This window comes from Phyllostomus hastatus, unplaced genomic scaffold (assembly GCF_019186645.2).
Source record: "Phyllostomus hastatus isolate PE091 unplaced genomic scaffold, TTU_PhHast_1.1 phas_scaffold_93, whole genome shotgun sequence".
Taxonomy (NCBI): Eukaryota; Metazoa; Chordata; class Mammalia; order Chiroptera; family Phyllostomidae; genus Phyllostomus; species Phyllostomus hastatus.
Genome location: NW_025334042.1, coordinates 42,791,579 through 43,035,371, shown reverse-complemented (window position 1 = coordinate 43,035,371; position 243,793 = coordinate 42,791,579). Strand labels below are relative to the sequence as shown.

At 39.0% G+C, this 243,793-nt stretch overlaps 2 protein-coding genes across 3 annotated transcripts; both read left to right on the top strand.

The window, feature by feature from the left end:
* Nucleotides 1-2,923: 2,923 nt before the first annotated feature.
* Nucleotides 2,924-24,834, top strand: LOC123813059 (serine/threonine kinase receptor associated protein). 2 transcript variants are annotated; one of them, XM_045830098.1, is made up of 10 exons: nt 2,924-3,360; nt 4,206-4,341; nt 11,736-11,817; nt 12,364-12,436; nt 14,852-14,948; nt 15,831-15,968; nt 18,135-18,271; nt 22,801-22,950; nt 23,508-23,570; nt 24,267-24,834. In XM_045830098.1, the coding sequence occupies exons 1-10, from the start codon at nt 3,249-3,251 to the stop codon at nt 24,326-24,328; spliced, it is 1,050 nt and encodes a 349-aa protein (XP_045686054.1). In that variant the 5' UTR covers nt 2,924-3,248; the 3' UTR covers nt 24,329-24,834. The 2 variants fall into 2 exon arrangements, with proteins under 2 accessions (XP_045686054.1, XP_045686053.1); XM_045830097.1 differs by having other exon boundaries at nt 2,925-3,360; nt 23,505-23,570.
* Nucleotides 24,835-35,171: 10,337 nt separating this feature from the next.
* On the top strand, nt 35,172-129,753 carry DERA (deoxyribose-phosphate aldolase). The gene is made up of 9 exons (XM_045830100.1): nt 35,172-35,321; nt 64,682-64,779; nt 65,902-66,049; nt 67,496-67,591; nt 70,609-70,743; nt 84,839-84,967; nt 123,366-123,478; nt 128,629-128,778; nt 129,146-129,753. Exons 1-9 carry the CDS (start codon nt 35,291-35,293, stop codon nt 129,200-129,202), a joined length of 957 nt encoding a protein of 318 aa, XP_045686056.1. The 5' UTR covers nt 35,172-35,290; the 3' UTR covers nt 129,203-129,753.
* Nucleotides 129,754-243,793: the final 114,040 nt, after the last annotated feature.

The following is a 243,793-nucleotide window of genomic DNA, read 5'->3' as shown; positions in this document are numbered from 1 at the left end:
AGTGATGGAGCTTTCCTTGGCCTGGGGTTTGCTAGAGGAACCCATGAATTTTCTAGGGGGATTGTGGGCTCTGTGTAATGAGATAAAGATGGTAAGTGATATGATGATATACAATGTCTTCATCAGCGAGCACTACTGCCACTTTCCACTCTTGGCCAGCGAGTACTACGTGGAAGAGAGAGCAACTCACTTCCATGAATGTTAATTTTCTTCCCAACACAGCATGATCTAGCATTATGTGAAGAAGATATAATCTTCATATCGAAGTGACTTTTACTCTGTTCATTTTGAGAAAAAAAATAATCCTTGAATTCCTGGACATGCATCTTCTGTGTTTTTTCCCAAGCATTTTCATATCATTAGAACTATCACTTTAGATTGGAATTTCTCTTTATGAATCATTTAGGGAAAACAGTGCTAGCTCCAAATGGATTCTTTCTGACAATGTAATATTTCCTCACAGAAAAGTGTAGGTGATAGTGAGGGGAAGGGAATCTCATTTTATCCAATCAAACAATCTATATCTGTATCTTTATCTCTATTCACAAAACCATGACAGCTGATCTTTTTGTTCAAAACACTTAGTAGAAGCAGTACCAAAAGCATTCAAATTAAGTCTTCCTTTTCTTCATTAACATATAATTTGAGGTTTCTCACCCTACAAGCAGCTGATTCATTCCAAAATTATAAACTAATATAGATTCTTTTAGCTAAAGTTATGAGAATATAACCCAAACATTTTCCAATCAAAAAGGGAGGAGAATCAAAAAGACTAGCCCTGGTTGGTGTGGCTCAGTTGGTTGGAGCATTGTCCCATACACTAAAAGGTTGATGGTTCAGTTTCCAGTCAGGGCATATACCTAGGTTGTGGGTTTGAGTCTCAGTTGGGGCATGTATGGGAGGCAGCCAATCAATGTTTCTTTCTGAAATCACTCTTTCTCTCTCTTGCTCTCCCTTCCTCTCTCTCTAAAATCAATAAATATATTTTTAAAACTTTTTAAAAGAACACACACTGTTCTTACACAAATAACAGACTAAATTAATAGAAACATCACCATTTAAATATTAGTGGTATGGGATCTCTGCACTGAAAAAAGTATTATTATGAAATAAAAGAAATATAAATATACAAGAATTACTAAAGTAATGAAATGTTTAGTGAAAACTTCCCTACACCCTCTTAAAAAGTAAAAATATAAACTCTATAACAAGAGACAAAATAAGAAATAATGTGAAAACAAATGAAGATGCAAGGGCAGAGTTGAAAGAAACTGAAGTCAAAAACAAAACATGCATATATGAAACATAATATAAATGAAATAAACCACTTCAAAATAAAATTGGAGCTGCCATCCCAGAGGAACTGCCTTGTTTCTCTCCCCTACTCCTCAAACCTGTGGAATGTCTGAAAGGGACAAAACAACCTTTGAACTGGCCAAAGCAACGGTGTGCTTCAAACAACAGTTTGCACAACTAACAGGAAAGCGTACATCCTGGCTACCAGACTGAAAATAAAGACATCCACGTGTACCTGAAGAATTAGTTCATTTGCACCCATAGAAATTCCTTCCTTGGCTAACTAACATGATGGAAATTCCTTCCTTCTATTCACGTAATTATTTCTCATCCCTTTGTCATAAATACCCTTGTCTTCACCTCCTAAGTAGAACACTATTTGGGTTTCTGCCTGAATAAGTGCTTCCAAGAATTGCAATTCTTTTTTTATCTCAAACAAATGCTTGCTGCCTCTAACTTTAACCTATTATTTTTAAGTTAACAAAGGATATAAAAAAACTACATGTGAAGCAGTAAGAAAGAGAATTGACTCGAAAGTAAAAAAAAAATGTGGGGAAAGCATAGAGTGCAGTAAAAAACATGTAACTCAAAGGGAAGAAAGGAAATGAAAATAGGTAACTGTCCAACCCTCTTTCTGCTGCACTCAGATTTATTCTCCGTGTCTTCCTGAGCACATGGATGCCCAGCTACTCTATTTTCCAGACTCTCTTGTGGCTACATAGTGGTCACGTGTCCCAGATCTCACCAATGAAATGTGAGTTAGGCAAGGTGCTTGCTTGGACAAGACTTTTGGAGATTTGCAATGCTGTCTGGGTCTGTTTCTATGCCATCCTCTTTATTTCCCACTCACCTTTCAGAAGTATCACACCAACGATACCTGGAGTGGGTTGCCTACAGGAAGACCATACTACAGTTTCTTCTTATAATTTAGTTTTTACAGTCTTCTAGCACTAGTATTTTGCCTATGTGGTATAATGTTCATGTGTGTAAATTACAAGTTATTATCTGTATATTTAGAGCACGGGCTCAGGCTTTTATTAATGTGAGTATTAATAAAACTAGACCACTACTCTAGAGTTCTCTGAACTCCTCAAAAGAAAAGTAATTTGAACTTAACTGTATTTAAAGCCACATAACACTCATGTGCAGTACAGGAATGTTACATAATAAAAGGGGTGGCTGGGGAAATTTTCTTGAGAGCCTTACTTTTAAACAATCCTAGAGGAGCTACCTATATAGTTATTAAAATTTAAAAAGTTCTTAGATGTTGTTTGTTGGTTTGGACCGCCGTTGAGAACTCTGATTTTTATAGTCTACATGTTCAGATACCCCGCGCATAATCCACAGGACCCTTCAGGTACAGGGTCTGAGCACAGCAGGACAACTTTGCGCGAGGCAAACTTGGCCCAGGCCTGGCAAAGCTGTTTGGGGATGATCAGAGCTCAGCAAAGAGGGACTTCTCTAAAGAGCCTAGAGCGCCCCCCGGCGCCAACCAAGACGGCGCCAGGACAGCGTCACGTGCCCTAAGGATGCCGAACTCGCGCCTGCGCGCTACTGTCCCACACGCTCTTTTCTACGGAGCGAGCCCGCCTTCCCACCGAATCGCCATTTCCGGCGGACCCTTCACGTCAGTGTCATCGTCACTTCCTGCCGGTGGCGGTGTGGACGGTGGGGGTCCTGGCCGCTGGTGCTCTGCTTCTCCCTTTCCCCTACTTTCCTCCTTCCTCCCTCCCTCTCCCTCCTTCCGCGGCTGTTGGTCGCGGGCCGCAGACTCCCGGACCCATCCCTAACCCTTTCCTGACCTCGGTATCTGGGGATTGGCCTCCTTTTCCCGTTTCCCGGGCCATCGCCAGTGTCAGGGCGGGGGCCTTGAGCCGGAGGCACTGCGGTTGAAAAGAAAAAGAACGAGACGACCCCAGCTTTCCATCCCGCTCCCTGGGTTCGTCGCCGCCATGGCCATGAGGCAGACTCCGCTCACCTGCTCCGGCCACACGCGGCCTGTGGTTGATTTGGCCTTCAGTGGCATCACGCCTTATGGCTATTTCCTAATCAGCGCGTGCAAAGGTAAGCAGGGCCGCTGATCCGGGTGGCCAGAGGGCTAGGACTGGGCGGAGAGGGAGGGGAGCCAGCACTCCCCGGTGCCCAAGGGGTTGTGAGGACCCCAGCCTTGGAGATGGGGGTCAGAGGAGCAGTGTCTGGGATTCCGCCGCTGGAGCGAAGAGAAGCTTTTGTGACGCCTCTAACAAGGCTAAAGATTGTCTCCAGCTAAGGCTTCTCATTTTACTTTTATTGCTATTTCTGGAGAAGCGGGACTGCTCACTTGTCAAGACTCCCGGCCCAGCAAACTGTCAATGTCTTTCAAAGGTTTGGGAATTGGAAAAACTAGGCCAGACTAAGTAGTAATTCCTTACCTTAATTTACAAAGACTTGTCACCCCAACTACCTCATTGGATATTCCTTTGTGGTATTAGCCCCGTATTTCAAACAGGCACTGAGATTTAGGTTATCAAGTTTGTCCAAAATGAGACTCAGTTCTAGATTTTGATGCAGATCAGTATTCTTCCCACCGAATTACATAGATGCCCAGAGAGCTCAGTTCTTCAGTTAATTAAGTTAATTTATTTAATTCACTTACATATACAGGATGTGGCAAAAGTAGGTTTACTTTTGTAAAAAAAAGTATGTGAAACATTAATTGTATTTACCATACAAACCTCTTGTAACCTACTTTTGCCCCACCCCGTAGTTAATTTATTTCTGGATATCCCTTAGTGACCTCAGTGCATGAAAATAGTTAGATAGCAGATGCAGTTTTCCACTTGTTATTGAACCTGACCATTTTGTGTTTGAATCTCAGATATCAAATAATCTAAACTGCTAAGTCACATATCTTTTTAAATGTTTTTTAGATGGTAAACCTATGCTACGCCAGGGGGATACAGGAGACTGGATTGGAACTTTTTTGGGTCATAAGGGTGCTGTTTGGGGTGCAACGTTGAATAAGGATGCCACCAAAGCAGCTACAGCCGCTGCAGATTTCACAGCGTAAGTATAGCCAAAATGGCCAGGTTTGGAGGTCTTTGTGGGTTGTATTCTGAAATAATTCAACTTCATTCTCAGTTATTCATTAAATTCTGATTCAGCACCACACAGACCACATGATGTTTATCTCACTAAAATTCCCCCCGTGGTCCATCCTGTCTGCTTCTTTCTCTTCAGTGGTTCTCAAAATTTTTAGACTGAAGTGACTTACTCTGCATGTCAGGATTGGGACCCAGGAATCCACATTATTAACAAGCACTCCCGATAGTGAGTGTTGGTGGTCTTGTTTAGAAATGCTGCTCCACACATGCTTCCTCAGTGATAAATACACCCCTGTGACTTTCTAGAGTGCTGGTGACCCCAGATATTTCAGCTGAATCCCACTCTCAGTTTTCATTAACTGGCTTTAGACATACTGAAAACTCACAAACTGAGTTACTCTTCATTTTCTAAGTTTCTAAAGTTCTTTATTTTCCCCTAACATCCAGATTTCTTCATCTTACTGATTCTACCAGCAGAATGCCTTCACTACAGTGTTTGTTATGCCTCTGCTGCTGCCTCAGTTCAGATCCCTACCACTAGCCTCCTTCCGTCTAGTCATCTCCCACAGTGCTGCCAGTTGTCTTCCTAAGAGCAGATTTCATCATGTCACTTCTCTATCTAGTAATCTTCCTGTCTTTTCTCTGCTGTGTCAGTGGTTCTTGACCTTGCGTGTACAGTTGAATAACCTGAGGAGCATTGAAAATACTCAGATGCATGTGTCCAAGAAATTCTGATTAGGTCTGGAATGCAAGTATCAGGTTTTTTTTTCCTCCCAGACGTTGTTCTAGGTGATACTAATGTGCTGCCTCAGAAGTACTGGGCTAAAGGTTAAACTTCAGTTGCTGGAACTTTAAAATTTGGCCTCATCCTAGTTCGTTAGCATCATCTGGCACTGCACACCATATGCCCTACAGTCTAATTATATTACCTGTGGCCAGAATACACCTTACCTATTTTGATTTTTGGCTTTTGTATATGTTATTGGAGTGAGTTGAAATAATTCACTTTCCCCTTTAGGGCATGTGTCATGTTTTATATAATTTTGTTATCTCTGGTTCCTAACTGTCACTTAGCAGACCCTTAAATGTTTAAGCTAATGAAGGCAATTTGAAGAGCTGTTGTACATATTCATAGACTTTATTAGACTTCAGAGTCTGGAGAATAAAAGTACTGTGTGTTTTTTTTCCCCTAAGACAATTTCACACTGAAGAGCAAGTGTAAATGTGTTACTCCTTTGTTTTAAGCAAATTAACATACCAAGTTTATTATGAAGAATAAAGGCACATTGATTGTGGTGGTGAATATGTGAATATGCATTTGTTAAAACTCAGAGACTTGTGTTCTGCAGAGTGAACTTTACTGTATGTATTGGTTTGGCCAAAAAGTTTGTTTTTTTCTGTAACATGGCTCTAGTAGGCACTTAATTGTCTTTAACTTTATTTGAAACAGTTTTGTATTGTGACAGCTGTCATTTCAGTGTGCATTTTTTAAAAAAAATTATCAAAAATGGTGAATTTTTGTGTGGCCATTTTAATATAGAAGATGGAAGAAAATACTCAACATTTTTGGCTTATTTGCTTTATGATATCAAGAAAGGTAAAAACATAAGTGAAACACACACACAAAAAGAATGTCTGCAGCGGATGGAGAAAGTGCTGTGACAGTTTCAAAGTGTCAAAAGTGGTTTATGAAGTATTGTGCTGGAGACTTCTCTCTGGGCAATGCTCCACGGATGCTCTATGGTCAGGTGGAGCAGTTGAAGTCCACAATAATCAAGTCAAGACATTAGCTGAAAAGATTAACTTAAAAAAAAAAAAAGACATTAATTGAGACCAATCAGTGTTACACCATGTGGGAGATAGCCAACATACTGAAAAGATCCAAATCAATAAACTTATTGGTGAAAATGAAAAACTTGTCTTTTATTTTATGAAAAAACTAAACAGACTTTTTGGCCAACCCAATATATAAAATTTAAAAATAAATTAAAATTTTAAAGAAGAAGAGGGAGATACACTGCTTACATAGGGTTAAATTTGAGGTGCTGAGAGATAACAAGAAAAGTTATCATTTTGAGTATGAACTTTTTTCTGCATCTTAAGTGAGTGTTGTCTTTATTCATAACCACAGTAAGGCTTCATGCTGTGCCCTGTTGTGATTGTATGCAATATTGGTAAAATAAGGAACTGCTTGTTTTTATATGTATATCCTTTAATGTCAACAACTTAAGGTCAGATTTTGCTTTAGATGTCAGCATGCGTGCTTATCGTGTGACAGACTCCTTTGATTGTTAATTATGGAGGTCTAAATAGAAAATAAAAGGGATGCTCAGACAAGGAAAACTTAGGGAATGCTGGAAGATGAAAGTGTCTATTTCCTCTTTTGTGCTCACACCATTTCCTGTGTTAGAACTTCTGGCACTTTCACAGCATTTAACTGGTTGTTGCTTTTTGAGGTCAAGGGCCATGTCTTACATTTTTTGTATCCTGTCTTATTTAATACTTTGTGTTTGTTGAATAAATAACTTGAGGAAATTTTCTAAAGTAGAAGAATGAAGGATGAATGAGTTATAGATCCCTTTGGTTTTGCTTCTGGAACATTGGCATTGGGAATGAGTGTCATTGATACTGTAACAGGTAGACAATTAGGGTTAGTAACCCTGGATTTTAAATACTTGGTAAGTGGATTTTAAAAATGTCATTACTGAAACTAGGTCTTGGTCTGGTGGTGCTAAGTTAATGTTTAGTAAAATGGTATTTTAAATGAAATATAATTAAGTTATTGATACAAATAAAACAAGATTTAGACACTCAACATTAGCACTAAAAGACAAGCTTTTTGAATTGCAGTTCTGGAAAGATCCATTTTTGTTAACTTTAAATCTGTGTTATCTGGCCCTAACAGTGTTAATTACATGAGCAAAATGCTTCACCACCTCCTGCTTGATGGTTTTGCTCTGATATTTTTATATTTTTAAATGTTTTTAGTTGATTTCTTGAGAGAGAGGAAGGGAGAGAGAGAAACATCCATTTGTTGTTCCACTTGCTTATGCATTCCTTGTTTGATTCTTACATGTGCCCTGACCAGGGATGCAACCTACAACGTTGGCATGTGGGGACGACGCACTAACCAACTCACCTACTGGCCAGAACTTGCTCTCCTCTTTAAGGGACCTGTGCAAAAGCTTGTTAGGAAGGATGCCTGTCTCTAAAACCTGTGAAGATTCTCAGTTTGTTCATTTGGCCAAATTGTAATGCCAGTCCTCAGGAAAAGAAATAAAGGGCATTAAATAGAAGTTACTATTCATGTGATAATTACTCTGAAATGCAGAGAGAAAACTTGGAAAACAGCACTTTAAATACTTAACAGACTCTTGAAAAGAGTATTCAGGATTTTACCTTGCTGCTAGAGGAACAGTTATCTTTGGCTAGGTCAGTTGCAGACCATTAATAATCAAAATCATACATTTGGAGAGAAGTCTGTGGATAGGTATTTTGTGTCGTTTCTGTTCTTTCTTGACATTTCAAGTCTGTGTCTATATTAACAAATGGTATTAAAAGCATGGATGCTGGTTTAGACTTGTGTTCTGTCCTTAAGTTCTGGCTCCGTCATTTAAGAGCTCCATGACCTTGGGAATTTAATTAACCTCTCTTTTTTTCTAGGTTTGTCGGTAAAAATGAGAATAGTAATAGTGCTTACCTTAAATGTTGATTGTGAGTATTAAATGAATTTGTGTCCCTACTATTTAGAATATTGCCTGAAATCTAATAGCAGTGTGTTTCATATGTAACAATAATAGCTACCACCCTGTAACTAGACCAAAATATATGTTATTTTGTAACTTATATGGCTGAAACCATGAAACCTCTTGGTTTCATGCAAAGAAGTTTGAGTAGATATAAATATCAAGAAGGAATGCTATTTTCCCCCCTCAGTTAAGGCTTTTAGGTGCCATGATCCCGTGGGAAAGGTGTAAGCCTTCACATTACGCATGATTGAGTTCACGTGCTGGCCACACTTTGCATTCGATCATGGGATGCTTCGTAAACTTTGTTTTTTGTATCTGTAAAATGGTTGTAGGGCTAATGCTGTTATGGGGAGAATCGCAGAGGTCTTCCTCCACTTACATCCCTGGACTCTAGCAGAGTGTTTCTTATGCAGTAGGTGCTCCGTAAACGGTAGCTGAGGCTCTCCCCTCATTTGTTCTGTGTCTGCCTGTGAGTGTAGAAGTGTGTGCACTCGTTGCCTGTGCTCCCCTTTTTCAGTGGCGGGCCTGGGCCTTGCTGTTACAGAACCGAGTCCAGCTCGAGAGTAGCTCCCTCAGCTTACCTGATTAATCTTAGCTGGTATGAATCAGTCTTAGGAACAACTTTTTTGCCCCTCATTCTTACGTTTCTCAGAAAATTCATTAATGTCATGCTGATTCAGAGGTGAATTTTATGCTTGTATCAGCAGAGCTGATCTGTGGGTCAGTTGAGAATGTTATCTTGAGGTGGTTGGGCATGAGTACACTGTCCCTGAAACACTGTCCTCTTTATATATATTTTTTAATTTTTAAAGCTAGTGTTAACATTACTTGCCATGACCCTCTTAGCGCCTCCACTTTCCTCCCATCGAAGTCACCAGGACAGAGTGCCAGACGTAGAGAAGATTCCTGTGCTCTGTTCCAGAGAGTGTGTAGGTGGAGGTGGGGCTGGGCCCAGCAATCTATATATACTGTAGGAAACCAGTGTATGATCACTTTTTTCCTTGTAAATGTCAATAGAAAGATCTGCTTTTTCTCTGAATAAGGTTCTCAGTAAGTCAAAGGTGGTATTACCTCTTTTTTGATAACTTGGTCAACATGTTAAGATAGGCTCTTTTGTTCCCCCTAAAATTGTTTTGTTCAGGGAGTTAAATAGCCCGCCCCTCTTTTGAGACTTGTGCTAAGTCCGTTCTCAGAATAGGAAAAGTATTGAATAGATAGCACTGATTATTGTGTGCAAGAGATGGGACTATAAGAGGTGTCTAGTTTAGGAAGATGATGAGTACTTCATGAGCTGTGTATGAAATAAGTGCTGCATCAGCTGATGAAAGGGCGTTAGTGAAGATGCTTCATGGTCTGCATTTGCATTCTGCAGCCAGCTAGTTAACACAAGTTTGTTGCCTGGAGGTTGAAAAATACATCAGGAAACAGGTTCTTCCAGTTTATTTTGAGGACTCTACACCCTTTTGAGGACTCTTACTCTAAGTAATGGAAATACGCCAAAGTTGGTACAAGTGATAAGAAAGAACATGCTTTGTCAGAGTGTGATCCTCAGCTTTAGTAGTGTTTCTAAATAGGAGGAAAAAAACTACTTTGCCCTCCTGGGTTATACTGCTTTGCTCATGCCAGTACCTTCCTCTTTATGAGTGAATGGACATGGTTTAAGCAGAATCTTAAGATTTTAAGGAGATTTTGGAGATCGTTGAATATACTTGAAAGTATTTCAAAGGATATTGCCCAAAGTGTCTTTGAGACTTGGCATCATGTGAATAACTAGAAGTTTCAGGTGTATTTGCTGTTTTTCTCTCTTTTGACACCTCCTTTCATTTCAACAGTCCGGAGTCCTAATCTTTGTGAAATCTTACCACTGATTTCCTTGTGATGAAGAGTAAACATGTGATAAAAATAAAAGCATAGCAAAATTAAACACATAATCTACTGATCTAGCTGTGTTCTTTGGAAGAAAAGATAGGGATGGTTCCTGGAGGTCAGATAAAGGAAAGGTTTCATAAAAAGATAGCATTTGAAATGAGCCCTGAGGAGGAATAGAACTTTGGATAGCTGGGACAGTTTCTGTGAAGACTTAGGAAGAAAACCCACAACTTGTTTGAGGAATGGTTTGTAATCTGGCATGGCCAGATTCAGAGAAGTAATATAAAGTGAGGTTAGGAAAGTAGGCTTGGGCCAGAATTGAATTGGAAATGGGAGAGATTGGAGCAGGTTACCTTTGCAAAGAGAAATGAATTCCTGAGAATTTAGTATCAATACTACTCAGAGTTGACTTTATTTCTCTCAGAATATATGTATTAAGCCACTCATGACCAAAATATGTAATAGGTAAGATTTATATCGTTAGTATTTCTTACTCTTAGATGGTCATTCATGTGTTTTTACTGTTGTACATGCCATTAATGCTTGTCTACGGTACCCTGTTTTGTTGTTGTTGTTGTTCCTGGTGTATGTCTGCTTGCTCTTTAAGACTGTTGGCTTTCATTGTTTAGATTTTCTGGACTTTCTGATATAATTAGTTGTGTGTCTTTTTTCTGTGTTTAGAACTACATAGGTTTGTATTTTAATGATGTTTATTTAATGTGTTATTTAATGGATGTCTTTCTCCTCAGCTAAAGCTCTACTAAGGCAGAAACTTTGTTTGGATCATTTCTTTTTTCCCTTTTGTGCCCTAGCACTAAGTCTAGAATGACGTAGGATATATACTTGATGTATTTATTGTATGTTTATTGAATAAATGAAGAAAACATCTTGCTTTTCTTTTTTTATTTTTTTAAATTTTATTTTATTTCATTTTTTATTGGAAATGTCAATTATAAAATGGAAACCTTTATGGAGCATAGCTGTTTACTCATAATAGTTCTTGTATGCAAATTTTAAGCATTTGCATTTGGCGGGAACCCCTTACAGTATTTTGTAAAGTATTATTTAACCATTATTCCCTAACATACAGGCAAAATGTATGTTTATAGACACAACCACATATATTTTTGGTTGGGGTGGGTCAGGGAAACATGCAGTTGAGATTAAAAATCAGTATTAGCATTATATGATCAAAGGCTAATACATTGGGAGGAAGTTACTTGGACTATAACATTTGAGAATTTGAGAGTCAACTTTGAAGAAGAGGTGGGGAGAATATTTTCTATTGTGCTGATACAAAATTTTACACAACTTGTATCAGGGCCTTTTATTCTGTAAATTCTTTTAAGGATTTCTTATTTTCTTTTGCATATACATGAAAGTAGAGAAAACAATTGGAAAGGTGAAACTAAAAATTGGTTAAAACACTTTGCATTCTTGCTAAAATATGGCCGTAGACTAAAATGAAAGTAAGGATGTGTTAGTTCATGGATTGCATTTACTTACATTTATAGATCTTTTCTACTGTCAAAATTAGATTGGTTACATGGCTCTTACAGAGAAATTTCTTTTCCTTTAGACTTATTTAAATATTTTATCAAATGAACTCTTCACGGTGGAAGGGTATTAAAAATATGGAGATTTATAGTGCATTTATGGAACATTTCACATATTTAAATTATTTGGTAATTATCAAAACTACCATTACATTTATCTTAATTTTATTTTCCATTTCTAGCAAAGTGTGGGATGCTGTCTCAGGAGATGAATTGATGACCCTGGCTCATAAACACATTGTCAAGTCTGTAGATTTCACGCAGGTATCAGAAAATGGAATTTTTTAAAGGCGTTAAATTGTTTGTATATTTGGTTTGGGGGGTAAATTTGGGATGTATATTGGCTTATATTTAATTTGACTGTAAATTAAGCTATACATATTTACTTTTGCTTGGTTAATAATATATGAGGCTTTTAAAATACCCTGGAACTCTTGTATCAGTCCCCCATCAATAGCAACAAACATTTTAAATGCCCAGTTAATGTTTCCCAACTACTTTCAGAAGGGAAAGGATAAATTTGAGATGATTGAAGAACTACTACTCAGGAAGGGGCAGGGGGGCAGGATCAGAGCAGATAGAACCAATTTATTTGGTAGGTGGTAGAAAATATTTGGACTAGGAAGTGTAAAGGGCTTTGGCATTAATGACAAAGATAAATGCTCTAGCATCTTCTCAGAAGTAATTGGCATGTGTTGTATCTCTTGTGACATGTGAGCTTTGTTTGGATTTTATTTGATGTTCAAGAAGTTTCAAAGAGATACAATCATTACAGTGGTTACTCTAGTAACATTTTACTTGTGTTTTCAGGATAGTAATTTCTTGTTAACTGGGGGACAGGATAAACTGTTACGCATATATGACTTGAACAAACCAGAAGCAGGTGAGCATAATTTATGTGTTTATGGTTTTACTTTCTTTTAATTTAAATGACTTATCCTAATTAATTCATGTTCACGTGGGGCAAAAAATTAAAATGTAATCTATTATTCAGTATTAATCGCTGTGTACATCTTTAATTTTTGGTTCATATACTTTCCATTTTTCCATGCAGATATATTTCTGAATATTGACTTATTATAATATACTTATATAACCTTATAGTTTAAAAATGTACACTGATAATTTTTTTATGTTACTAAGTTTATATTAAGTTTTTAAGGGTAAATAACAGTGTTACTACCTTCTGTTAAGAAAGAATAGTTATCTGTAGTAGGTGAGAAGGGTAAGGATTCTCTGTGTACATATATTTAGATGTTTGAACCATGTGAATGTATTAGCTAATCAGAAGTATTTTTTAAATCTGCAGTTAATAATTTTTTTATGTCTCCCTATAAATAGGTAAATTAACCAATCTCTTATAGCCTATTTGGGCTATTTACAAATTTTAAATGTAAGCAGTATTATCCTTATAATTGCTTTTATTTCCACAATTGTTTCTGCAGGGTAACTACAGAGAAATAGAATTGCTGAAATAAAAGGAGCTACACTTGAAAGCCGTTGATAGATATTACCAAAGTTCTCTCTAGCAAAGTATAAAATATATCAATAGCTAACCTGTTCTAGCAAACACTGATAACTAATTTTATCTTTTCCAATTTAATAGAAGAAAAATAATTCTTTTGAACTGTGAACTTTTAAAATAATTTGAGATTAAAATACTACTGAATTCCAATGATCAGTTCCATTGATTAACAGCATTTCTTGGTTTGTGAACTTACTACCTGTTTACACCCTTTGTCCATTTATCATTGTGATATTCATCTCTTTCTTACTGATTTTAAAGTTTTCTTTATTGTATTCTAATTTGTCATTTGTTTTTAGATTTTGTTAATAAGGTTTATGATATACACATTAAAGAATTTTGGCAGTGAAATCTTTTCATTTCCTTTCTGAATTCTGTCCTCTTACAGAAGTGTAAGACCCCTTTTCTTTCTTACCCCAGAGAGTCACCTCTGTTTTGTAGTATTTTAATGCCTCCCTAGCCACATAATATATATTTAAAAGCTACCAATATATGATAAACAGAATTTTGTTGTATTTGTTATGTATTAGTTGGTATCTTAAATTTTGTATCATAAACATATATTACTTTTTCATAAATCAACTTTGGAAGTTTTTAAGAAAGGCAAAGCTACTTTGATAATTAAGTAATTATTTAATCAAGATACCTTTTTTAAAAACATTTCTAAGGTGAGAAAACAAGATGATTCTAGATTATGAAAAGTTTTTATCTTTATTCTCTTTGATAACTGTATGCCAAAAAAGATAGCAAAGTGTACCTATCTGACTCAGCAAGGTAATTCTAGGTTTATTGGGGAGGGCGCATTTTTATATCTATTAGCTTTCTCAAAGCTGCCTTTTGAAAGCGTTTCTTCCATTCTACTGGCATGTCAGAGACGAGGTTAGAAAGTTTAGATGTATATTCTCATTTGATGTTTAAACTCAAACTATGAGGTATAGGAATTGCCATTTTATTGAAGAATTGTAGTCTTCAAAAGGTTAAGTAACTTGCCCAAAGTCAATAGTGTTGAATAGCATTGCCTCCAGCATCTGCTTTTCCCAGAGATAACAATGAGTGTTTTTTTTTTTTTTTTTAATCTTTTGAAGGGAAGGCTTCTATCAGAGAAAGGTTCCTTTTTTCTTTTTCTTTTTTGACGCTTTGCTCTCCATGTAGAAATTCAGGGTGGGGCAAAAGTATAGAAAATACTAATAGTTAATAAATAATATTACAAGAATACACTTTCATGTACTTCCAACTATAAACCTACTTTTGACCCACCCTGTACTCTTGAGAATACTGCATTGCTTTTCAATACTCTTTTCTCCTTGTAGCCTGTACACCTCCCCCTGCCCACCCCCCACCCCCTTGCCCTTTTTTTCTGTTACTACTAAAAGTGGCTTGGATGAGGGTCCCAGTACTGGTGATAGTATAGCATTAACTCTGGCTGTCTTGTTTCTTGGTCCATATTCTTATTAAATTATGCCACATTAGTTATTCTTTTATTGTGATACAATAATGCTTTTGAAAGCAGAAAACTAGCCTGGAGGGAGTGGTGCATTTATTTTTGCTACATCTAAAATCATAGTTCTTGGGTTCTTTGTTGTACAGAAAATTTTTTATTCCAATATAGAAAAATTTAATGTATTCTATGTAAACAGCAAGTTTGAACTGTGCTAAGTTTTATAAAGTTGTGGTCTAATTTAAAAAGTATTTTTTCTTTTTACATATTAAATTCTTCCAGTTTTGTTCAGTTTTGGAGATCAAATATTAACAAATATATTTTAATATTTTAAGAACCTAAGGAAATCAGCGGCCATACTTCTGGTATTAAAAAGGCTCTGTGGTGCAGTGAGGATAAACAGATTCTTTCAGCCGATGATAAAACTGTCCGGTAAGGAATTTTTCTTTACTATTTAAGGTTTGAAAAGTATTTGACCTTAGAGCTTATATTTTAAATACTTTCTTAGAACTATTATATAGGAAGCATTGTCTCTGAACATTAAAACTTCAGCACATAGGTCACATTCTTCTGGAGGTATCCATTTGCTATTACAAACAGAGTAGAATTTACAAGACAGTTAAAACCATGAACACCTTATAGGCAGGTGTTCTTTACCTGGGTCAGGGACAGGCTGACTATAGGGAGACCATGAAACCCCTGAAATTCTATACACAATTTTGTATAGAAAAAAATGATGTATTTTTCTATGGAAAGATACATAGTCAGATACATAGCCATCATCAGAGTCACAAAAATGTAAGAACCAGCCCTTGCTGGTGTGGCTCAGTGGATTGAGTGCCATTCTGTGAACCAAAGGGTCGCTGGTTCAGTTCCCAGTCAGGGCACATGAGTGGGTTGCAGGCCAGGTCAGCAGTAGGGGGTGTATGAAAGGCAAAAGCATACTCTGTGGTTTTTCTCCCTCTCTTTCTCTATCCCTTCCCTTCTCTAAAAATAAATAAATAAAAAATCTTTTTTAAAAATGTAAGAGCCATTATTTAGAACACCACTGAAGTTAATTAGATTAGGGCATAAGTGTCTTAGTTTTGCTGAATTGTTTGGGAAGTGTGTTTAAATATTAAGGTTGACTTGACCAACAAGCTAACAATGATTAGACCTTGTATAGGAACCCAGAACTTCTGTGTATCATCTGTAATTTATAAGTTGGAATGGAGATTGTTTTACAGTTGTGATTATTGGTTAATCTGCAGATGTAATTAGGAGTCAAGCTTTTTTAAATGAGTAAATACCACTTTATTTTCTTCTTTTTTGCAGCCTTTGGGATCATGCTACAATGACAGAAGTGAAGTCTCTAAATTTTAATATGTCTGTTAGCAGTATGGAATATATTCCTGAGGGAGAGATTTTGGTAATAACGTATGGACGATCTATTGCTTTTCATAGTGCAGTAAGGTATGTTCAAGAAATACCTTCACTTTTTTGGTAAGAAAGGACAACCTAGAATAGTTAAAAATTAGAAGGCATATATGAAAAGGTATTAAACTCTTTAAAAGGCAAATTTTGGCCTGTACTATATAACTGTGGCACACAAACTAATTGAGAATCTGCGGCATACCAAAAATATATTTTTTGCTGATCTGAGAAAAAATGGGTATAATTTTGATTTATTCATATTGAAGGTCTATTGTTGTGTTGGCTGTTGTCATTTTTTATTTGATAATCTAAGGGAAAAGAGGTCAGTTTCCCTGATTTAATGATCTGGTATTGCACACTTGAAAAATTCTGGCACACCAGTTGAAAATTACTGCTATGTAATATGGAGAGAAATGTTTCCACACCATTAATAATGTGTTTATAAAGAATTTGGTATACTTTTATCAGAGAAATGAATCAAATTAATTTTCAGATATTTAGGACATTGATGGATAAAATTTAACTTCTAAATTTTACTTTTCTTTAAAGAATCACTGGACTGGTGCTGTAATTAATGTTCATTACTACATAAAACCGCTATGATCTTGATTCTCCTGTTTTCACTTTAAAGTTTTGGAGAAATCATTTTTCCCCCTATTCCAAGTATATATAGACCTAATTTTTTTTTTAACAGACATAAGTTTTGAGACTATAAATGTAGTAAATATTCTTGTTGAAAATTTGGAAAATACAATTTTAAAAAGTTTACCCATAGTGCTACAACCATAGATTCCAGAATATTAATAGTAGCTTTATTTTCTTTGCTATACAAGTATGTTTATTTGTGCGTCTCCCACGCCCACTTTGGTTCCTGGAACCCTAACAAGTATATTTTTTATTTTAAAATATCCTTAGCCATTCAAAATTCTAGGAAAACATTTTTACTAGGTACACTGCATTCTAGGTTGCACTAGATTGTGTGTCTATTTCCCTTTTATAACATTGCAGTGAGTGTTAGGGTGCACCTGTGTTTCCTTTTAAAAGAACTCCAGTGGAGTTCAGAGGGTAGGAGTATGTTTAAAATTCTTAGTATGCATGTTGCTTAATTAATTACCGTGAAGATTATTCTATGTTTTACTCTGATTAGTACTCTGAAACTTTTGTCTAAAGGGCCAACTTTCAGAGTTTAAGTGACAGCAATTAAGAATGTAAAGGAGTCCATACACACCCAGCGAATTGGTAAAAATGGAATACTGTTGCTCAGAGCCATTAAATTGCACAGCTCTGTTAATTGCTCACTCCTGGCTCCGGCCATGCACAGTCCTGCTGTAGACTGTTGCCTTAAGTCGTATTTTGGTGGCAGGGGTTTGCTGGTCTGTTGAATATTCTAACATTTGAGCTGGAAAGTTCTATTCAGTGATTCCACATGAGTCATGGCTAATTTTACTTTTCATGCTTTGTAGTGTGTGATGATAGGAATAGGATGGTGGTGGCATTTGGGAGCTGGAATGCACTAATGTTTTGTATTGGAGGACTTCATGATTTTTAGGGTTGGCCGAAAGTCAGTGTCCAAACTCACTGATCTTCAGGTGAAGCTGTTGTTAAAGATGAATTTTTAGATAGCTCTAGTCTCAAATTTAGTTTTTCTTTTATTGCCTGATAGTAAAAAGTGAGCCAGTTTTAGCAATTTATATTTTATGGGGTTGAAGGTTTATCCTGAGACAGAAGCTTTATAAATTCTCAACAATTGAGAATATTGTGTAAATAATTCTTTAATATCATTACTCTGTAAAAATGTTTTTTGTTCACAAAGATAAAGTATGTTTGTCATGGAAAGGTAACAATACAGAATTAAATTTTTTTCAAAACAAAAAAATCCCAATATATTAATACTGCTTTAATTAGCCAATACAAACATTTCCAGGAAGGCATCCACTGCACAAAATGTGGAATCCCTCTATTGAAATGACTTTGTATTCTGGAATGAATACCACCTGGGCATCGAATCCTTTTGAACTTTGGTGCATATTATTGTGGGGGGCGGGTGTTTGTTTTTGTTTTTTAATTTTGCTGCATTTGACTAGATGAATATTTACTTGTTCCTTGGGTTTCAGAATTTAGGACCAGTTAAATGTAACTAATTATTTCCTTGTATTATTTATGTGAGATTAAAAATTTATGAGTATGTATATGAATTTTTTCCAGCTTGGACCCAATTAAATCCTTTGAAGCTCCTGCAACCATCAATTCTGCATCTCTTCATCCTGAGAAAGAATTTCTTGTTGCAGGTGGTGAAGATTTTAAACTTTATAAATATGATTATAATAGTGGAGAAGAATTAGGTGAGTTGTCCTCTTTTTCCTCCCTTAAAATGATATAGTTCCCTTTATCAAATGTTAGGTTTTAACATTTGATAAATGTTAAGTTATAACTGTTATAAATGTTATAAATGTTAGGTTTTAACATTTGATAAACACTCCAGCAAATTTTTCAGCTAACTACAAGCTTACAGCTTCCAAGTGATGGAAAAGTAAAGGATTTTTATCCATTTGGGTAGAAATGTTTACAGAACTTAAAGTATGCTGAATTTACCTTTTCCTTTTAACTAAAGTTCATTTGTATTCTGACATTCTCTACAATAGTACAGTGTATTTATTGGGGGGCAGGCAAGGTTATGTCAAAGTCATATTAAACAGGTACAAAGAGATTTGTTCTGAAGTATAGTGCAGGTATGTAGCCCCCCTTCTACCTAACTCCCCCTCTCTTTGCCAACATAGGAATCCCAAGATTCTCTAGTGAATTGGGATATGGAAATAGCTGTAGACTATTATAGGGATACCTTGGGGATCTGAACTGGAGGGAGGTTGAGTTTTTGGTTTGTTTTTATTTTATTTTTATTCTCTTTAAGAGTCTTGACTTTTGCATCCATTTTCATGATAATAGTCCTCAATAAAGGAAAGGGAAAGGCTGTAAGATTGATTTGCAGTAAATGATCATTGTAACTTTACATTTATTTGAGGGACTAGGTATTTCATAGTATGGCTCTCAATATCTACTTTAGTTCCCAAAGTTCTTTCTCTCCAAAGAGCTTTTGCTTTGTGAACTAATGTATTTAGCTTTTATGTTTGTTTGGTTTTTGGTTTTTGTTTTTGTCTGTAAGCTGCCGCTTTGTTTCTAGCTATCCTGCTTGGCTACCCAATGAACTAAGCTTGTTAGAATGATACAGACAGAACAAAAGATCAGTTTTTAAACTATTTTATTTATTTTTATATTTTATTGATTATGCTATTACAGTTGTCCTGATTTTCCCCCATGCCACCTTTCCACCCAGTACCCTCACCACCACCACCACTACCTCAGCTAATCCCCCCACCCTTGTTCATGTCCATGGGTCATGTATGTAAGATCTCTGGCTACTCCATTTCCTGTACTTTACATCCCTGTGACTATTCTCTAACTACTTAATCTGCTCACCTCTCACAAGTTCCCCCACACACTCCTCCTGCTTGGCAATCAGCAGAATGCTCTCCATATCCATAATTCTGTCTCTGTTCTTGTTTGCTTAGTTTGTTTTTTAGATTCAATTGTTGACAGATTTGTATTTGCCATTTCATTGTTCATAGTTTTGATCATCTTTTTTAAAATAAATCCCTTTAACATTTCATGTAATAAGGGCTTGGTGATGATGAACTCCTTTAGGTTTTGTTTTTGTTTTGTTTTGTTTTGTTTTGGTCTTGGAAGCTCTTTATTTGCCCTTTGATTCTAAATGATAGCTTTGCTGGGTGGAGCAATCTTGGTTGTAGGTCCCTACTTTTCATGACTCTGAATATTTCTTGCTGATCCCTTTTTTCTTGCAAAGTTTCTTTAGAGAAATCAGTTGATAGTCTTATGGGAACTCCCCTGTAGGTGACTAACTGCTTTTCTCTCACTGATTTTAAGATTCTCTCTTTATCTTTAACCTTTGGCATTTTAATTGTGATGGGTCTTGGAGTGGGCCTCTTTGCATCCATCTTATTTGGGACTCTGCAGTTCCTGGACTTGCATGTCTATTTCCTTCACCAGATTAGAGATGTTTTCTTTCATTATTTTTTCAAATAGATTTCCAATTTCTTGCTCTTTCTCCTCCTGGCACCCCTATGATGCAAATGTTGGACCTCTTGAAGTTGTTCCAGAGGCCGCTTATACTATTCTCATTTTTGGGGGATTCTTTTTTCTTGTTCTGATTGGTCTTTTTTTGCTTCTATATGTTCCAAATCACTGATTTAATTTTCAGCTTTATGCACTCTACTGTTTGCCTGCAAATTGTTATTTATTTCAATTACTGTATCCTCTGTTTCTGACTGGATTTTTTTAATGCTGCTGAGGTCCCCACTAAGTTCCTTGAGCATCCTTGTAAGCAGTGTTTTGAACTCTGCATCTGATAGATTGCTTATCTCCATTTCATTTAGTTCTTTTTCTGGAGTTTTGGTTTGTTCTTTCATTTGGGCCATGTTTCTTTGTCTCCTGGTTTGGCAGCGTCCGTGTGTTTATTTCTGTGTATAAGGTAGAGCTGCTTTGACTCCATGTCTTGGTAGTGTGGCCACTAATGTAGTAGGTGTCCTGTGGGGTTCAGTAGCACAGTCTTCCCTATCAACCAAGCTGGGTATTTGAGGTGCGCCTTTTGTGTAGGCTGAGTACACCCTCCTCTTGTAGGTGAGCCTTGGTTGCTCTTGGCAGATCAATGGGAAGGATTTACACAGGCCAGTCAGCTGCAAGGATTGGCTGTGACCACTGGCCACCAACCTCTGCTCACTGTGGAGGACCAGCTGTGCAGAAGCAGGGTGGTGGTGTTCCCACATGATCTATAGCTGTACACTGGGTGAGTTGGCCCTGGGGTTTCCAGGGTGGTGCAGACCAAGGTCACCTTGCACCTGTGTTTTACCCAGGGCACCCTGCCTGAGCTATAAAGTAGTCTGAAATGGCTGTTACTTGTGCTGGGCTGGGAGATTCCCAGGTGAAGCCAAGCTGTGAATCTAGGCTGGCTGCTTCTAATGCAGAGCCTGAGGCTCACTGAGGCCAGCTATTGCGTGTTTCAGAGGATTTAGGAAGTTGTGTAACAGGAGCCAAGACCAGCCATTCATATGGAAAAGCAGCTTGGGTGAGCCTGTAGACTGGGTGAGGTAGAGTTTCTAGGGTTCTCCAAGGCTGGTCAAACAGTGTTGGCCAGGTTGATGGAGTCTCAGATACGGCACCAGCCTGCTGGCTCTGTGGGGCGATGGTTTAGAAAGGGGACCATGGCCTCAGCTGGCCTTGATACCAGACACTTCATTGTCTCCCTCTGTACCTCTGGTACCTTTCAAGCTGCTCCTCTGATGCTGGAACTCAGGGAGTAAGTCCGAGTAGGTGAGTCTGTGTGTCAGTTCTTTAAGAGGAACTGCTTGGAGCTCTAGCAGTTTCTCCCATAGACTCAATTTCCACTAGTTTTTGCAGCCAGAAGTTGTGGGGACTTACACTGGCACTGGTTCCTGCCACTGGTACCCTGGGTTGGGGTGTCTGGTGTGAGGCTATGACTCCTCGTTCCTGATACAGCCCTTCTGAATTTTTACCCACTGTACATGGGTGAGGGACTAGCCCATTCTGCACCTGCTCTCCTTCTACCAGTCTGGATAGATGTGGTTTCTTCAATTCTGTAGCTTTCAGACTGACATTCGATTTGATTTCCGACGGTTCTGAGTGATGGTTGTTCTACATTTCAGTTGTAATTTTGATGTGATTGTGCAAAAAGGCTAGTCATGTCTGCCTATGCTGCCATCTGGACCAGAAGTAAAAGACAGTTTTATGTTTTGTCTCTTTAAGAAGGCTGATGGATTTGGGTTGGATTAATGGAACCTTGGCAAATGGACCATAAAGAATCTATTTTCATTGCTTATGGTTCACCCTTTATTACTCAAATATAAAGTGACTTTTAAGTAAGAGGTTTTTAAAAAAAAATTTATTTAATGTCAGTTTTCAGAGTATCATTCTCTTTGAAAAAGAGAAGTAAATTATTTGCCTGATATCTGAGGTTACATTTAGTGAATACCAGACCTTGGGCTTCGCCATCTCATTCCAAAACCTCTTATTCTTTCTACTTGCATAATTTTTACTCATGATAAAGATTCTCATGATATTCTCTGGTAGGACAGAGATGGGGGGGGAAGATGGTGCTTGAGAGTCTTTGAGGTGAATGAATAGACTCGGAAACACGGAACATTGGTCCACTAAAGAGCTTTGAAAACTAATGTGATGAGGCATTAGAAAGTAAATGGGGAAAGTTTGTAAATAAGGATATGACTTAAATAGGTCCATGACCACTACTAATCTGTACACTTTCTCATTAAATGTCACAGGTGAAAATACGTAAGGATCATTATTGACCTTATATTTCAATGTTCTGTGACAGAATGACTAGTAGACTCAAGTCTGGTAGGAAATTAAGAGACAAAATGTGTAAAAGAGCTCCATCTAGTGGCTCTCTGTAGTCATAATGAAGAGGTGGTTCCCTGGTAAATAGGCAGTGAGTTTAGGATACGGAAATTGGGTTTGAGCTGATAGACTTGAGATTTACTTTCTGGGGAATTTAGGAAGGTTTTCATATACTCCCTTCCTTCATCCTTATTGACATATGAAGTGTCAGGGCTTTTTGGTTTGTGTTTTGTTTTTAGAAAGAGAGACTATCCGACACCAGAATGTGTGCTAGAATTGCATAATCTTACTGATAAATGTACTGGTAATGAGAATCCTTTTGTTTTTAATTAGGTATAATCCAGTAATATAGACAGTTTTTTCTTCAGTGTATCAGTACCTAATCTGTTGTTTATTAAATTGTCTAATAGCCCTTCTCCTCTTTTAGAATCCTACAAAGGGCACTTTGGTCCAATTCACTGTGTGAGATTTAGTCCTGATGGAGAACTCTACGCCAGTGGTTCTGAAGATGGAACTTTGAGACTATGGCAAACTGTAGTAGGAAAAACATACGGCCTTTGGAAATGTGTGCTTCCTGGTAAGCATTCTTGTTCAGACTTATCAAATTCAACTTTATATAATTTTATGTCACTTTTATCATTAATTTCATTTCACTGTTTCTCAGGGATTTTAAATTATGTAACATGGTTCACGCAAAGAGAATCCCGTGATTATAAATTGGCTACTGTGTTCTTTGATTTGTTTAAATTTTGTGTATAATCTATTTTATTTCTGTATTTTTACATTGGGTGATTCGACGAATGGAATGGACCTAATTCAAAATTTACTAGAGTGCAATATGAGGAATTTATAAGTAAATATATTTAATCTCTGATAGCATTACTTCCTGGTCCTTACTAACAAGGTAGACATGTTTTTAATAAAAGTAGTTATTGGTTCCAATGTAGTTGTATGGACCTGAAAGTAATTTTTAAGGAAAGACATACTATTAAAATTACTAAAAAAGGAGTTGTTCCTATCATATTTTGTATCTCATTGATTGGAATAGTCTTGGCTTCCTCTTCTTGCTTATAAAATACTTCTGTTACTGGTAATATTGTAATGCACATATCATTGCTTGTCTTTTCATAGAAGAAGATAGTGGTGAGCTGGCAAAGCCAAAGATCAGTTTTCCAGAGACAACGGAAGAGGAGCTAGGTAAATACTAATGAGTTAACTTCTGTAGACGCCTAGGGGACTTCACATTGAAGTGTTAATGTTTTACTTATTGACAGAGGAAACTTATTAATATGAATATACTTAAATAATGGAAAATTTATGCATCTGTATATACACATTTATATGACAGACATTTAAATATCTACTGCAGAGTAGGCACAGGGATGCAGTATGGAACGACTGATGTGTGGTCATTCTTACTGAACTTAGAGTCTAACTTACGAGTCAGATGCTAAAATAAATAAACCAGTTGTTACGGTTGTGGTGGTTATTTAACATTGATTAAGCACTTATTATATACTAAGCGTTCTTTCCCATTACAATTTGATTATATCATATTGTTTGGGGTTCTAATAAAAGAGGAGTCAGATCTTTCAAAGATGTGATGGAGTCATTGGAGATTTAGCCAAGAAGGGGGCCCCCTGGGAGGTTAAGTTATGGTGTAAAAGAGTAATGGGTAAAACACATGAATTCTTTCTTCATTGGTCTTTCAGTGGTTTGAGTCTAGTCATTACTGGCATGTGCACTTACTCTCTTTTGCTTTCTCTCACCAGAACACTATAAAAAGAAACCCCAAGACCTTTTTTATTCCTTTATTACACAGAAATGTGCATTTCCTTCTTTCCTTTATAAAGTCGACTAATGTGAATTTTTTGTTTTGTTTTGTAATTGTAGAAGAAATTGCTTCAGAGAATTCAGATTCGATCTATAGCTCAACTCCTGAAGTGAAGGCCTGAGTATTACGCACATGCCAAAAGTAGTATACAATTTACGGACTAAAACAAGCAAGCAGAGAAAAGCATCGACCTTCTGGAGTTGGTCTCTGCTTAAGACAAACATGGAGCACTGAATACTGGGGAATATGGATTCCCCAGCTCCAGTGCTGGAAGTAACCTGGTGTTACCTGTAAGAGAGAATGCAAGAGTATCCGATGAAGGCAGGTGGAGTTACGCTCTGGTCGTATGATGGCCTGTTGTCTTTTTCATGAACATGTGCAAGCCAACATTCAATTTCTCTTACTACAATTAGATTCTTGTAGCTGTTTATGTTATTATGGTGAAAAAATATATTGGCCTATTTTTCTGACTTTTCCCTTAAAGCAGGAAGCCTATTTTTTTGTTTGCTCATTATAAAGAAAGGGGAATACATGATAAAGTAACTAGTTTGACCTCTCATTCATTGTACACTGCTTCTGAATATCTAATTGTTTTTGTTGTCTAAATAAAGTCCCTCTAAAACAAAACAGTGTTTCTTTGGAAAATTGATAAATTTGAGTTTGGTAAATGGAAATCATCTACATAGTAACTGTATCAAAACAATCTGATTAAAGAATCTGTAGTAAACATTGTTTCCTAATTTTGAAATTCTATTGTACTGAATTATTGGAGTTTGTTTAGGCTGCATTTACTACCTCCTTATACTGGATAGAAATGCTTGACTTGCCTTAAACAAACTTTCAGAATAATGACCTACTTAAATGATACATGGCCAGCTATAAGAAAAAAGAAATCAGAATTAGCGGAAAGATGGCAGAAAAATTACTCAAAACCCTACCATCCCCAAAATCTATTAAAATTCAGTGAACATTATTGCACATCAGGACCTCCCTGTGTGTATATAGGCATGGATAGCAAATTTTATAAAAGTTGGGTAACGGTAGACCTGCAGTGTTTATTTTACTGTATCCTTGAAGTTCAGGTTGCATTCAGAAAGCCTTTTTACCAGCCTTCCAATAAAATGGATCAACTGAGTTTAGACTTGTATTCATTTATTAAAATATGGAGCAGGTATTGATATCAGTGCTTCAGAAATACTTTCAAAGAATGAATAACATCTCTGCCAAATTGTTTTTTCTCTCCTATTCATGTTGTGAATGACCCTTGATAACTTTCTTTTAAAAGAAATAACCAACAAGCATGTACATTTTTGAGGACTGGTGGTAACCAGCAGAGAGCACTGCAGACTGCGGCCCCCTTAGAGGGCGAAGAGCTGTTTGGCATGGGGAAAGCCTGGCCCTCTGCTCTGTAGAAGTCCTGTTACCCATGTGCCATGGGTTGCCAGACTCCAATCATAGAGTCTTACTCGTCCTAAATAAAGTTGAGATTTATATGCAGCAGATTAGAATCATGAGATTGCTTGGCATTTATGAAATTTATGACCCAAGGGAATACTTAGATTTCATAAAATTACACAGATACATGCTGGCACTATCACTGGGTGGCATATGGCTTAGAATCTGTAAAAGTTGTTTTAAGTTTCTAAGTTGAAGGGTTTCAGGCCATGAAGATCTGGCATAATATGCCTTATGCTTACGTGACTAGAATGTTCATGTTGGTCAGATCTCTGGTTTATGTGTTGGACATGCTGTGCAGTTCTTGTGCTTTCAGCACAGTTTAAGGTACTGGTTTACCCAGTTAAGTCATTCTAGGTTTCAGCTTTTGCTAGGTTACTAGAATTTCTTATAATTATTTGCTACTTTTGTTTTAACAACAGAAAGTATGTTTTTAGGGATTTTACTAGTTTAACTCTAAAGGGTAATCTTGTTTTTCTTTATACCCTTGTGTATACTGAGTATATAGATACCCAGCAGGATGTGGGAAGAACTGGTGTTGGGTATCTTTTGTGTATTGGTTTTCTGTTGCTGCTGTTAACAGATTAGTACAGATTTGTGGCTTAAAACAACACAAATTCAGCCCTGGGCAGTTTGGCTCGGTTGGAGCATCGTCCTGCAAACCAAAAGGTTACAGGTTCACTTCCTGGTCAGGGCACATGCCTGGGTTGTGGGTTCGGTCCCTGGTCAGGGCTCATGCAGAAGGCAGCAGATTGATGTGTCTGTCATTGACGATTCCCTTTCTTCCTCCCTTTCCCTCTCTCTAAAACCAATAAAAGAAAGAAAAGTTTTAAAAAAAACAAATTCATCTTTGAGTTAAGGTCAGAAGTGTGAAATGAGTCTCACTGGGCTGAAATTAAGGTGCTGGTAGGGTTGCGTTCCTCTGGAGACCTTAGGAGGGAATCTGTTTCCTTCCCTTTTCCAGCTTCTAGGGGCCACCAGCATTTCTTGGCCAATGGTCTGATTTCCTCTGCCTTCAAAGCCAACAGCATAGCGTCTTCGAATCTCTGACTCTCCTGCTACCCTCTTTCACTGAACAATATTTGTGATTACATTGGACCCACCTGGATAATATCCCTAGGTCAAGATCCTTGATTTAATCAAGTCTGCCAAGTTCCTCTTGCTATATAAGGTAACATTCACAGGTTTCATGGACTAGGACATGGATATATTTGGGGGACCATTAGTTTATGTACCACACTTAGCAATAAATACTACAGTAGAATTTAGCAAAAAGTTGAAGTATGTATGTACTATAATTGGATTTGTGAAAGTCTCCAATGCCCAGCATGTTTCTAACCCGGTGATTACTCTTCTGTTTTCATCTTACTAAAATCTTAAGCAGCATTCAGTAGTGGTCTACTTCCTTGTTTTTGAAATATTTTACTGCACTTCTGTGAAACCATACTCCTGGTCTTCCTTATACCTTTGTGATTGCTTCGTTTGCTATTTCCTTTTCATCTCAGGGCTATACCTTCTGCTGTCTCCAAAGGAAAATAAAAATCATCCATGGTTGTGGCATTTAGTATCTTCTGCATCTTCCAAATTTGTGTATCAAGCCTGCCTGCCTGAGCACCCGAGCTGAATGGCCTGTTTGAGTGTCCCACCTTAACCTTGCATAGGCATCTCATACTAACCTACCTAAAACATTGTAATTTTTCAACAAATCCTGTTTCCTTTCCAACTTGTTACTCCAGTAGCTGGCACCACCTAATACTCATGTGCTCAGACTAAAAGACAAAGATGTCCTCTGTAATCCCCATATCTGGTGTGAATGGAAGGCCAGTGGGCTTTCCTGAATCTCTGCCTGCCTCATTTCCTGTGTAGCCCCCGAGGCCAGCCTGCCTTCATTTCTCCCTTAGACTTTTGCAGTGCCTCCTTGACTTCTCTCTCTACTCCTGGACTGGCCTGTATCCTTTTCATACTCTACACAGCAGGAAACTAATGAATTGTGTTAGGATTTGAAGAGTCAGTAGACTGCCTTGTAGACTGCCTTGTTTTAATCCATAGTGGCTTCCCATTATATTGCACAGTGTTTTTAAAATGATCTGACTCCAGCTCTCTGTGACCTTTCTCTTTTTCCCCTTGCTTGCACTACGCTAGCCAGAGTTGCTTTATTTCTGTCTCAAGACCTTTTCACTTTCCTTGTTAATTTTGCTACTTGGCTCTCTCACCTAAATATCTGCATGGTTCACCTTTTTGTGATCCAGGTCTTCAGCCCCGTATCCCTTCTTTTGTCACTTACTTTGTCCCCATTTTATTCATAGTTCTTGTCACTGCCTGGAGTAACCTTGTGTATTTTTTGATCTTCAGTAATACCACTGAAGGTGGTATTCAGAGGTGGCTGGTATGTTGTAAGTACTCAAAAGCTGTTGAAACAAGGCCCTACATTAGCACCAAATCTTACCAGGCCAGGAGGATTATTTTCCAGTTATCCCCCGTGCACACCATCTCCTCTCCACATGGCAGGAACCTACTCAGAGTCCTTGCTTCTGTAAACCCTTGAACAGCCTCAGCCAACTTGAGACCCAACTAATTACCTGGGAGGAGTCCCGCTGGCATGGTATAGTCCCCTCGTCGCCACCCACTCACTCTTTCCCACTGCGTATCTGCTCTGGGGCTTCCTTTTTATGATCTAATGTCCAGTAGGTAATGGTAACCCCGATTCCTGCCTAATGTTCAGTATTTTACCTTGTGAACCCTTCTCAGTTTTAGTGTCATCCAGAGGTTTCTTCCAAGAAGCCAGGATTGAATGTGGTCTCAAGTGTTTTTCCGTTAGTAAATCAAGTTCAACATTCTTGTTAATGGCTACAAAATAGTATAGTGAAGACATACTGGTGAAGAATACTGGTGAAGAGCTGGTGAAGAATAGTATAGTGAAGACATAATTTAAGACATAAATTAATAATTTATATTAATTTATAGGTTACATTTTTAATAGTTTAAGTTTAGTAGAATTATTAATTCAGCCTGCTTTTTCTTTGAAGCTAAGGTGGGGGTGGTGGGGAAAGGGGTGTAATTTTTCAGAAAGCAACAGTAAAATGGGGAATTGAAAATGGAGACCAAGGAAACACCAGTCCAAAAGACCCTATACACCCAATGTTCATAGCAGCACAATTTATAATAGCCAAGTGCTAGAAGCAACCTAAGTGCCCATTAGTAAGTGAGGGGATAAATTGTGGTACATTTATACAATGGAATACTACACAGCAGAAAGAAAGAAAAGAACTACCCTTTTTGACAGCATGGATGGAACTGGAGAGCATTATGCTAAGTGAAATATGCCAGGAGGTGAGAAATACCGTATGATCTCACCTTTAACTGAAACAATCAACAAGAAACAAGCAAGCAAAACATAATCAGAGGCATAGAAAGTGAGGGCAATTTGACAGTAACCAAAGGGGAGGTGGGAGGGGATAATGAGGGGAAGGGTTTTCAGGAACAACTATAAAGGACACATGGACGGAAGCAAGGGAGGGAGGTGGGTTTGGCTGGTGGTGGTGGTGGGAGTGGCTGTGGGAAAATGCAGACAACTGTGATTGAACAATAAAATAATTATTAAAGAAAATGGAGACCGAGCGAAAATACGTCTTTGGTAGGTACCTTGTGTTTTACAGCTGGATAGTTTAAAACAAAAATTGATTTTCAATATGGTTACCATATATGTGTACATTACATGTCCTCTTAGCCTAAGGGGATTCCTAAGGAAGAATTCTTGGAGCAGGAACATTCTAGGGAGGCTCGGCTTTCTTATATATAGGAACGCAGTTTTCAGTATGACACAGTGTCACCTAGATCAGTGGTGCTTTAAAATCAGGAGTTCCCGCCCTGACTGGTGTGGCTTAGTGGGTTGAGTGCTGGCCCGCAAACCGTCACTGGCTTGATTCCCAGTTTGGGCATGTTCCTGGGCTGTGGGTGGGGTCCCCAGTTGGGGGCGTGCAAGAGGCAACTGATTGATGTACCTCACACATGGATGTTTCTCTCCCTCTTTCACACTCCCTACCCCTCATTAAAAATAAATAAAATCTTTTAAAAAATAAAATCAATGGAGTTCCTGAAGAAACAAATGAGGCATCTAAAAAATTTAGCTGTGGAAACGAGGTTGGAGTATGCAGCTAACAGAGCTAATGAGTAATATTTTATAGGTTGAATCACTTTACATAGATGAGAGAATGGAACTTGGAAAATGGAAAATTTTCCATTTTCAAGTGGAAAAGAACTGAGTTTATAGACTGCACATGACAGTAGTCCAGTAAGATTATAATGGAATTGAAAAATTCTTACCGCTTAGTAACATCATTGCTGACTTGCCTGCTGCAGCACACGCATCATGTTTGTGGTGGTGCTGGTGTGAGCAAACCTGCACTGCCAGTCATGGAGTTCTAGCACATACACTTACATACAGTACATACAGTACTTGGTAGCAATACACTATGTTACTGCTTATGTGTTTACTGTGCTACGCTTTTTCTTACTATTTTAGAGTGTATTTCTACTTTTTCAAATAGAAGTTTGTTGTACAACAGTATGCCATGTAACACCGATGGCAGCCTTGTCTTGTGTTTACGGCATCTCTCGATTGCATCATTTTCTTTCGTGCTGGATTTAATCTTGTGTTTTATAAGTTTAATGCAGCCTAAGTGCAGTGTTGATAACACCCACAGCAGTGTCCACTAGTGTCCTAGGCCTTCACCTTTGTGGAGGATACCGGCCAGCAGTGTCCATCTTGGCTGCGGATGTTCATCGAAACATGCTAAAAACATACACAGAGACAACCAGGTCCTGTGGGGGAATCGGGACAGAATGGCCACTCCTCACGCGGGAAGTGCCTCGTGTCTATACCCAAGCAGATTTTTATTGAGAAAACAGACTTAGTTTGTGGATTCACAGTCTGGAGGAAAAGATCAAAAGATGTAAACAACTTACAAAGGTGGGGACAGCACTCCTGCTGAAATTCCCGGCAAGGTTTGGGGTTTTTAACATATTGCTTGAAGGGCTAGTTTTGGTTTCCTGTCTGTGCTTTTAAATTCCAAGTTAATAACATCCTCCAGCAAACAGATCTCACAGGATCTTGCATATTCTATATCCCAGGCCTGATCACCCTTGGGGTCCGCCATTTCTGGTCTGGGCTGCCCCTGCTATCCTGAGTTAACAGAGGAGACAAAGGCAGCCAGGAGACTTGGATTTCTCACATCTAAGAACAAGGACTCAGGCTTTGACAAAGCCAAAGGGACAGGGGTTGATGTCCATCACCCCTTCATTTCCACAGCCCCGTGAGTCTTGTCCCTGTCATTCCTTCATGAACATGTCTGTCTTAAGTCATTCTCTATCCAAGAGAATTGGTACCTGTAACTGACTGCTGTTCAAGCATGAGGAATGAAGCATATGAACAGGCAGCGTTCATGCCAGGGAAATAAATTTTGTCTCCTTCAGTGGCTCCTGGTCCGGAGGTCTTTCACTCAGCCTAAGTCACGGGGGGTTACAGCTTCCTGAGACCAGGCAGGGCAGCCCGCAACACACCTTCACCCTCCACTCACTCAAAGCAGTTTCCAGTGCTGCAGGTTGTATTCCTGCCAAGTGTTCTCTACAGGGGCACCATTTTAACTTTTATACCGTATTTTTACTGTACCTTTTTTCTGTTTAGTTTCACAGAAACCACTGTGTTACAGTTGCCTACAGTATTCAGTACAGAAACATGCTGTACAGGCTTGTAGCCCAGGGGCAATAGGCTATAGCCTCTGTGTATAGTGGGCTGTGCCAGGTAGGTCTGTGCAAGTGCACTCTGACCTTCCCACAATGACCAGATCACCTAGCAATGCTGCAAACAGAATGTGTCCCTGCTGTGAAGTGGTGCATAACTGTACATGGGAAACCTGATTTCAGATATTTTGGGGAAATACCAAATAATTGATGTAAAGGGCTTAACTCATTAGAATATTAACTAATATATAATCTTTCAGTAATTCCCTAACTTTGGGATTTGATGGACTAATGGGTTAGAAAAGCAGGGAAGTGGGCAAGACAGAATGGTCTACTTCTAATCTTGCCAAGTAAAGCTATTAGAAAAGAAGAAAATTACCACCACAATCTTCATTTAAAAAAAAAGGACATTTTAAAATCCAAGTTGTCATGATGGACACAGTCTCAGAATGAAAAACTGTTCTTGAAATTGGATAAATTTAGCTTCATAAAAGACTCAAAATAATTCTTATTTTTCTTATTTCACTGTTAAGTAGGAGTTACGTGGTCTGTTGGTCTTCCTTCAGTTGTGAAATAATTCAGTTCTAACATTCATACCCCTCCCTAGTCTTCCCTGCTCCTATACTTTCCCCATCTCACTTGGAAATACTGGTTGACAATCTGTAGTCTAAGTGGATTAACTTAAGTGGAATGACTGCTCTGAGAAATCAGAACAAGAGACTACAGTCAAATGAAATTGGACAAGATAAAACATGGGCACTATAGGGAAATAGCACAGACAGTAATGTGTAATCATTTACCTAACAAAAATTCACAGCCTACTATGTGCCAAGTGCTGTAGTAGACACTACTTATATGGCAAACCAAGCAAATAGTCAATGACCTTTGAAATTTTACTCCTATCTCCTGGGCCACATAGGTTCTTGAAGCTTCAAGATAAATATGACACATTCCTGGGGCTTTAATTTTAATTGAAGAAGGAGTGGGGGTGGGAAGCATAAATTTATATGGAAATTTAAAATTTTTATTAAAATCCACAAAAAGAAATGACATGCAAAATCTTCATGGATTGAAAGAATAAAATATAGTTGTATTCTTGTAAGTGCCAGTTTGGTCTATATTTCTAGACTGGCTTGCATAGTTTGCTCTCCTTTGTGCATAGGTTGATGATTTTTTACATTTAGCTTGCATAAATATCATTTGCTGAAACTTGCTAAAATGTAGATTTCAGGGCCCTGGCGTAGGGCTGTGGTGAAGCCTAGAATCGGGTTTAGGAAAAATCTTGGGAGATTCCAATGTAGCAGTGGTGGTCTATAGATTTTTCTCTGATAGGCCTTGCCTTAGGGGTTCTTCTAAAATTTCAGAAGGCAATACATTTAAAAGGGGAGCTCACAAAGCAAAGCTTGGCAACATTTCTCCATTAAAGAAACTCGTATTTTGCATTCTATCACCGCTATCTGCTGCCAATTTAACATACTTTCAAACTGTAGAGATTAATTCCAGATTAGTACTGTACAACAGGTCAATTTTAGAAAAAAGTCCTTGAGAAACTCTTGTCAGATATATTGCTAAAATGTTTGCTGTAGGAGGCTGTCCTCTCTGATTTTTCAGCTAGGTTGGAAGTCTTACAGCTTTTTGTCTTGTTTTAATAAATTTACATTATACATGAATGTATAATGAATGGCTTGGCATTTGGCTTAGAGTTTATCTGCCCCTAAAAATAGAATTCTATTTGTTGTCTGTATCTTTTAAGAATGTCAATGTTCTCCATTTGAAGACCACCAGGAACACACCTGTAGTTGGATAAGTTTGGGTTCATTGACTTACTGCCACAAGGGAGAATGCTCACCACGGGGATCTGTGAGGTGTCTTAGTAAAGATCATGTTAGAAATGACATGGGGTTTGGGCCTGTGCTTGGTGATTTGGGGAAGTTTCAAGGAACTGTGCCATTGCTCTGGATTAGATTGCAGGCAGGAAGTGGTGCTAATTCTGTGACAAGTTATCTTAATTCTTACCTAAAACACAAGAAGAATAGGATAAGGCTAAAACTGATGGGTAGAGATGTGTATATGGTGGGTATAAGTGACACTCACTTTATTAGCTAGGATAGGAGGAAGCTCTTAGGTCATTTTTGTGGTTTGGGCAATGTTCTTTTTTTTTTTTTTTTATTCCTGTGTTCAGACATGATTCTGAATGGCCTTGTTTTTTGTTGATTCATCATGGTCACGAGGGCCTTAGCTGATGTTGGCGTTCTGTGAAATTGTTTATGTTGAACTGTAGAGCACAGCGATGTAGCTGTGCCAGGCCAGCTCTAGGCTTTTAGCGACTGCTTTTCTCTTTCTCAGGGTTAAAATAAAAATAAAGGGGAAATGTTATTATACGCATGAATAGAATCCAGGGTGTCCAACCTTTTGGTGTGTCTGGGCCACACCGGAAGAAGAGTTTTCGTGGGCCACACATTAAATACATTGTGATATATAGTCCCACACACAACAAAATTTCATAATGTTTTAAGTAAATTTATGATTTTGTTTTGGGCTGCATGCAGCCTGTAGGGCACAGGTTGGACACCCCTGATAGACACATCCAAAGTAGTCACAGTCAAGTGTTGAGAAGGCTGAGAGGCAGCTCAGTGGAGGGAAATAAGACTGGGATAGCTTTTCCTAGTTTGTCCCATAATTGTCCTGTGAACCTGGGAATAATATTAACAACTTCCATTTGCTGAACACCTAACCTACTATATGCCTTGGCATGTTCTAGGTACTTTACACATAGGCAACGACTTGACAGGCAAATATATTTTGATTATCCCCATTTTTCAGAGCAGTAGACAATAACATTCCTAGAACCACCCAGTTATTAAGTGGAATTGCTAGTATTTTCAGGGGTTCTATGCATTCTGTGCCTACTCAGTTTCCACTACAGCAGGATGCCTTTCTAATAAGAACTCTGTTGTCTGTAGGTTTAACAGTGAAGTATAATACTTGGCAGGATTGTTCTATGACTCAAATGCCAGCATATATCTAAAAGCACGTTCTGTGTCCAGCCTGGTGTGGACTGCCTGCCGGCTGCCAACCAAGGGGTCATTGGTTTGGTTCCTGGTCAGGGCACGAACCTCAACTGTGGGCCAGGTCCCCAGTGCGGGCACATGAGAGACAACTACACATTGATGGATGTTTCTCTTCCTCTCTCTCTTCCTGTAAATAAATAAAGTATTCTTAAAAAAAATTTTTGAAGCACGTTTTCTTTCAGGAGGACCCTCTGTGAGTACAGATGAATTGACCAAGTAGCCCATGTTGAGCGACTCCAGACAATTTTAATCTTCTGACCACAGAAACCAGACTGAAAAAAAAAAAAAACAACCCAAACCTTAGTGTCACAGATTCATAGTTTCAAGCTCCAAGAAACTGTCGAGGCCATTTCTTATAGATGAGGAAAATGAAGCTCGGTAAGACACTTGACGTGGACAGTGTCAGTGTTCTGAGCCAGGCTGAAAATCCAGGTCTTCTTCCCCTGGACCCGGTTATTGTTCAGACCACAGAGCTACCACCCCTCTCGGTATGCAATCTCCCAATCAAAAGTTTCTCACGTTGCTAGCCTGTGCGGTGGGCATTTTAAATATTTTAAAACTGGTTTCGGGAGCGCTCCTTCCGCCAGCTGGTGCCCGCGTTCCGCACCGCGTGGAGGGGACCAGAGAGCGAGGCGGCAAGGGTTCCCTGCAGCGGGCAAACTCAGGGTCCTGAAAGCAGGGCCAAGGTGCGCTGCTCCGCCCCGAGAGGGGACAGGGCGGGGCGATCGCGCTGTTCTCGCGGGGCGCGGGGAAGGAGGAAGGGCTGGCGGAGGCGAACTCCGGAGGGGGAACCGGCAGCTGCTGCAGCAGCCCACACCATGTCGGCGCGCAACCCGGGCACCGAGCTCGGTAAGGACCCCTCTTCTTCGCCTCCTGCGCAACAGTCTCCTCCCCGCCAGCCCGGCGCCCCTTGCTGCGCGCCGGAAGCCGTCGGGCCGGGCAGTAGCGCACTGGGGCCGCTCCCACCCCTAGGCCGAACGAGGGAGACCTGACTCTAGGGCAGGTTCCCGCAGTCTTTGGTCCCCAAGCCTCCTTTTTCTAAGCGGAAGAAATGCGAAGGGATTCCACTTTAATCTGCCCACTTACTCGTTTACGTTCTAGCTCCTTGATTGCAAAAGAACAAAAACAAACCTCCAAACCACAAACAAAAAATAGTTGATAACTTTCCTTGCCCGCTCTTAATAGAATTCCTGAGTGATCCCCTGCTGCGTCTCCACAGATAATTTCAACACAGCTGTATCCCCAAAGTGACCTTGCTGGTGGAAAAGTTGTCAGGCTTCTGTACCATAATTTACAAAAATTGCATATGATTTTAGGGGTACGAAGATTTGTAGGAGTGCCTAATGAATTTCACCATTTTTATTTCGCTAATATTATTTAATGTTACTGGCAAGAAAACTTAGTTCTGATTCATTTTGAAATCATTTTTGATTTCAAAAAAATGTGAAAAATTTGTAATTCAAGCATAGCAAAACGACGATTCGGCCAAAGGTTAAGGATCTCAGTTAAAGCTTTATAGCCTGGGTATCTGTATCATGGATTTTCATTGTAGCTGTGGGACTTTGGGCACATTACTTAATCACTCAGTGCTTATGTTTCTTTATCTATAAGATGTTTCTAATAGTATTTGCCTCATAAAGTGGTTTGGAGATTAAATAAGAGGATTTGAGGTATGTGGTACATTGTGGATACTGAGTAAGTGTTAATAAATAATAGTATATAGAGAGTTGTTTTTAGTTCTAATTTTGAGAAAATTAACTAAGTTATATATAGCACACAAGGTACTTTTTTTTCCTGTAAAAGTATCTGTTTTAATTAAACGATCTAGAGGTAGTCCAGAACTTCTATTGAATGGTAAGAACGTGTTTTTAGAGAGACAGTTGATTTCCCCACCAAGTTGATTACGATTTAGTCACTGCCTTTAAGGAGATTATGTTTTAGGCTCTAGTTCTGTCTCTGGAATGTGGACTTTAGTAACAAGGGATTATTTCCTGGATTAGAAGACCCTGAAAGACGGTGGATGGGGCACAGCAATGTGTTGTAGGTCTTACTTGGGATCTTCAGGGATGTTACTGTGTGACTTTGTACCCACAGAGGATGCCCTGTTATTTCCCCTAAACTTACACACTTACTTATTTTCTTTCAAGAAATACAGTTAAACCATCTTTGCTTTCTTTTTAATTGAGATATAATTGGCAAAAGGAAAATTGCAAGGGTATCTGAAAAACAGCAGAAAAAAAGTAACTGAAGACTGACTTTTAATTGGGAGGGGATGGGGACAATTCTGTGGATTTCCTGCATTATGTTAACAAGAGATCGTTGTAGGCGTATATCCACAAATTGAAATCATCAGAGATCATGATTACTGTGGAATGTAAAGACTGTTTTGCTCTGTAAAGGCACTTTCTATAATCCAAGTCAGGACAAACAGGAAGGGCAACTTACTTATTTAAAACATGATAAAGGAGATCAGCTTTGGCTCGTTGCCATACTGAGAACCATGATGGGATTTGGCATTTTATGAAGCACATGTATTCATTCAATAAATAGTTACTGGGTACCAGTTGTGTACTGTCACCACCCTGGGGATGTAAGGTGAACAAGGATAGTCCCTGCTTTTAAGGAGCTGGTCTGGTTTGGGTGCTGGGCATTGAGCCAGAGGTACAATGAAAATAATTGCAAATATGGTATGTATCAATAGTTATTTTCCATTTTGTCTATTTAAGAAATTAGATAGCTCTGTTTGAGGGTGGCACTTTGAAACTGTTTAGGTATCCTGTTAGTCTGCAAACTTTCATTTTATTTGTTTATATTAGTGTATATTTGAGATTTCCTGAATTGTTACTGTTATTATTTAATATTCAAATTGTTTCAGATTTTGCTAAAGGGAGCCCTTTTACCCTGGCCTTTCTCTCTCTCTCTCTTTTTTTTTTTGACATACTGCATTATTTTTAAAGTACTTCCTTATTTTCTGGCCTTGCAGATATTCCAGGCTTATTTAATACTTTTTCCCCATCCTAGAACTGGAGTCAGCTATTTCTTCAAAGAGCGTTTCTTTCTTTGAATAATAGTACTTAGACACCAGGATCTGGGCAATAGGTATGCTCATGGTGACTGGAGTGTCTCTGTCCCCAAGCCTGTCACTTGGCACAGCTGGAGAATGTATGTACTACACGCATACATGCTTCTGTGTTCATCTAGTTAGGTTGGCCAAAAAGTTTTTTTTTTTTCCCATAAAATGGCTTTAGTAGTAGTTAGTTGTCTTTAACTTCATTTGAAACAATTTTGTTAGATTGTGTTGTGACAGCTATCATATCAGCATGCATTTAAAAAAACATCAAAATTGGTGAATTTTTGTGTAGCCATTTTAATATTAAAGATGGAAGAAAATGTCCAACATTTTTGGCATGTTATGCTTTGTTATTTCAAGAAAGGTAAAAATGCAACTGAAACACACACAAAAAGTTGTGCAGAGTATGAAGAAGGTGCTCTGACTGATCGAATGTGTCAGAAGCAGTTTGCGAAGTTTTGTGCTGGAGATTTCTCCCTGGACGATCAATAAGTTGATAGTGATCAAATCGAGACATTAACTGAGAACAATCAATGGCATACAATGTGGCTAGAAAGAGCCTACATACTCAAAATATCTAAATCAATAATGCATTATTGGTGAAAATGAAAAATGTGTCCTTTATGGAAAAAACCATGTGGACTTTTGGGCCAACCCAGTATATCTCTATATGGTGAAAACCATGAGTTCACAGTGATACCTCCAATTCTAGTCCAACATCACAGGGTTTATTCCATTCTTCTCTCTTCCTTACGTGAAACTTCTCATGCTGGGCAGTACGTACCCTCCCACGGTAGACACTCCTCTCGGCTTTCTCAGGCTCTGACTCCCTCAGCTGGGTGCTGTCCTCTTCCTGCGTCAGGCTGCAGCCCCGGTCGGCACCCCCCGTAGTTGTGCAGCAGTCTGTGTCAGGCTCTCCATCCACGTGGATGGCTTCCTTGTCCTGCTTCTCTTGAGTTTCCATGTTTGGCTTCCCGTTTGTGCCCTCCCTGCTGTGATGGGACTCCGGGCTACTCCTGTGTATGAGTGCGTCCGTCACTTGTCTAGACTCCCACACCCCACTGTGGGCCATAGTAAGTCCCCCACCCAGCCTGGCTCAAATGTCTACAAGGCTCACATCCCCCTTCCTCCCTTGCCCAGTTTAGGACGGTTGTTGAGGAAGTAGGAGAGGACCAGAATAAAATTTTGAATCCATTTTTATATATTATACATTTATACAAATAAAAAAACCCTAAAGTGGCATGCCCACTGTCCCTGGCACCTGTTATTTGTTGTTCGTGCTGGTGGCTGGCATGCGTAAGTGAGGATACCCCGGGCTCTGCTCTCCCGGAGCTCACAGTCACCTAAGGGGGCAGTCCTGGAAATCGTTGCAGTAAGATGGAAGTGACCATAGAGGAGAACTGAGTAAAACCAGCCTGGCATGTTTCACTAACTACAGGGACCTCATTTTCAGATTCCTATTGTAATTTTCTCAGTTTGCCATAATGATGAAGAACAATATTTTAGTGTGAAGAAGAAAGAAAAATCATATCCTGTGTATGAAACACAAACAAAGTCAGCCTAATGATTATGTACATTGTTAGATTTTAAATTGGGCATCCTTTTCTGAACACCAACTTTGATTTTGCCTTAGAAGTCTGTTACTGTTTGCTTATAAGCATGACTGATGAGGCTGCGTTTTATTATTCTGGTACTGTTTTGATAAATAGAAAAAACTACAAAGTAATGATTTGGGTTTGTTGTATAATTGAATAATTAAAAGTCCTCCATGGTGCCTGCTAAGTTAAAAAAATTTTTTTAAAAGCATGTAAGCCCTGTGGAGTTTAATTGTTAGGAAGGAAGACAAACTTCAAGCGCTCATTTAAAATGGGACGCCTCTGCCAGGAAAGACAGACTAGCAAATGAGACAGCCGGTAGAGCCCTTGAGGATGCAGTGTGAGCGTGTCACTAGAAATTGTTTAAGTGGAGAGCTCTGGCCCTTTTAAAACACTGTCTGTCACTTGAGGATTGGGTCACCTTGAAATGTGTTCATCTTTGAGTTAACGGCATAAAAAGGCACTTTGAAAATTTTCAGCCGGCTTTCGTGTGTGTCGCGCGCGCGTCTGCGGATGCACCTCTCCTCAGCCCGCCTCAGCCCGAGCAGTCGGTTCCCTGGAAACCAGAGCGGTTGCAAGAGAGGGATAAATGTTTCATCTCAGCTCCAGCAAACTGTACAGATTTTTAAAAATGTTGAGAACACTCTGGCTGCAACTTCTGGCTGTCTTTTTACAGTCAGGCCTTTCTCCCTGCAGCAAAGTCTCAGAGGAGAGTAGCCTCTGGTAATGACCTCCTAAAAAGGTGTCACTTAACAGGTGCTTTGGTTCATTTGGGATGTGGTTAATAATGTCAGGATTGTGGTGCTTTCAAGTCTGGTTAAAAGAGCCAAATTAACTGCTCTTGTAACCCAGATTCAGATAAGCTTTTCTACTAAATGCAGGGTGGTCACGCTTCTTACCCCATGGCCACAGGATAGGAGTGTGTGTGTGATTCCATTAAAATACCTAAAATAATATGCTATTCAGCTAGGTATCTGGAATGCTTCAGATATACAGACTCTTTATCTCTAATATAGAAATCCTTGAATAAACATTGCTTATGAATATTTCAGACTCTATTTTCTGGAAAAATAATAGTGTCCACATTTATAGTTACCTCTTTTTAAAAAAACACAATATTTCATAGCAGGAAAGCATTTTAGCTATCGGTCCAGCACCCTCTGTTACAGATGAGTACACTAAGATGCAGGGAAATTAAACGTATGGTCCACATGGCTGGTTAGAGGCAGTACTGGAATTGAAACTCAGGTTCTGTCTTTGCTGGTTTATTCTGATACTTTGCATAACTTCTCTTGCCTTTAGCTTTATAGGAGCTCAGTTGGGCTGTGGCCCTGAATTAGAACCACCCGAGGTGCTTGTTTACAAATGCACTTTCCTGAGCCCCACTATAGTTTTAACTACCCACAATAATGTGAGGGGCCCAGGAACCTGCATTTTCACAAGCTTCCCAGATGGTTTTCGTGAACACTGCACATTCAGAAGGACCCTGCAGTAAGCTGTAGAGTTTCCCAGATTAATCAGAGATTCTCTGAATTACTCTATATTACTTTTTGATAAACCATCTCAGTCACTTTTACCTTTGCATAAATATGTTTGTTGTATTTTTTAATATTTTGTCAGCAAAGTTTCAATGAGCTAATTTGGGGAGAAGTTAGCCTTTCATTTTCTGATTAAAATATGTAATGTAAAAGGCAGAAAACTGTACTTGAACAACAATAAAAATAATTAAAAAATTAATGTGTTAAAATGAGTTAGAAATTGGAAAAATCAGGAGGGCCAGGCAGTTAAGCAGGTGCGTATATCTGAACCGTGCATTGTATTTCAACCAAGGTGCATATTTTGTTCAAATAATGCCAGTGGCTGATGGAAAAATATAACCAGTGTCCTTCCTGATGATTTTGGAAGTTGACACGAGCGTATCTCTCCTTGGTCTCAAGGGCTGAAGGTGCTGCCAAACACAGGTTCTGAAGCGTGCCTAGATGGACGCCAATACTCCTGTGACTGGTGCTGGTGAGAAGGAAGGAGGTTTATTCAGGGGCCGGTGACCTGAGAAGGTGGTGGACTCCTGTCCTGAAAACCATCTTAACATCTCTGGTCAAGCCAGGTGGCTTTTATAAGGACAGGGAAGGGAAGTGGGGACGTACAGGCAGTGCAGGCAGGTCTGGTCCCCACCAGAGTCCGGGTGTCAGCATGCTGAGTCCTTCCGAGTCAGCCCAATTCCTGCCTCTGGTCAGCTCCTGTCTGGGCAGGAACGGGAACTAGAAAAGAGCTAAAATAGCACTTGTTAGCAAAAAAATTTTTTGTTCCTGTATTTGTTCCAACAGGCTTGTTAGTTTATTAGTTAGTACATTTAATTCTGGTTAGCACAATACTGTACAATGATGATACGCATTTCATTCTCTGTTATAGAGGGAACAGACCCTAAAGATCTCCCATTACCCGAAGATGTGAAATTGCCTGCCAGAAAGAGTAATTTAGTTAGTGTTTTGATGGAAAAAAGGCACAATCCTGATTCCTTGGAAATGAATAAGTTTGTGTTGTGGAGGAAGGTAGGTTGTAGCAATCCTTATTATATTTGTACTTGTCTAGGAGTTCGGCTCTGTATATTTTGTTTTGAGGGAAATTATTATTATTTTTTCAGCGTGTAAGGAAAACTTAAATGCTTCTGATAATTTTCCAGAGAAGAAACAAGAAACATTCAGGGTCGGGCACAATTAGATTTAGAGTTGTTCCTATGTAAAATAATAACAATAATTAATAAACAATACCCCCAAAACACTGTTTCATACTCTCACAACTTTGCCCCACCCTGTAGTTTAGTCTTACACCTTTATAAGCAGAGTTTATTTTCCTTTTTAAAAAACTTTGACTCTTCAGGAGGCAGTGGTTACTGTAATCTTAAACTCTTCCATTCAGCACACGTGTGTGGAGTGACTACTGTGTCCTCGGCGCATCCAGGTCTTCATGAGAGAGACAGGGCGGAAGTCAGGGGGCCTTCCCACCGAGAAACTTCCCTTCATCAAACTGACATCTCCCCGGGGAGGCCCACTGCTGTGCTCTGGGCAAGGAAAGCACACTTCGCTCAACATTGGGAGACGCAGTTGCTCTCTTGCAAGTGATGAACCAGCCAACCTTGCATTTAGTATAAATGAATAATCACTTAAAAATACTGTGGGAAATCTCTTGAGCCAGGCAGAGATCTGAGATGTGTTATTATGAGTAAAAACACCTTTGTAGATCTGGCGCCAGGAAGAAAAACATCGCAGTGTCAGTCTGTAGGTGAACACTGGGACTGGTTGTAATGTTACCCTAGTAATTACATCATAGAAGTTGAGGGACACAGTGATGATGAGCATGAGAGTCCATACAATAGGCAGTGGTGCTAGCAATACTGAAGATGTCTCAGAGAATAGCAGAGTTTTCTCTACTTCCTTAAAGAAAGATAGATTGTTTTTGGTGCTTTACAATAGTCACTTTTACAGAACAAGTTGAAATTCGGCATCCTACAGAATGAAGGTCAGGGAATTTGTCCTTGGCCCTGTATGCTTCACTTCATGCATTATGGTTTACCTGGAATGGATACACAGCACTCAGGATTGGGCCCTGGCATTTTGGTCCCAGCCCTGGCCATATTATTTTGAATTATTTCTCTGTAAATTTTCTTCTCACCATTTCAATATATGTTCCTTCACACCAAGGATAATAACTAGTACCTAAGTGGCATACTTATCTGTGAGCTTTGGAGAACAAATTAATGTGAAGGTTTTACTCTTTCAAATATGAAAAAAAGACTAAAACCTATGCATTGGGATGAAATCTTCCTAAAATTAAATATCTTTAAGAATTGTTTTTGACTGATGATGAAGGTAATGCACAGTCATTGTAGAAATTTTTGAGAAAGCACAAGTACAGAGGAGGGAATTCAGATTGTTCAGTGTTTTCCCACGGAGACATGGAGCTCGGAGGGTTCAGTCCCTGTCTGAGGTAGAGTGCACTGGGTGGAATCTCGTTGTTTTCAGTGACTTGGAGGGTCATTGTTACAAGCATGTAATTCCTTGCAAGTGCTCAATATTGTGCGTATTTATTATTAATCATTAACTGTTAGTATAAAAGGTACAAATTGGACTCCTGAGGCTTTTAGAGCCTCTTTGCTCTAATCAAGTGGCTGGGCTGCTCTGCTGTTCGGTTCACTGAGTGTATTTTTAATACTTTTTTGGGCCCTCTTCTGCAGTGAGGCTGCGACTCTTCTCTCGTATTGCTTCCCACCTTCCGATTTGCTCTTTCCAGCAGGCACTAGGCTAGAAACAAGAGAACAGAGGTTACTAGAATGGTGAGTAAACTAAGAACAAGTGGGTTCGAAGTGGAGGTTCCAGCAGCCTTCCACCATTAGAGTCTGCAAGAGATTTAAGCCTCACAGGCTGAGGGCATCTGTTATAAACAGTGAATCACTTTCTCTCTGATGTACCTGGAAGGGTCCTAGTTTTTCATTGAGGGGAGTGAGAAAATAGTCATTCATATCATTTTTTTTTTAAATTCTCTGGTTCATTGAGGAACCCTGACTGAGAAAGGACGAGGGGTGGGGTGGGGGGTGTTTTCTGATGAGTCAGGTGCATAAACCTCTCTGTAGACTCTGGAATCTCTCCTTATAGATCAGAGCTCTTTTTTTCATGTATTCTCTGCTTCTTGGCAACATGCCAGAAAGGTAAAGACAATGCCTGCCTGATATTTTTTTTAAACAATGGTTAATTTCATGGCACCTGTATTAGGCTCTTAGAGTGTTCTCAATAAATGTATATTGACAGACCAACTGATTGTTTTTAACATTTTGTTTTATATATTTTAATTTTAAAACATTGTTTTTAAAAGATTTTATTTATTTTTAGGGAGAGAGGAAGGGAGGGAAAAAGAAAGGGAGAGAAATAACTATCAGTTGCCTCTGTATGCACCCCAACTGGGGACTGAACTCACAACCCAGGTATGTGTCCTGACTGGGAATTGAACCAGTGACCTATGGCTTTGTCCAGGGCACAATGCCTAACCAACTGAGCCACACTGGGCAGAGTTATTTTTAACCTTTTAATTTGAAGGTTTTCAAATGTTCACAGAAGTGCAGAGATGGGTGTGATGAGGTCGCATGCTTGTCCCCCAGATTCGGCAGACACTGATTTTGCCACAGTTGCTTACCAGCCCTCCTTTTGTGCTGTGGTATTTTCAAGTAAATGGAGAGTGACAGACATCATCTGATTTTGTCCATACTACTTTGAAATAAATCTCTAGATCAACATTATATTGCTACATAACTACCTGATTATTATCATGCTAACAGAATTAAAATTGATTTACTTAAGAGGTTTTAAAAGGGAGATTCTCTTGCCTTCATGAAGATAGTAATATGAATATTATGATACAAGTTAACATTTATTGAGTACTTACGAAATGCAAGGCATTGGGCTAAGTACATGCGTTAGCCTGTTCTTTACGTCTCCCAACAACTTTATGTAGTCCCAATGCTGTTTTTGTTTTGACTTTACAATTGAGGGAGCTGAATTGTGGGAGGTAAGGCACCTTGCCCATGGTCATGCTGCTAGCAAGTGAGGGGTGAGTTGGGACTCAGCCTTGGTCTGTGTGACTCTAGGGACCGCTCTTAACCTGAAGATTGCATTGTCTCTTTATGTACTCATGGTTTAGTTATTCGTTTAACCTCACATTCCATATATGACCAGCTGCTCATTTAACTGTCTTAATTGGAAACCCAAAGTAAAGGTACAGAGGAAATCTATAAATAATCTCTAAGTGTTATTTTAATTAATATTTATTTATTTATTTTAAAGATTTTATTTATTTATTTTATTTTTAGAGAGGGGAAGGGAGGGATAAAGAGAGGGAGAGAAACATCAATGTACAGTTGCCTCTTGTACCTGCTACTGGGGCTAAGGAGACCTGGCCTGCGACCCAGGCATGAGCCCTGACTGGGAATTGAACCTTTGGCTCGCAGGCCCACGCTCAATCCACTGAGCTACACCAGCCAGGGCTAATTAATAATTTTTAAATTTCTTGCTCCTCGTTCCCTCTTATAAAAATTTTAGAACAAAAAATGATTGACTTTCAACTCTTTATATATTTGCATTTTGGACTATATGGTAGATGTGCTGTGGGCAAGCAATAAAAATAACAGAGAAAGGCCAAAAGCCCAGATCAACCTCTTTGGATCATTAGCCCTTGAATAACTGGGGGTCACCTGATGTCAGGGATGTCCCTTGCAAGGGGAAATTTGCCTCTGGATGTACTGCCCCTTGCTGCGTGCTTTCCCTACCTATGAAGTGTCTACTGTTTTTTTTTTTAAGATTTTTATTTATTTACTTTTTGAGAGAGGGGAAGGGAGGGATAAAGAGAAGGAGGTATGAGAGAGAAACATCAATTGGTTGCTTCTCGCTTGTGCCCCAATGAGGGCAGAATCCACAACGCAGGCATGTACGCTGACCAGAATCCAACCTGCAGCGACCTTCTGCTTTGCAGGAAGACTCCCAGCCCATTGAGCCACACTGGGCAAGGCGAGTTGTCTACTGTGAGGGTGCCTTTCCCCTTGTTTAAAAGCTATCTGGGAAGAGAACAGAAAATTCACTTTCCACCACTGTGTGTGAGATTGATGGTGTAGCAGGGGTGTCCAACCTTTTGGTGTCTCTGGGCCACACTGGAAGAAGAGTTGTCTTGGACCACACATTAAATACATTGTGACACACAATCACAATCACAAAAACATAATATTTTAAGTAAATTTACAATTTTGTGTTGGGCTGGATTCACAGCTACCCTGGGCTGCATGGGGCCTGAGGGCTGTAGGTTGGGCACCCCTGATAAAACGCTACTTTTTCCCGGAGAAGGTGGCTTTAGTAAGTACCAAGGCATGACACTTTAATTGTACAATATGAAATATTTAACCACAAGGAATGTTGGGTGGCAGGGATCCTTCTTGCTGCGCCTGAAATCTTGCCATTTGGATTTCTCTTCACTCTGTCTTGTACAGTGGACCTTGAATCTGTAGCTGTGAAATCCCTCCGTGCAGACAGTAGCCTTCCCTGAAAATGGGACAAGAGCCAGCTCCTTTAGCGAGCTGACTTGATCATGTCACTTCCTTGACTGCTTCAGGGCCACCTGGCTCTGTGGAGCGGCCGGTGGGAAGCCTGTGTTCCTGTTCAGCTCCACGAGGGGGACTGCTTCTGGCGCCCCGTGGCCAGAGATGTTACTGTACACCTGACTCAGACCAGCTCTGGAGTTGGCACACCTCGTGACTTCTTTCTCAAAGTAGGGCGGTGGTGGCGTTTTGACATTTTTGATGGTTTGTCACAGAGCATCTGAAAGCACAGGGAAAACCAGTCACCTTGTCAAAACCTGTGCCACAGAAGAACTTCTTCCTGAGGAGAAATTGCGGAAGATCAGGTGCTGTAGGAAGCAGCCTTTTGAGTCAGATCCCAGCAGGTGGTGATTTCCACTCAAGTTCAATTTGAACAGATTATTCCCGGATGGTGTTGGCAGTCATTGTGCTCCATCATGCATAGGGGGTTGGTTTGTTTGTTTTGGGAGACAACATCTACTCAGGCCGTGCCTGCTTGCAGTCAGGGTGTTTTAGCACATGTTAGACGTCTGCTGTTAAAGGGGTACACCTACATTCCAGGCTCCTTCTGCACGTGCTTAAAAATATACTTAACCAAAGATAAAGGCAATAGTGGAAATGCATGAGGCTGTGGTGAGTAGGGATCTGGGAAGCATTCGATTTTCTGCAAATCAAAGGGTAGTGAGAAGGTGACATAGGACATGTATAGTACCACCTTGGACAGGTTGCTCAGTTGGTTGAAGTATTGTCCTTTGCACTAAAAGGTTGGGAGTTTGATTCCCAGTCTGGGCACATACCTAGGTTGCAGATTTGATCCCTGGTTGGAGCATATATGGGAGGCAGTGGATTGATGTTTCTCCCTCTTTCTCTCCCTTCCTCTGTCTAAAATCAATCAACATATTCTCAGGTGAGGATTAAAAAAAAAGCATAGTACCTATAGTAGTTATATATTAATGTTTATTTTTACTTTTCTTTCAAAACTTAGTTTACTTCAGTTTCAAAGGAGGATCTTTTGTACGAGATTGAAAATTTGGTTATGCAATTCTAGACAAACTAGATTTAAATTTTCTGCAAAAGATATGGATGTTGGGATGATTGCCTGTTTAATTAAATATAGCTTCTTTTTTGAAAGGAAATTGGACTTTGAATTCAGACTCTGTGGGGTTTAAATCCTGATTTTTCTAATTATGAATTTTTGAGTTTTCACGTGTAAAAATGGGGTGAATAAAAGCTAAGTCATAGAGTAATTGTGAAGATTAAGTGAGATATTATAAGTAGAGCAACTGGTGTGGTGCCTGAAAGGTAGTGACTTGTAATAACAGTCACTTGCTCTTCCCTTTCACAAGACACAACAGGAATGTTGGAAAATTCTGACCTTAAAACTAAAGACAAATTGATTGTGAACAGGGGTATTTGCTGAATGGAAAATAATATGGAATCATGAGAAGCCCAGCGAGCCTGGGGCAGTGGGAGCTGCTGTGTGTGTGTGGATGCAGTGGGCTTTGAAACTAGATGTGTACTCAGTACCTTTCTAGTGATTTGCTCTCCTGCATGTGAGACTATATTAAAGGTATTTATCATCGTAGTTTTCCTTCCCAGATGGGAATTTGTCCATCCCAGGTTCTTTTATTTTTCTAACTTATTTTTGTGATTAGCATCTTTGAAAATTGATAATTAATTAATTGATAATTGATCATTCCTTTTCATTTTTTTAACTTTCTCCTGAAATTCCTATTTTACTTGGATATTGGACTTCTGTAGTCAGTGTTCATTCAGTGAGTCTTATTGGTACCATCCTGTGACTATTTTAGGTAAGTAATCACAGACATATGCTCATACACTATTATTTGAGATCTAGCAATGTTTTTTGGGGGATAGTAGGCATTGGTTTCAAAATTTAAATATACAAATTTTAATTGCAAAATAGTAGTGAGTCTCAGTAGGTCATTTACAAAATATTTGCCCAAAAGGTTAAGTGTCAGGAATAAATGTGAACTCACAAACTTTAGGAAATTAGTTGTTAACACCCCTCATAAAATACGTCATTCATAATTTACTGTATCTTACCTTAGAGGTAAAGCATAAAAGTAAATGTTCCTGGGAGAAGTTATATATTACCTTAAATTCATGGGTACGGTATGAATGACTGATGATGAGTTTTTCCTGAAGTGAGATTTAAGTGGGGTAGTGTGTGGTGAGAGCAGGACCTTGAGTGTGGGCAGTGGTCATGGGGACTAGGTTTCAGGAAAAGTAAGCACAGATTTCTATAACCATGAAGTTCCCATTAACATCTTTTATTTTTTTCCTTTTTTCTGGAGTTTAGCATATTTAAATTCATATATGCCCTGGCTTGTCTGACTCTACTGGAGAGTCCTTCTGTGACCAAAAGGTTGCTGGTTTGATTCCCGGTCAGGACATTCCTCGGTTGTGGGTTTGATCCTCCACCCTTGGTCTGGGTATGCATGGGAAGTGACCGATCGATGCTTCTCTCCTGTGTCGATGTGTCTTTCTCCCTCCCTCCCTCTCTCTCTAAAAGTAATGGGAAAAAAAAGTCCTTGGGTGAGGATATAAACAAACAAAGAAATTTAAACAAATTATGATTTTTAGTTCTATTCTGTAGCATTTCAGTTGTGTTTATGGTATTCTGACAGGATTGACTGTGTGCAGGTCTGTCTCCACGCGTGAGTCTTCTTGCAGACTCTGAGTTGTGTGAGGAGCACAACACCCAGCTTGGGTAGCAGCTTTATGAATAATATTTTCTATTAACTCATGTGAAGTCAAATAGCAGGGCATTTTTGAGCATTTTCAGATTTTAATTGAGGAAAGTTTGTGACTAATTCTCTGAAGAGGAAAGACTTAAGTAGGTTTTCTCTGAAGCTTTGAGCTCCTAGCATAGTTGACCAGATCTTCCTGAAGAACTGAGAGTTGGGTCTTTCCTGAGCAAGGTGCCAAAGCTTCCTAGCTTCTTGCTGAATTTCTCTAAGGCCTAAGGATTCTTTCTGAACACTAGGCACATGCAGGGGCTTAGAGACACTCTGATCAGATATTTTCTCAGAATACATTAGAGCGAAAGACTATGAATTTGGAAATCCAAGTTTGGCTTAGTAAGTCTTACGGTGTATCCTCATGAGAATGGGTAGTAGTAAAGTCAAGATCTAGGCAATGAGATGTCCTGTGACATGGGAAATGTTGTCTGTTAGCAGATTTATTTAAGATGTTAATTTGACTGAAGAGCATGAAAGAACTCATTTTTACATGACAGTTTCCGAAGCGTATTGTTAATTCAAGGATTAATTCACAGTATTATTTGATATGTGAGTGTGTGTGTGTGTATGTGTATTTGTCCATCCTCCAAATTTGACAAGCATGTATGAGCCACATACAGATTCTTAACTTTGCCTGGTGAAGTAACGGGTGTAGGTGGAGGCTGAAGAACCCAACATTTGATTTAGGCTGATAGAGTTGAGTCCATTTCATGAAGGTGAAGGGGTGGCCAGGAGTGTAACTGTAAAGGACTTTTTGATTTCTTGCCCCTGAGATATTTTCGTTCTATAAAAATCGAAACCTCAGAGAAACACTGAGATGTTAGTCATTCTGTAAGTCCATATGTGAAGTCCAGAATGTAAGCCCTGATGGCCTGTCAGGAAGGAGAAGCTGCATCTTTTAGGAGTATGACGGTGTACTTTCTAATGAAATTTTGAAATAGAGAGGAAGTGAAATAGCTGGATGGAACTTAGAAAATTATTGGGAAATAATCAGTGACCCTTAATGTTGGATGTGTGCTTGGAAGCAAATCTCTTGGGAGAATTATGAGAGCAATAAAGTAATCCATAAATATTAAGTAGTTTATAAATACTGAGGTGAGATTGGCTCTTAGTGTCAATCTTGGGTTCAAACTTTCACTCCTAACTAATCTTGGGAGAAGATCCCTTTAAGAAGACAAAAAAAGCTCTGGCTGGTGTGGCTCAGTGGATTGAGTGTCAGCCTGTGAACTGAAAGGTTGCCAGTTTGATCCTCAGTCAGGGCACATGCCTGGGTTGTGGGCCTGTTGGGGGCATGTGAGAGGCAACTGATTGAGGTATCTCTTGCACATCCATGTTTCTCTCCCTCTCTCCCTCCCTTCCCCTCTCTCTAAAAATTAAAAAAAAAAATAAAAGAAGAAAAAAAAATGTAAAGAGTGCTCCCCAACTTATTTTATTGTACACCGTAAGGCCTGTTGGTATTCATCCTAATTAATTATAAAATGCTTCCCTCCTCTCATTTAACATATAACTGTAATTTTTATTGAATATACGGTATATACTCTTTAAGAAGGCCTGTCTAGGACAGCTACTACAGCCAACTCCTGCCCCACTCCTCTGCATCCACGGTTCCTACTCCCCAGAGGCAGTCTTTGCTTGTAGTGTTTAACTCCCTGTTTCAAAATAACATGCTTCTATTGTTATTTTTAATTTTTCAGTTTTAAATTGTAATTCATTGACTTTCTGCTGTGGAACATAATGGTTTAGCTTCTTGCACTTTATCTCCCCGCTTCCTCTCCTAGCGCCCCTCTTCCATCCTCCCATTATATATAATTTTAGTTAGATAAACTTTCAGTGTTTCTATTATGACTGTGTAACTATTAATTTATAAGCCATATGGTATACTATGATTGCATTTTATATTTTGAATAAATTTTTATTTTCTCTGGAATTGTTTAGTTTTCAATGTAATTACTTCTAACTCAACTCTACACCAGCTGTCAGAGATGAAACTGCTTTTTTGGTACAAAGGGATCGTATAATTTATTAGTTTTGTATTTTTCCTAGAAAATACATTGCCCCTAGTGTCCTCACCTCTCCTGTTCGAATCCCGCCTCCCTGCAGGCCTGCTGCACCTCTGGTGCTCTGGGCTCTCCCTTGACCTTCATCCAAGGTGAAGGTCACACTGCTCTGTGGATCCCACGCTTCCTGGAATCCATGTTTTCCTCCTCTATGTTGTCTTTTTGATCTGACGGAGTGCAGCCATCAGCAACTTCCTGAAAATAAAGGCTTTGGATGTGAAAAGATGCTTTTATTCTTCAGTCATATGTAATCGCAGGATTGGCTGAGTACAGAGTCCTGTATTTGAGATTCTGTTTCCTCAGGAACTTGAAGGCATTCATTCTTCCATCGTGTTTGGCACCGTCCAGTGTTGGCTCGACAGACCCGATGCTCCTCTTGTCATCGTTCTTGAATGCGACTTCCTTTCCTTTTCTTTCTGGAACTTTGAAAATGCTCTCATTACCTTTGGGGCTTTCAAATTTCACAGTGGTGTGCTTTGGTGTAGGGCCACTTTTTAAATTGCCCTGTCCACTTGATGGGTTCTTTTAATTATGAACCGTAGCTTCCTTTAGTTCTGGGAAATTTTCTTGAATTATTTCTCTGATTAATTTTTCCCTTTCATTTTCTTAACTTTCTCCTGAAATTCCTATTCCTTGGATGTTGGACTATTTTTTAGACTGATGTTTTGATTTTATCTCCCCCCTACCCTTCTGTCTCCTGTCTTACTTTTTTGCAGGGGGAGGTGGTGTAGGATGTGGGGTAGGAAGATTTCCCTCAACTTCGTCTTCTGAGGCTTCTCTTGGACTTTTCGTGAACATGGGTCAGTTGGGATTCCAGGCTGGGCTCTCTGGGCTTTCCCGGGGTCCACGTTGTCCCAGCTGGGGTGCTACAAAAGCCGTCCCAGCTGCATACAGAACTATAACCAAATGCAGGTCTGGCTGCCTGCTGCTTCGAAAGCCAGTACATGAGGGGCAGGTGCTGATGTAAAGGCAACTGGCTACCTGGAAGATGAGGGACTTGTGTCACGAGGCCCATCTCCACATCTCAGTAGAGACAGAGGTTTTTATAAGGAGGGAGAGGGGAACAGAAATACCTTTTACCAAAGAAGTTGTATGCGTGGGGCAGGGCTGTTCACCATGACCTGCCCAGTTAGTAGTGTACGATCAGATCGCCCGGTGTTGTTACTTGCCATAGAACCCCCCCCCCCCCCACTTTTTTTTCTGTCTGTAATAGATTTCTGCTTGTGGTTTATGGATCAGGACATTACTTACAGTTATTCTCAAGTTTTCTTTGCTTCCTACAATATTTTGTTGCCCCTTAGTGCCCTCCACCTCCACTCCTGTCCAGTTGTTTTTATTCTGATTTCTCTGTCGGTAAACCTCGGCCATGGGGACCCTTCGAATCGAGAAGCCACTACCCCACGCGGCCCCATGAATGTCCTTGTCAGCCCGGCGCGAGGCTGCAGTGGGCCGCCTCTTGGTTTGGACGTGTTACTACTGTGCTGTTAAAGTTCTACAATAAGCTCACTTGGAAGTGTAGTAAATTAGAAACTGAATGGGTGGGAACTCTTGGATATTTTAACTGCCTCTTTCTTTGACTTCTTGATTCAAGCCTAGAGTACATTTCTCAGATGGCTTTGATATGTGGATTGCTGAGGAAGACTCTGTAGTCCCAGCCTGGCAGGTTGAGAGTTCTTTGAAATAGTTAATGAAATGTGTCATACTGGGAACCTGGTAGAAATACTTCATTTCTGAAAACCCTTTTTATAATGTTTCCCCTTAAGAGTTTAGGAAAAATGCCAACAGAGTAAAAAGTATTGCTTTTTCCCATAGGTTTAAACATATTTAAACAATAGCATAAAAGAGCGCAAGTGGAAAGCTGCTGTTCATTCCCCAGAGAGGTCAGTCATTGGTTGACACTGGCTTTATTACAGCAAATGGCATTTTCAGTGCTAACAGAATTCTGTGGAGGAGAGCTTAGAAAAGCAATTGATGGGCATCAAGTTAAAGATACTTTGAAAAGCCAAAAATACGTTAGCTTTCTAAATAAATTGAGCTGAATTTTTCTTATGTTTTTATGTTTAAGCTATGTTTTTCAACAGGCATCTATCGCTATGTACTTTCAATATAGAATTTCACTGTAGTTTTTTAATTGAGGTGTGTTTCAGTCTGTCTGGCCTGCTGTAACAGAAATACCATAGACTGTGTACCTTATAAATGACAGAAATTTAGTTCTCATAGTTCTGGAGGCAGTGAAGTCCAAGATCAAGGTGTAGGTGTGTTTAATGTCTGGTGAGGGCCCACTTCCCCATTTAGGACTTTTTGCTGGAACCTCATGTGGCAAATGAGTGAGGGATCTCTTTGGGTTCTTATGAGAGCTAATCCCATTCATAAGGGTTCTACTCTTATGACCTAATCACCTCCTCACAGCTCCTCCCCCAAAAACTATCTTCTTGGGGATTAGGTTTCCACATATGGATTTTGGAGGGGGTTGTGGGGTACAAGCATGCAGACCATAGCAAGGTATAATATATCTATATTATTATATATGTATAATATATATACACACAATAGAGTATACTAATTTTAAATGTATAGTCTAGTTTTTAGTGTAATTTGATTTATGCATTTGTATTAGTGGAGTGTTAAGTATGTACATTTTAAATTTTGAGAAGAAAATAAAATTGCTTCTAATTTTCTGTGTTATACTTGTGAATCAGTTTGCTATTAAAAGCTTTTCATATTGGTATTTGTGTTATTTATTGCTATGAAATAAATTGCTTCAGAACTTAGTGATCTAAAACAATAGTAAACATTTATCATCTCACATGGTTTCTGCAGGTCAGAAATTTGGAAATGGCTTGGCTGGGTGGTCAGGTTATCAGCCCAGCCTACAGCCGTCTCATGGTGTGCCTTCCAGATTGACTCCTTCATGTGACTGGCGGTTGAGTGCCCGTAACTGGTGGGAGCCCTCAGCTCGTCACCACGTGGACATCCCCAGGGCTGCTTGAGTGTCTTGATGACCTGGCACCTGGCTTCTCCCTGAGAGAGTGAGCCAAGAGAGGAAGGCAAAAGCCACAGTGTCCTTTATTGGCAAATGTTAGAAGTCACACCCTGGTATTTCCACAGTATCTTCTTGGTCAGAGAGAAGAGGTCAGTGCCTGTTGTGGAAGGAGCGTGAGTCCTGGATGAGAGTCACTGTGGGCCTTTTTGGAGGCCGACTGTTATGGTTTCCCTCATTCATGATGTTATTTATTTTAGCTTGCTTTTATTTTATAGTTTCTTTTTATTATTAAAAATTTCAAACATTCAGGAAAATACAAGGACTAATATAATGACCACCAGTATATACCAAACACCTAGACTTACCAGTTGTTAATAATTTACTGTTTGCTTTGGCAATGTTCTCCTGAAATATTCTAAATTAAAATTATAATCATGTGATGTTTCACTCATAAATATTTGTTTGCATTTTTAAGGAGTAAAAATATTTTCTTATAATATACTATTGTCACATGCAAGCCAGGATCAAAATGAGGAGTAGGCATCACATTCAGTTGTTGTATTTGTTTCCTTTAATCTGAAACAGAATCCATTTTTTTAATGAGTTTGGTGATATTGGCTTATCTGACCTATAGATTACCCCAAATGGTGGGTTTATCAGATTATTTCCTCATGATGTCATTTAACTTCTCTATCTTCTGTATTTCCTTTAATTTGGATGTGGTATCTTGTATTAGTCTGGTTTCTCTAGAGAAACATAATCAGTAGCAACTAGATAGATATGGATGAAGATACAGATATAAAGAGATTTAGCGTAAGAAAGTGGCTCGTGGGATTATGGAGGCAAACCGGAGACCCAGGAGAGCTGATGGTGTAAGTTCCAGGCTGAGTCTGAGTAAGTTCCAGTCTGGGAGGAGCAGAAGAGTCAACGGTGTAAGTTCCTGTCTGAAGTCAGGACAAGACCAGTGTCCTCACTGGGTTGGGGAGAGAGAGAGAAAGAGAGAGAGGGAAAAAGAATGAGAATGAATTATTTCTTACTCAACCTTTTGTTCTATTGGGGCCCTCAAGGGATTGGATGAGGCCCACTACACTGCAGAGGACTGTCTGCTTTCATCAGTCTACAGACGCAAGTGTTGATCTGATCTGGAAGCACCTCCACTTGACAGGGCCAGAGACAACATTTAAATGAATACTCCGGCAACCTAGTTGACACATGAAAGTATCCATCCCATACCTAAAACTTGATTAGATTCAGATTAAACTATTCTGGTAGGGGTACATCATTGGTGATGTGGTGTATTTCATATTACATCATGTCGTGAGGCACACAGTGAGTGTCTGTTCTGCTGTTGGTGATGTTGACTTTGATCATTTGTTTAAGGGGATTATAGCTCATCTGCCAGTTGTATAGTTCCAGTTTACCCCATTTTGACCTGCAAGTAATGTGTGAGACAGTAGTTCTAATACCGTGTGAATCTCCAGTTTCCCCATGAGCTTATCACTCAGAGTCTTTTCCACCCACTGACAACGCTTGCCTGCATCAATTATGTCATTAAGGGTGGCAGTGCAATGTAGTTGCTCCAGTTTGATTATCTGTGTATTTAAATCAGCCACTTGTTTTCTCCCTGCCCTTTGATGCCAACCCTTCCTCCCCAGCCTCTGGCGTTTTTGAATCCTCCTTCCTTGTCCTCAGATAACGCCTCCCTCTTAAGTTTTCTTGTCAAATAGTAGCTGTGTGATGAATCTTCGTTTCATTCTGATATAAAACTGTTATTTTCTAGTTGTTTGTGAAATTCTGCTTCTGGAGCCAAAAAATGAATAGCTACTGTTTTATTTCTTATATACATCAGGAAATTTGGATGTAAAATGAGCACTATTTAGAGCACTCATTTTATCTAAAGGGAAAGCCAGGCTTCAGAGTTTTATGTTAAGTATCTTCTGAGGCTGTGTTGAGTTGTCATCTTTAGTCATCTTCAGGCACAGGCTAATTTTTGAAGTACCTACGATGCTTTTTAGCAAATTTGGGTCTTCTTGGAGCCAGTGATATCTCTGTGGAGCTATGCTGGCATGTGATAAATGTTGAAAAGCATTTTGTGCAAATTACAGATCATCAACTTTCCTGAGAAATGGAAATTCAGAATTTAATTTTTCATTAAACATACCTTTTTCTGAGTTCACTGCTGCTGATAGTTTCTTTTCAAAGTAAGAAAAGCCTAACCTCAAATAAATAATTTCAGACTTATTGAATATAAAAATGACCAAAGCATTGCTTTCAGTCTGCTGACTTCAAGGAACCTAAGAGACTCCGCATACATATTCCGTGTTCGCCTAGCTTACAGGTTCATACACTTCTCATGACTCTGCTGACTGGTGGCAGAGGTGTGTGTGTGTGTGTGTGTGTGTGTGTGTGTGTGTGTGTGTGTCTTGCAGTTTTGGGCTCAGGCTGGAGCACAGCTGGCTGCTATTTCAAATGGCTGCAGAGAAACAACAGCATTGCATACTTCTACCATGACCCAGGACTGGGAGGACTTAGCTGCTGCTAGTCACAAATACCCCAGATACCCTCAGTTAATAGTGAATGCCCTGCACACTGGAAGTGATAGTTCTACTATGTTTGGGAGGATGGAGAACAAATTTTGGTTTCTTAGAGAGTGAACCACATGTTCAGGTGAGACCTCTGTTCACTGCACTTTTAAACATGCTATATACCAGAGACCATGGTAGGAGACGGAGGCTACCAAATCCACACTGGCTTATTTGTTTAAAATGAATATTCAATACAAATGCCAAACCAGATGGGACAGGGGATGTCAACTGGGCATGTCCTGGTTGCCCTGGGTGATATGGTCCCCCTAGTGAGGACTAAAAGCCCAGCAGATGGACTGCATTGGGAAGAGTCATTAGCTTTCCCTCCAACAGTCAAAATGTGGAAGGGTTCAGAGAGACCAGTCCTGACAGTTGTTCTGATCTATGGACTCTTCCACTTTTCTGTGGTATTTATGGGTAGAGAGCAGAGGAAATTTTTTGAATTTTGTGCTTTATGAGCCTTGGAGCTGCTTCTGTAATATCAACTTTTCTCGGACTCTTCACTCCCTGAAAGGGAGTAATAGCGCCAAAAAAATGAGTGGCCCTTATGAATCTGAAGGCACATTTTAAAGGCAGAGTGGAGATGCCCCAGTCAGTCATGGACGGATGTGATTTTGACCACTCTCTGCAGGCCGCTGGAGTGTGGGGTTCAAGCTACCACCTGCTCCTGCATGGGCCTTTCAATTGGCTTCCCCCAGCAGCCAGAGGCATTCTTTTAAAATGTAAACCAAGCTAGAGGGCGTTAGGATTGAGGGTGGGAGATGGGGGTGGTTAGGGCAGGGAAAGTCGTGGTGGGAAAATGGAGACAACTGCATTCGAACATTAATATTTAAAAAAATTAAATGTAAAAAAAAAAGGAAAAAGAAAATAAAGCATCATGCCCGAAAAATCATTTAAAAAAATATAAATCAAATCCTTTATCCCCCAGCTCAGAGTTCTCTAAACACTTCCCACTGCACACCTCAAGTCCTTTTCAGGCTGAAAGATTCCTACTTAAGGAGCTTTCTAACCGTACTGGCCATGCCTCACAATAGGCTTTGTATTTGATATTGCCACACAGTACATACCTAACATACATGCAATTAAAAAAGAACTTCCATAAATGGCCCCTACCTGTATTACATACTGCATACCCTGATATTTTTCCTTCCTTCCTCCCTCCCTCCCTCCCTCCCTCCCTCCATTCCTTCTTTCCTTCCTTCCTTCCATGCTGGTTACAGCTGCCAGATTTGATTTTATGACATGTCTCTGGGTCCTGGTTCTCAGTGTGGAGTACATTTTACTACATGGTCTGGCCCTTGCCTTCCTCCCTTTTTCTCTGCCACTTCCTGCTCGACTGCCTACTGGCCTCCAGTTACACCTGGTCTCTGCTTTGCCTGGGATGTGACAGGTTCACTCTTGCCTTAGGCCCTTTGCATGTGCTCTTCTCTTTGCCTGGAACACTGTTTCCCTGGGCAGTGGCCTCATTGCTCACTTCCTGTTTCAGCTGGGTTCTGCTCAAATGTTTTCTTATCAGAGACTTTCCCCAATGCTACCCATCCTTGCATTCTCCATTTCTTTCTTTTTTTGAAATCCTCACCTGAGGACACGTGTATTGATATGGATAGAGGAAGATGGAGAGAGAGACAGAGAGACAGAGACATAAAGACATCGGTTGCCTCCCATAAGCCCATAATCACCCTGACCAAAAATCGAACCTGTGACATTATGGTATGTCACAGGTATGTTTGATCCTGACCAAGGATCAAACCCACCAGGTGTATGGGATGATGCTCCAAGCACTGAAACACCTGGCCAGGGCATCCATTTCTTACCCTAAGTAACTTTTTAATGTAGCCCATATATATTATATAATATATTCAATATATATTTATATGTTTGCCTGTTTCTTCTCATTAGAAAAAGCTCTGTGAGAGTAAGGATTTTGGTTTTTCATTCACTGCTGGATCTGCAGAGCCTACAGCAGTGTCTGGTACCATTGCTGGTACCCCCTCAGTATTAGTTGAATGAATGAATAAATGGAAGTCATAGTCAAACCTCAGTGAGCCCTTTAGGGCGTCCATGCCCATCCGTTGGACATTAGCCAACTCCTTGAACATTCTGAGAGTGTTATAACCCATGTAGCCGCGGATACAAGACACACTAGAAATGACAGCCAGACGGAAGAAGGGTGGAGGCAGAGAATAGACACGACTAGTGCGGAGGGTCAAGTTAGCCAGTCAAGTTGGCTTTAATTTGGTGCCGGCAATTTAAGTTGAAGTATTCAGGAGGTATAAGAAACTCATTACTCACCTGAACTTGGATTGCTATCCTGCAGAATGATCTGGTTGGTCATGTATATGGGATGGAAATTAGAGGTTAGGGGCAGAGTGGCTCTGGGGAGATGACACAGTAGCACGGCTCTGTGCGCTCTCGCAGTGTATGTTGCCAGGCTGCTGGTGTCCTGGTTCAGGAGCATCTCTCTGGACTATACGGACTAGGCTTACACAGTAAAATGTTAGAAGGTTGGCTTGTGTCCAGAGGGGTCTAGATGCCCTGTAGTGGGCTCACCTGGGTTTATTGGACACCAGGCCTTGGGAAGAAGACTAGTTGTAGATCCTACCTTCTGGTAAGAATCAGGCTCTCAGCACAGTCTCTGTCTTGTATCTTATTGGCTTAATAACTAGACGAGGCTGAGTCTGCTCATTTATATAAATCGAGTATCTTCTGAGCCTGGCTGGATCAGGCGTATACTAATATCCAGGGTTTTTATTTTTGTTTTTGTTTTTCTAGCCAAGCTAACCTTTTCCATGGCTAAGGTTGAAAGACTAGATGTGATCAAGTTGCTATTTCACTTGTTTCAGTGCCTGAAGTAAAAAATAAATTTACTGTGATGCAGCCGACTTACTGAGCAGCTATTTTTGTGCTAGACACTCGTACATATGGGAGGGTGTGCGTAATTCCTGGGAAGATGCAAGTTAGAATTGAGAACAAACAATACAGAAATAATAGACAATTAGGAAGAGGTTCTTAGCAATAGAGCCTGGGATTAAAACTGTACAAAGTAGATACCAGAAAATGACTGGAGCCAACACTAGGGAGTGGATTTGGGTGGTACAGTTGCATATAAAAACCCAGAAAGAATGAACAGAGAAAATACGGGGAATTTCATCTTTCTTACTCTTCCAAAGTTTTGGGGATAAAGTCTCTAATAAAGCACCACAATTTTTTTCTCCATTAGGAACAAAGGTAAAATCAAAATACAAAGTAAACCTTCTTTCACAGTTATTTGGTGTTCCATGTTTTATACTGTGAAGAAGTACAAAAATATCCACAGAAATGCACCTGGGAGTGATGGAAAGGCTACAAAATAGATTTTTGGAGAATGTGATCTCTGTCTCCACTGAGACTTGAACAGGAAAAATCATAATCATGAATAATTGTGAGAAGAGCATTTGAGAACAAATATATAACAGACAGCCTAAGAGCCACCAAATGATATACTAAGAGAAACAGTGGGATTTTCTTCAGTGGAGAGTATTAAGAAAAGAGTCTTATCGCCTTCCAATTATGGTTTCCTATCTGTTCTCCCCAAAGACACATGTACTTGAAACCCCTCCTGGCCCCATAAGAGCAGGTTCTATGGTCCTGATGAGATTGTGTGCATTAGAATCACTTCTCCTGGAAAGGAGATGCTAAAGGGTACTCGAATAAAATATTAAAATTATGAAGGGCATAACAAAGGCCAATCAGTCCTTTCTTTTCCCCAGATCCCATAATATGAGAACAAGGGTTATTTGATGAAATTAAAGAGTAGCAAATTAAGTGCTAATAAAATGAGAAAGTCACTTATAATTCATTACCATGGGAGGTCACAGAGGCAAATTCTGTGGTTAGATTAAATATGGGGCTGGATAATTTTATGACCACTAATGATATTTTTAGCAGTGGAGGCTGATATTGGGAGACAAGTAATCGTATTATATTCTCCAGTAGATGGTTTGCAGGGACCTCTGGCAAAGTGGTACCTGAGAAGCGTGAGAGTAGGCCTCATGGGTTCTCACCCTTGGTGGGGAATTGCAGTAAATATGAGTTGTTAAGGTGGCTGTGTTCAGGAATATCTTCAGTCCCAACTCCTCTTGTGGAGAACCAAAAGTCCTTTCTAACCAGAAGCAGTTGGGGCACAAAGTCTCCTTATGCAAGATGAGGAAGTTGAGGAGATCTATTGTACAGTAATGTGACTCGAGTGCACTAGACTGATTTTGGACTGGCAACGTACTATAAAGTAGGTCTTATGTGTTTTGAGCACACACACAAACAAGGCAGATGTGGGAGGTGATGGATATGTTAATGACCTTGATTGTGGTGATTGATTTACAGTGTATCTCCAGTGTATATCAAAACATCAACTTGCACACTTTAAGTACATACAATTTTTATTTGTCAATTATACCTTAATGAAGTTGGGGGGAAAAGAATAAACTACATTTTTTTTTAAAGAAGCAACTGGGAAAGACTTCCAGAATTAGGTCATTTCCTGACCTTGGGGACCATTTAGCTCATTTATTGAATGCCATCTGTGTACTAAGCACTTTTCTTGGATTTTTACTTATATGTTGGCAGAGGAAACATTCAGAGCAATCAGTGCCACCCAGAACGAAGGGGACTGTACTGAAGGTGGACTGTAAACAAGCTGGGAGAGCAGGGAGGCGAGAATAGCCCAGCCTCTGGGGTCAGAGAAGGTTCACAGCAAAGGTGACACTTGAACTGAGTCTCTTTTTATTGAGATGTAATTGACATATAATGCCATGTTAGTTTTATGTATACAACATTGTACGACATAATGAGTTGATAAATGTATTGTTGTAAGATAATTACCACAATAAATTTTGGAAACATTCATCACCATGCAGTTATAATTTTTTTCTTGTGATGGGAACCTTTAAATGACTTTTAAAGATATACTACAGCATTATTAACTATAGTCACCGTGCTGTACATTACATCCCCCTGACTTATTTATTTTGTAACTAGAAGTTTATACCTTTTGTCTCTCCCTTTATCCATTTCACCCAACCTCTGCCTCTGGCAGCCACCAACCTGTTCTATGTATTTATGCATTCAGGGTTTTTTAAGTTTTTATTTTTTTAGTTTCCACATATAAGTGAGATCATATAATATTTGTCTTTCTTTTTTAAAAAAACTTAATTTTTTTTTAGAGAGAGAGGAAGGGAAGGAGAAAGAGAGGGAGAGAAACATCAACGTGTGGTTGCCTCTCCTGTGCTCCCCCACCAGGGACCCAGCCTGCAACCCAGGCATCTGCCCTGACTGGGGAATCAAACCAGCGATCCTTTGGTTCGAAGGCTGGCATGCAATCCACTGAGCCACACCAGCGAGGGTTGTTTTTCATTGAATGAATTATTTCACTTAGCATAATGCCTTTAAGGTCCATCCATATTGTTACAAATGTCAAGATTTCCTTTTCCATAGCTGAATAACATCCCATTTCATATATACATATATGGCACATTTTCCTTATCTGTTCTTCAGTGCGCAGTTAGGTGGTTTCCATATCTTGGCTACTGTAAATAATGCTGCAGTGAACACAAGGGTGCTAGTGGCTTTTGGATTTAGTGATTTCTGTTTCCTTCGGATAAAAATCCAAGTGGCATTGTTGGATCATTTGGTAATTCTATTTTTCTTTCTTTTTTTTCTTTTTTGAGTAACCTTCATACTGTTTTCCATAGTGGCCGTATCAATTTACATTCCCACCAGCAATGCACAAGAGTTCTCTTTTTGCCACATCCTCGCCAACACTTCTCTTCTTTTTGATGATAACCATTCTGACAGGTGTGAGGTGATATCTCATTGTGGTTTTGATTTGCATTTCCCCGATGATTAGTGATGTTTAGCATCTTTTCATGTACCTGCTGTTCATCTCTATGTCTTCTTTGGGAAAAATATCTCCTCAGGTCCTTGACCTGGGTCTTACAGGTTGAGTGAGAGTTCAGTATGCAGGCAGGGTAAGGAAAGGCATTCTAGACAGAAGGAGCTATTGGTGTGCACAGGTCCAGGGTCGGAACAGACAGCATGTGTCAGTGAGCTCCCAGCACTTTGCAAAGGCTGTGCCACATGCTCAGTTGGCAGAGAGGGAGAAGATGGGGCAGGCTAGGGAGGCGAGGCCAGATCATGAAGTTTGGGATTGCCTGACCCCTCTCTCCAGCAGCAGTGGTGGTAGTGGGCAGGGAGTAGAGAAGAGCTGGGGGAGGAGCTCCCAGGAAGACTAGTGAAATACAGGACGGCCCCTCAAAGCCTGCCCCACTGTCATACGCTTCCATCTTTTGACCGCTGTCAGCTGGTGGTGAGAGCATTGTGTTCCACCCAAGGGCCTGCTTCACTCATTTTCACTATCTGCCTGAAACAGTCTTGACTGTGAACCTGATTGCCATTACTAGTAATTAAAAAAAAAGAGCCCCCCTGTCTTTGGTTAGAGAGAGGTTCTTATAGGTCTCTGATAAATTGGGTTGAGTCCAGTGTGTCTGTCTGGTCTCATTTCCTTGGGGTTTACCAAGAACCAAAACAATCTTGGGGTGGGGGAAAAAAGAGGCAGATTTCATTTGCCTGACCTTAGACTCCCGATTCTCTGCGAGGTTGGCTCAGCAGACAAGCAGGAAAACATACAATGTCTTTGAGGAGCAGATGGATTGAAATGTTAAAAATCTGTTAAATGATTTCAGCTAACAAAATAATTAGGAAAAAAAGCACCCAGACTACGTTCCCTTTTCAGTGATATTTAAACAAGAATATCATTACTGATCACTCAAATGCTAACTTGGAATTTTTATACCATTAAAATTGATAAGAATCAAATGGAAATGAGAGAGAAAGAATGTCTTTTGTAGAAATGGGTTTTCTTTGTGGTTTTATCTTTGTGGTGGATGCAAATACTTTATTATTTGTGTTGTTACGTAGTATAGTATGCAATCAGCAGTTTTTCCCATCACAAAGTAAATAATTGTTGAATTGTGACACATTTCCTAATGAGTAGCCTTTTCCACCATAGTCTTTTAAGGCTCCTCTAAGAAGATTCTTTAAAACCATGAGGTTGCTAGAGGGATACAGACGTGAGGTTAATTGCAGAAGGTAAATGGGTTCATTCTCCATTTACTGTGAGGCACCTGTATTACAGAGTGTGGGTGGATGCATTGGAAATACACATGCAGCAGACACTGTGTTTGGTTTAGACACTCAAAGATGAATAAGGTCACAACTCACAATATAGGATGTGTGAGACAATTTTACTGCAACTCCTTGATGAACTAAATGCAAGTTCCATAGTAGAGGTATATCCAACTGGGGGCTCTGTCTGGGGGACTGGCAGTGTTTTCACAAGGAAAAGGTCTTAAAGTAGAAATTACAGTCGACCAGAGAGAAAGGAGGGTGGATGGAGGTAGGAGAGAATATTCAAAACCAAAGCAACAGAGATAGAGATCTCCTGGAATTTCAAGCAGCTTGTTTGTTTGCAGTTTTCTGACTTCTGTTATATCAATGTTGTAATTTCTAATACATTCTGAAAAATTTTCCTTTTAGGAAGGAATGGGCTGTCGCATATCAGCAGAGAGTAGATATTAATCTTGTCAGTAAGCGAGTAGTGATCAGGGATACCTATAAGCCCCAACACTAATTCACTTAAGTATGTATTAATCACTTGCTCTCCTGGACTGGGCACTCACACATAAGTCTTTGTTGTCAGAAGTGAAGCACGTGGCCTGGGTAACACAGCATCCCCCTCCCCCCCATTGTGTTTAGATGTGTCTGTGTAATGAATCAGTACCCGTTCTTCTCACTCCGAATGTACTGAACTTTACATGAAGTATGCCTTTTCATGCCTGGGCTTCTTTCAGTAAGGCTCTTTATTTGCAGTTGTGTGAAAAAGAAACATAGGCGTTACGAGAACTTTCATGCCAAATGATAAATATAGCCTTTCAAGGACCATGTAAAAGATAGGTGAATATATTTAATAAAATTTTTAAGCTTTATAAGGTATCCTTCATTCCCCTTTAGACCTCAGCTGGATCTCCAAAGTACAAGTGAATCAACCAGCAGTTCTGAGGCGGGCAGAGCAAATCCAGGCGCGCAGAACCGTGAAAAAAGAGTGGCAAGTAAGGGTTCTTCTCGAACACGCTGTTCCTGTGGTTTACAATGCCTGGGCTCTTCCCTCAAGGCCACAGTATTGAATTTCACTCAAGATGCATCTAAACTTAAAAGATTGCAGCTGTCCATGACTTATTTTAATAATTCATGTAAGATGATGATGGGTGGGAGAAAGATAACACATTTATCCCAACAAGTTAAAAATGTTATCACTCTTGAGTGGCAAAGCCGCAAATGATTTTGAGGCATCTTTATTCATGAGTGCATTAAATGGCATATTTTCTCAACACATTTATTCAGTTTCTTAGACATACCTCCTTCGGATGCCTTCTATTTTAATTTTCCAACCATAATGTCTAAACCTGATGTGCCCACTGTTGAGGCCCTTAGGTGACCTCCTTTGACCATCGTGTTTTCCTGACTATTAATTTTCATAAATAATTTTCAAAATTCAGAAAATGATGTTTTGTGGAGTCCTTGCGGCAAGCACATTCTCCCATGGATACCAACCAAAGACGTGCTGTGCATCACAGGGCTGAAAGGAACTGAGAGTTCATTTTACAAGGGAGGCAAAATGTGATCAAATCCTTTCGGGTGACATCTCACATGTTGTCATCCTTGGAAATATTCTGATTGAAAAGTGAAAAGGAAATTCATCAGAATGAGCTGTGAAATATGAGTATTATTTTAAAAATGGAGTTGGATTACATGGAAACAAACCAAGTTTAAGTTTGGGAGCTTTTTTATAATGCCTCACCTGAGATCCCAGGGCTGGAGGTAGAATGTAAGACAGAAATGCTCTGGTTCCTACCTTGTCCCATCTTGGGGTAGCCAGGAAGGGCTCCCTTGAATGAGATAGAGAAGTCAGGTGTGGGAAAACTTGATTTATTAGGGATGTAAATTTGGACTATGGGAGAGAAAAAAATTAAGGCTCCTCTTCCACCCTCCTATTTTATTCTACATCATGTTCGTGGTGTTGGTTACTGTTGAGCAGTTTGTATCGTAACAGAATGATCAGCCTTGCAGTAGCAGAGATGTCAGATTTTAACATGCATGTCTGTGTATAGTGATTCTCTGCTAACTGGGTTGCAGATTCATTTTAACCTTATTTTTATTTGTTTTCAAACCAGGCTGCTTGGCTTCTGAAAGCTGTTACCTTTATAGATCTTACTACACTTTCAGGCGATGACACCTATTCCAACGTTAAAAGGCTCTGTTATAAAGCCAAGTACCCAATCCGGGAAGATCTCTTAAAAGCTTTAAATATGCACGATAAAGGTATGTTATTGTGAATAATCTGCGGTGTTTACCTTTTTACAATACTGATGACTCAATCTAAGAGGATTTAAGATTCAGCTGCTAAAATGATACCAGCAATAAAATCCACAATAGAATTATGTACATAGACAAATAATTGAGATTTGTCTCTGAAAACAGTAGGGAAAGAATCTGAGTCTTATGTTTAGGTCATTTCTTACCATCATAGATTAAGGTTTCTGGCAGAGAGTTTCTTGGTTTTTCTTTCTGCTTCTTAGGTTTTAGAAATTTTCCATCTAGTGAATCTAAAATACTGATTCTCATCCCCTAGGCACATGTGGAAAAGCCAGTCTCATTACTTAATAATCACATCTCATACATAAAGTATTTTCTGTGAGTAAATGGAATACTTTTGAGAATAAAATGCAAATGGGAAATATTGCATGCTTGTACATGAGGTTAAATCTTTTGAAAAAGTTACATTCACTCTTATAGTATACATGAAAGAACTTACAGCAACTTTCTAGAGTTGCTATAAGTATAGAACCTTAATATTTTAGAAAGGGAGGAGACCTTCGAGAGTTGATCACCTTATTTCTAAATGAGGAAGCCGAGACCTGGAAGGTGAGATGCTATTTCCAAGGAGCCATGGCTCCTTGCCCTGTGACTTGCTGGGCTGGTCTTAGGAGCGAGGGCTTCCCATGAAGGGACCTGTCTGTAGTGAGTGCAACTGGAGGTGTTGCATTTGGCCAGTAATTCATAGATACATTGTAGACCTCAAAAACTCTATAGCTTTTGAAAAATATTTATGATGTTTCTTTTGAGTTGACAGTAAAAACAGCACCTATTAATAGCACTGAACGGTAATGACTTTGGGGGAGCAGGGCTAAAAAATGTAATAATAACTCCATAGGAGTCTTATGTTATTTTTTTTTTAGTGGCTATTTGGTCTTTTAATTTTAATTTTTTAAAAAGCTTACACCTTATATTGGGTGTGCCAGATTTATATTGTATGATTTCTTCCAAAAGAGGGTACCTAGGATTAGTTAAATGTTATTTTGCTATACTACCCTGTAAAGCTCACTTACGTTTTTTTAATTCACTGTCTTACTGCTGTACAACTCTGGATTTTGTTAATTACATGAAGTAAGATATTTTGATTAAGGCAAGACCACCAAGTTTATTATTTAAGAATTTTAAAAAAGTGATGTTATGTTAACTTCAAAGAACAATGCATCCTAATTGTTCTATTATGACCATTAATGATGAGAAATTGATCCATGTTGTAAGGAACTGGAATGGAGTATAGAAAATAAAATCCCTTTCAGTTTTTTGTGACATTGTAGGGGAATTACTGTTTTCCCTACTTTGATTTCTGCCAGTGTTATGTTATAAATAATAATTAAAAGCACATTGTGCCACTTGAACTTCTCATACAGAAGGCTGCTGTGCTTGCTTTCTTCACAGGCATCACCACGGCGGCCGTCTGTGTCTACCCGGCGCGCGTGAGTGATGCGGTGAAAGCGCTGAAAGCTTCGGGCTGTGACATCCCTGTGGCATCAGGTAAGACTGGCGTGGCCTTTGTTGTTGTCTTTCAGCATGTTTCCAGCTCTTCTGCTCAGACGCCTGGGGGCATTATAGTTTTATACCGTTATTTTAATTAGTTTTATGTTTTTGATTGGTTGTGATTATTTATTCTTTTAGTATTTATTAATTACTTCCTAAGTAGCAATTAACGTTTATTGATTAAGTAATTACTAATTCCCTTAAAGGGAATTATATTAATTCCCAAGAATATAGAACTGTTTCCCTGTTCTTAAGAAAACAGTTGTTTTGGAAGAATAGTTAAGTTAAAAAATCATAATGCCAGATATGTAATATTTTATATATATGTAAAAATATGATAATAAGGACATGTGGAAGGTACAGTTGTAACTCTGAGTGGGGACTGATTTATTCTGCAGAGGTTGGTGACACTGAGAGTAAGGGAAGGCTTCATCAAGACTGTAATAACTGCTCTGGGTCTTAATGGGTAAGGAGGAGTTTACAGTATTGATAAGGAATGGCATTTTACATGGAGGAATGAGCATGGGTGCAGGTGCAGAAGCGTGTTCAGGGAACTGCAGATGGTTTACAATTGTTGGATCCTAAGGTGGGACAGAGCAGGGACTGTGGTGTGGGGGGCCTCCACCTGCATACCCGCCCCCCCCACGGATGAGAATAAGTCTACCAAGACATGATCTGCTTGGGAAGGAAAGGTGACCGATCTCTCAAAGGAGAAGGGCCAGGAGCCTGTTGCTCAATGGGGTTTTATTGGGTTTAATTTGCATAGGAGTACAGGGTGTGTAGGTATAGCTAATCAGTCATTGTCAAACAGTAATGATCAAACAATAGATAACATTCAGAGAACTCTGAGGGCTTATTTTGAGTTAGGGTCAGATAGCTAAAGGGCCATAAAACGTTGGGCGAAAAAACTCATTCTGTGCTTGGACCCTTATCATTTAAACTGAGGGTATTAGCAAAGCAGGTTTCATAGGATTTTATGAATTCTTTCTTAGGCCTGATCACTGACTTTTCCAGCACAGGGCCACACCCACTTCTGGCATTGTTTCAGGCTTAAGGCATTATTTCAGGCTTAAGTCAGGTAGGGGAAGTATGGCATCCAAGACATTAAGAGACTTACAGACAGAATGAGGACTCAAGCTATGTCAAAGCCAAGGAGTGAGGGTCCATCACCTCCTTTTTCTACAGCCCCCCAAGTCCTTCCCGAGGGCCCCTTTGCAACCGCGTCTGTCTTAGGTCATCCCTCCTTTGAGGAATCTTACACATCATTGGATAACTGGTCATCCTTTTGGGGCCAAGCAGGGTGAAGTAAAGGGGGGCAGAGGCAGCACCCCTACAAGGAAGATAAGCTTTGTCTTCTTAATGGCCTGTGGTCCCAAAGTCTTTTTACTCAGCCTTAGCCACGGGGGATTACAGCTTTTGAAACCAGGCAGGGCAGTTCCCAACACTGTGGGAGTTGAAGCTGGAGATCTATCGGGAGATCATGCCACAGTGTGGCATTTGGGGAAGGTACTAAAAGGCTTTAAGCAGAGGTGGGCCGATCAACTTTATGATGTACTGAGTTAGGGCATGGTAGTGGACAAATTTGAGAGGGTGAATTAGAATTAGGGAGACCTACCACTGTCCAAGTGGGAGATGATGAGAGCTACCGTAAAGCCTGCAAAATAAAGAAAAGAAGGCATATTCAAGTTATTGGCTCAATGGAGACACTGTAGGACTTGGCATAAAGGAAAGAAAATTCTTTTTAAAGCTTTAATGTGTGTGTGCACGTGTGTGTCTGTCTTTTAGCAGATGGATGGACGATAGAGGTAACAGTAGATTCTACTTTTAAAAGATGTTGGCCCTGAATGGTGTGGCTCAGTGGATTGAGAGCCGGCCTGTGAACCAAAGGGTCACCAGTTCGATTCCCAGTCAGGGCACATGCTTCGGTTGTGAGCCAGGACCCCAGATGGGGGCATGTGAGAGGCAACTGATCAATGTATCTCCTACACATTGATGTTTCTCTCCCATTCTTTCTCCCTCCCTCTCCCCACTCTAAGGCTAGGTGAATAAAATCTTTAGAAATAAAAAGATGTTGGAAGAATATCTTGGTGCTTTAAAAAAGGAGTCTATAATGATCATTAATTTATTTTATCAGAAACACATCAAAGAAATATAATATACAGTATTTATATATAACCTTTGTGAAGATTCCCAAAGTATTTGGCAGCTATACCTTTATTGATGTGAATTTTTCATCAGCCTCTGTCAATTCAGCTTTTCCTCTGTACAACAGAGAAACATGTTTCCCTCTAAGGTAGCAGACCCAAGGCATTTATTAACATCAAGGTAACACAACAAGTTGTCTTCAGACACCAGAATGGAATTAATGATGTGCTTGTAAAAATTGGTAGTATTTTTTCAAAAGTGTAGTTGTATCTTCACTTTCCTTTTATTATTTATATTTGGCCCTGCTCTTCCCAGCTCTTCCCAACTGGCCCTGTTCCAGTTTTCTGGACCAATCAGGTGTTTTTTCTTTATTCTCTTTCCTTTATTTCTATCTCTTTGACTGGTTGTTTTAAGTTAGGCAATGAGAGAAACCTGTATTACACTTCGGTTACAACAGCTAAAATTGTGAATGGTAAATCAAGAATACATTGATGGCCCACTGATCAAGAGTAGGATTCAGAATTAGTGCCCATCAAGGTATGGATACAGCTATTATTTTATGAGCATCAGTGTGATGATAACATTTTAAAATTTCTACTTACTCAGAGCAGCCTCATGAGCATGTCTGAAGCAACTTAATTCCAGGTCTTCTGGAGGATAGAATACTAATGTTTGTCCTAGTGCCGGTACTATGTGAGATTACCTTCTGTTTCTTTGCACTCAACTTTTCAGTGTATGTGTGAAATTCTTAAGTGTCATTAATGCTTTGGTCACTAAATGCTGTTTTTTTTTTTGTCTGAAATTCTTTTTTGAGATACTGACCAGATAAAATTCCTTCTTTTTGTAATTTCCTTCTTATTCTCTACTAGTGGCCACTGGCTTTCCATCTGGACAGACTCATTTAAAAACACGATTAGAAGAGATCAAATTGGCTGTGGAAGATGGAGCTATGGAAATCGACGTGGTAATTAACAGGACCCTGGTACTGACAGGCCAGTGGGAAGGTAGGTACATGTCTATGAAGGAGAGAGACACAGTTCTTTCTTGGCAGATGACGTGGTGGGGATCTGGAAGGAGACAGCATGTTTTAGAAATTATTGGTCCAGATCACAAATGTTTGGATCAGAGGGTGAATCTAGGAGAAATCATGGCTAAGATCACTCATCCTGGTGCCCCTTATAAAGCTTAGAAGTTGCCTACTTACATGAGCTTTTTAGATCTCCTTTTGAGTGCTTAGGTGAATAGTTATTTCCATGCAATAGATTATTAACTTTTATTCTATTCTGTATTGCTTTGTTACTCAATGCAATAATCACTCCAGGCAAGTCTTTTATGCAAAGTTTATTTTAATATGATGGAGGAAATTTGCCTTTTTTATGTTAATCTTTGTGGATTTTTAGAATGTGGAATTATTATAACTGAGCTAAGCCTGTTTGTACTCCAATTTTTGCACATAGCTTCTGTGAATACTATTTTATATTCACCTTTGAGATTCATGACTTATTATCAGACTGATTACAGTAAGACATTGCCCATTCCAGTAACACACTGTTGTTTTTTATAATTAGATAGTAGAGAAATAGGCTTTACCTCTGTCTTAAATATATTTTGTACACTAGAGATCACTGGTAGCTAAAATAAGTAAAAGTTCCTAGTTTTTAAAAAAGTCATTATAAAAAAGTAGTTTAACTAAAAATTCTTAATGCTCTTTGTAGATATGTGAATACCAAATAAAGACATATTTTATTCTAATTATGGAGGTTGTGCCTGATCATTGTTAAAAACAAAAATGCCAATCAATAATAAAGGAAAGCATATGTTCCATATGATCTCTTCCCCCAGAAATAACCCTGCAGTTTACAACTATCCAGACTTTTTTCTTCATCTATATAAACATGCAACTTCCACCCTTTTTACAAGTTTAAATAAAAAGTAATATCATATTTCATGTGTTTTTCCTTAGTCTACTCATTGGACTTGCCAGTATCTCATGACTATCTTTCTGTGACTTATCATCCCATCTCTCTTATTGTCTATAACTCCTAATTCAGTTGTTTACCCATTAAGAATTGCTCGTGGTTGTAGAGTGGCAAAGATTCAGTCAGTGGTTTAAACACTGAGGATTTATTGTCTTACATTAATTCTGGAGGTTACTTCAGGGGTGTTGTGCTGCAGCCTCACAAAATTCTTGGAGAACTGTGCTACTTTTATCTTCTACTTCCAAAGCCTGTGACTTGTACTCATGCTCAAGGGTATTCATTGTCTAAGACAGCTTCTGAATGAAGCTCCAGCCTTTACACTAATCTGCTAGACAACAGGAAAGAAGGGCTTGTCCTATCCCCAAATCTCACACACTTTTGCTTACGTCTCTTTGACCCTAACTCAGCTGCATGGCCATACGTGGCTGCAAGTGAGCTGGAAGATAGAGTCATTTTGCTTAGAATATTAACTACATTCCTGTACATTCTTAATAAGTGAGGGGTGAGCATTTCTGTGCCCAGATGGAAGGGAGTGAGGGAAGTACTGACGGAGGACAGTGGGCCATAATGAGTGAGAGTGGATGTGACAGTAAACTGTTTAACAGCAGAGGAGCGGCTGAAACAAAGCAAAAATATTTAAGTAAAAAGATATATGAAGTTAAAAAGCACAACAGTCTGGACCAGAGATTTCAGCCCCCGAGACTGTCGGCTGTGCCTAGGATGAAGCAATCCAGAATACAAGAGTTCTGAATATTTTGGAAAAAAATATTAGGCTGTTCTCATTGCTATACACTCCCCTCTATATTCATCAATATTTTTAGCCCTTGCCAGGTTTAAATTCTTGAGAGTTCACAAATATCTTTTTGTGCTTTCGATTTTTGTTCCCTTTCTTGTAGTCCGTGTGTGTTTTGGCCAATTGCAATAAGCCCTACAAGGCCTGTTTGAAGGAGATGTCCCTTGTTTCTATATATTAGTTTTGCTTGTCTGCTTTTAGTCACAGATTTCAGTTCAGATTTAAGGCTAGAGTAAGAGAAAACATGAGTAAGCATAGTATTTAAGGCAGATCTGGAAATACACTCTGTGTGATTCAGTTGGATGAAAAACTATATGCCCTAATTTGTATCTTTTATAAATAATCTTTTCTTTGTTTTTTTTGCTGTGGTATGTGGTATAAATGTAAAGTATTTGGATATTATAACTGCAGCTGCTACAGATAGTCTTATACCTGTCTTTTCTTGGACACATACACTCATTTCTTTTGGGTATTTTACCTAGGAATGGAATTGCTGGGTCACAGGGTAGCCGTTAACTTTTTGAGAACTGGTAGAGTTAGAAATGTTTTTTGTAGGTTATATATTGGTTAGGGCGCGCTATGCTGCAAATAAGCCTCATAATTTATGGTTTAAGTTATCAAGTCTCTTGTGGCTCAAACAAGTCTGCCAGAGGTCAGGTAAGTTTCCAGGGCAGCTGTATCTCCTGTGGTCACTCAGCGATCCAAGCTGCTTCAATCCTGTGGCCCTGCCATGTTGACGTGAGGCCTCTGCAGAAAGCAGAGAGCTCATACCTCTCTCTTAAGGCTTTGGTCAGGGAGTGGCACGTGTCACTTCTGCTCACAGGCACTTGGTCTCAACACATGTCCTTGCCTCACTTGGAGAAATCTGAAAGTACAGTCTTCTGGGTACCAAGAAGGAAAGGAGAAACAAATATTGGTGAGTTTATGTCTACCACACTTCACATACCTGGTACTGCCTCCGTTCTAGTGTCATATGGAAGTGAACGTTTGTCCAGGTGTTAAATTCTAGAAAGTTAATATTTTCTTTGGACTCTTGAAGTCATTTCTCCAGGGTCTTTTAGCTTCCATTTTACTTTGCCATTGTGATTCCTTGTGTTTTTCTCTTTAGAAGTTTTTAGGGTTTTCTCTATCTTCGTATTCAGACATTTCACAATGGTGTGCCTTGGTGTGAATATTTTACATTTTTACTTTTCATCATTATGCTTTTGCACTACTTGCTGGAAGATTTTGTCAACTTTACTTCAAATTATTTTATTGACTTAAAAATTATTTCTACTTTTATATTTGTAATTTGCATGAGGTTTTTCTTGTTTATTTTATTTTTATTACATTATGTTGTTTTATGGATGCAATGTCTGTTAATACATTTTTTTAAAGCTTAAAAACATTATAGATATAGAAGTATAGTTTATATTGTACCCTGTGCTTTTTTCTCCAGAGTACCAATAAGTAGGAAAATAAAATACAGTAGGAAATGGATTTTGATGTAATTGGCAATTCATTAATGAACTCAGAATGGTTGTTTTTAAGAACTGGTAATTTCCCAATAATGGGCATTCATGCAAAATATAATAACACAACTTTGTCCTACATCATACTTTTCTATTAACCCTTTTTTATGGTGCTAATAACCTCTTGACCCAAAACAAATTGAAAAGGAATGTTTAATACTAGAAATTTAATTCTAAATAAAAATAAGCATGACTTAGGGTTTTTTCCACTGCAGTATTGTGTCTTACTTTCGGTTCTCAATTTGATTACATATTGTATTTTTCAGTTTCATGTTTTAATATAAGCTGTTTATTAAAATATGAGTCTAAAATGGATTTTTTGGAATTTGCTGATGGAAATGTCTGTCGGGCTATTACACATTCAAATGGAGGTGCTTCTCCTCTGTGCACTGAGGTATGTAGGATGCTGGCTGAAGACAGAAAGAACCCCACCTTTCAAATCTGATATTCAGGGTACATCTCAACCATTTCTTGTGGTCACAAAGATCCACAGTTCGGGCTGTGAACTCAAGGAAGAGACTGGAGGAGGCTCATATTCCTCTTCAAGTCTTTGTGGTGATGATTTAAAATCTCTACTTTTCTCAGACTTTTAAGTCTTCCGCCCACCTTGAGGCTCCTTCATTCTTAGCAAACGACCTACCTGCTACTTCTCAGAGAAGATAGAAGACGTTAGACAGGAACTCCCTCAAGGTCCTCGAGTCAGATCTGCTTCTTCCTTTTCTTCCTGTTGAGTCCAGTGCCTCTGCTGTGCCATGGCTCCCATTTCCCTCCACGTTTTCAGAGGCCTCGCTCCATTTTTTGGCCATTTTCCCCTCCCTGTATCTTCAGCCTCTCTCTACATGCTCATTCCGATCAGTATCTAAACCTATGTTAGCTGTTATTCACTAAAAAACCCCCACATACCAACATTCCCCTTCATCCCCGTCTAAATTTCCCTTTCTGTTCTCCCACAATAGCTAAAATTTTTTGAGTTTACTTATTTCTTTTGAAGCCGTTCTAACCAAGATACCAATGAGCTCTCCTTTCACTATGCCTAGGTGATACTCTTTGTTGTTTGTTTATCTTTGCTGTTCTGCAGCGTGGGACAGAATGGGCATTCCCCCCTTTTGGAAACACCCTGTTGTCATGGTTTTGGCGATTGTAGGTCCTTGAACCGCCCCCCCCTCCCCCCCGCACCGCCCCAGGGATTCTGGTTCTGTCCAGTTTACAAGCTTCCCCACCTCCCCGAGTGTCGAGTGTCGGTGGTCCTCGGATCCTGTCCTGGCAAGCTCTGAAACTTCCCCTCCAGCTCTGCACATTCCCCCTTGGAAAGCTCACTTCTTCACTGAATTTGGCTACATTCCTTTTGCCGAAGACTGCCAACCCTCTGAAATGTCGGAACCCACGGCTCTCTGACTCCACGACTCATTTTCCATTTCTCTGCTAAACTATGTTGCTTTTCATCCATCATTTTCACGCAAGCAGACATTCAAAATCAGTGAATCTTTACCCAGTCAGAGAATCTAATAACCATTTCAGAAAAAAAATTTTTAAGTATGTACATTTGTCTGATTTAAACACATTCTATTAAGTGCAATTTGATTTCAGCACTGTTGTATCCATGATTGTACTATACTGGAACACCGCGATTCTCTCAGGGGCTGAAATCTCCGAGAGGACTTGCCCCATACCTAGTGCGCCAGACTGCTGTGCTTTCTGACTTCTGTGTCTTTTCTTGTAAACATTTTTGGTATTGTTGCTTTTGCCTGGTCCTTTGCCCCTAAGCTTTTCACTGTCACATCCTATTTCTCTCATGGCCGACTGTCCTCCCCTGTCAGTACTTCCCTCAGTCCTGTCCATCTGGGCCCAGAACTGCCCACCCTTACCTTACAGCTCGGGACAGTGGTTTTCCCTGGATAGGGTGTGGGATGCGTTGCTGGGTCTCCACATTACCTGACGGACATGTTTTTTAAGGAACTTTCAATTTTATTTTTCAATCACAGTTGACATTCAATATTATTTTGTATTAGTTTCAGGTGGACAGCATAGTGATTAGACAATCTGTACTTTACAAAGTGTTCACCCCGATATTGCCAGTTCCCATCTGGTACCATACATAGTTGTTACAATGTTATTGACTATATTCCCTAAGCTGTATTTTACATCCCGGTGACTATTTGTAACTACCAATTTGTACTTCTTAATCCCTTCACGTTTTTCACCCAGTCCCCCACCTTCACTCACCCCTGGCAACCATCAGTCTGTTCTCTGGGTCTGTGACTGACAGACATTCTCAAATCACTTGCCCCAGCTCCTCCTCTCAGAGATTCTTGCACCCTCCCCACCGGCTATGTGTAATTTCGGAATTGGGCGTTGGGGATGAGGGAAGAACGGCTCCTATACCGTGAAATTGCTCCAGGTGGTTTTGATTCCACCCCAGTCCCCACTGTGACCATCCTGTAGTTTGTGGAGAAGCACTAACTTGGAACATTTTTTTCACTTCTAGTTCTTGGTTCCACACACTTTAGGTGCAGGATAATTGCTGTGCTGTTGAATGTGCATATTGATTAATTAGTACATATTGTATTGTCCATGTATTTCTATTTAGTTAGCCTGACTCTGCAGTTGGCTGTAACAGAGGTGGCTTAAGGAATAAAGTGTTGCTCTGGTGAGTTTAGACACAAAGTGCATCAGCTTCTATGATCTTTCCTAAGATCATAGGAAATGATCTGTTATCTCTCGGGCAAGTTACTGCTCTGTGTCTTCTGTTCCTTCTGTAAAGTAGCAATTATGGCATCTACTTCACAGGGCTATACTAGGGATTAAATGAGGTACTGAGTGTAAATTGATCATCCTGTTGCTTAGCCCAGATGACTCCCTCCAGGCCAACTGCACTTTCTTCTCTCCCCCCTTCCTCCTGCTGATGGTACTACGTTGTCAAGTGAAGGAACCTTTATACAGCACATGCCTTCAGGCAGGGAAGTGGAACTCTAAAGGCTTGGGTTTTAGTCTTTGTAATTTTGCTAATTACATCTAGTCTTTGGGCAAACACGTCACTTCCCTCTGCCTGCATTTAAATAAGTTACCAGTGGAGGGATAAAACTTAAGGCTTTCTATAGCTCTTCTGAACTACAATGGCCTGTGATTTTATATTTGGTGGTGCCTTGTCTGTGGGTATTATTCCCGTGATGAGTGCTTGTAACACTGTATTTTTTAATGATGGTATTGAAGTTGACATCTAAGTTGCATCCTTAAATAGTTCTTTGAAGAAAGCATTCAGCAGAAGGGATTCGTCAGCGCATAAATCTTACAGAGCAGCTTTTGAAAATTAAGTGCATTCCATGCTCTGTAAATATACAGAGGTGTTCATTTTTTTACCTCTTTATGACCCCTCTCTGCTGCATATGTTTACCTAATATTTTACCAGTGACATAGTAGTGCTGTCAGATTTTGCCTCATTCAGGTCTTTTAGTTCCTTGAGCTGAAGACCTAGGCCTGCCTTTGCTAGTGTTTGGGAACCCTTTACACCCTGGAGCACCCTGGAGCCCCTGCAGACCTGACTCCAAAGGTGGCTTTGTCTGTGACATTTTTCCAGAATAGCATGTTCAGTGTAGCAACTGGAAATATTGTTTGTCTCCCATATCCAGAGCTTCACATACCTTTCAGCCCTTCAGTTCTGCAGCCGTGAGTTGCTCTTCTAAACTTGGTTGTGGAGTACATGCCTCATGGTTATCAAGAGTTTTAGGGTATGAGAATAAAATATTTGGGCCAAAGCTATAGCGTCTATCATTGTGTCTCATGTAAATGGATCCTGAAAATCTTGAATCTGGGCAACACTTTATTTTTCTACAAGGAGAATGGTAGAAAGAACATCCCTTAAAAAATCAGCATTTTCCTTCACTTTGTGGAGCTGTTAACTGTAATATCAGGCAAGAAAAGCAACCTCTGCATCCACAGACACTTCAGGGGGAAGAAGGAAATCATCTGTAATCTATTCTTTCTCAGTTTGGGGGGTTGTTTGTAACAGAAAAACTCTGGAGATACTTACGGTAGCTGTATGCTTTTTTGTTTCCAACTTGATGCTCTGCTTCTTCAAAACTTCCGATACTACTGACAAAAATGTGTGTTTTATTTCCTGTAGGTTATTTTACTACCTGGTGATTTAGCTCGCCTCTCTTTTACTCACACAAGATTAATTAGGTGCCTTGGTGGAAGAAAACTGCTCTTGAACATTTTGTGACTTTTTTAGTTTCAACAGTGGCTGTATAATTTTATATTAAGTGTTTTACTGTACATGTAATTATCTTAAGAGTTATTTTCAGGCCACTTTTGTGCAGTGTTGGAACATCTCCCTGGTACTCAAAAAATAATTGCTTAGATATGTTCGTTAACAATTATTTTTTAAGTGCCTTTGAACAGCATGAACTATAAAAGGAAATCTACTTTATGACTTTTAGATAGGAAATACAGTCTTTAAACACTAGGATTCTTACTTAAATTACAATTTCTATACATGAAAGCTTTACTCACATAGTTTTCTATGTCTGTAGCAGTGCTGTTTCAGAAAACTTAACAGAGTGTCAGCAGCCTGGAGAATAAGAATGTATTTCCGTGTAAGTGGACGCTGGGGAGAAACACCATCTCTTTAAATAGAGGAAAGTAAAATGCTGTAGGGGCAAGTTCCTGCCGACACGGGAGGCCGAGGTGGAGCCCGCTCCCTGTGTTGGGTGCTGTTTCAAACGGGCAGAGTGCTCCCTCCGCTGCTTGAGTGTGCACTGCCATGCACGCAGACCTTTCCCAGAGTGGCTGCGTCTCTGATTCCTGTCCGTGAACACGCCACCCTCACTAGTTTTTCTGCTGGGAATGATGAGCAGAAGGTCAGGCTCTGACCTGCATTTTTCCTCATCAGTGTGGCAGTAGTATGAGAGATGATGGGGGACAGACAGGAGGCAGCCCCTTCTGCTGGTTGAGACACTATTGATTAAGCATCTACAATGTAATATTTCCTGGGTTTCTAGGACCACCCACTTCAGCTACTCCTGAAAACCTCGTTATACGTCCAAACACTTATTATTGGGTTTTTAATGTGACATTACTTTGCTGGCCACTTCTCTGGTGTTTGTGTTTCATTAAATTCTTCATTATTCTGACCAGTTTGCAGTCATGCTGTTTGAATTCCGTTTTCATTTGTCAGCCATCTTTTATAATAGCCTTCCAAATTATTATTTTTCTGATTACATAAAAATTATTTTTTCTTTTTTTAATGGGGAATTTTCGGTGTCTGTAATGTTTGAAATTTTTATGATGAGTGTGTATTGAATGCGAGTATATGAGCGTAGTTAATCAGTACTCCAGGGAATAAGGTCATGATGTATACACAGATTTAACGAGAAGGGTGTTTACTAAAGTAGTGTTTATAAGAGCAAAAAATCAGAAACCTCAAATGTCCAATAATAGCAAAGTGATTGAATGAATGTGTGACCCCCAGATTGTGTGAGGATGGGAGTATTTCCAGGCCTTCTCAGTGGACAGATCTAGGAAATACATGAATGTTCACACGTGCACAGTGTATACCCATCTACACATGTATACACATACGTATCTTTCTGTCTGTGTGCCTGTCTATCTACCATCTCATTATCTGTCTTTGCTAGAACCCACAAATCTGTATGGGCAACTTTTTTTACAAGCCAACATCACACAGCTTATTTTCACCTCTTCCTTTCAGTATTTATGTCCCTCTTTTATGTCAGTGACAAATCTTGCTCCCACCATTCCCAGTATATCTACTTACTTAACCAATTTCCTTGTATATAATTATCTCTTATTCCTGTGGGCTGCCTCCCTAGCCCAGTACCATGTACTCAGGCTAGTTAATGATCTACCAGATCCTCTGGTAAGAGTGTCCCTGGATGCTTTGAAAACAATTTGAGAATCTTTAAAGGAAGATGCTTTGAAAACATAGGGTATTTTTCATTCTTTTGAGTAATGATGAATTTTTTGGAAAGAGGGTCTCTTGCATTTATTACTTCACTTGTAATTTTCTCCACACGTATAGTTTCGTCACAATTATATAAATCCACATCCTGCTGCTGCCCTTTGCTGTTAATGTAGGGGGAAACCCACCCATTAGTTTTATTCATTGTTTTGCTTGCTTATATTGAGAGGAAAGTGTCAGTCGAGCATGTTAAAGGACATAATGATTTGAGATTGTCTGAGTTACATTACAGCCATCAAGTTCTTTGAGTTGCATTTACCATCTGTCTCGTTCTGAGGTGTCTGTCATGGTCATGCCAAGGTGCTCAGAACTCTCTAGACGCTTCAGTAAGTTTTCTTGTGGCTTCTATGGCTTGTGTTCGAGTGGTCTCTTTTTCTTATATGCAAGATTTGTAAATGCTAAATGTACTTTCACAAGTATTACAGCAATGCTTGCTTTGTTTTGTATTATAAAGTTATTTTTGCATTCCTGGAAGTATGTTAGGAAAAATATGGAAAACTAGTATTGAATGATTAAATGCTTACAGTATGCCTGATGCTGTTCTGGCCACATGTATTACTTTATTTAATCTTCAGAAAAATACATGAGCAAACTGTGGCCCCCTAAGTAATTAGGCTTAGGAAATTGAGTCATTCCTACAAGTTTACAAATGGAGTAAGTAGTCTTATTACCCCAAACTGTCTTATTAACCCAGAAGTCTGTGTTATCCAAAGGAGCGTGGGCTCTGAGGTCTTAGCACATTGTTTGTGATGTAGTAAACTTTCTCTCCTCCAGACTGCTCTGCCAGTTCCCCTGGAGAGAAATTTTATACATAGGTCATGGTGTCCTCTGCTTTTGTCAGTCCCTGTGTACTATGAACCTAAGAAGCACTCAGCAACAAAGGAACAGCGCTACCACCGCTACCAGCAATAGGAAAACAAGTAGCTGCCATTCCTTGTGCATTAACTACGTGACAAATGCTGTCCTTAGCACTTTATATGTATTAACCTATTTGATGCTTGAAATAACTCCACGAAGGGTTGGTACCTCTATTATCCCCATTTTATAGATGGGGAAATGGACAAAGATTGAACTGCCCAAATCAAACAACAAGTAAGTTTTACAGACAGGATATGAACCCAGACATTTGGGGCACAACACTCTTTTCTGCTATTCCATCCTTCCTCAGTAAATATTTGTTATGCTAGACTTATGAGTTGAAAACAAAACCAATTCTGATTAAGTAAACTGAAAGGGATTTATTAGGAGGATATATAGTAACTCACTATAGTAGTAGGAAGCCTGAAATACTAGGCTTGGGAAACAAGTATGTCCAGTAAAGAGCAGAGGATACAGCCAGCCTTAGCCAGGGGAGGAGCTTGGTCACAGGGCCCCTGCTGGTGCTGCTGCCACTGGCCGGTGCGGTGCCATGCTGCTGGCTGTGGCCACTGGGCTCTTCCATCTGGTGCCATTGCTGATGCTGCAGTACTAATGAAAGCCTGTAACCATTCTTTCATCTTTGTATCACTCTCTAAGATTCAGAGGCCCATGTTGAAGCAGTCCCATGATGGAGCCCAGGCCCCATTTTAAAAAGGCCATGTTATTATTTTTTTTTAATACTTTTGATTTTTATTGTTGTTCAAGTACAGTTTTTTGCCTTTCCCCCTGACTCCCTCACCCCAACCTTCCCCACTTCCCTCCCCTGTTTCCACCCCCCTTGTTGTTGTCCATGTATCCTTGATAGTTGTTCCTATAAACCCTTCACCCTTTCCCCCATTATCTCTCCCATCCCTTCTGGTTACTGTCAGTTTGTTCTTTATTTCCTTGTTTCTGGTTCCATTTTGCTTGCTTGTTTGTTTTGTTGATTAGGTTCCAGTTAAAGGTGAGATCATATGGTATTTATCTTTCACTGCCTGGCTTATTTCACTTAGCATAATGCTCTCTAGTTCCATCCACGCTGTCACAAAGGGTAGGAGCTCCTTCTTTCTTTCTGCTGCATTAGAATTCCATTGTGTAAATGTACCACAGTTTTTTGATCCACTCATTTACTGATGGGCACTTAGGTTGCTTCCAGCACTTGGCTATTGTAAATTGTGCTGCTATAAACATTGGGGTGCATAGGTTCTTTTGCATTGGTGTTTCAGGGTTTTTAGGATATAATCCCAGCAGTGAAATTGTTGGGTCAACAGGGTTAGGAACTGCGTTCCCGAGCTTGTCTCACACTGTGCACCCTGAAACTAGAAACTAAAAAGGCCACATTAGATATGCTTTTTTATGCAACTGTTCTGGTATACTCGGGGAAGAATTGTAATAGAAGGAAGCGGCGACTTTCCTAATGTTGAACTTCACAGATGAAGATATTTGCTCAGAAAAACCTGACCCTCTTAATGTGGTGAAATAGGTCAGTAAAATGGTTTGAGGAGTTGGCAGTCAAAGGCTAAAACGGCACTGGTTGTGTATTTGATGCGTCCAGTTCAGCTCTAAGTGATCATCTTTGGTTCATTCTGTTTGGATCATGGATTAAAGAGCATACCTTCCAGGTGGCTGATAATTGAGTCATAAAACATGTCCAGGTTTTCTGGTTGATTTTACTTGTAGATGGAGAAATTCACCAGATATCAAAAGGTAGTACTCTTTAGAAAAAGGATGGTGCTTTTGTCCAAAATATGGTCGAGATCAGTGTTTTAAGAATTTTGTTATGTAGGCCAAAGTTCACTTTAACAAGTGCTGTAATAAAACACTTTCAAGCCTTATCTGATGGCTTACTGATTATAAGCACTAATCCCTATAAAAAATTTCAGTGCAGTACAGGGATCAGTCCACGAAACAAGATTTAACTTTCATCACACAACACTTAACAGAACTCATTTTACTAGCATTCTGAGCTTAATAAGGATTACATGTTTTGAGTGCTTATAATAAGCCAGGCAATGTGTTAAGTACTTCATATATATATATATATATATATATATATATATAAAAGATATATATATAAAGATATATATAAAAGATATATATATAAAGATATATATATATAAGAGATATATATATCTTTTTAATCCTCATAACAACCTTATAAAATAAATGTTATTATTGACACTTTGAGGTGGTACCGAGGCTAAGAGAAGTAACTTGCCCAAGGTCACACAGTGAGTGGTGGAGTTGGGTTTTAAATCCACATTTGTTGACTTTCCAGCTTGCTTTTGATGGCAACACTGTACTGTGGAAGAAAAGTCATTAATTAAATCACAAGTTAACTCTGGATTAGCATTTTTGAATTTTTAGATAAAGCGATCTCGTCGTCACTACTTCTTAGAGAAAACCCCCTCATTTTTGATTCAGTAAGTCAGGCAATGAGTTAAAAGAATATAAATTATTATCATCACGTAGTCTTTTTATCATCACTGTTTATGCCTCATAGCATTCTCACACATGTTGGCACATTAGATGCGCAGGTAAGATGTTGTTCTCACAGTTTAGGTAGGAGAGGCAGGGAAAGGCCGGTGGTGTCGCATCTCAGGTCATGTCTAATACCCAGAACTACAGATTATTAGGGATTTGTGAAAATACCCCATCTTTTCTTAAAAATCTACAAGTACCATCTCTTGAGACAGCAATCACTGAAGTTTACTTCGCGTCTTGTAATAGAATATTTGGTTTTATCTGTATTGTTTTCACTTTCAAGCTTCTGCTTAAGTTCAGGTTATCTAGGATTGGGAAGACAAGTTTTGTCCTTGTTATAACTTTTGTGGGTTTGACTGATGTTGCTGTCTTTTAAGTCTTTTATATGTACTTTAGAAAACTTGTGAATTGCAGAACTTTCCTTTTTGTATTAAAATTTTTTTACCCTAATCCCAACCCTTATATGAATGTTTCCTTTCTGCTCAGTTTAGTCTGTGTGCTTATGAAACTACTTCTCATGAAACACACACACACAGAAGAAAGAAAAAGCCCGATCTTAGTCCTAATTTGCAATAGTTTAAATTGAAGAAATGAATATGGCCAACCTGATGGAAGGCGAGAGAAACCCCACATTCACTAGTGTCAGGACCAAATGCTGTAAAATAGTTTTTTTTAAGCTTTTATTCTTACTATACTCATTTCATTTACTAAAATTCTGTTAGTTAGAACCTGAAGTGTTTTGCTTTTATTTTTGTTTCAATTTTATTTTGTTGTGTATAGTTTTATATGTAACTGTCAAGCTGCTTTCAGGATGCTGTATGGAGCCCAGGAAAGCCAGATGTGGGTCTAGGGTCTGGGATTCATAGCTCAGGCTGCATCTGCACATGTTCCCCCCACACATCCAGTGCTGAGGCAGCACCTTTTAGTCAGATTTGTAGGCACATACCCCGGCAGAGAGTGGGACAAGCTGTTATGTCTTCATTGTCATTAGCTGAGCTCTCCAGAAAAGCCTGCTTTATATTCCAACAAGACAACTTATTATGTGTGAATGGAAGAATTAATAAGGACCTGAAGATTTTTTTCTTTAGTTTGCAAAGTGGTATGCCCCCATATGTATAGTAGGTAAATTTTTTCTTTTTTTAAGTATCTGTCATCTGGAAGAGGTGGAAATTACTGGAAATTTGCATGTCATTATAATGATATTTTAAAAGCTTCATGGCTCTGGACCTGGGGCCAGGGCTCAGAAATGGTTTCATGGTAGCAAACTTAGCATTCCTTGTAGCAGGATGGGAACTGCAACAGAATGCTCTAGGCTATGTTAAATTGGGGTGGTTTTTAGAAAGTGACAAATGTTTTATGTTTCCTAAATCTGAGATGGGTTCTACCAGCTCTAAAGGGCTGCCAAGTCATGTTATCACTTGCCTGCTTTGTAACTGACTCAATTATTTCTTTCTCCAGCCCTGTATGATGAGATTCGTCAGTTTCGCAAGGCCTGTGGGACAGCTCATCTCAAAACCATCTTAGCGACAGGAGAACTTGGATCTCTTACTAATGTCTACAAAGCCAGTATGATAGCAATGATGGCAGGTAAGCATATTCTGTTAAAATGATGGTATATATTGAATTGATGTTTTTAGGTGAAATAAGTAAGTGAAAATATTTGGTTATTAGCTAAAAGTGCTAACCACTTAGATTTTTTGTGGGGGAGGGGTCAGATATTTTGTGACTACATGTACGATGTGAAGTGTTAAAACACTTGGCTTTCTTCCACATTTTTTGGTGGCATTTCATTGCTGCACTATCCTTGTAAGGCAGTAGATGGCTCTCTTGTTAGTGAATTGCCTTCCTTGTTATTTGATTATTCACTCATCAACATGTTAGACAGGAATTTCTTTAGCTCTGGCTTACTTCTCTCTGTGAATTTAAGGGTTTGATTTGATTTTTCTTAGTGATGGTGTATCCACATTGTCTAAGGAAACCTGTGCCTCTGTGGTGATTCGTTTTTTAAAACTTTAGTGTAGGATCATTGTTTTTGATGCTTTCAAATGTAGGTTGAGTTATTCTAGTACACATCCAAGCTTGAAGTTCAGGAGTTGTGCTTGATTCCTTCTTTTTCTCCCCTCCACGTAAATCAGGGAACCAGCCTAAGGTGCTGGGCCTCTTCTCTGTATCTAACACGTCTCTCCATTCCGAGGGCTGCTGTGTTAGGCCCCTGCCATTCCCCACGGGGGGTCTCTTCAACAGTCCCCTAACTAGTTTCCCTGTCTGTACTTTTGTCCCCTTCCATTCTGTCCTCCTCAAGGTTGCCAGAACGATCTCTTAAAAATGCTAATTTGATTGTGATACTTTTAAAAATGCTAATTTGATTGTGATACTCCTGGCTTGAAATCCTTCAGTGGCTTTTCTTCATCTCGAGGTAAACTGTAAATTCCTCCAGCCTGATTTTTAAAACCGGTCCTTCCCCAAACCCTGCCTTTGCCATCTCCCCATTCTGTCTGCACATTGTTTGCTCCAGCTCTGGAATTTCTTGCAGTTTTCTTTGAGGGGCACCATTCAACCCATTTGAGTATTTGTGCTGTGACCCCCGCCTTGAAATACCTGCTGCCCAGATACCTCCTTACTGGCTTTGGATTCAGCACAGGTGTCGCATTCCTCAAAGAATGTCTCCCAATGCCGCTGCCTCCCCACCGCGTGGTTCATTACCTCCTCATTGTGCCCCCATGGCATCCTGTTGAAGTCTTTGTCAGATAAAACCTTATCACACTGTTCCGTGATTGAACGTTGAATTTCTAGGTGCCCTACTAGTATTTGGGTGAAGATATGAGACTTCTCAGGTCTTAAATCTGAGCCTCTATTGTAGTCACCCTATAGATTTTTACACTCAGGTACTTTTAGAATACTCTGTCAGGCCTCACATTGTTCCCTAAAATTCGACCAAGGATCAGCCTGCTGGGCCTCAGTGATGGCATCGCTCTGGTTACTGCTGCCATATCCAGAAGACCTCTCTTCTGGTTGTCTCGTTTAGAGCAAAATCTCCGAAAACCTCAGGATTAGAAGGAATGGATGGTCATCAGTCATGTTGGCACTTCAAAGATCTATAGTAATAGAAAGCTCCTTGCAGCTTTTAGGAAACTGGGTAAAGCCCCTTGGAGTCTGAAGTGGCTGAGGAGCCTGCCATTTCGTGCTCCTTGCCGGGACAAGGGATTGTTGGTCCAGAATGCTGTTGTTCAGGTCACAATGGAAGTATATGCAGTCTGGGCCCTCAGCTGACCCTGTCCTATCACTGCACCCACTGCTCATGATACGAACTTGGTGTTGAGTCATCATGCGTGGATGTCTCTGCTGTTCCCTCTCCTCCACCCATCCACAGACAAGCACATGACTGGAAACACGCTCTCCCCTGTATCTTCCGTCTCCTATAGCCCTGTTCACATTGTTGTTTATCTCCTTCATTTAATCAGTGTCTAAAATACTTTTTTAATCTTCATGTCAGTCCTGTAGTTGATGAAATTTAAAATTAAGTGACTTGCCCAACGTTACAAAACCAAGAGATGACATATAGTCATTATTTGACTCAGGTCTTCTGGCTCCAGCTTCCCTGCTTTTTCTGTCTCCCAAGGCACTGTGCTAGATCTTATCATGAATTGCAGACACACTCTTTGTGAAGTATCATAGGTGAAAACGACTAGCACACTTCCTGGCCCATAGTGCATGCTTCCTATTCTGTTAAGAAGGTATGTAATAGAAATGAAATATTTTTAAACTTCTGAAGAATTTTTTAAATTAAAAAATTTTGAACTAAATTCACATTGCTTCCTATTTTGGTGGTAATTTTTATTTTTTCTTAAAAATTAATTTCTTTGATGTAAATTTTATTCAGTAAGATTCAGGTGTTAAGTGTACAATGTGATGAGTCTTGACATTGTGTATATTACATTATCCCAGAAATATCATATGTGTCCCTTGCCGGTGAATTTTACTCATTTGACCTTCTGCTCCACATAACCACTGATCTGATTTTATCACCCAACATAGATGAGCGTTGCTAGTTTTAGAGCATCACATGAGATTTTGTGCTTGTCTCCCCCAACCAAAGATAATAGCTGTGAGATCTGTCCCTGTCATTCTGTGTGTGAGTTTGCTTAGAAGTATTCCATTGTACAAATGTACTGACTTGGCAAATTTATTGGTGTAAAGTTGTTTCTAATATTCTTTTATTAGTTTGATGTCTATAGGGTCTGTAGTTATATCTCCTTTTTTATTCCTTATATTGGTCTTTTTTTTTTTTTTTTTGGTAGAAAAAGAGTCTTGCTAGGGGTCTGCCAGTTTTTTGTTTTAAAGATTTTATTTATTTATTTTTAGAGAGGGAAGGGAGGGAGAAAGAGAGAGAGAGAGAAACATCAATGTGTGGTTGCTGGGGGTCATGGCCTGCAACCCAGGCACGTACCCTGACTGGGGATCGAACCTGCGACACTTTGGTTCGCAGCCCCCGCTCAATCCACTGAGCTACGCCAGCCAGGGCTCGGGGTCTGCCAGTTTTATTAATCTGTTCAAAGAGCCAATTTAAAAAATTATTTAGTTAAAATATTTTCTAATTTCCCTTGGACTTCTCTTATTTAGAATGTCAGAATTTTATTTTACAATGAAATGTTTACTTTTCATATATTTTATGCTTTTCTAGGTATCATGTTTTTGACTTACAATTTTAAATTCTGTTATACTCAGGATATCTATTGTAAGGTAGGATTTATTCTGTCATATTGCAATTTATTTCCTCTTCTGATCTGTTTTTTGTTTCATGTTTTCTGCTACCTTTGGGCTTACCAGATAACATAATATTTTATTTTATTCTTTTTCTATTGGCTTTTTATATAACCTCTTTGTATCTTTTTAGAAATTGCTCTAGCAATTACTGTATGCATCCTTAACTTACCACTGGCTACCTAGAATTAATATTGTTCCATGTACACTCATTAGTCCTTTGGATTATTTTCATGTTTTTCTCCCACCTGTGTTATGAACTTCTCAGTACAATGATGCGATTTTTGTTTAAACAATCACTTGTGTTTTAAGGAAATTAAAAGAAAAAAACTAAGTGAAGTTGGTCTTTTATATTTTCCCATCTTTATTCCTTCTGTCTTTACTTCTGTCTTTATTCCTTCCTGCAGGTGTGCTGGGGATTAATTCTCTCTGGTTATATTCACCTGCAAATGTCTCTGTTTTACCCCTGTGTTTTAAGGATAGTTTACTGTATATAGAGTTTGGGTTGACTTTTTTTTTGATTAACATCATTATACAGTTATGTTATTAAATACTTTGTAACAATTGAAACATGTTTTAGAATAACATTAGAAATTGCTTATGACATGCCATTAGGGGAACACAAAACACTTTCTAAGATATGTAGTATGACCTCAATTTGGGCTAAAAATCATATACAATATCTACACAAAAAAAAACTGCAAGAAGGAAATAGGACAATATGTTGATTTTTTGTTTTCTGTTTATACTTTTTAATTATTTTTTATTTCTTTTTAAAATTTAATCTTCATCATAGTTTTTCTATTACCATTTAGTCACCTTATACCCACCCCCAGCAATCACCACACTGTTGTCTGTGTCCTTGAGTCCTTTTTCCTTTTTTTTCTTTTTTGTTCAATTCCTCCACACCTTAATGACTATTTTATCTTCATTTCACCACTTTCATTCCATTTCTTGGAATTCCATTTCTTCTTCCTTTTTTTGTAACTGATGTCTCATTTTACTCTGAATGTGACCAATCGATATTTTCTCTGTTTTTCACTAATTTGACCACAAAGTCCCTGTGTGGTTTTCTTTGTATTTATTCTACTTGTAGTTTGCTGAGCTTCTTAGATCTGTAGATTAATGTTTTTCACCCAATTCAGGACTTCTAAAAATTATTTTTTCAATATATTGTTTACCTCATTCTATCTTTCTTCTAGGAGCTCAAATACATTAATGTTAGACATTGTCTTATAGGTTGCTAAAGTTCTGTTTATTTTTTATCTTTTTTGTCCTTCTGTTCTTCCCATTGGCTAGATTACATGGATCTTTCTCTGAGTTCAGTGTCTGTTATTTTCTATCTCAGATTTTAAACCCATTCTGTGAAGTGAATGCTATTGTACATTTCTTGGTTTTAGAGTTTCCATTTGATTATTTATTATAATTTTCATTTGTCTGCTGAAGTTTCCTATTTTTCACTCATTGAGATTATGTTTTCCTTTAGGTCTTCAAACATATTTGTAATAGCTGATTGAAAGTTCTTATCTGTTAATGTATATCTGGATTATCATAGAGTGTATCTTAAGCTGCCAGCTTTCCAGTACAAGAAAGAGTTGCCTTATACACTTTGTTCACTTGTAAAGTTATTTATAGCAAGAAGGCAAGTCTGGGTAACACTCACTCTATCATGTCTGAAATTCTTCATTGCTTTTGTTTTCTCATTAATTTAGCATCAAAATTTCAAAAGAAAAGGGGTTTATCATTATATTCATAATGATCTTATGAATATAATATAATGATAAACTTTATCTTATAACTTTGATAGCCACTTAGATTATTGCAAAAATAATTCTCTGGAGAGAGAGGGAGGTAGAAATACAGAATTATGTTAGTCTGGGGTTATATGTCATTGTAAGTATAAAAACTTAGTTAACCAAGATGTTTGCATGTTGGTTAACTAAATGATTAATAGCCTTTAAATTGTCTTGGGGAAAGACACTTGGTCCTTGGAGTCTGGAGACTGCACGGTCTTGTTCTCTCATGCACATTTTGTGATCTTGAACAAATAAATTAATCTGATTATCAATTCAAATAAAGTAATGTATATGAGCGCATTAGAACTCTAAATTAAATACTTTGCAAGTTATTAAAAAATGTCAGTACACGTTCCTACCCCATCCCACTTCAATAAGAAAGGAGCATAACTGGATCTCTTTTTTCCACAGACTATTACAAAGCCTTATTCAGAACATCAGTTTTCAAAAGCATTTTGTGTAGCTTTAGGAGATAGAAGATACTGAGCTGGATTTCATTCTGTACTTACCCCAAGGCTTACTGTATTGGTAGGAGTGTTCAGTGAATCTTAGCTATGAACTTGTTTTGTCAATTCTTGACTCCCTCTTAAAAAAGAAAGGTGTAAAAAGAGTCTGAGTATTTGAGAATAAAAATTAGATGTGATCTAGCTAGCTTTCTTATGGCACACTTCTCAGCTATGTTTATTTGCCATCTCTCCTAATTATTTTACTCTGGAAGCTATAACAGACACCTCAGCTCCTTAGATTTGTACCAAATAGTGTGTCACTTCACTGGACATCACTTACTCAGCAGCCACAATGACTTGAAACTAAGCCATGAACCAGGGGGAAAAACAAAGAAAAGAAAGAATAAATGTACATATGCAATCTATAATGAAATAATAACAGCTACCATTTTTTGAGCATGTACCATATGCCAGGGACTAAAGGGACTTATGTATATTTATATTTACTCTTCATAACCGTTCTATGAAGCAGGTACTCTCCTATGGCAAAATAAGAATATCAGTTCAAAGGATATTTTGCTTCTATTCCATATGGTCATTATTGATTTTTGGAAATATTCCAGGTACTTCTGTCTTTGTTAGGTATCATTTTCTCCTTCTGTTATAGCCTTCCCCCCCTCTCCTTAGCTGTTTTTAAAGATTTAAATAAGATTTCCATACTCTGTCAAACCGCCCCATGATCCTCTAAGGTAGAATTAATTAATTGTATATACTGCTATACTCCTAGGACAGTTGTAAATAGCAGTAGCATTTGTCACATAGTATTATCATCAATTGTTCTACCTTTAGATTTTTTGCAAAACTGTGAACCTCCCTGAGACCAAAGACTAAATCTTACTTACCTTGTATTCCCTGTGATTATTATGTGCCTGGCATCTGGGAGAGCCTAAGAAAATATTTTGGAATATAGGAATGAATGAATTAGTTAATTAGTGAGAAAGAAAGATAGCGGTATAAGGAAAAGTGAAAGCAGGCAAAGTGAAATGTTGAGATCCAGATTCATCTTTCCAGATGTGCCACAACTTCGCAGAGTTTGGACATGTTATTTTGAGAGCAAACTTATAACAAGAGATAGATTATATATTGATGGCATTGTTTAGGCAATCCAAATAGTTGTAGGACATATTAATGGTTTGTGAGGATTTTGAAGTGCTTATTAGAGGCAAAAAAATACTAATGAAAACTTTTTTCTTTGGCTTTTTGTCAAAGAAAATGGATCCACTTACACTAGTGGAGCTGTGGCAAGAGAGAGAGAGAGAGAGAGAGAAAGAAAGGAGGGGGTGAGGTGGGAGTAAACACCTGAAGGAAATACAATTAGGGAGGAGAAAGGAGCGCCATCTTTTTTTTTTTTTTGTCAAACTATGCAAGAACAGGGTGATAGGAAGGAAGATAGAAAAGGAAACAAGCTTATAGAAAAGAGAAGTCTGAAAGCAGGTCAATCTCCTGCTAAGGGATTTCAGTTCAGCAAATGCTGGAATGTAGAGAAGTGGCCTTATCTCTCAGCAACGGTGGGCTGTTTGCACACATGCAATAGTTAACAAGCTCTGCTCTGAAGTTATTTTAGACCTTATCTTTGGAAATAATGCAGGCGTGATAAATAAGGTTGGAGTGGAAAAACACTGAAGATGTGATCATAACGTCATCAGGTTTGAATTGCTGATGAAGATCTGTGGGAAGGAAGAGTACTAACACAGAAAGATGGGGCTTGAGAAAAGCAGACCTTGAAGGAATGCAAAATGAGTTTGGAACTTGGCTGGGATTTTGTAATGTGCAGGAGATAAAAAATAAAACAAACTACAAACTAAGGGAAGGAATATTCAAAATTTAACCCAGTGAGATCAAAGTAATGCAGAAACAGTGAGATGAAGCAGAGAAATACAAGAAAATGTAAGAGAAGCCATTAAAAAAATAAATAAAGGGGGAAAAAGTGGGAAACTTGCTATGACTAAAGGAAATCAGAACCCTAAAAAGATACTGTGATTAATACCAAATTAACATCTAAGATTAAAAAAAATAAAAAATTTAAATATGAATCAAATAGTGGAATAAATGGCAATGTAGCTGTGTATTTCTGAAGGTTGTCACAAGTCACACTTAGTCCTTCGTCTCAGGCTTCGAATCTTTGTCTACTGAAGGAGTATTGGTCCAGATGGCACATCCAGCCCCCTGCGGTGTTCCAGCTTTTCTTTTTTTTAAATAAGATTTGCTTTTCATAGAAAAGCACTTCAATTTATGAAAGGTTTGCTGCAATGGGAAGTTTATCAGTAAGGAAAGCATAAGACTATAAACGTGGGTTAGGTTAAGAGTTAACGGATTTAAAGTATAAATTTATTTGCAGTTTCTTAAACTAGCTCTGAAAATTCCAGCACTTTAGGGTAAAAACTAATTATCTGGACATCTCATTCAGGAAATAAGTTTAAATTGAGACCCCCAAGCAAAAATTTTAGTAAGTTTACCCCCATTCACTCACACTCTTCTGCTCCTTTGTTTTGAGTGCAAAATAAAGAACTCTGCAGAAGAGAGGTTATATTTGTTGGCCTCCTAGCAGTGTGGGAACTACTGATGGTGAATTTGGTAAATGCGTATCACTTTAAAGAAAATGGGAAGTCGATACTCTTAGACATAAAACACTTTCTTTGCCTCCTTTTGGCTTGGCTTCTGGGGTTCAAAATAAAGAAAAGGAAAAGCTTAGTTTTTTATGTGGTATATACTAGCCTGTATAAAATTTTACTGTGTGAAATTTTTTAAAAAGATTATTTATTTACTTATTTTTAGAGAGAGGGGAAGGGAGGGAGAATGAGAGGGAGAGAAGCCTCAATGTGTGGTTGTCTCTCATGTGCCCCCTACTTACTGGGAACCTGGCCCACAACCTAGAGATGTGCCCTATCAGACTGGGAATTGGACTGGTGCTCAGTACACTGAGCCACACCAGCCAGGGCTACTGTGTGAAATTTTAAAAAATGTAATCTACCTTATTTCAGAATCACATAACTGCCTTCAGACCTGGCTTGCCTGGACAAATTCATGGGCACACAGGCTAACCCATACTAAGTTCCTAGGAAGTGCTTATTGATAGGTTTAGTTTTCAGGTAAAGGAGCATCAATAGATGCATTGATAAACAACATGTATAAAATTTAATTTTTTAATAAATCTGTATTTTCCCATTAAAACAAACCTTAAGCATTTTTTTCTCAGTGAAATTGTGGTACATGGCTTAGATGTTAAATCTGTAGACATTTGCTCCTGTCTCTGGTATTGTTATTCTTTTGTATTTAATTCTTAACATAATAACTGTGGCTATTGTTCTTTAATGTTTGTGCCAGGTGGTTACTGATCTACTAGCAAACTCTTAAATGCTGGGAAATTAGAATTTTTGAATGGGTATGCTTGGTATATGTATTTGTTGAATAATGAAGTAAATAAAGGTTAATAAATCATGTGCAGTTAGTAGTTTACGTATTTTTTTTGCCGATGCCCTAAGAGGGAAATAAGAAAGTGCCTTATCTTTTAGTAGAACCTTGAAGCTCAGAAGTTAAGCGACTAGATCGAGGCCATCATACATTGAGGATGTGGCAGAAATCTGAAGGACTTTGACTCCCAATTCCATACTTTAGTTATTGTGCAATCCAGTTCCCCACCCTGCAGTTGCTGTGTATGTAACGTATTATACATAGGCGTCGTTTAGCCTTTGGAGGCACAGATGTATTTCTAGAGTCACTGAATGAGATTCGTATGTTGAACTGTCCTGTTTTGGAGGACAAGGAAAGTAAGACAATAGGGAGACAGGGTGTTTGGAGAAAAACTGTAGGGAGTGACAGACAGAAAGTAATCAAAGAGAAAAGCAAAACAAGCGCATGACAGGCCCACAGTAAGTCCTTGTTGACATGAAGAGAAAGGATGGCAAGAGCACCCTCACTTCAGGCACTTCCCCTGCTTCGTAGGGGGAGTGATTTCCCTGCTCTGCTGACGGACCAGGATGATGCACTGGGGACATCTACAGGGTCATGACTTACCAGCTGCCCTTGATTTCTGGGCTAAAGTTCTTGTTTATTTTCAGACTTCCCTACCTGAGGCACTCAGAGAACGGGTAGGGAGTGACAGTAAAAGCGGGCTTTTCCTCCTCTTGTCCATCTGATGAAGGATGAGGAGAGATGTCAAAGCTGAGGGCAGTCGGAGGATGAAGAGGCAGAAGGGGTGAGAGATAAAAGGGGATGGGAGAGAGGAAATGGTACTGGAGCCTATGCGGAGGCATTTCCTTCCCATCAGAGAATGGGGGAAATGGAAACTTTCCCAAGAAGAGTGAGTCAAAGGAAAGTGGGTGTATCATTTAGTGGGAGAACAGCTAGCTTGTGATGTTCTGCTCAAACGCTTGCGCGCGCGCACACACACGCACACACACACACACAAACACATGATGGAAAAGGATGATTGTTCTTTGTTGCCTGGAGGTAGGAGGGACCAATTTTTAGAAGTTGTGGAAAGATGGATTTTGGCTGGTGTAAGAAATTAGATGGGTCTAATCAGGAGATAGATGTGCAAATCACAAGCTGGATGTCAACCTGATGGAACTACTGTTAGACTAAGTGATACTCAGCAGCCACTAGAGATGCTTTTTCTGTTTTTGTGTGCACTTGTGTGTGAAATAGACAGCCCCGAAATGTGGAGACAGTGAGAAAAGAGGGGTGTATTGGTTTCCTGTGGCTGCTGTATAATAAAGTACCTCACACTGGGTGATTTTAAAAAGCAGATATGTATGGTTCATGGTTCATGCCTGAAATCAAGGTGTCGGCAGGGGTGTGCTCCCTCTGAGGTCTGTAGGGGAGAATTCTTCCTTGCCTTTGTTAGCTCCGGGTGTTTGCTGCCAATACTTGGCATTCTTCGGCTTGTACATGCATCAGCCTCTGTCTTTATGTGGCCATCGTCTCCCTGTGTATTTCTGTGCCACTTATTTTCTTACAACGACACTGATCATTTTGTGCCCCACCTTACTTAGCAAGACCTTATCTTTACTTAACTGATTACCTCTGTGATGTCCCTGTTTCCAAATAGGTCACTTTCTGAGGTACTGGGTGCTGGAACTTAGACATATCTTTTGGGGGAGGCACAGTTCAACCTATAACAAAGAGAAATAGGGTTCTTGAACTGTGGTTCTATTATTTCCTGTAAAGACCCGAAGAAGTTAGAGAAAAATACTTTAAGTCAAATCAGCAAACTTAAATTCAGGTACAAAAGATTGATTTTTTTTTTCCCCTCCAAACAATGTTGGATGGTTTTGTGGGTAGGGGAAATCTAGTAGATATTAAATATTTTTATCGGCAAAACACATTTGATAAGGTTCTCAATGGGAGATTAATGGCTAAAATAAAGAATGAGGCATTAGGAGATAAATTTGCTTATGAGCAAGAGACAGGGAGCAACAGCAGAAAGAAATACTTTTTAGATTGGAAAGGAGTGACATACAACACAAGCCAGGAATCAGTTTTGGGACCTATGGGTTTTTCACTTTATTTTTATTAGACTTTGTAATAAAAATACAGATCTTCAAACAGTCCAAGACAGAGTGAGTAATACTACAAGCATCAGTAATCAAAAGTTATTCTCTATCATAAACTAAATGACTGATAATAAATACTGACAGAAGACTACACAATGTTCCATAATATTATAAAACAGAGCGAGTGATTCTCCTGTGTTCTCTTTTCTTCTGCATGGGTGAATATTTCTTTATTTGCTTTTTAAAAAATATTTGCAGGTTTCCGGGTTTATTTTATAAGCCAAATAAATGAAAAAAATATATTTTTAAACTTGGAAAGATGTGTTAACTGAGGGAAAAATTGGTTGAAGCAAGACAAAGCTTGTATTGCCACCGCTAGCATAAAGAAATTAGGGGCTGTGCGTGTTAAATTGCTCAGCAAGCCATGCAATAAAACGACTTAAGAAGTGAGGGGGTGTTATTGAAATCATCAGCTTATGCTGCAGTCATGACCTTAATGGAAGCATATGCAAAAAAAAAGTCTTTGTTAGAATGATGAAACTATACATTTGAGGGGGTGAAATAGTATGGAATTTGCTTCTTTTCCTTTAAAAAAAATGGAACACAATGGCTCTCAACGAAATCCGTAAAATTTGGTGATTGTGTATGTTATTTTTGTCCTCCCAGGAACTAGTTAGTATGTAGGAAACATACTTTTCATGTTGGAATTTTGCCTGCCACCCCTTTTGTCTAAGCCACTAAAAGGTTTTTACAAATTCACGTCTGTTTTTCCTTGATTTGTACATTGTCAGATAAGCCAAGAGAAATGGAGCAACTAAACATTCGAAAGTTAGAAAATGGAACCAGTGATTCTCCTGTGCCCTCTTTTGTTCTGCATGGCTGAATATTTCTTTGTTTGCTTTAAAAAACATTTGCAGGTTTCTGTGTTTATTTTATAAGCCAAATAAATGAAATAATATTTTTAAGCTTGGAAATGTGTGTTAACAGAGGAAAAAATTGGTTGAAGCAAGACAAAGGTGGTAAATGCTTTGAAAACCAAAAAGGATTATCAAATATAAAGAAATCTCATCAACCACAGAAGTTTTATTTTGTAGGTGGGAAAACCAAGATCTGTAAAGGTCAGATTCACAAGGAATTTGCCCAGGGACAAATACCTAAAGTCAAACCACCATCTAGAATGAGGTTCTCAACCTGGGATGCATATTAGAATTTCCTGCAGAGCTTCTTAAATAAACAGCTGCAAGAATCCTGCCACCCGAGATTCCAGTTTCACTTGGTCTTGAATGGAACTTGTTTCACTTGGTCTTGAATTAGTCCTGTTTAAAACTTCCTCTGATCTGAAACTAGGTTTCCTGATATTAACAAGTGTTCTTTCCTCTCACAACGGTAATCTGGAAATTATTTAGAGAGAGAATTTCAAATTCTAGCAGCGGGGGTTGGGGAGTACTTTAGTAGAGATAGGCCATGATTAACAAACTGAGTGTCCTAATAGTTAATTTACCGACTGTTTATTTAGAACCCTGAACCTGTTATATACCCATAGAAACAAGATTATATGTGGGTATTTGGTCTCTAGGCCAGTCCATAGTTTAGCATACAGATACAGGGGGGTCCCACCTGCAGCCCACGGGCCTCCAGCATCTCAGGATGGCTATGAAGGCGGCACAACACAAAATTGTAAATTTACTTAAAACATTATGAGATCTTTTTGTGATTATGTGTTGCAGTGTATTTAATGTGTGGCCCAAGACAACTCTTCTTCTTTCAATGTGGCCCAGAGATGCCAAAAGGTTGGACACCCCTGATTCTGCGTCAGTCATTCTGTAGGTCCCAACCAGCACACATAACTGTTTTGGGGTTTTTTTGGTGGGGGGGGGGGAAGATAGGAGATTATATTTTTAATTAGGTCTCTTAGAACATATTTTTATTCTTCCACCCCCTTGATAGTAAGATCATAATTTCTCCTTTCATCTTCAACACATAAGGGTTAGGATTGAATGAGAACTTCCCTAATTTGAAGCCATGCTGGGAGTGGAGGGAAACGAGGGACAAGGGGCTGCACTGAAGACTGAGAACCTGGGGACAGGGGAGGGGAGTCAAGACGAGGAGAGCTAGGATTTATCTGTCACCTTCATGCCTAGGGACATTTCTTCCCCTTGAATAGGCTTACCCAGCAAGTGTTTAAAGAACATTATTGTTTCTCCAACACTATTCTGCGCACTGTAGAAGGATCAGAAGGAGGAAAGGGAGAGGGAGGTAAGTAAAACATAGCTCCTTCTCCTTAAGCACTGACATTAGCTCTTTGTCTGATGAGGAAGTGAGAAATAGGGTTTATGGTGTTCCCTTTTGGGAAGTCAGGAGCCACAGGGACATTTATGCCACATCCTGCAGGAACTTGACTAGTCCCTGGAGAGGTCATCGAATGGTTTGCAAAGCAGGCGGCATTTGTGCAGGAGCCATCACGTGCAAATGTGGAGGAAGTGCGTTTCAGGCAGAGGAACAAATGTGGAGTGAAAGAGCATGTCCTGGTGAGAAAGCTGGTGTGGCTGGGATGGAGGGTAAATGGGGGAGTGGCAGGAGAGGTAGAGGATGAAGCTGGTAAGTAGCTTGGGGCTTGATGGCATGCTAAGGAATTTGCGTTTCCAGTTTGCAGGTAGGGAAAATTCTTACCCTGTGAAATGGGCAATGGAGTATAACACATCCTCAAATAATGTTGTTTTGTTCAATGTTTTGTTTTCATGTTGATGAGAAAGAAAAAAAATGATTTCCCAGCTGGGGCCACCAGGTGTGGAGTTTGCACATTTCCCCCTTTTCTGGAGTCCCTGGGTTTTCTCTGGGACTCCGGTTTCTTCCCACATCCCAGAGCCGAGCCCATGAAGTGAACGGGCGCGTCTGAACGGTCCCGACCTAGTGTGGGTGTGAGTGCGCCCTGGGATGGAAGGGCATCAGGCCAGGGTGGGCTCCCTCTGCCGCTGGGAGAGGCTCCAGTCACCTGCAACCCTGGACTGTGTAATACATGGATTGGAAAAGAATGGCCTTACTGGTTTTATTAATCTTTCTTAAGTGTATGTGTAGCTCACATTTATTTCAGTGTTTAATACTAGAAGTGCTTTGTGTCCTTATTTAGAAGTTTGGTGATGTTTCTGTGACCAGAAATATGCTGTATGAAACCTAACTCTTGTTTACATCAATGAGCCTGTGGTAAAATTGCCTTCATTATGTGTCATTTTACTTAAAGTCGCAGTTTCAAGAACCCATTGACGACATTAAGTGAAGACTTACTGTAATTCCTCCTTCCATTTCTTCACTAGGATTTAGTGAAGCTGCTATGTGCCAGACACTGGGGATAAAGGTCTTCGACAAGACACCCTTCCTGCGAACACTCTGTGGTGGTGGAGCAGTGATCAGATTCTCATTTGAGAAACATCCCCTGGGCAGAGATTGTAGGCTGGGGACGGGGCAGCGGTTAGGCAGCTGTTGTAACAGTCTCCCTGACCACGGTGAGGGGCCGAATGGTGGAGGTGGGTGCAGTGAGAATGGAAAGGAGTGAGCAGTTATGGGAAATGAAGGGGCAGAATGAATAGCGTTTGGTGAATGATTGTATACCAAGCAGGGAGGGAGAGGGCAAAACAACTCGTCATGATGCCATTCATCAGGATGGGGAACTCAAGAGAAGCCAGGCCTTTTCCCAGCCCAGGAATCCAAGTCTCTGCTTCCCTTTCTAAGACCTCCTCCACCTGTTCCTTTATTGTCAGTCTTACCACTTCCGCTCTCTTTTTTTCTTCTTGTAACAAGGAAGAAACTGTGCAACATTGTTAAGGAAATCCAATTCAGGATGTGAGGATGAAAGAAAGACAGGCTATCTTTTTGTTTAGAAAGCATTAGCAAGACGAGGCACATGAAGCAAAATGGAGAACTAATACAGTTGTTTTAGTGATTCAGGATGAAAAGGAAATTCATGCTTTGACTTGAATTATTGGGGTGATGCTTTGTGTTGCTAGTGACCCAAGAATGAGTGTTACAAGTATGCATTTTGTAAAAAATTTATCATCAACCGGGGTATTGGAAAGTATGTATTCTATGCTACAAAGCTGCTAAATTGGGCAGGGACAACGGGGGAGGCACTGAATAGTCAATGAAATTGGAGAGAATTTAGATCATCCATGTCACACAAAGCCAGCAAAAGGCTGTTTGTACAGTGTTAGCTGCTATCACACTGGTTTGATATTAACATTCTAGTGAATAATTAAAATATTCCTGTTTATTTTTTAATAAAAAGAAAAAGCATATAAATTACCTTAGAGTTTATGATGTTACCTACATTTGCATTCACAGAGGTTGAGGCTTCTAGCTGGGATTGCAGCTTAGAGAACTCAGACCAGTAAAAAGTGCATTTGCTTCTCCCCTGCCCAGTGTTCTCACCTTACAGTATTCATTAGTATAATGCCTTTCAAAAATATAAAATAAAAATCTTTAAAACTACTTGGAAGCATTTTCATCCGAGCTGATACTTTCTAAGTTGAGTGCTTATTAAATAGACTTTTCTGCTGAAATTATTTTTGAAGTGCATTTCTCATCTTCATCTCCTGTCGGTCAGCACACATGCAGGGGTAGCTGGTACTGTTTCTCCTGCTCTGCTTTTCAACACTCGTGCTCCCAGGAGCTGATCGGGCATTCCCGTGTCACTGAACATACTTTTTAGCTAAACCCACCCCTTTCCACTGTTTTCTTCGGTTGCTCCTCCAGCAGGCTGGAGAATTTCAGGGTTTTTCATTCAAGACAGTTGACTCGGAGGAACAGGGACTCACACGGAGACGGGAAAGAGATTCATGCTCAGAAACAGAGAGACAGACACTTGTGAAGCCACAGTCTCGTGATCTTATGGGATGTTGTGTTTGATGTTCTTCCAGGTGTGCAGTGTTTGAGTATTTTTCTGGACACACATGGGATCACTGACTCCACCAGTTTCCAGAGGATCTGCCTGAATTTATGTGTTTTACATGGTGGTAACAGCGTTAGTAAAGTAAATGGTGTTAGAGGAGGAATTTTCTGAGGATGTGAGCTGGGGGAACGTGAAGACCGAGGGCTCTGTCTGCTGCTCCCCAGAGTCAGAAATGGATACACATTGGATGCAGAGTCAGGAATGGCTGCTGGCACATTGGGGAGGGAGGCATTTGGCTGGAACGCCTTTCAAGGTGTTTCAAGCTCTGGGAGCTTGAAAAGGAAATCCCAATGTGGGTTTTCAGTCAAACAGTTGCTTTTCTCAGCGCCCCGAATAGGGTCACTCAAATAAAAGTAGGATTGTGGTTGCCAGATGCTGTGTTAAAAACTCTGAACATTTGCTAGAGGAGTTACCGATATAGGATCCGGTGTATGTCACCTTGACATTAATGGGGCACGGACACATACGTGACCAGGAACTAGCCAGAGCTTCGGCAGAGAACTTACTTGGGAATGCCTCTGCTCCTCAGAGCTGCCCTGTGAGAGTTTCCTCTTTCTCTTTTTCTCTTTTCCTTAGCTAGTCGCTGCCTGTTAATGTTTTCTTATCATCTCCTGAAGTACCACCTTGTCCTGGGCAGGGAAACAGTCCCATTCATGTCTTCTCTTCTTCTGCACCATTGCTTGGCCAGGCCCAAGGCCAGTTTCTCGTCTGTGCCTTCCTCCCTCAGCTCATCTCCCCGTCAGTCCCCTGCCCCGCCTCTGTGCAGCAACACCCTGGAGAGTTGAGTTTGAATTTGTTCCGAAATGTGGTCCTGAAATGTAAGTGACTTAACCTTGAGCTGCTTAAGACTCACCTCTTAATACTTATGTATATGATGTCTTTCTTATGTTTTGAAATGGATTCTTATATTGTTTCCTAGGACTGACATAACAGCACCCAAAACTGAGTGATTTAAACAACAGAAATTTATTGTCTCGCAGTTCTGGAGACCAGAAGCCTGAGGTCATGGTGTTGGCAGGGTTGGCTCCTTCTGAGGGCAGAGAGGGGAGAGTCTGTTCCATGCCTCTCCTCTAGCTTCTGGGGGTGTGCTGGCTGGTAGAAGCATCAGTCTGAATTCTGCTTTCATGTTCACATGGCGTTCTCCCTGTGTGTGTGTGTTTCCACTTGGCGTTGATTGTTTTGATAAAGACGCTAATCATTCTGGATTAGGGGCCTACCCTACTCCAGTTACTAATTACCTCTGCAGTGACCCTATTGCCAATTAAAGTCATATTCCAACATGCTGGTGGTTAGGACTTCGGCATATGCAGTTTGGGGAGGACACAATTCACCTCATAAGAAATGAGTTCTAAATAATGAAAGCAAAGCTAGAGTTTAGGGAGGACCTTTTTTGCTCATTTTGCTCATGGGTTGAGTGTTTGTTTTCAGTAGAAAAGAAGCAGCGGGATTGTATTTCCCCACTCCGGTGAGTCGCACATCAGCTAAAGCAGCCAGTAAGTGGCAGTGGAGAGGGTGTAGATTCTAGGGCTGATGGAAGAAAGCAAGTGAGTGTGTGGTTGGTGGTGGAGTGCCAGGAGGCAAGAGTGACTAGGACGTGACTCATGAATGAGAAATATTTCTAGTGATTTGTGCCTAAGAAGCTTTCGGCTCCCATAACTCCTCACCACCCACTCCCCACAAGGACTGGATGGATACCCAGCCCTCCTTGCCTTATCATCTTAAAATTCCTTGTCCAAATGCAAGCTCCATGGATAATTTAAAGCTCAGAGTGCCCCCATCCCCAACCTGGCAGATGATAAAGGTGATAGAGGTGAGGTAGGTCTTAGGTTTAGGGAAGGTAAAACATGCTTACCTGGGCTGACATGGGACTTACTCTCAGGTGACATATTGTTTATCTCTAGAGGAACATTTTAATTTCCAGCCAGCTATGAATTTACAAACTTTGGGAATGCATTCCATTTCCAGGTTGGAGCATTGTGTATTAAACAGCTCGATTTAATAATTAAAGGTAGAAAATGTAACTGGTTTGTCTGTGTAGTCAATTAGCAGTTTAATATAGGCAGGTCATTAAATATGAATCTAAGTATTCAAGATACATAAATAGATAGAGAGAAAAAATTAAAAGTACACATAATTCCCCCAGAGAACTTACATACAGCAAAGGAGCCACCATAGAAAACAAAGTAAAACTGAATGAAAAAGACCAACTGCTCTCTAACAACCTTGTTCCCTCATCAAATTTTGTTTTCCCTTTGATTTATGAATCCAGCCATCTCATAGTTTTAATAAAACTATTGTTGCACTTAATTAATTTCAAATGCAACAATTCTCAATGTTTTGTTAATGCACCAAAAAGAAAAATGAAGCTAGTGTGGAAAGAGAGGTAGTATTTTCTGATGTAAGAAAAAAAAACCCAGCCATGTTCTTACATTTTTCTTAGTAATCTCTTCAGCGCATTAAACTGTGTGTGCCCTTCTGAGAAGAGACAAGACAGCGGTCGTGGATGAGTCCTTGGCACAATGGCAATAGTGACTTAATGGGGCCTTGGTTCTTTGTCCCATTCTTTTTTCCAAAAATTAATGTGGATTATGTTTAGTAATTTTTTTGACTTAAAGAAAATCTTATAGATTAAGATAGAAATACCTTGGGAGTTTTCAAAATCAAGGTTAGGAAACATTGATTTATAAATTACAAAGATCATCTGTATATGGGTGTTTCTTAGTGCAAGGGGTTAGAAATCTTTTGACAATTTAATAGGATTTTTGAACTTATTTTAAAAATTAGAACCTATGAGTAACTTGATAAAGAAGAAACAGCAACTAAGGATTTGGTTTCACACCCTATGGAGTTCAAATGAAATTTTGCTAAAAAAAAACCTAAAAAGTTTTTAAAGTTTAAAAGGTGGTGTTCTTTCTTTTCATGCAGTCTACTTCAAAACGCATTTTCATTGGCGTCCAATGTAATAAATTTGACAACACTTGCCTTTGGATGATTGGGAATATTAGTAAAATAGTGTCTGAACTGAGAAGGTAAAGACCAGCTTGCCTGCAACCCAATGAATAAAGAAAGGTTAGATGTTTTGGGGCAATTTTGAGCTAAAACAATGATATCCGAACCGTGTTCTGTGATATGGTATTTCAGTGAAAACCTCTCTGTCACATGGTCCCACAGCTGTAGTAGGAAGTTTTATGTGTATACTGAGTGCCATACGGCCCCTGTCAGCCATTCACAGTGCGCAGGCTCTTAGAAAAGACCCTGCACGTTTACAGAAAGGAGAACTTACTTTACATGTGGCAGAGTTTTCTCATGTATCATTATTATTAATGTTGAACCACAGAACAGAGGATGTGGATATTACTAGGTTCTGTCAGGTCCTGTAGACACAGAAGATTATGTGCTGTGGGAGTGTAAATGTTTAAGCAGACAAGATTACAACGCCTCACTCTGTGCTCCCCATCCCCTTGCCCCGCACCATAAAAGAAGTCAGGACATTCGTTCAACCAAAATCAGAAACACTTCAAGAAGAGAGAAAGTTTCTCTTTAGGCTGAAAACAGTGTTGCCAATCAAGACATTTTGTATTAATGCTCTGACTAAATACGTAGTTTAGAAAAGGAGAGCAGAAGAAATTTAATACAAATTTGCTCAGTTCAGCTGACTAAAACTAGGACTAAAGTCAGAAGAACAAAACCCATACTTGATCTGTTAGTGACAGTTGTATAATTTACTCTTTGTCCATACACCTCTCCTCTGACTCCTCTCTGCTCTGCCTCACGTCTACCCGCTTGTGGGCTGCAGATCTGTCGTTGTGCCCGATTGCATCTCCTGACTGTCCCTCTCCTTCCAGCACTTGTATTCACCATTTAGCACGTATGCCAGCGCTCTCTCAGAATGGAGCAGTTTCTGGTCAGGAAGGTTTGTTAACCGTTGCCAAGCACACAGCCTAGGACACAGTAGTCATTCGCAGATACTTGGGGTAGGACAGGCTAGGCTGAGGAAAGGTTCCTTGGGCCGGGAATCATAAGCCTGTGCTGCCATCAGGGACTATGGAAAACAGCCTGGCGATTCCTCAAAAAACTTAAAAATAGAGTTACTGTATGACCCAACAACCCCTCTTCTGGGTATCTACACCAAGAAACTCAAAAACATTTATTCACAAGGATGTATGCATCCCTATGTTTACTGCAGCATTAGTCACAGTGGCCAGGACACAGAGATACCAGGGCGTCCTTCAGTGGAGGGCAGGATGGAGATGATGTGGTGCATGTATGTAGTGGGGTACTGCTCAGCCACAGGAACAGATGAAACTCTGCCATTCGTGACAACATGGATAGACCCTGAGAGGATTATGCTAAGTGAAGTAAGTCACTAAAAAAAGCTAAGAACCATATGATTTCACTCACAGGTGGGATGCAAAGCCAAAACTCAGAGACACAGACAGACAACAGAATGGTGGTCACTGGGGGGTGGGGGGCCGGTGTGGGGAGTGGGAGAGAGTAAAGGGGGCCAAATGTATGGTGACAAAAGGTGGAGTGACAATGGGTTGTGGGCACAGTGCAGTATACAGATCATGAGTCATAGTAATGTGCGCCTGAAACCTATATGACCCTATTCACCAAGGTCACTGCAATATATTTCATTTAAAGAAAAGGATACTTCTTGGATAGGCTGAAAACAGGTCTACACCCCATGTCACTCCCAAACTTTCTCAGCAAGATAGCTTCAGTCGGAGCCCGAAGTGTCAGCTAACTGCTTAATTTTTTTATTTCTCAGGTTATATATAAAGCTCTCAGAACAGTACCCAGTACACGCTAAGTGCTATGTAAGTGTTTATGAAAGAGATTAATTAAATAAAATCCCATTTATTTGTACAAGTAGACAGCTGTGGGATCATTGAGTTTAGTTGTGTTCCGTACAGACATTCTGCTTTATTAAAGCTTACCTAATACTGAATTTATTTAGACTTTGCGTATGTTAAGTTTACCGTGACCACTGCACTAGCTATGGTCGATACAACGTCGTTGAGTGAGGTAGCCATGGCCCTCAAGGAGTGCAGTTCACTGGGGTGGACAGACGCATGGAAACATGTTTCAGTTTATGCAGGCTCAGTATATTCTCCACTTAGCTTTTTAGGACTCGGACCTGAGTTACTTCCTCCAGTTTTTTCACTATTGCTAGAACTCCTTATATTCTCTGTCTGCTGATGAAACAGTACCTTTCTCTGTCTCTTTGATAACGTGGTCAGACAGATGGGTGTTATAGATGCCTCTCAGAGGGTTGCTCCTCCAGCAACCATCTCTGTTTTTCTGAGGCTTTTCATTTTTTGTTTTTCCTAATAATACGTACAGCTTACGAGGATCCTCTTTCACCTGGTACTTTTTCTTCCACATTTTATTCAGGTAGACTCTGACACCTTCTGATTTACCAATGTAGATGAGGTGAGGGGGTTGGGGGCCTGCATAAGCATAGTTGGTGGTATCCAGGGGTCTCAGTTAGGCAGAGCAGAGGGAGTGTGGTGGGGGAGATACTTCATGTCCTTGGTTGCAAAGAGTGATGCCCACGGGAAATTAATATAGTTAGCGCACCGTTGGATTTCTAGCTCAACAGAGTAAAAGCAAACAGTCCGGGGACCTCATCAATTAGGATTGAGTGTGGTTACAAATGGCACTGAACTTAACACTGACTTAAATACATAAGGAATTATTTTTCTCATAAAAATAGTTTGGATGGCTCTGGCTGGTGTGGTTCAGTAGTTGAGTGCTGGCTGGCAAACCAAAGTGTCACTGGTTCAATTCCCCGTCTACGGCACATGCCCGAGTTGTGGGCCAGGTCCCCAGAAGGGGGTGCCTGAGAGGCAACCACACATTGATGTTTTTCTCCTTCTCTTCCTCTTTCCCTTCCCCTCTCTAAAAAATAAATAAAAAATATATATATTTTTAAAAGTTTGGAGGTGTAGTCTGTCACTGCTGTTAGTTCATCATCAATGTCAGGTTTGGTGCCTGGTACGCTCTTTTCATTTTCCTCATGGTTGAAAGATGGCTGCCACAGCTCCAGTCATCATGTTTACATTCAAAAGGAAGAAAGCAGTGTCTCTGTTGCTTCATATTGAAGGGAACGGTTGAACTGGGTCAGGTAGGATTTTGTCAGGGATAGAATGGATGGAGAATGCAAATTTGATTAGGTAAAGGGTATTTCTGCAAAATAATAACTATCAGTACTCTGGTTTAAGAGTCAGAAGTGTAGTAATTAAAAGTCTGGACTTTGAGTTAGAAAAAACTGTGCTAAATTCCATTATGATGCTTATAAATTATTGTCATAGGTGAGTTCCTTAATATCTATAACCCCTAATTTCTTCATCTGTAAATGGAGAGAATAAGAGTACCTGTCTTTTAAGTTATTGTGGAGATTAAATGAGAGTAGATACATAAAGTGTTTATCTGGAGCCCAGCACCTAGTGAGTTCTCAAAACAGAGATGTATTCTACTGCTATTAATGTTGTTATTGCTTTTATTATTATCATTGTCATCATCATCAGAATCTGTTAGAGCACGAGATACTTTAGGGTGAGTAGCAGAAGGCACCAGTGGAATATTCGACTGAATTCAGATCCTGCAGAGTAGAAATTCTAGAATTTTATTCTCTAAGCATTGGACTGTTTTGAGGTACCATGAACAAACCTGTCTTATTTGTCCATTCCGTATTTCAACACTTCTTAGCCTTTCATATTTAAAAATGTCTCTGCTCTTTAGTTTCCATGTATCAAATATAAAAACTGGGCCAAGTCAACCTGGTAAACCCTTCTCAAGAGGAAATGTGTGGTATTTGTGTCAGAAGCAGAGTAAATGGACTCCCAGCGTACGTTGACACTGTTAACTGTCTTTAACTTCGTTTTCTAAATGCCCTTTTGCCTTACAGGATATCACTGTAAATTCCATTTCCCATTTTTGATCATAAACTTAACAGCTGAAATATTTTCTTCACTTAGGTTTTACATTTTTAAGTTTACCCATGTATTCACTTTGGATTTTGACATTTAATAAGTGCCCTGAAATCCTTGGAAGAAATTACATCTATGATATAACGTGTACGTGAGGGGGGAGGAAATAAATGCCACACTCAAAGCAATTATACAGGTGGTATTAAACACATAAATATGCATAAAAATTTAAATGTGGGTTTAAAAGGAAGGTAGGTTAATATCTAACTATATATAGTAAGAAACTATTTATATTCTGTTTTCTGATGAAGGAAATCTAAAACCGAATGGCCATAACTCAAACCTATTAGTTTTGTAATAAGAAGTTCTGTGAGAGGCAGATAAAACCTCTGTAATAAGTGCGTAGTGTAAACTATTTGTCTGAAATATACATCATTACCATATGGTTATATGTAATTTCTATTTAAGACTGTTGAAAAAGGAACCCATAGCCCATCTGTTATGAGGGAATGACAGGATATGAGTGTGTACACACACACACACACACACGCACACACACATTCAGTGCCTTGAAAAAAATACGTGACATCCAGGGAGATCCTAGATAATTTTTAGTGAATATGCAGAATGGATGCAGCTTGCAGGCATGTTATATTCATTCATAACTTTTCCGGAGTCTAGGTCAGGACCATTCGTCCTGCCCAGTTCACAAACGTCTTTTTCTCCTTGCTTCGTGTGTTTTCAGGAATTTGTGAATGATTCTCATATCTTGATGGTGCCCAGGACTTGGCAGAAGTGTGAGGCGACCCCTTCTGATTAGATAGACCCTTCCCTAGAGCAGATTTGCAGGGCCTCCTTTGCCAGCACAGCCCTCTTTTGTTGAGGAATCAAGGCCTCTCTGGTGGTGGCTGAGTGAAGAGGAATAGAGATTAAAATGAAGGTGTGACTAGTTGAAAAATAGAGACAGGATTTTAACCTGAAAATTGTTTGTGAACTGTCTGAGAGGCAGCATTGTCTCTGTAAGTGGTCTGTAAGTGGTAGCTGCAGTAACCCGCATGGCCCAACCGCGAGCTCCACATGCTGAAGAGTTCCCATTCCGAGCCTTTTCCAGGTTCACCCATCTGTACATCTGCTAATGGGAAGCATGTGAGTCTCCAGGTACAATGAAACAGTCACCGAGATAAAACTGCCCACAGAGAAATTAGCACTTTTTTTTTTTTTTTTTACGAAAGACAGGTCACTGTAAAAAGTACCTCTGCAGACATCATCAGTTGTTGAGAAAAAGATTTATAATGACACTGAGGTATGATAATCTCAACTATGTTCTGCATTGTTTTTAAAAGCTTTGTGTTTAAAATTCATAGCACTTTCTAATCCTGATAAAGTAGCCTAATTTTCTAGCTTGCTTTGTTCAGTAAAATATATTTCTAAATCCATTTTAAACAGCTATTTCTTCAATTTGAGTAATTTTCTCTCGAGTTAATAGATTCCACACAAGCATACCTGACTTTCAATGCTAACATACACTATATATTCCAAACTTGCTCGTCACAATGGGAAGCACAATCAGAATGAAATTCAGTTGTTTAAAGCATATCTAGCTTGTTATTTTGTTAAAATGCTTCTTCATTTTACTCTTCTTTGCCAAAATATAGTGATACCAAATCACATTTTACCTCATATTGAGGTTCCATCTCCGTCTTTTCTCCCAGCAAATGAGAAGGAAAAAAGAATGTGTTAGATATGGTTGTGTCATTTTAAGATAAGATGACTTTAAAAAACTACGATATCAATAGAGGACATTTGCTTAACATAATAAATCCCTCCACCAAGAAGTTCAGCTGCACAGGCTGGCCAAAAAATGAAAGCATTTTGATTTGGAGGCATTTGGCATCAGTGATTTGATTTACAGATTGATATTTTCATTTTATATCGAGTCTAAAACACATTGCTATTTTATTCCAACCATTATATCTATACAATAACAATGCCCGTGGGCATTTCTGGCATTTTCTTTTGATCACCAGGTACTAGCCTAATGTCATGAATATCATTTTTTTTTTCCCTTTCAGCAGTGCCACCATCTCTCTGAAAAACAGAGGGTAATGTGATCAGGACAGATAAAGATTTTTTTCTTTAGGTAGCCAGACAGAAAGAAAACAACTTCTATAACTAAATCATTGTTGCCGTTAACAGTGCGGAGGCCCATTAAGGAAGGTCTTGTCTTGTGCACTGGTGTGTCCCCAGTGTGTACAATAGTACTATCACATAGTAGGTGCTGAGTCAATATTAGCTGAATGAGTGTTGAAGGATTGGGAAACTGGTTGACACAAAGCTGTGAGCACACGTCACATGTAGTTTGTAAGTGTGGTTTGGAGTTATTTCTCTGTATTTGAAACTGAAAGCAAGACCAGTTCCAGACAGGATTAAGGGGCCAGCCAGCTGGCCAGCTTCCCAGGGTGCTAATCCATAAGAGGCATTGAAACCACTGAAAATGTTCAAAACAAGAGAAAAATGTATTTACTAGGATTCCTCCACTGTATGGGATTGGGCATAAGAAGCAGGGACCTGTTTGTTTGATTGCCAAATAGATATTTGCTGCATCCTAAGGAGGGTGAGTCCAGGTGGTTACAGAGCTTTCGTTTGGTCAGTGAAGTCTTCAGATATAGGGACCAGGTTGTTTAGATGAGAGAGAATAGTTAAGTGCTGTCACCAGGGAACTTCTTATTCTACTGCAGGGCAGATTTAAGCCTTTTTTTTCCTAAATAAATTAAAACCAACACTTAAAGGATATTAGTTTAAGAGGACATCGAATTGTAGCTTAGGCAGGGTGAATACAGATTTCAGTGTTTCATTGAAGCCCTAGACCGTTCCTGCCTAATAAAGATATGTAATATAAAAAATTTTCATAGCCACATTAGTAAAGTGAAAAGAAACAGGTGTAATTATAATAATACATTTCATTTAGCCCAATAAATCCACAATATATCATCACAGTGTATAATCCGTATAAATTATTAGTGAGATATTTTACATTCTGTTTTTTGTACTACATCTTTGAACCCCCGTGTGTATTTTATACTCACAGCACATCCCAGTTTGGACCAACCACTGTTCAGGTGTGCGGCAGCCACACGTGTGTGTGCCTGCTGTGTTACACAGGGTAGGCTTCGCCTGTGCACGACGAGGCAGGGTCAGGGACTCCCAGTTGGTGTCACTGAGCTGGTCCTACAAAGCCCTTTAATCAAAATTTCTTTGGAAATTTTGTCTTTGGACAATTATGAAATTCTCAATGTTGATACCACTCTTTAAAAATATTTTTAAGGAAGGCCCTGGCTGGTGTGGCTTAGTGGATTGAGTGTTGGCCTGGAACCAAAGGGTCACTGGTTCGATTCCCGGTCAGGGCACATGCCTGGGTTGCAGCCCAGGTCCCCAGTTATTGGGGACGTGTGATAGGCAAACACACATTGATGTTTTTCTCCCTCTCTTTCTTCCTCCCTCCCCCTCTCTAAAAATCTTAAAAAATATATTTTTAAGGATGTATAACAATAAATATGTTGAAATATTTTTCTTCAAAAGTAATGCTTTAAATAGTTTAATGCTTGATTATGAATGCTCTTCATTTGGTTAACCTTATCTACAGAGAAACACATTATTAACAAAAAACCATGTCTGTTTAGACCAGTGATGGATAAATGCTATAATTATGAATGACAATTAGAGAGGAGGCCTGGATTATGGTGCCATAATTGAGGAAACAGTCACAGAGAGACCTAGGATTAGCCTTTAGACGTGAGTTCAGGAAAAGCAGTGAAGGTCCAGGTGATTATATATACTTGATTTGTCAACTAACTGATAATTTGACTTAGACTTAGTTTAGTTTTTATCCCCTTTCTCCCTCATGAGCACACTCCCTGTTTTTATTTTAAGTTGAGATATACTTACCATGAGGTAAAACTCACCCTTGAAACTGTACCGTTCAGAGGGTTTTAGTATATTCACAATGTTGTGCAACCATCCCCATGACCTAATTTCAGAACCTTTGTTTTAATGACAGATCTATCTTTAGGGCTCCCTTATACCCAACTCTCTTTCCTGGGTAACCTTCCTCGAAAGGAGGAGGAGGGAGGGGAGAGGTGAGAACTAAAAAGTGCAGCATGACATTTGGGAACCTGTTTCTGAACTGTTAACTCTATGGAGGTATTTGCAAACATTCTCAGGAGCACTAATACATTATGAAAATTAGAGGTGGTATAGACCTTGGTTTAGAAGACATTCTGTTGTTTCCCATTTTGACTCTTGGTCCAAAATGCTGACAGTATGGCCTTATGTACATTTGGGTTAAATAATCCTTTTCTTTTTTAAATTTGTAAAAAACAAACAAAAACATTTGGAGTTGGTTGAAAGATTAAACAATTTAGGCTGATGTGGCTTAGTGGATTGAGGACTGGCCTGTGAACCAAAGAGTCGCTGGTTTGATTCCTGGTCAGGGCACGTGCCTGGGGTGTAGGTCAGGTTCCCAGCTGGGGGAGTGCCAGAGGCAACCAATTGATGTTTCTCTCATGTCGATGTTTCTGTCCCTCTCTTTTTTCCTCTCTCCTCCTCTCTCTAAAAATAAATAAATAAAGTCTTAAAAAAAGAAATATTAAACAATTTAAACCCTCTCTAAAATAGATATTTTCATTGATTGATAACTATTTCTAGCTTTATTACAACTCTAAAGTTCATTTCAAATAAGCTAAGTTTTAGAAGTGAAGGGAACTTCTAGCTTATTAGACACAATTCAAGGACTCCTGTTTGTGTCAAGTGATTCTGCCACATATCTTTGTATGGTTAACATAATTGTTTTAAAAATTCTGCCGGGGACATTACTGTAAATTACCAAGTATTATATAGTCCCCACCATGTATTCCATTTGGATCATACTGTTTTGCATTACTTCAAATGGCCGCATTTTTTATTTTATTGAGGTGAAGGCAACTACAAGGAATGTGGTTATCAGGAGCCAGTCTTACCCTTGGGGTGTTTGGGATCGTTTCTAACTGTAAGATTGTGATTGCTTTCTGATTGCCATTGAGCTTGAACATGCCTCACTGCTTAATTCTGATGCACTGTTACCTTTCTGATCGGATAGACTGGACCGATTGAGAAGTTTTCTGGACCGTTTTCAGAGCTCACTAGAGTGAGAGAGGGAATGTTTTTATTTTTTTCTTTCTTTCTTACATTTTTCCTACTCTCTTTTAGAAAACGGTTCCCCTCTTTTTCTCAAGGTTAGTCATTATCTCTGGATCATGTAAGGATGTCTTTGTGGTCTAATTGGCCTCCAGACTGAGCATTAGCACCATATTGACACCTCCACAGGGACCTTCTGCTTTCATCTTTCCTCTGGCCAGTTCTTCAGCCACAACACTGCATCCTTATCACACCCCAAATTATTTTCAGGCCTCTGTTGGATGAAATAATATAATATCAAAAAATATGCTTAAATTGGGTCTTCATATTTTTGTACATTACATTCATTTAAAAAAAAGGTGTCCCATTGCAGATTGCAAATATAAATTAGTATCAGAATTACCATAAAAAACTCCTTGCTAACTTGAATCAGTAATTTTTTAGAGCATGATAGAAAACATGGTGCTAATGAGTGATGTGTCCAGAAGCTCTTATTATTGGGTTGGCATGAATTCCACTTAATGACAAGCTTCCTCAAGCAGCAGTTGATTTTAATCCTATTTTTCATTAGTGAAGTATAAAATGTTAATAATACCTTCCATTGTGCTGTCCTTTCATAGCACAGTGGCGTGTATCTTCCCTGTTCACCGAGACTGTCTTTAAGATCCTACTAGTAACTTCCTCTCTCATAAATAAGAGTTGTTTAGGAAGTAAAAATGGATGTTTTCCCATTGTTAGCTATATGTTTTTCTAATAATCACATCTGAAGCTTATTATACAGCCATAGCCTTAAGATATTATTTTTTTTAAATGTACTACTTTGGTCTTAATACTAGTTTTTAATCTCTTCTTGTTTCTGTGAAGTCTGAATGAGATTTTCAAAATTGAATAATAATTTGATCCGTTAATCTTTTGAAGCTAGTAATTTTATTTTCCTCTCTTTGCAGTCTCTGAGGTTCGCAAATGAATAGAGCTTCATTACTGCAGTCTGCATTTAATAACCATTATCCATTATCTTGTAATTAAGACTCCCTGTAACGAATCATGAGGACAATGCAAAAATACATAGTACATTTCTTTAATGAACTGGAAAATGTTCATCTTGTTCTATTTAGTAATGAGTTGCTGAATAGTCATTAAATCCACTGGAGAATAGAGCTAGATGGATTTTGAAGACTGTCTTGAGTTTGTGGTTAATCTATTAGAATTAAAATTTCATCTTCTATTTTTATCAACAGCTGATTAGAAGTCATTCTGTTTGACCAAATTGATTAGAAGACCATATACAAGGGCAGCTGTTGTTTAATGAAAGTTTTTAATGAAACTGTACCATGGAGACTTGTAATTATGGGCCTTAGAAAAGCTTTGAGTTGCTTTAGACCACAGAAAAAGTATTGTGCTAGAGATTTCAAGTTAGGGAAATAAAAAAAAATACAGTTTAATATAATACTATAAGTTTATTATTAATTTTAATTTCAACTAATTACAGTCGAATACTATTCTATTTAATGTGTTACTTTTGACTTTCCATATCTTTCACCTCCTAAGTTAGTCATTTCATTGAAATTGTGGCTACTGATGAAAGAACATTTATATGGATAGCTATTCTAATTGTGAGATATTTTCTCATAAGATTTTTTCCTCAAGCTGAGCAGAAGTGAGCTTTGCTAATGTTGGATTTACATAAGCTCTGAGGAGAGTCTATGGTGTTCTGTGGTATTGGATATTTGAAATCTAGCATTTATTTCTCCAAGGTAATTTTGTTTTAGCAGAGGGGCAAAGGAAGCAATATTAAAATAAGAAGTAAAATAAAAGTGTGTGCCTGCTTAGTCCTGTTGCAAAATCTATTGTTCTTTTGACAGTAGTGAAGTACCAATGTACTTTCTAAAGTATTTTGTGTAATTAAAGCTTGGTCTTATTCCTGCATTTAAAGAAATAGCTAGTGGTGCCTGCATGCGTGTACTGCTATTTTACTCTCTTGTGGGTTTCTGACTCTCCATTGTCCTTCCTCCAGCTGTCTAACAAGGCACCAGATTTAGCATCTTAAACACTGATTTCAGGTGATGAGAAATAATGCCTCCTACAGGACTTGTATATCATGTCCTCGAAAACACACATTGACACCTGCCTCCCCAGATACCACCATCACCCAACCCCATGCTTTGTGTCTCTCACAGAGTTTCCTTCGATGGGTCCATTTATTATCCTTTGGATGAATGTTATAATTTCTGTGCTTGTCGTGTTTTTTTTTTTTTTCTAATGGGGTTTTGTTCTTTTATCCACCTTTCCTTTCTTACATTTTATTTCTCCTTCAAGGTTTATTCCAAATTCTACCTAAAGTGAATCACTCTGAATCTCTCCAATTCCAGTTGACTGCATTAGTTTGTTGGTGTATGTCTAAAATACCTTAAATACCATATATAATTTGGATCTCCATCCATACCTGATTTCTAGATCATAAAGACCTTAATATTTAAGGACTTCTGGTTTCAGCTGCAACACGTGAAGAGTTTGGAAGTTGTCATTCTTGTCCCTTAGAACATGAAAAAGCTGAATAAACAGAAAGTCAGTGGATTTTCTAAGACGTGGATTTTAAAGAACTTAGGTAACAGGGCAAACTGTCATCTTGAAATCTGGAGAGACAAGCAGATCCTGAGAATTACAATTGAGACCTGCTTACCTACTAGAGCCATAAACTGGTAGGAACACTTAAATGGCAAATTTGACAAATAGTTGGAAACTGAGTATGACCCCAGGACTTTTGTGGGTTGTACCTCCAGGAGCACCAGATTCTCACAGTGAAGAGCCAAGAAAGATCCCTCCCCTCTTGGCTCTGGCAGAGGAAGGGGAAGATATAATCTAATGAGGAATATTTCAGAAGCCCAAAGTAAGCAGGAAAGGAAAGAAGCCAAAGATACTATAGGATTTTAAGACTGTGGTCCCTATAGATATAGCAAGCCTTAAAAGACTAGGGCTAATACTCCTCTGAGTTTGTTTGGGATAGCATAAAATCTTGTGTTAATGGCCTGTTTATACTAGTATATTAGTTATATCCTGTTACCCAATACATCATGTCTGGCTTGCAGCTAAAATGATAAGAGATGCTAAAGGCAAGAAAAAACAGTCTGTAGAGACAAAACAGGCATTAGAATCAGATTCAAATATAACAGAGATGTTGGAATTATCAGAAAGAAAAATTTAAAATAGCTATGACTGATATATTAGTGACTCCAATGGGAAAAATAGATGGTATGAGAAAATGATAGGTGATGTAAGCAGAGCAATGGAAACTCTAATCAATAATGAAAAGGAAATGCTGGAAATAAAAAACGGTGGGACAGAAATGAAGAGTGCTTTATGAGCTCATCAGTAGATAGGATCGAGCCCATTAGTAGTCAGGCTTATCAGTAGGTGTGGAAAGAATCAATGACCGTGGAGACAGGTCATGGGAAACCTCCTGATGAAATATAAAGAGAAAAAAGAAAGGCTGAGAAAAACAAAACAGAATATCCAAAAATTGTGGGACAATCGCAAGAGGTGTGACATATATGTAATTGGAGTACCAGGGGAAAAAAAAAGAAAATGGAGCAGTCAACATATTTGAAGTAGTCATGGCCGAGAATTTTCCAGAACTAATGACAGATGCCAAACCACAGATCCAGGAAGTTCAGAGAACACCTGGTAGGATAAATATTTTAAAAATGACACCTACATATGTCATATTCAAATGGAAGAAAACCAAGGGCAAATAGAAAATCTTGAATAAAAATAGAGAAAGAAAATACCTGTAGAGGAAAAAGGAAATGGTTTGTAGTCTTCTCATTAGAGAAGACTACACGTGTGTCAGCACATGAATATAGTGAAATCCTTCCAGTGTTGAGAGAACCTCGCCCCCCCCCCCCGCAACCTAGAGATCTATGTCCAGTGAGATTATCTTTAAAAGTGAAGGAGCTCAGACATACAGAAACCTCGGGAACGCATTTCAGCAAATGTGCCCTGTAAGAAATGTTAAAAGGAAGGTTAGGGACTTTTGGTCAAGATGGAGGTATGGGTAGACATGCTTTGCCTCCTCACACAACCACAGAGAGAATTATAACTGAACTTCAAAACAAATAACACCCAGAACTGTCAGAGAATCGAACTATAGGGAAGTCTGCTAACTCATTCAGACAGGTAGGAGGGGCGTAGATGTGGAGAGAGGCAAAGAGAGAGACGTGGTGTGGTGTGGTGTGGTGTGGAGAGGCAGCAGCAGTGGGGGAACCGGCAGTCCTGCATTCATGTGTGGTGGATAGAAATTGGGAGAAATACTTTGGGAGGGAGTGATCCCAGCCCCAGACCAGGCCACACAGCCTAGGGCTCCTGTGCCAGGAAGATAAATCCCCATAACTTCTGGCTGTAAAAACCAGTGGGGGTTGGGGCAGTGAAAAAACTGCCAGATTTTGAAGAGATTTTGCTTAAATGGCCAGCATGGTGTTAGAACGTATGCAGACACACCCACTCTGGGATTCAGCACCAGGGCAACAGCTGGAAAGGCGCCAGTTGCATACGGGGAGTTGGTGAAGTGATTGGAAACGGGATGAGTGCCAGGCAAACCTCTAGAAGCCAGGCAATGACCGTGTCCCCTCTCTGAACCCTCCCTTCAAGAGAGCCACAAAGCGATGAAATGGATTGCCCCAACCTGGTGATTACCTAAGGCTCCTGTCCACACAATTTACAGGTGCCTTTTATAGGGAGTCAAAGCGGCTCACCTAATACACAAAAACAAACACAGGGAGGCTGCCAAATCAAGGAGACGAAGAAATATGGCCCAAATAAAAGAAAAAAACAAAACATCAGAAAAAGAACTAAATGAAACAGTGATAACCTATTAGATGCAGAATTCAAAACGCTGGTGATCAGGATGCTCAGAGAACTCACTGAGTACAGCGACAATATAAAGGAAGAAATGAAGGTTACACTAAGTGAAATAAAGAAAACTACAGGGAACCAAGAGTGAAGGAGAGGAAGCCAGGATTCAAATCAACGATTTGGAACATAAGGAAGAAATAAGCATTCAACCAGAATAAAAGGAAGAAACAAGAATTTTAAAAAAAAGTGAGGATAGTGTAAGAAGACTCTGGGACATCTCCAAACATACCAACATCCGAATTATAGAGGTGCCAGAAGGAGAAGAGGAAGAGTAAGAAATTGAAAACTTATTTGGAAAAATAATGAAACAGGAACTTTCCTTCATTGCCAGTGGGAATGCAGAATGGCACAACTACTTTGGGAGGTAGTTTGGCACTTTTTTTAAGAGTTAAACTTGGTCTTTCCATACTATCTAGCAATTGTCCCCTAGGCAATTACCCCACTGATTTTGTCCCCCACAAAAATCTGCATGTGAATGTTGATTGCAGCTTAATTGATAATTGCCCCAAACTGGAAGCAACCAAATATTCTTTAATATATGAATGGATAAACCAACAGTGGTATATCTATATATTGGAATATTATTCAGCAATGCAAAGAAATGAACTATGAAACCACGAAATGATATGAGTGAACCTTAAATGCGTATTGCCAAGGGAAAGAAGCCAGTCTAAAAGGCTGTGTGATTCCAATTATATGACATTCTGAAAAAGGCAAAACTGTTGATATAATAAAAAGATCAGTGGTTGCCTGTGGGAGGGGGAGATGAAAATGTGAAGCACAGGAGGTTTTTTAGAGTAGTGAAAATATTCTGCATGATACTGTAACGATGGATACGTGACACTATATATTTGTTAAAACCACTAGAAGTTTTACAAAGAGTGGACCTTAATGTATGCAAATGAAAAATAAAAAACATTTAGAGGGTCAGGGGATTCCAAAATAGAATACAGACTGTGACCAAAGAATCTAACTGTATTATAAATGTGTGGAAAAACAAAAAACCATTGAGGGAGGCGGGAGAAAAAAATGCTGACCTAAGTAACTTTATAAATGAGTGTGGTTTACAAAGCTGAAGGCAAAGAAATGGCACATTAGCACTATCCTGGTGTTGATAAAGTTGTGTCTGTTGATGGTATGGCTAACAGTTCTGATAGTACTATACATGATTACTGGGTGTGAACAATCAAGTAAATGAATGGCAGGTGCCAGGTTTCTCGCTGTTGGAGTGGGAGTTTACAGATGAGCAAGGGGAGAGGGCTAAGGGGATCCATCTGGTAATGAGTCAAGAGTTGGATACATCAGCACAGCTCCTGTTTAGTTTAATGTACATACAGATAGTTACATATGGAGTTATTGATAGATACGTGCATATAAATGGGTTAGTATGCAGGCATATATTTTCTTGCTGAGTCAGCTGAGAGGGCCTAAAAGCAAGACCTTTTCAGTAGCAATCGGTGCACCCAGCACCAAGATCTTGGTTTCCAATACCAGTTCACCAAAAGCAGACAGCACTCTCTGGAGAAATGGCTTATTCCAAGACTGGGGCAGAAAACACACAAGGTGGGCCTGGAGTGTTTGTTAACAGAAAGTGCTGGAAAAACAAAAAGTCCAAATGATGGGAGTATGCAAAGGAATACAGGAAGCAACTGAAAGAGCTCCTGGTGGCCAAAACTAGGACCATTTGAGCAATAAAATAAAGCAATACTGGATTATAAAGCCAAGTAAAAAATAAATATCTTTAGAGTCTGTACTGAAATAAATGACTGTAAGTGAATGAATGAATGAATGAATGAAGAAACAAATCTCCCATGCAAAAAATTCCAAATGATTTATGTAGTTATTCCCCCCTGAAGGAGGTGGATTGTGACTCCCTATTCCATATATGGACTTCTTTCCAAAAGTTTCAATATTGGAAGTAGGAAAAGGGGGACAATTTTACAGCAGAGAAACCTGGCAAACGCTACCTCCTCCAAGGGCCCCAGGTTAACATCACCCTGTAGTAAGTCACGTTACCACGTACTACGATCTCGTGAAAATGGCACCTCACTACCTCTCTGGTCCCCTTCCCTAGAAACTCATAACCCCAGAGTAATCACGAGAAACACATGAGACAAATCCCACATGAGGGAAATTTGACAAAACAGCCAACCACTACTCCTCAAAACTACTAAGGTCATCAGAATAAGGAAAGTCTAAGAAACTATCACATCCAAAAAAAAAGTCTGCTGGGACATGACAGATGTGCAGTGGGATCCTGAGTGAGATTGGATTCTGAGTGAAATTCAGGAAATCTAAAGTGTGGATTTTGGTTAAGAATAATGTGTCGGTATCGGTTCATTAATTGCAACAACTATGCCGTACTGAGTTGTTGATAACAGGGGAAAGTGGGTATAAGACATATGGAAACTCTCTGCACTGTCTTTTCAACAGTATTTCTGTAGATCTAAATCTGTTCCAAAATTAAAAGTTTACTTAAAAATAAATAAATAAAACAGTATTTTTTTTCTGAGCTGCCCTCCCAGCTTTGATAGTGAGCCTAGAATGAAATTCCAAACTGCCTCCCTTTCCCTGCCAGTCAGGTCAAGGTGGAAAATAGTTTGCCTTTTCTTGGAAGCTGTGGCCGGCCATCCATCTGTTCACCCGTCTGTCCATTCACCGTGTAAAATGTGTTCGTTGAGCTGCTCACGTGTATCACGCTCTAGGGACATGCGTAAGAAGGATACAGCACCTGCCCTCAGATGTGCTTACCACACAGTCAGGAAAGGGGGACAGGCAGACCAATAATGTTCAGGCCACCGTCACTGCTCCTGGGCTGCCCTTGCTCCTGGCGTAGGTGTGCTGCTCTGCTCCTCCCAAGTGTACTAGGAGTCTCCTTCCTTACCCAGCCTCCGAACCCTTCCTTCTTGTGGTTGACATTAGATGGTGTGCTTTTTAAGTGACCATACCTTTTATTTTGTTCCCCAAATGTGGTCTCTTTCATATTAATGATGTTCTTTTCCAAGGTGCTTACAAGAATTCATACGATGTCCAGCGTTGTATCTAAAAGCCTTCTTGTGAATCCACAGTGTCACATACTAGAAAACACGTCTTGGGCTTGTCATGAATTATTTTGGGATGTTCCCCTCACCTTCTTACATCTATTTGGAGGCTTTTTGATCTATTATTTTGGTTGTCTTCTGATGTTGTATGAGCTAGGTTCCATGGTCATTCATTCATTCATTTATTAATGAAGTTAGCATTTGCATTTTGCACTTGCTATTTCCGTGCTTGTGAAGTTCTTTTCACAGATTCCCTTTATTCACTCTGAATTTCTCTCATGAGATGCTTTTATGAAGACTCTATTTAAATATAGCTCCCCCTCCCCAAGTCCATCACTCTCTTATTTTATTTCACAGCACTTACCTCCACCTGGCTTTTGTTGCATGTATATATATATTTATTTACTGCCTTTCTCTTCTAGAAATTCTCACCAGTGCAGGAACTTTGTCTGTTTTGTTCAGTGGTCTATTCCCAGCATCTAGCACATAGTAAGCGCTTAGTAAATATTTGCTGAATGAGTGCATGCATGACAGGCATGTCCCCATTTCTCCCGACGGGGCCTACCTACAGACCCAGAGAGGAAGGCTCCCGATGACCTGGTCAATATGTCAGAATTCCTACGGTATTTCTACAGATTGCAAGCCTACCCAGGTTTTTGCTCCATATTTGTGTAACACTTGACAGTTTTCAGAGTGCTTTCACGTTAGACTGTCTCTTTTGATTCCTTGGATAATGCTATGAAGCCAATAAGAATTTTCAGGTCTATTTTACAAATGAGAGCGATTAGGAGATGGAATTTGTGAGGTATTTCAGAGGCAGAGCTGGAAACCAGATTTGCTGACTTCAAGCTCATCAAGTGATTACCCAGAATTATGCTTCATCTCCACAATGAATGTATATGGTTTTGAGGGCAAGGGTTTTAATGACTTTTTAAAAAATATTTTTCATGGTGCTTTACACACAGTGCACTTACTAAAGGTGTATTGATTTGAACTTTTCAATCCACAGAATAGTGGTGGAAGTATCTTTTCCAGCTGAAACTAGAGGGATAAGTTTTGGCTACTTTTTTCCTTTACTTGCATCGCCCACTTCTTGGATAGACACTGAGAGAAGCAGAGGTTCACCTTATCTGTGCATCCACAGATTCAGTGGGCCAGGCTGTACATTTGCACAGGAGCCACCTAGGAACCTTGTTGATACTCAGATTCAGTTGATCTCATGTAGGGCCTGAGAAGTCTGCATTTTTAACAAGCTCCCCGGCAGTTCCAGTGCTGCTGGTCTGTGGTCCACACTTTGATTATTTCAGGGATAAGTAACCACATGAAAGAAGTTCTATTTGGCTGTCTGTATGACCCTAGTAAGTTTCTTGGAGATACTGTAGCATATTGGGTAAGCTATATTGCTTTGGTTAAAATTCTGCCTCCTCTCTTTCTATGTAACCTCAAACACATTACTGAACTTTTGGGGCCTTAATTTCCTCTTTAAAAATGGGACCATTTTAGTACTTAACTTTTGTAGTTGTCATGAGGATTAACTGAGTTAATTCTTTTGGAGCAACTGCAGGTAGTGCACAGTGCATCACCCAGGGTGAATTTTACCTGCTATTATTGTTTCTTTGTCTCCTTGTGTTGTACTGTTAAACATCAATAGGTATAAGATATATTTGAGCCCCAGCTGGTGGGGCTCAGTGGATTGAGTACTGGCCTGCGAACCAAAGGGTTGCCAGTTTGATTCCCAGTCACTGCACGTGCCTGGATTGTGGGACAGGTCCCCAGTAGTGGGGAACATGAGAGGCAGCCACACGTTGATGTTCCTCTCCCTCTCTTTCTCCCTCCCTTCCCCTCTGTCTAAAAATAAATAAGATCTTTTTTAAAAAAAAGATATATTTGAGAGACAGGAAGTTGTTTAAAATATTTGCAAGTTATGAAATAGCATGGTGTCTGTCATGAAAATCCTAATCTGGTTGGAAGATAGTGCTTTTATTAACAAGCAACTCAGTAGAAATCGGCTAATGGTGGTGCGTCTGTGTTGTCACAGCTGTACCGCGTACTTTCTATCAAGCAGGAGGAAATGAGGGGAAAATGAGTTGGCACTCCAGTTTTGTAGTATTATATGTTATTATTATACTAAGTGTTATATGATGTTAAGCAGAGGGAATAAAATTGGTTTATTCATCTTAGTTATGCCTTAAATAAACCAACTTGATTTTAATTGGTGATATGGAAATAGAGGCAAGAGCCCCAGGGGTCCATGAGAATCCATCTGGTGCTTAATTTAATTCATCTTATAATCAGGAGAAGAAAAAGTATGGGAAGAAGTTGTGTTCCTCAGGAAAAAAATAGTCCATAACTCATTTCTTCCATTGACTCAAAAGTGTAAAAAAATAAGTTTTTAAATTAACATACAGTGTTTCTTCCTTTTGTTTTAGGATCAGATTTTATTAAGACTTCTACTGGGAAAGAAACAGTAAATGCCACCTTCCCGGTGGCTATAGTAATGCTACGGGCCATCCGAGATTTCTTCTGGAAAACTGGAAACAAGGTACTTCATTGCCAGCGAGTCTTTCTTCAAAGTGAAGATGATGTTATTTATAATACTAGTCAGAGCCACGATAACTGTCTTTGTATGCAGGTGATGTGAGTGAGTTCCCCTTATTAAGATAAATGTTTAGTTCACCTTTCATTACAAAAGGACACATTCAAGGGGGAAATGTGTTATTAACAGAAGTGAGTGTGAGTGTGGGAGTCAGTATGTGTGATCAACATGTAAACTTACTTTACGTTTTTTTATTAACCGAAGACAATTTTATCACCGACAAGAAATTCCTAAATGGGTTCTTTAACGAACTAATTCTGCTGCAACACAGAGGCTTTCTGGTGAGGCGTTGGCCAGTGAAAACAGGTTAATGCAGAAATTAAACTTCCTTGAGGAATGGAAAGAATTGCAGAGTAACATTTATTGAATGATAAGCTGTGGTGGTGATATGAAAAGTATGCAGTATAATGGGAAATAATCTTTTCCTGTCATTATTGAAGGACACACATAAATTGGTTTTTCTGTTGGGAAACCCCCGGTCCAGAAAAACTTATTACTTTTAATAATATGAGGTGAAGAGAAAATTCTTGAGGAGATGAACTTATTAAACAAAATAATGAAATGCTGTGAAACAGCAGGGAAAAGGTAGCTAGACGTTATATAGCTCTTGAATTAAATATCCATTTTTGCGTTTTATGGCAGTTAGATGTGCTCTTTGGAAGACTGTTAAGCTGAGGAAGGGTGTATGCTAGCTTTTGTCAGCTTTTCGAAAAATAATACATAGTTTTTGAAACATTAGGTTAAAAGAAAAAATGCGTATGAGGTGTTTTTTAAAATGAGTTTAGATTTTCCTTTTTTACTTCAAGTTGTTTAATTACAAATTATCTCAAAGAATTTTTTTTTCTTACATCACTGGAGAGAAAGGTAATTTTTTAAAAAATGGAACTTTCTCTTCCTCAGAAAACATCTTTAAAACCAATGTCTTGATTTCTTCCAAATAGAAACTCCCCCAAAAGACCATGAATCCTCTCGTCAACTGGATGTGATGACTTTATATTTGTCGATAGCTTTACTTTATTGGACTTAGAGACCTGTTTTAGAATGTACTAGATTTGAGAGGAAATGAACTCCTTCCAGAATTTTCTCCTTCAGACTAACTTCATATCTTAAAAAATACAAATAGAGATTAAGTACCTACTGTGATCTACATATGAAAGTTGACCCAACTTGAATAACCTCTAGTTGGTAGCTTTTCTTCAGTGATCCACATTTTAAAAAAAAACATGAAGTAAAGCTATAAAAAATGAGAGGACTCTATCTTTGGCACCCCTCTCTCACAGTGGAGTGAGGGGGCCCACCACTTACTGCGCCAGCGGTTCTTATCCTCAGCCCACGAACGTACAAATAGATGTGAAGCTGTTTATCCACATGGAGGCCTGGGCCCTCATCCCTGCAGTTCCGTGTCCAGGGTAGACCTCAGGCATCTCCGCATTTCATAAGCTCCTTTGCTGGCACTAAAAGTCTCCTTTGGGAACCCAATCCTGTTTTGGTTTCAACAAACATTTATTGAGTCATTAATTATGTGCCATGTTAACCTATCCTATCTGCTAAGGACACAAAAATGAACAAATCTCTTCCCAGGAGATCCCCTACACAACCAGCAAAGAATTTCAGTAAAAGTTTTGGATGCTTAATGTTCTAGACCAGCGTAGAGAGTGAGGGATATATTGTTACCTTTCAGCACTTTATTTTGGAATTGTGTTGACCCTTTTCCTCAGCTAATAAGCAAAGTTCACAATAGTTTTAATGAAATATCTTAATGGATATGGACAGGTACAAGTCAAACTGTATTCATTTTAATCACATTTGATTTCACACAGCGAGGTGCTGCAGGTATATCTTGTAAATCAGGTGCGTCCTTTCAGGTTGTTGACAAGTTCCCTGGGAAGCCCCTAGACTGTAAAGTTTCTACATTATTGATTTAAGGGGTGTTTTAAAATGTTATCAGCCACCTTCCAGACCATGATTAGTGTCACTCCTGAGAAGCAGAGGTTTAATATTTCATAATTTCATTGCAGATTTATGTTTTCCATATCCTTTTCCTTATAAAAGTACAAACTTATGCTAGAATTTCTCTTTAGAAGCGTTGCTGAACAGACTCACTGACACAACCAAATTGTATAGAAAAATCTATATGCAGAAGGGCCTCAGTGATAGAAGTGCTCCTGGGATTAACGTGTATGTTAATATCCACTAATTGGGATGTTATTTTGTTGGGGACCACCCTGCCTGGTCTCAGGAAGCTGTAACCCCCCCATGACTTAGGCTGAGTGAAAGACCTCTGGACCAGGAGCCACTAAGGAGACAAAACTTATTTTCCTGGCATAAACACTGCCTGTTCTAATTCCTGGCTCTCATTGCATTATTGGCAGTCAATGACGGGTAACAATTCTCTAAGAAAGAGAATGAATCTAAGACAGACGCAATCACGTGGAAATGCCCTAAGGGAAGAGACTTGGGGCTGTGGATATGAAGGGGTGATGGACATCAACCCCTGCCCCCTCAGCTTTGTCAAAGCCTGAGTCCTTGTGAGAAATCCAAGTCTCCTGGCTGCCTTTGTCTTCTCTGTTGACTCAGGCCTGCGGAAATAGCAGGGGTGGTGCAGCCCAGACCAGAAACGGTGGTCAGCAAGGGTAATCAGGCCTGGGACATAGAATATGCAAGATCCTGTGAGATCTGTTTGCTGGAGGATGTTATTAACTTGGAATTTAAAGGCACAGACAGGAAACCTTTGGAACCTGTAGTCCTTTCATATGTTAAAACCCCAAACTTTGCCCAGAATCACAGTGGGGGTTCTGTCTGCAACTTTGTAAGTCACCTACTTCTTTTGATCTTTTCTGCCAGACTGTGAATCCACAAACTAAGTCTGTATTCTCAATAAAAATCTGCTCGGGAATGGATATGGCATGCTCTCCACTGGAGAAAGTGGCCCTTCTGTCCCTATTTCCTCACAGGACCTGGTTGTCTCTGTGTATGTTTTTCTCGTGTTTCGACAAGCATCCGCAGCAGAGATGGATACTGCTGGCCAGTACTATCCACTTATTCACATATCCACATATCTACTATCCACTTATCCATTATTTTTTTTAGCCTCTTCTCAATAAAAAACCTCATCCCATTTATCTTCCCCACTCCTCCCAACTCCCCTCACTCTTACACAGTCATTTGGGTTCCAGAGCCATAGGCAGATGGCGTTAGAATCTGTACAGCTGCTGCTTAGCTATATGATGTTGTATGATTGAGGCAGGGAAACCAGTTGGGAGGCCTTTGCTGATGTTCCTTGTGAGAACTGATGAGGAGCTAAACTAAAACAGTGGAAGCGAGGGTAGATAAGAAAGGGTTCATGGGGGCATATAGATGTGAAGAAGGCAGGACCTGACTGCTGATCAGTTTTGTGGGATGTGATGAGGGAAATGGTAGAGTCCAAATTAACTGTGAGGGTTCTAGCCTGGGTTGGTAATAGGACTACTCATTTAGTATTGTCTCCCTTCTCTAGTGTTCTGTTAGTAGTCACCCTCTGCTGGTGCTGCTTATGAAACCCTTAGCTATGAGTGGTCAAGTGCATGAGCTTCAGTGTTTGGGCCATGGGGTGTTTTCTTGATTGCTCCCATCTGTAGAGTCTGTATTGCATAGTCAAGGTCTTGAGACCAGTAAATCCAGATAAGCAGGTTTTACTGTATATGAAACACATTTGTCCTTTTCTAATGGATTCAGGGGCATCCTTTGTAAACATCAGGTATTGGCCGATTGTGTAATTTTGGGGTCACCATTAAAAACTACTGAAATGGGAAAAGCCCCTACACTCTCTTCTGCTGTGCTTATTTAACTGGTCTGGCTGCTTTTTACGAGGTCTGTCCAGAAGCTATCCAGGCATGTAATATGAAAAATAGAGACATTTATTGAAGAAGATACAAGATACAAGAAGCATTGTACACAGGACAATGACTCCTTACTCCCCTTCAAACTAGGTACCTTGGGACCTCACACAGTTCTAGTCACTATCAGCTGCCCTATTGTATTTTCCTGAATCTCATTGACAGTCCAAAAATTCTTCCCTTTCAAAGATGATTTTAGTTTGGGGAGAGGCCAGAAGTCACAGGGTACCAAATCTGGGCTGTAGCAGGGCTGAGTCATCTGGGTGATTTGATGTTTCACTAAAAAACCCTGCTTGGGACGTGATGCTTGAGTGGGTGCATTGTCGTGATGAAGCTGCTAGTTACCAATTGCCCATAGCTATGGCCTTCTGAGTCATCTGAATAGTTTCCATAGAGGAATGTTTAAGCTTAATGCAAAATTTGATGCAGATGCATTGTTCTACTTGTTCAGTTATTTTGAATACAGTAACCACACAGCACACATGCTCACTCAATGGCATCTACTGTCCCCACTGACTGGTACAGTGAAGTTGTCATTGTTCACACACGTGCATTCCAGTCCCCTCTCCTTGGCTGCCAGGTTACATCGATGTTGCCCGAACTGTTCTCTTTATGTTAACAATGGCTAGAGTTTTTCCAGACAGATGTCAAAAACTCTGTCTAATTACAACTTAGGGTAAAAAAGTCCATGCAGTTAAGCTGATTAAAACAACTGTCAACCCTCCTTGCTGATTGCTGCCCATTGGTTAGTGTGACCTTGCCAACTTGCTCCTCTTGTTCTAAATACACTTGTGCATCTTTTTCGCCTCAAGAGGAAGGGCTGAAAGGTGTCTACATAGGCTTACTTGTAGGAAAATAGAATGAATGGGCCTTTGTGATATGTTTTCCTATTTATTGACACATTTTTTTGTTTATCTCAGGTTCACAGCTGTAGTCTAAATGGTTGAGGTTTATGGCTTTTCGATAAGTGAAATGTTAATGAGGGTTATTCACTCTCATTAGTGTCTCCTCAGAAGCAGTGACATTCTTCCTATTAATCCTGGGAAAGTCATTTTGTAGTGTGAATGGACATGAGTCAGTGATCTAAGCTCTTTAGCTGGGTGAATGGAAATAGACTGAAAAAGGAGAGTGAAAGAATCGAGACTTATGTTAATGCAGTACCATTTTCAAAAGTCACCTGGTAAGAGCAAACCTTGTTCTCTTTCCCACCTTCCCTTTCAGATAGGGTTTAAGCCAGCAGGAGGCATCCGTACGGCAAAGGATTCCCTCGCTTGGCTCTCCCTCGTGAAGGAGGAGCTAGGAGATGAGTGGCTGAAGCCAGAACTCTTCCGAATAGGTGCCAGTGCTCTGCTTTTGGACATCGAGAGACAGGTGAGTCATAAGCCACTGTCCTTAGCACAAGTTGACAACTGTTTTTGAGATGGAAATGGAAAGTCATCTCTAGGGCTATGAGAACTAGAGGTGAACACTCAGCTGATTTACATTGTCATACCCAAGTCCCTGCTTTTTCTAAGCAAACTTGCTCCTTCCTGAAGTAGGTTGGATGGAGATTTTGCTGAAGTGCCTAATAGTAGGGCTTTATAATGAAATGTTAATTAAAATTATTAATTATTATATAATAGTATAATTATTATGAAACATTGATTAAAATGAATGATTGTTATATAATAGTATACTTATTAATTGATATGTGTAATAATATAATAATTATTAATTAATGTAACTGCTTTCCTCACAGATTTACCATCACGTGACTGGAAGATATGCAGCTTATCATGATCTTCCAATGTCTTAAATCGTCAACAAATTCCAGAGAAGTGTTTTTTTACAATGTTTAAAAATTATTTTTCTACATAATTTTTTAAATTACTTAATTAGAAAATGAGGGAACAGATACCTGCCTTTTTCTCCCTTGAAATTTCCATGGAATGTAATTCAAAGAATGAAAGAAAAATACCAACTAATCCACATACGGTACTCGTTTCAGGCGCATGTGAAATGGTCTTCACTACTAGGTCTGTACTGTTAACTTCGTGAAGGTTTTCTCTTAAACACTGTGAGTAGAATGTTAATGATTGCTTTGACAACATGCAGTTCGAAGGGGAAAAGTGTTAAACTGCCCAAGAACCATGCTGTAGCGAAGGAGGTCGCGCGTTCCTGACCTGCCACTGCGCTCGAGGGACTCCAGGAGGCGCTGGCGAGGCACTGATTTCCTGCCATGAAAATCCGTCTTTAATTTTGGCAACAGATAGGCTCTTTTATTAATTGTTTTGTTAATGAAGTTTCTGTCATTATTTACAAAACTATGAATGTCGTGTCTTTTAAATAAAAAAACCCACCTTTGTATTTGTTTATTTTTAACTTTAAATTCTAATAGTACATACTGAAAAATTAATCCATGAAATATATGAAGAGGTTTTATTAGTGATTTTTTGAATCCTGAATCTCTCCAGTAGACTCCATGGGTATTTATCTCAGATAAAGCACCCCTTCCCAGTACATTATTAGTGAATACAACTTAGGTACATAGTCTGAAACTTTGATGATTTTTCTGGTATAGCGAATAGGGGTAAAACAGCAGAAAATAATGCAGCACAATACGTGTTAAACCCTTTACATACATCAGCTTATTTAATCCTTGTTTAATCCCTTCAACAGCTATGTAAGTACATTAAGGTTTAAATCCTTCCAAAAATGAATACTGATATTATCATCCTCTTATACAGATGAGGGACTGAGGCACAGAGAGCTTACGGAAGTTGCCAGAGGTCACAGAGCTTAAAAGTAGCAGCCCAGAATCAAGCCCAGGCAGACAGCAGGGCTCCCGAGTCTGTGCAGTCACGCCCGTGTGTGCCTGCACACACAGGCACACCAAGATCTGTGCTGTCGTCTCCGGCTTCCTTTGCCCACTGAGGTCTCTCAGCTTTACACCTCTGCCTGTTCTGCTTGCTAGCACCTTTACCACATTATAGAACCTCTTTGTTCTTCAATTATGATTTCTTATGGAATCTTTTCCTTCCTGAATGAATCTCCAGCTACTCACAAATGAGAAATGCTAGACTGGGAGTCAGTTGTGTTTGCATCTCTCATCTGCCAAATTCTGGCCCGGCCTCTTCCTCGTTCTCACTTTGTGGCCTTGGTCCAGTCAGTTCACCTCTCTGGACCTCAGTTTCTTCATCTGTAAAATGAAAGGGTTGAGGCAGGTGGTATCAAGGTGCTTTCAGCCCTGGAGTTATAGTACCCTAAGGATAATGATAACAAATCCAAGAAAATGTTTTATGGCTATAAAGAGAAAAAATTGATTGTAGCAATCTAAATTAGAATTTGCCTCTCAGGAGTCAATTAGGCAAGTCCCTCAAAGCACCTCTCCAACTCTAAGTGTAAGGACTAAAATAAGGATGGAAAAGTAATCCTGCTTTCATCCAACGCCTTCAGAAAGTTGACTTTTGACTTATGCCTTTAGATATGGTCATTGACTCCAAATGCCATATCCTCCTTCATAACGTGACTGACCAGCTCAATGGTCAGTCACCTTTGGAGAAGAACTTTATAGTAAATAATTACATTCTATCACCTTTGAAGCTATTCCAATTTCTCAGGGAGTCTGTTTTCCTCCTGTTAAACCCAGCTGGTCATTTTAGTTGATCAAGTGAACAGGCATCATTATCTTCAATTCTAATTTATATGAGGCATCTACTGAAATTGACCTCTGCAGACAATTACAGATTCACATAGGAAATCAAGACTGGTGAATCCCTGAGACCTATTAGAGGCTGATGAGCGTGGCCTGATCTAAAGGTAAATAATCTTGTATTTTGTGGGGACAGTTCATTCCAAGGACTATTGGCCTCTTCATCAGGAATGTTACCTTACCTGGCTCTCAAAATGAAATGTAACTTAGATGACTAATTGGAGGACCCCAGTAAATGCTGATTGCTGTGAAAGCATAAGAGGAAGAGGTCATTTTGGAGGTGACTCTGATTTTACTACAAGCAGATGTGTCTGCTTGAGAACCCTGGGATCAGATGCTTTGTGCAGTCAGAAAATGAGTTCTGTGTTACGTTTAAAGCTTCTAAGTCAATAAAAGCAATCTCCCTGAAAATTGTCACAATTGTTCAATAAAGCATATTAAGTCTTCAAGTTATTTTAATACAACCAATCATAAAGTTTAGGGGCTTAAAATTCTGTCCATCATTTTTTACATGAGAAAAGACACGTATGCAAGGTCACGTAGAAAGTCATACCTGAGCCCATAACCTAGATCCGCATCATGCCATGAGATATTCTGCAGGACATAGCCAGGGCTTTGGAATTGAAAATTCCTCAATTGTTTAGGAACCCTGCCATACCTGGTTTGTTTGTCAGCATGTGAAAGGTAGACTTTGAAAAGACTCACTTTGGCCTTCTAAGTACTGTTTTGGCGAAGACCAACCACTTAAATAAATTCAGTCCAAATGATAATGTGGTTAATTTTATCTGTTAGACTTTCAGAATTTTTGGTGACCTCAAGAACTGAATTTTTTTTTTTAAAAAGGAAGTTCAATCTTGCTTTGTATAAGAAAAAAAAGATGGGGGCTTATTTGGATTCGAGTGTGTCTACAAATGGAGAGAAAATGATCAACGTAATCACAAAACAGTTTCATAAATACAGAATCATCTCACTGTGGTTATTTCAGCACTAATGGGAAATTTAGACAAATTAGTTTGTATGAAATACAGGACCTGAGGAGAACTGTTCAACATGGGAACTGTTTCAGATATCTACCTGGACGTGCGTCCTCACAAGAACATGACATGGTATCTCTCCTGATGGAGCAGGCAGTTTGCTATGGTATATGCGTATGTCTTAAGCCCAGTCTAGGAGAACCAAATCAGTTTCTTTGGAAAAATCAACTGGCATTTGTAGTTCAGAGGGAGACCAGTATTAACAGTATTAATTTTTCTTCCATCAACTCGATCATTTTTTATACAACATAAATAGGGCCAGAGTGCAGGAATAGAAAGAAGGAGAATTTGATGAAACTTTCCAAGGAAATGAAATGCTATGCCCATTTTGGCACTAGGAAAAAGGTATAAGGTGAAATCAATTTCTACAGTTGTTTTCCCGATCATGCGCAAGAGTCTTGCCTCCCGAAAGAACATACGTATTTTATAACCACCACCAAATGATCCTTTCCAGAAATGACCACAGGTAACATCTGGCTGATACATAAAATATGTAGTAAAAATAATCATTTTTAATTAACTAAAACCTGCTCGGGAGAGAGAGTCAGAGGAATAGCCATCTGGTCGGTTCTTATTTAATAGGACAAATGAGGATCAGAATGTTGAATGCAATATATGTGAACTACTTAGTGACCTTATGATGAACTAAAACTTAGAAAGAACAGAGGTGTGGGGGAGGAATCAGAATATATAGAAAGAACAGACAAAATTTGTTTTAATTTTTAGTAGTATTGATACATCTTGTACTGTAAAATGTAGGTAGAATAGAAGAAGCCTAGGTTTTGTGGCATTTTCTATGATTCAATGACAGGAAATGAGTTTTAATTATTTGAGTAGTAAAATGAGGTTATATTTGATTCTGGATTTGACAAGGATGATGAAGAGTTTCAGAAAATTATTGTAAGTAAAGGTAAAGGGACTCGGGAGAAGATCGAAGGGTACTTGATGTCAAACGGTCCCAGGAGTGGGTACCTCTGCCTGAGGTGTTAATAAGGAAGAGTTCTGCATTTCCTCTGTAGAAGAAATGAGTTTATGGTAAATGTGAAGTTAGGTTAGTTCTAGGGAAGCATTCCTTTAATGCTCTAAAATTTGTTAATAAGGTGGTACATTTTCTATTCCCTTTCAGAAGCAGATTCTCCTTTGATGGGAGTGCTTAGTTGTACTGCCAAAGAAAACAGTATCCTAACTACTTCTCTAAACTAGTATACAACAGAAATACTGGGACAGTTTATAAAGGAGAGAATTCAGCCCCACCCCTAGAGTTTCCAGTTCTGTAAATGGGCTATGGGGCCCCAGAATTGGCATTTCCCAGAAGTTCCCAGTTGATGTTGACACTATGGCCTGGGAACCACACTTTAAGAACCCCTCAACCAGAATGCCTGTGCTCAACACCTAGATTCCAAAGTAGATGCATCTTTCAGTAGTAAAACCCACCAGCTGCGGCAGCTCTAAGTCATGAAACTCCAGGATAATAGTGTACATTTTGTTGCTTTTCATAGCCAAGAACAAGAGACAGGACAATGGAAATGACATTATCCCTTAATCCTTTCACAGTAGGCAGTGAACTCGATTATACTTCAGACTTAAAAGCAAGCTTTGGAGCCTGGAATAAACATTTCAGATGAGGTTAGACTCATTATTCCCAAAATCTTCCAAGGGATTTCAGCAAGTCGACATTGTAAGGTTCAGCTGTATGTGATTTTTACCTATTTAGAGTGCCTCAGCTTTTGGTGATTCCAGTGTAATTGCACTTAAAACCAAGACCTATTTTTAACACAGCCCATCTTTAGCATATTTGAACTAGATAAAAGGTTCTAGGAAGGGACATTTCACAGACACTTGGCTTCTTAATTTGAATGTACTGTGTAAGTGATCTCCAGACTGGGGTTAATGAAAACATTAGGTCCTTGTTCTTTTTAACACAAAAAGATGTTTTAAAATTTTTTATCTTTTTAAGTGTGTGTTCTACCAGATTATACATGGTCAGGCATGGTTCTTAGTTGCAGAAAACAGAACTCTCCTCTACCTAGTTTGAGCAGAAAAGAAATCTATTTTTAAAGCGTATTAAGTACCTTACAGAATAGGAAGGCCAAGTCGTTGGGCATAGAGGCAGCCGGCTAGGAATAACACCTGAAACCTCTCTTTAGCACTAACTGCCCCAGGGAAGACCCAAGGCTACCACCTTTGGGCACTTAATACCCAATTGGTGCCTTTGCCACCCTTGCAAGCAGAGCTCTCATTTAATACAATGGCCAAAGATGGATCCATTGCTATCCTGGGTAGCAAATGCCTGTGTGGTTTGTCTGCTTTGTCGGAGCCTCAGTCACATGCCTGTGCTCTAGCTGTAAAGGAAGCTGGGAACGCATGTTTGGCCTTCTGGGGAGAAACGGCACATAGTATTCAAAAGTGGCACATTTACTGATAGTTGTCAACTGCACTATGACAAGGTGGTACTCGAGCGATTGTTCGAGCTTTGTGGTAGGAAAGGACTTGTTGCTCCTTGGCTGTATTTCCACTGCCAGTCAGTCTCTACAGCTGAATTCTATATGTTGTCCCTTCTCGTCTCTTGGTTCCGTACGTTGGGTCTAGAGAAATCCCAGAAGCCCTTGCATTTACTCTTGCTGACAATATATGAGAGTACATCTTTTCCAAAATACTTAAAGTTCTGTATCTCTAGACAGCTATCTATTGACTTCCTACCAGGAATAATGATAAAATTAATTTTTTTCCAATTCCTCCCAAACTCACCTTACTCTTGATATTACCTAATTTTTCATATCATATTCTTTAGACTTAGAAATATACTTATAGCTCTAATACATGATTTATCAGCTTCAATAACCTTCCTACCCTCAGCTCTATCAGATAAGAAAATCAGCATATTGACATGACTACCCACCATCTGTCTTCCTCTGCTTCAAGCCTTTGCTGTTATTATTTCTACGTCATTAGAATTTGTAACATGTGATTTTGTCCTGTGACCGTAATCTCCACAGTCGTTCTAGTTTTAGTCTTACAGTTAAATGAAGTCAATACTTAGTATTAGTACTCAATTTATCTCTTTGCTTTTCCAAGCTTGACCTACAGTAGTTTCTTCAAGAAGAGTTTGGGGTATATTTCCTGAGTTTTCACAAGCTCAAAAAAATGTTCATTTTCATCACATTTAATGACTATTTGTGTACAATCCTTGGATCAAACACTTTACTTCCTGAGGACTGTTCTGTTGCTCCAATGTCTTCTAACATTGAGTGTTGCTGTGGGAAGTAACATTTGGACTTAAAAGTTTTGCCACGACTCACAACAGTTATTTTTTCCTTTCAATTCCAGTAGCTTTACTAAAGCATGATTTATACAAAAAAAATTTGTATAATTTTTTCCTAGAGTCCGGTGTGCCCTCTCAATTTATAGAATTATGACATATTCCTGGGAAGTGATATTGAAGTACATCTTTATAACTTTTCCCCTATTTTATTATTTTCCACCTCTTCTTCAGGATAGTGAAATTTATTCAGTTTATGGCAGCATAGTAATGTCTTTTTTATCTGTTCTGTCTAGCTAGTATTTTTTCTAATTCTTTTGAATTTTTTTCCTACTTAAAAGAATCGCACTCTTTTTCTATTCCTAACGTTCTTGTTTCTTTCCATGTTTTTAGCTTTTTAGCAGAATGTGGTTGCTGCCAGTGAAGCGTATGTTTCCCGGGCTCTGTCAAATCGTCTTTCCCTTCCTATTGTGTTGCAGTATGTTCCCCAAGCTCTTGTATATTTGATACGAACTCTTGCTTTATAGATAAGGTAGCTTCATTTATTTTTTTTTAAGTCTATGGCAAATACATGTGGCCCTAATTTTTATCTGCTTTATGGAGATTTTTTTCTCTGGTAAGTAGTATTCTTTGTCTTCCATTTTATCTCTGTGCATTTCCTCTCTTACTTTCTTGTAGTAGCTTTGTATAGATACTATGGTTTTTTACCATGGAAGAGATGCCAATCCCATGTCTTGGGCCAACAGGAATTTTTACTGTTCACAGACAGACACATTGTTCCTTATAACACAGATTGTGTGAGTGAATTGTTTTGGCCTTAATTACCTCTTGTCACACAACAATTGCTTTAAAGGTCTACTCATGTTACAGTTCTGTTCTCTGGCTCTGCCTCAACAACAAGCTGCTTCCTGCAAACATGGGGTCCCTGTATGATTTTTTTTCCCTTTAACCCTAACTCCTCTGCTTCTCTTTGATGTCAAACTGGGTCCAGGGGACTCCTGCTGCCAGTCTAGGTACCTGTCCCTATTGATTCGTAGAAGTTATGGATCCACCAGCCTAGGGTGTGACACCTACTTTGGTCTGCTGACTTTTTCTGATGCAAAGGATTTAGAATTGGTATAAATGTTACATTTTAATAGAACGAGTTGTTAGTTGTGTTAGTTGAACGAGTTGTTAGTGGGATGAATGTAAATTTGGCTTCACTTTGAAATCAGTAGTAGAAACAACAGCAACTTTAAAACAGAAAGTGCTGAGACATGGGGGTTGAAGTGGCAGTGTCTGAGGCTTATGGCATGATTCATATCTAACCCCCAGGTACAACGTCTTCTGCATTGGACTGTGGAGGGAATAATAAGGAGGTAACACTGAACTTAGAAAGTGTCTGGTATACAGAAGCTGTTTAAAAAGTTTCCATTATCTTTTCTACTACCGTGATCACACTACAAAAAAAAAGGTAGAAAATCATCCATGTAAAATATACTATCTTAGTACTGGAAACTTAGTTTTTTGCCCTGTCTGGTGTAGCTCAGTGGATTGAGCACAGTCCTGCGAATCAAAGGGTCACTGGTTTGATTCCCAGTCAGGGCACATGCCTAGGTTATGGGCCAGGTCTCCAATAGGGGGTGTGCGAGAGGCAACCACACACTGGTATTTCTCTCCCTCTCTTTCTTCTTCTCTTCCCCTCTCTCTAAAAATAAATAAAATCTTTAAAAAAACTAATATTTTTATGAGTCTAAACATGCTTCCTGCTCCAGTTCCTCCTGCTGGTCATCCTTGAAGCCTATCCATCATCAAAACAGAAGATTCAAAATCAGAAGCCATGTCTCCCCATCTTCTGACTTCATAGTAAAGACTGGTTTCTATAATTCTTGAAATTATTCTTATAATAAAAGTATTGCCTTGTATCTTTCTCTGATTCTACTTTTGCCTGTCAGGTTTTGGGGGGAAAGGTTGGGGAAGGGGTGGGGAAGTCGTCTCCACCAGGCAGTGCTGGGACTGGCACACCGATTTCTTACATGGAGCTTTGCGAGCCTGGCACTTAGGAGCAGAAAGAAATCTGCGCCAGCAAAGAGACTCTAAGTGAATCTTTCAACGAACAGGTGGGGCAGGTTAGGCAAACAGATTTTAAAAACTACGAGATCACAGAATAAGAAATTGGGAGCAGGTGGCAAACAGGGACGGTCTGAGACTGGTCGGTTGGCCTGTGTATTCTCCCTTTATCGTGATGACACTATGTCTGGAACTTGTAAGATGACAGGAGCAAAGCACACAGTCTGACATTCAGTCTGCCTGTCTGTGTGGCCTTTCTGCCCAGCCTTGTAACCACTTATAACCTCTTACAAAATCTGGGAAAATACCTTAATGAGGGTGCTGCAGATTCATTTGTTAAATTGATTTAGAACATACTCATTAGCCTAGATAAGTACAGGGAAGTTATGATTATAAAATAAGACTGATCCACGAGATGAGCACAAAAAATCAGTGCCATCCAGGTGGACAAAATACAGCTTTGCTAGTGAATGGAGTTCCTAAATAAATGCACGCTATGTGTTTTCAGAGGAGTTTTTCATAAAATAACCACAACTTGAGTTTAATGCATTTCATTTAGGAGAGGACAATGATACATTTTACAAATAGTTTCTATAATTTAAGAGTTAAAACTTGCCAGATAAGTGGCAAATGCATGAAAAAATGGTTTGGTAAAACAATTTTTATTCATTAAGTTGTTTGTTTTGCTGGATAAAGCACATATCTTTTTTAAGGCAATGTTTATTTTATGTTTTGAGTGACAGCAAAAATAATTGCATGTTTGAAATCTTTGAAATATGTTTTAATGTTTTTTAAATGACCTAAGAGCAAACGTGCCAAATTTACCCACTGCTTAAGCCATTCCATGGTTGAAAGTGAGCTTCACTTTCCAAGCTTTTGGAACTATTTAATATGTTGTTTGATTATATCTTTTAACTGCTGTCAGTGTCTGTACCTGGTGGAGTGATTAGAACATTTGACACACCTATGGCAAGTTTTTGCAAAGAAGAGATATTATAGTTCTGTAAATGCCTGATTTGAGCTCTAAAAAATGGATATAAATACTCTAATATAATAAAATTATGCAAGCATGGACTTATAATAGGATTCATTGGTCGATGCAACATGTATATGACTGGTATATATGCTGAAAATTAGTTTTCAAAAAAAGACTAACTGCTTTTCTAATTTAAAAATCTTTTCAATTTGAGGAAATAAAGTAAAAGGATTTAGATAAGTCTATAAATTTCAGATTCAAGATTAGTCTCTTGTGTTTCTTGTTAAATGTATATTTTAAGTAACTAGGAATTTATAGAATTGTAGAATTTTTTGAACACATTTTCTGGTACTGCCTAGTAATTCAGAATTTACTGTATACTTAGTATGTGGTAGGCACTGTTCTGAGTGCTTTATATGTAATAACTATTTCATCCTCACAACATACCTATAAGGTAGGTATGATTGTCATCATTTTACAGATGAGTTGATGGAGGCAGAGACACATGAAGTGATTTAGGTCACACTTGTAGCTGAGATTTGAGGCTAGTTAGTTACTCTTGGCTCCAGCATCCATACTTTTAGTAACTGTGACAGATTTTGAGCCAGCCACTTTGGTAAAATACAGCCTTTGTGCCATAATTCCAAGAAAAGGAAACTCATAGAATTTCAGGGGGGTGAAAGCAGATCCCCAATGGTCATTCAACTGTTCTACCAATGGTCATGCTCTCGAACAGTCTGCAGGCTGCCATGGATATGGGGAAACAGCAATGCAGTGGAACCTCTGTAATTAGTGAGCTGTTCAGGGACAGAAACAGTGCCCTCCTTGTAGGTTAAATATGTTATATTAGGCTTTTATTATATTTACTGCTGGGTCTTGGGATCTGGGATTTGGCCCATGTTATTTCCACATCCTTGTATAATGAGCTGTGTTACTATAGGTTTCTACCATTACAGCTATAAATACAAAACACACAAATGCACAAAGGCATCTACCCAAGTATAATATTACTAGGGGAATGGGAAGGATAAAATATGAATTGTTAGGTGTAGAGGATAATTACTGGTGATGCTGGTCTGGTTAGATGTTGAGAGTAGTTTGGAAACATTTCAGGGACATCATGAAAGTTGAGTATGGATTTGTGGGGGTCAAATGAAGTAGAGAGATTTCAGATGGTGCAATGACATGGGTAAACTGTTTCATGGAAAAGGGTGCCTGTGTGCTTAGTGCATCCTGATTTGCTGACAGAATAAACATGGAGGATAAAAGTCTGAGAGCCATATCAGAGATGCTGTCATAGATACAGCTGCCCCAAGTTTCTGAAGGCAAAATATTTGTGTCTGTTATACCTTGCATGTAATAGTCTTAATACCCCTTGTTGAATTTATTTACATGTATGAAAATGTTATGTAAGCAGAGGGAAGCTATATCAGGAAGTTAAGCTTCATACAGTAGGTAATGTTTGAGGATGACTAGGGGTTTTGTCAATAGAAAATGTTAGACTTTTTAACTCTCAGACTTGCCTGCATTGAAACTCCAGCAATTCATGGGTTGCGGTTCAGAGTTTCCTACCCCGGCACTGCTTCCCACAGTGATTTCTGCCCATGAGTCTTTGCTCTCATAAGCCACAACTCCATTTGCCCATCTCTCCAATCTTGGGAGCAGCATTCTCTCTTATGGGTCCTCCCCTTTCTTCTGGATCTAAGAAGAGTTGTTGATTTTACAGTCTCTTCAGCTTTTTACTTGTTAAGATGGTGTGACCATTTCCAAGCTTCTTGCATGTGAAATGAGAAACCAGAAGTGAAAAATTAAAATAAAATGAATGCTTTAAAATTTGTCTAAAATCTCCATTAGTAGATTTAAAAAATAAATAAATAAGTTCATATAGGTCTGCAGTCCATAGCCAGTTTGTACCAATGGCGATGTCTTGGTTTTGACAATGTGCTACAGGTCAGGTAAGATGTCCCAATGCAGGAATCTCTATGAAGGGTGTACTCTGGACTATATTTTGCAACTTGTGAATCTATAACTATTTTAAAATGAAGTTTTTGAAGTAAAAGAATCTAGAGAAAACATTTGCAACACAACAAGGAAAAAAATCAATGCCTTAATATATAAAATGGTTATCAATCAATAAAACGCTGTAGTAGAAAAGTGAGCCATAAGTGGGAACAGGTATTTGTATAACATAGGTGCTAAATTTATGAAGTTGTTCAAACTCAATGACACTCAAGAAAGAGCAAATAGAAGACATCGATTTCTATTTATCAGCCTGGCAATGATGAACAACAGACATAATGATGCCAAGCATTGCCAAGCGTTGCCAAGTGTTGCCAAGTGTGTGGGTAATTAGGCAGTCCATCTACTTCTAGTAGAAGGGTAATTTGGCAAAATTTGGAAGAAGTCAACTTGATAACACACAAAGACCCAAAAAGGTATAATTTCACATATTAGAATTTACCTTAAGAAATAGGATGTGCACAAATATATCTATAAGAATGTTCACCAAACCTTATTTATAATAATAAATCATAAGGAATAGTAATAGAAAAATGATTAAATGAACACAAGAGAATACCATAGAAAGATATTAAAGGCTGTGGGAAAATAATATGAAGTATAAAAATCAAAGTAAAAAAAATAATATGAAAGTATATGTATAGTATAATGCCAATTATATTTCTAAAGGTTACACATAGAAAGAAAAACATGAAAATAACAAAATGGCAATAATTGGATACCCCAGGGTAGTGGGATCATGTATGATTTATTTTCTTCTTTGAGATTGTTTTTTGTTTTTAAATGTATTATTTTCATAACTAATGCAATAAGTAAAACAGATTTTATAAAATCTGTCAACCAAATTTATTAAACTTCTATTACTCTAGGTGGTATGGGAATACTACTCTTTTATACTTTCAATTTGCTGATATAATCTAAAGGATAAGCTAATATAAAAATGGTAGGCACATCTCAACATGCAGAAAATCAAGTAAAGCTGTGTAGAGAGCTAAGAGGAAGTCTGTGTGAAGAAAAAAATGTAGATTTGGCAGTCAGACAGATCGGCCTTAAATCCTACCTTCGTTGGTTTAAAAAAAGGTTCAGTTTTCTCATCTAGGAATGGGGATAATAGAAACTGCATCAACTGAGTTATAATGAGAATTAAACAAAATCGATTCTTGAGTGAATAATATATGGAATGTGTTCAATAGTTGTTAGTTTCCTTCAATAAAGAGAGTCGTGATAATACAGGAAGTATAACTTGGAAAGTTTGGAAAGAGAATAAACACTCAAAACTTAAGACTTCCCAATTTATTTATGACATTTTACTCACTGATGCTTCTGAGGTCCTGTCTTCTGTTGCATCTCTATAGTACATAGTACAAATACTATATGATTGCAGCCACTCATCTCTTCTCAACTTCATGATAAATGATGTGTTGGTAGCTTGAATTTATTCATTGTAGCAGTATTTATATCACACAGTGGTGTAAATCAGGGAATTTTCCTGGGAGAATCCATTTTTAAACATTACCAGAACACTGCTGCTCTCAAAAACAGAGAGACTCATGGGAGGGAATCTGGCTGGTGAGGTTTCACGGCCAGGTAGGCAGGAAACATGGCTGACCAGGGGAGTCTTCACTTTATGAGGCCAAGAGTCAAGGCTTTAGTCCCCAAAGAAGCAGGAGCAGGAAGAGCAGAAGGGGGAAGGAAAATCAAAGTGGCAATCCATTCCTCGAGACCTGAAGCACACGTGGGCAAGGAGAGCTTCACCCAAGGCAGTATAAGGGATGCCATTGGCTTCCCCTGGGCCACCAGACTCCAGAATGCAGAGTCAGCAGAGGGACACAGGATGTCCCATTGGTCAGCATCAGAATACACGGGAGAATGATATTAAGCCCCCTTACGTATACATGTATGTATGTATTTATGTACATATGTGTGCACATACACATGGATGCATGTATTCATGTGTATGTGTGTTAGTTATTTAAGTACTTAATTACTTCTTTTGCCTTAATTCCTGGAGGAGATGAAGTCTGAGCCTTTGTACCTTGTGTGACAGCAAAGGTCCTTGGACTCAGCTGGCTGGTGTGAGAATGGTGTGTGGACTCAGCTATGAGCTTCTCGAGGAGGCAGTAGGTTGGGAACTGAACCAGTTCATATATTTCAATACCACAGTAAATTCTTTATGCCGCCAATATAGGGGACTCTTCTTGCAAGCGACCTGTACTTTTTGTTTCCACATTAGATAGGGCTTTCTCTTCCTTCTCACTACTAGGTCCTGATAAATGTAGATATTTTTCAGTAAATAATCCCTCCATGACTCATTTCTTCTCTATCACAATGTGATAAATCACATCGGTTAATAAGGGCTGATAGATGAAGTTCTGTATTTCTGTAAAAACAAGGCTCGCACTGAGCAGTGAGGGCCAGGTAGAGGCATTGGTTCTCCCCACAGGCTTTGGACTCCGATGGATGTGAGTCTGACTCCCAGTTCTGCATTTAGCAGTGTGATTGCAATCACCCTCTCTAGGCCTCTCTTTTCTAGTCTCTAAAATGGGGATAATAAGAGTACCTTTCCCATTAAGTGATACAATGCATGTAGAACACCTACCGTAGTGCTTGGCATAGAGAAAGCACTAAAACATTTAAAATTATTTTAATTGATTTAATCTTAATGTAATAATTTACATTCTAACATGCCACAAATTGTGTGTGTGTGTAGATATGTATCATGACTAGAAATGGGCAACAGTCTTTGCGATGTGATAGCAGAATAGTTAAGGTGGACCTGACTCATTCCGTTGTCTGGTTTCCTTCACACAAGACAGTGACTGTGAGCTGTATCCATCTTGTTGCTGTGTCGGTTTTCTCCTTTTTATTACTGAAAAGTATTCAATTGTATGACCACATGTATTTTATTTATTCATCTGTGGATGGGCACCGATAGATATTTGGGTTATTACCAGTTCAGGGCTATTATGAGTACATTGGCTGTGGACACTCTTGTACACATTCTTGTAGCCTTTTTGTGGATATGTGTTTTCATTTTTATTGAAAAAATACCTAGAAAGGCAATTGTGGGGCCATTATGTGGGTTACATTCAACTTTATAAGGAAGTGCCAGTTAACACTCCCACAAGTAATTTATTTTTCTGGTTTCCTAACATCCTCACCAACCTTTGGTAATGCCAGTCTTTTTATTTTTATCCATTCAGCTGGGTGTATAGTTATCTCATTGTGGTTTAACTTGTGTTTCATCTGGTGACCAATGATGTTGAACATTTTGTTAGCTTTCTGTCCCCTGCACCAAATTCTATGTCCTTGATCAAATGGGAAAGATAATAGCTTAAGATCAAGTACATCAACAGTGTAAAATACCTTTTACAAAGTTTTCTTACGGGTTTACTTTTATTCTCACCCCCGATTAAAGTATGGTTGTACATACATCTTTAGGACATGTTAGTCTCTGTCTCTTCCATGCATTTTTTTCATTATTTAGCCCGATTTAGTACAAAGTAACTGTGCTCTTGGTAAAATCCTTTTGATTTTTTGTATGATAATCATGAAGTGGAGTGTTGTATTTGGAGATTTTCCTTTCTTCAGGAGTGCTTAATGCCTTTTGATGTTAATATTTATAAAATCTGTGTAAAGTGAGTGGGAAACACCAGGAGAAGAAACAAATTCCAGAAGGTGAGGTGACTTAGCTCAAATCTCAAAGTGAATTGGGTGAAATCCAGACTGTGCGTTGATCACAGGCATCAGATATGTCACCAGACAGACCTACTGCAACCTAGCACACCAAGGTACTTCTCCATGTGGGGTCAGACCGATAAAGCTTTCAAATAAAGTCGAGTTCTTTCATGTACTGATATAAAGTTAATATAGTTTCCCACCCAGTCTTTCAGAACTAGGGTCCCTGTGGATTTATGAACTGATGGTTATAAAGAAAAACAGAGTCATTCTGCCCCACAGAAAAAGATGTGTGAGCATGCAGTAATGTAGAAAAAAAGTTTCAAAGAACAATGCACAAAAACCTCCTATGCTCTCAGACACACATAAATATTTTCAAGTGAGAAGATCGTGTGTTTTGAGAAAGACAACAAAGAAAAGTATAGGACCTCTAGCAATACAGAAATAAAACACACCAGTGCTCCAGCCTGGTTTTCCTGTATCTGATTATATTGCATATTTAAAGAGTCACTCTAAAGTAATGTGTCTGATGTTTAACAAATATGCCAGAATTCACACACCCAAATGGGTGGTTTTCACCCTTAGAGTAGGCTGTTTATACACTTCAATGTCACTTTGTCACCGATAAAAACATTTTCGGAATTGCTATTTTGGAACTGCCTCCGGGGTCTAAGGAACATTCTTTTAAATGTCTTCAAGATTCTGTGGCTCCATAAAAAAAAAAAAAAAAAAGGTGTGCTTCAAACAGTTATTGCCTTAAGTCTTAGGCTTCTTATCCTGGGCCTCTTCTTCCTTTAGATCCTCACTCTATTTTGATCCTTCTAGTGTTTGAGTTCATGACGTAATCTCCCATTTGGAACTTGTCTTATATAATTCAGATGTGACCATTAGCTCCACAATTTTAGGAGCCAATTTAGAAATTTCACTTTTCTTCTTGACCATGATCCTGATTCTCCTCTTGCCTAAGGTGCTACAGGCCGCTTAGGCAGAAACTCTCTTGGCCTATCTCTCTTGACCTTAGGGACCACGATCCCATCCAGCCCCTAGAGACAGGACTGCACACCAGATGCGCCCACCCATCATCCCCATGAGCAGTGACTAAGACTTGGTGTCAGTGATCCTCATCCTCTAAGAGCAAAATTAGTTTGTTAAAACAGCCTGGAGTCAAGTCATTCAACGATGACTGACATGCAGTGAATGACACGTAGGCTCAAGGAAAATGAAGGATGAAAACGTGGCTATGAAGTAGTGAGACTAGATTTCTCCTAAAGCACTGAATGATGCATCAAATTGCTCACCATAGACCGGGGAATGGTGCTTTCATATGCAGCAGGTTCACTTCTCGCTCCCACTACATTTGGGTCGGCTGTGAACCTGTTCCACGTAGTATGTCACTCTGAAACCTGTCTCTACAGGAATATGAGACAGTGGACCATACATTCACACACATGTGGGACACTAGCAGTAGAGTTGAAATAAATACACTACTTGCCGTAGATGGTTGAAGGAAAAACTAATTTAGATTTATTTTAGAAGGGTAGATTTTTCTTTTTTGCTTTGTTTTAAATGTCCTTATTCTGGGAAGGGCACTTAGGTTCCTATATATTTCCAGCAACTTTGAGATATTTACACGGTAAATATCTCAAACACGGTAAGGAAAAGTGATCCTGGGTTGGCCAAAAACTCTGTTTGTTTTTTTTCTGTAAAATAAAAGATACATTTTTTCATTTTCATGAATAACTGTTGATTTTGATATTTTTGAGTATGTCAGCTATCTCCTGTGTGGTATAACATTGATTGTTCTCAATTAATGTCTTGACTTGATTGCTACTAACCTCAACTGGTCTAGTCAACTGTGCAGCATTGTCCAGCGAGAAATCTGCAGCACAGAACTTTGCAAACTACTTTGGACACATTTGGTCAGTCACAGCACCTTCTGCATACACTGCACAGCTCTTGTTCATTTTTTGCATTTCATTTGCATTTTTACCTTCTTGAAATAATAAAATATAATATACTGAAAATGTGTGTTTTCTTCCACCTTTGACATCAAAATGGCTACACAAAAATCCACCATTTTTGATGTTTTTTATAAATGTATGCTGATATGACAGCTGTCATCATACAATATAACAAAATTGTTTGAAATGAAGTTAAAGACAACTAAGCACTACTAGAGGCATCTTATGGAAAAAAAAAGACCAAATAAACTTGTGGCCAACCCAATATATAGGTAAATAAAAACACCAACAAAAAGATGTTAGTATTTTCTTTTGGATAGTACATTTTTATACTGGCCTTTATTAATTTATTTTCTAATTGCATTGTACCTGAATTCATATAGACATCAGTGGTACTTTACAAGTGGGGGGAAGCAGGCCATCCCAAACATAGAAACATGGCAGTGGAGTGTGTCTGCACGTTGGTTTGAAACTCTCCCTGGGGCATCTGATACCCCAGCCACAGAGGGGAGGGAGAGACAGAAAAAGGAGGCAGACCACACCTGATTGGTAGGTGGCAGCTTTAATAAGCAAGGGAACTTACAAAAGAGTAAGTTTTGGGTGCTTATAAAACAAGTCAATCTCCGCACACCGAAGCCAGAATCTTGGCTTCAGTCACATACATTATTCACATCGACACACTACTCCCTCAAGGCTGCAGCCTTGAAAGGCTCTGGCTACAAAAGCGGAGGGCGGAATGTATATTTCAAGGACCGGGAAGAGGGTCAGGAGCCTTCTGTTGTCCAGTCAATGGGAAGTCACATCTCCATGTCCTCCAACACGGCGATCATCGCTCATGCCCAAAGATGACCCATTTGTGGAATTTCTGGGTCCTGTCCGTGTGTTGTGGTAAGTCAAAATCCAGTGTAGGATTTGCAATATTTCTCATGCCAGAAGCACCTGAAGAACCTAACTTGAAACCAAAGAAACCCACCTACTTAATAAAAAGCACTCAGGATTAGTGCCAGGATTTGGACTGATGCCTAAGAGAGTGACGTAGTTCTCCCAGTGCGTGTGGGAAGGAGGCTGGCCTAAGAATTAATGGGGAGAGCAGGGCTGCTCAGGCAGGAGAAAATCGGGGAGGCCCGGGGGCACGGTCTCCATCAGCAAGGCTGCAACAGACCCTCACGGAGGGAGAGAAGACTAGCAAAGCAGGGGGTTATATTGCATTGTCTTCTCTCCACACACTTAGCTCAGGGTTCCCAACATGCATGGAAGAGAACAGAAAGGGCACTCTGTCAATGCGCCATCATTGCAGCCCTACAAAGGAACAGATTTTAAAAGCCACAAGAAGGATTTATGACTTCAGGGACCTTTGTGAGTCCTTTTATTAGCCTAGTACATCACTTCTCTCCCATCTTTATGCTGACAACACTCCTCAGCCCTTCTCTGGATTTCTTGTCAAACTGGGCAACTATATAAAATGAACAGACAAGAGCTGCAGGAAAGGCCTGATTGATTCCTGTGTGTGTCTGCACATTAGGAGCAATTTTATTCTGCTAAGAGGTTCTCTTATGCAGTCTTCCAGTGAGGGAACTTTGGATTTTTTCTGACAACTCTGTGTTTTTTAAGAATTTTATTTTTTCTGATAATGGTCTTCCTAAGACCATAAATCAACATGTAAAGAGAATAGCATGCTGGCCTAAATAGTTTTACAAGAGTTATTTGAAAGTTTGGACGAGCCTCTGATTAATGTGGCCTGGCCCTCAGAGTCAGTAAGTGGTATAGGCCCTTTCAAGCTGTCTACGTGGCTGGCTTTTCATTTCCACTCTTTACTTATGAATGTGAGGTTCATAGGGGACAACTCAAATGTTATCTCTCTCATAAAGCCTTCCTTAATTTCTCCAAAATTGAATTAACTTCTCCCTTTTCTGTATTCCAATAACTAAAATGCAATGAACATTTACATGTTCTACAGGCAGTATTCTAGGCACTTTGACTCACTGATTCTCTGCAACAACCCTGTGATGTCTGCACTGTCATTTTCTGAGGCCCAGAAAAGTTAAGAGACTTGCCCAAGATCACACAGCTATAAAGTAAAAGAATATGGATTTTAACTGAGACATAGGCTGTCTGGCTGCAGTGTGTGTACTTTTAACCTCTGCTTTCTACTGCACCTGTTTTACACTTTTAAAGCATAAAACCTCAGGAACAATCATAGCAGTAGCCAACCTTTACTGTGTGTTGAGTAAGCATGAGACACTTTGCCAAATGATTTCACAATCACAAATGCTAAGAGCAGAGATGGGTACATCATTTGTGGGGATATGAAGACACAGAGTCCTTTATTCAGAAAAGTACTGAAATATAAAGCTTTTCCCTTTTTTCCATTATCTCTCTTAGCTTGGGAATGGTGTTTCTGATTTGATACCTCATTTCATTCTAACTAAAACATTTTATTAATTACTAACATAAATTTTACTTTCATCTTCATATTTGTAAGCAGCTTTTAAATGCAAATATAAGAACATTCATCTCATATGCAGTATCAAAAATTACATAATTTGTATTCTGTATTTCATACATGTCTATGTATTTTGTTTTTATCAGAACAGCAGAATTTTGTGCAAAACTAACTTGAGTGTTTTTATTACACTTCTTGAAATATGCACATTTACTTCCACACTCTCTACCTTTGGTTTACTGATGAATGAGGAAGGACTGAAAAGAAGAGACTCTATGGGTTCCCTTCAGTGTCATCATTTTCAGAATAAATGGTTGGCTAACACAGGGAAGTATCATTTATGTGGAAAAGGCTATGATAGGCTTCCTTAGTTGTTTCTGTTTGTGTGGATGCACTTGGCTTCTTTATTTCAAAGAAGTTCTAGGTCAAAAGACAGGAATAGCATTGCAGGCTGTCAGTGCTTCCATTTACTCACTCATAGACCTAACATGCTTATTTTGCATTTGCTTTAAATCTCCCTGAACATGACTCTGTGCTCATGGGGCATCCAGCGTGTTATACACCAGGGGAGTGAAAAGGAATTCAGGTAGACACACATAATGTGCATGTCTCCTCTTCTCACGTGCATGTTCCATTGTCACATTGGACTTCACTTACAAAACACAGAGCATTTAAACCATGTTAGTGACAGCAGAGCATTTAAACCATGTGTGGAGCCCTTCTGAGCATGGGTTCTTGTGTAAGTACTCAGGGTGCATTTCTATAAAGTCAGCCCTGGCTATGATGTAGTACCTTATTTTTTGTTTTTCTGATGAGACACCAATGAGGGGAGAGGTTAAATAATATATTAAGCTCAAACAAAGAGAAATTGGAGAAGCCTGGATTTGAACTCGTGTCTATCTGTCTGATACAAGAGCTCGTATTTTTCAGTATTCAGTACTGTAATAACTCAGTTATGCAACTGTCTATAACTATTGGTGGATTTTAATTATATAAAAATAATTATGCACTGTGGGTTATAAAGAGTCCAAATTGCTCTTTTTCTCTACTCACCCTCCTGTGGAGAACTTTACCAAAGTGCCTTGTCTTGTATCAGGCTTTATAGTTTTATAAATACTTTCTTTCCCAGTCCATTACCTTATTTGATCATCATGACAACCTTAAGAGAGACTTAGCGTCATTACACATTTTGTCGGTGAGGAAATTGAGGCTCAAAGGCATGAATTGACTTTTCTAGGTTACACTTTCCATCAGTGGAAGAGCCAAGTCTGGATTTCTCTTTACAAGTCACTTTTGAGCCAAAATTCAAATAGACGTAGCCGGACTGGTGGCCAAGTGATAAGGGAAGGCAGAATAATTGCTCATCAGACAAAATGTTTTCAGATTTCCCTGATGTATGGTAAAGGGAAACAAGTGGAAAGAACCCGTGAACTGAGGTCAGAAAGAATGGGCTTTAAGTAGAGCTCTGCCACCTATTAATTGGGTATACATAGCAGCTTTCACTTCTAAGCGTCCAAATCCTCCTATGAAAACAGGGGTACTTATATTTACCCTGAAGGACTATTGTGTCAAATGAGAAAGCTTCCAAGACTCAGTAAGTGTTAGCTTCCCTGTCCCTGCTGGTCATGCAGAGAGTGGAGTGCTCAGTCTTACACCCTCTGTTTCTGGGAGGCCACGCTGGCCAAGGTGAATTTAGAGTGAAGGAAACACCTAGAGTCTTATTGTGTTCCATTCTTCATTGCCACACATTCTCTGCTTCTGCAGGGGAGGCACCACCAGGTGCTGTGATTAATGCATAAAAGATGTGCTGAATGTGTGAGGCCGTTCTAGTCTTTCTGCAACACCGGTTCAAAAATTTCATTGTGAAGTCACTTAAAAGTATGAACTAATGGGTACTTTGGCCACATTTACTAGATTTGAAATTATCATTAATTTCTTTAGTATTGTAATAACACTGCTTTAGATGAACCTTTATAACATAGAAAGTGTATAGTATTTAGCAGTAATTAACATCCTTTAATTAGGAAGGACTGCCAAGTAGTAGATTTCTCTCCTGCTCTGTTGCAGCTAAGTGCAGCTGGATGAAAACTTAGCTTAATCACAGAGGGAACAGCTTGGGTTTTATGTTACATTTGCCTTTAATGGATTAAAAAATATTCTTTGGTATTATATTTTATCATAAAAGGCACATTTGAATTACCAATGTTACAGAATGTTAATAGCCTAAATGCCATAAACCTTACAGATAAAATCATTCATCTAGAGATACACACATAGAATATAAAATGAGTATATAAATTTAATATGTCCATCCATATGCTCATCAAGTTGTATAGGTCTTAATACTGGCATTGCTATTATTACTCCTCTGGAATCACAATGTAAAATTTCATATTTTCATGTGCATTTATAGTAAATGTTACTCCTTGCTAACCAGATAGGCGTTTAGGCAATTGCTGCGTATGAAAATTGCTGACATTTTCTACATTTCAGATGACAAATGAGATGCTCCTGTCAGTTTACTGTGCAACTTCATAGCATATGGTGCTTCTGCTGGTGGGTGTTATTTCAAAGTTTGCAAATCACACCATGAGAAAGTCCCTTTCGTAGGCTCCTGGAACACTTAGCAACTGTGAATCTGAAGTGACAGTACAGAGGGAAAGAACTAAAAAAAAAATAGCTTTTTTTTGACAGAAGATGCAGAAAGGCAGAAAAAGTGAATGATAACTTAATAAAGGGGGAGAGGGACACCAAAAAAAAAACACAACAAGAAATTATCTAAATTCTTTAAACGAAGTGTGTAATTTTAGATTTCAGAGGAAGAATAAGAATTAAGACACTGACTAGAATTAGAATAATTGTCAACGATGTTACAGAGAAGCCCTGAAATGGAGGGAAGATTGTTTCAATGAACAGGGAATGGTGCCAAAACTCTATCTACACGGGAAATCACAAAATAACTCCAAACAATGAAGATTTGAAAAGAAAGCCTCTGATATGCAAAATGGGTCTGCTTATCGAAAACCAGCCCCCGGCTGGCTCTGTTTCTTTCACTGCGATCTGTTTTAATGGGTCACTTTGTTTTGCTCTGTTCAAAGACGCCCACATACCAGCCCATTAAACGGTACAGCCAGTGAAATTGGCTGCTGGAACTAACTGACTGGAGAGTTCCATTATAGTGGTTCGGCCAACTGCTCTAAGGCCCACTGGCCAGGACTCATTTTTCTGTATGTTCCTCCTTGGAATCCCAAAATTTCCAGTGTTTATTAATCCTAAAACTTAATTTATGTCTAAAGAGTGCAGAAGTGTGAATCACCTAAAACGATATGTTTCTAAAAGAGTTAAACCTCTCATTCCTCTTAGTTTGGAATCTTTCAATATTTTTACACCTAAATCGATGGAATATTAAAGTTTTCATGTGAGAAAGGAGTGATTATCTCAGTAAAATAAAGAGTGTACTGAATGGGTTTTGAATCTCTAGGTTATTGAACTTATAAGTGTTAGGAGTTGTCCCCAGACAATAACCACAAACAATAATAATAACAGATAAAATACATTCTATTCTAAGCATGTCATGTGAAGTAAGTCACATAATCCTTACAAAAATCTTACTACTCCCATTTCACAGGTGAGAAAACAGATACGCAGAGGTCAAACATCTTGTTCAACTTCTCCTGGGAAGCAGTGTAGCAGTAACCTTCTAGTACTGATGTATACTAGGTACCAGTTAAATTGCCTGCAAGACCTCCCCTTTCCCCCATACATACTCATCAGCCCTAGGTGGAGGTGTCACGGCTGCACGTTTATATTTTATGACTCTGACCTTCTCTCTCTGGTCATAGATAATCGTATATCAGGGTGGATCATCCAAAAGGTGGATTACACCAAATATTTCCTTTCTCCCAAGGCTGCTGGAGGTATATTGGGGTTGGGTGGCCCTGCGGCCCCTGAGCAAAGAGAAGAGGCTGGTAGTCTGACACAGAGAAGAATCACTGTACAGAGCAGTGGGAAAGAGAGGGATTATTGGTGAGAAGGGAAGAGCAAACTCTATCAACATTTTCCTCCCTGTTCTATCTGCAGGGGACTTGGATACACTTCTTGCAGTTGAGTTCCATGGGATACCCCTATGGCCTTCTACTAAAGCTTTCTTTATTTTTTCTGAAACATGTTTGAGTGAGTTTCTGTTACATAAAACCAAAGAAATACCAAGAAAACTATGGTTCTTTGAGGGGCTTTTGTTCTGCTTCACCCAAACTACTCTGAGTTGTAAACATCATAATGCGTGTTTATTCATGGGCTTCCAAGACATCTATTTCATCCCCCCAGCACTGACACTGTCATCAGAAGGCAGGATTGACAAAAGGGTGAAAGCAAAGACACCAAGTACTGCTTTCCACCCACAACATCAGGGACGAGTTTTAACAAGATCTTTAACAAGATCGGGAATGTGTTTATCAAATCACCTACCACGATGCTTGGCAAATCAGTCTCTTAGATGTTTGTTTTCCTTTTGTTCCCATTTATTAAGTAAAGATTATAGCAGCTGAGGGTTCTATATTTTATAGTTTAATACCAATGGAAATCTGATGCGTGGGTCACCAGCCAGCAGTGATCACAGAACGCTGCAGATGGCTCGACGAAAACACGCGAGAAAAAACATTCACAGAGACAGACTAGTTTCTGTGGAGAAGTAGGGATGGAATGGCCACCCCCTCTAGTGGGGAGTGCGCCAATTTACTGTCTAAACCTGCTTTTATTGGGCTCATTTTGCATAATAATTCAGGTAAAGTACAGTACTCATTAGGGGGAAGTAAGGAATCATAGAAAACAAGGAAGTCTGAGGGTCTATTTTGAGTTAGGGTCAAAGAGCTGTAAGACTTTGAGGAACAAACTAACTTCCTCCTTGGACCCTTCTCATTCAGCTGAGAGCGTTCTAAACAAAGGAGGTTTTCACAGTAATTTACATGTTCTTTCTTAGGCCTGATCACCTGGGGAATCCGCCCTTTTCAGCACAGAGCTGCACCACCCTGTCATTGTTTCAGGCTTAGGTGGAGCAAGGGAACTAAGGCAACCAAGAGATAAGGAGATTTTCTCCCAGACGACGAGAACTCAGGCTATGTCAAAGCCGAGGAGCGAGGGTCCATCACCCCCTTTTGCTGCAGTCCCCAAAGTCCTTCTTTTGGGGGACCTCCCATGTGATCGTGCCTGTCTTAGGTCATTCCCCCCTTGGGGAATCTTACCCATCTTTGGCTAACCGACCAAGCTTTGGGGTTCAGTTATGAATGAAGCAGCAGAAATAGCACTCCTGCCAGGGAGATAAGCTTTTGTCTCTTTGCTGGCTTATGGTTCCAAGGGTGTTCCCTTAGCCTTAGCGGGGGTTTCAGCTTCTGATACCAGTCAGGGCAGTTCCCAACAGAAATCTCATGCTCGTCCATAAATATGTTAACACATGTTAAAATGTGTTAACACATGTGTGTCTCTATTTTCAGGTGGAGAAATATGCAGTGGGGCAGTGTGGATAAAAGGGGAGTCTGTCTGGTTGATAATAACAGTACCCACCTATGATGGTTAGTTTCATGTCAACTTGACTGGGCTAAGCGATGCCCAGATGGTTGGGGAAATATTATTTCCGGGTGTGTCTATAGAATGTTTCTAGAGGAGGTTAGCATTTAAGTGGGTAGACCGGGTAAGGAAGAAAGACCTCCCAAATGTGGTTTGGCCTCATCCAGTCCACTGAGGGCCTGAACAGAAGAAAACGGTGGAGGAGGGGCAAATTCACTCTCTCTGCTTGAGCTGCGATGCCCGTTTTCTCCTGTCCTTGGACATCAGCACTTCAGTTCTCAGGCATTTGGACTTGGACTAAATTATACTTGTTTTCCTGGGCCTCCAGCTTGAAGACAGCAGAGCATGGGCCTTTTCGGCTTCTGTAATCGCTTGAGTCAATTCCTATAATAAATCTCTCTCTGTCTTTCTGTCTGTTTCTCTCTTCATACATACATATATATACACACATACATATGCTGTGTGTGTGTGTGTTTGTGTATATGTCAGAGTTCTCCAGAGAAACAGGTTGGTTCTATTTCTGTAGAGAACCCTGATTAATACATTACCTAGAGTCTTAGAAAGTGTCTGGCTCACTGAAAAAGTTCAGGGAGTGCTAGTTAGCATTATAATTATCATTTGTATTGTCATCATTGTACCTCTGACCCCTTTCCTTTCTCAACAGCATCATTCCTCCATTCTTTGCACCAGTACCCATCAAGCTTATTCTCTAAATTCTGGGGCAAGACATCATTGCTGAATAAGTTTGATTTACAGTAGCTTTCTGTGTTTCTTTTCTTAAAAGTAATGGTTATTAGGCCCACTACCTTCTGCTGCTTGCAAATCTTATTTTTCCTTTATGTCTCCAAGAACTACAGTGAACCACTCAAAGCTGCTGTGTGGAGTTTTCTTTTGTGCGACACTTTTCTAGCATATAAAAATTGCTTACCAAAGGCATTTTAATAGAACCAGGTTTAAATTTACTTTCCAACTGTTTACCTTTTCCAAGATTCTCTAGCAAATGAGAATGTGCATTTCAGCATTAAGGAGATGGTTGTTTACAGCGGGGTTCAACAAAATTCAGAGAGTCATATGGTGCAGCTCTGCAGCATTCTGCTGTCATCTAATATGAAAATATTATAAAAGGAGGAAAAATACTGTAACGAAGTGTAGTAGGTAGAATCCCACAGAAAGCTATGGCAGGAAATATAGATTGTATGTTACTTTCGGGCAAGAAGGTAATCTTCTTTCCTTGTAACTTCACCAGACTCAGTAAACGGTGACTGAACTGACATTGATTCTGCCCTTAATGCATTCGATTTTCTTTCAGCATACAATTAGCATATTTCTTCAGAGCAGCAGGATCAACAGAGACTGCCGGGTATCTATATGGATGCTATTTCATTTTATAGAAAAATGATACAAATAGAGATGACAAGCCATAGTTTCATGCTGTGTGACTCTGTGCTAGTATCTATTACTATTATATCCTGTTATTGGAGATACTATTGTGATTTGATGCCACAAAACATTACCCCTCTCTGACAGACTTTGAAACCAAAATGCTTTTAAGAGCCAGTCAGCTTTAAAAGGATAGAAGTCCTGTATCCTCATTAGATCCAGCATTGGGAAAAGCTTCATCTTTCATCTGCCACGCGTACTTGATATATATAACATCAACTGCAAGGCCCACATTTGTAAGAGTGAGGTGTCCAGGTGTTCTGCTGACATCGGTGCTCAGAGAGGGTGGGCTGTGTGTCTTGGGAAATGAAGCCACCAGGGTAGGGAATCGATTGCCATGTAGATGAACTCAGTCAGGCCTGAGATGTGAAGGAGTGCCAGCAGGCTGCTGAGTTCAGGTTGAAGGCATGGCCAGTAGAAGTAGCTGAGAGATTACACTAGCGCACATTGTCTCTGAGAAGCAGCCATCTGAGTGGAGCAGTTGCTAAGAGCAAACCAGACTAGGAACAACCCTGGGATACCATATACTCTAAACCATATTTTCACGACTCTTAAAAACTAGGGCTGTATGCCCTGGCTGGTGTGGCTCAGTGAACTGAGCATTGGCCTAGGAACCAAAACGCTGATCGTTCCTTTCCTGGTCAGGGTACATGCCTGGGCTGCTGGCCAGTGCCTGGTTGGGGGCATGGAAGAGGCAACCAGTTGATGTTTCTCTCACATTGATGTTTCTCTCCCTATCTTTCTCCCTCACTCCAATCTCTTTAAGAATAAATAAATAACATCTCTTTAAAAAAGAAATAAAAACTAGTGTTGTAGAGTGCCTTCATTGGACAAATTAGAAAAATGACTGCTTTCTCAAAACCATAAAAATCACTAGTTGGATGTGCTAATTATCAATCTATCATGAGCTCTCAGACACAGACCCCCTCTTCACTGCCCTGCTAGTGGTACTGGAGCGTTCCTCCTGTGCCAACCGGCACCAAGTTATGCCTGTCAATAGAGGGCGCTGGAGGGACACAGGAGGAAAACACTAACGGGGAGGTGCCTCTCCTGCCAAAAGAGAGCACACCCTGGGACCAGAAAGAACCGGTTTGCCAAAGGATGGCTTTCCAGCAAGTTCTGCTCTTCCTGCACAAATGTCCCTGCCAGGCTCCTTCCAGCAAATCCTGTCTTTCAGCCCTGGTGGACAGGGCTCTTCCTTTCCAATCTATTCCTTACTTGGGTACTTTGCCTCGGTTGTAGAGGTAGTGGCCGATCTCTGTATCAGTCATCCTTGTATTGTTGAGACCTCTCTTTACCTTTAGTAGCTAACCGCCTACTACCCCAAACCCCTATTGCAGATAATTATTGTTTATGTTAAACTTTCCCTGTATGGTTTCTGTCTCCTCAATGGACCCCAACTGACATATTGGATGAATTAGAATGGTGACACTTTGACAAGATTTAGTAAGAGTACCTTTCTTTGTACAAAGGAAGAAGTGCCACTTTCTTCTGGTGGCAGCAACCCTCTCCAGGACATTCAACTTTCTGGGTGAGCCAGGGCTTGACCTCCATGGCTTCAGCACACAGGTGTACCGCCTGTACAGTCATTACGAGTAGTCCTTCTCTGGGCCACTGAAGCTCTCTGAATGAAATCAAAGTCATGTCTCTGCTTTCAAGATGACCTCAGGCTAGTGGAAGAGGCAGACTAGCAAATAGACATGGGAAGTAGGTTTTGCTAGAGGGAAACATAGGGTGCTTTGGAGAATTAGAGGAGAGAGACCCTGTACCTATTGCTGTGCAACAGGTTACTCCAAAACACAGAGGTTTAACCCAAAAATAAATACGTATATAGCTTCTATGAGTCAGGAATTTGGTAGTAGCTAAGCTGAGTGTTACTGGCTTGGGATCTCTTATGAGGTTACAGTGAAGGTGTCAGCCAGGACTGAGGTCATTTGAAGGCTTAATGGGACTGAGACCTGCTTCTAAGAGGCTCACTCACATGGCTGGAGACTGGGTGCTGGCTGTCAGCACAAGGCTTCAGCACTTGGACCTCTCCGTAGCGCTGAGTGAATGATTTCAAGATATGGCAGTAGGCTTCTCCCTGAGTAAGTGGTAAAAGTGAAAGAATGAGGTAGGATTTACTATTTTTCTATTACTATTAGAAAATTCTATTAGTAAAAAGAAAATAGTTCTTTTACTATTTTTATTATGACCTGGCCTCAAAAATCGTATGTTTGACAATTTCCTATAGGTTACGCTGGTCAACTTTATTCATTGTGACAGGAGACCAAAGGAATGTAAACTTCAGGAGGTAAGCTCATAGGGGACCACAGTAAATTCTGGGTAGATCCCTTAGGACAAACTGGAGGGAGGAGAGTCTGCTGCTGCAGAAGATTGGAGGTGAGTCTGATAGGCTCCATTAGCAAGTAAAGAGCTGAAGAATGTACCAGGCCAAGGTCTCGGCATGTGAAAAGGCCTGGGAAGATAAGAGGGCAACGGACCCCTGGCCTGTGTGGCTCATTGGGTTGAGTGCTGGCCTGTGAGCCAAAAGAAAGGTCTCTGGTTCGATTTCTAGTCAGGGCACATGCCTGGGTTGTGGGCCAGTCCCCGGATGAGGGAGCCTGAGAGGTAGCTGATTGATGTTTCTCTCGCACGTCGATGTTTCTCTCCCTCTCTTCCTCTCCCTCCCCCTCTCTCTAAAAATGAATAAATATAATCTTTACAATTTTTTTTTAAAAAGGCAATGGAAAGTGTTGAAGTATCACTCAGTTGTAAGATTCACGGTTTTGAGGTAGGAGGGTAGTGCTGGATGATTGCAGGAAGAAATGAGGCTGGATAAATTGTCAGAGGTAAAATCATAAAAGAACCTTGTCTGGCATTTTATTTAGAGTATATGGGCAGCTATGGGGCAATTTTAATCAGAATAATGATTCTTAACACTTGCATCTCAAAAGCTTGCCATCCAGACTCAGCACACCCGTTGCAGTGTTTATTTCCAGCACTGCTCAGAAGCAGCCACACGCCTCCAGCGTGCACATCCTGCCTCCTCTGTTCCTTCTTCGGTTTTCTGCCCCGTAAACACATCCGAAATGTAAGGGGCATGGTCTGGGTGAATGGATAAGTTACATCCCAGGTTTTTCCCATTTTTTGGGAGGTCTGCTTTACAGGCCTGCGGGCTTACTGTAGGTGTTGCAGGGACTCTGGTTGGAAACAGACTCGGTGATGTTGGCCTTAGTCAGTGACGGAGCTTGAGTGGAGGAGCATCATCACACACACACGCACATCAGTTAGGTCTAGGACTTGGGATTAGGAAACATTAGCTGTCTCTTCTAGGAACATAAGCAATTCATAAAGTCAATTTCCAATTTTCCAAGGAAGTAGGAATAAGACAGAAAATTCAAATCCTTACATAATTTTCCAATCTTACTTTCATTAATATTGTCATATTTTTCTCTTGAAGCACCTGAGGTTTATAAATAACAAATTGCCTAATTTTGATCCCTTCCTCTAACTCATTCACCTGCCTTGGTAATTTACTTTCCCCTTTTAAAGCCAATTGGCTAACCCACAGAGCTAAGGAGTAGGCATGGTTAACCTTTAAGTCTCTTTCAGATTGAGAAGATCTCATTTTATGAATTTCATGTTTCAAAGCCACACTCTTACTGGAAATGCCAATAGATGTGGGAAGTGTGAGATATGAAAAGAGATACAGTAATTAACAAGCCATATAATTAGCCTCCAAATAATTTAAAATTTCATGTACTACTAGACCATGTATTTTACCTGCTATTGACATAATTTAGATAACAAAAGGAAGAGTCATCGGAAAACTCTTAGTGAAGAGGAAATCCATATTGCTGATTCCTGCTTTAAATTTTTCCAGAAGTACCCAAACTATATTAGTAAGCTTTTAGGAAAGATTACACACATTTAAAATTCATTATTCATTTAAATATGTGTGTGTGTATATGTGTATATATGTATATATACTATATATTATATATAATGTGTATATATTATATATACATATGTATATATGTTTATATATATACATATATATATTTAGTATTACCTTGGGGCCTTGCATTGTCTTGTAAGTCCACTCTTCCCATGATATTTTTTTGGTTCCTGATATGTTTTCTCAGTGCTTTGCTACTGATGTGATTTGCAGAGGGCCAAGGACTGAGGGACCAGTCCAGCAGCCAAGAAAGATACAGAAGACTTGGCTGAAAACAGTAAAACTCTCAACCAGGAAAGAGTTCATAAGGTAGGGGCAAGGTGGAAGGAAAAAGCTCTGATGGATTACTGAATTGTCCCAAAGTTTTCTTCCTCAATTACAGCTATTTGAGTTGATCACGGACCAAATTTCAACTGGTCACTTGGTTTGTTGGCAAGAATAATAGTTAATTTTATGTGTCAATGTGACTGGGTCATGGGGTGCCAGATATTTTGTCAAACATTCTTCTGGGTATTTCATTAAGGATGTTTTTGGGTGATGTTAACACTTAAATTGGTTGACTGATTAAAGCAGATTGCCCTCCCTAAGTTGAGTGGGCCACATCCAATCAATTGAAGGCTTGACTAGAACACAAGGCTGATTCTCACCCAATTAAGAGACGATTCCTCCTGCCTGTGAGCAGAACTGGCTGCCGAGGTAAAATATAATTATTTGGGGGTGGGAGAGGTCATGGAAAACCTTTTTCTACTCCTATAAAAGACATCTATCTATCTACAGAAAGATGCCTAAAATTCTTCTATATTCTTTCTTCCTTGACATGGTCCCAAGACTTCTAGGAACAGAGCATTCAAACAGTTAATTATAACACTTTTGGGTCAGTTAGGATCCAGACAGAAAATTGGAAACAACATTAAGTATTTCGATAGAGGGAATTGAAAATAAAGAATTGCTTAAACAAATTGTTGGAAAAATGCAAGAGCAAAAGGTGAACAGTTAAGTAACAGAAATAGTAATTACAGGAGTAGCCACCACTCAGAGCCCCAGGAGCAAAGGCAAAAGACTGGAGTTATCTAAATCTAGAAGCTTAGGGAAGAGTTCCTGCCCAGTTGGAATTCTGTCTTCTCAGTAGGGGGAGCTGTCTAGCAGCTTCTAGTAGCTCAAGAAGTCAGAAGACTGGTCCCCTGAGTTTCCGACTCAGAGCCTTGAGGAGACCTAGTTTCCAGCTGGTGCCTCTAAAGCATCTGGGAATGATGATGCAAGCTGGAGACTGGGAGGGACTACTGCTACCACTAGGTAATTGCTGGCAAGTCAGAACACAACTGGCATGTAGAAATCAAGCTATTATTCCCTCTCTCTACTTCTATTAGTCATGCCTAACAGACAAAGGAAAAAGAGTTTTGCTAAGTCATAGCCCCTAGCATCATAGAGGAAAGAGGGATGCATTTCAATTTGAAAGATGGTAGTTTAATAACCAATGCATTTATTTTTAATGGGAAGACTTGAAAACTGGTTTTGAATAGAAGAAAACCTGGGGAAATAGATTTTAATGGAAATGGAGGGGAATATAATGAGATGACTGGGAGAGGGTAGCCCTAGTAGGCCACATTTGTGACAGTTTTGCATAGTGTCATTTTTTGACTGAGGTATCTGATGTCCCTAGGTAATGTTAACAAAGAAGGGTCTAAGCTAGTTGCAAATATTAGTAAGTACATAAATAAAATGATAATATACATTTATGTTTAAAATCTGTATTGTCTGTCTAACTGCTAAACATAGCATAGAAATACTTTATATCCACACTAATATTTGTCATCTTCAATGATGCTGATAAAAACAATTAAACTAATTATAGATATAGGAAATAATTATAGTAATATAATTGAAACATTAGAACATAATCACTTTGGGAACTTTTACGATATTCAAAATATTTCAGTAGTTAACATTGGATAATCACCATGTGCCTGGCTATGTTTTCAGGGCTCTCGGTGTATTAACTCACTTAGTTCTCATTGGAACCCTATTTCTCTTATTTTCTCCATTTTATCGATAAAATGACCATGACAGAGAGATGTTAAGTAACTTGCCAATCACACGGCCCTAAGGAGCAGAGCTAGGATTTTAATCCAATATTCTGACTCACAGCATTACCTCAGTAGCTACCTCCTTAGTAAAAACAGTTCTTGGATAAAAAAAAATACTTTCAAGTCATACTATAACCGTTAATTTTCTAGCTATAAATAGTGTTAATTTTTGCAGGATAGGATTGTTATGATGTTTAGCTAGTAGAGTATTTGTTAAAAGTTCTAGTGCAGGATTTGGCAGGTACGGTGTCCTTAATGAATGGCAGCTGTCATTTATACTTCTGAATATCTTTACTGAGGTAGGGGAAATGTAAACTATCTGGGGGTACACTTGATATTTTGGAAATAAACAAAAATATGTCCTGTAACCAAGATTAATGAGCGAAGGGAAAGATCATACTGGCCACTATTGCAGCTTGATAAACAAGATGTTCTGTTAAGGATCCTATGTGCTTTCTACATGGCTAGTTGTAGTACTAGATCATTATCTGAATAATCATCTTAACTCTCAAAAACTCAGTTTCCCAAATAAATGGGGAAGCAACAAAACAAAAATTACTAGCAGAGCTTTGATATAGGTCTACCTTTTGGCTACCTACTAGCCCTACTCGATCTGCAATCAAGAGGGAAAATACAATTTTGGGGCTGGGACAGTAATGGGCTATAAGGTGATTTGTTTTTCTGTTTGCTTTTTTTTTAAAAAAAAGAGATGAGAGCATAATGTAGAGTAATGACTGCATTGTGTGATTGTGGATGGAGCAGTATAATAACATGCTCCTCTAGCATGAAATAATGATTCCTTCTCATTATTCTAGAAGGGTATGAACATGTATATACAAATGTTCTAAAAGAAAGTCCTATTTGGTAGGGTTATTTATTGAAGAGACCTTGTAGGAATATCTTTATAAGGCTAGGCCACCATAATGGTTAAAACTTCTTGGCTGGGCCACAAAGAAGAAAAGAAAAACACACCTTTTTTCTTGGGGCATTTTAGGAAATTTTGAAATATGGCTAGAACTGTCATATCAAAAGCATCAAAAGGTTTGTAACCAAGGCAACTCTTCCCTCTCTGTGTTCAGGCTTTTCTGTTGATTACCTATTGTAATACCAATAATTGTATCTGAGAGAAGTCTCTGTTTGTTGTGAGAAACAATTAGCACTTGAAGTAAAATAACAGATTTAAATAAATTAGGGGACTCAATAGTGTGACCGGATCTCTTAGGAACCAGCAACAGCTGTGGAATACGACTGAGCTTTGTGTTTGCAGCAGCCTTGGGACTGTGAGGTGTCATCCAAAGTTACTTGAGGTCTTCCTGCTGGTTACTCTAGTTGTTACAGTTGAAAACTCTTTGTTTCTTTTTGGATTATACTGGAAAAGAGTTTAATAAGTCCAAACCTGTGAGAAGATGATACTACCTTTTCAATGACAGACTTATTCAAACAACTTGTCTCTACATGTAATGCTTTGTTAAAAATATTTTCTTCAATTACTGCTATAATTACTTTTCACTGTTACGTAGACTGTATTTTAACTTGCTGTTTAATTCAGATGTGAATGGAAAGCTTGCCACTCCTGATCTCTATATCTTTGCCTCGCCTGCAATTTTCACTTTCAAAATAAAAACAAAATTTCAAAAATACATTAGTATTAAGACCATTTACTGAAACCATTGCATGGCATAAACTCTTAAAATCAGTGTTAGTTACCCTGTGGATCCATAACTCTTAGAGAGTTTTTGGTAACTCTTAACAAATGTTCAGTGTTCCAAGGACAAACAACTTTTTCTTGACTCAACTATACTTGTTTTCAGATTCTCATTTATAATTTGTGGAAACAATCACTTTGGCCTCATGTTTCCATGTGACAGGATTTCTGCTAGAATGATACCCCTAGTATCATTCTCTCTTCAGCTACTCTGATTTGTTAAGTTCAAAAGAAGAAACCGAACATGCTGGCTTCAGCTCCTTCTGGACTTGCCTTTTTCAGAGTGACATGTCTACAGGATTTACACGTTCTCATCAGCCCTCTCTAGTAAGGGCTCTGTTTCCAGGGGGAAATGGCCTGTAGCTGTTGAGCTCTATCTGTGAGTCAGGAAGCCAGTCTTTTCAATTCAGCAATAAAAGACGATCTAAAGCCACGTTCTCCAATCGGCTTTAACAGTGACAAAGCTGTTTGTTTGATCTCGGTGTGTCTGTCTCTTCTATCTCTGAATTGTTTCTGAACTCAATTGGAAAATAGATGTTTATTGGCCATCCCCAACACCCCACGTATGTTTTCCATATGGAATACAGTTGATAAATATTAACTAATGACAAAGTCATAGAATGTAAATTCCATGAGAGCAGAACCCTTGCTTCTCTTGTTTACTGCTATTTCTCTAGTACACAGAAGTTATTAAAAATTTTTTTCAGTGACTCAAACTTCTCTAGTTCAGATCACAGGTATTCTTGCTCACATTTCAGAATAAAGCATTTAGGGTGCTTCACATTTTTGTGATACCCAAAGGTTAATGAAAGATGACCTCATTTTAAATGAAAGGACTGAGACCACTGCAGAACCGCTGAAATATTCACAGTGGTGACGGACAGTGTGGTGTGCCATGGGCTGGAATTTAGGCTTATCTGAGTAAGCCTGTTCTCTGGCCTAGGACCAAAGAACTGGGAAATGTCAAAGGGTGGAAAAGAAACAAAGAACCCTTCCATGGCCAGCAGCAAAGGCTGTTTCTAAGGAACAGGGGGAAGAGATTTGGGGATGTGAAAGGTGGATCACGAAGTAGAAATGGAGCTCACATGATACTGGGTATGAAAGGATCAAAGAGTCATATCTCGGAGCCACCACTTCCAAAAGGATGTGTAGACCGACACAGAGGATCATGCATGGCATGGGACACTGAGAAATATGTTTTCAAGCAGAAAGGCATTCTTATTGCCAAGGAGAGTGGGCTTTGAAATCTACACTTTGATCCTGTCTGCCTAAGAGACTCATTGGCAGAGAGGCCCTAGCAGGACAAACTAATCTGTGCCCAAAACAAAAACACTGAGGAAGATAAGCACCTAGAACTCTACATCTTGGAGGGGAAGGAAACCCTCATAAAGGGATTATTTAAAGAGAACTATAAGCATGTGCAAATAAAAAGACCAAAAGTTCATCCCAGAGACCTCAAAAGCTGGACAGATATTCCCAGAATACAAAAGTGTAGAAGAATAAGGACACTGCACAGAGAAGGATGGGGACTAGAACAAAGCAGAGATATGCTATTCTTTTGTTCACAGGAGCTTAAGGTTTCCAATAGGAATTGGTCTGTCATCTTCACTGTACAGTTTTTATAACTCATTGTCTGTAATTAGGCCTAACAATAGCCAAATGGATGTAGCTCTCCTTCCTGTGTATGGATTCAGGCATACCCCAGAAATCTCTTAATGAAGTCCCAGGGCTACATCATTCTTTTGGATATTGTTATATATAGGATTCATCTATTGGAGTTAACATATGGTGCCTAGCATGGGTAAGAACATGCCAACAGGACTGTGTAATTCTGTCTTAGTAAGGCCTATTACTTACACAGCAGAGTCCCTGGAGTTCTGGCGTAGTGCCAAAACACAGGCTGTGGAGTTAGAGCACTTGAATTCGAACTCTGCCCGGTTACTTACTAGCTAGTTGTAAAAGCTTGGACCAGCTTTTCATCATTTTTAGCTTTGGTTTCCTCATCTGTATAAATGTACAAATAGGGATTATAATAGTTCTTGCATTATAGAGCTGTAGCAAGAATTCAATAAGGTAAGCCATGTAAATTAAATAAGTATTTATAAAAAGTGAACTGATTACCTGTCCATATAAATTTAATTATCTATTTTCTAGATAGATAATTCACATAAAGCCTTTTGTTCAGTGACTGACATATGACTGAATATATACAAATGGTGAGATATTACTATTAATGGACCTGCAAACATGTGCTGAGTCCTTGCTGTGTACTGTGTGACTGTTGAAAATCTGCTGAATATTCCGCTAGAGCGATCTAACAATACTTTATGTAGTAATGATTTTTTTCTTTCAAAAAAGCATCAGCACTGTATGATCGGGTTACCTCTCCAAATCTACCACTGCACTTGTCTGTAGACATTTTATGGATCAGTGAGTTGGCAGGATGATCAGTAAACCCTGGATCCCCTGCCTTTCCCATCCTGGTGTTATTCAAGGACATTTACTCCCTGTACTTATTTCTTCCTCTTTTCCCTCCCTTCCTTCTTCACATATTTCTAAGCCTCTTTATGTACACTGTACAGTGTTAGAAGCTGTGGAAATCTCAAGTACCTCATGCACACACACGCACACACACTCCATGTTCTCAAGTATTTAATAATGTATTTCAGGAGACAAGATATAAAAGGTAAATATATGAGTTGAACAGCAGTACAAGACACTATTGCAAGACATGCACTATGGCTGTTTTGATATGTGAGCAATGATATGCCTTATAAACTTAGCATTTCACACATTCAATCTAGCTATTAATAATTTAGGGTTTTTGATTCTTTCTTTCACACGGAGATAGCTTTACTCTATGGATCATGAAGAGGTGGAAATCACCTAATTCCAGTGATGCTGGAGGAACTTAATACCATAAGCAAGTGAAAGTTAGAGGTCCAAATGAAGGAAATTCAGTATCAGTGATATTTTGGGAAATTGATGCAATTATTTGTTAGACGGACTCTCAAAATAAACACCAAATTCCTACTGGGGTTTGTATGAGCATACAATGTGAAGAGAAACCTTGCTCACTAATGATATACACAGAATTATTTTAAATAGTGATGTTACAATAAGTGGAGCGAACGTATTTGGAAAATGTGGTATGAAACACAGACACTCATAAAGGAGGAAAAACTTGGAAAGTAGTAATGCTAAATGGCCTGGGGTGATAACTCGTAGCAAATTTATATGAACATGTAATGCAATGGGGGTGAAGAAAAGGCAATATGACTTTCGGTAGACTAAGCAAAGAAATCACATTATAGATCAAGAAAAATATAGGCAAGTCTGCTTATATCTCCTTGGCAAAACACTTTTGGAATAATACACATGATCTCAGGATTGCAGCACAAGGAAGACGTGGAAAAACAAAAGGAGATTCGAATGTGGAAAGCACGAGTGATTATAAAGACCTGCCAAATTGATTTATGAGGTATGAATGGCACAACAATCACCTAAATATGTGCGTATGTGGGGACGTCTCTCAGAGAAACCCAATGGTTATCAAAATAATTAGAGTCTCCTTTTGCAGTTCTATTGTCGGGATAAGCATTTATTGGCTTAAATAAGATCCCTTGCCTTGAAGAGGAGATTATTTTACACTTTGTCATCAGTCAGGCCCTATTCAGGAAACTAAATTATGTGCAACACACATACAGTTGTAAAATGCAAGCTCATTTGTAATGAAGTAAAGAGACTATAGCTCTAAAAACAAATGGCTCTAGAGGCAATAGAAGTGAGAAATAACTTCAGCTGACAGATAACTAGTAGTGGTTGCCTGACTTATTCTTGGCCAATAGCTCAAATGTAAGGTTTAAAATTTCATAAATATAATATCTTAAAGGAAGAGGTGACTGATAACCTTCGGAGAGAGGAAGTAATAAGATGGAAAAAGAAATGGAAAACAAAGGCTAAAGAGTGAGATGTGCTCTCAGTGGCATAGTTTCTTAGAAAGGTGAGAGAGCTTGAATTAATTTCATTATCATCAGAAAGGTGCTTCAAATTACCGTTGTTCATTTTTAAAAGGATAACTACATCATGTCACAACTTACTGAATTTATTATATGAACATGTAAAAAATGAATGTTTTAAATGTAGGAAAAAACAGTTCTTGTTATTGATACTATTTACTCAAAAGACTAACTATGCATATATAAATGTTATGAAAGAAATAACTTTAAATTCCTTATGTAATCAACTGACATTTTGACATTTTATATAGTGAACTGCAAAAAAAGTCAACAGTAAATGTGAAAAATTTTAGAATACATATAGCTAAAAATGATTGTGTTTTATTTATAAATGGACTTTAGAATAAATTCAGGATGAATTAGTTTGCATTTGGAAATAATTGCCTGTAAGTGCTATATATTAAAGAAAAAGAAAGTTATAGGCAAACACACAGCTTATAAAACTAAAGGATTTTAATGATTTGGTTCCACAGATATTTATGCCTGAGTTTATGGGAAGTGTTTTGAAATTCATGTAGAGTCCTGAAAAATAGTCATAGGACAAATGACTCATATTGAGGTCAACCAAGTTATAAATCAAAATATAAATGTATTTCACAGTACATTTATTTCTAACATAGTTTATAAAATAACCTATTTACTTGCTGAAACAAAGAATATACATTTTAAAACTTACTTTAGTCAGAAATAACATCTTTTGAAAAAGCCAAAATTAGCTACAATCCTATCACTCCTCTGTACAAAAGCTTTTGATTGCTCACCATTGTTTATTGAATCAAATGAACAATTTTCAGCTTTATAGGTAACTCAATTATCTTTTCCACTTTTCTACACAGTGTAGATGACTCAATTTACTTTTTCTGTCATTAATTCATGGCTTACAACTTAATACTCTGTCACTTCTTGTTGAAGTGAACAGAATAACTTGAAGCATCTTTCTAATCACATTGAAATTGTTTCAGGTTCTTAGAAGACATCTCACGTGTTTCTTCTGGACAGGTTGTTGCAAATTCGAATGCCTGTCACGGGCATGCAGGTGACATCAGTAGGTGCAGTGGGTCTGGAGGGGCCAGACAAACGGGAGAGGGCACCCTGTAAGGGTCAGCCTCTGCACAGCTCTGATTGTTGACCTGCAGTAACGGTGCCTTTGGTTACTATCTCTTATGATTCTGTAAGAAGAGCTAGAAACCTAACTCGTGAAATTTCCAATTTTTGAATTGATTCAAATGAAAAAAAGTACCACGTAAACCCAGTGACTTCCAGTTCCTCTTTGGCACACTAACCCAGCTGGCCGAGTCTCCTTGCTCATGCCAGTCCTCAGGGCAGGACAGCCACCTTCCCTCCTCCTGCCAATCCACTCTGAAACTGCCCCTGATCCTCTTCCTGACACCTCCCTTCTCTTTCTCCAGTTCTCCTTTTCCCCCTGAATCCATGTAATATTAAACCCTTTCCTACACCAAATTCTGCTATGTATCTTACTTATAAATGTTTTATTCTTTTTCTTAGCAGTATAAACTCCCTGAAGGCAGAGATTATTCTACTATGTCTGACACTTAGGAGACACTCAGTAAATGCTTAAAGAATTGAATTGAATTGGATACGGAGGATATCATTTATAGATGTCCCATCAGCAATGTTTTTTATGGAGACTCTCATTTGAGCTGAACAATGTAGTGTTAATATTTACAAGGCTAAAAGTCTAGTGAAAAATTTAGTTAAATCATGTTTCTTTAACAGATGGTGCATCTGTGTTTCCTAATGCAGTATCCTGACCGTGTATAGTTGTCATAATTAAGTCGTAGTTGCCTGCACACACAAAAAAATCTTTGGTAACTGAAGCATCTTTCTTACATGTGGACTTTGTGTTTCAATCCTGTTCAGTAACTGCTCCTGCATTTGATTCAGTGCAGATGATTCAGGAGTCGATTTTCTTCTTTGACCTCAATAATCGACGAAGTACTTCTTGGTTTCACTTTGGGAAGGCGAGCAGTTTAGCATGAGCTGGCTTATACGGTTAATTCCTGAAATGACCCTGGGCCCCAGGATGCAGTATTTTCTGGCTTTCTCGTTACTGAAAGCTTATTCTAATGCTCGAGTTAGTGTCAAGGAAGTACTGAACAGAGCCCGAGGCGTGTTGATGGGTTTTTGAAAAAACTCTTGAGCACTAACTATGCTTATCCAGCATAGAACATTGTTGAGAAATTGTTATCATTCATACTTCTCTTTGTTTGATCTATATGAAGTGTATTGTTTATGAGACAGTTGGAAGGATATGTAGTGGAAAGATGATGAAACTGAAATCAAGAGATCAGCTGTTTAATTTTGAAATGCAAAGGAAGTCACCTAAGTACCTGAGTTTAGCTTTCTCATGTGTAGAATAAATACATGATATGGTTGTCTCTTAGCGGAATCCTCATTTCAGGACTAAATGACATAATATATGTGAAAACCTTTGTGCATATGCTTTTCAGAGTCCACTATTTTTTTTAAAGAACTTATGCATGTGCTCCTTTCGTGGTAGATATCTAATTTCTTGGGAACCCTTCTGAGTTGGCTGGACCACACTGGGCCAACCCCATTGGTTTACACATTATCTATGGTGTGTCACTCAAAAAGGCAACACTGAGCAGTCACGACAGAATTCTTAGGTCCCACAAAGCCAAAGAAATTAATATCCAGTTCTTTACAGAAAAAAAAAGTTTCCTGATTCATGAATAGTTTTTCACTTGCAGGAGATATTCAAATATTTGGCTTCAAGTCTGAACTTGAAGAGCACCCCAGCTAGACCTTCTCAGATATACTGTTTATTTTTCCTGTGGTCACAGGGAAGGAATGAAAACACCTGTGGGATTTGGGACCAGAGCAGTAATTGCTTCTCAGTCTTATCTCCTGCAGCCAGAAGAAAACATCTGTTTTTTTTTTTTAAATCTGCACAGAAGGGCAGAATTAAAACTCTCTGGGGACTTTCGCTGTATCTTTGGCACAGAGAAGGAAGGGTGGAAGGCAGTCAAGAACATTTCCAGTTTGACTGAATGCAAGGTTAATGCGAATCAAATTAGCTGAGGGTGAAGCCTTGGCTTTAAAGTTTAAACCTAAATAGGACTCATTGCTGTTTTTGAACTGATGGATAGATGTTGGCAAAAGTCCCACTAATTCTTTGATTTGTTTAATAAAAGTCATTTAAAAAATCAAATGGATCACTGGGCAAGAATTTGACCAGAAACACCTTCCAAGTGATAATTAGCTTGCCATTTTTTCCCTGAGTTTTATGTTACCATAAATATTCATGACACATTCCCCATCAAATTGTAAGTTCTTCAGGAAACACTGTTATCAGTTTAAGAAGAACATGAATCAGACTGATAAAGCTAATTGGTTAGGGTTCTTTTTTCTCCTTCATTTTAAATAAAGCTGTTGAAGGTTCCCAGGGTAATGAAGAGCTGTGTTGTTATGACAACTGCTTATTCTTTTCTCTTTGAAGAAGCTTGTGATGTGATAGGCAACACATCAGGAATAATGAAAACAAATGATGAGTGGGATGCATCTGCTTAGAGGAAAAACCAGCACAAACTTAAACCATTCTACTGGCTTTCAGTTACTCTTTTCATGGCAGGAAATTCATATCACCTGAGCCAGTCATTTGTGCCAATTTCCACTGTTTTCTGGTCCAGGAATTGGGTTGCCCTGAGAGGATTTAGATAGGCACTGAAGTCTTCTTTTGCCCAGTGTTTCTCGCTGTCTAACCTACTCTTTTCTAGATGAAACACCTGAAGTGATGGTTTATCAGGGCGATGGAGCACACTCTAAAATGATTCCGAAAGCTCACTTGATTTACGTACTCTGATTTTTTCAAGCAAAAGGGAATTTGTATTATGGCTTTCGAGCTCACTCCGTGCTACCACGACACAGCAGGCACTGGTTGCCTTGTGCCACGCCCTTTCACGTGCCTTTTCTGCTTTAATATCTCCAGCAACTCAGGGACCATCTCTGTCTTACAGAGGAGAAATACAACCCCAGAAAAGTCCAAGGGGTATGATCAAGGTAATCTGATTGAAAATAGTTAAGTGAGAATCCAAACTGAAGTCTTTGGACTCCAGTTGATCTTTACAAGATGCTATTTATAGCTGAAAGAGAAAATTGATTTGAATAATTAAAATATAGTGGATAAACTATTACTCTTACTTTAATTCTTCCTTGCTTGTGTTGGAACCAGGAAATATCCAAACTTATGGAGAATTTTATGAGTTTATTTGAGCTAAACTGATGACATTTACAGCTTCTTTTATGCATTTGAAATTAAGGAGGGGACATAAGGAAGATTGGAGAAAGCTAGGCAAGGGTTGGATTATAGGGTAGTTAACAAGATTATATGCTCTCTTGATGGTTAATACCCATTTGAGGGGTATTATTTTTTGGCATTTCAAAGGTGTGTTAATCTAGATGCCCCAAAACGATGGACCAAGCTGGCTTCAAACCTTTCACTAAAGAACTTACAGGCCTGCCACAGCCAGCGTGGCTCAACTGGTTGGGCATCATCCCCCAAACCAAAAGGTCACCGGTTTGGTATCTCGTTAGGGCACGTGCCTGGGTTGCAGGTCTGGTCCCTAGTCAGGATACTTATGGAAGGCAGCTGGTCACAGTTTTGCTCTCACATTGATGTTTCTCTCCCTCTCTTTCTCCCTCCCTTTCCCTCTCTCAAAAAACGTTTTTAAAAATTTGGAAAAAAAAGAGAAGTTACAGACTTGGGACATGACTATACACCATGACCTGTCCAATTAAGAATTGTGAGTAGATCACCCTGTGAGATTACTTTTCCATAGAGCCCTTTATTTTTTTTTATCCACATTTGCTTGCTGAACACTTAGCCTAACTAGCTTAACCTGTTTTTCCCCGAACTCCAGGTCATGAACCATTGGGGTTATACAATTTTATGAATAAAACACAGATACTTGTTTAAGAAATAATGACAGACTAAGGTAGAAAATACTAGGGTTTTCTCACATATCTTACGGGTAAGTACATTAGTCAAGCGAAAAGAGTCAGCAAACTACTGCTAAGCTAATAATGCTTTCTTAGGTGACAGAATATCACTAGTTTGGCCAGGAAAAATTTAGAGTAGGGACATATCTTAATAGAATGGCATCTGCCACACAGGGTCCCAAGGAAAGACAACAAAGTTGGCACAGATGTATGTGCCAACTAACCACATGCCAGTTTTCCCAGTACTTTGAATTCAGTAAATGGTTTTTTTTTTAAAGATTTTATTTATTTATTTTTAGAGAGGGAAGGGGGGGGAGAGAGAGAGAGAGAAACATCAATGTGCGGTTGCTGGGGGTTATGGCCTGCAACCCAGGAATGTGCCCTGGCTGGGAATTGAACCTGGGACACTTTGGTTCCCAGCCCACACTCAATCCACTGAGCTACGCCAGCCAGGGCTTGAATTCAGTAAATGTTTAACAAGAATGTGGTATGTGCCAGTCATTCATCTATGGATGGAATACCACAGTTAGGACAGAAAAAAAAATCTGCCTCATAGAGCTTGTTTTTAATGCCATTTTAAAAATATTTGAAAAACAGAGTTTTAGAAGTGTAACTGACATACAATAAAATACTTCCATTTCAACTATATAATTTAAATTTAAAGAAATAAAATTTAGCATATGTGCATACCTGTTAAACCCACTCCTCACTTCATTCAATCCCCAAACAACCATTCATCTGTGTCTGTCAATATGGTATTTTTTTTGTTTGATTTCTTTTTCTCAATATCAGTATTCTGATGTTCATCCATGTTGCTTCATATCTAGAATTCCACTGTATGAATGCACCACATTGTTTATTCATTTGATGATGGACATTTGGACTGTTTTCTGTTATTGACTATTACAGATGGAGCTGCTGTGGACATTTGTGGACACATTGTTGGGTGGAGATGGGCTCTCACATCTCGAGTAAATACTCCTTAGAATGAAATGGCTGACAAGTGTATGTTCACCTGTTTAAGGAGCTGTTAAACTGTTTCAAAGTGGTTATACTGTTTTACATTTCTTCCAGAAGTGCATGAATTTCCAGTTGCTTCATACCATAATTATTTTTATTTTATTTTTATATTATAATTTTAATTTTATAATTATTTCCATTATTTTTAATTTTAGAGATTTTAATAGCTATGTCATGGTATTTCTTGTGGTTTTCATTTACCTTTCCCTAACTACTAATGATGAATATATCTATTCAATATATTTTTATTTTTGTTTTATATGCTAATTATATTTCAGGAAAAGTTAAATAATAAAAAAAGTGTTTATATTATCCACATAGTTTCTAATGTATTATTTTAGCATGTGCATTAAAAAAATTTTGCCTTCAGATTTGAAAGATATTTTTACTGGATATAAAATTCTATGGAGGGGAAGGGAGAAGGGTTCTCAGGAACATGTATAAAGGACACATAGACAAAACCAAATCAGGGCAGGATCAAGGGTGGGAAGCAGAGAAGGCTGGGGTAGAGGGAGTGGAGAGGGGTAATGGAGACAACTGTACTTGAACAACAATAAAAAAAGTTAAAAAATAAAATAAAATTCTACGTTTATGATTTTATTCTCCCATTACTTTAAAGATGCTGCTCCACTATCTTCTCATTTGTCTTGCTTCCAGCGAGAAGTCTGTTATCCTCCTTATTCTTTGCTCTTCTGTATATAAAATTTTTTTAATGTCTGGCTGCTTTAATTTTTTTCCCAACTGGTTTAAGCAGCTAAATTATGTTCCTTGGTGTAGTTCTCTTCATATGCATTGTGCTTGGGGTTTATTGAGCTTCTTAGATTTGTGACCTTATAGATTTCATCAAATTTGGAAAAACTTGATCATTATACTTTTAAATATTTTATCTACCCTTTCTCTTTTGTGGATTCCAATTATGTGTATATTTAGCTACTTGAAGATGTTTCACAACTCATGGAAAATTTGTTCATTTTTTTTCAGTCTTTTTTCTTTCTGTGTTTCTTCTTAGGTTCTAATTATATATCTGAAAGTTCATTAACATTTTCTTCTGCAACATCTGATCTGTTATTTCCATATGATGCATTTTTGCATCTCAGGCATTGTAGTTTTCATTTCTAGAAGTTTGACTTACATCTTTTATATATTTTCATGTTTTTACATGTTCAATCTTTCCTCTGACTTAGTGAACCTATGAAATACAGTTATAAGTATTTTAATGTCTTTGTCTACTACTAATCCCATCAACGGTGTTATTTTTGGGCAGAATTCTATTACGGGGCATAATTCTTTCGTATCCCAGGGGTACTCATTGTAGGTTTCCAGAGCTCTGTCTGTCACTCTCTCCTTTCTGGTTACTCTTCCCTGTGAAATCTAGCTGCAGTGGCATACCCAGACTTCCGGTTTCCTCAACTCAAGGACACCCGTAGGCTCAGCCTGGATTCTCCTTTCCTGTGCTGTGGCCTGGGAACACTCCCCAGTTAGGAAGCCAGGGCAATAGTACGGCTCACCTCATTTCTTTCTTGTCTCTTAGTAACTATCGCCCTTAATTTTCTGGTGTCCATTTTCTTGAAAACTACTTCTTTAACGGATTTCACTTGTTTGTTTGTTCTTTCAGTTGTGCCAGGCAAAGGGGTAAGTCTAGTTACTGTTATTCATTTTGGCTGGAAGTAGATGTCTCTGTATCATTCTTGAATATCTCTTAGAATCTCACTACCACTACCATCACCCCCCGCAAAATACCCAAAAGGCCCTGGCAGAGATTTCAAGAATATAAATTTCTTGCCCACAATTGATAGTCCATAAATGAATGAAGTACTACATTTGGAAGACAAGCTTCTGGAGAGAAGTGCAGAAGAGGAAGAGAAGCAGAATTGTCTTTTTCTTCTTCGTACCACATCTTGTTGGGGGATATCGGAAACACCTTCAGTGACGTCATTCATCAGATATTACTGGTTTACAAAGCAACAGCGGCAGACGTAGATGCCAGTGAAATGAAGCAAAGCTATTTAGCAGAATGGAAGCACTTCAATTTTTTATGCTAATGTCTTCACAAGAATTACAGAAAACACATTTTAGCAGATACTAAAACAAGTTGGGTGAAATTTATACTGTCTAGAGTATAAAATATTCTTGGATTGAGATGTGAGGTCTGTGAAATAATATCACAGCACTTCAAAGACCAGTCTCTTGCTGTTCTGATCCCACCCTGAAATTTCTTCTTTCCTCGTTGATGAGACGCTGCACTGTATCGCATGCATGTAGCGATGTCTCGGGAGAGCCCGGTGTGTCGGTGTAGGACAGTATCTCAGCTGTGCGGAATGAGGACTCCTGCTGCCTGAGAAAAAGGGACACTGCTGTGCCTACCAGCATTACTGTGAGCACATTATTCTCCACATAAAGCTGAGGGCCACTTTGAGTTTGGAAAAAAAAAACAAAGCATGGACTAAGCCAACTGAGATTATATACTTGAAATATAAACTGTCCTGCACTTTTCTTTTAAATCCACTTAAGCATTTGAAAAGCTTTAAGGAGAAATTTTAATGACTTAATTCAAGAATTGTCCATAGACTTTTCATGTCTGAAAAATTTTTCCTTTCTCATTTAAACTGTTGAATAAAGGATGATAGACAGTCTCTGAGGTTGAGCTATATGGCTTATGGATATAAAAACCATGTATTACCAGGGTCATTTTGGACAAGGGGAATATATCTTTGTTTTTACCTCTTAGGGACAGCTTCCCTCCCACTGGCGTACACAGCATAGCTGTGTCACTGAGCCAGCAACCAAAAGGATGAGCTGAGAATACTGTTTCTGCATAGTGGGTAACAAGCATTGCGATCTCCCTAATATATTTTTCAAATCAAAATAAGTACTTCTTTATAGTTACTACTCATATATTAGGTCTGTTCAGAAGGTATCCAGCCATATAATATGAAAAAAATAGAGGCATTTGTTGAAGAAAATACAAGATATAAGAAACATCATACATAGGACAATAATGACTCAATCCCCTTCAAAGTAGACACCTTGGGATCTCACACAGTTCTCCCAGTCTCCATTAGCTGCCCCATGATATTTTCCTGAATCTCATCATCTGAAATCTCTTCCCTTTGAAAAGGTGATTTTAGTTTTGGGGAAGGCCAGAAGTTGCAGGGTGCCAAACCTGGGCTGTAGGGGACACTGAGTCACCTGGTTAATTTGATGTTTCACCAAAAAACTCTGTAAGAGACGTGATGCATGAGCAGCACATTGTCTGATGAAGCTGCCAATCAGCAGTTACCCATTGCTGTGGCCTTCTGAAACATCCAAATAGTTTCCACAGAGGAATGCTCAAACATAACACAAGATTTAATGCATATTGGTTGGTCTACTTGATCAGTCATTTTGAATGCAATGGCCACACAGTGCACATGCTCACTCAATGGTGTCTATCTCCCCCATTTTACATGGACATGGTGCAAACTGTTCTCGTTATACTAACAATGGCTGGACCTTTTCCAGACAGACCTCATATGAGTTGCTGAAGTGAGCACTGTAGTTACTTACATATCATGAGAATTCTGTTTCTGCTACCCACAGGCAGCATGAGGTGGTTGCAAACATCTTCCTAGGATGAATCCCCAATTATCCTCACTTGCCATTCATTGGTTTCTGTGAAAGTGTGCAACCCCATTGATCTCACAACGTGTGAGCACTCCTGGGAGAGGTCTCACAGACCTCACACTGAAGATTTGTATCAGATCACTTTTCTCTCTTTGAAAAAAGAGACTGGTCAATGTGAAAGGCCAAGTAATTTCACAGAGAAAGGAATAATAGAAAGATAGCAGAAAAGGAAGGCAGGAGCCAACGATATTCCTCCTATTTCAGCATTTTGCTGAGGAGCAGAGATGCTGTCATTCATTCACTTGTTTATTCAACTCAACAAACATTAATTGAGTGTAAACAAATTATTTATTACTTTATATCCTTCCTTTTTACCAAAAAGGTTCTTTTTTTGATAAAAAACTTTTATTTTCTCTTGGGTAACAATGTCGTACATATCCCCCCAGCACAGTTATAGTAAAAAGATTTTAAGAGTCCCTGGGGGAGGGGTGTGATATTATGTTGAAATCCATTATAATTCTTACATTAAGATGATATATTTTAAATGTTTATATTTAGTGACATAGAAAGGTATTTCTAATGCGTTGTTGGTTCCAGGTGGCCTCATCCTCTCGGCTCCTGGGGCCCCACTCTGATGAGGCCGGGACAGAATCTGGGATGGACTGAGTTGAGTGGCTCTAGGATGGGGCTGGTTTCCCTCACAATCTGACCAGCGCAGAGCCCTCCCTTTCCATGGCCAAATTTTGTTCTCTTTGCGCCTTATAAACCCTGCTGGCCTCCTCTTGATGACTCCCTGAGACCCCGCCCCATGAAGAACTTTTGAGGTATGGACTAGGGATACAAACCCAGGGGGAACATGAAATAGACCCAAAGGCTACAGAATAACCCATTATAAAAAAATGTAAAAAGAGGCCAATCATAGTTCAAAGTATAAAGTGCTATATAATAAATGCATCACAAGTTATAATAGGCACAGGTCAGAGAAAAGGAGAAGTCTAAGCAGAAAAGAGGTAGTGTTTGGTGAACAATTAAAAGTGAAATTGTCCCAAGATGTCTAGTTTGGGCAGCTAAGAGTCATCATAACTGAGGTATAAAATTCAGGTGAAGGAAAAAATTTTGGAGAAAGATAATTTCAATATTGGAAATACTGAGTTTGAAGGCAATGTCCAGTTGGTGGTTGGATATACTGGCCTGGGCTAAGGAGAGACATTTCTAAATTGGAGGTAGAGATTTTGGAATTATCTGTTTTTAGGTGGTAGTTTAATATGTCAGTTGGCAGGATTGACCAGGAAGGTCAAATACACTGAAAAGAAAGTCAAGGACAGTATAACAACTTTAATGGGCAATACGAGCAATGTGGAAAAAACTGAATTGAGAGGAGGGGCAAGAAAGAAACCAAGGGACAGCAATGTGACAGAAACCAAGAGAGGAGAAAATTTTATGGACAGCAGAAAGGGATCAACGGTGTCAAATGCTTTCAAGAGTTACTAAGACCAATGTAGAAATTGGGAAGTTGAGGACAATCCACGTAGATCCAATAATGTAATAGGAGTGGAGGCCAGAATTCAGTGGGTTGAAGAGTGAATGTCAGGGAAAGAAGTGTAGGTGCTAAGTGCACTCTTTCCAGGCTGGTTAGCTATGAATCTATTAAACCTCCCCAAAATGTGGCCTCTGGCCAAGAAATTGTATTTTGTTACTAGAAAATTATCAGAGACATGCACAAAAATACACATATACAGATACTCATCGCAGCATTATTTATAATGATAAAAATTTAGGGACAACTTTAACATTCAATTATAAGGCATTGGTTAAGTAATTTATGTTTTAGTCATATAGTGAAAGTATTTTGTCATTAAAATTATGTTCAAGAAATACAGAGACATTAAAAATGCTTTTGAAATATATTTTCCAAGACTTCTGCATGGAGACTATAGTCATTTTATAATTGGGGGGAAAGCCATTAAAAAGGCTGTATATGTCCAAACTAAGCCTGGCTATGAATGCAGGACAGATACCAGATAGTCAGTGAGAGGATCAATCAAGGAATGGTTTTTCTTTTGTGTGTCTTCCTCTTCTTCCTCTAGTCTCCTTCTTACTCTTTGATAAATTAGAGACACTGCATCATGCTTACTTGCTCAGAGGAGGGAACCAGTAGAGAAAGACTTAAAATACTGAGGATGGGTTATGAGAACAGGGAAGAATAAGTGAGGAAGCGAGATTCAACTGAGGGTGGAAGAAAATGAAATCCAATGAAGAGGATTATAATGTCACACAAGAAGAAAGATGGAATGGGGGAGGAGATAAATAGATGGGGATATATATGAGTGTGTAGGTGAGGGGCAGGAGAGGGAAAGTTTGAGAAATGTTCATCCAACGTGCTTTACTTTTTCTGTGAAAGAAAAGACTAGATCTTGTACCTGCAGAATGTAAGTGGTGCATGGATGGGCTGAGAACTTGAGAAAGGCTAGACTGTAAGACTAAGATCATATGTAGGGAATGAGAGAGAACACATTAATTAGTCTTATGAATGAAAATTTATGATGTGTGTCTTGTTTCCTTTGATATTGATTCCACAAAAAGACAAACACAAAGGGGAGCAGTGTTAGTATATTAATGGTAGGACTTTGCCAGTGTAAATGTGTGAGTGAATAAGATCCTGCCTCTCCATCTCATCCCAATCATTAGCATATATTTATTGAGTTCTTATGATCAAGGCACTGAAGTGATTGCAAAAAGGATGAGACATGGTGCTCATTCTTACGGAACTGACATCTGGTTGGGGAGTTGAATCATAGCCACTTGAAAAGTTAACTACGTTACAAGGTGATTTAGCCATAAGTGAGAAAAGTGGTATAAAGAATCAGACAAATGATTGATCACTTACAGTTGGAGGAGTTGTGAAGATTTTACATTTTTACTTTGCATTTGTGTATTTATTTCTCCTTCTCTGTAGAGTAGGCACTGCTATATTCATTTTCATCTCTTATCACAAGCACTATTAACCATTGTGGAATGAAAAGACTGATGAATACATTTATAAACAAATAAAATAAGATTTGAATGGATGGAGGGGTAGAAATTTATTTCAATAGGGTTATGGTAACATATAAAAATATAAAATAAAGGAGGAAAGAAAAGAAAAACAGAAACAGCATTTCCTGAGTATTTACATGCCAGACACTATGTTACATGGTTTCACCTGTATTAGAGACTCATTTGATTTTCACTTTAATCCTGTGAAAGAGATATAAATATCTCTCCTTCAAGGGATGAAAAAGCATTTCAGAGAGATGGAGGTCACTCCCTTACATAGTGAAGAAATATCAGTGCCGGGACTGGACCCCCTGAACACAAGGCTGGTTCTAGAGTGAAGAGGTGGGTTTTCATGTACTCCCTTGTGAGGACGTAGCTCTCTCCAGCTCGACAGCAGCATAGTTTCTGCACCTTCTGTACCTCCTGTAACTACATGGTGTTGTTCATGGCCGGAGTTTGCCTGAGTCATCAGGAAAGTTGAAAGGAAAGTCTTCAGTATGGCAAAAAAGCCCTAGCTGGCCTGGCCCCAGCTCCTCCCTTCCCAGCCTCATTCCCAGGTAAACATTCTTATTCATCAATACCAACCCTGCAGGGTTTTTGGACAATGCTTACTCATTCACCCTTTTCCACCCTACCTTATGCTATTCTTTCCACCTCAAATGCCCTTCCTCATCCTAGTACCTATTCATCTTTTAAAATTTAACTTCTGGCTTGCAAATAATATTGGTTGCATAAATCAGTACTTTTGTCTTCCTGAGTTTCCATCATATTCTCTTCTATTTTTCTGCAAACATCTATTAGTTGATTCTTATCTTCTTTCTCCTCCTCTAAAGAGGTCCTTGGACAATGTGCAGTTTAACATTTCTACAGTTACAGGTAGCCTCTATACTGTAATACTTTGAAACACAAAGGACATTTGGGCATTTATCTTTTTTTTACCTTTTCTAAGTATGGTGTCTTCTGTAAGTATCCCCTAATCCTGTGGGACAAAGGGAAAAAAGAATTAAAGCTGTGCATACATATAATGTTTCATTCAGGGCCTCTATCATTGTTCGGTTTTATCAAGCTCTGGGATTCCTGAATTGCTCTATCTGCATCCTCTCTTGCTCCTACTTACATTTCTGTCCATTTGTGAGGTATCTACCACATTTCTCAAGAAAAATAGAGAGGGCACTTCTGCAGGCTCTGCCAAGGTGTCGCAGGCAGCATACAACTGTGCTGGCCTCCTCCAGAGAGCTTTTGGATTTTGAGGTAATGCCTTGAGAGAGGCTCTTTCTCAGGAAGAGCATGAAATAACACCCTGGTGTAGCTCCCAGGATTAATTAGCAATGCTCTAAAATAAATCCCTTAGAAGAGCTTTACTTCTCTGCAAAAGAAAGCCATGTTCAAATTTGGACTAATTTGCTGTTACTAAATGAGACATCGTTTTCTTCTGGAAGCCGCTCCTGACTCCAACCTAAATACCACTCTTACTACAGCTGTCAGTAGGCCTCACCCCAGGGCATGCAGATAGAATGGCAAGTGGGGCCTTTGCCACAGGCTTGGCCTGGAGGTAAGTATTCTTGGTGGCGGTGGTAGTGGAGATTGGAGTTAATATACAGTTTAACCTGGTTCAAGTTCAAGAACATGTAGATAGCACTTGTCTGGCTAGAAGGCCAGAAAGAGGAGGAGGATGGTTTCAGGAACTCTTAGGAGAGTTTTTGCTGATCAACTTCCCTATAATTAGACGGTAGCTGAAAGAGTGCAATCAACAACTTATGCACCCACAGTCCACTAAGAAGTCTGGCAAGATTCCCAGCTTGTCCACTCCTTCCCCAGATCCTCCATCTCTCCCTCCCAAGTGCCACGAAGCTCTCTGCAGAGCCTTAACCTGCAGCTCAGCTTCCCTGTCATCTTGCTCTAGTAAAGTGGTATACAGACCATTTGCTCACAGACCAGGTGTTCTCTTGTACTTCAGTAATTTTTATGAACTCTCATAAAGTTTTTGCTTCTCATCTAAGAGAATAAATATTGTCTTCTAACAGGTACACAGAACAAATAAGAATGTGAAATTAAAACTTGGGTCAAAATTACATCTTTAGCCCAGGCTGGTGTAGCTCATTTGGTTGGAGTACAGTCCCATAACCAAAGGGATGCAGTTTCAATTCCTGCTCAGAGAACTTACGGTCTAGTTGAAGCACATATGGGAAGCAACCAATCTATGCTTTTCTCTCACATTGATGTTTCTCTCTCACTCCCTTCCTCTCTCCCTCTATCTCTATTAATAAAAAAAATACATCTTTAAAAAAAAGATTTTATTTATTATTATTTTTAGAGAGAAGGGAAGGGAAGGAGAGAGAGAGAGGGAGAGAAACATCAGTGTGTGGTTGCCTCTTGTGTTCCCCCTACTAGGTGCCTGGCCTGCAACCCAAGCATATGCCCTGATTGGGAATTGAACCAATGACCCTTTTGTTCCAAGGCAGCACTCAATCCATTGAGCCACACCCACCAGGGCACATCTTTAATACAGTTGCCAAGAATCACCTATTCCTAATATCTTTGTGTATTAATAACAACTAAAAGTCATAGTTTACCTAAATAAATGTCAAAGCCATGGCTAAAGGCTCAGGTTTTTAGAAAAAAAATTGTTGTTGTTTCTTTTTGAGCTCATAAAATGAAAATTGAGGCATACTGGAAACCTTTTTCTATATAAAATGTATTCCTTAAGTTGTAGGAGGTGCAGTGACTAAAGATAATATGGACCATCCAAGATTCCAAGAAGTATTTGAGAATAAACAAAAGTAAAAGCTCAAACATTATTTTGGCTACATGTTTGTGTATAATTAAAATTATTTAGGATAAGTTCTAAGATATGAACTTGCTGTGTTAATAATATAAAAAGCTTTATAGGTATCACATACTGCAATTTCCTATCCCCAGGTTTAATTCATTTTATCACACTTATTTAACACACTTTTTGAGTCTTTACCATGTTCAAGGGACCTCATTAGGGCTGGAAACAAAAAGGTGGGTAGACCACCAACATGCAAACCAATCATGACAGAAGAGCTAGAGAGTGTATTAAGCACTAGGGATAGTTAAAGGAAGCAGTCACTGATTATGCCTGAAGGTGTTGAGAAAAATTTGCCAGATAAAGTGACATTTTAGTGAGGACTTTGAAGAATAAGTAGAAATTCACTAGATGGGGAATAACTAGGCAGAGGAACAGCAGAGTCACTGAAAGAATAACAGCCACCAGGTCCTGGTTAGGTTGGTTGTGGAGCGTCTGTTGGAGTGAGTGAGAGATGAGTTGGAAAGAGCAAGTTTGAGTCAGAATGCATATTTTGTTCTTTTGATGATGGGAACCCTAGAAGTCATTTAAGCAGAGGATGGACACTTTCCTGTTTTTTATTAGAGTAATACCTCTGCCGGCAGTGTTGTGATTGTAGGTGGGGGAAAGGCAGGAGGTAGGGATGTATAATAGGAAGCCATTGTCGTAAAGGACCAGAAATAAGGCAAGTTAGGGAATAAGAGTGGGGAAGAGAATGAATCAAATGAAGCCAGTTGGGTACGATAACACGAATATGGTAAACCCTGAATTTAGGGTACTACTCATGAAAAAAAGGGTTGGGGTCACTTTGATTTCAGTTTAAATAACTGAGTTAATAATGGTGATGATGATGATGAGAGTAATGTGCTTAGTCTTGAGTGTATGGAGTCTGAAGCACATGCAAGTATTCAGGTAAAAACATCTTTTAAGCAACTGGAAGAATATGTGTGGATCAGGAGGATAAATACTTACAAATCAAATACATGGTAGTTGAAGTTGAAGGAGTGGTTAAAATTCCCCTGGGGAACATAGCAGGGATGAAGAAAAAGGAATAACTTTTAGAATATTAAGTTTAGTAGACAAGTGAAAGGAAGAGATTTGATAAACTGGTGTCAGAAAGTATGAGAACAAGAAAAGAGGTGTGTGACAATACTAAGGGAGGAAAGAGTTTGAAGAGGAAGAGTTTGGTGAACAGCATCATATACCAGAACCAGGCAAAGTAGAATTAATTTGGACATAGTGATTGTTTTAGTCAGCATTCCCCAGAGATACAGGACTAATAGGATCTATGTCTGTCTATCTATCTATCTATCATCTATCTGTCAATCATCTAAGTCCAAAGGCAGAAGATAGATGTCAAAAACAGTCAGGCAGAAAGACAGAATTCTCCCTTAACTCACCTTTTATTTTATTCAGGTCCTCAGTAAATTGGATAAGGCCCACCCACATCGGAGAGGGCAATCTGTGTTAGTATGCTTCCAATTCAAATGGTAACCTCATCCAGAAATATCTTTACAAACACACCCAGAATAATGTTTAGTCAAATATCCTGGCACTCCATTGGTCAGGCACATTGATACATAGCATTTACCATCACAGCAGTGAAAAGTCACTAGTTACCTTATTAAGAAGAGTTCCTGTTGATGGTGCTGGTGATACCAGATATCAAAGGATTGAGAAATAAACAAGAAATGAATACATAGAGACAGTAGGTAGAGGCTTTTCATTCAAGAAAGTTATTAACTGCACAAGGAAGAGAAGAGATAAAGCAATACATTCGGGAAGAAGATAAGTTAAGGAGTAGATTTCTTTTAAGGTAGGGGAATTTTGAGTATGTTTAATATTTATTGGCTGAGACAAAGGCACTTGTGAAGAGCAAGTGACTGAAGTGACAAATGGGAAAAAGAAATAATTGATAGGGCAGAATATTGAGGTAGGCAGGGAGGAATGAGAGTTATATGCAAATAATTAGAAATAAAGCAACCTAATGGTAATAATAACAATAACATTACAAAGTGATAAATGTGTTCCATTGGCCGAAAGTTAGATTTAGGCTTTAAATATGCAGAAATGTGAACTATCCAGGAAGAATTATATCCCAATACCTGTTCTATGTATTTATGCAAGAAAGTGAATGATGTAAAATGATTACAGACACAGGTGGTGTGATTTTTCCAACTGCCCCAGAGTGTGAAACTTGATCATTGTAAGGGTGTCACGGGCACTGTCACAAATTGCTGTCTCAAAAGCTCCTGCCCAATTTTTCTGGCTACAATCTCAGCTATGAAGTCAAAGAAGCCACTTGACTCTGAGAAAAAAAAGTCATAGAAAAATCTTGAAGCGCTATAGATTTTTCAAGAATGACATAATTATCTTCTATAGCATTCAACCTCAGAATAGAAGTGAAATGAACGATTACTCTGCACTTACGCAGAAGGTCATCATCATGCAGAATTGAACAACATGGATAGTAAGCTTTAACCAAAAGGGGCCTCTTTTGTAGTCACTGTTGTGTTCCTACTGTTAGGGCTTGACTCCTGGAAAGCATTCCACAGGTACTGGTTGAATGAGTGAATGAGAATGTTGTGATCCTAGGGATGTGTTGCAAATATTCACTTAAATTATATTTTGATATGCAAAGAAAATTCTTCAGAGGCCAAGCTCCTTGACATATTTGGAACTTCAAAGCAACATTCCCCTTGAAAACATTAGACAGAAAGGTACTGAGAGGAAAATTAAATGCAAGGTGAAACTTGTGGAGACAAAGTATGCCTGATACCCAGATGGACTGAAGTGGAGTGAGATGGCGAAACTGCTCTCCATAGTGGATGCTGTGGTGCACTGTACAGATAGACCCTCCTTAGGACTGAGGCACTCCTGTCCTAACAGCTGGGAAGACTGGTGGCAGACAGCTCTTTGCTGAGTGACCCTAAGGGAATTAATTACCCTCAAGGGAAGAAAACTACTTAGCCCAAGGTTGCACTGCTTCCCCAGGAACAGCCCACATTCAATGACTGGTTAATGGGGTGGTGCTGGTGGCAACAAAGTCCTGTGCCTCTTGTTCCAAGGTGGAATGACTGCATAGTTCTGGGGGTTTCTATAGCATTGTCTGAGGTCTGTATTTTGCCTTCATCATGGTTCATTATTTCCTCTGTCCAGTTCTTTCTTTATTCCCTCCCAGATGTTGGTCCCATAAACCTCATGCATGGAGCCCTCTCTCTTGGAGTTGGCCGGCTGTAGAGCCAGATTTGAGACATTTTATGTCACTCACTATTTCTAGACAGAAGAGAGGGCATTCTTTTAAAAGCTGAAACACCCCAGGGAAAATTGGGTTTAAGCTTTGGTTCCAGCTCAGTGCAGACACCATGTATTCCAAAAATTTAAAATGGTAACCAGAGAATGAAGGAAGGCGAGGCTGGCTGGCATGGGTCAGAATAAGAGTCTTTATTATCACACAGGATGTCTCTTCCTCACACTTACAGCACAAGTGCTGAATGTTCAATGCACTTCTCAGCACCAAACATACCTTGCCAGGTTTTGATTTTCTTATCCCAGTTCTTCCAAAGGTTATTCCCCTTTTGCTTCTGCTGTTTCCATAATTTATAGTTTATTCTTTTGTTCTTTTAAAAGTTCCTATTCTGTGGGGACAGACAACTTCCTCTTCTGACCCAGAAAACCACCAAAACTCTTTAATTTCGTATCTTCACTGTGGTCAGTTCCTAAGATTAAAGCCAACTCCAGGTATTTCCTGAGACTTTCTTAGAACATCTTAATTTGGAATCTCCTTTACTCCTTAGCTGCTTATTATTTTGTTAGGAGATGTTGTCAGTTTAGTTTTAAGTATAGCTAGTATTTATTTAGTACTTATTATTTGTTTGACGTTTCTATTGTAAAATAAAACACAGATACAGTAAATCACATAGAAATTCATAGATTAATGAGCAATGCACTTGCTGTAACTCCTACTAGGTTACAGGAGTAAAACTTTGTTGCTACCTGAGAAACTCCTCCATGTACCCCATCCCAATCTCAGTGCTCCCAAAGTCATCACTGTCTTGATTCTATAATAATTGCTTCTTTGCATTTCTTAATAGTTTTATTAAAAAATGTGTAACTTTGCTTACCTATTTTTTAAAATGTAAGTCTTTCAAATCTCTTTTAATCTGCATTTTCCTCCTCCATCTTTTTCTTTTCCTCATAAATTATCTGTTGAAGAACCTGAAGCATTTGATCTGCAGCTTCTCATAGTCTGAACTTTTCACTTTGACGCTTTCTTCTGTCTTCTGTATTCCCTACAAATTGGCAGCGGGGTCCAGACACTTGACCCAACTTGTGTTTGATCCCTGATGCAAGGGAAGGAATTTCAGTCCTCATTCCATCCATTTCAATAGTTTTTATTGAACCTCAAATTGTCCTGCATTTGGTTAGGGGGCTCTTCAGGTTGGCTTCTGCATTCTTTCAATGGGATCGACAGCTTTGCTATTTGGTGTGGCAGGGTTTCCCAGGCTCATCTTGTCCATTCACTGCCTGGGTAAGGCTGCCGCCACTCCCCTAAGAACACGTAGGTGTGTTTTCAGGGAAAATGGTATTTCAAAACCGCAGTCTGTTTGCTCAGGATGGTCATTGTTTTTAGGTATCTTCAGTGGACAGAGTTATTTCATGAGTGAATACTGGTGGTTCTAATTTAGATTTCAGGAATGTAGCATTTTTTCTTTAACTTATTATGTCTCTATTTCCTTTCTTCCATATCAAAATTTGAATTCTCAATGACACAGAGGATGATGGAATCAGAATATTTAATCATTGCTTATTTACTCAATTTCAATATATACACAAATATTAATACTACTGCTGGCAATATGATCACTAAAAATAACTAATTTTTTTGCATACTCTTTCCCCATCTTCCATTAATTTTTATAGGTGTACTATATCTGTATTGTCTAAGCATATAGCCATTAATACTATACTTTTCCTTTTTAATGCTCATTTGATCTTAGTTCTGTCATAACTCTATGTTTTATATATTTAGTCCTTATCATCAGTCCTTGTGTCCGTGTCTTTCTAGTGAGTTTGGTTCTCTGAAGCTCAGTTCTAGCACATTCATTAGGAAGGGCTCATGGGAATGATACTCCTTGAGTTCTTACATGTGGTAAGAGTTTTTTTGTGTATTTATATCTGAAAGTCACTTTCATTGGATAAGATAATCTTTTTCTTTATATTTCTTTTAGACATTGCTTCCTTGCATACATTAATTAGGTTGTTCTATTTTTTTTCTATCATAAAGCATTGCTGCTGTAAAGTATAATGGTAACTTTATTTTTTGTCCCTTATGAATTACTTGCCTTTCCCTCTCCATGGATGCTGAAATAATTTTTGTTTAAAATCTGATGACTTTATTAGAATATGCCTTGGTGTTACTCATTCTGAGTTCATAGTCATAGATGTGTGGTGTGTTATTTTCACATTTAGCTTCAGTTAACTTTTAACTCCAGGAAAGTTTTCTTGAATTAATCTTTAGTGTTTGTCCTCTTCCTTGCTTGGTTTTCTTCCTCAGGGATTTCTATGTCACATAATTGACATCTCCTTTGCCTATCTTCTCTTTGCCACTTCCTCTTTAATCTTGTTTATCTTTGTTTTTGTTTTTGTAGTTTAAATTATTCCTCTTTTTAACCTGGTATTTTTAAGGCATATTTTATGTTTATTTGCTTTTGTGATTCTTTTAATTTAGTCTTCATTTCTGAAATGTCTTTATTTATTTATAATTCTTTCCTATGCGCTGTCACCTCATTTCTGAGTTTTTCTGATTCTGTTTTATTCTGTTCTTTTACATCTTGTATTATTTTCTTAATGTCTTTTAGCTCATTTTGAAATAGATTACAGTTTTGATCTGTCCCTGTCTTCCTGATACGATTTTATTATCTATAGTGATACTATTCTGCTCTTTATTCCCTTTTGTCTTTTAGTAATTTTGCAAAGGATTTGACTTTGATACTTGCCTGCTGCTAATTTTTGTGTGGAATCAGTTTTCTGAAATTGTGGAAGCTCAGTTCAAGGTGGCTGTTCTATTTTCAGAGAGTTGTTTCTTCTGTTGTTTTCTAAGACTTCCTGGCGCGCGCTCTCTCTCTCTCTCTCTCTCTCTCTCTCTCTCTCTCTCTCTCTCTCCTTTCTCTCTCTCTTTTTCCTTTGTCTCTATGGGACCCATTCTGTTAAATTTTGATTATATCCCATCAGTTTCTCCTTAGTGCATTGTCTTTTCTTTACAGGGAACCCTGTCCAGGAAGAAAACTCATAAGCACTAGATTCCACCACACTGGTTCTCCCTTTGCCCTCATCTATTACTGTGTCAGCGCCCAGCCCCAATTAGGTTGATGGTGCTTTGTGTGTGCTTCTCTCTGCTGTCTTCTGAACAAATGCTGATACCCATCCATGCTGCTCTCGTGGCTGTGGTGGTTTGTCTTCACATGCTTGCATTTTGAGATTTGTAAAGAAATCAGATCACCTAGCTTTATGGTAAAGATTGACTGTGGATTTTTGGTTTGATATCTAATTGCTTTGTCTGTTTTAATGTAGGAATTCAGAGAGAGAAAAGAAGAATCTACCACATCCACTGCCACCATCTTCTCCCAAGTAATAAGTATTTTCCAAGCACTCTACATATATTGTCTTGTTCAATTTTCAGGACACCCCAGTGGGACTTGACTTGACTTGCATGTAAGAACAGCTATTATTCTGGTTTTACATGCCAGGAAGCTCAGGCTCAAGAAGTCAAATAGCTTCTTAAGGTCACTCAGTAGTAGTTCTGGAATTAAAACCTATTTCTGACTCCTAAGCTTGCTAATCTTTATTTTTAAAATATTTTAAAATCAGTGTTAAAGTTTTAAATACATATTAACCTAGAATGTTTTCCTAATAAAAAGGCTGTAATTTATGGTTAAGAAAATATCAGAAAGTATTCATCTTTAAACATTAGAATTTAGATGATTTTTTTCTTTTGTATACATCCCTAGATTTCTCTAATGAGTACACATTAACTTTAAATTGAAAAACCCAATACCTAATTTTAAAAGTTAAAATGAGCATGGCTGAGGTGTTCCAAAAGTTTAACCCATGATGTACCTGAAATGCAGTCCAAATGTGTGTATAAATATATACTATATATATATACATATACACATTTGATTAATGAAGTGAATCATGCACCTGCAATGTTAATAGCTACAGCAAAATTAGTAAGGTGCATATGGTTAAAGATGTAGGCCCATGTTCACGCAAAGCTGGAGTCTGAATTCTAGCATTTTGTCATATTTGAATAACCTTGAATACATGATTCTGTACCATGGGGATAATTTCATGGGGCTGTCCTGGGCATAAAATGACATAATGCATGTGAGTCAAAGCACTTAGGACTATGCCCAGCAGGAATAAGCACTCATTAAATTTTACTAGTTGTTAAACAAAACAAAAAGAATAAGAAAGCTGGCCTTAGTTAGGTGAAGTAGATGGAGGATTATTTCTATTCTGAAAATAAACTCTGATAACATCAAACCTCTAGAAAGAGATGGCTTTTTTGTTTGTTTGTTTGTTTGTTTGTTTTTCATTTGTTTTAGAGGAGAAGGATTTTTTCCCAATTTATCAAAGACCAACAAATGCCTTCAAAACTTTTTTCACAACCGGAGGAATCAAGAATTACAGTAAGAAGCCTTAGAACAGGTGGTCCAGTATGGGAACGGCTGCTCACACATCACATAGAAGGCATGTATAGGTCAGATACTGTTGTAACTTGGAAAATGACTTTCTGTAGTCTTCTGGGGCCAGGCGGAAATTGTCATGCTGGGGCAGCATGTACTTGATGGAAAACTTTGTCCATTAGGACAGGCCATTTGTAACCCTGATAATTGTCACTGAATTGTACTGAAGTGGTTACTTGAAAGATGCATTGGTGATAATTGTTAGAATATTCAACTGTGATGACTTTAGTTGTTCATAAAAGTGTGGTTCTTTTTGTACAGCATAATACACACCCCCAATTCCCCCACTGAGTTTACTATTTTATAATATTTACTATAGAGATATTTGAAGCACTTAATTTTATTGAGCAAAAATCTGTGATTTGAAATATGTAAACATGATGGCTCCTAATTTCTGGCTGTAACATCGTTGTTCAGTGATAAGATGCCTGTTATCCAGAAGCATGTGCCCAGAACCTGGGGAAGATAGAGAAACAAAAGTTGGTAGGGTGCTTGTATTACAAGAGAAATCGCCTGGAGCCTCAGGCAATGTTGCCAGTTGAAGTGCATTCCTGCCCTTTAGGGATTGCATGAACACACTTGCCTCCTTAGGTCTTTCTCTCTCAGCCCAACTTACCTGAAACCACCTGGGCTTCCCTGAAACCACCTGGGAAGTCAGTAGTGCTGACGATAAGCATGGGGAAGAGCAAATGCACTCCCTTGGGCTCTAGTGCATTTCTGTGATGGAAATCATAATGTGAAAAGAATCTGTTCGTTAATGTTAGTAACTACATTACTACAAATGTTAATTGTGGTCCATACAAAAAATGATTTTCAGCTCCAAGAATCTAGAATAGATTCTTCTTAGGTTTGCAGTTTCTAGAAAAGGTGCATTTCTTTTCAGCAACTAGTTGTTTTTATTTTCTGATAGGTCTCTCATGAATTTTGAAAAAATAATGGCTCTTTCTTTGTTTTGGTCACTGGGCAATCACATTTCTGGTCCATCCCTGCAAATTCTACACTATCTAAGTCTAAAGACATGAGCTTTTATGCTGTTAGTTATAAATGCAGAAAACAGGGATCTATCTCTGGATAGTTCTCTCTTCATTCTCTTTTATTATGATTTCCTCATCTATTTTTTATTTCCTAGTATATGTATGTTTCTGTAAGTCCTTTGAAATCTCTCTTGAATCATGTTAAATTAGATCTACAGCTAACATTTTCCAAGCCAGGAGAAGAGTACAGAAGGCCAACATTCCTTCTAAAGGTTGGATCGGTAATGAAATCTTCACTCACAGAAGGAAAGAAGATGAAACAGCAGAGATTTCATATGGCCTGTTCTATTTATTGTCTTGTGAAAAAAAAAAGCTTTGTTGGTTATGTCTTATGATTAGTAATTACATCTTATTAAATAAATAATTTGGCAGGTCCTGTTTTTGAGTTCTATGTGTGGGAATAGTATAGTTAACAAAAATCCTTAGTTTGGAGCCCTGGCTAGATTCTTTAGTTTGATTTAAAATTTCTTTTGTTTGGAGGTTCCAGCCAAGATGGAGTTGTAGGTGTAAATGCTTTGATTCCTTGCACAACCAAAAGGATAATAATTTAAAAACAATAAAAACCCAGAACTGCCAGAAAATCAAACTGAATGTAACTCTAACGTTCAAGGAGTTAAAGAAACATCTATTCAGATGGGCAGGAGGGGTGGAGATGGGCAGCTGGACAAAGAGGACACGCAGCAAGGCTGCGGACCACACAGGCGAGGCAGGGGCTGGCTGACCAGGAAACTAAAGACTCAAAACTGCTAACTGCAAAATTCTGTGGGGGTTGCAAAGGCAGGAGAAACTCTGTCTTACAAGAGAGTTCCCACAAACCTACCCACCTGGGAATCAGCACCTGAAAGGGCATAATCCACTTGTGGGAAGTGAGGGAAGTGACAGAAAGTGGGATCAGAGAGGAGTGAGCCAGCAGCTTTGTTCCCTCTCTGACCCCTCCCCCACAGACAGCACCACAATGCAGCAAAGGGGGTTGCCCTACTCAGGTGAATACCTAAGGCTCCTCCCCTTACAATGTAACAGGTGTGCTGAGACAAAGAAATATGGTCCAAATGAAAGAACAGATCGAAACTCCAGAAAAAGAGATAAGCAACAAGGAGATAGACAACCTCTCTGATGCAGAGTTCAAAACACTGGTAATCAGGATGCTCACAAAACTGATTGAGCTGGGTTGCAAAATGAAGGAATGAATGAAGGCTATACATATTGAATAAAGGAAAATGTACAGGGAACCAACAGTGAAGGGAAGGAAACTGAGACTTAAATCAATTTTTTTGGAACAAAAGGAAGAAATAAACATCCATCCAGAACAGAATGAAGAAACAAGAATTCAAAAAAGTGAGGAGAAGCTTAAAAGCCTCCAGGACAACTTTAAGTGCTCCAACATCTGAATCATAGGGATGCCAGAAGGAGAAGAGGAAGAGCAATAAATTAAAAACACATTTGAGCAAATAATTAAGGAAAACTTTCCCAATCTGGCAAAGGAAATAGACTTCCAGGAAGTCCAGGAAGCCCAGAGAATCCCAAAGAAATTAGACCTAAGCAGGAACACACCAAGGAACATCATAATTAAGGTGCCCAATATTAAAGAGAAGGAGAGAATCTTAAAAGCAGTAAGGGAACAGGAGACAGTTACCTGCAAAGGAGTGCCCATCAGACTATCAGCTGATTTCTCAAAAGAAATCTTGCAGGCAAGAAGGGGCTAGAAAGAAGTATTTGAAATCATGAAAGGCAAGAACCTATATCCTAAGGTAAGTAATCTACATCCAGCAAAGCTATCATTTAGAATGAAAGGGAAGATGAAGTGCTTCCCAGATAAGGTCAAGTTAAAGGAGGTTCATCATCACCAAGCCCTTAATACATGAAATGTTAAAGGGGCTTATCTAAGAAATAGAAGAAGATCAAAAATATGAACAGTAAAATGATAATAAACTCACAACTATCAACAACTGAACCTAGAAAACAGAAACAAAAACAAACTAAGCAAACAACTAGAATGGGGACAGAATCACAGAAATGGAGATCACTGGAGGGTTATCAGTGGGGAGGGGAAGGTGGAGAGTGGGGAGGGAAAGATAAAGAGAATAAGAATCATAATTGGTAGGCATAAAATAGGGGGAGGACAAGAAGAGTATAGAAAATAGAGAAGTCAAAGAACTGATGTGCACAACCCACGCACATGAACTAAGGGCAGGGGAATGCTGGAGGGTAGGCATGTTGCAGGGCAGAGGGGGGTGGTAAAAAGGAGAAAAAATTGAGACAATTGTAATAACATAATCGATCAAATATACTTTAAAAAGATAAAAAAAATTTTCTTTGGTTGTCCCAAGTGGTTAGTTCTCCTTTTGAATAACTGAATATGAACTTCCAAACACCTGCTTTATCTGGTTCTCACAGTCTGGGCCAATAGTGCATACTTGCTCTAAATGACCCCAGGTTGAGTACCAGACAAACAGGTATAGCACCTGTGCCCCAGCCCACTGAATTTGTTCAAATGAGGAAGCCTAAACCTGCTTGCCCTGCCTCATTCTTTCCTTCCCACAAAAACCACAATAGAGGAGAGTCCTCCCCATGCCCCATTTTCCTTCTGCCTCCATTCACTTTCATTATTCCCAGTTCTTAAAAATTTAAGCAATCCACCTTTTAAAGATTTTTTGATTTACATATTTAGGATTTTTGCCACATTTTATTTTCTGAAATTTGCTTTGGTACTTTCTATTTCTACAATTTTCAATTCATTTAAAAGACCACAGAGAACATGTAAGTCAAAGAAGTGTATTTCAAGCTATTTTTATAAAAAATATAAACTAGCCCTGGCTGGCGTAGCTCAGTGGATTGAGTCGCAGGTTCGATTCCCAGTCAGGGCACATGCCTGGGTTGCAGGCCAGGGCCTCCAGCAACTGCACATTGATGTTTCTCTCTCTCTCTCCCTCCCTTCCCTCTCTAAAAATAAATAAATAAAATCTTTAAAAAATATATAAACTAAAACGAATGTAAAAAATTAAATCTTCCACAAATGCTTGCAAAATGTTATATTTGCCTAAAATATTCAAAATAACCTCTTAAAATTAAAAGTCAAAATATAAATAATAATAGATGAATATACAAATTTAAAGTGTTATTTATTAGAGCTGACATTCAAAATTCAAAGGTAGAACTAGTCACAGTTTTAGAGTTCAACAGCCCCCAGGTTGCCAATGTAATGAAACAGTGTCATGTTTCATGTATGTAATGTCTAGCCTAGTGGTCCTCAGCTAGGAGGTTTGGCAATATCTGGAGATAGTTTTGGTTGTCACAGTGGGGTTGGGAAAAACTACTTGCATCTAGTTGATAGAAGCTGGAGATGATGCTAAATATTTTGTCTATGGAGAGGGTTTTCCCCAGCTCTCAACAACAACCCCCTGCCCCCCCCAAAAAAAATCTTCCTTTAAATGCAGATAGTTCAGGGGTTGACAAATCTTGGCATATATGTATACCCCATATATTTGTATTTATTTATGTATACCATACATATACATAAATTATACACACATGAGTAGTATGAATTATTTAAGGTTGTAAAATATTCCTCAGCTTACCATGTATAATGGCTGTATATATTGTCCTAATTTGTGAGTAACTCTGGAACCATGAATTGGAACACAAAGAAAAGCAAATAAATATTTAGCATTACTGGGAAACGATACTCTGTTATGCAATAATGTATGCGTTCGTGCTACCTCAGAAGAAAGACTTGACAGGTTAATTAATTTGTCTTGTCTCTTAAGTACCTCTTGCCACGGAAATCTTCTTTTCCCATTCATCAGCACTGGCACAGCCTGCAAACTTTTACCGTAATTGGATGAAGTCACCTTTTGTGTGGAGGATATGGGGCAAGAGATGAAAATTGTTTCTCTGGTATCCTAACAGTGTTGGTCATGAGGGTGGATGTTCAGAACACAAGGTGTCCTGTGCCAGGGCAGGTTCCCGAGAGACAGGCACCCATGCCTTCCTTAACCAATGTGTTTGTGGCTGTGCTGGGGGGAGGAGGGCAGTGCTAGGGGAGACCCAGCACAGAGGCTCTTTGTGCTCAGAAAGAAGGGCAGTGCTGACGTGAATGCCTTTTAAAGATGTGGGAATTTGAGGCCGTTAGGTCTTCAGCTTGAAACCAGGAGGTGTTTAGGTGGGAACCAAGTCAGAAATAATTAGATAGAGCATATGGTACCATTAGAAAAATTCACTTTACATTTATATTTGAATATTGTAATGAAGGAGAAGCATTTCTGTGTGTTTGATAGACTCCTGAGTAAAGGGTGCTGTGTGTGTAGACTAGTCCCAGAGCAAGATTAGAGGTGAACAGGCAGGATGTGGGTTATGCCTGGGGGCGCCGGGAACCTTGATCCTCAAGCTGCCTGTGCTTGATTCTATCCAGGGGATCATGAGTGAAAGAAAACTTAGGTTTAAATACTTTCACTTTGCAGGATCTTATTTCCCTTCCCCACTCCAATTTCCCTGGTTCATTTTCTCTTAATTGGTCCTGATTGGAAATCGTCATAAATCAGAATAATTTCTCTTTCATGCTCTTCAAATTTTAACTTACCAAAAAAGTCTTTAGCTGGAAATGTCCATAAAAAATGAATGTCAGTGGTTTCATCTCTAACAGGGAGAAAATGAAACGCAGACATTTTGGAGTCACAGTCAAACTACCTCAGAATGATTGTGAATTGATTTATACAGGGCCTTTAAGAAACTTCATGTCCTTTTTGGAATATACTAAGCAGGAATCACTCTTTCACAAATCCAGAAATTATAGCCACCCGTGAAGTTAAATGCTATATCTGTCTTAACCTGCGTCTGTACCAGGCTAATAATTTATTTTGAGACTCAAGAAGGCAATTTGACTCTGCTATCTAGTTCTTAAATGACTTATTAAATGCTGAGTATTTCGATAAAAGCTAAAGATTCCTTTCTCCCTCCCTCCCTCCCTCCCTCCCTTCCCCCTTTCCTTCCTTCCTTTTTTCCTTCTTTCCTTCCTTCCTTCCTTCCTCCCTCTTGCCTCCCTCTCTTCCTCTTTTCCTGCTTTCCTGCCACTTTCTAAACCTACCTGCTGTGGGTGACAACCTAGTGACAGCCTGCTGTCACAGAGGAGCTGCACGGGAAATGTCAATATATACATAGAGGTTACACATGTTTCCTTAGCTCCAAGTTTGCAAATGGGAGCATCTTACTTTCTAGTAAGTTTTAGTTATTATTTGGGTAATTTAAAATCTAGTATGTTAAAGACATTTATGCATCAGTACTTATGAATTTGCTAAACACCAACTACCAAATTCAGATTGTCGAGATTAAGAAGGGTTAGGGTATGCACAAGTTACGCCATTTCACTTGAATAGCCATCGGATTTATTTTATCTATTCCTTTAACTTCTTCAGGTAGTAGAGTCTGAGGGTGAGCCTCAGAGAAAACTTGAGAAGATATTTTAGTGAAACAAAATCTAGTACTTAACTTAAATCATTGGCCAGTTCAATTTTTGGAGCAATTTTTTAATTTTCAAAGTTTTACTGTATTGGTGCTGTATAGATAAACCATGAAAGTCAACCATAAAGGCCCAGAACAAAAGTTAGTGTTAAGAGAAGTAGGACTTTCATATTGCAATCATGCCTCACTCTCTACAACTCAGTAGAGACACTCACATACAGAGCTTCTCTCATGCGGTCATCTCAGTGAAGGCCAATAAGGAGCCTGCCTTACGTTATATTTTACCACATGGGCACATGACCTTGGAGAAGTCCTGAGCTTCAGTTACTCTAAACAACAAATGGGCATAACAACTGCTTCACTTGTTTTGCAGTTGTGCTCCCTCAGAGTGGTAAACATCAATTATAACCCTGGTCGGACACCAAAGTTTTATCCTCATGTTAAGGCAGTAGTATTATGACAAACACCAGTGGTTTTAAAGAATATTGATGAAAGAACAGTTGCTATTTCATGGAAAGCAAAGGGTGCAGGACAGACCCCTAGGAATGGGCAGGTGCAGACGTAAGAGGCACTGTAAGAGGAAAGGGAACAAGGTGAAATAAGTTTTTCCCACTTCAAATTTTGCTCAGGCTTTGATTGGCATTTAGTCATTCCTCTTTCCTGATAAGGCCAGTTCTACTCTGTGTACTGAAGAAAAAAGAGAGACTTTAGAGTCTTCAGGTTTGGGGAGTGGTACCTATATGAGGTAGAAACATATTGTGTCTTACAGGATGCATAAAAGACCACATGGCCAGAAAACCATGTCCCTCCTCTTAGCCTTCCATCATGTCTGAGAGAGTTCTAAGACTTCTAAGTATTCATGTCCTGAATAGGATTTCTCATATTACTTATTGAGCCAAAGTAAAATAATTGGACTGTAAGATGTTCTTCTATTTTGTATTCCTGTTCTGTACAGTAAAGTGGTAATAGAAATAGTTGTAAACAGCAGGAAAGGGACAGGATAGAGAAGAAAAAGAAGTGGAGGGAAAGAGCTATAATATTTATTGAGCACCTGCTATGTGCCCAACACAGCATCAGACATTTTATATTTTAGAAAGTTAAACAATATAGCCTGATACTTTCTTTGCCTACTCCAGTGACTATTGGATATTTAAGATTAATTTATTATTTTCAGATTAAGGGGTATAACTTAAAAAACCACTTTCTATTCTCCAAGACAAGTGGTATCTTTGAAAGATATCTTAGTCAGCTTTGGTTGCTATAACAAAAATACCATAGACTGGGTGGCTTAAGCAACACATTTATTTCTCATAATTCTGGAGCCTGAGAAGTTCAAGATCAAAGTGTCAGTAGATTTGGTATCTGATGAGAGCCCACTTTCTGGTTCATAGACAGCTAGCTGTCTTCTCACTGACCCCTCACATGGTGAAAGGTACAAGAGAGCTCTCTGGGGGTCTCTCTACAAGTACACTAATCCCACTCCTGAGGGCTTCCCTTCATGACCTAAGTTCTTCCCATAGTCCCTACCTCCTAATACCATCACAGTGGAGGTTAGGATTTCAACATATAAATTTTGGAAGGGGGGCACAAACATTTAGTCCCTGCCATGCTAAAAAGACAAGGCATAATTTTCTACTCTTAAACCAGAATTTGGCTTGAACTCTACAGTTCAGCCCAGAAGCTCAGAATCATGGGCTCTGACAGTTTGTTAAAGGTCCTGATGAAGTCACTCACCAGATTTTGAGAACTTTTGTTTCCTTCTTAGGAGCATCAAGTTTAGTGATAAAGGATAGATGCATAAAACCTAGAGACTGATTAACAGACTAGATGTACCTTATCTAATCTGACTGTGACATTCAAACAAAAGCGTTGCTTGAATGCCTGCCTAGAAGGTTTTTTGTGAAGAACATAGATGCTTAAAAATGAGCACCTGCTTTTTAGATGAACACACTGGGATTGCAGATCTGATTTTTTTTTTTCTGAGTTGATGAAATACTCACTTTTTATAAAAGAGTCTTATCTTTGGGCTAAAGGAATCTGAAGCCTTCTGTGAAACTATTTTCTTTTATTTCACATTTTAGAAAGGCTCACTGGACCATACTGGCTTGCTGGAATTCACAGACCAAGCAGAAAAATAAGAGAAAGAATGAGAGGGATCAAATTGAATTTGACAGTCCAAAGGGTTTGTTTCAATAAGCAAAAGGACCCTCTTTCACATGGCCTGCTGTTGATGTGTCTGGTAAGACCAAGCCTCTGGATAAAAAGTCCCAAATCTCACCCTTCTTGTATGAGGATTAAGAGCTACTGTTAAAGCAATAGAATTCTGGAATAGTGGTTATTTCAATTTTCCATTTGTCCTTTATTTAAAAATACTTCTCTACTCCAAGGACTAAATCAAGAATGCAAGAGATGGAGCAGGTTTAGGAAGCAAAAGGGAAATGAAAAGTGAATTCTGTTTGGACACATTGAAATGGAAGGGCTCCACATGGGGATACAAAATAGAGCAGTTTAGGAATCGCTCTGGAACTCAGAAACCAAGTATGGGCTGAAGGTAGAGAAGTGGCTCATCTAGGCCTAGATGGTCGTTTACAACATGAAAGGAAATGAGATTCCCTAAGGGCAGTGATGCAGAAAGTGAGGAATGGAATCCAGGATAAGACTGTGGAGGGACCACCAAGTTCTGTGGGGTCGATGGGAAAAGAAAATCAGTACAAAAAAAATTACCAGCAGAACATATGGTACTGGACTGGAATCGAAATGGAAATCTTCTCTTGCTCTAAGCTATGATAACATTTCAGCCATCTTCCTAATTCATACTCTGAGATGGATGGTCTAATGAGTGTTGGCTGGTGACAAAACAGGAAATATTTCAGAGTTCCTAGACTTGTGTGTGAGAGGGTCAGAGAACCAGAGTGTGGGAGAATGAGACGGTGGAGAAAAATATGCGTCAAAGGAGGGGAACATAGAGGTGCATATGTGCACATGTGTGTGCAGAACTTGAGTCACAGAATATTCATAAGTGTTCTTTTATATTAAGTAATGACATATACAACCAATGAATACACTGTGAACAGAAATATACTCCAGAAATAACTGAATATATACTTGATTCTTTGGCCACATGCATCTACTTAGTAAACTTCATTACTATGAAGTTTAAAATTATACCCCCAACATTCATCTTTCTCAACAATGTGCATTTCAAACTTAAACATTTAAAATATGAGGGTGCATATGCTTCCTTGGGTTTTTAATTAATTTTTAAATTTCTTCATTAAATATTTATTGACTTCACTTTTTGTCCAGTGTTTACTTAAACATATAACAGCAGAGGTCCCCCACTTCCAGGTGCGGATCAGTACTTGTCTGGGCCTGTTAGGAGCCAGGCCACACACACAGCAGGAGGTGAGGTTGAATGTAATAACCCTGAATCATCCCAAAACCATCCCCACATTCCCCCCAAACTCTTGTCCATGGAATGATTTTCTTCCACGAAACCAGTCCCTGCTGCCAAAAAGGTTGGGGACTGCTGATATAAAGGATCTGGGACAATTATTTCTTCCTTCTGTGGAGCAACAGGGCTGAAGAGCAAAGTATCCCCTGGGCATGGAGGTGAGTAGTGTGGAGCTACCTCTTGTGGATCCAGCATGTCCTTCCTCAGGTAGACTTTCCTGGAAGGTCAGCCATGGGAGCCAAAGGTGAGATCTTCAGACAAGTGTATAGTCTGAATGAAAGCAGGCTGGATGAGCTTTAGTCCCCGCATATAAAGAACAACATGTCTGAAATCTGATTCTTGCCTTGACTTGTGTGGCTCCGTTGTTTGGGCGTTGTTCTGCAAAGTGAAGGTGCTGGTTTGATTCCCAGTGGGCACACGCCTGGGTTGTATGTATATTTGGTCCCTGGTTAGGATGTTTCTCTCTTATGTCTGTGTTTCTTTCCTTCTCTTTCCCCTTCCCTTTCCCTCTATCTAAACATAAATAAATAAAATCTTTAAAAAATAAAATCTGATTCTTTATCTTTCTTGCAACTTCTCTTCCTCCAGGATTTATTTCCATTACGACAGTGTCACCATCTTCTTGGTGTTTTCCTGAGTACTTCCTAAAATGTGACCCCTTCAGGGGTTCTAAAATCCATTTAGTGGGCTGTGACCAGTATTTATTTATTTATTTATTTATTTATTTATTTATTTATTTATTTATTTATTTATTTATATTTTAATTGTTGTTCAAGTACAGTTTTCTGCCCTTTACCCCCATCCCAGCCCACCCCCCAGCCCTCCCCACCTCCCTCCCATCTCTACCCCTCCCTTGTTATTGTCCACGTGTCCTTTGTACCAGTTCCTTCAAACTCTTCCACCCTTCCCCTGAAATTCCCCTCTGGTCACTGTCCGTCTGTTCTCAATTTCAGTGTCTTTGGTTATATTTTGCTTGTTTGTTTGTTTCATTGATTAGGTTCCTGTTAAAGGTGAGATCATATGGTATTTGTCTTTCACTGCCTGGCTTGTTTTGTTTAGCATAATGCTTTTCAGTTCCATCCATGCTGTTGCAAAGGGTAGGAGCTCCTTCTTTCTTTCTGCTGCATAGAATTCCATTGTGTAAATGTACCATAGTTTTTTGATCCATTCATTTACTGATGGGCATCTAGGTTGCTTCCAGCACCTAGCTATTGTAAATTGTGCTGCTATGAACATTGGGGTGCAAAGGTTCTTTTGTATTAGTGTTTTAGTGTTTTTAGGATATAGTCCCAGCAGCGGAATTGCAGGGTCAAAAGGCAGATCCATTTTTAGTTTTCTGAGGAAGTTCCATACTGCTTTCCATAGTGGTTGTACCAGTCTGCAGTCCCACCAACAGTGCACTAGGGTCCCCTTTTCTCCACAACCTCTCCAACACTTGTTGTTCCTTGCTTTGTTTATGATGGCCATTCTGACCGGTGTGAAGTGGTATCTCATTGTGGTTTTAATTTGCATCTCTCTGATAGCTAGTGATACTGAGCATCTTTTCATGTGTCTCTGGCTCCTCTGTGTGTCCTCCTTGGAGAAGTGTCTGTTTAAGTCCTTTGCCCATTTTTTAATTGGGTTGCTTGTCTTCTTAGAATGGAGTTGTGTGAGTTCTTTATATATTTTGGAGATTAAACCCTTGTCTGAGGTATTATTGACAAATATGTTTTCCCATACGGTTGGTTCTCTTTTTATTTTAATACTGTTTTCTTTAGCTGTGCAGAAGCTTTTTATTTTGATGAGATCCCATTTGTTTATTATTTTAAAAATAGAAACAGAATTGAGAATCTCTGAGTACATTGCACTTAGTGAGGCTAAACATTGTTACATAAAACTTTAGTTTCAGTTACACATGAGTGTGAATGTTTGTGTAGTGTGCATATATGTGTACACTGGTTCTCAATGTAAAATGCTTCTTAATGTGGATTACAGATTGAAAGCTGCTGCCCTCTGTCATCTAGCAAAGGAATCTGGGACTCACATTAATTTTCTCCTTGTTAATATGAGATCTGTCTGCGGAAAGTCCAACTATTATCAGTATAACAAGAATAGTTTGCATGACATTAACGTAACCTGGCAGCCAAGGAGAGTTGACTGGAATGCTAACATGTGAACAGTGATGACTTCACTGTACTAGTCAGTGGGGGTGGTAGGTGCTGTTGAGTGAGCATGTGTACTATGTGGCCATCACATTCAAAATGACTGAGTGAGTGGAGCAATGAATCTGCATCAAATTTTGCATTAAGCTTAAACATTCCTCCATGGAAACTATTCAGATGATTCAGAAAGCTACAGCTGTGGGCACCTGGTGATTGGCAGCTTCATCATGACAATGTGCCCACACATGTACCACTCTTCCTGCAGAGTTTTTTGACAAAACATCAAATCACCCATGTGACTTAGTCCCCCCACAGCCCAGATTGGGCACCCTGTGACTTCTGGCTTTTCCCAAAACTAAAATCACCTTTGAAAGGGAAGCAATTTTAGACAGTCAGTGAGGTTCAGGAACATATGATGAGGCAGCTGATGGTGACTGGGAGAATTGTGTGAGGTCCCAAAGTGCCTACTTTGAGGGTTTCATTGTCCTATGTACAATGTTTCTTGTCTTGCACCTCCTTCAATAAATGTCTATTTTTTGAATTACATGGCTGAATACTTCTGGACAGCCCTCGCATTTCCTTTCCATGCCTCCCACTATTGCCTTCATTCAGGTGTCTGTGGTTTTAGTGAGATTTATTGCAGTAATTGCCTCACTGGTCTTTGTCTCTAGGACTGCCTTCTCATACTCTTCTTCACTTACCTGCTGGAGCCATCCTTCTAACATTCATGGCCTGCCTCCAGCCCCATCTCTGTTTATCCTTTCCCATACAGCTTTTATACCAGTCATACTGAGACAATTCCAGTGACCTGACACTCTTTCTTGCCTCTGTACCTAAGCTCACATTGTTTTCTGCCAGGAAGGCCTCTGCACTTTTCTTATCCCTCATTGTTGTGCATTTGATTCTTAGTCTTCCTGTCAGGCTTAGCTCGAGGCCATTGCTTCTGATAAATGCCTTCTATCCCCTCAGTCTGGTTTCCTTGCTCTTCTTTTGCTCCATATTTACTTTGTGCACCTTCTCAAATGTACTGCAGCATGTCTGAATTCAAGTACACAACCTAGCAAAGCAAAAAGTATAGCTATACTAAACTTCAATTTATAAATTCTCCCAAGGTGTTGGACACTTAATGTCTGCAGTTGGAGGTTTATCCTTTCCCTAGAGTGGAGTCTGAGTTTCAGGAACCTTGTCTGGTGCTAAGGCTTAGGCAGAGAAGAGGGTCTGGATAGGGGAATGTATGATTCTTGATGTCTTTTCTCAAAGCCAGCATCTACTAACCATTCATCACTCCATGTTGGGAGTTAAATTATGTCCCTCCAAAAATATATTCAAGTCCTAACCCTTAATACCTGTGAACGTGACATTTAGAAATACAGTCTTTGCAGATGTAATCATGTTAAGCTGAAATCATGCTGGATTAGAGTGGGCCCTAAATCCTGTGACTGGTGTGCTTATAAGGAGAGAGAGATTTGAAGACACACAGGAGACATAGAGAAGACCACATGAATGAAGATGGAGGCAGATTGGAGGATGCGTCTATAAATAGAAGGATGCGGAGTACTGCTAGAAACTACTAGAAGCAAAGAGAGAACTTGGAACAGAGGGAGCATGGCCATGCCGACCTTTTGATTTTGGACTCCTGGTCTCCAGAATTGTGAGACAATACATTTTTATTGTTCTGAGGGGTTTGTGGTGTTTTATTATGGAATCCCTAGGAAGCTTTCATTTGGTCATTCACATGGTCTCTTCAGGGCCCTGCTGCTACCATGCCTTGCTAGGTAGGGAAATTTTCAGATTTCTGTTGCTCTGTGAAGATCTACTATGCAGTATCTCGTGGCCTCTCTTCTCCCTTTCTGCATTTTACTTCAGTTTAGAGAAGCTATTTAAAAAATATTATCCTACCACATAATTAACGTATTTTCCTGTAGTCTATGGATTACTTGATTATATCTTCAGCAGGGAGATTATATCTTTTTGACTTGATATCTGAAGTGTCCAACCTATAGTGTGTGTTTAATAAATGATTCTGGTTGGCAGTGTTTCAGAAGGAAAGAATAATGAGCAGAGGTTCTCAAATATCTACGTGTCAACACCCGTGTAATTTCTGGCAACATACTTAAAGGGATTAAAACATAAAAAGTTGTTTAAATAAGCAAATTGGGAAAACTGAGAAAAAGTGTTCACTGTTATCACTCTACGCATTTGCTGCCCACATTCATCACTGTAGGACTTTTTACTGCCTTGACCCTATTTTCTTACTTACTCATGAAGCAAAAGTTCTGATAATTTCAGCAATCACATAGCATGAGATCACAAATACACATAGTCCGATATACAAAAAGAAATTTAAATTTTTAAGTTTTCAATAGCCCTGGTCTTCTTACAATTACCCACCTATTGCATAGTGAGAGGAAAAAACCCAGCTATATTTTAGTCTAGTGTTTAGTCTCTTCATGATCATTGACCTCTGTGCAGATGATGCAAATAAAATGCTCAGTCCTTTGGAATTCCATCCCATGACCATTGTGTTAATTTTCCAAGGCTGCTATCACAGTGTACCACAAACTGAGTGACTTAAAACACAGATATTTATTTTCTCAAAGTTCTGGAGACCAGAAGTTCAAAATCAAGACATTGTCAAGAACCATGCTCCAATCTGAGACTTTTCCTGTCCTATTCCTAACTTCGGGAAACGCACCAGTCATCTTTGGTGTTCCTTGGCTTGAAGATGCGTAACTCCAATTGCTCTCTTCATCATCACATGGTGTTCTCCCTGTGTTTTTCTGTCTTCGTGTGTCCATCTTCTTATAAAAGACTAGTCATATTGGATTAGGGGCCCACCCTGGTCTAATGTGACCTCATTTAAACTAATTATCTCTGCAATGACCTTATTTGGAAATAAGAGTACTTCACATTCTGAAGTACTAGGGGTTAGGAATCCTTTTAGGGAGGACACAATCTAAACCATAAAAACCATTTTTTCTTTAATATAGCATTGAAGTACATGAGGGAGGGTAATTGCTTACCTGACTGTGGGTTTTGCATGGTGCTGTTCCCTTCTGAGGGGTGGCTGAGTTGCTTGTGGGACTGAGTGTTGAAGTACAACTTTTCCTATTGTTCTGGTAGTATCCACTGCTGAAGTGTGATACTGCTGTAATCCTTCATCTATTCTTTTTTGCTTGGTTGATGCTTGATGAACTTTGTAGTTTTCCTTTGGGAGCATGTGGCAAATTTGCAGTCAATTTCTCAGTCCCATCTCCATCATCAGGGAGCTGAATTCTGGCTTCCCCTCTGCCTGATGTGTTGGTCCATAGAGATTACATTACTGTAGCCAATCACAGATCAGGGTTAATGAATGCATCAATCAGCCTCTTCCCAGAGTCTCTTAGGCTCTTACATGTCTGATTGGAGGTTTCTCCACTTTTCCCTGCACCTAACCTTCTCTACTTCTTCAAGATCCTGAGAAGGGTTACGTGAAGGAAATAATAAAAGACTCTGATATTTGCCTTTCTTTTCTACTTCAGTCTTCCAAATTCTTTCTATAGTCCATTGGACTGAAAGGAGTGGTCCCTTTTTCCCTGTGTCAAACGGGCCGTCTACCTTAGGGCAATAAGCCTATTGCCAGATTACCACAGGAGAAGGTATATGCTCTTTTCAGTTTGGAAGGAACTCAGTGATTTGAGTCCTTGAGACATGGACTTAACAAGGGAACATTAGGATGTCTTTGCATTGGGAATAATGAAAGATTACCAAGTACATAGGGTTTAATATCACAAAAATATTTTTATGTGCTAAAAATTTGAATTACATTTATAAATTAAGTGATTAAGCTTTTGAGTAAGGATGCTTGGGTTCAAATCTCAGTTCTACTACTTACTCTTTGAAATTGGGACAGTTACTTAATCTATATGAGTCCCTGTTTCCTGAACTTGAAAATGGAAATAGTAACAGTACCTCCCTTAAGGGTTATTGTGAAGATTAAAAGAAGTAATAAAGCCTTAATATTTGTATGAAGGCACTTATAAAATAACAGACTTTTCTGAGTTATTTACAGAAATATGTGGCTTAATAAAAGAAGAAAAATAGAAACTGTTTTTACATGCCCCCTATCCCTGCCAAAAAAGAAGTAAGAAAGCATTTCCTGGCACACAGTGATTGCTCAGTAAATGTTGGTCAATGTTAGCAGTTTATCTAGCATTACCTACTTTGCTGTTATCCTATGTGTTTTGCTTCTTTACTTGGAGCAATTGTGGCCCTTCCTATGCATGTTAGCTGACAAAACATTCCCTGTTGCACAACAGTGTATACCCTCAGCCATGCAACAGATGCATTTCACACGTGCATCACCAATTGCTGATATGTCACTGGAGGGTTTGCAGCCCATCAGTGTGGGGTGAAGGACTGCCTAAGGACCACTGACACAGTGTTGAACAACCCCAGGCCCACAGCCCACACATAGCCATGAACTTCCTAAGAGGACAAGTGGACAAGAAGACAAGCATCTGAAATGCTAAAACATACTGGGCGTTATTTCCTTCCTGTTTTATTTTTTTATTTTAAGTAATGCTTTCCTTTGTGTTCTGAATATATAGAAAAGATGACATTGTCAGACAGTTTTCATCTTTCTATGTGATGTAGGTATCAATATAAAATAAATATAATGAAAAACTTTATGAAGCAAACCTTGTCCTTGCTGGTAGAAAAAGGAGGCTTTGATGTCTGATTTTTAATTCACACTGCTATATAGAAAACCCCCTGATGATTTATTGACTTTCAGAATAAGAGCTCAACTGAGAGTGAAAGTTCTATAAGGACAGAAGACTGCCCTAATCAAATTTATATTTAGCTCGTTGCTTTTGACAAAGACTTACTTTATTTGTAATATTACATGGGACTCTACCTAGCAAACATTCTTGTAGCATATTTTGGAGAGTAATGAGAAGTAATTCATGAGAGTTCTCTGTCTACCTTATACTATTAAATGCTTATTGAAATATAACTAAGACTACAAGTTTTCTTTCTGGAAATTATAGGGTTTGGAAATTATTGAAGTGAGAACCAGCAAGGTTCTGCTCTATTTAACCCAAGTTTTCCCTACCACAGCTTAAAAGCCATTAGTTCCTTTTCTGTCTTCTTGACTAATGAAAATAATTGATTCCTGCCTTCTTATTACATTATCCATTTATGTATTTTTGTCCATTAAGCTTTCTGTTTTAAAGTGATGTTTTCAAGAAATGTCATATAGATGATCTGTGAGTAGAGGTTCCTGGTTATACTAATATGAAAGGGTGTGTAACCTTATTTCTGGGTCATTTAACCAATTAGAATTGGGATTAGACAAACATCTTTTCCATTTCTAACTTTAGTATCTGTATCAGATTAGAATAAAATGCTTTGCTTCATGCTTTTCATTTTCTTACTTACCCACTAATTACTTGAGTCTGTTCTTTACAGAATTTTAGAGCAGGAAGTATCATTCAAAACTACATAGCTCAATTTCACCATTTTACAGGTGGCCCAGGATGGTTAAGTTCTCTCCAGCCCCTAGTTTTGTCACATGCCTGAAATGATTTCTCCTCATTCTTTAAATGGCTGTTGCCTTCTTATCCTTCAAGTCTTAGCTGAAAGCTTAAATGTTAAAATTCAGCACTTTAAAGGGACCTTCTCTGAGTCTTTGATCTGGGAAGACTCTTTGTCCTTCCTTTATTACTGTGCCTAATTGAATTTTCTCCCCATCGCTTACCATGAGAGTCAATGCACTGTGCTAGTCCTCACTCATTTCCTGCCTTTTCTGCTCCTCTGTAAGACGCCTTAAGGCAAGGCTGCTGCTGAATCACCCAGTGCCCAGAGTTTAGCAAGGTGCCTGATCCTGTGTGGGCACTTGATACGAGAGCTGGGACCAGAACTTTATCTTGTCTTTTTTCTTCTTTTGGTACATGCACATATACACACATATTCCTGAAATAAACCAGCACCATTTTTACCTAAAATTCTTGGTCATGTGTCTGCCATTAGGCTTTTGTAAATAGTGTTACATACTCAGTTCATATAAGAGTTCTTAATCTTAGTGTCATGTGGAAGGGACTGACTAATATATATATACAGAAATCATTAGCTGTAGTATCTGGGAGTGGAGTGGTCACAATTTTTCTGCCATGAGGGAATGTAGTTCCTGAAAATCAAATATGCATGGTAAGCAAATGAACCAATCTTCAAAGCAGTGTATAAACTTGCTCATGTGATTAGCCAAAGCCAGTTACTTCAGAACTTGGTTGTAACAACAAACTGTGCTGAGCCATAGTTTACAATTGCAGGCAATACAGAATTGCCTGAAGAGTCTTTGAAAATCACTGATGTCCTGCCTCTCCTTCTGAATCCTTGGATCAGAAAGTCCAGTAGTGAGTCCTGAGACTTTATGTGTCTAGAAATTGCCATTCATCATTCTGTTGTGTACCAGAGTTTAGAACAAAAGAGAGAATGCATTTTGATCTTGGATAGCTAGATATGTGTTCTCAGTAAGTTGAGTATGTCCTTTTAATATCAATAAGCCAGCAACTATAGTGAATGCAAGATTATGATATGTTTTTCAATTGAAAATATTTTGTAGATAATCATTGATAGTATTACTTCAGGCCATGGTCTATATGATTGTTGTAGAACAGTCCTAAAATTTTTTTCTGGCTTATTTGAAATGTGTTTCATCTACATGGTAATTTTGTTGGAGCAATTACTTTTCCTGGGAAGATGCCAATTGTGCTTTCATGTAGACTTGTCACCTCTCTCTGCCCACTCACCATATGGATTCCTTCTTCTGTTTTAAGTCAGGGCTCAGGGCTTGTCTCCTTCAGAAAGCATCCTATGAACAGCTTTGTCTGTTCTCCTTAACAATGCAGTTTGTCAAACTGCATTCTGATCTACCTTTGTAAATCACTGTGTCTTATGCATGCACGTCAATGAGTTGATTGTTAGTCACAATTTCTACTTTAATAGTCATTGAGCAACTTTTTAATATGAATTATAACGACCCAAAGACACATGGCTCCAGCTGATGAATATCTAGTAATTATTTGTTGGCCAAGCCAGTAGCCAGGCCTGCTCATTCCAGGTAAGCACTTTTCACAAGGGCAGGTTCAAAGAAAAAAAAACAAAAGGCATGTGGAGGGGTGAGGGTGTTGTTGGCAGTTTGTTCCTGTGAAATAAAAATGAAATAGAGTTTTCTTTTTTCTTGTGGCTGATTTCCTTTCACAGGTTTCTTCACCAACTGGCCAGTGTCCAACTTTGTCAGAGCTGAAACATCAGACAGCTAGGAAAGAGGTTCTCAGTTGATAAATATTTGATTTACAAGGTATTGAGAGGTTTAAAGAAATGGAAGGGAGTTGTGTTTAATATAGTGAGGAAGATCACCAATAATCAGGTCTGTTTTTCTTTCCTTTGACCATTGGGTCCCTAACTTTATCAGCCTTGTTGCACTATAGATTGTCCTGGACTGAGCTGACAAATAAGCAAAATGAGGAGGACTGGGACACTCCTGGGTCCACAGCAGAAATACAGCTGAAGGGAACATTCTTAGGTTTTCTTTTCTTCTTTTCTCTAACCTGTGATAAATATTGTATGTCTCAGCAGCATAGGGAAAGAAATGATTGATCCTTTCTCAGTGATATAGATATGTGGTTGTATGTGTTATACACAGAATGAATGATTGAGAGAGAATGGGGGAGGGGGACAAAGAGAGAAATGCAAGCCACTATGTATAGAATTGCCAATAGCAATTTATCAAAGGAATGTCAGGAGTGCTAGAATAGATGGTGAATTTTATCTCTAATTTAATCATTTGTTGGTTTTTCTGTTGTCAAAATTTTGTTTTCTTTTTAAATTTTACTTCTCACCACCCTCCCTCCCATCCCTAAGTTTCAAAGACATAGAAACCATTTTTTGGGGGAAAAACTGATTGAATCAAATGCCTAAGAAAGTAATGTGCTGCCTTTTACATATGCCGTGAATCTTACATACAAAGATAATCCTACAGACCCAGCATTGCATTTTAAGAGCATAGCACTTAACAAGTTTTCTCCATCAGAAGAGTGCAGACCATTCATTCTCAGTGGGGATGATGTTGCCCCCAAGAGAGCAAAAATCGGTTCTGGTGGTGTGGTGGGCACACAATCATTGGGTATCACTATAGTTTATTACCCTCCAAAAAGCTATGGTACATAAATAGATATACAATATCTGGCTTTTATTTTAATCTTGCTTTATTATAGGCAGGTTCACCTTTTGAAATTTTTCTCCACTGAAGTATTATTTTGGAAGACATTTAACCATGTAATTTTATAAGGATTGGGCTTTGTTGGAAATTTGGTGTCAAGACTAACAGCTGAACAAAGACTTTGTGTAGGCTTGCAGGTGTAGATCTGAATTCTCACGGATTAAGTAACTATGTTAGTCTCCTCAAACTGTTGAAGAGAGTAGGAGTATGAGTGGGAGATATTTATTGCAATTTTGGAAAGATGTGCTATCCTTTGATTATTAATACTATATAGCTCTGGAAAGGCTAGTAGCCAGTATACTTGGGTCTGTTTATCCAAACAGTGGAGAGATGGGTTTATGAGTTTTTACCAGGACATTTACGATTTCTTGTCCCCTATCTCCTCATAGTATGAGTGTAATTCAGTACGTTATAACTCTCAGAGTTATCCACACTGAGCCTCCGGCGGTACTTCAATCACAGTTCAGGTTTTCCCACCGTGGCCCCGGTTCCCATGTGGTTCCTGCGTGAGAGTCTGCTCCGGGCAGCCATGGCTCCCTCCATTCGCCCGTCCTTCCATTATTGGGAGCAGCCGTATGCCTCGTGTCCTCCCCTCTCTTGCAGATCCAGGAGGCATCGCTGCTGTTTCAGTCCGTTGTTAGCGTGAAGTGGTGACTTCCAGGATCCTTACCTGCAGAACCGGAAACTAGTGCTTCATCGAAGTCAGTAGGACTTCATTGCAGAGTCTTTTTTTGTTCGCTATTGTTATGTTTATCTTGTCTTACCATCTAAATTGTATGCTCTGAAAGAGAATTCGTGTAGAATTATAAAACATTAGAAGAAAAGCAAAGGAATTTTGCAAAGCCAAAATTCACTTTTTTATTTGTTTATTTATTCATCATTCAACAAACACTTTGTGCACAGATCACATGATAAGCACTGTGTTGTGACTTTGGGTGGAATAAATGTGAATTAGTCACTTAATTAGTCATGTTTTTAGAGAGGCTGAGTCCAGTAATAAGAACACATTTTTCTATGCGTTACAATTTCTTTAAAAATTGCAATTTTTAATGGCTACATTTGGTATGAAAATACCCTGATTTGCTCAATCATTCTCTTATCAATTGATTTATTAATCTCTTGTTGTAAACAATAATGCAAGGAACATCCTTACATATAAGACAATTCATAAATTTTTATTTCTAGTGTAAATTTCCAGAAATGGAATTACTAGGTTCAAAAGTATGGATTCTTCAAAATGTCTTGACTTTAATATTCCTTTTGTATTTCTCTCCAGCTAATTTTTATGAATTTTCACACCTATTCGTTAAGTGTGAGTGGTCTACCTCACTATAACCTCACTGGCATGGAATATTATTATTGTGAAAATCTTACTTAATTCAATTAAAAAGTAGAAAATATGTTACTTAAAGCCAAAAGTGATTGCAATAGTTTCTTCTTTTTAAGGGAGGTGAAATAATTCAAAATAATGAGAAAATAACTGTCTAAACTATTCCATTCTTTTCAGAGAAGCTTGTGGAGTGACCAAAGGGGAAGGCAAAAAATATCCAAGTTTCTGTCAATTTATTTTTTCTGTGCTGAAGGTAGGACACAGAAAAGAAATTTATTATTAGGGAGAAAATGTACATGACTCACAATAGCTTGAACCAAGTAGGGGGTGAAAAATTGCAAGAAAAATAAGGAAAGTTGAGTTTTGAAGTAGGTAGGAGATTCAGAGGAGATGTGGGGAGGGCAAGGGTGAAGAAGGAGGGAGGGCAGGTTGAGTCTAGGGTAGGGATTCTGAAATACAGGGGGCAATGCAGTCTTTAAAGGATGTAGGGCTTAGAAAAATAGCGACTCACAACCTCTCTGTCACCATAAACCTTTGGCCAATTTGTTATTTATATGGAGGAAAGAAAGGGGGTATGGTTCATGTCTGCAGCACATTGTTTGCAAAAAGGACAGCTTTATGAAATGACAGAATGTCGCATCCAATGCACTGAACTCATAGATTGAAAATGGAATAAGGTTTAGAAAGAATTGTAAGTAATTCTGAAGAATTCCAAAGATATTAAGAAGGATTTAGGTTTTTCCCTGTGAAGACTAAATTGAGTTTTATATAATTGATATTCAATGTCAGATTTTTATTAGTTATGAGGATGGAAGTTTTTATATGTTTTTCTATTTCTTTGTTGTTCAAGTTTCATCTGTGAATTGTCTACTCAGATACTATGCCACAGGCATTCACAAGTTACATGAAAATATTATAAATGGACTATATGGGAATAGGGCAAAGCAAACTTCTCTCATGTCAAGACCAGAATAGACTTTATAAGTGATGAATAATATTCAGTCAATAGTACTACTCTAGATGCTCTTTCTTGAAGATGATGTTTAATGAACACGAGTACTGTTGTGGGTTTCCAATAGTTACTTGTTGAATATGTAAGAAGTCCACTTTGACTTTGCTGAATGCCTCTTGGGGAAGGCTACGAACATCCCACTCATATTCCAATAGCAACAATAAATCCCCCTAGAAGCAATGCCTCTTAATCGCAAATCGGTCATGAGGGTTCAAAGATAAAATATTTTCTCAGCTGGCTGAACTGTAACGTGCATTCTTCTAGGGAACGGGAGCGGAGGAAGGAGCAGTGCCAGTGCACGGAGATTGCGCTGGGGTCCTGTGTCTGAGGCCACACTGCAGTGGGGCAGCCTGTGTCAGGGAGACTATGGCACTCTCTCCTGGAACATCAGACTTTGGGGTAAATGCTAAACTACCTTGTTGGCCTCTTCTTTCCCTGTTAATGAGGTGTTCAATTTTCAGTGAAGTGCATTTCACAAAAAAAGGAAATCCAAAGGTGACTTTGTTTTGCTTCTGATTTGAACACTATCAGGATATCCATGAAAATAAAAAGTCAATCTCAAAAGGGCTTATCATCATAATAGCAATATTTTAAAAGTGATAAACTTCAAAAGCAGGATGAGCTTTTCTTTGTTTTCTGGCTGGGATAGAGAATGTCCCACAGGTTCTTCCTTTGGGAATCCTTGTCAGAGGATGAAAAGATCAAGGTTTATGTAGGAAGTGCCAGCTCCTATTCCTTCAAAAAACCAAACCAAACAAACAAAAAGTTACCTCTTCCAGTAGTTTGCCATGTGAATATAGTAAAATATCAGCTGACCTGCTATTCATTGATCTGTGTAAAAAGATAATGGATTTATTTTAAAAGCCTATTTAATCAATACAGTTAAGTATCTGCTTAAATGAAAGGAGTCTGAAGGTGGATAATATTAAGATCAAAGTCCCTTTGGCCCCAGATGTTTGATAAATCGATTATGACACTAATCCAACCCCCAAGCCAGAGAGCAGGAAACCTGGGGCCAAGTTTATTAGGTTTGCGTAAATGAACCCAGGTCTTGGAATTGCTGTGGCACCACTCAAAGTCATCACTTATTATAAAGAGCAGAATCGTCCCAGCAGTGGAATTGCTATAGGGGTGGGTGGGGCAGGGGAGAGTAATAGGGGGAAATTGAGACAACTGTAATAGAACAATAGTAAAAAAAATAAAAAGATGCAAAAAAAAAAGACAGATGCAGAGGCTGATTGCCTGAGTTTGGGGTCTAGGTCTTCTAGTGGTTTTATTTATCCCTCTGTTCTTCAGTTAAAATTAAACCAACTGAATTTTAGTTGCTAAAAAAAGGGAGCAGAATGGAGCTAGACAAGCCGATTCAAAACAAGTCTCTAAGGAAATCCTGATCTTGTATTCCCTGGAATTGTGAGAGCTGGACAAACCTCGCTTTTACTAGGTGGGGGCAGTTTAAAAGTCCCAGTTGCACCTGAAAACAGTAAAATGAGCTTTCGTCAACTCCACCCTAAGGAAACTGAGAGCCGGAGCCAGAGCTCTCAGGTGCCCCCATACAGACGAGGCTATGGGAACGATGCATGGAATTTGTCTCTCTACAGATCATTTGCAGATTGTCATCTGGAATTTTCTTCCTATGGGTAGAATAACTCTAACCATATTCTCTGTGTTAGACTCTTTGATTTACAGATGAAAGGAAACCCAATTTAAATTGGGTTAAGCAGTACAAAAAGAGTTTATTGGCTTGGGAAGTGCAAAATGTCGGACTAGAAGGAACCACAGATATGCTCTGATCCAGCAACTAAAATGATGCAATCAGGACCGATCCTCCATTGTCTCTTCATTCTGCCTTTTTTACGGACTTCGTTCATAGTTCTGTTTGAGAGCAAGTGGAAAACTCGCAGCTCCAGCCCTACATCTTCCAAGGTTCATGTCTCATGGACTAGAACTCCATTCACTGAATAGTCTAGACTTAAGTCTTGTAACTCCCTCTAATCAGTGCAGCCATGGTCTTAGTATCAACTTCTAGTAAATCACTGTGCCCAGGAGGATGGATTTTCTTCTTGTGCATTTTGAGTTACATGCTTGTCTCCAGCACTGGGGGGTGATGCCAACTACACTAGAATTCTACACTAGGAGAACAGAGAAGGGAGGTTAAGCAAAGGAAGTGGGGAAGACACTGGCACCCACAGCGGGCAGTGGATGCTGTGTGACTGAAAGAACACACAGTCCCGTACTCAATTCTGCATGCTTCCTGAAGAGACCACAAAACCCAGCTCCCTCCAAAGACACGCTTAACTGGAATAAGAAATTGCAAACTAAGTTTTTCATTGAAAGAGCTAGTGTCCTGTTACTCATGGAAGCAATTGGAAGACAATCACCTTTCTTTCCAGCCCTTAAGAAAATGGAGACACCTGTTCTTGAACAACAATTTTAAAAAGTTTAAAAAATACTAAAAAAGGAAAATAGAAAGTTCATCTCTGGGAAATGGGCTGCTAACCTCAAAAGTAGTACATGTATAAAATTTTGTAATTTTATGTGATATACTTTTCCTTTTTGCTTTGAAGCCATCATGAAAATGAAGGACCTAGCATCAGCTTAGTGGGATGTGGTCTTTTGTAGAACATCATCTAGGTTTCAGAGTCAGAGTTCAATCTAAAATAAAGATATTTTCAGACACAGAGAATATCATTAATCTGGCACCAGTATCAGTAAATAGTTGGAATTTCTTAATGCCTTTCCTTGGTTTTCTACTGACATTCAAACCTAGTATACTTAACATTGAACTCATTGTCTCTAGTCCTGTTTCACTTATTGTGTTCTCTGTCTTGGTTTACCATATCATTATCATCAACTTAATCATCCAAGCTGTAACTCGCTCCTCCTCCTACTATTGACTCTTTTGTGTCTATCTATCAATCAATCTTTTATAAGGTTTGCACTTGAATATTCATTTACTCATTCAAATAATTTTTTGTGTGTCCAAGTTTCAAGCCTACTATGTGCCAGGTCTGTTTTAGGATTCTGAGGATACAACAGTGAACAAAATAAAAATCCCTTTTTTATAAAGATTATATTTTAGTGGCAAGAGAGAAATGATAACTGAAGAAATGTGAGTAAAACAGGTAAGGTGAAGAAGGAGAACTAGGGGTGGGGAATCACTGTAGGCTAGTCATGAAAAATTTCTTTAATAAAATGATATTTGACCAAACAGTTTAATAAAGTGAGGGAGCCAACAATGTAGCTGTTGGGGTAAAATGAGATTAAGTATATGGGAGAGCAGAAAGTCTAGAGGTGAGAGTATATAGAGTATGTGTGAAGAATAGCAAGGAATCTCTTGCTGCTGGAGTGGAGGGAGGAGGGAGCGTGATGCGGAGGATGATCAGGATGGCTAAAATGGGGTTAAGGAGAGGTCAGTTCAGGGGAGGGCATTGTAAGGTTTTGTCTTTTATGGAGTGAGATAAGAAGCCATTGGAGAGTTTCCAGTCAAATGCTGAGTTAGTTTGACTGTTGTTTTAAAGGAAATAGTCTGAAAACTATGTGGAAAACAGAATATAGTTTTAAGATTGTTCTAGATTGAATTGTTGAATTGCATTCCTCCAAATTCCTATATCGAAGCCCTAACTCTAGTGTGACTGGATCTGGAGATAGGGCCTTTAAAGAGGTAGTTAAGGTTAAATGAGGTCATGAGAGTGAGGCTCTAAGGATGAGGAAGAGGAAGGAAGTGGCACCAGGGACCACTTTTCTACATGGGCACAGAGGAAAGGCCGTATGTGGACATGGCAAAAAGGTTGCCATCCATAAGCCAGGAATAACAGTGACCAGAAAGCAGCAATCCTGATGATATCTTGATCCTGGACTTACAGCATCCAGAACTGTGAGAAAATAAGTTTCTAGGGTTTAAGCCACTCCATATATAAGATAGTCAAACCTTGGTTCCTGAGTATCTTGGTTCTCAAACATCTTGGTTCTTGAACAGTTTGGTCCTTGACCAAGCTATTATGGGAAAAAATATCTCAGTTGTCTAACAAAACTTCAGGTCTCGAGTCTCTACCTAACAACCCTTTCATGCTGATACTTGTATGATCAGCCATGCGTCTCTCAGGTGACAAACAATGGAGATTCGGCTCTTGAACAGTTTTCTGGAATGAATTATGGTCAAGAACCGAGGTTCCACTGTACTGTGTTATGGCAGCTCTAGCAGACTAATATGAGACTAAGGCCTGCTATTATAACAAAGAGACCATCAAATATAATGGGTCACATGGAATAAAGTTTTATTTCTCTCAGAATAAGCTCAGAATAAGTTCCAAGTTGATGGATGACACTACTCCATTCAATTATTCAGGGGCTCAAGATTTTTTGAGATCTTTATCAAATTTAAGCTGTTGTCCTCATCTCCATTGTCAAAGCCTTATTCCTGTGTTCCGCTAGACTCGTGGGAAGGAGTAAAAGAGCATGAAGGTGTTAAGTTCAGTCTCTGAAAGGCTCTGTCTCGGTAGTGGTTTGTACTCCACTGTCAAGAACTTTGTCACGTGTGTGGAGGGAGACTGGGAGCTGTAGTGAAGCTGGGTAGTTACATGCCAGGCTCCATTCTATTACTGTAGCAGAAGAGGGGGACACATTATACTGAGGACCCAATATATAACAACCCAAAGTCCCTCCAAGTTTTTGCATCTATATCAGAGCCCAGAATCTCTAGGTAATGAGCAATTTTCTCCATCAGATCTAGATGTACTCTTGAGATCTAAAAACTAAAAGACAAGCTAAATATTCACATTGCAACAGACATACCCTATAAACATACAGTCATGGACTGGAGGCAGAAAAATCACATTAAAAACGTCCAATGAAAACAAAAAAAAAAAACCCAGCACTGGTCCATGTAGTAATGAATCCTGCTAGATGGGAATTGCTTAGATTCCATGGTTTGGCAGTGCAATTCTGTGATTGGAGCCTGGTTCTACCTTCTGGGAAGAATTCTCTGTTCATTTTCCTCTGGGAGAATATCAAAGTGCTTCTTGGAGGACTGTGATACTTTTACAGTCTGCTTTTTGCTTAGGCAACTTTGGGGGCCTTATATTTGTATGAAATTTCAAATAGTCACAGGATGAGAAGAAATGAAGAAAGAATACTGAGAAGAGGTGGCCAAAGAAGCAGGGGGAGATGTAAGAGATTAAGTTTACTTGAATTCAAGAAAAGACAATATTTCAAGGAGGAGGAAATGGTAAACTATGCCAGATGTTGCTGATAATTCTATGAACTTGCTGTTTCTTTGCGCTGGAGTGAGTTGAAGAGAGAATGGAGAAGAGGAAATAAAGACTAACCATGGACAAACTTCAGAGGAGTTTGAATATAAAGGGGAGTGGTGAAACTGACTCATAACATGTGGGGCACTGGGAACATGAGAGGGTCTTTTAAAACAAGAGACTTTTAAACAAGTTTTATGTTGGTAGGAATGACCCAGTAAAGAAAGAGAAAATATCAGGATCCGTAATAAGGAAATATAATTGTTGGAGTGTCCCTAGGAGATGAAATTTCATGTTCAAGTGTGGGTCTTGGTCTTAAATAGGAACACAGACAGTTCATCCATTTTAACAGAGTAGGGTAGGGTAGGGTAAGTGAAACTATGTGGATGCAAGTGAATTTATAGATATGATAGTAGAAGTGTGTGGACATTCTTCTGATAGCTTCTACTTTATCAATGATGTAGACAGCAGGGTCATAAACTAAAAGTGAGGACCCAGAGAGAGCTATTGGAGGGTTTAGGAGAGTTGAGAAGATATGGAATTGTCACCTAGAAGATGAGGAGAATGAATACAGTTAGCAAATATAGAATTACTGCTTAATATCTGTGGTTATGGAATTAGAGTGAGACAGAAGAATTAAATGTTTTCTTCAGCTTGTTCAGCTTTGAGATTCCAGGAGCAGAGGAGACAGAGCTGGTTTAAGTGGCACTGGGGTTTAGCCAGGTGTTTCAGTCAAGGTCCAGTCAGAAGACAGAAACTACACCAGGAACTAGAACAAAGAAAATTTAATATCAATAGTACCTATGCGAATAATGGCCAACTACCAAAAGGGGGTAAAAGAGAACTGTAAGGAACACAAAGGTAACAACTGCAGAGAGCAGTTTCCAGCTCCCCAACTAAAGGAAATATGAACAAGGAAGGATCTAGAAACTTGGAGGAAGGCCATGCATGACAGAGGTTCAGGTCACATGGCTACTGTAGGAGTTGTGTGCTGAATGGTGATGCTTGCTGGTGAACTGTGCCATTGTGATACATGCTGCTAGGTCACCTACGTAGCAGTCAGCTTGCATCACGGGATAAACACAACACCAGATGAAGAAAAGCACCTCTTTCTTCACCAGTTTTGCAGCTCCCCTCCTGCATCCTCTGTTGGCAAAGACTATCCTGAAATGGTAGGTAGACAAAGGAGAAATGTTGTCTGTGAAGTCCAGCTGTGGTGTCACAAAGCAGGACAGAGAAGTGTGGGTTTGGAGCTGAAAGGCAATAACTTAGTAATTGGCACAACCAGGTGAGTCCGAAGTAGAGGGCACAGTGCAAGAAAGTGGAGGCTGTATGATGAAATGATTATGACAATGAATCGTGGAATCATATCTGGAAATGGAAGGAGGTGAAGAAAAAGGAAGTGAGGGTCAGCAGAAAGTAGGATTCAGGGCCATCACATACTGCACACAGTCCGCGTGAATGACACCCTTTGCAGGTGTGCAGGGCATGAGCTGCACAGCTGTTTGCCAAGGCCCTGGAATGTGCCCCAGGACCCAGTGCGACTGGCCAAAGGAAGGTTGGGGGAAGGCTCTGGGCTTGAGTAAGTCTGATCTTGTTATGCCACTTTTCAAAAGCATCGTAAAACTACTAAATTGATCCTGCTGAAGAAAGTAAAGTGGATGAATGAATTTCCACTGAGGTACTTCCATTTACTGGTATTTTATTAAATTTAATCTTTATTGTTTTTTTCCATTACCATTTAGTCCCCTTATGCCCCCTTTCCCCAGCCATCACCACACTGTCATCCTTGTCCTTGAGTCCTTTTTCCTTTTTGCTCTGTCCCTCTACCCCTTACTAATAAGGGCCATGGAGAAAGCATATTTCCACCTAAACTATTAAGATTCAACATTGTAAAACTCAGGCATCTTTCTGTGTTTTCCTACTGTATTTTCTAAGCTAAGAAAGCTAAAACCAAGAGATTTAGTTCCAGTAACTGTAGAACCAAACAGTGAAGTATTAGATATGTTTTCCAAACTACATGAAAAATCTCTTATTCCCTTCTCCTTCATTGCTTCCATCTCTCCCTCCTCTTACCCTCTGGAGAATCATTGACCTAAACATATAAACATCTAATAGGGAAATTCCAGGTGCCTGCCACACAGGATGAAATCTCAGTAGTGAAGCATTTCACCCCACTAAGATCTTACTAGTAAGTGACGGCCAACTCTGACTGCCAGCAATAGTAGTCTGCTGGAGTTGACAGGCACTTGCATTTCACAGGGATGTGTGAATTGCACACCCCTTCCATTTCTTAGTAGGGACCTGCCTATGGCAATATTTTTAATAAAATGATACTTTTCAGGGAGGCACAGGACCTTATTTAAGTGAAAAAATAAATAACAATACCAGTTATTGCTCACCATGCTGCTATAGACAAGGTGGTAAGTGATGACTGCAAAGTCAGCAACACTGCGCTGGATGCCAGCTCCAGTTTGGTTGGAGCTGTTAACTTACTTGTCCTTAGGAGACCCCAGACGTGTTTGGGGTGACTGAGGTGTGGCTTTTATTTCTTTATCAGCTTTTTTTAACCTACTCATCAGATCTCTTAAGGGTAAGCTGCCTCTTTTTAATCTACTTATACAGTATAAAATTAAGAGGCAATTACACCACCCACAAATGCAGGAAGGCTTTTAAAGGTGACTGGAGAGCAATATACACTCTACTAATTGTTACACGTAATTGCAAAGAGGGATAGAGTTTTTCCTGAGATTCTGAACTATCATTGAGTACAATAATCAACTATGAATGTTCCATCATTTTAACAGGGTGTTCTCTGAAGCAACCACAGTTTTCCCAGGAGGAAATAGCTTACTGTTTGTGGTGAATCATATCTGTATGAAAAAAAAACCATATAATGAAGTCAGAAATAAGGGAGGTAAGACTTCAAGAAAGTAGTTATAAGAACTCTTGAGTCAGGAAGGTATAGAGGAACTTTTGTAGCCCAAATGGAGAAGAATTAAATGAAAGAAAACCCCAAATAAACATGAAATGGAAGGAAGGTGTAGGTCTAGAAGTAGGACTAAAAAGGAGGTATAAGGATCCTATGACTAACCTGCTAGCAGAAGTCCAAAGAGCAGCAATCAACATTACAATTCAACATGTGTATATACTTCAGAGTGCTTGCCAACCAAAGTCTAGTTTCCATCAATTATGTGATCAACCCTCTTCATCCATTTCACCCTCCTCCCAACCACCGATCTTTTGTTGCATCTGTGAGTTTGTTTCTGTTTTGTTTGTTCATTTTTAAAGTTTCACATGAGTGAAATTATATAGTGTTTGTCTTTGACTTATTTCACTTAATGTAATGCCTTCAAGGTCCATCTGTATTGTTGCAAATGTCAAGATTTCATCTTTTACATGGCTGAGAAATATTCCATTGTATTTTTGTATAGACGCACACACATATCTGTGTGTGTGTAGGGGGGTATTACATCTTATTTATCCACCATCTATTGATGGGCACTTAGGTTGTTACCATATCTTGGCTATAATGCTGCTGTGGTGGTGAGTACACTTCAGTGTATATGATATCAGATTGTAATGTTGACTACTAAATGAACAAGGTACATTCAGAGCAGATTTCCTCACAAGGTGCAAGTGAAGATTCTAGAAGGAAGGCTTTTCATTGGGAGGTAATGTAGAAAGTGGAAAAGTATTCTTGCCTTTCTAAGATCAGAGGATTCTTTCATTTTTCTTTGATTTCACTTTCTTTGCTGTTTCACAGGGTCTAAAAAACAATACTTGTGCACAATTGTGAGTTAGTCATACATGTTTGTTGTTTTCACCATTCTTTAAGAAAAAAGGCTAAGGAGAAAGATAAACACACAGGTAATTAAGACAGGATCAGTAGTAACATCTGCTGTGAAGAAACTAGGGTAGAATGGTGGGATAAAGTACATATTTTCTTATGTAGAATGAATTGTTAGATGCTTGCTAGTCTTCCTCTCTGTTGCTGTCCTTTTCTTCCTCCTATCCATTTTTTTTACACATTTCATTGAGCCCATGTTATGTGTCAGGCATATCTGGTTCATATTTTTATACTCCCCAACATCTGCCCCAGATAAAAAGTATCACATGTTGACCCTAATAGGGACTTAGTTGTCTGAAAGTTTCAGTGTTTCACAAACTTAGATTCTATTAAATGAAGAACATATATCAAAAGAGAGGAGAGACAAAATTTAAGCATAATCAACAGAGAAACAGGTTAAAATTAGATGACAGTGAGCCTTATTGGCACAAATAATGACTATATCAATATGGCATTTGAAACAGCAGTACGGTATCATTTATCTCACTCTCGTGTCTCATCTGTCTTATGAATTTGGAAAAAGCAAGGCATTTTGCCAAATTTAGAAGCAATTCAAATTTTACATATTAAGAATTTTGACTGAAACGTGCATATGTCTGTATTTGAGCTCTGATTGATGGCAAGATAAAATTTCCTGGTTAAAAGAAAATCAGTTTTGAAGACTGAAAGAGGGAGAGAGTGGTGGGGGGAGAGAGAGAAAGACAGGGACAGAGACCCAATGTGCAGGATTCATTGTAAAGAATCAGAAACAGATGGACTGATGTCTCAGGAAGTGGAAGGGAAAACAGTGATTGGCAGAGTGCAATTTGGAGGTTGTTGCCTTCGGTCACAGAGCCTTAGTATGTCGGGTGACTAACAAGCTTAGGCCAAGTTCCCCTGGTAAAGAAGCTTTGGATGACATAAGCCAAACATTTTTCCTCTTAATCCTCGTGGTAATAGCAATTTATCTTTTTCAAGCAGTGGTGGAAATGGAGGAATGTGCGTGAATGCAAATGCCAGACCTGTCTACCCACCCCATGTGTAAATGTTATACAGAGGATTTGCCTTACTAAGCAGTACAGTATAGTGGAGGCCCCTGGAATTCATTCTGGTTCTTACCCTTACTTACAAAGGTTTGTAGGAAAGATCGTCAGTAAGCAGAAAAATGCCACACAAACACTTTTGGAAAGCATGGGTTTACCATAAAATACAAACCAATCCAAAATCCTGGTAAAGCTATGGGTGTCTTAGGATGACCGTGACCGATCCACAGTTGACTTAGGCAGATGTTGCATCTGGAATTAACTTTCATTTCAACGTTCACAAATAAATTCCCTCAACCTAAGGCATATAAGTACACATTCATGAATGAGCCCATACAAGTCTTTATTTTTAGGAGATTACATAAAATATTTATGTCCCTCTGTCCTTCTAAGCAATTACTTTCACTAAGAATAAAAATAATACATAGGAAATGTGATTAAAAATTTACCTTGTTACAAATAACTGACAATTAACTCATTCTTCTTTCTCAGTTACAGTTGGGATGTATTGTAAAATAACTATCCCTTTTGAACCTTTCAAACTGGAAATAACACCATATCAATGGTGGCAGGCAAGTCAAAACACAATGTAGATTTCGTATCAATCAGAATGTCAAATGATCTCATTAGAGTTTCAGGTCTATATGTGGGTGCATGTCAACTACTCTGCTTTTCCTGCATAAAAGTTTAGTGAAGATTAAGTCATTTACCAGCGACAGTTGGCTCAGGCAGCTGAGAGGAAGCTTTGATGAAATGTGTCAGTCACTTTTTCCCAGCAACTCTGCCTTCCACAGTAGAACACCGCAGTAACCGCTGTCACTGAGCTGTTACCAGTATGGCTGGAATTCTTCTGACAGAATATTCCTTTTCCAAATTTCTTTTTTTACCTTGTTTATGAGCCTTTTACTTCTGTTGCATTAAAATTAACTTTCTGAGCACTATAGCCTGGAATTATTTTTTGAAAATAATTTTGGGGAATGATGAATTGAAAAGATGGGTTTTAGAAGTTGTATAAAGAAAAGTACATCGGCAACACATAATTACACAATCAATGCCACGTACTGTCCTATTTGCATAATATTTTGTTTCATGATTACTTAAAATTAACTACCTACTTTTGTTTAGCTTAATTCTGAATGTCATGAGTGTCAAATACTGTTTCTGGTCTTGTCCCTCTCTTAAGCTTAAAACAAATCCAAATATCTTTTTGTGCTGGTACATAGCATAAACGAAACATCTGCTGGGGAATATTCATGTAGAGCAGAGAAATCTTGGCCTTCCAAGGGGCTCAGTAGCAGCTCCGCCCCCCAGATATTTTAACGGTCTCAGACACCGAGCTTCCACTGTACTGCGAGCTCTTCTCTGTCTCTGAGGACCTGGTAGTGATGGGACTCTAACCACACGTGGAGTCTCCAAGCATGTGTACACAGATGCCACATGAAATGATAAGCACATTCAACACTTAAGAAAATGGATTTGAAGCAATGACCTTCTGTTACTAAAACAGTGATACTACCTAATCTTCAAATATTTTCTTAAAATAAAAGAAAATACTTTAGATTTTTTATCTTACATAAAAAATCAGCACAAGGTCCCTGACTTCTGTGTGAAAAGTGCCTCATGAAATTCTTAGCTACACAACATTGTTTTGTTTAGCTAGTAACTTAGTAATAACTGAGTAGATGAACTTTTTATAATGAAATGTATTAACATTAACCTGGGCGTCATTGCCTTCAGCTGGAAGCAGGAGACCTTCTTCAAGGCTGTCTTCCCACATTAGCTTATGTGTGTCTCAAAAAACGAATATTCTTTTTGTAACTTTACATATTGATTTAAAACTTTAGTGAAAGGCATGTATTAAGAAAATTGAACTAAATAGCATAGGTATTGTTAAATATTTTCTAAATGTAGAGGAACTTTATTTTGGGTTAATTTCTTAAGGAGAAAATTTTACTTAAAAATTGTGAGTTGTGCTTTGATATCTTGGAAACTTTTGGTAGGTGAAGTATCAAGTGGCAGGAATTGAATCGAGGGGAAAACGACATGTCAACAGATAATTACAATAAAATGTGATGAGCGTATTGTAAGGATTTGTGCCAAGTCTCCAGAGAGAGCTCCTCCCCTTCCTTCTGGGAGTTTTGGCAATGACAGAATTAGGGTGTGGGTGAGTTTGCTGAAGTGATTGCAATCAGGTCAGAGGATTAAAAACTCTTGAAGTAAGAACTTAAAACAACCTTCCTACTGATGGTATGTGGAATATGAAGAAAATGCTGTTAAATAGGGTACAAAAGACCTTATTAAGATGATCTAAGAACTCATTCTGGCATTCTAATTGAAATTAAAATTCCACCTACAATCGAATAAAGTTATAATGCTTAAAATTTATATAGCGCTTTGTGCTTTTTCAGAGTACTTTCTCATTGTGTTAGCATTTGACTTAAAAAGTAATTTAACTTTTAATATATTCATTCATATACCATTCATTAATTAATTCATTCAATAAATATGCTCTGTACCAGCCTGAACTGGTGTGGCTCAGTGGGTTGGGCATCCTCCTGCAAACTGAAAAGTTGCCAGTTTGATTCCTGGTCAAACTGGTTGACATGCATGGGTTGTGGGCCGGTCCCTGGGTGGGTTGTGTGAGAGGCAACTGATCTATGTTTCTGTCCCTCTCTTTCTCCCTCCTTTCGCTCTCTCTAAAAATAAATAAATAATTTTAAAAAATATATGCTCTATACCAGATACTGTATCAGGAGTTGAAAACGCCAAGCAGAATAAGACATTGTTCCTGTGTTTACAGGATTGTATTCTTGCTAGAATGTGAATATCTTTGAGGGAAGAGGTGTTTGTAGCATAAAGGTACTCACTAAATGTTTGTTGAATTAATAAATAAACACGTTTTGATAAAGTCGGCAAATAAGGGATTACTTGACCAAATAGAAGTTTGAGCATGATAAAATCATAGGTGGTGGAATCAGAAGACCTGGTTTTAAGTTTTAACTTGGGTTTACTAGTATGATATCAGGAAATTCACTGAACCTTTTCCAGTTTTAATTTTCTCACTGTGGGGATGAAATAATGTCTCTCTTTTAAGTTCATGAGTCAGATGGATATGAACTAGATTATTATTGCAATCAAGAACTCTTTTTAGATGTTAGCTATTATTACAAATAAGATTCAAACATCCTACATTATGGTTCAACTTTGAAAAGGAAGTGGCTCTGTCTGGGATAAAGCGATGTAGTCTTTCCAGAATGGGTAAATCACGAGCTCTGGGTGTGGCAGGATGCCAGAGACCCCGGGGGAGATCACACCAGTGATTACAATGAGAGGTGAAGGCAGAGGTTGCTCTGTAGATGGGCAGACTAAAGAGGGTGGAAAGTGTTGTGACTTGCAACTAGCACAGACCCAAGCAGTTGTACAGAAGGTACAGGGCTCTAAGTCTGACTAACAACAAAGTAAGCTTGCTCCAAGGCTGTGAATGGTCCCAGCAGTTGCCACTCAGGCATCTGAATTTTGGTTATAGTATTCTGACAATATTTGGAACTCCTTTGAAAAGGAGGTAAGGAACTGGGTGAGTTTATCAATAAAAGGGTACCGTGTCTGTTGTAAAAGTATGTAAAAACAGAAGCAATTGAACTGAAGTGAGCATACAGGCAGTGGGCTGGACGACAGATGATAATCATGATACTATTACTGTTACTGCTGCCACCACCGGCGCCAGTAACTTTATGTTGACAACTTGCCAAGCATTCTCCATTATCCCTGTTAACACTGATCAAAAATTTATAAAGCATGTTTTTTTATTTTATTTTTTAGGTAGAAGCATACATTCAGCTACATCAAGTGTCTAGGCCATATTGATTCAGCTCCTGTAAACCCAAGTCCCCTCCCTGCTTTTTCACACAGGATGCCTGCCTCTTTACATTAGGGTGTCCGGGTGGCAGGCTGCCAGGCAGGATTGACTTGGGCAACAGAAATTGCTACAAGATGCCTTGAATTATGTTTTACACAGACGTGTTTTCTTCCTTATGAACCTTGAGAGAAGTAAACATATAAAAAGAAAAAAAAAGGAAAAAAAGTGAAAAACAAAAAGAGAGAAGTAAACATGATCTTTTTTTCCCTTTTTATTCCATGTGGCTCCAGGGGAAGATTTTGTATCTAGGCAGATGGAATAAATAAATTTTAGCAATTACTAATATCATAATAATACCTATTAAAAGCTTGCCTTTCAGTCACATAACTTATTTGTGAACTGTTGGCCAATCCTTTCCTCTGTGACAGATTTCACTAGTGAGCCCATTTCTTTTCAATGGTGTACCCCAAAGCCAGCACATCATGGCAAGTCCCAGGGCAGGCAGGGAAGTCCCTGAGCATGGCTCTGTGATGATTTATTGCTCATGACCGTGATCCCCTTTTCTATAAACATAACACATGGCAGACTTACTCTGAAATACCTTATTCCATTTTTTTCCTTGCTTGCTTCTCCATTCTTCAAACTTAGTATTTCACAACTAAATGTTCAACTTATTAAAGAAAGGAGAGACAGAAGGGAAAACATAATAGGTTGAAGTGCAATAGATAAAGAAAAACAAATTAAATAAATGTTGGACTTTACATTACTTGCATCCAAAATTAATTTGTGTGCCTCATCTTTAATGACTAGACCAGACATTTATTCATAGAATGGAAGCTTAGGTGTGATCAGAATGTGGAAGCAACATCCATTTTTGTTGTTTATAAATCTGGTAATATAGGATCTGCCTGGCTCTTGTTGTCATGCCAGGCTCTTTCTTTCCTGGCATGATCTTTTTAGAAACCAGGTAGCAGGGCTGTACATGGTGGCCAGGTAAAACTAACCATGCTGAGACTGATGACCTCAAAAAAGCCTTACTCAGTAGTTCTCCACCAGCAGGCTGTAACAGAAACACTTTGGGAGCTTTTCAAGCTATCTAGGCCTACTGATCCTCTCTCCAGTGTGATACTAGAATGTCTGGTAGGGTGATGTGTACAATTTGAAAAAGTATTCTCTTTGGTTCAACTCCCTCTGTCTATTTTTGCTCTGTCAATTGCTGGCCTAGTTGTTAAGAACGTGGTCTTTGGATTTAGTCACTTCCAGATTCACATCCAGGCTCAGTCATTTGCTAGCTCTGCATCCTTGGATGAACTACATAATCTTTCTGATCACCTTGTTTTCTCATTTTAAAAGTGTAGTTAATAATTCCAGAAATACTTAGAGAAAATTTGATGAAATATGTGCGAGACCTATACAGTGCAAATCAAAAGAATAAATAGAGAAATTGAGACCTACATAAAGGGAAGGATATATTATATCCATAGATTGGAAGACTTAATACAGTTATGAATAATTCTTCACAAATTGATATACAGGGTCAACCTTTCAATAAAAATTAGTGTGAGTATGATATTTATAGAAAATGATGACTTGATTCTAAACTTATAAGGAGGGGCAAAGGATCTGGAATAGGCAAAACAATTTTGAAGAAGAGAAAGAAGATGAAGAACATATGCCACCTGATTTCAAGACAATATGAAGCTGTCACAATCAGTACAGTGTGAAACTGGCATAATGATAGGCATATAGATTAATAGAACAAAATAGATGGACACATTGTCAATTGATTTACAGCAAAGGTGTTAGGGTAATTCAATGGGGGGAAGGATAGTCTTTTAATGAACTTGAAAAACACTGGCTAATTGTAAGGGAGAAAAATGGATCTCTATCCCTACTTTACAAAATATACTAAAATGAACTGGATCTGGATCATAGATATAAAGATGTGGTAAAACTCTAAAACACCTAGAAGAAAATATAGAAAAAGGAATTTTTAACATTAGAATATACAGATTTCTTAGATTATAATAAATATACAAGAAAAAAGTTGATAAATTGAGTTGCATCAAAATTAAAAGCTTCTGCTCTTCAAAATACACCATTGAGTAAATGAAAAGGAAAGCAACAAATTGAGAAAAAGTATTTGCAATGTCCAGCAAAGAAGTAGAATTCAGAATAGATCAAATGTATTCACAACTTTCTAAGAGACAAACCACCTTCCAGAATGAGCAAAAGATTTGAACAGAAGATGTGCCATGGTCAGCAAATACATGAGAAGATGTTGAGCATCATTAGTTATCAGGGAAATTAAAAGAGAAAACAAAATGAATACTACTTCATATGCACTCAAATGGTTAAAAATAAAAGACTGATCATAACTAGTGTTGGTGAGGACATGGAACAAGGAAAGGAATGGAAATTTTTTACTATGCTTATGAGAATATAAAATAGTACAATCACTTTGGAAAACAGCTTGACAGTTTCTTATAAAGTTAAATATGTACTTACCATATGCTCAACAGTTCTTCTCCTAGACATAGCCAAGAGAAATACAAACTATGTCCAGTAAAAGACATGTATAAAAATTTCCATAACAGCCTTTTTTTTAATGGCCCTAAACTGGAAACGACTTAAATATCTGTCCACAGGTGACGAATAAACAAATTGTGTTACAGACACACAATGGGATAGTACTCAGCTATAAGAAGGAATGAACTACTGATACAATAATATTGATTAATCTCAAAATAAATTATTGAGAGAAAAACAGACAAAAAAGAGTATGTACTATATAATTTTACTTAAGTGAAATTTTAGTATAGGAAAAGTAATGTATGTGGCAGAAATGAAATCAGTGGTTGCCTGGATGGGGAAAAGGTGTAGGGTTTACTTAGAAGTGGTCCAAGGGAATATTTTTAAATGTCTTGCATTTTGATTTAGATAGTGGTTTCCTAATGTATTCATTTACCAAAACTCATCAAACTTAACATGAATGCATATTATTGCTTAAAATTACACTTCAATATAGTTGACTTCAGAAATCCTGACTCCTAAGGCTTCTGGTCAAGATAGAGGCTTAGGTAGACATGTTTTGCCTCACTGCAAAATCTTAAGAAGGAACACAACTAACTTAAAAACAAAAACACCCAGAACTGTACAGAATTCCGAAAACTGAGGATTTAAAGAAGCTATATTCACCCAGATGGGTAGGAGGAGCTGAGATGGGGAGTCAGGGCATGTTGGAGTCTGCCCTGCCTGGTATCAGAAGCTGTAACCCCCCCGCCAAGCCTAAGGCTGAGGGAACAACCTTGGACAGTAAGCCAGCAAGGAGACAAAGGCTTATCTCCCTGGCAGGAGTGCCACTTCTGCTCCTTTTACTTCACCCTGACCGGCCCCTAATGCTTGGTCAGTTAGCCAATGATGGGTAAGATTCCCCAAGAGGGGAATGATCTAAGACAGGCACGATCACATGGGAGGCCCCCAAGGAAGGACTTTGGGGGCTACAGCAAAAGGGGGTGATGGACCCTTGCCTCTCAGCTTTAACAAAGCCTGAGTCCTCATTGTCTGTGAGAAATCTCCTAATCTCTTGGCTGCCTTACTTCCCTTGTTCCACCTCAGCCTGAAACAATGACAGAGGGTGGTGCAGCCCTGTGCTGGAAAGGGAGGGTTCCCTGGGTGATCAGGCCTAAGAAAGAATATGTAAAATCCCGTGAAACCTGCTTTGTCTAGAATGCTCTCAATGAAATGATAAGGGTCCAAGCAAGAATTAAGTTTGTTCCTCAAAATTTTATTGCTCTTTAGTTATCTGACCCTGACTCATATTAGGCCCTCAGACTTCCTTGTTATCTATTGTTTGATCCTTACTTCCTGGCAATGATTAATGAGCTTTACCTGAATTCTTGTGGGAACAAACCCAATGAAAGCCTGCTCAGGCAGGAGAACGAGGTGCTCTCCCCTAGGGAGGGTGGCCGAGGCACTTTCCAATAAAGAGAGTGGCTGTTCCATCCCTATTTCCCAACAGGACCTGGTTGTCTCTGTGTATGTTTTTCTCGTGTTTCGACGAGCCATCCACAGCATTCCTCAGTCACTGCAGGCCGGTGGTCATGTCAGGGGCAGAGAGGATTGGTGTGGCTGTGGCAAGCTGGGGTCAGTAAGGTGGCAGCAGCTAGTGGAACCAGAAGTCCCACATTCATGTGAGATGGATAAAAATTAGGGGGACACCTTGTAAGCAAGGAATCCCAGCCCCAGGACAGACTGCACAGCCTAGGGTTCCAGTACTAGGAAAAAAATAAGGACTCATAACTTCTGTCTGTAAATCCAGTGGGGGTTGAGACAGTGGAAGAAACTATCAGTTTCTCAGGAGAGGCCAGAAGATATGAAAACCCACCCACTCTGGGAACCACAACCAGGACAACAGCTGGAGGGGTGCCATTGCATATGAGAAGTGGGTAAAGTGACTGGAAAAAGGGCAAGTGCCAGGCAGGTCCCCAGAAATTAGCCAGTCGGGGCATGTCCCCTCTTCAACCCCTCCCCCACACACAGAGCCACAAAGCGGTGAAGCAGGTTGCCCTGACCTGGTGAATACCTAAGTATCTGCCCCATACAGCTTAACAGGTTCTCTAGACTAGAAATCAAAGTGGCTCTACATAGCACATAGACACAGGGAGGCTGCCAAAATTAGGAGACAAAGAAATGTGGCCCAAATGAAGAAGCAGAACACAACCCCAGAGAAAGAACTACACGATATGGAGGAAGCCAACCTATCGGATGCAGAGTTCAAAACACTGGTGGTCAGAATGCTCAAAGATCTCATTGAATACAGCAAAAGCATAAGGGAAGAAATGAAGGCTATACTAAGGGAAATAAAGAAAAATCCAAAGGAAATCAACAGTGAAGGGAAGGAAGCTGGGATTCAAACCAACAATTTGGAACATAAGGAAGAAATAAGCATTTGACCAGAACAAAATGAAGAAACAAGAACTCAAAAAAATGAGGGGAGTTTAAGAAGACTCTGGGACATCTCCCAAAGGGCCCACATCCAAATCATAGGGATGCCAGAAGGAGAAGAGGACGAGCAAGAAACTGAAAACTTATTTGAAAAAATAATGAAGGAAAACTTCCCTTATCTGGAGAAGAAACTAGACATGCAAGTCCAGGAAGCTCAGAGACTCCCAAAGAAGTTGGACCCAAAGAGGGCCACACCAAGACCCATCATAATTAAAATGCCAAAGGTTAAAGATAAAGAGAGAATCTTAAAAGCAGCAAGAGGAAAGGAGATAGTTACTTGCAAAGGAGCTCCCATAAGACTATCAGCTGATTTCTCAAAAGAAACTTTGCAGGCAAGAAGGGACTAGAAAGAAATATACAAAATGATGAAAAGTAAGGCCCTACAACCAAGACTGCTCTATGCAGCAAAGCTATTATTTAGAATGGAAGGGCAGATAAAGTGCTTCCCAGACAAGGTAAAGCTGAAGAAGTTCAGTATCACCAAATCATATGAAATGTTAAAAGGTCTTATCTATGAAAAAGAAGAAGGTCAAAATTATGATCATTAAGATGACAACAAATTCACAATTATCCACAACTGAATCTAAAACACAAAACAAACTCAGCACACAACTAGAACAGGAAGAGAATCATAGAAATGGAGGTCACATGGAGAATTATCAGCTGGGAGGGGGAAGGGAGAGAATGGGAGAAAGTTACAGGGAATAAGAAGCATAATTAGTAGGTACAAAATAGATGGGGGGATATTAAGAACAGTATGAGAAGGGGGTGCTAATGTCTAGAGGGAAGGAGAGTACTGGGTAGAGGAAGGAGAGTAGGAGAAATTGGGACAATTTTAATAGCATAATCAATAAAATGTACTTAAATTCTGCCTTCTATAACTGCTCTGAGAAAAAAATTACACACATATATGTGATAGTATATATTAGATATCTTTAGCTGCTAATATATATTTCACACTATAGTGTGAATATAAATTTCACACTATTTGGCAAATGTCTTACATAGAGTAACAAAATACAAATAAATAAATAAAATGTATATAGTTGACCCTGGAACAACTCAGATATTAGGAGCACTGAACCCATGCTGTTGAAAACTTGCATAAAACTTTTGACTGCCCCCCAAATTAAGTATAGTCACCCCTCAGTATCTTGAGGGATTGGCTTGAGGACCTCCACAGGTATGAAAATCTAGTGCACGCAGTAGACTCATCATATCCATGGACCTGCAGACATCGAGGTACAATGCACTTTTCCATCCGCACTTAGATGAATTTACAGATGAGAAACCCAGGCATATGGAGGACTAACTGTGTATTTATTGAGAAACTCTGCATATAGTTGGACCAGCGCAGATCAAACCCATGTTGTTCAAGAATCCAGTACATGAAATCTACTCTTACTGTTGTCATCAAGAGACTTAAATGCAATATAGACATGTAAGCTATGATCTTCATAAAGGTCCAGCAGCTTATTGACAAAAACTTCAAAAGTTGCCCCACATAAACAAACAAAGCCCCACACAACTGAAGAAGCAGATATTTTTTTAGTGAAACAATTACTTAAGTTTTTCAATGAGAGTTGGGCAATATTAGCAAGAGGAAAGTTTCTTGGTCTTTCAGAAGATTTGAAGCATCTGGAAGATGTCCTTTACTGTGCACCAGTGCCTTGTCCAGACCAGAGAAGAGGTATCATGACTTCAGGTACAGATGTATCACCAAACTTGGGAAAGGGTCAGCTGTGAGGTGGTGCTGGACACTTCTCTGAGGCAGACTCTGCATGAATTGGAAAGGAATTTATCGAGAAAAATCAAGTAATAAATTTGCATCATCTTCTGTGTTTCTCTATGTTTATGATAGGCTAACAATGAAATTTTCTTAAATCTGGTAATGAACTTGACTCATATGCCCTTCCAAGCACTAACTTGGACCTTACACTGAAGTAAAGAGCAAAAATTTATGACACATTTATAGAATAGCTTGAGAAATATTTATAGTTTTATTAATTCAATATGTAAGGTTTTACAGTCAATTTTTCTACTTAAAGTTATCTAACCAATTAACCGTACACCAACCAACCACAATATAAATATCATGCTATCTTAGGCTTCAATGATGCCTAGTCTCTGAACTGAAATAGTGAGATAGGCAATGAGAAGGCTGTAAAGATTTCTGGGGGAGGGGAAGAACTCACCTCACTACAAGGTAGCTCAATCTTCAGTCAATGGTTCTAGTTAAGAGTGTAGAGCCATTTCATCATTTCATAGCTGAAAGAGTAGACTCTAGAGTTTGAATTCCATCCCTGCCATGTACTAGGCACATGACTTTGGACACTATTATTGTGAAGAACTAATACATAGCTGATACTCAGGACATGATCTAACTTAGTAAGTGTACATAAATTATAATCACAATTATTACCTTTTGGAGAAAGTGAGGTAGAGGTTTCTGTATGAGATGGGAGGCTGGGCAAAGTAAGCTCTAAAATTGATTCTAATTCTATGTTTCAGTAGGTTCAGCATTTTGGGAAACATCCTTCTTTTTAAAGGTTTGCAGATCACTGGAAAATGATATCCATACTTGAATGTGGAATTATCTTCCATGAAAATTTTGAAATGTCATCAAGGTGTGATACACATGAATTTTCAGGCCAGCTAAAGCACTTGGAGAAGAGTCTGGCTTTTCTATCCAACAAATATTTTATCCATGTTTCTGGGTAACTTTTCATGGGCAATAATCTCAGTGAGAAAGAAGGAGACACTATGCTTTTTTTCTATGCCCTTCAACCCAAGAATTTTATAAACGTATGAGGGACATAGTTACATGCTATAAGATTTTATTACAACATGGTGACCAACAGCCTAACGTAGATAAATATCCGCTCAACTACCAATTAATAAGTATTTATAGAACACATACTGTGTGATGTAAGTGTTGTGGTAAACATCAAAAATCATACTTATCAGTTAAAGTCCAAATTAAATGTAACTTAAAATATGTGATCCAGCCCTGTATCATTATCACCCATTGTTGTGTAATCGAGCACCTTCCAAATTAATGAGTTTTTCTCTTGAAGTCAGCCAGGCAGTTCTTCTGTCTGGGCAGCTGCATTTTGGCTAGGCAGCTCTGCACCTGGGGGTAGATTAGCTGTTGGCCGTACTTACGGAGCGACTGGGCCACGTATCTCTTATTTTCCCTCAGGCTAGCCTGGATTTGTTCTCATGGCAGGGTCAGGGTTTCAAGAGAAAGGGCTGAATATGCAAGGCCTCCAGAGCCTAGGCTTAGAAGTGGCATATCATTTTTTTCCACCAAACCCTATTGATAAAAACAAATCACAAGCCTAGCTCAGATTCAAGAGATGGGGAAATAGATTCCACCTCTTCATGGGGAGATGTGCAAATTTACATTGCAATGAGCACAGATACAGGAAAGCCAATAATTGGGGCCATCAGTGCAATCAGTCTACCATAAGATGCAATCATTAAATAGATGAGAAATGTTAATATAACCCTGTTATAGAGGAAGACCCTCTGCAAGACATTGTAAGCGATTAACTATACTGACTGTACAAAGTTTCTTGGAAGTAATGGAAAGGTGAGGCACCCGCAGGCTCTGTCAATCTATTTTTGCTTTGTGCTCCCAACAGATGTCCAACAAGCTGATAAATATATAAAAATTGTGAAACAGCAGATGATGCCAATTATAAAATTATAGTGTGCAGAATAATTTAACCGAAGGTATCAGAGTAAATAGCCAGCAACATGAGTGTTCTAGAGGAATGAAGATTAATTACATGGTGTGAGAACTGGGGACTTCTGTTTACAGACAAGGAGTTAAACTCTCACAGCAGCTCCAGAGAAGACTTTTGAATTAATGGCTAATTTCAAACAAAGCATTTAATGTCACCACTTGAAATGTTTCAGCAATAATTCAAATGGTTTAATTCTAAACCACTTATGATTAAATTTCAAATATGCTAAGGTATTATTAGACATCTATGGGAAAAGTCACTTTTCCCCCCTGCAAATTAAATGTTCTTCTTTGACAATGACTGCACTTATGATGGGGGTTCTTGTTTCCTTTTAATTATAGCCCAAACACTTACATGGATAAAGCAACTATATGATCAGTATTTCATTTTGGAGCCGTTATTGCTGAAATGCAAAATATCTCAATCTCTAGCCTGCTCCCCCTCCCCCTAGGTTTTCTTTTTAATCCCATAAAAGCATCTGTCTTTGATTTCAAGTGGAGTACCTGCTGTGCGGGATGCAATGCAAATCCAATTTGTGTGTAACAAAACCAAATGGGTTGAAATGAACTCTGCATTTTAAAGATGTTTTTGTTTAATCATCGCCATCACTCGTCTTTAATGAATGCATAATCAAGTTAAACTTCGGGCAAGAAATAGAATGGCTCTTCTTAAGACAGGGAAAGCAAATTTCTGTGACGTCCCTCACTGCTGCTCTGCCTCCTATTCCTGCTTTGGCAGGGGAGAAATAAGGAAGATCTTCAAATGCATTTTGCGGCAAACTGTGGAGACCCGTGGCGGGGGCAGCAGCACTGCTCATTTTTCTTCTGCTTTTTTCAGAAATCGTGATGATTACTGTTTAGAGCAGAGAGTGAGAATGCAGGATTCCTGGGTTCTCACTTCAGCTTCCTCCTTTCTGCATGCCACAGAAGGTAGGAGGTCTAATAAAGTACTTTGGGAGTTTAGAGGAGGATACACTACAAGGCATTCTGTGCCGTATATCATCTAGCCTAAACGTTGGTAAATAATTTCCTAAGTACAGAGGTTCTTTCTCCTAATGAAACTTCTGTGGCTCTTTCTTTTAGAAGGAGAGGCTCTTCTACAAAGACCTCGAGGTGTCAGATGACTATTGTACAGTCATAATACTAGACAAACAGATAAATTACAAACAAGGAAATTGGATGAGAACATGTTTTATGATGACAGACCCATAGAGGTGATCTGATTTACTTATTTTACAGATGAGAAAGCAGAGTTTGAAATGTGTGCTGACTCATGTCAGGTCAGGTGGTTCATGAGTGGGAAAGTCAAAGCTGGAACCCTGGCCTCTTGCTCTTCAGTCTTTCCAAAGCAGCCCTAAAACATAATGTTGTGTTACTACAAAACCAATGGCCAACCTCAGAAAGGAAATATGTTCTAGAAGAATCGTTAGATGAACTTGTCTGCATGAGCTTTGTATTCAAGGTGAATGTGGTCTTTCCTCACTGAAAGATTTTAATTCCCAAATTGCACTAGCTGGTCAATGAGACCTCTTGACCCCTCAAAGGTTTTCATTTTTCTGGGTATTGTCAAAAGGGTGACTCCTTCCAATCTTGGTGTACTATGCACAGTCTGAGGCCAGAGGGTCATCCATATAAATGGAAAGAGCCAAAATGTTTATTATGTTCAGCTTTTTTAAAAGAAGTTAATGTCATCATGTACTTAAGATTAATGTGGTAGATCATTCTGAGCAATGGAATATGACCCAGTTATTAAAAAACATGATTTTGAGGGGGGATATACTTGCCAACTGAACTCTAAGTACAAATATGCTAGTTGCTAAAGGGTCCCACTTATAATAATTAAAACATTATCAAAATAAAAAATATTTTAAGACCCTTTGCAGCACAAGAGTTTATATCAAATCATAACATACCATCTAAGTGATATTTCACTTGTTATCAGCCTTTGTGACCACTGGATGTCCCCACTCTGCCTCAAATGCAGTGGAGGCATCCCTGAACTGGCAGGTATAAAAACAATGCAATTTGCAGGGAACCTTTAGAAAGATTCTGCACAAGTTCTGGTTTGCTTAACAGCATGGCCTGCCCCCAGCAACTGCAGGATGCTAGACATGGGTGACTTGGAGACTGAGTGCAGGGGAAGGAATTCTTTGGGTGATATCGCTCTGTGCCGTTGTGTAGTTCAGTAATCCCCTCCAAACACTAGCTTTCTGAAAAGCTCTAGAAAGGAAGTGTAAGTCTGCGGATGTGGCTATTATAATTTCTACAGGTGAAACAAATATGAATTGGGAAGAATGAAAAGATGGGAGCATGCCAACCTTGCTAAATACACGCAAAACTGCTACACAGAGTGAAGGATATAAAGTGTATGAGATTCTCCAGCATGGTAGAAGCTCTGAATTTTGATCATTTATTTATTCTCAGCAGTCATACATATCTAAGTAATAACTATAGGACAATTGACTGAATATTGAACTTAGAGTTAGGAGCCCAGGATTTGAATTTGATTTCTATTACTTACTTGCTGTGCGACATTAGACAACCCTGCTTTGTCTTCCAGAACCTCAGGCCCCTGTGTGTAAAATAGGGTTAATAATACTGTCCTCAGATTTGTCAAAAAGCTTAAGTGATATTCTATGTATATATGAAAGGGCCTAAAATATAGTTGCTACAGAAAAAAAAAGTCAAATATATTAGAAATTTGGGAAACAATTAAAAGTTTAAAAAGTACTTTAAATCTTCAAAAATCTTTGGCCTAGTTAAAATGGAAAATAGAGAGATTTAGTTTTACTCACAATATATTCCATTATGTACTCAGAGTTAATGAAAACTTATTTCACTCTCTCAGCTCTTTCTTTTGTTGGGAAAAAGGGAAGTTTTCCAGGAGAGAGAATTATGCATAACTACTGAATGCTTCATCCCAAAACAAAACAAAACAAAACAAACCTTGGAAAACAGAATCCTCTTAAAAGTAAAGGGCTACACTTAGTTAATTCTTAGGATTTTGCGGAGTGGGAAGGAGAGTGCAAATGCCATGAGTTTCTTTACTGATGAGAAGCTGAAGCACAGAATGCTGTGCAAAGTTGAGGAAAAGTGACTTTGCACCATGGGTCCCATGACCATGTAGATGTCAGATTGAGAGGACAAAGGGCGGTAGAATTCATGTCATTTGTTCTGGATCCATGGTCTGAAACAGCAAATATGAAAAAATACCCTCTCTCAAGAGTCTTTCTTGATCAAGCTCCCAAATGAAGTCCTGTGTCTCTAATTCCATTTACCACAAGGCTGTTTTATTTTCATTTAGGGAAAAACAATAAAACTTGCTCATAACTGAGGAGCAGTCCAGGCACAGAGTTCCTGCTGGGAAAATGATATTGGAGCTGGTCCACTGGGTGGGGTGGAGGGGGTGGTGGCGCTGTTGGTGCTCACTTCCAAGCACTGACTACCAGGCTACTGATTAGTATTTCTCAGAGAAGGAAGCTGATTCTTTTTTTTGGGGGGGTTATGTATTTTCTACCAATGTTTCTATGTAACAACAATGTTTCTATATAGTTTAGCAAAAAAAAATCAGGTAAGACTTCTGCATTGGAAAATTAAATAACAGTTAATTCAGATTCAGAGATACCATTGAGTGAAATTAAGATTCAAAAGCTTTTATTAGCTTTGGCTTGGTTGAGAAGGAATCAAAACTGCTAAGAGGTATGGAAGTTCAGGAATTGGGTGGATGAAGAAATCATGCTAATCAGGGTCCATGGCTGAAGTACAACTCTTGTAAATTGGCTTTGGTTAGCCCATTGAGAGCTTTTACTGACCATATTTTGTAAAAAGACTCCACTCATGGTGTAACCGTGTAACACGGCGTGTGCAGTAAATTACGGACTCTGCTGTCTTTAAAATCTTTGGACCTAAGACACAGGCATGAGTTAACTAAAAACTGGGGTATGTCTCTCTGTGGGTGTCCTCTTCTGGAAACTAATACTATGTCTTGATTATAAGTTAAGCGTGTTTATTCATTCAAGAAATGCCAATGGAAAACACATTGCCCATTGTCAATAAAAACGACACATTCAAAATTAGTTTTACAATTTGGGTAACAAGACAGACTTCATCTATACAGAATGTTTCTCCACAATCCTGTGTTGTCTAACTGGATAGTTTGAGACCAATGAATAAATAAGGAAAGGGCAGAAGTGGAACTGCCAGGTAAAGTTAGAGTTGATTTTGCTCTAACTAGCTAAGCTAACTATTCATGAAGTCTAAATAGAGCTAAAAATTTTGCATGCATCATAACCATCTTGGGTCTTGTTTAGAACAATAGTCTTGGGTCATCCTCAGAGATTTTAATTCTGTGGATTTATGGTGGAACACATGAATCTGCCTTTTTAATAAGTATCAATACTACTTGTGATACATTGTCAGATGGTTCTTGGGCCAAACTTTGAGAAACGATGGTAAAATAATACCTGAATTATTGGAGTTCGCTGGAGGCTAATCAGGATGCTATGAGAAAACAAAGTTCTACCTTCCTCCTAAAGGAAGAGAAGGAACAGGGGCAGGGAAACTGAGGGGGACAAGGGGACCGGGAGGAATTGATTCAATGTCTGTAGAATTGACGGCTATTATCATGCATCCTGGGAAATGCATGAAAACTTTCTCTCACTGTTAGAAAACTATTTATTGCCTACTTAGGACTGTGGACTTCACATGGTCTGGAGGCCAAAGGGGCCAAGAACACTCATACTGGGACCAGACTGTCTAGTTTTAACTCTTGGTTCTGACACTTATGAGCTATGCGATTTTGGAAAAGTTACTTACTCTCTTAGTGCCTCTGTTTCCTATCTATAAAATGGGAATGATAATGGTACTTACCCCACAGAGTTCTTATGTGAATAACATGAGCAAATATAAGTAAAAGTATTCAAAGCAGTGAGTACCTGGCTGTTAGTAAGTGCTAGATAAAAGTTAGCTATTACTGGGTTTCCAATTCAGTGCTTTTCTGGGAAAGAAAGAGTTGCAGGTAGAGCCAGAAAACGAAGCAATGGAATGAGGTTATTCAGAACAACAACAAAGAAGTAGAGCTTGTGAGCCCTTAAACTGTGCCAGGCCATTTTGTGACTAGACTTCAGTTGTTTTAAAATGTCTCTATCTTGTAAACTTGTCTGTATTTGAACTTCTACGTTTTCAGTATTTGTTTTTTACCCTGATTTTGCTTTGCTTCTTGGGAAAGTTCTATATGAAAAACTTCACTGACTGGTGTGGCTCAGTGTGTTGGGCACTGTCCTGCAAACCGAAAGGTCACTGATTCAATTCCCCGTCAGGGCATATGCCTGGGTTGTGGGCCAGTCACTGGTTGGAGGTGTGAGAGAGGCAGCGATTGATGTTTCTGTTTCTCTCCCTCTCTCCTTCCCCTCTCCTCTTTCTAAAAATAAGTAAATGAAATCTTAAAAAAAATTCATGTTGACATAAAGGGAAAAATGCCCTGGAACATAAATTAATTCTTGGGCTTGAGGGAGTATCTGAAGTAAAATTTTTCCTATATGTACTTAAGTGCATTTGTGTATACCAGGTAAAAAAAAATTCCCAAATTCTGTGGGAGTATTGAGCCACCACAAAGGTTAACAGTCATCCTCTGAGAGCCAGCTCACCTGTGACCTCTTTCTGATCCCACTTTCTATGATCTAGATGAGTAGTTCTCAACTAAGAACAGTTTCTCTCTTTCTCTGGGGGAATTTGGTAATATCTTGAAATGATTTGTTGTAACAACTAATGGGTGCTATTGGAATTTAGTGGGCAGAGGCCGGGGATGCTGCAAAAACACCCTACAATGCACAGGACAGCCACTTAAAACACACAATTATCCAGTCTAAGATATCAATAGTGCTGAGGTTGAGAAACCCTGCTCTAGAGGAAATGTCAGCAGAAGCCCCGTTGGAGATTAGAGGTAGATCAGTGAAGTTGGCACTTAGTGAGAAGAGGCAGGACTGAGAACCAAGGAGACACCACTCCTTTCCTTCTGGGCTGCTCCTGTAACAACAGCATGGACTTCCTGTATTGTGGTGCTATGCCAGTGGTATGTTGTGGCAACTAATCTTCTTTTACGTATAGAGATACTCCTACCAGCACTCCTTCTGACTCTTCATGACTGGGCACTATGGGTGTACGCTTCCATTATGTTGAGTCTTAACATTTACCCAACTCATAGGTCAGATATTAGGCTCACTTAAAATTTGGATGTTTGCTTTGTAAGAGGGCAAATTTAAATTTCTTTCTCTATAGCACAGATTTATCAGGGGAGGCATTTCCTCACTTGGGTAATGGAATCCCTATAATAATTAGATAATAATTAACACTAATTGAGATCCAAATAGGCTGTTTTAGTAGAAAGGCTGACAACTAAATCACTCATGGTGGTGACCTAGGAGACTAGTCTTGCGGTTCCTAGTTTTGTCACATGGATGGAGAAGAGGGAGGCAGAATTGAATCAGATTATTGAGTTAGTTTTCAGGAAACATCAGATTTGCTTTAAATAGCAAACTATTTATCTGGGCTAAATCCTGTGAACCAAACACATGCGCGCGTGCACACACACACACACACACACACACATCTATCAAGACAATCTGATCTTTGCCTAATTATAGATAGAGAGCAAAGGGTCAGCAAGATTATTCTTTAAGTAATATATAGGTTCTGTTTAGTAGCCTGAGGACAACATCACATGTGCCTCTCAGTCATGTCCCTAGAGTGTTTTTGTGTGACTCCTACTTAAGTTTTCTGCAGGGTTTCCATTATTAAAATGACCTAAACCTTTATGGTTTTCTATTCTGTGAAACCTCTTCCATATCTCTGGAGAACTATATTTGGAGGTGAGGTCTCTGTAAAACAAAGAGATGTGAGTTCATCAGCTTTCTGCAGTTGTATCTGAGTTTCCAGGAAATAGAGTAAGTGTGAGAGAGGAAGTTATTTAGATGAGAACATTCCTTTTAGATGGATCACAGATGAGAAAAATTCAGTGGAAAAAAAAGAAAAACAACAAAAAACGGGAGGAGCCAGGGTACTTGCTATGGAAAATAAGATGTAAGACTTTGGCTTTGTTATATTGACCGAGGGAGTAGATGCCAATCAAAATGTTCAGGATTTTGACAGTTTTTTTCTAATATTTCTCATGAGGCTACAGAATAAAAAGTGATCTTGACTGTATGAGGGCAACTTTCCCATACTGCAGGACAAATGTGGCTAATGCCAAAGCTCTGAGAGTGTCGGTAATCTCTGCCCCATTCTTGTGTTTTTTCCATTAGGAGAAAAAAGAAAGAATTCTCAGGATTCTAGTTCTAGGTTTGCCACTCACTAGCAAAAAAAAGTTTCTTCACATGCCAAAAAGAAGTCATTGTACTAGATGACATCGAAGTTCCCATTCAGAGCTAAGTTTCTATTAAACTTGAGTCCAAAACTTTTTATGACAGAAGTTTCTGTGAGAAATAGAGAAACCTTTCTATAATTTATATCCCTGTAACTCCTCGTTCTGAACTAAATCTCAAGCTCAGACCTTTTCCTGCCCAAATTCATCACTAGAATTAAATTACTGCTAGTGAGTTCCAATCTTGAGTCTAAGATGCTGTCATTGGGGACAGTTGGACACATCTCTTTTTGGCAAAACCAAGCCAGTGAGATCACTCATCAGGAACTTATTTGCACAGTAGACTGGTCAACTCTATGTATTCTCTGTCCAGGGAAGTAATTCTTGGACAAGTGAGTTCTAGGTACCCAAGCTTGCTATAACTATTAGCATTAATGGTTGAAAGGGTTTTGAATACATATATTGTCTATGATTTCTATTTACCCATTTCCACTGATATCACTGAGAAGCCTGAAAGTGCCTGGCTACTCTGCTCTGATGTGTGTGGCAG

Excerpts from the sequence above, each read along its gene's own strand:
- DERA (XM_045830100.1), top strand. The coding sequence starts at position 35,291 with ATGTCGGCGCGCAACCCGGGCACCGAGCTCG. Across the intron at positions 35,322-64,681 it reads CAACCCGGGCACCGAGCTCG|ACCTCAGCTGGATCTCCAAA; the intron begins GTAAGGACCCCT and ends ATTCCCCTTTAG. Across the intron at positions 123,479-128,628 it reads TCTGGAAAACTGGAAACAAG|ATAGGGTTTAAGCCAGCAGG; the intron begins GTACTTCATTGC and ends CTTCCCTTTCAG.
- LOC123813059 (XM_045830097.1), top strand. The coding sequence starts at position 3,249 with ATGGCCATGAGGCAGACTCCGCTCACCTGCTCCGGCCACACGCGGCCT. Across the intron at positions 22,951-23,504 it reads TTGGAAATGTGTGCTTCCTG|AAGAAGATAGTGGTGAGCTG; the intron begins GTAAGCATTCTT and ends GTCTTTTCATAG. Across the intron at positions 23,571-24,266 it reads GACAACGGAAGAGGAGCTAG|AAGAAATTGCTTCAGAGAAT; the intron begins GTAAATACTAAT and ends TTGTAATTGTAG.